Source organism: Pinus tabuliformis, chromosome 2_1 (assembly GCF_031772625.1).
Source record: "Pinus tabuliformis cultivar Carrire ecotype Pingquan chromosome 2_1, CPIR1, whole genome shotgun sequence".
Lineage (NCBI taxonomy): Eukaryota > Viridiplantae > Streptophyta > Pinopsida > Pinales > Pinaceae > Pinus > Pinus tabuliformis.
Genome location: NC_142299.1, coordinates 464,688,686 through 464,949,312, shown reverse-complemented (window position 1 = coordinate 464,949,312; position 260,627 = coordinate 464,688,686). Strand labels below are relative to the sequence as shown.

Here is a 260,627-nt window from a genome sequence, read left to right as displayed (position 1 = left end):
TTTTCTAAAAACCACCTCCAAAAACAACTTGGGAGTCCCATCAACATGCCCAACTATGTGGCTTCCTAACCGGCCTGTTTTTTACAAAAATCGGCCGATTAAGTACCAAATCGGCTGAACTAGTCGGTTTGGTACCTAAACCTGCCAATTTGATACCCAATCAATGTTGACCAACCAACCAATCGGATTTGTTAGGTCGGTTTGATACCTCAAGGAGCTAACCGACCAATTTGACCGTTTTTTTGTTTGACTCGACTGGTTTTTAAAACTAGGTATGAGACCATCACCCCAAGTCATATGCAATGAATACATATCTAAAAATAATTAAATGAAGTAAAATGAAAGTCAAAACTCCTAAGGAAAAGGAAACTCATTACATAAGCACTCTCATACAAAGGAAATGTGGATGAACATCTTACATAACATCACATGGCTATGCACTACCACTCATGAAGTTAAACCTCAAACCACACCATCTATCATTACACATATACTCCTTGAGTGTTTTGCTGGAAAACACATAATACATCTCTTCTTGGGTATTGGTACATATAATGCGGGCTAAGGATGATCCTCCCATACCTAAACTTATCAAATTGTATGAATTCTATGAGATATTATGAAGTTTGAAGATGATGCTTAATGAGATCTACCTAATGGTATTTACATTTGACATAACTCACCTTTTATGTTGCATTGGACTTGTGTACATGCTTTTGGATTGATTACATGGGATCATGTCGACAATACTTTGGACAATGTACTTTGCATGTTGATGACTTAAGTTGGCCACTTGCATGCTTTATGGAGGTCGTCCCACTTCCGTTCAAAGTTGCTAGACTTCTTTTGATGTCGTTGCACCATTTTGGATGTGACATTCCACTCGTTGTGTGAACTTCTAAATACCAAGTCTGATCTAATCATGCAATAATGATTTTATACCCAAAAATTTATTTAACCAGTAAATTTATTTTCCAAACTACTAAGAATATACACATTGGTATTTTGAGATTTCAAAATAAATTTGCAATGGAAAATAGACAAACAAATCAGTCACAAACAGCACATAAATCTTCCCAATCAAATCTTCCTCCACATTAATTTATCTAAAAAAATTGGGGTCTAGACCCACAAAAATTACAATTGTTTGAACTTGAAAATGACCTACTAGATTTTAAACCTAGAGAATAATTAACCTCTAGAGAAAAACTCGGCCCTGGTAAATTGTTGGCCTATAACTACAAGTTTCGGCCTACTCCTCATTGTACAACTTGATGATTTTCTAGTGCAAACAAGGCTAGTACAATTTTTCAAACTGATAACTACTTTCGTTGATAAATTTTGACTTCTTTAGAGCATTCCAATCATTAAAGCAGTTACACTTCAAAAATTTCAACCAGTAACTTCAATAGAGCAATAGAGATCACAAAAAAACAATAAATCAAGAGACACTAAATATTCTAGGGACAAAGCTCCACAAGGGGGAAACTCGGAAATCTTTCCTTATGAGAGAAATTCAATTCATCAAAATGTACATCAAAATATTCCAACCAAATGGTTTTCAAGTCAAACCAGTCAAATGAGAGAAAATGTCAACGCACTATTCAAAATCAAAGTCTCTATAAGAGGGCTGAATTTCGGCCTGAGGCTTCTAGTCAAAGGGTCGTAATTCAGCCTGCAATTCCTTAGTCAAATTTTTGGTCAATGTTCCAGAGTTGACCTACAGTCAACTCTTGGTCAACGTCCCATAACACGAGCAAATCTTCGATCAATAACAGTCAATGAACCATAGAGAAACTCGGCCTCCAAGTCTAGTCAAAATCTCGGTCAAACAACAACAATAAATCTCAAGTCAACGTTGGTCAAAGTAGAAATAAGAAAGGTCAAAATTCGCTAGAAATTGTCTTCTTCCTCCTTCACACATGTGAACAGAACTCCTTGTTTCAGATCGAATGGATGAGATGTGATGGATGCCAAATGAGATCAACAAATGCCAATGTATATGAGTCAAGAGGTGTGTTTTGATCATAGGGTCAAACCCCTTCAAGTGGTGGGGCCGACTTGTGCAAAAGAGGCCGACTTGGATAGGTGGAATATAAATGATTTCTCCTTTGTTTTTGCCAATGAAAATTTGATATAAGCTACCAATTTTCAATACTCCCACTTAGCTAGGGAGGTACTTTTAAGTTTTCATTCTCTCTCTCAAGATCAATCTCCCTGACCAATCCATTGGTCTCTCAGTAATAACCTAAGGGAGAGATCAAATGTACAAGCCTCATCATAAGGAAAGATACATAGCATCAAATTCATCCCATAAGCCAAACCTAATGGCATCAAGGTCAACACCCAACTAGCCATGGGATCAATCAATGAGGCAAAACTCTCCAACCATATGAAATGGTTTCTCAGTCAAGCACAATGACTCAAGAGAGTACTCAAAATCAATCTTCCCGACCAAGTCCACTTGGTCTCTCAGTCAAACACAATGAATCAAGGAAGAGAACTCAAAATAGTGTCCCCAACCAAACCCACTGGTCTCTCAGTCAAACTTGATGACTTAAGAGACCACTCCAAGCCTCAAAACCAAACTCCCCAACGATATTGGTTTCTCAATCAGTCTCAATGATCCAAGGGAGTAACCAAAACAATCTTCCCGACCATAAACCATGGCCTCTTAGCTAAACCCAAGCAAGATTGTCAATGTCATGATGCTATACAATCATTTCTTCATTAGGAGGGATGTATTCAAGCCACCTACATCTCTTCATCATAGTCCAAGTATGATCCCTTAGACTTCCAAAAAGCAACATCCTCATCCAATATGACATCCCTACGAGTTTCAATTGATTGTTGTCCTGGTACATAGACTGGAAACCTTTGAATTTTTACTGTAGCCAACAAAAGTTCCCTTCTTCCCGGAAGGCTCTAACTTTGTCCTTCTCTCCTTGAGCACATGAACATAAATATGACAACCAAAAATTCTCAAATGTTCAACATTGGTCTTCTCACCTGTGAAGATTTCTTCAAGAGTCTTATAATCCAAGATTTGGCGTGGACATCCATTTTGAACATAAACAACTGTCTTTGAAACTTCTCCCCACAAAAACATAGGCAGATCTTGATCATGAAGCATGGCTTTGGCAGCTTGCATAATAGTTTTAGTCTTCCTTTAAACAACACCATTTTGTTAACAATTATAGGGAACTATCAACTCCCTCTTAATCCCAACATTCTTGCAAAAGGGAATCAACTCCTTGGATATGTATTCTCCTCCACTGTCAAATCTTACGGTCTTGATCCTTCTTCCTGTAGCATTTTCAAACTGTGCCTTAAATTCCAAAAAACTTTTCAAACACTTCATCCTTGGATTTCAAGAAATAAATCCATGTTTTATAAGAGTAATCATCAATGAAAGTGACATAGTACAAATGTCCACCCAAGGATTTGTTAGACATAGGTCCACAAACATCAAAATGTATAAGGTCCAAGATTCCTTTGGACTTACTATCACTGCTAGTAAATCTTCCTTTGACATTTTTCCCAAGAGCGCATCCTTTACAAACTCCATCATGTTCAATCTTGATTTCAGATACACCTTTAACAAAATCCTTCATTCTAGACAAAGCTTTATAATGAACATGAGTGTACCTTTGATGCCATAGTTCACAAAGATCAGAAGTGTTGTGTATCAAGGCTTGAATTGAGTAACCAAGAAGACGATATAGGCCTCCTATTCGTAGACCAATGACCTTGGGAGATTCAAAGGAGGAGTCCTTCCATAATAGAACTTGACCATCAACAAATGCAATTCCATATCCTTTGTCTTCGAGAGATGAAATAGACAACAAATTCTTCTTCAAACCAGGAACATATAAATTGTCATTACTAGAGATATTGCCTCTTGTTTCCAATTGGAAGGATGATGAACCAATGCCTTTGAATTCATACTTGCCATTGTCTCCAAGCTCAACCCTTTGAGCTATCTTCTTTTCAACCAATTCAAAGATTCTCACGACTTCCAGTTGTGTGCCTAGAGGCACCACTGTCTACCAACCAAATTTCATCATGACCTGCAATAGAACCTATGAAAGCATAATAAAAAGAATATTCATCATCATAATATTTCTTCCTAGGCCTCCTCTTATATGAGGGTTCATTAAGGTTAGTTGCAGAGGCATGATGCTTCCCTTTCCTTTTTCGATCATCATTCCCTTGACGACACCTATTTTGATAATGACCATATGCTTGGCAACGAAAACATTGAACAATTGACATGTCCCTTCTTTCTTGAGAGGGAGGAGGAAGTCTTCTTTGAGGAGCAAGTCCTCTTCCTGAAGCAGATCTTGGAGCAAGTCTTCTTCCGGTAGTACTTTGAAATCTTCCAAAAAAAACTCTTCCCTTGCGTGGGCTACAAAAGCTTGAGAATCTTCACCTGGACTCGATATCTTACCTTTGGACATGAGCCTAGATTCTTCTTGAGTGTAGGAAGCCCATATTTTATCAAACGAAGGTGCATTTTCTCTACCACTAATGCTTGCTCCAGAAGCATCCCAGGAATCAGATAGACCACCGATTGCTACAGCTACTAATTCCTTGTCAGATACTTGTTCATCAATAGCTTTGAGTTGATCTCCTAATTGAGATATTCTTACGAAGTATGATGCCACAATATTATTCTTTGTCATCTTAATATCACAAAGTTGACTCTATAGACTCATAAATTGATTAATGTTATGGTGTATAATCAAACACACCAGTTTTTTTTGGAGAAAACCCCACAAGGGGAAAACCCGAATATCTTTGCATATGATAGAGTTCAATTCATCAAAATGTACATCAAAATATTCCAGTCAAAATGCCAACCTTGACCTCAAAAAATTTCAAGTCAAACTAGTCAAATGAGAGATAAAATGTCAATGCATTGTTCAAAGTCAAAGGGCCGAAATTCGACTTGCAATTCCTAAGTCAAAATCTCAATCGAAGTGCCACAGTTGACCTACAATCAACTTTCGGTCAACGACCCAAAATAGGAGCAGATCTTCCATCAACAACAATCAATGAACCATAGAGAAACTCGGCCTCCAAGTCTGATCAAAAGCTCAGTCAAACAACAGTAAGGAATCTAATGTCAACATTGGTCAAAGCAGAAAAAAGAAAGGTCAAACTTCGTTATCAACTTTGTTTTCTTCCTCCTTTGCAAGTGTGAAGAGAACTCCTTTTTTCAGATCAAATGGATGAGATGTGATGGACACCAAATGAGGTCAACAAATGCCAATATATACGTGTGAGTCATGAGGTGGGTTTTGACCATAGGGTCAAACCCCATCAAGTGGGAGGGCTAGCTTGCAAAGTTGGGATATAATGATTTATCCTTTTCTTTTGCCAAAGAAAATGCCAATTGAAGCTACCAATTTTCAACACGACTGCATCCTGGAATTCTCATCATATCTAATAATTTTAGCCAGTGTTGATAATATTGTCGAAATGTCGGCAATATTTGGAAATATTGCCGAAAAAATATTGTGATATTTCCTTGCTTGAAAATATCGCAATATTTCCGAAATATCGCCCATATTTCGGCAAAATATCGTCGGGCAAGCTAGGTCACAGCTAGAAAAGCGATTTTTGTCATTTTATTTGCTCATTTTGGTTTCTTAGTCTTGAAGAAGGAAGGGAAAGAGCTTTGTGGTGGCTTTCGGGAGGGATTGAGGATCACACAATCATTATCACCACCAACTAAATTTTTTTTGTGGATCAAAGATTGAAGATCAGTGAGACAAACTTCATTTCTTCCATTAACATGTATGTTATTAAAAACCCCTATGTTAATGATTTTTTTCATAGATTTAGGGTTATGCTTGCTTGCCTCTATGCCTACCACCATTTTACTTCTTTGTTTTTTCCATTTGCTATGATTTTCATGCCCATGAGCCAATGCAAGGGTTTTCTGCATATTTGGACAACAAGCTTCATTTTTTTTTAACTTTCTTATGCACCCTCTTATTGCCATTTTTCATTCACATTGCAAATAATGTAGTAAAAAATGAGGTGCTTATTACTTATTATTTTTTGTGTATGGGTGTTTAATGCCAATTTTTTGTTTTTTTGGTGCCCTAGGTTTGAATTAGTTCACTACAAATATGCCAAAAGCCATGGACACATTTTGGGAGTATGGGACCATGATGGTGGGACAAATTAGACATATCTATCATGCAAATTGTGTGGAACCAAAATGACATGAGGGGTTACACGCTATTGAAATACCATCTAGCTAGACTCCCTGGACATGATGTTGGGCTTTGTACAGTTTCTAGTGCAGAGCTTATACAAAAAACTCTTGAAGCAATTGATGAAAAAACAGAAAGAAGGAAGAGGCACAAAGAAACAAGGTTGAACGTGCAAGTAGATATTTCAGGTTATCTTCTTCTGATTTTGAGGCTGAGGGTAGTGGGAGGGGCTCCACAGCGTCACCTGGTAGTGCTAATGTTATTGGGAGTGGGAGGTCATCATTTCTTGTTCCACAAACAGGACATGGAGCACAACCTTCCATAAAATCAGTTGTTAAAAAAAAGGAGAAGCAAGAAGCAGATAGAGTTATGGGGAGGTGTCTTTTCTGGAGAGACTTACCCCTAAACATCACCAAAACCAATCGATTTCGGCAGCCAATGTGTGATGTTATTGTTGTTGTGGGCCCAAGGTACAAAAGTGCTACATATGAGGAGTTGCGGGGGACAATCCTTCAAGCAGAAAAGCAGGACATCAACTCTAGATTAACGAAGTTGAAACAGACACAAGAAGTGTCTGGATGCAAAATAATGTTTGATGGTTGGACAGATAGGAAGGGTAGGACCCTTCTGATTTTCTTGGTACATTGTCCTAAAGGTGCCACATCTATTAAATCAGTGGATGCATCAACACATATAAAATATGCAGCAATGATATGTGAGTTGTTAGATGGGTTCATCCGGGAGATACGTGTGCAAAATGTGGTGCAAGTCATAATAGATAATGTAGCTAATTATGTGTATGCTGGCAGGATGCTTATGAAGAGGCACCGCACATTGTTTTGGACTCCATGTGCAGCACATTGTATCGATTTGTTGCTTGAGGATATGGGGAAACTCTCCTTCATAAATGAGGTGATTGATATGGCTAGGAGTGTCCCCAAGTTTATATATAACCACGTTTTTGTTCTTAGCCTTATGAGGAGATACACTAGAAACAAGGAGTTGTGACACCCTACAATCACACATTTTGCCACCAACTTTATTACTCTTTAGTCTTTGCTTTGATGCTAGTTTGAGTTGAAGCAAATGTTTGTTTCTGATGAGTGGCATCATTGTAGATACAACAAGAGACAGGACAGAAGAGCCATTGCAAAAATGGTGTACATTGACACATTTTGGCAGGCTCCAAAACAAGCTGAGGTTGGTAGGCAGGCAGTAGAAAAAGTGTGCTCAATTAGTGAGCCTATAGAAAGGGTTCTGTGATTGGTAGATGCGGACAAGCCTGCAATGGCTTATTTGTATGAGGCCATGGATAGGGCCAAGGAGGCCATTCGTTCTTATTATGCAGACAAGGGTTTTGTTGGGCTTGATAGACATATGATGTTATGGGATGTGATTGATAGTCGGTGGACAGGGATGCTTCATCGATCCATTCATGCAGCAACACTCTTCTTCAACCTCGCATTTTCATACAAATGCACCTTTGATTTTGATGGCGAGGTGATGGAAGGGCTCCATTTTTGTATTCAGAGGATGGTCACTGATCCCAAGCTCCATAGAAAAATCAATCGCAAGATACATTTTTATTGGGATTGTGTTGGCCTATTTGGCTTTGATGATGCTATTAGGGAAAGGACCCTCTTCATGCCACGTAAGTGACAAGTCATGACTCATTATAATTTTCAATTTAGAATTTACTTATTTATAATTCTAGACTTTTAAAATTCAATTATGTAACTTATATTTCTTATTTGACTTTTAATTCTAGATTTGACTTTTTTATTTCTTTATTTTGTTGTAGATATTTAGTGGCGAAGCTATGGTGTAAAGGCACCAAATTTGCAGAAATTGGCCATAAGAATCATGAGTCAAACATGTAGCTCTTGAGGGTGTGAACGCAATTGGACTATATTTGAGAAAATATGCTCAAAAAAGTGCAATAGGTATAACTTTGAGGTTCAGCCTTCAGTTGAGCAATTACAATTATTGTAATTTTAATTTATGACCCTCAAGTGTCAAGAGTCAAGACTCATTAGTTTTTTTGACACTCTTACAGGTTGGAGTTCTCATGCCTCAATGATTTAGTGCATGTGCATTACAATCTCTGACTTTGAGTGAAGCAAATAGAAACACCAATGGATCCAAATGCCATTTCCTTAGACAATATTGATTTATTGTCTCAGTGGAGGATGGAGTCTAAGGTGCTCATCTTGGAGGAGTCACCTGCATGGTTAGAGCAAAAGGAACCATTAGAACAGGGGCAGCAAGAGGACTCATGGGATGAGCAACACGAGGAGAAGCAGCAAGAGGAAGAGGAGGAGACTGTGGGAGCATCAGCGTCAACACCATCTGCTCTAGATATAGGAGAGCACAACTCCATACCCAACAGTCATTATTTGACATTAGGTGCAGGGGCAGGGCCTTCTATTGCTAGACACCCTATCATGTTTTCCCGTAAAAGTGGTAGAGGGAACTGATCTCAAATAGATAACTACTAGTGTGATTTGTTTTGCTACATATAACTCATGATGATGAGATACTTTTTTATATGTGATGTTATTTTGTATTGGTTCTCCACATTTGAGTCCTTGATGGGACAATTATCAAGGATCAACAAGGTTTGGTATCGCCTTCTATGTATCATTTTTATTTTACATCCACTACATCATCTATATCAGTGCTTTCTCATATTTATATGCCAATGTGTTTATTTCATGTTGTTATTGCTTTATATGTTTAAAAATATGAAAAAAATGAATATATTATGCATTTTTTATGTTTGTCAATATTTTCCGATATTTTGCGGATATTGCGATAAGATGTTTTCAGGACCCTCATCGATATTTTGCCGATACCGATATTTCAACACTAATTTTAGCCTCCAAGTCTCAACCTCTCCCTAGTTGGAACTTAGTCTACCCTCTCATAGTTTTCGCTTTATTAAATTTTTCTTAGGGCTATATCGTTATTTTCTTTGATAATTGCATTTCATTATTTCCATATTAAATTCACCCCATAACACCATAACATTATTCAGATTTACATCATTATTCAGCAATGTATGCAACTATATAGAAAGAACAATATCATCATCAATGCAACGAAACATAAAGGAACAATAGAAGAAAACCACTCACACATAAAAGCACTACGATTGGTCGGAGGCTAGGAAAAACCCACTATGGGAAAACCCCTTTCAAATTCTTCTTCTTATTAGATTGTCATTGAATGATTCAGCAAAAAAGAGTAGAATGATCCATATCTTCAGCCATACAACTATCCAGCGACATCAACTAAACAATATCCATGAAGATGATTCTAACAATACTAATAATCAAAACCTTGCTTCAGAAGCCTACGATCAACTGTTCAAAAGTAATATTTATGTTAATAGAGGTTGATGGATGCTTTGAATATTTAGTTAAATATCTGAAAGATGCTTTGGAATCACTATGCACAGAGAAAATACACCCAATTTTAGTTGCAAAATGTCCTAGAGGGAACAAACTTGTTGTCAAAAAAATAATATCAACAGTCTTGGGGTTTGCGTCTAGCTTTTATTTTTTTGTTGGATCAAATATGGGTGAAGAAGCACTAAATGCAATTGTTGTAGTGCCAAAATTTGCGTTGAAGAAGAGAAAAAGAAATGAAGAATGGGAGAATTTAAATAGTTAATCAAGGCGCCAATACTTTGTATTCATTGGCGTCATTCTGCCAATTAGGGAGGCAAAGATAAATATGCAACAAATTCCACCATTTTGGCAATCCTTTGCCATAATTTGGTGTAATAAATCTTTTTCCTTTATCAACTCAATGAATTTTGGATTTCTTTTTTAGGTCATAAATTTGTTCAACGAATTTTATAATGTCAAATCCATGGGATTTATCATCAGATTCGAGGATGTAAGTGACTTTAAATGCGATGGAGAGAGTTCAAATGGTTGCATTTTTATCAAAAATAGGAGTTGGGCATGGAAGGATAGTGTGGACTTGCCATTGTCTCCAAGCTCAACCTTGGTAAAAATGAGTACTTTTTTGGCTTAGGCCTAACATATCAGTGAATTGTCGAATTGTCGAACACACCAGTTAACCGTCGAACTATCGAACACGACCAAACCTTGCGCTATTGTCTAAGAAGTAAATGTCATCGAACTGATGCCCTCAAACTGTCGAGAAAACAAAATGAAAAGCAATTTAGAGTCGTTGAGATGATTTTTAACTTTTTTTGTTTAATAAAAAAAAACATATTTTTCCTTCACCGCACCACAGACAAATCCCTCACACACCCATTATGGAGGTTTGGCGCACCCAAATCGAGAAACAAATCCATGTCTTTGTTTTAACGTACTGGGTTCTTATGGGACAAACCCGGTTCATCGGGGTTCGTTTGGGATGCACCCACACTAGAACCCGATTTGTGGGGACAAGAACCCGGGATAGGTTCGCAAACCCCACCCCTAACTTTGCAAATCCATGCTTCACAGGATTCAAGTAACCAAGTTAAAAGCAACTCAGACTTGGATGAGAAGAGCGTTTGTACATTAGTACAGAAGGAGGTGAACTTGAGTAGCCTTCAACAACAGGAAGAGAAAGAAATGACCAAACTCTTCCATATAAAGATATAGGTCAAGAAGACAAAGATCGATGCTCTGTTTGACTCAAGAACGCAGGTGAACCTCATTGCGGCAGAGTTGGTCAAGAAGTTGGGGTTGGAAGTTCGTGATCATCCAAACCCATATCCACTGGGATGGATAAATAAGGATAAAGAGTTGAAGGTAACAAAACAGTGCAAAATTATATTTTGACTATAAGTGTTGATTTTATTGATGAAGTAGAACTAGATGTGGTTCCCCTTGATGTATGTGGAGTCATGTTTGGGAGTTCCTACATGTACATGCGAGATGCAACATTCATGCAAAGATCGAACCAAGACAAGAAACTGATCAATTCCAGCAAGAAGTATGTTTTATTGATTTTAAGAGAAAATCAACCTATAGAAGAGTCATCAAGAGGCAAGGCATCCCTCGAGGCTCCACTTTCCAAACATTTTGTTGTACAGGCAGTCTTTTATAGAAGCAATTGAGGTAAAGAAACAATTGCGGAAACTACTGGAACAGTGTGTCATTCAACTGAGTACATCACCATGTGGGCCACCCATCATCATTGTGCCAAAGAAGACGAGACTTGGCAGATGTGTATAGATTATAGGGCATTGAACAAAATCACACTAAAAAATAGATACTTGTTGCCCAGGATAGATGTTCTGTTGGATCAACTGCAGCAAGAAAAATACTTCACCAAGTTGGACTTAAAGTTTGGATATCAATAGGTTTGAGTGAAAGAAGAAGATACCTAGAGGATCACCTTCGAAATTAGGCGAGGTTTATATGAGTGGTTAGCCATACCATTTGGCCTATGTAATGCACTAGCTAAGTTTATGAGATTAATGTATGATGTATTGCACCCTTTTATAGATCCATTTGTTATTGTCTATTTGGATGATAGACTGGTATATAGTGCTACCTGGGAGGAGCACATCTCACATTTGACACAGGTGTTGGAGACATTAAAGAAGCACCAGCTACTAGCAAATCTCAAAAACTGTGAGTTTGCACCACAGCCTTTGGTGTATCTGGGGTATGTGATAGGTCGAGGAGAGTTGAAGATAGATCCTGCCAAGATGGAGGCCATTATGAAATGGTCGATGCCTACTTATGTTTCTGAGGTCAGGAGTTTCATTAGGTTGCACAGTACGCGAGGAAATTCATAGCCTTATTTTCAACAATGGCAGCACCACTCCACGCCATAATAGCAGGTGGCAAGAGTTTCCAGTGGGAAAAGGGTCAGCAGAGGGCTTTTGAGAACCTAATGAAGGAAATAAGTCAAGCACCAGTTTTGGCATTACTAGACTTGCAACAGACCTTTGAAGTGGAGACGGATGCAAGTGGGTATGCTATGGGAGCGGTCTTGATGCAGGGAGAATGGCATGTATGCTACCATTCTAAAGTATTTCATGGGGCGGTTTTTAACTACCCTACCTACAACAAGGAGTTGTATGCCTTGGTGCAAGTTGTGAAGAAGTGAAAGCACTATTTGATGGAAAAGGAGACAATAATCCACACAGATCACTAGCCACTATAGTACTTGCAAGCCCAAAGTAAGCTACAACAGACCACGTTTTAAAAGTGGATGGGGTTTCTACAGTAGTTTCATACGATGATCAAGTATAAGAAGGCCAGCACAAACAAGTTGGTTGACATGCTTTCAAGGCCACCCACACCAAAGATCACAAATTTGGGAACTCTAATGCACATGGAGCCATTCACCCATGATGCATACAGAGAGGCATATTCAGAGGATGAGGACTTCAAGGAGGTGTTTCAGTAGTTGCAGAGTCAGAGTCATGTGCATAATGGCGACAACATTGTTGACTACCATCTCCAAGATGGATTACTCTACAGGCTGGATAAGTTGTGTTCCTAAAGGTGAGAGATTGCAACTGATTAGAGAAGCTCACACCTCCAAGGTTGCAGAGCACTTTGGTGTAGGGAAGATCATGGCCAACTTATAGAGGTATGTGTATTGGCCCAAGATGCAAGAGCAGGTAGCTAGGTTCATAAGAGGATGCATGCTTTGTTGTACCAACAAGCCTAGCAACAGGAAATAGGGTCTATATCATATCTTACCTGTACCCACTCGTCCTTGGGAAAGCATTTCCATGGACTTTATGGGAGGTTTACCAACAAACAGGAAGGGACATGACTACCTGTTCGTGGTAGTTGACAAATTCAACAAGATGTGTGTTTTGATGCTCTATAAAAAGACCATCAGTGGGAAAGAAGTAACAAATTGGATAGGTTTAGGTGCACTTTGGGATACCAAGGAGCATCGTTTCAGACAAGGATACAAGATTTCTCAATGCATTTTGGACTATCTTGTGGGAGAAGATGGACACATAGTTGAAGAGATCTATAGTATTCCATCCACGGACAGATGGGCAGACAGAAGTAGTCAACAAGACTTTGGTGCAACTTCTGAGGGGATACAACCAAAGGCATCCGAAGACTTGGGATGAAAATCTGGTATATATACAACATTCTTACAACAGAGCGATGCACACTTCTATAGGAAAGTCCCCATTTGAAACTTGGTTTGGATATTTGTCGCCTTCACCTTTAGACATTGCATAAGGGCAGCGAGGAGGAGTGAGGGAAGATCTTATAAGAGACGCCTTGAGGGATGGAAAGTTTGTAAAAAAGATTAGGCAGATCCATCTACAGGTACAAGAGACACTGCAAAAGTCGCAAGAGAAATATAAGGTCAAGCATGATTATCATAAAACAAAGAAATTGTTCAAGGTAGGTGACAGAGTATGGCTACAATTGAAAAAGGAAAGGCTACAGGGGCCTGGTAAGAAAATCAAGGCTCTAAGGTATGGTCCCTTTGAGATACTCGAAAAGTTGGGTGATAATGCCTATCGACTCAGTTTACCACCATACATGGACATTTACTCAGTTGTCAATGTCAAGAATTTGAAACTCTATGAGCCTTCCATGCTAGATTAGGAAGAGGAACAAGTCCTACCTTCTATGGACGATTTGGCACCAAATGCTCAGGCAAAGTTGACAAAATAAACAATTTTGCAAAAGAAGTCCAGAACTACAAGAAAGCGGCAGCATGACCTTTGGCAGATTGAGTTGAAAGGACAAATTCCAAGCAAAGCTAAATGGTACACCAAAGAGAAGGTGGAGGAAAATTTTCCTCACCTTATTCAGTAGAAGCTTTCGGGGACAAAAAGCCTCACAAAATGGGCAGGTGTAATCCAAATTGGATCATTATATTGTTTGTCATCCATCTCGATGCTTTCAATGTGGAAAAAGTGGAGGAATCAGTTCACGAGACTATTTTTACCTGCGGGACCCAATTTGGCAAAATAGGGTCTAGAAACTTTCGGGAGCATTTAGAAGCATCAAATGACATTTTTTGGGGGTAAATTTTTTTCGCTTTGGCCCTGCACCTTATCGTGCTCTTCTACACAGAAACCTTTCCAACAACACAAGAATCATATCAATCAGAGTCCGTATGCGAAAGTTATGCCACTTAGAATTTGACCTTCCTGTTTTAACCACCGTAATTCAAGAGGATGCCATGTTAGACCCCTTTATTCATGAAAAAGGGGCTAGCCATGTGATTATGATGTAGAGGACTCTAGAAGAGTCTATATTGTAACTCTGGTTAAAAGTTGAGGTAGTCAAACCTAACCACCAGTAGGCTATCGGGTTGTGTTACAACCGGGCCACTAAGAGAAAAAGGGATTCCATTCTTTCGAGTGCATTTGTTCCATAGCTAAGCAAAAATAGTGAAGGGGGATAGGAGGAAGAGCACGCAAAGAGGATTTCTGCACTGTAGCATCCAACGACCCACAGGCCATACTTCTTTGTACTCAGCCATATTTCCATTTAGAGAAAGGGAGCGAAGCAAACTCACCTTCCAGCTGTGTTTTTCTCTTGAAAGGGTTTCCCAGAGCATATCTTGTGTCTAATGTGTGTGTGATCTTTTATTTTGTCGTTCTTTATTTTTTGCAAAATTTTCATTCGCATGCATGCACTATTAACAGTAAATCTACAAAACCAAAAATCTAATAAAATTGTAAGTGTAGAATTTCAAATTTTAAATAAAATATTATCAGGTCTACTATGATAAACTGTCCATTGGAATATCCACGGTAGTTTACGGATCAGTCACCCTACCCAAGGCAGTCACTAGACCACATGACAACACTGAGGTAGTAGCCCACTATCACCACAGCTACTACCCCCTACTCTTTATGGAATTTCACCAATGGGAGGAGTCTCGATATTGAAGGTCACATAATAGATATTCTCGGCTTATGTGTATAAGGTGACTAAAAGGCTTCTAAGGGAAAGGCGCACGTTAGATTCAAGGCTCCAACTATGAAGAGGAGACAATTCGCTTTCCTTAGAGAGGCCAAATTGGGGCAACACAAGACTTAGGGTTTGACTGATATGTTGTGAGTTGAGATGGCCAAAATTCAATGTGTCAAGAAAGGGTTTCCCACAATGTGTTCCAACAAGTTTATAGCACATGAAACCCTCAAGAAGCCCTCAAGTTGAAGCTATAACCAAATTAGAATTTTACCAAAGGGAAAAAAACTAGGGCAATAGATATTATGGAAGAAATTGGAATGAATGCCCACCAAGGGGAATGATTTTGAGGCAACAACTATAATCCTCGATGCTTAGAGTCTCCAAGGCCAAAAATTTCCCTTACTTATCAATTGGCACCAAGCCCTAGATGGTTGCTTGGCCTTAAGAGGGTCGAATTAAAGAGAGAGAAAATTCAAAGGAATAGATAAAAATTGGTTTGATCACCAACAAGACTTGGCCAATGCCTAGTCCTTGGGTTGATGGAGTCTATGGAGGTGATAGATTAGCCAATTCTTGCAAAGGAGTAAGGATATTTGATGCCCTAGCACAAACCCTAACTATTGCCTTTGTGAGGGATTAAAGTCACTTGGGAGAGCTATAATCAAGATCACGAAGGGGAATGCCATTTACATATCATATAATGAGTAATGCATGCAATAATGAGACCTAGCTTCCATATAATTGATATTCAATAAATTAGAGCACAATAGAACAAACCCTAGATCATCAATTTATTCCATACGTTAGACATAAACATAAATATTATTCAAAAATAGGTACACTTACAAGATAAAAATGCATTAACATTCCATTATCAATCCAAGAAAACTCCAAAGTCAAGAATGAGCTCCAAGAACCGAGTATACTCCATAGATCACATCTTGCCAAAGAGAAAAGAGACTGAAATTCTCCTAAGAGAGGCCGAATTGTCCAAGTGATGATGATGACAAATGAACAAGTCCTATGCTCTATTTATATGAAAATAAGATCTAATTTTTCGTCTAAAGCCCCTACTAACAAGTAAAATTACAATGAAACCCTTGGGTTACAAGCCAACCCAACTCACTGTGTCATAAATGCAATGAGAAGCCCACAAATGTGATCCATGAGCATACTAGGGTTGACATCATGCAAGAAATGAGCTCCAAGTGGAAAGCATTGAGGCTTTTGAGTGCCAAGTGTGGTGTAGAAGCCTCTAAAAATCATCATTTGAGGGTTGGCTCTCAAATTTCCATCAATATCCCTCTGTGATCCCCAAAATCCACTTGGGATACTAGAACGTGGTCTCCCGAGTCTCCAACTGCTCAAAATTCCATCTCTAAACCAATGTTGAGGGCTTTCTAGGTGCTACTAGCCCTCCCATATCTTAGAACGTGAGACCATCCTCATTTGGTCCCTGAATAAGCTTCCATCCCTCATTTGGTACTAGGTCGGGCTAGGGGCATGTTGAGTACTAGGTTGGCCTGGGGACATTTTGTCAGAGTTCCAAGGAAGCAGTGGTACCATATTTTTCTTTAAACATTGAGATCATCAGCCATCAAATATTGAGTCATTGTAAACCCTTTCTCCAAATTTGTAATGTAAATTATTCTAGCAACACTGCGTATGTGACAACCTAGGTAAGCCTATTATTTTGGTGATGAATTTCATCCTAGGAGGTTTTTCGCTTCATTGATTCATTTTTGTTTCTAAACACGAATGATCGGCATAGTTTTTACCTCTAGCCTCGCCCCAAAGCTAGGGTAGAATTTATTGTCAAAGTCTTAGGTGAGTCCTAGTGTTTTAGTCGAGTATTATGTAAAAGTGATTTGGGAATAATTTAAGCTAATTGGCCAAATTATTTTATTACAAGTCACTTGGTCTATTAGATCATGTTGTGTCGTAGAATTGGGTATGTATTTTGAGGGTCTATAGCGAACGGGTATTCCCCCTTTGAGGGTTGAATTATGTAAAATCTTATGTAAAAATATTTTAGTGCATGGTCGCTCACAATTAGACGTCATGGCTAAAGTATTTGAGGGTGGAAAAATAATAAATCCCATCAAGTGTCAATTAATTAATTTTTCTGGCAAAAATAAAATTAAATCCTAAGCAAGAAAATTAATTAATTCGAGTCAAAAATTAAATTGAAAAAGAAATTAAATTCTCCAAGTGGAAAAATTTGTGGGGTCTAAAAGAAGTCCAATTTTGGAGCTTCCCCACCAAGGGAATATTGGAAATTTCAAGAAAAAATGGACCTTTGGGCCTTGGTGGTCAATTCAAAGTCAAATTTTTCAAGAAATTAGCTCAAAATAAATATTTTTGAGCAAATAAAAAAAAGGTTTAATGAGAAATTCGAAAATTCTTCAAAAATAATTATTTCAACAGTAAAGATTAAAAGATGATCAAGGATTTATCGACGACCGAGATTATTTTGACGAGGATCAAGCCAACTAGCCGTTATTTTCCACTTGGAGGATTTATCTACAAATTAGAGGTCATTTGTGTCTTAAGCCATTTGATGTTTGGCTAATGTAACTTTGAAAAGTTGATGTAACCTACTGTCTTGCTGAGAAAATTCGAAAAATCATAATAAAGAGTTTTGGGTGCAATTCATGGTGTCTATGATCTATTGATTTGTGGTATGTGTTGGGTACGGGCATTCCTATATTGTGCTTTATAATTGTTATTAACTGTTATTTCATTGTAGGTGATAGGAACATTCTATTGGTAAGTTGTGGACTTATCTTAGGTGATCCGATTCATTGTGTGTTCTAACGATTTATTTTTCGCAAAATATATAGTGTTTGCAGGCTCGCCAACCCTTGGATTCTATGTTCACAAACTTTGGACAGAGGTTGACTACATTTGGATTCTAAATATTTTTATGGTTTTCTAACTTCGTTAAGGCTGTGGATTTTGCATCTATCTTTTGAAATACATTTAACCATTATCAAGGACTTTAAAAAAAAAAATTCAAATTTTTCTCCAGCATTGTACACATGTATATTTTGTAAATATATTTGTAAAGTAGATTTTTTGTATATAATTTGTTTTCTAACTTTTGTTTTGTAGCTAGGGCTTTGGGGTTTTGAATTATTTTGAAATTCTTGTATATATTGGGGTTTCGAGCTATTGAAATTTCATTTGTCAAAGGAAATAGTTGGATTAGAGCTAGATCCAGGCCCTTGAGGGTAAGATCTAGTCTCCAAATTTTGCAGAGCCAACTACTGGAGAAAATTTGAAGGAAAACTGAAGATCCAAAGCAAATTGATTTTCTGGAGAGGGTTTCGAAATTTTATAGGGCTCTAAGGCACGGCGTCCTCCTCCAACCTCAGCATCAGCCTTCCTTAGCCTCAACGTTAGCCTATTGAAGCCCTAGACGCTGGCCACAAGCCCTTAAGGGCCTCGGCCTCCTCCTTGCCCTTGGTCGTGGGGATTTAAGGTCATTTTTGGCCTGGCCATAAGCTTAGAAGGCTTCGGCCTCCCCTTTGAGCCCTAAACGGTAGCCCTAAGGACTTGCCGTAGGCCTTCCAAGGCCTCTATCTACCTCGGCCTCCTATGTCCAGCTTGTCGCTGCCTCCTCAAACCCTCACCCTCTTCCTCTTTCGCTCTTTGACCCTCCCCTCTCGGTCGCCTCTTTGACCCCCCTGCATCAGCCCTTATGAGCTTTTTTTCCTCAACCGAAGGCCTATTTGGCCTTTTCCCTTAGCCACTAGGCCTCTAGGCCCTCTCTCTCCCCAACACTAGTCCTACTAGGCCTAGCATTGGCCTTCCTTGGCCTTATTTTGCCTCTCCTCCACACCTGGTTGGCCTCTGAATTTTTTGGACTGAATATTGGTGGGTTTTGCAGAGAGAAATTGGCTCAAGATTGGTATTTTCATGTGCCAAGTTCATTGGAAAAATTTTGGCAACTTGGGCAAGCATTTTTCAAGGCCTTGGGCCCAGGGTTTGATCACTAAACCCTCCATTTTCATCATTGTTTGCTACATCTCTCTGAATCATTCGTAACAGTGGTAAAATTCAAGTTTAAATGCTCTAAAATTCACTCATAAATTGCCTAAACACACTAAAAGTTTCATGATAAAATTTTACTAGTGTTTTGGCAAGTTGGGTATTGATTATTGAGCTTAGATCTACTTGTTTGTTGACTGGAATATCTTTGCATAATCAATAGATCAGATTTCATATTATTCTAAAGAAACATCTTAAGAGGGCTAAAAATTCATAATTTCACATTGGGAAACTTGTTTTATCATTTGGTAACTTTTGGGCACATTTTGGCACAAGTTGTTGCACTAATAGCTCACTATTTGCATCATTTTCTTAATGCTGCAATAAGTGATTTCAGATCTAATACAACACTAAATAATTCATCATAATAAGGTTGGCTAACTTGTATTTTCACTTGGCAAGTCACTTAATATTTCATTGACCATATTGGGTGCTTACATGCTTGATAATTTCTTGATCTAGAGTGATTTTCTTACTGCTGTCCTAACAGTTTAATAATTGCTCATTTGAACATCATTGGGATATAAGTGACATAAGATATCTTCTTGCTCATGCTCTATAGATCTTAATTGTTCTTGTTCCATGGTTTTGTAGCAAATTGGTTTAAGTGCACTAACATATTTGTTGTTGTGAGTTGATCCATAAGTTCACATCTAATAAACACTCACTAAAGCACTCTACTCTAAAAATCTCTTGGTGTTGAATATCTTAACTCGTTTTGGGCATATTGATATCTTGTGATCTAAGTCATATTGGCAAGTGATAAATTGGCATTTGAGTATTTTGTTTTAATTGTTCTCCATTAGTATTTAAGAATCTTTTTGGTTTTATTGAGATATAAATCTAATCAAACATCTCTTAAATAAGTGGCATTGTCTAAAGAGCATAATTGTGGCATTATCTTAAATAATCATCATTGAACTATCTTGAGCAATTGTAATTGGCATCTTGTGTTGATAATCATTGGCTAATTGTTAAGTGATAAGTGCTTTAAATTCACTGCTCTCATTGGTTAAGTATCTTGCGGATTGATATATTGTTGCCAGTAAGTCAATTGGCATATTCTTGGTTGTATGATTGTTTTATAGTTTATCATTAAAAAGCCAATCGTAACTTAAGTACTTAAACGATTAAACAATCTCAACTCAAGACTCACTCATATCCTTTGCATAAGCACTATAGGCCTAGCTGCATTAACAATTTACCTCCAAGCATCAGCTTGGTTGATAGATTTCTAGGGCCACCCTTTCTCAAATTAGCTTGAGGGATTCAACACCTTTCTAGTGGTTAACATGGTGACCTTACAGTTGTCAGAGCCACAGTCTCTGTAGCGATGGAAGCATCAAGTGGTTGGAACATAGGGGGACGTATCGTTAATCAAGCCTTTGCTTGCTTCTCGTTGGCTTCTATCCCACAACCTACTCTAAAGACTAGTTCCAAAACAGTTAAGGGAAGGTCATACTTGGATTAGGCATATAACTAAAAGTAATCAAGATCCTTGCATCACACCTAGGTCTTAGGATTTGCATCGCATATAGGTTAGTGAAGCATCTAAGCAGTAGTTGTCCATTCAGTTACTTGGTCTTAATTTAATAATAAGCAAGAGTTTTGACTCCATAAGGCACTGGTCTCATATTTGAATTTAATTTAATCCTTAAGATCTTGCTAAATTTAACCAAGTAGTTAGGCCACTCAATTGTGTCTCCTGGACTTGTTGGTTACCAACTTGTCCTTCGCCTTCACATTTCCATATGGACTACCCCTCATAGCATGTTGTTGGGAGACAACTAGAACGGCGAGGTCGGGGGTCAGGGTAACAACTCCCAACCTGAGTCATTGTTGCAACGCCTATACAATCTGAGCGACAACACTTCCCTAGGTAGGAGTGTTAAAGGACAACCCTATTAGGTGTTTCCATCCCCCAAGGGGAAGTAACATTTCCTCAATAGATGGGTGTTAGTGCATAATGATGGTACAGAAGGGAAAAGACTTCATGGCCAAGTGCCATGGTCAAAGGGACTAGCATGATGGGGATCCACATCCTTAGTGTATAGATGTGAGGAGGGAGCAATAGTGGATGCATGAGCTACCAACTCGACCTTTGTTTTTCCACCCCTCTTATGCGCCTTTTACTTTTTCTTGATTTTTTTCTTTTGTATTAAAGCTCGTAGCTCAAAGGGTTAGGGCTTGCTTTGAATGATGTATAGCATTTGTATTACCCCTCAATGATGAGGCAGCTCATTTCCCATCGAGGTTGAGACATGCAAGTGTTCCTTTTATGATGTATAGGATGTTGATTTGTGGTAGCATCGGATGTGCTCTAGCCACGAAATTTGGTGGAGAGGTTAGGGCGCATGAGATCTCCAATACCCGATAGATTCTAAACAGTTTGGGAGATATTAAAATAGTTAATATTTTTATGTGAATTAATATAAAACTGTGTTAGAATGGTCCAAAAGACATGGATCAAGCCAAATCTAATCTTAGTCGTCGGTTAGGGACTTAATCTCGGCTGTTGATATGTCAATGAGAAAAGTATAAGAGGAGGCTTGAGGGTCACTTGGAGAATACACCAGAGTGATAAGTCATTCTATTCCCTAGAGCGAGGTTTGCTAAGAGAGATAGAATCAATGATCAGTTGCAGCGAAGGACAGTGAATACGAGGCAGAGAGGCAGGGACAGTGCCAAGAGATCAATGCAAAAGCAGAGAAAGGTAGATGCAGAGCCAGAGGGAGACACGTAGAGGCAGCAGACACTGCGCAGAGCCAGAAGGGCCTGTATCATCCACACAGACGCTGCAGGAGTGACGCAGAGAGCCAGAGATGTTGCGCAGAGCCTCAGTAGGCTGACGCAAAGTGTTTTAGGCTAACACAGAGGCCAGCAGGGCTGACACTGAGCTTCATATTGTGCTAGAGAGGGATTTCGTGGAGCAGGCTTTCCGAATACCTGTTTCCTAAGAGAGGTATTGCTACTAGATTTTTTAATCTCTTTCGGGTTAGCCAGTTTGGCACCCAGTGTACTCAGAAAATAACTGCTTAATAATAAAACCCTCATATAGTTGCACCAGTTTTCCCACATTGGGTTTTTCTGGGGACATTAGTTCAAAAATAACAGTGTCATTGGTGTGCTTGGTTTTGTTTCCTTCAGTTAATGATTTGCAATGTGTTGAGCATGCACTTGTATTTATTTTCAGTATTTACATTGTAAATAACTTGTTAATTAACAGAACAAGTAGGTAGGAATAAATCAGTAAAGTGCATGGAGGGTTTCTAACTGTTAGACTTAGAAACTTCAACATAGGAGCAACATGTGCTCAAGAACCGGGTGATGGCCATCATGAATGAGGTAGATCGCATGCTAGGTTTCTGCCCACGTGCTAATGTGTATGCCTCAGTTATCTCTTGCATTTTTTATATTATTTTATTTTATTTTGTGGCCATAATATGCTTTTTCCTTTTCTTTTAGCTGCATCAACTAACCAGTGCAAAGTTTTGGGCCCTACCCAAGTATGTGGATGTATCGGTGCCAAATCCTAGAGAACTAATTGTCAATCAAACCCAAAAGACATAGGTCAAATATGGGCTTGTAATGTAAGATCGAAAGTGGTAAGTATGGATTAGGGATAATGGAACAGGCTATTTCAATTAAGGCTTCACGAGTAGTGCCCTTCCTATACCCATTGGGCCATTAGGGGAGGTCCCATTGGACTATTATCGAAGATTAACCCCCCATTTAAGTTGAGGGAACAAGCTCACGATTAAAACACCTCCTTCTAGGTCACCCCATAATCCATATCAATATTCCAAATACAAGCAAGCATAAGCACCCAATTGCAAAATGAATAAAGTACCTTTTGATCGAAAGCCCACCTTCATCCATGTGCTCTTGCGGGATGGATGAGAAAGTATATGACTAATGCAAGTGGCAGAGAATAAATGGCACATCATTAGCTAGTGGTGGTTGTTAGGGGTTGCATGCCTAGTTGATTGGATGTGTAATGTTCCAAATATAAATTTAGCAGAAAATTGCTTTAGAAATTTAGTTGCCAGCTCCATAAACAATATGCACAAATCGAACCACAAATTTCACTGCAAAAACAAGAAATGCGATTTGCAACCAAAGAATAGATAAGATAAAACATGCAGAAAAATCTCAGCCTTATTTTATTAATATGGAATACAAAATAGCATGCTAATATAGAATACTGAACATGGTTGGGGTGATGCCCTCAAAAGGTCAACAATAATGCTGCAGCGGCCTCCAAAATTAGTTGAACTGTTGAATACAACCTGTGAATTTTGAATGAATTCACCAAGGGGAGAGATGGATTCTCGCCCACTCTTACTACATCACTCGAGGGTTTCCATCCTAGGGCTACAACTAAAGATGGGAACTCTTGGTTCTCCAAACCTTTCCACAAAGAAAATACTCAACTCCAAGATGTCCCAAATGATCTCCTCCTTCTTTTAAAGGCTCAATAGATAGATCTCCAAGGTCCTAGAAGTGTCTTATTTTGATTATTTTAATATTATTCTAGAAGTTCCCCTTTGACTCCATCTAAGTGACTTTTTAATTTAATTTAATTTATGTTAAGTCACCTTTGGCTTTCTTCCTTCAATTAATTATTTTCCCCTCCTTTTATTTAATTAAGTGACTAATTACAGTAACTTTTAATCTGGGAAAATGGTAAATTGTTCATCGTGCTTCATCTGGCCACTAGAAGCCTCTTCTCATCATCTCATCCTGTAGATCTTCTCGTTTCGGTTCCAACGAGCTATTACACTGAGGTATTCCATGAAATATTCCTCCCAAAATGCCACCTCAAGCGTAATTAATTAAGTTAGGCCCAGTAATAACCCCATTTTATGAAAGTTGTCGAAATGCAACCGAACAAAAGCCAGTTGTGAAGATGATGGAATATGTCAAGCGAATGCCATCAAATCTCGTAAAAACTCCTCAAAACCCCTTCAAGACCCCTAATGATGTAATCTTGTTGGGGCCTGGCCATCACATACGCTGGAAACCCATCTTGGCTGCACTCTAGAGAAAAATAGAAATGGGGACATTACAAATCCTCCCGCCCCGAGATTGTTTGTCGTCAATCAATCTGCACCTGTCCACTGTAGAGGCATTTGCAAACTAATACGAGGATCTCATATGAACGACTAGACCACATCATGCCTCCATGCAATCCAAACATGAATGGATACCCCAATACCTGGGGCTAGATCCCAAGCCCATCTTCTCAACCAGCTATCAATATATCCACCTAGATCTCAACACCACCATGGCCAATCATTGACCATGTCCCATGGTTCTAACTGTGTTCTGTCTTTGCCCATTGATGTTGCTCCACCAGTAGAATACCAACTCATCACCTTCCTCCAATCCAATCCTTGGTACAGACCAAGGTCAACCCAACTATGTTGATGCAAGCCTAGTGCAACTGGTAAGTTTATAAACTGTTGGCCTACATCCCACTATCAACTAGAGCATTTAATGTCCCTTATATCTAAGGGCCCCAGTTGTACTATGCCCCTGGCTAGGAATGATTCCCCATCAATAGGATACCAACTCATGATCTCCCGCCAGTCCATCTCATTAGAAGGATTGAATGCATGGACTCCTGCTCGTGGAACAAGTCTATTATGATGATGCTGGTCCCTGATCAACTCATGCTGCTCTGCCTAATCAATCAACAAGATTCATCAAAGAAACCATGCCTCTCTCTCTACAGTGGACAAAAGTGCATAACCTGTGTTGCAAGCCTTGTCTATGTATTTCTGGAGAGGGTTGTTGCCTGGAAATATTGCAGCTTTGTCGGTTTCCACTGCATCTATCTACACCTCATCAATGGGTATGCCTAAAGATGGATGCACCACCATCTCCAAAAGATCCACCCTCATCTAACTGGAGACTTCAAGCTCCCCCAGTTTACCAACCTCCTACAAAATTATACTATCAGGCTCCAACACCTCTTGACAACAAGTGTCTATCAGCAGGGTTGCGGGGTAGCGGCTCCCCCCCGAACCCGCTCCCTTCGGGACTGACCCCGGGAGTGTGCTCCCGAAATCGCTCCCTAGCCTTTTTTGCAGTAACATTCTAAATGCAATCTTTTTCAAAGAAACAAATAATTTTTGAGTGGGGCAGCCTAATGATCAAGCCTATGGCCCTAATATTGATATGTGATTCATGGTAATGTTAAACTCTTAAAGTAAAATGATGAAAATGAAGATTTTAACATTACCATGAAATGACTTGAGATGTTTGAGAGTGGTTCTGACCTCATTGGATTTCATATTGAGAAAGTAGAATTTTAGATCTCATTCAAAATCTAGCAGACTTATCAATTTTTCAGGATTTCAGGATTTGGGGGATGGCAATGTTTCCATTGGATTTTGTCATGTATAAGGTATCAAACTCGTATTTAATCAAGAGCACCAATCCCTCTATGTACCTTGATGTTAGTAACATTGGTTGTCGAACAACTCTATCACGACCCTACTAAAAATGTATCCATCACTCAAACAAACTATTGACTTGACATGCTATGTTTTTTCTATCTTATGTTAATGCTTTAAGGGTGATATTAATGGCCAAGATCCCTATACAAATCCAAAGGTAATGACAAAGATACCTCTGGATATTAATGCTTAGAGGGTGATATTAATGACAAAGATCTTGATTTTCCAACAAGACTCTGAATTTAGACATTTCTTGTGGTGGCAAGAGGCCCAAGCATTAGCAATAGATAATAGATTTACTTGTCTTTTCTAGTTTCTACTAGTTTTTATAATTGTTGACTCTTTCATATTTATTATGATATTTTGTGTAAACAATATATGACAATTTTAGTTTGAAGTTTGAAGTTGGCAATTATAACTCATTGGTAATGAATTATGAATATGATGCTCTGTGAAAGTTGAAAGTTGTTTCATTTCATTTCATTTTATAACATTCATTTCATATTAGATATTCTTTATCGTAATGGTTACACTTAGCTTACAAGTACAACTTTGGTGATCAATGATGATAAATGTTATATATTGAATTCTGAAAGCTTGAAACTTAAAGATTTATGAATCATGAGACTCAATATGTTGTATGTTACTAACTTGTGGACGTGGTTGATGTTGATTTGGGGTAGCATCGGATGTGCTATAGCCACGAAATTTGGTGGAGAGATTGGGGCACATGAGATCTCCAATACCCAGAAAGGGTTTGCGCAGATTCTAAACAGTTCAAGAGATATTAAAATAATTAATATTTTAATGGAGTCCCTAAGTCTAAACTTAGGGAAAATAAAATATTAATGCGTATTAATATGAAACTGTGTTAGGATGGTCCAAAAGACATGGATCAAGCCAGATTTAATCTTAGTCGTTGATTAGGGACTTAATCTTGGTCGTTGATATGTCAACAAGAAAAGTATAAGAAGAGGCTTCAGAGTCACTTGGAGAAGACACCACAGAGTGATCAGTCGTTCTATTCTCTAGAGCGGGGTTTGCTAAGAGAGATAGAATTAGCGATCGGGAATTGCAGCTGAGGGGCATTGAGTACAGAGAGACAGAGAGGCAGAGATAGTGTCGGACGAGCAGCAAGTAGCCAGAGAGAGTGATGCAGTAGCCGCCAGGGCTCACGCAACGCCACGCAGAGGCAGCGGGGAGCTGCGTAGAGCCTCAAAGAGGCAAGCATTGTTGATGCAGGGCTCGTAAGGCTGAAGTAGAACCATTCAAAGTGACACAGGGCCAACACTGGGCAGAGTGGGGCTGATGCAGTCCAGAAAGGCAGACGTTGGGGTTTCTGGGGCAGATTGGAGCTGAGGAGCTGCCGTAAGGATTATCTGGGGTTTCAGCCAAGAGATTTGTCTCAAACTGAGAGGTATTACTACCAAGGAAATTCTATGTTGGGTAGGTCAGTGTTGGCACCCAGATTGTACTATAATATTGCTTAATAAGAAAACCCTTAGATAGCTGCACCAGTTTTCCCACATTGGGTTTTTCCGGGGACATTGGTCCAAAAATAATGGTGTCATATGGTGTGATTGTTTCTGTTTCTTTTAGTTGTTGATCTGTAATATGTTGAGCATGCACTAGTGTTTATTTTCAGTATTTACATTGTAAATAACTTGTTAAGTAATGGAACAAGTAGGTAGGAATAAATCAGATAAAGTGCATGGAGGGTTTCTAACTAAGTACACTTAGAAACTTCAACATGGTATCAGAGGATGATTGCAGATCATAGGAGGACTGAGGACATCAGCCGAGCAGAGAATAGCAGCAAAAAAACAGTTGTCCCGAGGCGACAGAAGTTGTTTCTAGCAGAGCAACAACAAGGGGAGGGTGACGCAGTGCCTACGTCATCAAGGGTGAGCTGGGAAGAGGCAGCGTAGAGGCTAAGGAAGGCAAAGGGAGCCTCATGCAGAGCCACGTAGAAGCTGGGATTTATTGTTAACCCCATAAATTTCAAATTTGTCCCAAGTGTAAAGATTTTGTATCCCATCTCATGTTCTTCCTTGGGCAGCTCCAACTGTAGAATGGCACGCATCCCTTTTGAAAAGGGTCTAATGTTTGCTACTGCTAGGTTATTAAGAGCCTTTCTGAAGGTCTCAGCCATGTTTAGCTTAATGAGGACAAGTACAATTGTGATAATGAGGCCACTACTTTCTGAGTTGGTTGAATTTCTCAGACAAACAGTTTCATGGCAAACTGTTATAGGTGTTTTTTTTCACAGTTTTAACTTCAGTAAATTAATATAGTGAACCATGTGCATAAAAAATAAGTCTCCAAGGGGTTCAAATGATGTATTTAATGCTTCAATAAGTGACCAGTGACCACAGATCTCAAAACAATTCTATGTCTCTTATATAAAACCCAGAAAATTACACATTACTGATATTTGGAAATGATACCCATAGAACAATCCTTTCTCATTTAAAATTTAAATACACAGGGAATAGATAGGAGAGATGGAACTTGGTATTAGATAGCAGCTCAATTGTGTCCTCAAAATGTAAACAGATACACCAGTAAGAGAAACCCTCTTCAGTAGAGACAATATATATATATAACAATGTCTCCAAATATACACTTCAGGCACGTCTAGTGAATAAAATGAAGGAACAACGCTTGCTTCTTAATTATGTATCAGTCAAATAATAGGTAACTTGTGACCTTTCTACTCCATAAACCTTCAATACAAATGATACAAGTCTGTTCCATTCAGCAAGATTAATTACGATTTTCTTCAAGCCTAGAATGACCTCCCACAAGTCATAGAGGCTGGTCTAGCTGATATCCATGCACAAGAGCAATAGAAATGGTCTTCATGTCCAGCAAGCAACAACACGGCCTTTTATGAGTGAGGATAGGCTCCAGCAGTGAGCTTACTCAATCACTCAATAAATATGCAGTCACCTGAAAAAAAGAGCGTGCAAGGTATTAATGAGCAGAGAGTGAATATTCCAGCACCCACGTCCAGCACTTTTCCTTTGTGCACAGGTCATACAGTCACACATCGCTTAATTAAGTAATGCTCACCATATTAAATATAATCAACTCCATCAAACTTTTTGTTTAAAGCGATGAAGATGACCAACTCTAAACCCCCTGCAGAATATGGCTTGGTCCAGTGCTAAACAGATTGAGCCTCTATCTCCCGAATGGCACACAACAAATGACGTTGCAAACAATTTGGTTTGTGCACTTCAACCCAAAGAAAAACATGTTGTCAGGAAACTTGGTCGGCAGCCACTTTTTTTCAGACAAAAAAAAGACTTTCATTCCATTATGAGAGAGAAAGTTACATTTTCATAGGATTATATCAGATCATATTCATCGGATCATGTAAATCAGCTCGATTGTCCACATGACAGATCCACCACAAAAGAAGTGCAAAAAAGCAGAAAAACAGGGGAGTTTGCAGGGATCCCCACCCAAAAAGATATCGGCAAAAAAAAACCAAAACACTGCAGCAGAGATGAGAGTTAATACTCAAACGATCCCATACCACAACCCCTACCAGCAGAGAACTTTTCAAAGAACATAAAGCCTGGGCAGAGGGAGAGACCAACTTTTGAGAGTGCATCAGCCTCCATGTTCTGCTCCCAAAATACATGTTGAAAGGAGACAGCTGAGAAAGTGGGGAGAATGTTCCGTATCAACTAGATCCAATTGCAAAGAACAGGGACCTCAAGAGAGCAGCGACCTTGAATCCAGTTGATCAAGACAAGGGAGTCACCAAAAATAAGAAAGTTATCAATGCCCAGCCAAGAAGAGCACTGGAGAGCCCCCCACAACGCAATCAGCTCGGCTCTGCAGTTGTCCCCCCTACCACCATGCCAGGAGAAATGATAATGGACAGCAGGGTCCAAATGAAGCGAGACTCTGCATCCACAATTCCCTTCAGAGGAGGCACCATCAAAGGAACAAATAGGGAAAATGCTAGACAAATCGACATATGAGACAGTCCAAAGAGAGTGCTTTGGAGTCCAAGGACCAATTTCCTTGAAATAAGTCGCAATGTCCAGAGCAACAGTCATAGTCACAGGCAGATTGCCTTCGAAAACCAAAGCATTCTTGGCGCACCAAATCCCCCAAAGGACATAGAGGGGAAGGGTTCTATGGGCTTTAGCTCTGGAATTCCATAATCTGAAACAACTGTGTATGGAGGACGCATCATTGATCTGAGGGACACCCAAAATTGTGGCCACCCCTGCCCAAATCTCAACAGCAAAGGGGCAGCGAATAAAAAGGTGGAGGCAGTCCTCAGAATCCTGTCTACATAGGCAGCACCAGCCAGGACCAAAGAAGCCTCTTCTATGTAGATTGTCCCAAGTTAGAATGCGGTTGTGAATGGCCAACCACAAGAAACACTTGATCTTCAAGGGGCTTCCCACTTCCAAAGCATAGAGGTAATGTCAGAGAAGGACATCGCTTGGGATGTGGAGGTAATGTGATCATAAGCTTCCTTGACCGAAATCCAGTCATTCCTAATGTGTCTACCCCACACAAGCACATCAAACCTCTGTGAGATGTTAATGCCCGCCATGCAAAGCATGTTGCGATACCTTTCCCATTCGGCCACCATTTCCTCTGATAGTCTGATCTGCCAGGCATGTGGCCAAGAATGAATTAAGAAGAATTTATCACCTTGCTAATAGAATTAAGAGGATTTTATCACCTCACATTTCTTTGGAGCAGTTCGGTTTCTTGTCAAACAGGCAATCCAAGATGCCATTGCAATTGCACAAGAGTGCATACATTCGATCAAGATGAGGAAACTAAAAGCATGTCTCATGAAGTTTGACCTCCGAAGGGCATTTGACTGCGTGGACTGGGAATTCCTCACACTGATTCTATATAAGATTGGCTTCAAGCATAGACACGTTCAATGGATTTTGGCCTGCATAACATCTGCGTCTATGGCAGTCCTCATCAATGGAGAGCCTTCCCAATTCTTCAAAACACACCGAGGCCTCAGACAAGGTTGTGCATTATCGCCTCTTCTTTTTATATTCGTTATGGAAGCTCTTAGTAGAGGAATCAAGGCTAAAGCTGAAGCAGGGGCTATCGTGGGTTGCAATCTCGCTAGAGGCTGCAGCATTTCCCACCTAATGTTTGTGGACAACGTGTTGTGTGTTGGAGAGGCCAAGCTCTCTGTGTGGGAAGATTTCCACAAGACTTTTAGGGATTTCAGCAAAGCTTCTGGCCTTATTATCAACCAAGAAAAAACAGAGTTGATAACCGACTCAGAGGATTCCTCGGTGATGATTGAAATCGCTGACATGTTTGGGGTCAAAATCAGATCCATGTTTGGGGGATTCAAATATCTTGGATGTAGATTAAAGCCTAACAAATACTCCATTTTGGACTGGGATTGGCTTATTTCCAAATTTAACAAAAAGTTGTCCAGTTGGGATAAGAGATGGCTTTCCTTGGGCGGAAGAGTGATAATGATAAAGGTTGTTTTGATAAGCATTTTGGTTTACTGGATGCACCTCTTCCACATACCACAAGCTATTATTAACAAAATAGACTCCATCACCGCCAAGTTCCTTTGGTCTGGAGTTGGTGTTGTGCAGAAGTTTCATCTTACGGGACTGAAGAACATTGCCAGATCTGTATAGAAAGGCGGATGGGGTATCATTGAATCCCGTAGTTTTAATTTGGCCCTCCTGGTTGCAAGCATTTGGAGGCTATTCTTCGTGAAGGGCCATGGCAAAAGATCATGTTTGGGAAATATATCAAGCAGGCAAGCATGGAGGAGTGGATTGCAGCAGGGGTTCCTTCGGCTGGTAGTCCTTCAAAAATCTGGAGCAGTCTCAAGCTCGCAATCCCTTGGCTTTGCAACAATCTATGCTGGAGGGTGGGTAATGGGCTGAGAATAAAAGTGGGCCTGGATGCCATCAAAGGCCTCAATGGCAACCACCTCCTCCCTATTTCAATCATCAATGACTGAAGCAGAAAACTTTTTGAAAACAGAAATATGTGTGTAAAATATCTTATTAAAAATGAATAGACAGATGATGTCTGATTACAATGGGGCTCCTGGCTTAAATACCGCCATGGACACCCTTTGGGAAAGGGCATGATCTTATGATCGTGCCCTTTCATCTAACTAAACCTAAAATTAAACAATAACCTAAAATAAACTAATTTTTTACATAACATTGCCTTCCTCTCGAAAGAATGCTTTGTCCTCAAAGCATAAGTAACGACGGATGTTGTTGAAGAATGATTCATTCTCCCAGAAAGCGTCTTCTTCGGGTAAGTCCTTCCACTTGATCAGATATTCTAAGATGATCAAGGTCGCACATTTTAAAAGGTCTTGGATTAATCTCTCAAGTTTCGTTTTTTGGTGATGTGGATATCGGTATGGCTTGATGTTAACAGGGTCTGGTCTTGCCTTGACTTCTATTGTATGCTCAATTTCCCTATTAGGCGGCATCTTCATAGGTAGGTCTTGAAATACTTTTTCATGCTTCCGAATCAGATCTTGTATCTCTGGTGATTCTTCTCTGGTCATATTTGCAGATAACATTTCTAATTGATGACATTGTACTGCATAAGTAGGTGCTCTTTTTCGACTCAGCTTCATCATCTGAGATGATGATACATCATGATTTTCTGGTGCTTGGAATCCATGTAGTTTGTACTTCTGACCTCCCCATTTGAATTTTATAAATTGTAATTGATGGTTGGCGGCATAAGTACCTAAAGTTCGTAGCCATTGGATGCCTAAGACTACATCTACTCCTCCTAATGGTACCGTGAAGAACGGAGACTCTAATTTAAAGTCTTGAATCTGCAAATTGACTTTATGGCATTTCCCTACCTTTTCAATCTTCTTACCGTTAGCTATCATCACTTTCATGTTTGGTAAGGGAAATGAAAATATATTGAGTCTCTTTGCCACAGTTGTATCTAAGAAATTGTGTGTGCTTCCAGAGTCGATGAGAACCACTGCGTTGTTCTTCTTTATGTGTCCTTTTAACTTTAAGGTCTGAGGTTGTGATATACCTGTCATGGCTGATAATGACACTTGCGGAATACTTCCGTCATCTAATTCTGGTGAGAATTCTGCGGCGTCTTCTGTGTCTTCTATGTCATAATCTTCACTGTTCGAATCATTGATTGCTTCACAATTATATAGGTTCTTTGGTTCTTTTCCTTTAACACATCTATGTTTGGGGTCCCACTTCTCACCACAGCATTTACATTTACCTTCTTTTATCCTTTGCATTTCCACATTAGATTTTTCATCTTCACGACGATGTGGTGGAACATATCTTATATTATTTGAGTCCACATACTGGGGTATCCTTCGTCTTGCATAAGCTTTTTTCGCTGTTGACCAAAATATTGGTTCGGATTTCTTTTCGGCTGTTTTTGCTTTTCGTCTTGCTTCTTCTATAGATGTAATATCATGCATCTCAAGTTCTGCTTGTAAATGGGTTTTGAGTCCCGAGATGTATGACTGAATTAAACGAGATTCTGATAACCCAGGTACTCGTGTTACTAAGGTCTCCCATTCTTGAGTGTATTCATTGACACTTCCTTTTTGTCGTAGTTTGATGAGTTTTGAAAAGAACTCTTCTTCCTTTACACCTTGGAATCTTTTGAAGAATGCATCTTTAAATCTCCTCCAGCTAATGACGTGTGTTGTCTTTTTCCACCACATATACCAGTTATATGCTTCTCCCTCCATTTTCATGGATGCATGTCTAAGCTTTTCGTCATCGTCAGTGATGTCATATATCTCAAAGTATTCTTCTGCTTTATTTATCCATGCAACATTGTTTTTTTCGTTTCCATCGAATTTAGGCATCTCGACTTTTGCCCTTCGCTGGTATGTTGCCACTGGTTGAGCGAAAAAGGGGTGTTGATTGGTAAATTTATCCCAGAGTTGCTTGTTTGTAAAGATTGTGTTACTTGCTTCTTGGTGGGGTGTCGCTGATTTTTTTGGGGATTCAACCTTGTCATGAGAGTTTGTGGACTTAGTTGAATCCGACGAGACGTGTTCTTGATTCTCTTCACCTTCTTTCAGTAGTTGTTCGGGCGTACAATTCGACCTTTTACACAGAACTTTTAGCATTGCTAAGACCTCCTTGAAGTTTACTTCTGTTTGGACATGTTGACTTTCCATTTTTATCTCTATTCGATTTGTCGTATCTTCAAGATTTTTGATTTTGTCCGCTTGCTCTCCCAGCTTGCTCTCGACTTCATTTAATCTTTTACTGACCTCGTCGTGGTTGTTATTTATCCTTTGCTCTACATCCAACAACCTTTTTTGGAAATCCGCCATTGTCATTGTCGACATTGAGCGGGTTTGCGGAGGCGTGTATTTATTTGCCAGCTAAAATATTTTTCCTTCCCTTTTTTTTTATTTTTAAATAATTAAATTAAATTAATTTAATAATTTAATTTAATTAATTATATATATATATATATATATATATATATATATATATATATATATATATATATTTTTAAATTAAATTAAATTAATTTAATAATTTAATTTAATTAATATTTTTTTTAAATTAAATTAAATTAATTTAATAATTTAATTTAATTAATATTTTTTTTAATTATAAATTATAATAATTATAATTTATAATTATTAATTATTATATATATATATATATATATAATTTAAAGTTATAAATTATATAACTTTTAATTAAATTATATATATATATAATATATAATTAAAATATAATATATAATATATATATAACCAAATCACGTTATAATTATAATATATATATATATAGTATATAATATATAACTATATAATATAGTTTATTATAACTATATATATAACGAAAAGGTAATATTGAACTTTACTGCTATTTAATGTAATGAAACGCTGCTTAATTGAAACCACAGGCACGTTCCGTGACTTTTCAAACCCCTTCTTCGAGCGGACAGGAATAATAACCGCAGAAAAGGAAATGGGAACCTCAGTGCTTATATAGTTATATACCCAACGTAATCCAATCGTGACGTTAAATGATGTGTCCCTCAGACGGTTGAATAATACACCACGTCAAAGAACATTGCAGTAGTGTTGACCGAGGCAAGATATTGATCGAAGATAATTGGCACTGTGCGGAAGTGTGTTAACAACGATGGTGTGGATTGTCGGAAGGGAACAACAGACTAAGAGTCCGGGTACACAACAATTGGGTGCAAAAGACGTTGGTCGGGACAGGGATGGAACGAGACAGGGTGTGTTGACAGTGGTGGAGCGATGGATTACAATGGAAATGGATTACGCAGCAACGGATTGGGTGCAGACACGTCGGCGGGGATAGGGATGGACGAGACCTAGAGGTGTGTTGACAATGGCAAAGCGATGGATTACAGACAAGTGAAAATGCAACAGACTGCACAGTGGAAAACACAATGCGATGAGACAATGGGATGCACAGTGGGAGTAACTATGTGCGGAAAAGTAGTGAGGCTTTTCAGAGGCCCCAGGTGCTCTGATACCAATGAAGCATAAAACTTTTTGAAAACAGAAATATGTGTGTAAAATATCTTATTAAAAATGAATAGACAGATGATTTCTGATTACAATGGGGCTCCTGGCTTAAATACCGCCATGGACACCCTTTGGGAAAGGGCATGATCTTATGATCGTGCCCTTTCATCTAACTAAACCTAAAATTAAACAATAACCTAAAATAAACTAATTTTTTACATAACAATGACCTTAACTCACAGGGGCTAGATACTCTTTCTAGCTTGTGGGAGTGGTCCAGGCAGCGTGTGGCGATCGGCGACCACTTATGGATTAATATCGTGATTTATCTTGCAATTTGGCCTCCGCTAAAATTATAACCGATCCACGTGATTTTGCATCCCACCACACACAAGATTAAAAATGTGGCCCTTACAATTACCAAATCAATATTCTTCCTTTGTGATATGTTCCTGGCATTGACTCGGCCCTTGCAAACGTGCAGTAGTGCAGCCCACAATCCACCAACGTGTTCGTTGACTATTTTCGACCACTTTAATCACAAATTTGGGCAAATAAATCAATCAACCTCCGCAGCTTCACACAGTGCATGCACGTCACAATCTTATGAACAAATCGATGATTAATCCCCCACTCTGATCACTCACCACAATGTCGCCCTTGAACCATGAACAAAAACTCAGTGAATGCGGCCCTGGGTTGTGCATCAGTCTTCTCTTATATTCAACCACTACACCAATCTCACCTCAATCTTGATATCACGTGTGCCTGGGTGGGTTTAATATTTGTGGCTCTTACAGATCATGTTGCCACAGAATAAAATGTCACCCTATAACATGACTATGGGCTCGACCACTTATGGAGAATGGATCGTTGACTAGATTGTTGCTCAAGCTAAGTTTGGAAGCAGCATTCTCGGCTTTCAGTAGTTAAACATTTGGTCTCTATGCTTTCGCTGACATATTTTTGAACTCCCTTCTATTATTTCTCTCGGCCTTATAAAATAATGAAGCCTTATTATAAAAATTCAGCTGACCAATCAATACTGATATTTTCACGTCTCTTAAAAAGAATACTTCATGCAACTATGACATTAATCGACCGCTCAAGAAGATATAATGGCCCCTCTGCTTGTAAAAATTTTGGTCACAACGAATCAACAATTTCCACTTTTGAGATAAGTGATTTCAGCTTGCACTTTGCTGACGGAATCAAATAGAATTTAGCACCAGAATATTCAATCCATTTTAGAAAGAATGACATTGACAACCATTCATAATATTAATTCGGACTTCAACATTACAAGGGTTTGAACATTTGGCTTATACACAGTACCTCAGTTCGCAAAATAAATTGGTCCTACATGACGAATTTGGCTACCACGAACTTATGGATCCAGTACTGCTAAAATTACCTTTTGAAACCTTCAAGATGGCAAGAAAACCAGCTATGATACCACTATAATGTTGCAATTATAAATCTAGCAGAAAATTGCTTCAAAAAATTTAGTTGTCGGCTCCAAAAACAATTTGCACAAATCAAACAACAAAATTCACAACAAAAACAAGAAATAAGATCCGCAACTGAAGAATAGATAAGATAAAACATGTAGAAAAATCTCAACCTTATTTTATTAATATGGAAAATGAAATAGCATGCTAATACAGAATATTGAACATGGATGAGGTGATGCCCTCAAAAGGTCAACAATAATGTTGCAACAGGCCTCCAAAAATAGTTCAACTGTTGAATACAACCTATGAATTCACCAAGAGGAGATAAGGGTCCTCACCCACTCTCACTAAATCACTTGAGGGTTTTCATCTTGGGGCTACAGCTGAAGCTAGGAACCCCTGGTTCTCCAAACCTCTCCACAAAGAAAATACTCAACTCCAAGATGTCCCAAACGATCTCCTCCCCCTTTTAGAGGCTCAATAGATATATTCCCAAGCTTCTAGAAGTGTCTTATTTTGATTATTTTAAAATTATTCTAGAAGTTCCCCTTTGACTCCATCTAAGTGGCTTTTTAATTTTATTTTATTTCTCTTAAGTCATCTCTGGCCTTTTTCCTTCAACTAATTATTTTCCCCTCCTTTTATTTAATTAAGTGACTAATTAAAGTCACTTTTAATCTGGGAAAATGGTAAATCGCTCATCGTGTTTCATCTAGCCACTGGAAGTCTCTTCTCATCATCTCATAATGTAGATCCTCTCATTCTGGTTCCAACGAGCTATTACACTAAGGTATTCCATCAAATATTCCTCCCGGAATGCCACCTCAAGCATAATTAATTAAGTCGGGCTCAGTAATAACTTCATTTTATGAAAGTTGTCGGAATGCAATGAAACAAAAGGCAATTTGTGTGGATGATGGAATATGCCAAGTGAATGCCATTGATCCTATAAAAGCTCCTCAAAACCCCTTTGGGACCCCCGATGATGTAATCCTACTCTGGGGGCCTGGCCATCACATACCCTGGAAACCCATCCTGGCTATACTATAGAGAAAAATAAAAATTAGGGCATTACAATGTGAAGAATAGGAGAAAAAAATTTCTCTGATAGGATAACCCACTTTGGTGGGTATCAGGCCCCATCAAACATGTCTTCATATCGCAAACTACTCATTGATGCCATCTCACAAATCGACCTTGGTAACTTGGCCACAAAACCCCAACTACAAAATCAAAAATAATTTTGTTGTCATCAAAAGAAGAAATTCGTTGTTGCAAACCCTAGTGATCTCAGAACTCTCCTTCTTAGCATTGTCTATGTTGAAAATTGGCAACTCAATGTTGAATTTCCTTAAATAAAATCTCATTTCTGACAATTCTAGAGTGACTTTCTAAAAATAGAAAATTGTGTCTAGCATCTCAAGTATGACTTTCCAAAAATAGTAAATCACCTTGCATCTAATTGTAATCAAGTATAGTTGAAGGAAAATCACTTAACTTATCATTAATCAATCCTAATAGTTCAATCTTTACATAATCATCAATATTATTAATATTATTATTATCCTTTATGATACAATGATATTATTATTACAAGGAATTACAAGTCACATTTCCTTCATTACCTCAACCACTTCGCACCTCTCTCCTTGATGACTCACATGTCACTACGTAAGTCTCTCTCTCTCTCTCTTAATGATACATTACACTCTTTCTTACGCACTCATTAAAGACATGGCATATTCCTCTTACACTCATTAAAGGCATGTCATAAAAGATTCCTCTTACACTCTCTTTAATGCATATGTTACACTCTCCTTAACTAAGGCATGCATACCTCTCTTAATGGCATAAGTTACTAAGGCATGCATACCTCTCCTTAATGGCATAAATTACTAAGGTGTGCGTTACTCTCCTTAATGGCATGAGTTAAACTACCCTAAATGGCATATGTTACTCTTCCTCAAGGCATGTGTATTGCTCCTCCTTGATGACAAGAATTCGTTGCTCTTACATATGTGTCTCATGTCTTCTCACCTAACAACTACTACTTCTACATTGTGAAAGAAGAATTCAAACTTGAGAGAGAGAGTTGGAGAGACTTGAAGAAAATTGTGAGAGAGAGAGACTTGGAGAGTAAGAGCAGAGGTTGGTGAGCCAAGGTTGATTCAGTGCTTCAATGTTTCAGTTTTGATTCAATTGAAGAGAAGGTTGATTCAATGCTTGCATCTACTGTTGCTACCAGTGATCTCCATGCTACAGCTTGTTCACATTTGGGTGAACTTACTCAGTCTCTTGATCTCTCATTGTACTTTGTATCTCTATTGAACAATTGATATCTAATAGAAGAAGATTCTGGTTGGGCTTTCCCCTTGTGGGTTTTGCCTTGGTTATTGGGCCTAAATTCTCTATGTCTCATTCTGTTCTTGGTTGTCTTCTATTGTGAATTTGGTTTATGTTCTATCTACAATTGTTTAACTAATATTGCAGCAGAAAAAAGTTTTTGAAATAAGTAATTGGTTTAGCATAGAACATCATAATTTCAACATTCTAGAGCTCTAACACCATGTTAAACTTTCTAATACCAACCCATATTTATTTTCTCGCAACAATTGTTTATTCCCAACAATTTATTTTATTAACCAAATAAATTTTGAATTGTTGAAAAATAAAATCACTAGTATTTTAACTTCCATAAATTTATATGTAGTGGAAATAAAATCAGAGAGAGATCAATCACACATTACAACAGATAAACACCCACAACAATTATCCTTCATTAATTAATATCAGGAAAATCGGGGTTTCAACCCTCCAAGTAATTACAAGGAAATATGCATTGACTAGAACAAGTCATTCGGCACCATTGGAAGAATTTGGCCCTAGACGTTTCAGCCCACTAAAAATCAACCTCTGAAGAAATTTGGCAAGATAATTTGACACGCCTCTTCACCAACAACTCGACCCTGCAGCTTCCCCTCGCACAGCCTCTATGCCTCAGGAAATTCAACCCTGGCAAATGACCTATTTCTCGCTCAACAATTCAGCCTTGTAATCTCTAGCAATTTGGCCTCCTGGAAATGCTCTCAAATCCACCTGCACTCTTCCTCTTCTCTGCTTCAATCTAATTGAGACTTTTGCTCTAGAGGAAAATCGTTTTCTCTCTCGTTTATGTTTTCACCTCTCCCTTAGGTTTACTTTATAATTTTTCTTCATCAAGACCAAATCCCTTACCCTAAGCTCCCTTCTAGAAAATTTAGGAGATCAATGGTTGAGATAATTTCTAAGTCAATTAAATAATTAATTTATTTATCATTAGAAATTGACTTAATAGTCCACAATAATTAATAGACTTTAAGTTAGACTTGGGAAAGAAGACATAAATCACTTACTCCGCCATGCAAGCACTTAAGGAGGCAATAAATCATCTTCTACATGCTAAGAGACCAAGCCTCCAAAGACCTTCTAAAGCTACCATAAGCTTCAACATGAAGTGCATTCATATGGTATATATTCTTTTGGGCTGTTGGGTAAAATTGGATTATAGGGAAGTGAAATATGACTGCTGTAATTTAATGTTTCAGATTAGCCCTGAAGCTGAAAGTTCACAAGTACTATTTAATGTACCCTTCTAATTAATTGCCCTAAGGAGAATGAAGTAGCTTATCCAACCTTGTAGGCTATAGTCAATGATAAAGGGGAAACCCATTATCCAATGTTTTGGGGCAACATTGGGTAAATTTGGAGTAATTGGGGCAAAGCTTGTGAAAGCAGCCAAAATTGGGGCCATGTGGATGGAAACCTATAACCCCTCACATTAAAATAAGGAGAAGATACCCCATAACAAATCATTAAATAAGAGAGGAGAAATAATTTTCTCATCATTGATTGGTTGGATATCTCTGCCTTTGTGCTCAGGCTCTAAGGGTTTTATGACCCCTATATCCTTTGATTGGTTTCAGTGGTAATGATCCCACACTAGTCAGTCCTTTCCTTTCTCGCATTGGTTGACACAATTGTGTTGAGACATATTCATCTGGATTTTCTGGCATTCAAGGAGAGATGTCGTGGATTGTTTGTTTGAGAAATATTTTGCGGTAAAAGGACAACAAAACATTTGAGTAGCAATGAATCAATTCAAGAATTTGATTAAGACAACAACCCTATCTACAGTTTTTTGTGTGGAAAACCTAGAGGTATTACCGTGGTTGAGCAAGGTCTGGCCTTGGCAAAGCAACCATGAGGCTTATGGCTGATCTCCTGAACAAGATTACCTAGACAATGAATTGTATTTGGAACAAAGTCTTGGTAACAGCCTCTTCTGAGGCTCTGATTGAGGCAGCAGCCTCCTTGCACAGGTTTATGTGGTGGTCCATGGCAATCAGGGTTTTCTCAATGGCAGCTAACCATAGTAGCAGCAAGGAGCTATTCTCTTTCCCCAGCTCACAAATCACACCAAGACGTGGCTCCTATGCCCAGCTACGAAAGAGTTCCCTTGTTACAAGTCGTATCTATGGAAGAGTCCAGGAGAGTCCTGTGTGGGTTGTGTACTACTGTTGGGGAACAAAGGAAGAACTAGGGCAGCGAGAGTTCCAGTTTGGTAGCAACAGCAAGATTTCGGAGCAATTGAAGCACAATCGAAGGCAACAGTAAGTAAGCAAGTTTGATAGAGTAACCGAAGTAATAGAGGTCCTGGTTAAGCAGTCATAAGTTACAAACAGACTTCTAAGTTGACTATTGGGACAGATTGGCTGATCAGGGTTTTGGTTTTTGTTGCAATCTTATATAAAATTTCCAATGTTTATACTGAAATGATTGCCATTGTACAACCAGACTTACTAGTGTAATAGCCCTAGAGGCAAGTTGTTAAATGGGAATTAATGTGAGCTATTGAAGTTTGGTGAAGACCTACTGCTTGACTGTATGATTGAGATTCTCTTTATTTGTTTGGAATTGAAAGTAAGCCTATGAGAATTAGTCAATTTATTTTGTGATTTTATAACCCTAAGGGAAAAAACTCCCTAGGGACATTACAGATTACATCCACGAAACCTCATGTATACGAGGTGAGATTTCTAAATTGAATTAATTGCCTCAAATCCTCAAATTTCCTCAAGGAAGAGGCCTCAATGGATTTTATCAAAGGTCAACCAATCTCTGAAGGGAAGAATGTCAACATAGTCGTTGTGGATAGACTCACAAAGTATGCCCATTTATGCTCATTGTGTGCCCATTTATACTCATTGTCTCATCCTTTTAAAGCAAGTATAACCCCTAAGGGTTTTAGCATTGCAGTATTGACATGAATTCATATGGTATATATTCTTTTGGGCTGCCAAGTGAAATTGGGTTGAAGAACACATTTAAGAAAAATAGGATAATGGTTTTTTTGGGTCGAAGTTTTGAAGACAGATATGGAAGATCTGATCTCTAGAGAGAAATAAATAATGTAGAGAAGCTCTAGATATATCAAAAAAATATGGCGATCACTCATTGTTTGGATCTAACAACTAGGATGGAGCTGCAGCGACAATTTGAAAAGGGTTAGGGTTTCTGCAGCCTAATTGCTCCACACCTTCATCCTACCTGTTGTCATGTGGTACTTCTGGTCACCTTCACCGTGGCGGTTCCTGTAACTCGACTTGGCTCACCATAATGGCCTCATAACCCCATCTTTCGCCCTGTTTTACTGCATACCTACCTATTACCCGACCTTGCATTACGGCGACGGTTGGGCAAAGAACTCCTCGGAACAGTCATGGAGCTAGACATAGTGGATTACTCGGAGGACCGTTGGAGGACGTTAACATCTGGACAACTCCTCGCTTCGCTGTGGAAGACCTTCTCCCCTTCTATTGCGATCTAACGACCACCATCGTTGGACTGCCCTCGATCTCGAGACCCTCCAACTCCACCGTGACCTTCTCCGAGCCTCCTCCAATATGGTCGGTAACATCCTCCCTGCTACAGTCTCCTCCACATTTAACTTTGCGTCCGACTGCCTTCACCCTAATCCTGCGGTTGAATCTTCGCATTACCCTCCCCCCACGTCTGTCGGCTCTCTAAACAACCCCCCTGGCAACTCGACCCCAGTACAAGGGACCCCTTAAGCAACAACATCAGCGGCACCTCCATCGGGTAGCTACTCGGTAGTCCCCCCACTCTCGGAACCTATCCCTGCAGACGAACATCTCAGCACTGGAAACCCTCCCTCAAATCCTTCTCCGCTTGAGGAACAACCGGACTCCTTTGAATATGCTGCTAGGCCAAGTAAGAAGCACAAGTGCTTCAAACCCAAAGGTGAAGACGTCATCATTAGGCTTGGGGAAGATATCCAATGGGGCGACACCATGGATACAGCGGACCACGTTCTGGTTGGAAGGATCCGAGACAGGAGCTACATAGCGGCTCGACTGAAGCTTTGGACCTCAGAGGTATGGGGGCAACACCTGGCCAACCTTCCCTTTGTACAAACTTTTGTTAGGGGTTGGTTCGCTCTACGCTTCGCTAGAGCTAAGCACACGAATTGGGTCTTGTCCTCCTTCTGGCACTTTGAACACGCCCCAATCCTCCTCCGTTGTTGGAACCCTCTATTCAATCCGGAAAAAGAACAAATAGGAGTTGGGCCTATTTGGGTTCGGCTTTCGGGATTGCCCCTCCAATTCTGGTCGAAGGACATATTTCGACGCATCGGCAACACCCTTGGCACATACCTTGAGCACAATAGATCGTATTTGGCTACTGGAATGATGGCTTATGCCAGGGTTTTGGTTCATCTGGACACGAGGGGGGGTCTCCAGGAGCATATCACATTACAATGGAGAACATTCTCCTGACAACAAACCCTGGATTACGAAGGAGTCTCATTCTGTTGCAGACGATGCCACAAGGTGGGACATCTTTTCAAGGACTGCCCCTTGAATAGGAAGGCGAGAGATGGAGAAAAGGAGAAGGTAAATTCGCAAAAAAGCTCACAATCACAGGGTAGCCCCCCCCGGCTGAAGAAGCAGTAAACTTGGCACAGGCGGATGTGGAGAAGGCACCCTCAAAGGAGGCCAGGAAGAAGTGTGGGAAAGCACCTTTCGGGCCACCCTCTCCTCCTCTGACCAGAGCAAGGGCGATTGCCGAGGCTGCATTCTCCACGGGTATGTTGGATTCATCCTCCTCCTCTGCTTATTCTACTGCTTCATCATTTTGCATTGCATCAAATAATGTTCAGCTCTCTGATCACTGCAATATCCCTCCCATTACTCTGGCATGTCCCCTTAAACCCTCCTCTCCCACCATATCCTGCACCCCGCCATCTTTTCCTGAGGATCCCCAAGCCATCACTTCCATTCCTGCACCTATCCCTCCATCCACCAGATACCCCCTACATTCTCGAATCCGATCACAGGCTCCTGATACCCTGGGTATAGGCCTGATTTCCTCACCCCCACCTCCGAAACAACCTCGAGGCAGACCCTCCTCCTTATCCAAAGCCATTCTACAAGTCGGGGAAGAGATAGTTGCTGGCAGACAACATTCCATCGACTGGGTACTTAGAGCAGTGAATACCCTTATGCACCCCCCTCCATGAAGATGCTCCTTCAACTGTCGAGGGTTGGCTAGCCCTGACAAAAAACTAGCCATGAGAAGACTGCTAAAATCTGAGTCCATCGATGTCCTCTTTCTACAAGAAACCCTAGGTCAGGCTAGTGTTATCACTCACCTTCTCGAATCATGGCTACCAGGGTGGACTTTTCACTCTCTTGATGCAATTGGTCAATCAGGGGGTTTGGCTCTAGGAGTTAACACCCGTACCATCAGAATCTGTAACATATGGGGAAGCTCTGGGCACATTGGAGCAGACATATACTCATCAGAACTCGATACAGAGCTCAGGATTATTAATATCTATGGTCCCTGTCACAATAGGGAAGAATACTGGAACAGGCAGCTAAAATCTCATATTTTGCAACAGGATAAGCTCATTTTGGGGGGGGGGGGGGGGGGGGGGCGGGGGGACCTAAACTTTTCCATTGGATTCGCGGAATCATGGGGGCATAATGCACAAAGAGACATCCTCTCAGAATTTTTTGAGACCATTCTGGAGGAACATAATCTTATTGATATCCCCTCCTCCAAAATCCAACCTACATGGAGAAACAACAGATCAGGCGAGGATAGCCTATCCAGGAGACTAGACCGATTCCTCATTAAGGAGCACCTGTTGAACTTGGGACATGGATTTAGACAGTGGGTTGGATCAGGGGGCATATCGGATCATAGGCCGATTTACCTGGAAATAAGGGGAGGTATGTACAAACCTAGGGCCCCCTTCAAATTCAACTCTGCATGGCTAAGAGACGCAAAATACATCAGGCTAGTCACCGAATTCTAGAAGATAAATCAGCCCCTAGCGACAGGAAGGAATATCTCAGAAGGGTTTGCTCAAAATCTGAGAGCACTGAAGAATCTCTCCAAAATATGGGCACACAAAAAGCGAACCTTGGAGGACCTTATCCTTAAGACTACTGAAGAAGAAATAGAGGCTTTTGAGAATGATCATGGAGGGATTTACTCCTCCCTAGAACATAAAGCCCAAATTACATCCCTTCTGGCTAAGAGGAGTCAGATTCTCAAGGATCGGGAGGAAAGTTGGCGACTGAGATGCAGAGCCATTTGGCTTATGGAAGGGGAAGATAATACCAAGTTCTACCACAAATTTGCGAACGGGTGCAAAGCTATAAATACAATATGGCAGCTAGTAGATGAGCAGGGTGAAACAGTGAATACCTTCCCCCGATTAGCTGCCCTGGCTACATCTCATTTCAGGAACATTTACAAGGCCCCTCAAAATGCTACTCTAGTTGAAATCATGAGAACAACTCAGTTGTTTCCAAGGTTCGTCGACCAGGAGGATGCTTTGGAATTGACAAAGGGGAGTCACTTTGGGAGAACTGGAAGCCACCCTAAAATGGTTCAAATGAGACTAAAGCCTAGGACCGGATGGATGGAATGTGGAATTCTACCTGGCTTTTTTTGAAATACTGGGAGGGGACCTCCTAAAAGTTATAGAGGAGTGTAGATCCCGCGGAAGAATGTATGAGGCCTACAATTCAACCTTCATCGCTCTCATCGCCAAATCTAACAATCCCACCTCCTTCAATGACTTTCGGCCCATTTCCTTATGCAACTGCATTTACAAAATCATATCCAAGATCATAGCCAACCGCCTCCAGCCAATCCTGTCCAACCACATCTCAGCTGAACAATTCGCTTTCTTGCAAAACAGACAAATCCATGAGGCTGTCGGAACTACACAAGAAATCCTACACTCTATTCAGACACAGAAACTTAAAGGTATGGTCCTAAAAGTAGATCTCTCGAAAGCCTTTGACAGAGTAAATTAGCTATATATTAGAATGATTTTAACTCACTTAGGATTTCCATATGAGTTCATAAGATGGATTATGTGTTGCATTACTAATGTATAATTCAGTGTCCTTGTAAATGGGGCGGCATCACCCTTCTTTCACTCTGAGAGAGGTCTCAGGCAGGGATGCCCACTGTCCCCATTACTTTTCTTACTCATCATGGAAGGTCTTAGCCGAATCTTAAAGGAGGAACATTGTCGGGGAAGACTAAGAGGTATCAGGATCGCAGATGGATGCACATTGACGCACTTACTCTTTATAGACGATGCTCTTCTCTTCCTAAATGGGAGTATTGGTGATTTGACCTCACTACTAAACACTTTCTCTATCTTCCTATCGGCCACAGGCATGATGGTGAACAATGCAAAGTCCACCATATCGGCTATAGGGTGCTCCCCATACGAGATACACTATGTCCTGTGCAGATTCCCTTATACCCTACTGCATCTAGAAGAGGGTCTCAAATACTTGGGCTACAGATTAAAGCCCGAATATAAGAACGCAAACTGGATATGGCCCATCACCAAGATGGAAAAATGGCTTAACATTTGGTACCTCAAATATTTATCGAGAGCAGGTAGACTGATCCTCATCAAAGCAGTTCTGGAAGCAACTCCAGTGTACTAGATGTCGTTAGCCTGGATACGAAGGGGAATCCTTACTAGAATAAAAAATATATGTTGCAAATTCTTGTGGAAAGGGAAGCAGCCGGGGAAAATTTTTGCTTGGACCAATTGGGAATCCCTAGCTCTCCCAAAGAAATGGGGTGGTTGGGGAATCAAAAGCCTAGGAACTTTCTCTATAGCCTTAGCGTCCAAATTAGGGTGGCAGTTAATCACATCACACAGCTTATGGACAACAGTGGCCATCTCTAAATACATTGCTCCTCAAAATCTCATGGAATGGCTACGACAACCTCAGTGGAATTATGTTGGCAAATCAAACATATGGAAAGCAGTTCTGCAAGCAATGCCTCTTATTAGGGATGGTCTCACATGGAGAATACAGTCAGGAGCAGCGGTTAGAATAGGGATAGACCCCTAAATCGAGTGTGGAGCTAAGAACCCATCTCTCTACCAGGGGGATCACTCATCTTAGCCACATAGTGAACAGTGATCGCTCAACATTTATACAAACAGCCTGGAAAATTGGGAGGGCATTGCAGATCCCTCATCTATGGCAGCGGCATTGGAAAGAATACATGGAGGCCCTTACTGAATCACACATCAGAATACTGGAAGGAGAGGATGAGCTAATTTGGGCACCAACAAAGCACGGGAAATACTCACCAAAAGAAGGTTATATAGCTCTAATGGACTCAAAAAAACCTCCACTATGCGAAACATGGTAGAGCAGCATATGGAAATTAAAAGCACCACCCAGATCGAGGCTCCTCATGTGGACCATTCTGAGGCACAAGATCCCCACAGGAGATAATTTAAGCAAAAGATCCTTCCGTGGATCCTTCTGGTGTGGTCTATGTAAATCTGAAAATGAAACTGTGGATCACCTCTTCCTCTTGTGCCCGACCATAAAAGAGCTATGGAGTTCTTTACTCTCTCATCTACCCTCGCTCCCACAATGGCAGGGTATGTCAGTTTGTGAGGCTTGGGAAGCATGGTGGATTGTCGCCTCCTCGATGAAAGCCAAAAATATCCCCATTCTCACTCGTTGGGCCATCTGGATTGCTCGAAATAGATACATCTTTCAAAACTCTCCCCCCTTTTGGTCAACTATCACAGCCTACATCCTATCTGATTACCAACTCATTCCCGAGGATGAATCTAACTTTATTCCCAGGCACATTATCCTTGAAAACATTAATCATACACACCCCTGGGCATATTTTGACGGCTCAGCACAAGACATTGGATGTGGGGGTGGTGCCATACTACACCTCTCGGAATCTCATTCTTTCAAAATTCAAATGGGACTGGGCAGAGGCACTAACAATTTTGCTGAGCTTATCACAGCCAAATATACCATACAATTTGCACTAGAAAAACAATGCAGAAACTTACAACTATTTGGAGACTCAAAAATTGTATGCAATTGGATAAACAAAACTGCAAATTGTAATGCATATTCTCTAAGTCATATCATGGAAGAAGTCCACAGACTCATCAATATTTTTGACACTTTTGTTTGTCATCATATATACAGGGAGCGAAACACAGTTTTTGATCTACTATCCAAGGAAGCAGCGCACAGGCCTATAGGGACATGGAGGATACTGGAGCATAAGGATGGAACCTTCCATCAGCACTACCATAGACCTTTTATAGACATATCAGATTAACTAGCTCTAAAGGAGCCTGAAAATATTTTTTGTTTATATAATTTTATATATGCACAATGATACTAGACTTATATATGACAGTTTAATACTCTCTACATAGAGTAAGCTTTTATCTTATTTTGAAATCTCAGTGATAGTACAATGTCTCCCTGCGTGGAGTACACCTCTTTTTGACTACTCAAACATGATGGGCTTTATGCCTCACGTATAGCATATGCATTTGCATCTACAAAAATGTAATTTTCTTTGCACCTTCCATTAGCACTACCATAGACCTTTTATAGACATATCAGATTAACTAGCTCTAAAGGAGCCTGAAAATATATTTTTTTTGTATAATTTTATATATGCACAATGATACTAGACTTATATATGACAGTTTAATACTCTCTACATAGAGTAAGATTTTATCTTATTTTGAAATCTCAGTGATAGTACAATGTCTCCCTGCGTGGAGTACACCTCTTTTTGACTACTCGAACATGATGGGCTTTATGCCTCACGTATAGCATATGCATTTGCATCTACAAAATGTAATTTTCTTTGCTTAATGAAAATTTTGACTTTTCCAAAGGGAAAAAAAGAAATTGGGTTGAAGGGAAGTGAAATATCACTATTGTAATTTAATGTTTCAGATCAGCCCTGAGGCTGAAAATTCACAGGGATTGCATCCAGGGAACCTCAGGTAAATGAGATGAGATTTCTAAATTGAATTAATTGCCATGATTCCTGAAATTTCCACAAGGAAGTGGTCTCAATGGATTTTATCATAGGTCAGTCAAACTCTAAAGGGAAGAATGTCAACATTGTTAGAAAATTGAAAAGGCAGAAAGATTTTCTTATGTTGATAATTAGTTGTGATATTCTTGTAATCTTATTATCTTCTCTTTATGTTCTTCTTTTAACTTTGTTTCACCAAGCAATCATGAAAATAAAACATGAAGATCTAGGACACCAAATGTAGGCACTCAGCTAGGGCTAAAACCCCTCTATAGGGGAAAACCCAGTCAAACTCTTCCACTAGTAAATCAAATTGAGATAGACCAAGACCTTAGACCCAAAAGACCTTCCTCCTCCACCAAGTCAGCCTTTCAAGATGATTTAGCAAACTCCAGTAGTCTCTTCTTGTCCAACAGCTTCAGCCCAGCAACAATCTAGAATTTCGACCCCCAACTACTTCAGAATTTCGGCCCAGCTATAGTACTACAATTTCGGCCCTTCCAGCAACCCAGCAACTTCACATGTGTGAGACAAGGAGAGAGAAAATTCGACTTCTTATGCTTGACAAAGACTTCCTTTTCCTTCACTAGGGTTTCCTTCCTCTTCCTTGAATTTCACACCCTTTTTCTGCCTCCAACAACTATAGATCGAACTTGTTGTGGATGTGTTCCAAATGAGTCGAGTTGTTGCCCTTTTATAGTGGTTTTTGCCTCTCTAATTAGGCTGACTTGTCCAGGTTGAGGCCGACTTGGTGGAGGAGGCCTAAATGACCTATTTTACATAAAAATAAATTTCTTTCTTGATTGACAAAGCCCAAGAAGGGTCTTTTACATTATGACATGGACAAGGACACTTGACATAAACCCTAGAAGCCTACAATGGAGGCTTTGACCTAAGAACCATTGACCCAAGCATGAAACCCATGCTTTAATAAGTCAATTTCTTTTATAATAAAATTTATTTTTCTTTCTTTTGACAAATACATTACATCATGACTCAAATACAATTATGAAGACCAATACTAGTTACATTTTTCAACAAACATGGTGTTTGTGGATAGACTCACAAAGAATGCCCATTTATGCTCATTGTCTCATCCTTTTAAAGCAAGTATAATAGCCACAACATTCATGGAAATAGTTCAAAGGCTAAATGGCAATCCCAAGGTTATTGTAGGAAATAGAGATCCAATTTTCACAAGTAAAGTTTACCCAAGGTTCAAGAAATGCAGGATCACATCCAGCTCTAACAAGAGGTTATCCATCCATTGAAGACCAACTTGGATATAGCAAAAATAGGATGAGACAGTTATATCAACATCGCAGTGGAAGGCACAATGAGGTAGGGGATTGGATATTTCTAAGACTGCCAGGACTTTGAGGTGGGGAATTGGGTATCCCCATTGCTTTGCATCCGAGTTCTGATCTGTTTGGGGGCAGGGGAGAAGGGGGATGGTTCCTGCAACACTGATTCAAACAACTTGAAATTTTGATGTCCTGTGTCACATGTTTACGGCTATTATGAAAATTGGATTTAGCTAGTATTTGCTTGAGGCTTGAGCATATGCTCATGTTGTACAATACAATTTCTGGAATGAAATGAAGAAACCTTGACTTTTTGTCATAAAATTTCATATACTTTTTGCATTTTTTACTAAACTGAGTCATAGCTGAGTTTTGTGCCAAGTTTTATTTTGCTAACACTCCCCTTGAGTCCACTGTTAACTGCTGAGTCTGAGTCATGTGACTAGGGTCAACATAGACAACTACCCGCTACAAAGATTGTTTCATTCTCGATGAAATAATCAAGCAGAAAAATACTCTACAATAGAATCATTCTTTGCTGTAGCTAATGGACTGACAAGGTTTGCACTCGGTGACAACAAATGAACCATTCGCCGAACTTTAGGCTCATTTTCTGTTGCTATCATACATCAACAGTATTTTCCATGGTTTTAGTTTAATTATCAATCATTCAGACGCCTATGCTAACAATCAAAATTCTGAGATGTTAGATTTAGGCTGCTTATCATGTTTTGAATTGTCCAGAAACAATAGTTAACAAATTTCTTTCAACAGGAACATAATTTAAAAAATAAAGACTGAAACTACATCCTCTCAAGTCTCAACTGCCTTTCTCCAACACAACCAAGACATTCAAAATTTTTACAAGACAAATTTAAAGTTTTTAAGTAGCTACTGTGGATTACCAATATTGCAGTAATAAACAAATACCATAAACACTTATATGGGAGAAATAAATATAAAATAAACATTTAGAGACATATCATACTTGGATAAAATATCATAATCATATACAAAATGGGCAAAAAGGAGAATGGCAGTGCAGTGCTTAATTTATTATCCATGGGAAGTAAATCCAAAAGATTAAAACCATCATGAACTGTATGATAATTGCTTCTGACTGATGAACACCTCAAATTGCTTGACCGGTGACCTCCTTTCAAAATAATAGTGAACATTGAGAACACCAAAAGGATAATAAAGGAAGCATTTTAAAAGCCGGACATTATGTTTCAAGTGGGGTAAACAAATCCAAGCAAACGAAAATTTAAAATATTGTCAAAAGGAAATTGCCAACAGAGTTTTATTAGGAAGATGAGAACCAAACCTCATAATGGATAAGATTGAGAATATGATCTGGGCGTGCATCAACAGTTCCCTTCTCTAAGCAATATAGATGAGCACCTCTATCCAAATTGTGCAATACAGTCAAGAAAATCCAAATACATACTGAAGATTACTTTTCCTTCTACACTTTAAATGGATAGACAACATTCTTTTATTAGGATATGTAAAGCCCTGATAATCGTACCACACTACCACCAATTTTTAGCACTTCATTTTCTGCTTTCAACAGAACATCTGTCCGAAAACTGCTCCCAATTGGCACTGTAGGAGATTCCTGTATGAGCCATATTGCAAAGTAAGATGCTGAAATCTGTCACGACATGAAAGTCATACACTGACAATTCCAGTATTTACATGAAATGTACCAACATCATTAGTAACCGTAAGGAGCTCAAATCATGAATGCCAAATCAGCGAGTATGCATTACAACTTACACCTGAAGCAGACCACAGAAGATACATTGTGAATGCCAGATTGCATGCATTGATGCCAGAGCAGATTGTATGCATTGAGGCCAGAGAAGATTCTATGAGATGAGGGTGCCACATTGTATGTGAAAGGGCAGGATTGACAGGCAGGGATGATGTGTGAACAGACATGAGGAAGAATGACAGAGAACCTGTGAATGCCAGCGAGAAATCTATGCCAACAAACAGACCTGCAAAGACCTGGAATGATGTGTGCCAGCATATGTTACAAACAAGAGGATGCCCGAACAGATACCTAAGGTATGCGGACAGAGAAACATGGTTATTGTTGGTTACTGGGTTATAGTTCCTTTGGTCATTCATGGTTTCAATTAGTTTATGGCATGGTTTTACTGGCGAACTAGGTGCTTTCCACTATGGGAAAGAACTTATGGTAGAGTCTAGAAAGGACTATCAGGAGAGCTCCACCATAGACAAAGATGCAATGCAGTAGTTATCTAGATGTTAGCATTTGTTTTTCTTTTTTTTAGCCCAAATTTTGGTGCAGCACAATCCGCTATATCTATGGATCGATTCACTAGTCGCTAGTTGTGAATGGGTAACTCAATCCTCTAACCTGTAGTTGATATCACTGGTAATGTAACTAATGATAAACTGAAAGTCTGCCATCCAAGTGAAAATTGAAGGTTACATGCTGAACATGAATCACAAATGAATGCCGAATGTGATTGCATCTATTCAAGACAACAGTGATTTGCAGCCACTGTTGGTCCAAAGGATCTAAGTGCCATGGAAAACCATATGGTCTATAACCCATTGCAAAAGAACCACTTGCGTGGAGAAAATAAAGGTTTTATTTTGATAAGTATTATTATATGGAATTCATAGGAACAAATGTTTGGACTGCACCTTGACTCAAAGATGCTGCCCTGTCAGAGGATAAATTACGTGATAGTTGTTTAGAGGTCATCATATGATGCGTACCTTATATCAGAAACGCAAACTTGTGCATGGAGATTTAAGTGAATACAATATTCTTTATCCAAGTGCGTTAGACTTATTGCGTGAGGACTGCCTTCATGTGTCTGATTTCTTTACGAAAAATGAACTAAGATGCAGATAGTAACGCCAGGGCAAGCAAGGTAGAAAGCAGGGGGCATCTATTTGTTACTTCTCTACCTCTATTGGTTCTCTATCTTATGTGCACACATATTGTTCATTTGACACTCGTTCCAAACTGTAAAAAATACCAAGATTGTGTACTATTATATAAACCATGGTTCCGCTAGTCCATCTAAGCCTGCAGATGGTAGTGACGGCTCAAAGGCATCACTCTCACTATTGAGCAATGGGGAGATTTTCTCAGCATGGTGATATTAGTTAAGAGCGCAGTGATTTTGTTAAGAGTGTGAACAAATCTGCGAAGCTAAACAAGCTACTTGTGGAGTGTAACTTTGCTTCCATATGCATTCATTCTTAGATGACACAGGAAGAAAGATTGAAAATATACAAAAGTTTCAAGAGAGTCATAACAGGATATGAGACAACAGTTACATAGGATCTCAAATCATGAATGCCAAATCAGCGAATATGTGTTACAACTGAACCAGACCAGAGAAGATACGTTATGAATGACAGATTGCATGTGTTGATGCCAGAGCAGATTGTATGCGTTGGGGCCAGAGAAGATCCTATGCAATGAGGTTGCCAAATTATTTGTGAAAGTGAAGGATTGACAGGCAAGGTTGTCTTATTTATGACAGAGGTAAGTTATGGGGAATAGACGTGGGGAAGAATGACAGAGGACCTATGGATGCCAGCGAGAAATCTATGCCAACAAACAGACCTGCTAAGACCTGGAACTTTGTGTGCCAGCATATGTTACATACTAGAGGATGCCGAAACAGATACCTAAGGTATGTGGACAGAGAAACGTGATTATTGTTGCTTTGTTTGTTCAGGGTTTCAATGAGATTATGGCACCGTTTTACTGGCGAACTGGGTGCTTTCCACTACGAGAAAGGAATTATGGAAAAGATTCTAGAGAGGATTATCAAGAGAGCTCTACCATAGACAAAGATGCAATGCAGTAGTTGTTTGGATGTTGGCATTCATTTATTTTTAGTCCAAATTTTGGTGCAGCACAATCCGCTATATCTATGGATCGATTCACTATTCGCTAGTTGTGAATAGGTACCTCGATCTTGTATCTTGTAGATGACATCACTGATAAAGTAACTAATGATAAACTAAATGTCCACCAAGTAAGTGAAGATTGAAGGTTACACTTTGAACATGTTTGCATCTATTCAAGACTGATTTGCAGCCACTGTTGTTCCAAAGGATCTACATGCCATGGAAAACCATAATGGTCTATAACTCATTGCAAAAGAACCGTGTGCGTGGAGAAATTAAAGGTTTTATTTTAAAAAGTATTATTATATGAAATTTATAGGAACAAATGGTTGGACTGCACCTCGACTCAAAGATGTTGCCCTGTCAAAGGATACATTACGTGAAAGTTGTTTAGAGGTTGTCATCATGATGTGTACCTCATATCGGAAATGAAAATTTGTGCATGGAGATTTAAGTGAATACAATATTCTTTATCCAAGTGTGTTAGACTTTTTGCGTGAGGATTGCCTTCATGTGTCTAATTTCTTTAAGGAAAATGGAATAAGATGCAGATCAAGGTTACTTGGGAGCGGGAACGAAAACGGGGAGCAGGAGCGGGAGCGACATTTTCAGAAGCTCCCGGTTTGGGAGCGATTTTTTATATAATATATATTTTTTATATTTTGATGCATATATGTCAACAAAAGCATGTAGAATGATGAATTAGATATAAAAAGCATAAAAAACATAGATTGAACCATATAACAACAATCATCTAGAAGTTATAATCTTCATCAACCACATCCACAAGTTAGTAACATACAACATATTGAGTCTCATGATTCATCAATCTTAAAGTTTCAAGCTTTCAAAATTCAATATATAACATTTATCATAATTGAATACCAATGTTGTACTTGTAAGCTAAGTGTAACCATTACAACAAAGAATATCTAACATGAAATGAAATGCTTTCACGAAGCATCATATTCATAATTCATTACCAATGACTTATAATTTCCAACTTCAAACTTCAAACTTAAATTTTCATATATTGTTTACAAAAAATATCATAATAAATATGAAAGAGTCAATAGTTATTAAAACTATTAGAAACTAGAAAAGACAAGTAAATCTATTATCTACAGCTTCCTCTTGCCGCCACGAGAAATGTCTAATTTCTGAGCAGGTCATGGTACTATTGGTGGTCTTCTAGGAGTCTCCTACCGCATAGTCGCACGACCAAAACCAAAAGGCACATGCCCTCCACGTGAGGATGTACATGCAGGCGGTGACATCAAAGGAACAATACTCGGAACTCGAGCATTGGCACTGCTACTAGATGGTGGGGGTGGCATGGTTGTTGTTGCTTCATCTTCATCTCTCATAAGTTCTGCTTCCAATTCTTCAAGATGTATAATGCCATCCTCCAAAATTTCTTCCTTTGGGTGGTTGTCCCAATTTTATTGTTGGATCCTGATAAACCTGATCACAATAATGACTCAACAACCTCAAGTTGTAGTGCACATAAACCAAGATTTCTGCCCGGTTTTCATTGAGTTTGTTTCTTCTCACATTATGTATGCAGTTGTAGGTGCTTCAACACCTCTTTGCAGAAGAAGTATTTACAACCTATGAGAACTTTTTTTGCCAATTTTGGCAAAAGTCCCATGCCACCATATGCTTCCCACCATGTGAGAGCATCAAATTTGTCTCTAGCTTCCATTGCATGTAAAGAACCAAATAAACCAATGCAACTACAGTATCTACCTAATTCAAGACGCAGATTAGCACACCCCTCCTTGTCAGGTACTAACTTGTCTAATGCTTGCATATATCCTGTAGATACCTCTGAATTTGTATGGGGTTTGACCCTAAACCCACCCCCAAGTGCAGGTTGGCCCAACCAAGATGGAGAGTAGTATTTTGGCATAAGGATATATGCCAAGGCATGTAGTGGACCATTAAGTTTATTCCATCGTGTACACACACGATTGTGAATCAGTGTATACAAGTTGGGATCATCTTTCTGAACAATATTTTTTATTTGCCCCAACATGGTATCCATCTACTCATACACCTCGCCAATCACTAGTTTATCTGTATCTGCAAAATGAATCATGTTATAAATGGACTTGGTGTATCCCAATACTTGCTTCACACGTGCCCAAAACAGACCATCAAGAGCAGTCTTCTCCACATGTTCAAAACCTTGCTTGTCAACTGCATTCATAGCCCTTTCCTTTAATACCTGCAAGTGTGAACTTGATACCATGCTAGTCAATGACTCTCTTACCTTCAAAAGGCACATGAAGGTGAGGTAATAGCTAGCAAATATAGTCTTCACAATCTTCAACAACTCCAATCTTGAGTGACTGCGGAAAAGCCCATGGGTATTGCTATGATTTGTAATAAATTTTATCATTTCTTTGCCTCTCTTGTACAAATCACCAATCCATTTGTATTGTTGGTTTTTGTTCTTAATAATATCATGCATCAAAAGGTTCACTGTGTGAACCAAACACACAGACCAAAATACGTTGGGGTATTTATCCTCAATAATTGCTCTCGTTGCCTTACAACTAGAGACATTATCAGTGATGACTTGGATGATAGTGTATGGCCCAAGAATTTCAATTGTTTCAAGTAATGGTCAGTCTTGAACTTCTCTGAGTAATCATATGCTGAAAGAAAGATGGCACCACTAACAGACACAGCAAGAACACTTATCAATGGCTTTCCTTTTACATTTGTCCATCCATCAGATACAATGGACACCCCATGCTCAGTCCAAGAATTTGTCATTCTATTCAAAGAATGTGATATTTTTGCTTTTTCATGATCAAGTCCAACGATTCTAGCCTTGTCATACCCAGGGCTCTTGTATCTTTAGGGGCATCATTTATGGCAAAAACCATTTCATGCCAATAAGGCGAGTGAAGAACATTGAATGGTATCCCACATGCATAGAGAAATCGGTAAATATTTTAATCCACATCATTCCTACACCCTTCGTCAAGGAAATCTGATATGGTTCTACGCCTTAAAGATATGTTTGTTCCTATGCCTCCATATCCACTGCCATGGGAATATGTTGAAGGAGTTCTTTGTGCATGTTGATGTGATAGTGACCTATGTTCAAAGAAACCCTTTGATTTTTTAGATTTGTATTGGGTATCCTCCTCTTCCCTTGTGTATTTGGCTCTATCTGTTGCTGACACTCTTGCACAAGTTTTGATTCCTATTGGTTTATCTTCATCCCATGGCCTTTTCCCACAAAGGTGCCTTCTAGCACGGGTGTATGAACCTATGTAAGTTTTGTTGCAATGGGGACATTCAAACTTAGTGGTGCAACCCCCTTTCCCTCCTTCAAGCCTAGAAACATATTTTCACAATGGGGTTTGCTCTTGTTTAGTTCTTTGGGCTGAATCATGTTCACTCTCTTCCTCCTCACCAAGGTACTCCTCTCTGAGGTTTTCATCTAATCCACTATAACCCACTTCTTCATCCTCTTCTTCATCATGATCAACCAAGAAGAAGAAAATGCCAAGCCATATAACCATGATGTTTGAACTTTGAAGTTTTGAGTCTGCAAAGAAATGGAGGAATGGGAATGGGAAATAGAGAAATTATTTATTTATTTATTTTGCAATGAACATAAAAAAATAAAAATGCTAGATTAGAGTGTAGATCCTACTCTTTGGCCTTGTTGACCACTACGTGTCAACTACCCATAGCAGTACACCCCCTTTTTCTTCGCAAAAAGGGATAGCGCTTGATCGACATGTCTGTGCCATTCGACAGTCATCGTCGACTTGATCATATTATGTTGTAAACCTAGTCTGCATGTGTGAATTGTAAATAATCTTAAGCAGATATGAGTCATGTATGTAAATTGCCTAGGTGGACCTAATTTTCTAGTGATAATCTACGTTTAGGAAGGTTTTTTGTCTCACCGATCCATGATCGGCAGAGTTTTCCTTCAACCTAACCCCAAAGCCGGAATGGATTTTGTCATTAGAATCTTAGGAGAATCCTAGTGTATTAATCTGCTAAATTATAGTTGTGTCGCAGAACTGGGTGGTTTATGAGGGTCTATGTCAAATGGGTTTTCCCCCCTTGAGATGTAAAGTTGTAAAAGTCATGATGTAAAGTGTCTTGAGGGTTAGAAAATGTTCTAATCCCCTCATAAAGTCCTAAGTCCTAGGTCCTAGGTCATTTTTCCCAAAGGCTAAGTTCGAGGATCCATTTAAAAATAAATTAAAAATTAAAAAATAACTATTAAAAAAAAAAATTTAAATAAAATAAAATAAAAAACTTAAAAATAATAAAATAATATTTTTGAGTAAATAAATTTCAGTTTTTTAATGCATTAAAAATTCGACGGATGAGATTAAGAGATATCTTGATCCTCATCGACGGTTGAGATTAGTTTGACATGGATCACTCGAACTAGTTGTTAGGAAATTTTCCTTTAAATAGGGTGCTAGGGGTCATTTGAGATCAGATTAGATCTGAGAGTCTGGTGCTAAAGAAAGCTCTCTTGTAGTCATTTTTTGTGCTAATAAAGAAAGACTTTGGGGTTAAAAATTTTGTTGGTGTTACTCTTCTGAAAATGTTGTAAGATTGTTTTATTTTTCTGCATAATATTATTTTCAGCCATTGATGATAGCTTAATGAAAATTGATCTAGGCACAGGTATCTTGTCTGATCTTTGGGGTTTGAATGATAGTTTAGATTCTGAAATATAGTGGCAGGTATCTCCATTTGATCTAGGTTTCACTATTGTTTTTCCCCTCTATGTTAATGGTTGATTTTAAGCTGTGCAGGAAATCCTTTTTTTCAGATTACCGGGCGTTAGGGGAAGTTCTCGGCTAAACCAGCCAACTCCCGGATTGTGTTTTCTGAAAGAGCCCAGCCAGTTCTTGATCCCGGGCTAATCATTCGAAATTATTTTTTATGAATGCATGCAGGGCTTTCTGAAGCGTCTTACATTAAAATTAAATTCTGATAATATTACTTTGATTATTGACACATTTGGTTGTTTAAGAGTCGTTAATCTGTAAATATTGTAATTATTTAGCTGATTTAGGGTTTTTTTTTAGTTTTTTGTCTCTGGCATATTTTATTTCTGGGTTTTCTGTTATTGCAGGTTGCAGGGTTTTCTGAAGATTTCCGAGGGTTTGATCAAAGTTATTTTGCTGCTCGGGGTTTATTTTTGTTACAGGAAAAATTCTTTTTTTTTTGGGGGCAGGCTGGATTGCTGCCATATCTCAGCTCCCTGCTTTCAATCTGCAAGATACATCCCATCCCACGCAGTTGCCTTGGTTCCACGTGTACTTGCACACAATCTTTAGCTGCCATCGAACCTGCACATCAGCAAATTCATCGATCCTTAGTCTCCCATCAGCTGATGAGCAAACCAGCAAACCAAATAGCCGTCAAGCAAACGTCCAGCTTACAGCCTTTATTTTCCTCACGCTACCACACTCGCACCACCCTGCGTCTTTCCCATTTGCCCTCCTACGCTGCAACGTTCTCCCTCTTCCGCCATCGTCCAACCTATTGCGTTCATTTTTCATTTACCTTCAGCATCCCCTCTTGCTGTTTGTATGCTGCCACACACCTGCAAAATGCATCAGACCGGTTCACCCTTCCACGCTGCCTCTGTTCAAAACCTACAATGATAAAACAGCAAATCAATAAATCCGCATCACCTGCTAGCGGTTGTCATTGCCATTCCGCAGCTGCTCCCACCGCCGTCCAGAACCTGCCCCTGCAACAGCAAAACACCTGCTTCACATGCTCTGCTTTCAGCCGTCAAGTATCTAGACCTGGTCACCTACGTGTTGCGTCCCATCTGCATCCTCTTTATCCGCCGTAAAAACCTGTACAAGACTGTAAGAATCACGTTTTTTTTTTATTTTTCATGGGCCAAGTAATGCGTTTTTGTATACGGGCCAGGTATTTCATGCGTTTGACGTGCGGTAATCTTAGGCTTAGATTTTCATTTTTGTGATATATGCGTTGAATCGTAATGTTATTTTAGATAGTCGTTTATTTGCATAGTTAGGGATTAACGTAGGTAATATTTTTTTATTTTTTATTTTTTGAATAGATTTAAATTGATCACATTTACTTAGATTTGCGTTTTTTTTGTTAAGTCTATAATTAAATTTCAATGTAAGGTTTTGTTTAAAAAAAAAAGGTGTTAGTTCTTTTATTCTAATTTTAGTCTGGCTTTTAGTTTCATTTAGTTTAATCTTTATTTTTAATTTAGTTAGTTTTGTTTAAAAATTTTAAAATCATAACCAAAAAAAAAAAAGAAAAAAAAAATGTTAAATTTTTTTTCTTTTTAAGCTTTAATTTAGATTTGATTTTTTTTTTTTTGTAGTTTTTAGATTTGATTTAAATTAGATTTTATTTTTCATTTTTTAGGCTTTGTTTTGAGTTTAAAAAATTTTAAATAATAATAATAATTATTATTATTTAGATTTTAATTCTATAGTTTAGTTTAAGTTTTATTTTTATTAATCATAAAAAATAAAAATAAAAAAGTATAAAAATTAGAAATCATAAAAAATATAAAATACAAAAAGACAAACGTTCCTGTTTATTAGACTTTAGTGTCAAGTTTTGTTTTAGTTTTAGTTTAGATTTTATTTTTAAGTTTTGTTTTAAAAAATATAACAATAAAAAATTCATAAAAATTATAAAGCTTTAAAAAAGCATAAAGAAATTGTTTTCTTATAGTTTAGATCTTGATTTAATTTAGTTTAAACTTTAGATTTAATATCATTTAGATTTTTTTATTTAAATGTTTCATTTAGTTTTATCTGAAAAACATAAAAATATATTTTTGGAAATTTTTGCCATATTCAGTCTTAGCTCAAGGATTTATCACTTTTTATTTCTCCTGCTGAGGCTAAAATTTTGATGTGGAATTAATGTTTATCATTTTCATGTGATTTAGCATGCTTGAATGATCATTTTGAAGATTAGCTACATGAATGTGATATTTGGTTAGCGTTTAAAATTACATGGTTGTGTATCGAACTTTATCCTTCGAAGTTTTAAATTGCTAGATTATCGCTAAAGAATTGTGAATTTACTGGATATTGTAGCACTTATATTGTGGGTAGCTGATTCCCGACTGGTAACGGTTGGATTTCAACGTCCGGAGGTTAAAATGCCGTATATACAAAACAAGAAAACGCTTTCTCCGGAAAAATTTATTCAATTTCAAGGGCAATCCATAATATTTAGAGTCTGACGAAGAAAGAGCAGGGTACTGGAGTCCTCTTCCTCCATAAGAGACCAAACGGAGGCAGTTGGCAGGTAACATTTCGAAAAATATAAGACAGACACCTTCAAAATAGCATATACGCCCTAAAGATTCGCGTCCCGTTTTCGGTTCTCGCTGAAACCTTGTTTCTCGCCATTCTTAAAGCACGCACGCACGCCCGTTCCGTGTGCAATCCTGCCAGAACCTCCTTCATCGCCATTGTTGGGGTTTTAACGTGTTGGCATGTTAAGATGTTCTCTCTCGAGGACGGTGATAGAAAATTGTTGGCCGTCCATCTGCCACTGGCCATGAAAATTGCTGTTGAATGTAATTTGATACATGTTCCAGACGAAGAAGCTCATCTTCAGCAGATAAGTGATGCATAAAAAACTTCAGGAACATACTGTCCAGCAGCTGTGGCTGCTGTGGCTGCAGTTTCATGACTGATTGTCTTTAATTCAGGAGTTGTGATGAAATACTCCGATGAAAGAATCCTGTTCAGTCTCTCCCTCAAATTTTTATAAGAAAGAGATGAGTTTGCGTGAATGGGCTGGTCCGAGTCGCATAACCACTGCCTTGCATGATGCACACAAATCTGAAAGGCATCCTTGTGTGAAATAGTTGCATTAGGTGGCCTCGATGTCATAAATGATCCAATCATCGATAATGCATCAAGATCTTCTTCTCGGAGATGATCTGTAGCATCCTCCGTGACATAATCATAGGAAAGACAAGAAATTCTTTCATGCGTTTTTGTCCACATAATTGATGCGAGTCTATTAAGAGAACAGACATTGAATAATTTTGCAAAATACAGAACCTTCAAGAGGTCTGCAACGGCAATTATATCGGGAGCCTCTTTGTCCATTGCAGAGCTCTCCTCGTGGTCCTTTCTAGATTCTTCGGAGCATCCATTTGCCATAATTCCTTTCCCGTCAGAGTCCTCATTATTTAAGCCTCCATCATCGGCGAAGCTGTGTTCTTTATCGGTTACAGAACTGTGTTCTTTATCATTTGTAGAACCGCCGTCTTCATCTGGTCTCTTGAGAACAGAATCCACGAATTCCCTCTCCCGTTCTGCAAGCTCTTCCCTGAGAGCATTACTCAAAGGTTGTTTCAACTTCTCCAATTCATCAATGAGAACTGCTACACCATTTTTTGAGCAGAGAACTTCCTCCTGCTCTTTGTTGATAACCTTTCCGTGTGATTTGTTCTCTTCAATTTGCAGAATCCGATTATACTTTTTACGGAGGGCTCTTATACGCTTGTTTAACAAGCAGACAACAGAACTTTCTTTGTGAAGGGATGAGGAATTCACAGAACCTTCGAGTGTTCCAGGAATTACTTCGGAATTCGCCATAAAAAATACCTATCTCATCAATTGCAAATTTCACCCACTGTTACGCGAAAATATCATCCACTGTTACGCGCCTTTGTGTAAAGCTGGTTCACATCTCTGCAATATCATGAAATTTGAGAAACCGGAGAAATATTTACGTTCTTCTTAGCAGCGAACCAGCATAATTACACAATTAGTCCTTTTAGGGCAAATATTTTTTTTTTCCGCCCTAAACATTGTTTAGGTACGTTTGCCTATTCTTTCCTCCAAAGTTCGCCTTATCTATGCACAGCGCCTCTTCTTTTCTGATAATTTCTTGAAGCTAGCAGATTCTTAAAATAATTGCTGCCGTGCTCTCCTTTTCTGAAATTCTTGCAGTTTCTTCGCCTTTCACATATATGGTAAAATGCTGCGCAAAATTGCGGAGATTGCCGCGTTGCGAAATTCAGGAGAAAACAAATTTACGGCTAATTTACAGAAGATGACTATTTGTGCAGTGAATCGAAGCAACCACAAAATTGCGTAGGGCCTCTGAGGTCGCAGGGTTTGAACGAACGCTCTGATACCATATGTAGTGGCCGTACTAAATAAAGAGCCATTACTGAACTGTGAAACTATAAAGATGGTGAATCTGTGAAACTGTAAAGATGGTGAAACTGTAAAAATTTACCGAACTGTTTGAAATAGTATTAATTGATTTGATGAAGTACTTACCTGGTCTGCTACTGCTGTTGCGATGAGGACGCTGCAGAACTTCTCCAGAGCTCTCGTTACCGAATGACCAAAACCACCCAGCCAAATCGAGTATACCTAGATACTCGATCCAGTATGCTTCTCAACCGATGCATACCGTTCCCCCGTGCCCAGAAACTTCAAAACAAGCAAGGCTCAATAGTTCCGAATCATAACCAGTATGTGTAAATTTCCTCTCCTTCCTCCTCCAACAGCACCCGAATCAGTTTCTTTCCCACTCACAGCAAATACCCTCTCAAGGCAAAGAACACGGACCTCCCTTTTTCTCTTTCGGCCTCTCCTTATGTACCCTTTATTAGCGGTGGTTGCTCCCTCCACCTATGAGCCCACCGCTTCCCTTCTCAATGACACCTCTCAACATGCAGAGTCGTATCTTATCTTCAGGATATTTTAACATGTGCCATTTCACTTTGATTAAAATTTTTATATGTTTAATTAAAAGTCCTAAGTCCTATGTTTAATTATTTGTCCTATGCTTTATTTTGATTTAATTTATCCCTTTAATAATTCATTCACATACTTTATTAAAATTTCTCAAATAGATAATTATATAACCTGATTTTTAAGACTTTACATAATTCTTTACATTTATTTTCTTTATAACCCTTTTTACTTTATACTTTTAAACTTAATATCATTGGTAATCGCTCATTAATCATGAGGCATTAAGTAATATGTGCTGATGGGTGAATGCGACTTTTCTATATGAAGGGGTGTCAGGATATTTAATATTTTAGGTAACTTAGAATATAGTTAATAGTGCAGTGCATGCGATACATGCATATGTAGCTATCATATGCATGCATCGTATGCATGCTAATATTCTCGTGCTCTCTATATTAATGATGGGTCATTACAGATATCTTGCATCGTTCGAGTTATTTGATGATAAATGATTGCTCTACACGGTTTAAATTTCTGCATCATTTAGTAAGTAATCATTTAAACATTAACCCCATAAGGCATTGGTCCATTAAATTAATAAAATCTATTTAGTGCTAGTTTCCTTTCGTGTCTCCCAAACCAACTGATTCACAGTCGGTCATCCATTTTCCTATAGGGTCTACCCCCCTTAGCCGCGGGAGACAGGGTTAAACAGAGAGATCGGGGATCAGGGTGACAGCCCCCGATCTGAGCGTTGTCGTGACGATCTGTGCGACAACATTTTTTGGCGCCGTTGTCGGGGATACTTTATTCTCGGTGTTTCAATGACTTTTTATCATTCATCATTCATCTTTCTATCGTTCGTTTGAGCCGGCAACGCCAACATTTTTTTTTTTGGTGCCGTTGCTGGTGACAAAGATTTTCTGGCCCTGGCGTTTCAACGACATTTATCATTCTTTCATCTTTCGCATATCTCATTTGAGCTGGCAGAGTCAACATTTTTTGGCATCATTTGGATCTTTTCATCACCTTATCTTTCGTCATATCAGCAACTTCTCTTCAATTCGTTTCTTGTTTGGGTGGCGACTCCATTTTCTTATTTTTCCCAGACAAGAAGCCTCCCTCATATCTGCTTATTGGTTGCTTTTTGGATCCTAGAATTAGATTCATTGTTCAAGTGGCGACTCCACTTCTTTCATTTATTAATTTTCTTGAGCAGAGATCTCTTTCTATCATCCATTTGATCCCTTATTATTCATCATGGATTATTTGTTTAAACCATGTCATTTTACCGGTGTTCGCCATGATATTCCAGAGGCGGCCAATTCTAAATTACCTGTGTTCTCGGGTGGTGATTCAGTCGCTGTTAAAAAGCATCTAGGCTGGTTTACTCGAATAATGATCATGTATTGTAGATCTCCTCAGTATAATCATGAAGATGTCAAAATGCGTCTATTTGTCCTTTCTTTAGAAGATGATGCTTTGAATTGGTTTAATAATTGTCCTCAAGATTCCTTCACTTCTTTGCAAGACATTGTCGATGCTTTTAAAGATAGATATGGTATCCAGATAGCTCGCCTTGTGCCTCTAAAATTGTGCAACAGAATGAAAATAATCTTATAAAAGGTCCAGCTATCGATGAAAGATTTCAAGACAATGCTTCATATCAGAATTTGCCATCCACTTGTACCATTGCAGATCATAGTGGAAAAGTAGGAACAAATTGTAAAAACATTGTTGACAATGAAAAGGAAGATCAGAAGCAAATTATACAAGATCTAATGCTGTTGGTAAAAAATATGGAGATTAATCAAACTAATTACGCCAATGATGTGAGAACTTTATGCACCCACTTGGAAAAACGTAATAGGGAGATGGAGATCATGCAAAATCAGCATGCTAAGGAAATTGAGGCCATGAAAACTAATCATGACACAGAAATTAGTTTTATGCAAAGCAAGTTATCAGGCTTAGAGGAAAATATTACGACCATGCAAGCAAATCATAAGGAAGAGATAAACTCTATGCAACATTGCTTAATGACCATAAAGGAAAAAGACGATAAAGTAATAAAAGATATGGGAGCTAATCAGATATGTCTTCAAAAAAAGTTATTGACCATAGAAGAAGATCATGCCAGGGAAATCAATGCCATGAAAGTTGAACATTCTAGCCAGATAAATGCCATTACAATACAGGTACATAAATTTCAACAGCAGATTAAGGATGAGAGAAACTAGGAAACATCAATAGATCAGGAGCCTTCTCATTTGCTGCAACAAGCTCCATCTTATTATGAGGAGGTCATTGGTTCGATTGAAAGGTGGTTAATTGAAGGTGATCCAGATAAAATTAAAAACGATAAAGATCAGATGCAGGATGAAGAAAGACATGTCACACATATCTTACATACTTCATCTAATAGCTTTGAAGCAGAAAGTTCCATGTCATCAGTGATACAGCCTGCCAGGAAGAAAAAGTGCAAAAGAAAGAAAAAGAGAAGAAGATTTGATGCATCAGACGGCCGCGAGCAGCTTGATTTTCGGATAGGAAAAAGTCCTACCATATGTAGAATTGGACATGGCACATCCGACAAGCAGCTGACAGATTTGCCTGAAAGTAGGCAAATGCTCAATATACGCTATATTGAACACATATGATGCCATGGGGCATCCGCTGTATTTCTAACCCTACTACTTGTTTTTTCAGCATTTTCATTTCTGTTTTAGGATTAGATTTATTTTTTTATGTTGTTAGATAGTTAATAAATGAAGAGCTTATATCTTTCATGTTCTTAATGTTATATGATGATTTTTTGGACGGACGCTACATATATTTTGTTGTGTGTTGCATGGATGCAGATTATGGATTCTCACGTTCCTACAGTGCAGCAACGTGTCCCCAAGTGGAGCCAGATGTTGACCACTACGTGTCAACTACCCATAGCAGTACACCCCCTTTTTCTTCGCAAAAAGGGATAGCACTTGATCGACATGTCCGTGCCATTCGACAGTCATCGTCGACTTGATCATATTATGTTGTAAACCCAGTCTACATGTGTGAACTGTAAATAATCTTAAGCAGATATGAGTCATCTATGGAAAGACTAGGTGGACCTAATTTTCTAGTGATAATATACGTTTCGGAAGGTTTTTTGTCCCACCGATCCATGATCGGCAGAGTTTTCCTTCAGCCTAACGCCAAAGCCGGAATGGATTTTGTCATTAGAATCTTAGGAGAATCCTAGTGTATTAATCTGCTAGATTATAATTGTGTCGCAGAATTGGGTGGTTTATGAGGGTCTATGTCAAATGGGTTTTCCCCCCTTGAGATGTAAATTTGTAAAAGTCATGATGTAAAGTGTCTTGAGGGTTAGAAAATGTTCTAATCCCCTCATAAAGTCCTAAGTCATAGGTCCTAGGTCATTTTTCCCAAAGGCTAAGTTTGAGGATCCATTTAAAAATAATTAAAAATTAAAAAAAAAAAAAAAAAAAATATTAAAAAATAACTAAAAAATAAATAAAAATTTAAAATTTAAAAAAATAAAATAAAATAAAAAACTTAAAAATAATAAAATAATATTTTTGAGTAAATAAATTTCAATTTTTAATGCATTAAAAATTCGACGGATGAGATTAAGGGATATCTTGATCCTCATCGACGGTCGAGATTAGTTTGACATGGATCACTCGAACTAGCCGTTGGGAAATTTTCCTTTAAATAGGGTGCTAGGGGTCATTTGAAATCAGATTAGATCTGAGAGTCTGGTGTTAAAGAAAGCTCTCTTGTAGTCATTTTTTGTGCTAATAAAGAAAGACTTTGGGGTCAAAAATCTTGCTGGTGTTACTCTTATGAAAATGCTGTAAGATTGTTTTATTTTTCTACATGATTTTATTTTCAGCCATTGATGATAGCTTAATGAAATATTAATCTAGGCACAGGTTTCTTGTCTGATCTTTGGGGTTTGAATGATAGTTTAGATTCTGAAATATAGTGACAGGTATCTCCATTTGATCTGGGTTTCACTATTGTTTTTCCCCTCCATGTTAATGGTTGATTTTAAGTTGTGCAAGAAATCCTTTTTTTTTCAGATTACCGGGCATTAGGGGAAGTTCTCGGCTGAACCAACCAACTCCCGGATTGTGTTTTCTGAAAGAGCCCAGCCAGTTCTTGATCCCGGGCTAATCATTCGAAATTATTTTATATGAATGCATGCAGGGTTTTCTGAAGCGTCTTACATTAAAATTAAATTCTGATAATATTACTGTGATTATTGACACATTTGACTGTTTAACAACTCTGATAGCAATGTAATGAACGAAGTTAATATACTCATAGGAATACTCTGTTACTAATGTAACAAACAAAGTTCATATACTCAGAGGAATGCTCTAATACCAATGTAACGAACAAAGTTCGTATACATCAGCAGTATGCTCTAATACCAATGTCCATCGTGGGACAGATAATATATTATAAAAGAATATTTGAATACAATCGAAATGATGATTACAATTGAAGGCGAGAGCTTGTTGAAATACCTAGGCAGGTACCTATTCACAAACAGTCATGTCCTTAGAACATGCCTCTTAATACTAACTATTAGTTAATTAATCATTGTTTATGTCTATTATTATTTACATTATTTTTTATATATATTTTATTCATAACACATTTTTCATGACCCAACCCTTGTATTCTACATTTGGAAGTCTTCTTGACTGCTCATACTTAACAATCAATAAAATCCCTATGTCAGCAATTATATGAGTCGTTATATTTTTGTCCAATGTAGGAATTTCATGAATATGATAACATATCATCTTTCAGAAATTTCTTGTGAAGCAAGGAGAAACCTATAGTGTCAGGCTCACCATGTGAAACACAGGCATCTGATAATCCATCCTGAAACCAAAACAAAGAAAATACAATCTAAGCTTAAAGTTGGTAAGGTCTCACAAATAGCCTTTCAATTATCACGTAATATTGTGCTAGCATATTTGAGATTTTGGAGAGAGGTCAGGTGACAGAATAAAGAAAGTCAACAGAAACTGGGGTAAGGTAAATAACTAAAAGTAGTTTTTGGTTACTCATCACTATAATACAACAGGGGGTGAAAAATATAACCGTCAGTGTACTTAATCTAATAATTTAACTAACCCAACATATTAATTTCAGAATTTATTGCCTTGAAAGTGCCTTTGGTATTTCCAAATCTGGAAGTTTAAAAACTTATAAAAGTGGTTCACAGAACAAAATTTATGTTATAAATAATTGCATAGAAGAGAACACGGCGGTTACCTCAAGGCACAGTCCATTATCATTGCAAGCATAAACGGCACTACTTGATGTGAACAAAAATGCACCTTCTCCATTCCATTGCAATGTGGCTGCCCTGCAAGTGAAGCCAGCAGGTTTAGTAGCAAAAATCGTTACCACATAATATCTAATGAGAGTTGTATCTATTTCTCTCAGGAAGCAAAACTCTCTAGTGCTTTTTAAGAATGGAAAAAAATAAAATCATTGCATTCATATCATTCCAGACATTGGTCCTATTTTTTCACAATAAAAATATATCTTAAAACTCATGTAATTGTGTCTATGTTTGCTGTTTAAAACCATAACACAATATCAATGCCTTGTAAGTGACGCTTGGCTACTCATACTACTTGTAATTTTATGCCAAAATCAAGTTACTAATGCAAAGAAACAGGAATTAAGAGGGAGCTCATAGTTCCCTACAATCCCGAACAAAATGGAGTAGCAAAAAGGAAGAATAGAACCATTGAGGAATGCATAAGAACTATGACATTTGATCAAGACCTACCAAAATTCCTATGGGGAGAAGCAGCCATGACAACAGTATACATACAAAATAGAAGTCCTCATAGAATCCTTGATAATATGACACCGAAAGAAGCATTCTCAGGAAGGAAGCCATGTGTAGACCATCTCCAAATATTTGGATGCCCTGCATACATACATGTTCCAAAAGACAAGCGAAAAAAGCTAGACTCTATAAGCATAAACAGTATCTTCGTTGGTTATAGCCTTTCATCAAAGGCTTATAGGATCTACATTAAAGAAGAAAGGTGAATTGAAGTCAACAAGGATGTCATATTTGATGAAAATCTTGCATACAAAAGATCCAAGGATATACGTATTGAATATCTGACTCTGATCACCTTAATGAACAAATTAAGCACTTAATCTCTGTTTTTAAGGATATGGGATACAAGGAGAAGGATATTAAGAAAGCTATAAAAAGCGTTGAAGGAAATGTCCTCTTCAAGGGCACTCAAGAAAATTGCGGGAAAGTTTATCTCCCATTCATTCGAGGAGTTACGGATAAGATCGCCAAGATTTTAAGAAAGAATGACATTTTCACACAGTTTACGACATGTGAAACGATTAAGCAAAGAATGAGGTCTGCAAGGATAACATCGATTAACAACAGCTCAAGGGAGTTTATAAGATTGATTGTTCTTGCGGCAGAGTTATATTAGAGAGACAGGGCAGTCTTTAAAAACAAGACTTAAAGAGCACAGAGCAGATATTAAGAATGGGAGATCGTGCACTTCAGCCCTTGCAGAACACTCCTCGAAAACCAAGCATCATGTTTGTTTGGAGAACGCCAAAATTATCACCAAGGAAGATCATTATCAAAAGAGGAAATCAAAGAGCCACTTGAGATTATGAAATATCCGCATAACCTCAACAGGTATAGTGGGAATGAGATCAATGGAAATTGGTTTCCCCTGATTAGGCATATCAACGCTTCAAGATCTTCTGAGGTATAGTATCTAAGGTAAAACCCTCTCTGCTTACCCTAAATCTCTTTAGAAATATAAATGATATATAAACAATTTAACTAACATCTTAATTAATTCATTAATTAGTTATTCTATTAAAATATATTAATTCAAAATTATTAGTTAAATAATTAATTATTAATGAATGAATGAGTTATTATTAATAATTATTTATTCAAAATAATAATCATTTATTTATTAAGAATAAATAACTGATTATTATTAACAGTTCAATAAATAATTATTAATAATATAAGTTAAATATGAGTAAAAAATTATTAATTTAATTAATTAATAATAATAATTTTTTATTTATTTCAACATATAAAAATAATAATTTATTACTAATTAAGTGAATTAGGTTTCAAGCATTTTTCAATAAATAAATTATTTATTATTAATAATTATCTATTTCAACAAATTAATAAAATTTTATTATTATTATTTATTAAATGAATTAGGTTTCTACCAAAATTTTTATAAAAAATCATTATCATAAATAAATAAATTATTTATTATTAATTAAAAATTAATTATTTATAGTGATTAGTTATTTCATTCAAATTAATTATTATTAATTAGTATCTATTTCAACAATAAATTATTAATTACTTAAATAAATAAATTAAAATATATTAATTGTTTTATTATTTATTTTATATAGTCATTTTATTAATGTTTGTTTTATTTTGGTTTAGTTTTAATATATTTATTTTTAAGAATTAAGAATTAGTCAGATTTTTATTATATTTTGTTCATTCATTAGGTATTTATTTATCTGGTTTTTGGTCGGTAAACTCTTCTCTCGATCTATCACTCACTTTTTGTCCTGAAGATGGATCCCCTTTGGGATTCAAAACGTCGACAAGATGTACATAATATTGTGGATGATCCGAGTCATAATTTTCTTAAAGAAAGCTCTATATGGCTTGAAGCAAGCTCCTAGGTTTTGGTACGCAAGAGTGGATTCCTACCTTTTAAGGATTGGATTTGCCAAAAGTTCTGCAAATGCAAACCTCTACATAAAGATAGTGAAGAACGAACCAGTCATTATACTTTTATATGCGGATGATTTATTTGCTACAAGTGTGGAGCGCAGAATTCTACAATGCAAGAAGATGCCAGTAATTCAATTTGAAATGAAAGATCTAGGACTTATGCATTACTACTTAGGCTTGGAAGTTTGGTAGAAACCCGGTGAGATATATCTTAGTCAAGGAAAGTATATAATCAAGATGTTACAAAAGCTCAGTATGATGGACTCCAAGCCCATGACAACTCCAATGATCACAAATCTAAAAAAGTTGAGAAGTTTTGATTCTAGTCTTGTTGATCCCAAAAGTTACCAAAAGTTGGTTGGCTCCTTGATGTACTTGTTGAACACTAGACTGAATATATGCTTTGTTGTAAATATTCTAAGTCTATTTCAGATGGAACCTCGTCATGATCATAATATATTTATTTTTAAGAATTAAGAATTAAGAATTAGTCGGATTTTTATTATATTCTATTCATTCATTAGGTATTTATTTATCTAGTTTTTGGTCGGTAAACTCTTCCCTCGAATTGTCACTCACTTTTTGTCCTAAAGATGGATCCCCTTTGGGATTTGAAACATCGACAAGATGTACATAATACTATGGATGATCCGAGTCATAATTTTGTTAAAGAAAGCTCTATATGGCTTGAAGCAAGCTCCTAGGTTTTGGTACGCAAGAATGGATGCCTATCTTTTAAGGATTGGATTTGTCAAAAGTTCTTGTAGATGCAAACCTCTACATCAAGATAGTGAAGAATAAACCAGTCATTATACTTTTATATGTGGATGATTTATTTGTTACAAGTGTGGAGCGCAAAATTCGAGAATGCAAGAAGATGCTAGCAGTTGAATTTGAAATGAAAGATCTAGGACTTATGCATTACTACTTGGGCTTGGAAGTTTGGCAGAACCCGATGAGATATATCTTGGTCAAGGAAAGTATATAATCAAGATGTTACAAAAGCTCAGTATGATGGACTCCAAGCCCATGATAACTCCAATGATCACAAATCTAAAAAAAGTTGAGAAGTTTTAATTCTAGTCTTGTTGATCCCACAAGTTACCAAAAGTTGGTTGGCTCCTTGATGTACTTGTTGAACACTAGACCGAATATATGCTTTGTTGTTAATAATCTAAGTCTATTTCAGATGGAACCTCGTCATGATCATTGGATAGCTGCAAAGTGTGAAAATTCTATCACTGCAGCAACTGATTTACTTTTCCTACTTATTTCATCATAAGTTACTCATGAAATTACTTCAACAAACATTAAAATAAATATTGATGCAGATATTACAACGTAACACGAAAACAAAAATATGCACACATTGACACAGTTAATTTGGACTAATGTCCCCGGAAAAACCCAATGTGGGAAAACCGGTGCAGCAAGGGAGGATTTTATTATTCAGCAATTTTCTTGTACAACAGGGTGCCAAACTGGCTTACCCACAGATAGACAAACTTCCAGCACTTTCCTAAACCCAGTGTAGGCCCTACTAACCTCTGTTATAGCCTTAAACCCTCTGTGTCAGCCTACTGAGGCTCTGTGCAGCCTCTCTGGGCTTTTGTGTCACTCCTGCAGCCTCTGCGTGGATGACGCAAGCCCTTTTGGCTCTGTGCAGTCTCTGCTGCCTCTGCGTGGCTTCCTCTGGCTCTGCGTCTGCCTCTTCTGCGCTGATCTCCCATCTCCCTATTCTGTACTTGTTGTCTCCTGACTACTCTCCAGACCATTGGTTCAATTTCTCAGCAAACCTCGCTCCAAAAATTGAACTGACTAGTCTCCCTTAGTGTTTTTTCCAAGTGCCCCTCAAGCCTCCTCTTATACTTTTTCTGTTGACATCTCAACGGCCGAGATTAAGTCCCTAATCAAAAGCTAAGATTAGATATGGCTCGATCCATGTCTTTTGGACCATTCTAATATAGATTCATATTAATACACATTAATATTTTATTTTCCCTAAGTTTAGACTTAGGGACTCCATTAAAAATATTAATTATTTTAATATCTCCTGATCTGTTTAGAATCTACCCAAACCCTTTCTAGGTATTGGAGATCTCATGTGCCCCAACCTCTCCACCAAATTTCATGGCTAGAGCACATTCGATGCTACCCCAAATCAACACAAAGCACATTTTGAGATACCTACGTGGAACTATTCATCACTGCCTAAAATATGATGGGAAGGAGATTCGATTAATAGGTTTTACCGACTCTGATTGGGGTGGCAGTGAGACAGATGGAAGAAGCACTATCGGTGGTTGTTTCAATTTTGGATATGCAATGATTTCTTGGATGAGTAGAAAACAAGATACAGTTGCTTTAAGTAGTGTTGAGGCTGAATATGTTGTTGCATGTGAAGTAGGAAAAGAAGCAGTTTGGTTAAGAAAGCTTCTATCAGATTTGTTTGGAGGACCATTAGATCCTACAGTTATAAATTGTGATAATCAAAGCAACATCAAGATGTCTGAAGACCCCATGTTCCATGCCAGGACGAAGCATATTAATAACAAGTACCACTATATTAGAAGTTTGGTGCAGGATGGGGTTGTGAAGCTACAATATATTCCAACTGATGAACAGGTAGCTTACGTATTGACAAAAGCTCTTCCAAATAAGAAGTTCAAATATTTCAGAAGCATGCTTCGACTAGTTGACATTACAGATTTAGTAGATAGGGTGATTTGAAGCATCCAAGCCTGAGTGCCTGATGCTTGGGAGGACATTTGGCCTGCCTATGTGATGATGTCTAGATCCCAAAGTAGGGAGGGTATCATTGGTCTTGTGGAGCTCCGACCTTGGAAACGATACCTAGATCTTTGGGTTGTTGTTAGAATTGAAGCCTGATGGTTACTATAGTGGTTGAAGCTTGGAACACACCTTAGTCCCACCTAGTTAGATACCTTGGTCAAGTATCTAATCTGTAGCAATACGTGTGTTTTGACTCTTCCTAGATCATATCATTTTGAGTTCATCCCTGTACCTATTACGTATGTATAATTATGAATACCTCCCTAGTTAAGAGGGAGTGTTGAAGAATGTAACTAGTGTCGGTCTTCATAACTGTATTCGAGTCATGCTATAATAAAGAAAAGAAAAAAAATTAAAGCATGGGTTTCATGCTCTTTTATTTATTTTTTAGGTCATAGCCTCCATTGAAGGCTTCTAGGTTTTGTCTTGAGTCAAAAGAGTCTTTGTCACATTTATTAAACACTCTTGGGCTTTTGTATCATGTAAAGAAAATTACTTTTAAGTCAAAACAATCATTTTACCCCTCCTCACCAAGTCAGCCATGCCCTAGAGAAGTCGGCCCAGTTAGAGGGATTTCGACTATGTGGAAGCAGTATAAATAGAGACAGATTGACTCATTTGGAGCACACACTCAACAAGTTCGATCTGCAAGAGAAAAAGGATGAAAAAGAAGAGTGAATTGCAGGAAAGAAGACCTAATTCAAGGAAGAAGAAAAATCGAAGTTTGGAGCATCTCTCTCTCACACGTGAGAGTTTTCTAAAGTTTCTGGGCAAGTTGCAAGGACCAAAATTTCTGCAAAAACTGCAGGTCTGAACTTTTGTTGCTGGGGGGCCAAAATTCTAGTTTGAAGAAGTATTTGATAAGCTGACACTTGGAGGATTTGGCAGAGTTTGTCTACTTAAAGAAAGGGTTGGCATGGTGACTGGAGGAGCTCCTATCTAGGTCAAAAGGGCCTTGAAGTTTCTCATCTTGATTTGTATCTACTAGAGGAAGAGTTTGACTGGGTTATCCCTTTCATAGGAGTTTTGCCCTAGCTAAGTGCCTACACCTGGTGTCTCTTGTTTTTGTGATCTTCATGCACTTTTAATTTGGTAATTGCTTGATGAAAGATAACATAATAAAGAAGTAAAAGAAGCCAACACACATCACAATTAATTATCAAGAAAGAGGAATCAAATCCCTAATTACTACAAGCATTGATTTCTCAACACAAAAGACCCCAAAAAGAGACATATTATATTGAAGATTCAAATTGCACCCAAAATAGTATTTCTTCAGATAATATAGCAAGGTTTATTGTCAAAGGCAAATTATCATAAATATGTCCAAAAGTTGTTAAAGTTTCCAAGCTTACATTCTCTCAATTAATCTATCAATGTTCTATTGCATATCCAAATAGGTAATGGAGACAACTAAAATAAAGGATGGCTAGATGGTTTTACTTTAGACACCTCTAGGAATCTTCCCAAGAGGCAAGAACAATTGTTCAAGCTCTTTCTACGATTTTAGCAGATGCTTTAAAATATGGTTCCTCGAGTTCTTGAAGGCTCAAGTGGATAGTGGCACTTCATAGACAATCATATATATTTCCTTAGTGGATATAGGCAATAGCTACGCATCCTACAAGCAGTCCATGTTGCCACAAAATCTAGTAGGCTTTGTGAGGGGATTTACAAGGCAAGGGCCAAACCCTGTAGCAACAATGAGGGAGATTGCCACTGTCATCTCAGCAATCTTCCTCCTGCTCTTTAATAGAATTTCACCAGAAGGGAGGCTTCCCAGTACTCACCTATAAGGGTACTCTAAGTTTAGGACTCAAGGTGATGAAAATATAGACAAGGTGAAGGCACTCTATGACGGACAAGGCTCAGTTTTTCTTAATAAAGGAGCAATGTATCATGCACCTAGACTTGATTGAGACTTCTATAAACTAGGATTTCTTGATATACAACAACAAAGGAATACCTATACATATAAAAGTCAAAGAAAAGGTTTGCTATAATACTAAATCAACAAAATAATAGAGAAAACCCTCAAAATAAGCCTTAAGTTGAAGTTAGGCTAGGGTTTGGGTTTCCAAGGCACAAAATTGTTGGAATTTCTAAGTCTAACTCATTAGAAACCCTTCATGTACTTTCTGATTTATTCCTACCTACTTGTTTCGTTAATTAACAAGTTATTTACTAAGTAAATACTGGAAATAAATACAAGTACATGCTCAACACATTACAGATCATCAACTGAAGGAAACAAAACAAGCACACAAGTGACACCGTTGTTTTTGGACCAATGTTCCTAGAAAAACCCAATGCAGGAAAATCGGTATAGCTATCTAAGGATTTTATCATTATGCAGTTTCTTAATACAATATGGGTGCCAAAATCGGCTCACCCAACAGAGAATAATCTTGGCAGTAGTACCTCTCCTTTGGAGACAGATGCTCCAGCTGAAACCTCGGATAAACACTCTGGAAGCTCCTCAGCTCCAATCTGCCCCACGAAAAACCCCAACGTCAACCTCTTTTGCCCTCTGCGTCAGCTTTCCCGACAGTTCCAGCACTTCCTAGCAGTTTCGGCTGTTCTCAGCAGTTCCGACTTCTGCCCTCTACGTCAGTTTTCCCAGCTGTTTCGGCAATTCCGACTGTTCCCAGTAGTTCCGGCTTCTGCCCTCTGCGTCAACTTTCCTGGCTGTTCCAGCTGTTCCCGGCAGTTCCGACTATTCCGGCAATTCTGGCTTTTGCCCTTTGCGTCAGCTCTCCCGATTGTTCCGGTAGTTCCCGGCAGTTCCGATTGTTCTCGGCTGTTCCCGACAATTTCGGCTTCTGCCCTCTGCATCAGCGTTCCCAGCAGTTCCGGTTGTTCCCGACAGTTCCGGTTGTTCCCAGCAATTCCGGCTTCTGCCCTCTGCGTCAGCTTTCCCGGCTGTTCCGGTACTATCTCTGCCTCTCTGCTCATGTATTCACTACCCCTCAGCTGCACCTCTGATCACTCTCTCAACTTTCTCAGCAAACCCAACCCCAGCAAGTCAAAATCTTGATCTCTTGGTGTGTTCTCCAAGTGACCTTCAAGCCTCCTCTTATACTTCTCTTGTTGACAGATCAATGGTCGAGATTAAGTCTCTAATTAATGGCTAAGATTAGATTTGTCTTGATCCATGACTTTTGGACCATTCTAACACAGTTTTATATTAATTCACATTAATATTTTAATTTCCCTAAGTTTAGACTTAGGGACTCCATTAAAAATATTAATTATTTTAATATCTCCCAAACTGTTTAGAATTTGCCCAAACCCTTTCTGGGTATTCGAGATCTCATGTACATTAACCTCTCCACCAAATTTCGTGGCTATAGCACATCCGATGCTACCCCAAATCAACACTCCCTCTTAGCGAGGACTATGCTCTATCAATACTCCTCACTGAGTATTACTTTGATCAACTGGCATCAGTCCCTGATGCTAGGCCTACTGCCCATCATCTGTACTGCTAGATCCCGTACTGCCATCCATGGCTCTGCCACTGCCACTGCTGCATCTGTACAACAACTCCCTCTACATCCGTGTTGTTGCCCATGGCCCTGCCACTACCACTACTGCGTCTGCACTGCATCCCCTCTCATCATGTTGCATCATGCTACCCATAGCACCGCCACTGCTAACTGTTGCACTGCAACTCAGTTACTAAGAAGTAAGTAATTGATCTTCCAACTCTGACATCTCTGTCAGGCTAGAGGCACTCCCGATGCTGAAGCTCCCTCTGTCACTGGCAAGAGCTCCCTCTCTGACCTTTGCGCTGCTGCAACAACTCCCTGCATCTCGCACTGTTGCACACCTCTCTATGCCATTCTACACTGGTGCAACACTCCTGTGCCTCTCGCACTGTTGCAGCCTGCTAGCCTCGCGCTGTCCTAGGAATCCTGCACTGTATCTCCCTCCGCCGCTCCATCCTCATCCGTCTCTATCGACATCCACCTGTCTTGCTACTCCTCTTCGGGACTCGCGTAGCCAGGTATAATCCAAGAGGTTGGGTACCTCGAGGATCCTGCCCCTCATCGCCTGTAGTCTTCCTGACTAAAACTCGATGTCTTCCCACTTTCACTCAAGTGGTGTGTGCGCACTAATGGCACACAGAACAGAAAGGATCCTGGCCTTCCAACCTGTCTTGATCCCTCAGCCCATTCATGGCCATCTCTCTGCTCTTCTTATTGACTCCTCTGAGACTCTCTACTTCCCGCCTAGAAGTTCTCTATTCGACTCCTGCATAGTCTACTTCCCGTCTGGAAGTTCTCTGTTCGACTCCTGTTGAGTCTCTCTACTTCCTGCTTAGAAGTTCTCGGTTCGACTCCTGCTGAGTCTCTCCACTTCCCGTTTGGAAGTTCTCGGTTCGACTCCTGTTGAGTCTCTCTACTTCCCATCTGGAAGTTCTCTTCTGGACTCACTCTGAGTCTTGATTTCCCTCCTGGAAATCCTTCTGCCAACCGTCAAGTTGCCCCTCCCCGATCATCTGTGCAACTGCATCACTGATCTGGATCCCTTGGCTAGAAATTCGCCTCAACAGCAACTCCCTCCCCTTGGTCTTGCCCCGTTAGGTACTGTTCTGACTACAATACCCCACCAACTTCACTCTGCAACTTACCCACAACCTCCTAAACCCCAGCAAACTGAAGGTGAGAGCTCCTAGGCTCTGTGCAATCCCAACACCGGTAAATCAGCTTCCTCAGCCAACTGCATCAGCCCTCCTGGCCTCTACGTAGCTCTGCGTGAGCCTGTCTTTGCCTCCCTTAGCCTTTGCGTTCCCTCTTCTTGGCTCGAACTTGATGACGCAAGCACTGCATCACCCCTTCTTTGCTGCTTCTCTGCTAGGAACAACTTCTGTCACTCGGAACAGCTATTTTCTGTTGTTGCTGCTCTGCTCAGCTGATGTCCTCAGTTCTCCTGTGATCTGCAACCATGCTCTGATACCATGTTGGAATTTCTAAGTCTAACCCGTTAGAAACCCTTCATGTACTTTCTGATTTATTCCTACCTACTTGTTTTGTTAATTAACAAGTTATTTACCATGTAAATACTGGAAATAAATACAAGTACATGCTCAACACATTACAGATCATCAACTGAAGGAAACAAAACAAGCACACAAGTGACACCATTGTTTTTGGACCAATGTCCCCGGAAAACCCAATGCAGGAAAACCAGTGCAGCTATCTGAGGGTTTTATTATTATGCAGTTTCTGAATACAATCTGGGTGCCAAAACCGGCTCACCCAATAGAGAATAATCTCGGCAGTAGTACCTCTCCTTCGAAGACAGATGCTCCGGCGAAACCCCGGATAAACACTCTGGCATCTCCTCACCTCCAATCTGCCCCACGAAAAACCCAAGCATCAGCCTCTAGGGACTGTGACAGTCGCTTTGCCCTCTACATCAGCTTCCTCGGCAGTTCCGATTGTTCCCGGCAATCCAGCTTCTGCCCTCTGCGTCAGCTTTCACGGTTGTTCCAGCAGTTCCGGTTGTTCCCAGCAGTTCCGGCTTCTACCCTCTACGTCAGTTTTCCTAGTTGTTCTAGCAATTCTCGGCGATTCCGGCTGTTCCCGACAGCTTCGGCTTCTGCCCTCTACATCAGCTTTCCTGACTGTTCCTGTAGTTCCCGGCAGTTCCGGCTATTCCCAGCAGTTCCTGCTTCTGCCCTCTGCGTCAACTTTCCCAACTATTCCGGCAGTTCCGTCTGTTCCCAACATTTCTGGCTTTTGCCCTCTCCGTCAGCTTTCCCGGCAGTTTTAGCTGTTCCCGACAGTTCCGGCTTCTACCCTCTACATCAGCTTTCCCAGCTGTTATGGCAGTTCCCGCTGTTCCCGGCAGTTCCCGTTTCTGCCCTCTGCGTCAGCTTTCCCGGTTGTTCTGGCAGTACTCGACAATTCCAGTACTATCTCTACCTCTCTGCTCATGTATTCACTGCCCCTCATTTGCAACTCTGATCACTCTGTCAACTTTCTCAGCAAACCCAGCCCCAGAAAGTCGAAATCTTGATCTCTTGGTGTGTTCTCCTAGTGACCCTCAAGCCTCCTCTTATACTTCTCTCATTGACAAATCAACGGCCAAGATTAAGTCCCTAATCAATGGCTAAGATTAGATCTGGCTTGATCCACGACTTTTGGACCATTCTAACACAGTTTTATATTAATTCACATTAATTTTTTAATTTCCCTAAGTTTAGACTTAGGGGCTCCATTAAAATATTAATTATTTTAATATCTCCCAAACTGTTTAGAATCTGTCCAAACCCTTTCTGAGTATTGGAGATCTCATGTGCCTTAGCCTCTGCACCAAATTTCGTGGCTAGAGCACATCCGATGCTACCCCAAATCAACAAAAATTGTCTAGAAAAGGATGATGTTAGCCCTCCTAGGGGGAGATTTACCGTCAACGAAGCTAGAAATTGCATTAGAAAGGAATATGGAAATAAATCTTAGGTTTTTACCCTACCAACATACACCCTCAATGGCTAGAATCAATTTGGCCCTAGGAAAAAGCCCTAGCGGAGTGCCTTAAAGGCCTAGGAAAGATAAAGGGGAGAAATACTTAATTTTTGGAGGTTTTTTATCAGCAAAAAATTCATCAGTGCCTAATCCCACTTGGGTGATGGAGTCTTAGGGAAAATTTTAGGAGATAAATGACAAATGATTAGGGTGAGGGGAGGGGAGGAGGGTTAGTTTTCCACTTTATAAAACCCTCACTATCTTTCTTTTGAGGGGAGAAATTAAATAAGACATAGACACTAGGAGTTCTCCTATGGATTTCAATGAAATATTTAACACGCAAAATTTAACTAATATTTCCCACACATGTTATGCATTTAGTCATGGATCATGGACAAACCCTAGCATTAATTCAATTACATGTAAAACAATGAAAAATCAGCAATAAACTTACAATTCATCCATGAAAATACCACCTTTCAATCGAAAAAGACATCTCCAATACAAAAACCAATCTCCAATACCAAATGCTCCATAAAAATCACATCTCCACAAGTAACGAATAAGAATAACTAAATCATGCCCTAGAAGAGAGGGTGATGAATAATGACAAGAGAGGGATCCTCTATATATACGAGGTCTATCCATCACTTTTACAAAATAAAATTAGCCTACAAGCCCTAAAACAATTTTAATTTCAAGTGTTCATCAAGATATGGGTTACAATCCAACACCATAGCTCAAAATAATAGAGTTATGCCGTAAAATCCCATGTGTGGCTTGATGTCCTCCATAAGCATGGCATCATGCCATTTTTGGATCATAAATGCTATGGAAGTACATGGATGGGCTAGTGTGATGTCCCATCATCATAATCAACTCCAATTCTTGAGGGGTAGACCTCAAGAATTTCCTCAAAATGCCTCCAAGTGTCAAAACCATGCTTTGGGTACACTACTTCACCTTCTTGAGGGCTAAAAGGGTGATGTGGCATCATCTCTCTCTAGCGTTGGGGATCTAAGTGCTAGTACAATCCCTCCATTGTCATCCTCAAGATGGCCATCATCATCTAGACTCCAGATCAAGTAATGCCCATCAAATAGTGTCAAGGCTAGCCTAGGGGTATATTGGGTCCACTAAGTGCATCATCAAGAATATCCAACACCAAGCAAAGTGAATCAATTTGGCCCTAGAAAAAATCCCTAGCAGCTTGCCTTAAAGGCTTAGGAAAGATAAAGAGAAGAGAAATATTTCATTTTTGGAGGTTTTTTATGAACACAAAATTCACCAGTGCCTAATCCTACTTGGATGATGGAATCTTAGGGTAAAATTTAAGAGATAAATCACAAATGATTGATGTAGGGGGGGGAGGGGGATTAGTTTTCCACTTTATAAAAAACTAACTATTTTTTTGTGAGGACATAAATTAAATAGGAGATGCACACTAGTTCTCCTATGGATTTCAAAGAAGAAATATTTAACATGAAAAATTTAACAAAGATTTCCCACACATATTATGCCTTTAGTCATGGATCATAGAAAACCCCTAGCATTAATACAATTACATGTAAAATAATGAAAATCAACAATAAACTTCCAATTATTTCATGAAACGACCTTTCAATCCCAAAAAGATATCTCCAATACACAAGCCAACCTCCAATAGCAAATGTTGCATAAAAATCACATCTCCACAAGTAGTGAATAAGACTAGCTAGATCATGCTTGCTATAGCCTATTTTAACCACATTGAGTATTTTGCCTAGTTCACAGCGGAGACACTACTCAAAAACTAACATATTGTGTCCAAACTCTGTTTTACAGCCTACATCATGTGTCCTTAGACGTAGGTTTACCTTTTACAACTTGCGTCTTTGATGAAACTTCTAGATTTTGTCATTCTCGAGGAGATCAGCTCGACCTACTTGTCCATGAGTTTCCTAGTCAATTATTGTAGAAGTTTCCTAACTTCTCGAGCCCCTAGATGTCCAAATATATCCTCCCGGAGAGTGCAAAGGCCTATATAATCTCATCATGTCAAGAGGAGAAGACTTAGTCAGAACTAATGAGAGAGCTCTTGTAAGAACCTGTACCTCAAGCTAATTTCCGAATAGCAAAACATGAAATATTAAATACAGAATTTTAAGGAAATTTAATCCAATGAATACCAACCTTTCTACTTTGCTGAAAATCTGTTTACTCTGCTGCAATTCTTATCCAGTTGTCTGCTCTACTGAAAATTTGTCTGCTCTGCTTCAATTCTTGACTGGTTGTGTCACCAAAACGGCCAAAAACCACCCTGCCAAACTGAATACAACCTAGGTACTCAGTCTCAAAAAGCTTTCAATTGAAGCAATCTGATTCCCCCCGACCCAAAAACATCAGTGTAATCAAGACTCAAGTTTCCTTCATAATTGTACTACAGTATCCAAAATTGCTCTCAACTCTGCTCCCCCAAAATGGTTTTTCACTTCTCCTTTTATTTCCTTCTTTCTTCTTCGTGTCAATATTTTGGTTACGTGTAACTTTTATGAAATCGAATCTCATTTAATTTCGTTGATTTTTATTTGAATACGTAGTTGGATTTAATAAGATTTATTTATTTATTTTTTATGAATTAATTAAATTTATTAATTTTATAATTTTAATTAATTTATATTATTATTTTATTAATTTTTAAATTGTAAATTTTAATCTGTACTTTTAAAATTAATATTTTCTGTTGGTTTTAAGGACTTATCATATATATGATACTCTGGTAGGGTATTAATTTATTACCTTAATTTATATCTCCTCCTGTAGTAACTAGTTTACATGTAGTGTGATACATGCAGGTCCATGCATATGTAGCTATCATATGGAGGTCTCGTATGTATGCTAATACTCATATTTTATTTATAGGCGGGTCATTACAGCTCTGTGATATTGTTGTGTGAGACTATCTCTGATCTAGGGGGAGAGATTGCAAGTTGATGAGGACTCCACTCATTCTATCGATATATTGTATAATTTTGGAGTATTATTAATGAAAGTTGATTCCTTTCTCTCCATATTGACTTCTTTTGTCTTTAACATATTATACATTAGATTTCAATTGTTGTCATGCTAATGGATTTTGCAAGATATGTGGTTTGGTAGATTTGTTGTTTAAATGTGTGTAGGTTCTTGTATTTGAGTGAGCACTTTTGGCGAATCCCTCAAGCTGGTTTCACCAAACAACGACCTCTTCAACTAAGAGGTACACTCCATTTTCCACGCTTTGCAATTTCTATGATTGTATGCATGTACTTGGGATTGGTTTGATTACACTTTCTTCTACACGATGTAGTGGCTTTTGGGCAAAATCCACAGAGCAATAGCTCCTTGTATCAAATCCATTTTTGGTACACATGTGCCCTTGAAGAGAGGGTCGAAATCTCAAGTGTGATGTCATAAAATCCCACACGTGGGTAGATATCCTCCATAAGCATGATGTCATGCCCTTTTTTGGGCCATAAATGATATGAATGTGCATGGATGGGCTAGTGAGATTTCTCATCATCATAATCAACTCCAATTTTTGAGGCAACCTCAGGAAGTGCCTCAAAATGCCTTCAAGTGTTAAAACCATGCTCTAAGTGCCCTGCATCACCTTCTCAAGGGCTAGAAGGGTGACATGGCATCATCTCTCTCCAACGTTGGGGCTCCAAGTGCTAGTACAAGCCCTGCCTTGTCATCTTGGGGATGACCATCATCATCTCGACTCCAAATCAAGTCATGCCCATCAAATAGTGTCAAGGCCAGCCTAGGGGCATGTTGGGTCTGTTGGGTACATCATCAAGAATATCCAACACCAAGGAAGCGGAGCTCAGTGTTTGAGCATTTGGGGTTGCTTTGACGCATCAATCATCTACTAGAGTCATCTAAGTGCCCAATGCTCTGCTTTGGAGGTGCAAGCGTTCTATTTGCAAGGCCATCACTGTTCTCCAGACGTGTGAAACAGCCTAGGCATGATGTGTAGTGGAGACATGAAATGTGCACTCAAGGCCACTGTTGTTGTGTGAAAAACCACCTAGAAAAAACATCTCAAGATCAAGTGAAAGCCAACAATTATTAAGGACAATAACCATAGATGCATTATAGTGGACCACACTTAATTGTTAAGGGCATAATAATACCTCAAACTAGGATCACCTTCAAATATCTAATTAGACCAAGTCCCATAAAAGTGTTCCTTGCCTATGTTAGGGATGGCTAGATGGTCAACCTTATTAGGTGTTTCCAGTGTTGAATTTTGGTAGCTATGGTCAGTATTCATCCCTTGTATTTTCCCATAAAATTGTAAAAGAATAAAAATTTATTTTTTGAATCTAAATCGGCTCCAAATTAATGAGGGAAAATACAAATTTTGAATTTCAGAAGTTTGCCTCCAAAAAGGTCAAGTCGGCCCTACCAGAGACGTGCCAATTCAGCCCATTCATTCTCTATATATTGCCATTCAACCTCATAAATTGGGCCATCAATTCAAATCAAACTTCTATCTTTTGTTCACACATGCAAGAAAGAGAGAGAAATCTGAGGAAAAGAGGTCGAGTTCTTAAAGACGAATTTTTTGTGGCAAATCACACAGTTAACCAACATTGACCTCACACATCTGGGTAGTAGGCCGAGTTTCTGGGTAAGAAGCCAAATTTCTGGGCAGCAACAAGAGGCTGAAATTTGGCCTATTTTTGGCAGTTTGATCACAGGTTGACTAGGTCATATTTATGATTAGTTTGACTATGTTTCGACTGGGATATCAAATTGTATCTCTTGTTGAATTAGACAAATTCCTCTCAAATAAGGATGATGGGTTCTTCCCTAGTTAGGGTTTTCCCAGGGTAAAATTTTGTCTCTTATGTTTGGTTGTCTCGTCATGGTCCTAATGTCATTATTGTTTTACTGTTGAGATTTTTGTTGACACCTAGTCATTAGGATTGGATGAATATATGTAAAATAGTGTAAATAGAAAATAAGGAGAATAGGAATAAGAAGAGACACTGGGAGTTACCTCCTAGCCTGACATGTGTCTGAGCCAACTCCCAAATTAGTTTGTGTTGTAACTCTTATCAGTTCTCTACCATATTTTGTTCCTATATTCCCTGCCATATTTTCTACAAGATTTTGTGCATTTATATTCCTCAAGGCTACAGCGAATACCCACTATGAGTAATTTTTTTTGTGAAGGCTGAGGTTTTGTTTTGAATGTTGTCATATGCGTTGACCACAGTCACTGGTTTTTGTTTTTTTATTGTGCGCTCCCAAATCGCTCCTAGCATAACACTTTTCTCCCTCAGACCCGACTCTGTGTTACACATTCCACTGTTAAACACTGCCTTAACACATCGACTTTGTGTTACACAGTCCACTGTTAAACGTGGTCATAATGCATCGACTCCTTGTTACACAGTGCACTGTTAAACGCTGCCATAACGCATAGCGTTAAGCGCACATCGACTCGTTTTTTTAAATGCTGCCACACCTCGGTCCCAGTCCATACGCTCCTCACAGTTCCGCTTATGGTATCCCTTACTCCCCGCATCTGCCACCGCCTCCAACCACTGTGCAGCAGTTTCCTCCATACAAGCTCCCATACCTCGTTTTTTTGGTGGTATAAACCTCATACCCATCCCGCATTCGTGGTATCTACTGTCATACCTCATATACCTCACTACCATACCTTAATATACGTTAATACTTCTTCCATATTCGTTAATACCTCCATTTGTGTTTTATAACAATTGTTATATCACCAATCATTACCTCCCCCGCCATACACCTCCATATACACCCTTCCCCACATACAACCTCCCCCAAGTAACAACTACCCCAAATATTACCTTTGTCCCATAAATATCAGATCGCATTTTTTTACACCAGAAGTGCATTCTTACCACCATAACTGCATTTTTTGCCACTAGAAGTACAATTTTTTTTTGCAATATACATTTTTAAATGCATTCATTGATATTTATTGTTGGAGTAGTTTACTTTGAGAAAGAGAACTATCCAGAATGGTAAAGGAAGACAAAACACTCTCATTTTCAATGAGTTGTGAAAAGGAGTTTGTGTAGGAGAAGGAGATGATAAACTTGCAAAGCCCACCTCAGATAAAGAGATCGCCATTTGGGAAAACAAGAACAACAAGGCCTATGCCTTGATTGCAGCATCTGTAAATGAAAAGGTGAGTCGCCATATTTCACCATTTTCAAATGCTTTTGAGGCCTTACAAAAGTTGAAGGAACTCTATGACTCACACTTTGAACTTGAAGTTGTCCAATTGATGATTAAATTGTTCAGACTTGAATTGAAAAATGATGACCCTCTTGCTTTAGCATTAGAAGTAAGATCTATTATGCATGATATCAAAACCACAGGTGTTCAAATAGACATTCCTCTCATAGATTTTGTCAAGGCATTATATCCCACTTATTTAAAATATCTTGAGTCATTGCAAGCAAGTGGAAACCTCAAGGAGATTACCTTTGACTCCCTTGAGAAGAAATTTGCTGAGAGAGAGAAGGCTTTTGGGAAGAAGACAACTCCTCAGTCTTCAAGGAGAAAAGTCTGATCTTCATTGTACACATTGTAATAGAGATGGACATGATGCATCTACATGTAAGTTGCCTTGCAACAGAATTGAGCAGGAAATAAATCAAGCCAAAGGATAAACCAATGACAAAGAGAAAGGTAAAGCACCTGGATCCGCTCACTATGTTGTAGCACATTGTAATATTGGACTAACTGAAGACTTGTTCAATGCTTCACTTGCTTCTTGGAAAAATGATTGGTTGCTTGATTCAAGGGCAACTTGCCACATGACTTTTAGAAGAGATTTTTTTGAAGAATTTACTAACAATGTTGATGGAGCAGTATACTTTGCAGAGAAATCAAAATTCAAGCCATTAGGGCTTGGCACAATCAGGGTCAAACTACCCGGTCTTCCAAACTTTCTTCTGCATGATGTTTTATATCTCCCACAGCTAAGGAGAAACTTGTTGTCCTTGGTCCACATTTGCCAGCAAGGAAACTCCATTCATATGTTTGATCGCAAGGTTGAAATCAGAAAAGCATCAGATCACTCACTTGTCATGACAAGGATAGAAGAAGAAAGACTTTTGAAGCTGCAAGGTACCTATGCTCGTGCACAAAACTTTTCATACAGTTCTTGTTATGATGAAGGTACATTTCCATCAAGTCTTTTATGGCATGCTAGATTTGGACACTTGAACTATGATAGCCTTTGCTTGTTGAAGAAAAGTGGTGTTATTGGTTTGCCTACAATTCCTAGGAAACTTAAGCAATGTGATGTTAGTATTCTAATAAAGCATAGAAAACAGTGTTTTCATGATTCACATTCCAGAGCATATAGAAAACTTGAACTCATTCATTCAGATTTATGTGGTCCAATGCTTGTTCCTTCTGCAAATGTAAATAAATATATGATGACACTTATTGATGAGTACACCAGAATGTGTTGGGTTTATTTATCGAAGAACAAATCTGATGCTTCTCAAACATTCAAGAAATTTCAAGCATGGATTGAAAATGATGCACAATCTCATATTGGCTCTATTCGCAATGATAATGGAAAAGAATACACTTCAAATGAATTTGAAAACTATCTTCGCCAGCATGGGATCAAACATCAAACAATTGTGCCTTATAATCCCCAACAGAACTAGAGTAGCTGAAAGAATGAACAGGGCAATCTTAAATATGGTACGTCCCATAATGTTTTTCAAGAATGTAAAATTGATGTTTTGGGTTGATGCAGTTCTATGTGTTGTGTATGTAATAAGTAGATGTCCATCTAATGCTATTAGAAACAAAACTCCTTATGAAATGTGGTATGGTCACATTCCTTCGGTAAAGCATCTCAGGGTCTTTGGTTCCACCTGTTATGCCTTGATACCAAAGGAACAAAGAAACAAACTTGGTGCAAGGAGTCGTAAGTGTATCTTCTTAGGGTATTCAAATAGCTCCAAAGCATATCGTCTCTATGATGAAGTTAATAAGAGGTTTGTTGTATCTAGAGATGTAATCTTTCCTGAATCTTCCAAAGTTGACAATGTTGTTGAGTGGCAGCTTGATCGCTTGGATAGATTCAGACATGAAAAATCGTTTCAAGAATTTGATAATCAGATTCGACATCTTGAAGGGGGGGTTCCTATACTAGATCAATCTGTGGAATCTTCTTCTAAAGCACTCTCTCCCCCACATGAAGCTCCAGCCACTGATGATACATTGAGTGACGTGATTGACAGAATTAGGAGACTAAATCTTGACTCAACCCCAACTCCGTCAACTGAGTAGCCTAGGCCATCTCAGAAAGGTCCTCCAAAATCGCTGACAAAGACACTTGAAAGTGTTCATCTTGATGAGGTTGGAAAGACAACAACAAAAAATTCAACCAAGCAAAATGGAGGTGATGTAGACGATTCTGATTCACCTGTTGATATGGATGTTTCTTATGATTGTGAACTAAATTTGTTTACAGATTTTAAACCAACTTCCTTCAAAGAAGCTGCTTCTCATGATGAATGAAAATAAGTGATGCAAAAGGAGTATGATGCCTTGATAAAGAATGCCACTTGGAAGCTAGTTGATCCCCTATTGGGAACCAAACCAATTGGCTGCAAGTGGGTCTACAAGAACAAGTATAAAGTTGATGGCTCACTAGACAAGCACAAATCCAAGCTTGTGGCAAAAGGTTTGCACAGGAGAAAGGGGTCGATTATGAGAAGACTTTTGGCCCCACATCAAAATGGGCTACCATCTGAACACTCTTTGCCTTGGCAGCTCAAAATGGTTGGAAAGTCCATCAAATGGATGTAAAAATTGTTTTCTTGAATGAAGATCTGAACGAGAATGTTTTAATGTCCCAGCCAGAAGGATTTGCTGTGAAGGGCCAAGAACACAAAGTATGGTCGACCAAAATGGTTGACCCTTCAACCCAACCAAAATGAGGAAAACAAAGAGGTGGGACACGCCACTGGAAATGCAATGTTTGTGGTCATTCTTGGGTTGGGAGTTATAGTTGGATCAAGATGCATCTTTTGGGTGTAGGTGGCAAAGGAGTTCATATATGTACAAAATTAACCATACTGCAAAAATCAGAGCTCTTGAGGATGCAAATGGTAGCAGATGCAAAGGGCACCTTCTCAATTAAAAATGTCATGACCCTAGCTCATCAAAATCTTGATGAATCCACAAGCTCCAAAAGAAAACAAATGAAAAATATGCCTCCGCCCCTATTGGGACTAAGGGTTCCCATTCTTGTGCAGTGGGACCAACTCTTGTATGGATGTATGGTAAGTTGAACCGTGATGATACAGATTATGCTAGTTGCAATGCAAAGTTCTCTATGTCTTGCACATATGAAGACACCAGAGTATCGGAAGGGAACGATAACACGATGGGATGTGGATCCAAAGGATAGTGCACAGATATATGATGAGGATGGACCAGATGCGCTGCAACATGGTTTGGTTGGAGTTCTGTTGGTTACTCAAGAGAGTGACTCTAACTCAAATACTGACATTCCCATTGATGGTCCCGATGACTTCATGCAACAGATGGATGTAGAGGACCAATCATTGAGATTGAGTCCTTGATGTTGATTTTATTTTCAGTGCTCATTATCCATTTTTACTTTTCAGTTTTAACTTTTGAGTTGTGACACTAGATATTGATGACCTCAGACTGATTCTTGACTCTTCACTCTTAACTATTTTTGAGTTTGAAACTTTGAGTTATATAAATTTAGTGTTCAAACTTCAGTATCTAGTATATAGTATATAGTAATATACTAGTATGTTTTTCTTTCAATTTAGATTCTATAATGATGAATGATGAATTTAATTTTTAAATCAATGTAGATTGTAGAATTATGAATGATATGGATCACTGTATTTGAATATTTCATTATTGAAATTTTTTATTGAATCTCATGGTATGGATGAATAATGAGTGTTTCATATGAATGATGTATGTATCAAAATGAATAATGAGGATGGATCAATGTATGTCATTATTTAATTCAATTATGAATTTAAATTTTATGTGAGGATCAAATTTCAATTTTCAATGTATTGGTATCCATATTACTATTAGTCTATTTAATATTTATGGTTTCATTATTGAACAATGAAGATGAACTTGAATTATATATATATATATACCCCGATGTCCCCGCGCTCCCCCAAAATTTCCCTAAAATCTGAGGGTACACTCACACATCCCCCTTGTGTGTCTCCCTGCACCGAAGTCTTGGTGGAACATTGGTGTATGCTTACTGTTGTGATGTGATTGATCTCTCTATTTTTATTTTTTTTTGCTGCAAATTATTTTTCAGAAATAAAATACAAGTTATTTTATTTTCCACCAATTTAGAATTTTATTTAATAATTTTCTAGGAATAAAAAGTGTTGAGGTATAAATAAATTTGGGCTGGTATTGGAAATTTTACATCGTATCAAAGCTATAGAAATTATGCGGGGTGTTGAAAAATGTAACCAGTGTCGGTCAAAATAATTGTATTTTAGTCATAATAAAGAAAGAAAAAAAATATTGTAAAAGAAATTGACTTATTAAAGCATGGGTTTCATGCTTGGGTCAAAGCCTCCATTTTAGGTTTATAGGGTTTATGTCAAGAGTCCTTGTCCTTGTCATCATGTAAAATACCCTTCTTGGGCTTTATCTATGAAGAAGGAAATTTATTTTGATGTAAATTAGGTCATTAGGCTTCCTCCACCAAGTCAGCCTCATCAAGGGAATTCGACCTCACAGATTCACTATATAAATGCAACAACTCGACCTCATTTGGAGTACATTCACAACAAGTTCGATCTGCAATTGATGGAGAAAAAAAGAGGTTACGAAATTCAAGGAAAAAGGAAAAAAAAATTAGCGAAGAAGAGGAAACCCTACCGAAGAAGTTTTAGGCCAATTTCTCTCTCCTGTGATCCACACGTGTGAAATTTTGGAGTTGTAGGAGGGCCGAAGTTGCAGGGTTGCAGTAGGGACAGAATTCTGGAGTAGTTGGGCCAAAAATTTTGGAGTAGCTGGGTCAAAATTTTGTCTTTGATGCAGTTGATCTTTGAATTTTGGAAGGACAATTTGAGGGCTGACTTGGTGGAGTGAGGAAGGTCTTTTGGTCAGGTCTAAGGTCTTGGTCTATCTCAATTTGATTTACTAGTGGAAGAGTTTGACTGGGTTTTCCCCTATAGAGGGGTTTTAGCCCTGGCTGAGTGCCTACATATGGTGTCGTTGATCTTCATGTTTTGATTTGATTATTGCTTGATGAAAAGAAGATAAAGGAGAATATAAAGAAAATTAATAAGACTACAAGAATATCACAAGTAATTATCAACATAAGAGAATCTTTTTGCCCTTTTGATTTTCTAACAAGGGGGAGATTCGAGATCACAAAGCTTTTACAGCAACGAGTTATTCCTTTTTACAACAACGAAATCTTTTATTTTGCAGCTAGGGTTTTGTGGCCAAGGTTGATTTGTGAAATGGCATCAATGAGCTTGAGATATGAAGACAAGTTGGATGGGGCTACTAATTTTAGTCCATGGAAGGAGCAGATCACTATTGTTCTAAAAATGAATGGTTTGTGGGATTTTGCAAACACAAAGATCCAGGTTCCTTCTGACCCTTCCCAAGCAGCCAAGCGCAACCTAAGGGATGTGAAAGCGATGGGTATTATCTTGGATGGTGTGAGGGATCATATAATTCCTCACATAACAGGGAAGGACACAACACATAAGATGTGGGCAGCCTTAACCAATCTTTATCAGAGTAAAAATGAGAATAGGATAATGGTGTTGCGAGAGAAGTTGAACAGCATCTAAATGAACAGATCAAAGACTGTAACCTCATATCTCACCAGGATCCAGCAAGCTCGTGATGAGCTATCAATTGTGGGAGAAGTTGTGAGTGATTTGGAGCTAGTGAAGGTAGCTCTGAAGGGATGTGCTAAGCAATGGACCACCTTCGTCGAGGGGATTCTAGCTAGACAACTTCCCGATTGGAGTATTTTATGAGATGACTTCATCTAGAAAGAAATTTGGGAGAGCTCAAAAACTAGTGGATGTTGATTTGTGGTAGCATCGGATGTGCTCTAGCCACGAAAATTGGTGGAGAGGTTGGGGCACATGAGATCTCCAATGCCCAGAAAGGGTTTGGGCAGATTCCAAATAGTTCATGAGATATTAAAATAATTAATATTTTTAATGTAGTCCCTAAGTCTAAACTTAGGGAAATTAAAATATTAATGTGGATTAATATAAAACTATGTTAGAATGGTCCAAAAGACATGGATGAAGCCAGATCTAATCTTAGTCGTTGATTAGGGACTTAATCTCGGTCGTTGATATGTCAACGAGAAAAGTATAAGAGAAGGCTTGAGGGTCACTTGGAGAACACACCAGATGATCAGTCATTCTATTCTCTAGAGCGAGCTTTGCTAAGGGAGATAGAATCAGTGATCAGAGTTGCAGCTGAGGGGCAGTGAGTATAGAGAGGCAGAGATAATGTCGGGAGATCAGCGCAGGAACCAAAGAGAGTGACGCAATAGCAACCAGGGCTCATGCAGGGCCCCGCAGAGGCAGCCAGAAGCTGCGCATTGCTTCAAAGAGGCCAGCGTAGTTGACGCAGAGAGCTAGAAGGCTGGCACGGGGTCTCCTGAGGCTGACGCATGCCTATTCAGGGTGATGCAGGGCCAACGCTAGGAAGAGAGAGGCTGACGTAGTCCAGAAAGGTAGACGTTGGGGTTTCTGGGGCAGATAGGAGCTGAGGAGCTGCTGGAGGGTTTATCCGGGGTTTCAACCAGGACATTTGTCTCAGACTGAGAGGTACTACTACCAAAGGCATTCTCTGTTGGGTAAGTCGGATTTGGCACCCAGATTGTACTCTGAAATTGCTTAAGAAGAAAACCCTCAAATAACTGCACCGGTTTTCCTGCATTGGTTTTTTTTCGGGGACATTGATCCAAAAATAACGGTATCATTTTGTGTGCCTATTTCTGTTTCCTTCAGTTGATGATCTATAATATGTTGAGCATGCACTAGTGTTTATTTTCAGTATTTACGTTGTAAATAACTTGTTAAGTAACGGAAAGTACTGTGTATGGAGGGTTTCTAACTGGTAGACTTAGAAACTTCAACATGGTATCAGAGCGTGGTTGCAGATCACAGGAGAACTGAGGATATCATCCGAGCGGAGCAATAGCAGCAGAAAACAGTTGTCCCTAGTGACAAAAGATGTTCCTAGCAGAGCAGCAACAAGGGAAGGGTGACGCAGTGCTTGCGTCATCGAGGGTGAGCCAGGAAGAGGCAACACAGAGGCCAAGGGAGGCAAAGGGAGGCTCACACAAAGGGCCAGAGGGTTGTGACGCAGTTGGCTGAGGAGGCCGAGTTGCTGGTGTCGGGATTGTGCAGAGCCTAGGAGATCTCACCTTCAGGTTGCTAGGGTTTAGGAGGCTATGGGAAAGTTGCAAAGTGGAGTTGGTGGGGTATTGCAGTCAAAACAGTACCTGACAGGGCAAGGCCAAGGAGGAGGGAATTGCTACTGAGGGTTTCTTGCTGAGAAATCTAGATCAGTGGTGTAGTTGCACAGACGATCAGAGTAGGGGGCCTCTTGACATCGACAGAAATATTTCCAGGAGGGAAATCGAGACTCAGAGGGAGTCACATCGAGAACTTCCAAGAGGGAAGTAGAAGAGCAGGATGGCACTACACATAGTAAGAGACCAGAACAGACTGGATGAAGCCTCAAACTTCACAGTCTGGAAGGCCAGAATCTTATCCGTACTTGACAGAAATTGTGTCAAGCACTTCTCCTTGAGGACAATAGCAATCCCAGTTGACCCAGCTGATAACGACAAGTACGAGGAGGCAATGGCGAGGGCCAAGAGCATCATCCTTGACGGGGTCAAGGACCATGTAGTACCACACATTGCCGAGAAGGAAACGGCAAATGAGATGTGGGAGGCCCTAAAGAAATTGTACCAACATACTTCTATGCAGAGAAGGATGTTACTAGAAAATCAGATGAAGTCATATCAGATGAAGAAGGGAGAACCGATCGACACTTTCCTCGGTGGACTGAATGAGATCCGAGATCAGTTGACTTCCATAGGGGCCACGCCAGATCAAAATTAATGGTGAGGACATCCCTAGATGCAGTGTCAGAAGACTGGGAAGTATTTGTCCAGAGTATACTGGGCAGAGGGACCCTTCCACCTTGGGAGGAGATGTGGGTGGCTCTTCGCCAAGAAGAGATCAGACGACAGACAAAGGCAGGAAGCAGTAGTAAGGGGATCAGAGTCAAAAAGGAGGATGAGGAAGATGTTGCCCTAGCATCTGAGGGAAAGCAAGAAAGACAGAAGAAGAAGGATCTCTCCGAGATCAAGTGCTTCCATTGTGGGCAGCTGGGCCATTATGTGACCCAGTGTCCAAGGAAGAAGAGTAAGGGAGAGTATTCTGAGACTAAGGCAGCGCCAGCAAGGGCAAAGAATGAAGTGGAGACATACGATGATTGTGTCATGAGTGCACATGCACCACTTGAGCGAAAGTGGGGAGACATCGAGCTGTAGTCAAATGGACTACAGGCGATGAGGGGCAGGATCCTCGAGGTACCCAACCTCTTGGATTAGACCTTGCTACGGGATCCCCGAAGAGGAGTAGCAGGACTGGCGGATGTGGGAAGAGACGGATGCGGATGAAGCAGCAAAGAGAGCTACAGTGTAGGATTCCCAGGAAAGCGAGAGGCTAGTAGGCTACAGTAGTGCGAGAGGCACGAGAGTGTTGCACCAATGCAGGATGGCACAAAGAGGTGTGCAACAGTGCGAGATGCAGGGAGTTGTTGCAGCAGCGCAGAGGTCAAAGAGGGAGCACCTGTCAGCGGCAAAGAGAGCTTCAGCATCAGGAGGGTCTCTAGACCAACAGAGAGGTCAAAGTTGGGAGATCAGTTACTTACTTCTCAGTAACTGAGTTGTAGTGCAGTAGTGGGCCACACGATGCAACATAATCAGAGCAGATGCAATGCAAATGTAGCAGTGGCAGTGGCAGAGCCATGTGCAGCAGCACGGATGCAGAGGGAGTTGTCATACAGATGCAACAGTGGCAGTGGCAGAACCATGGGCAGCAGTACAGGATACAGCAATGCAAAGGATGGTAGGCAGCAGGCCTAACATCGGCACAAGGACCGATGCTAGATGATCAGAGTAATACTCAATGAGGAGTATTGCTAGAGCGTAGTCCTCGCTAAGAGGGAGTGTTGATTTGTGGTAGCATCGGATGTGCTCTAGCCACGAAATTTCGTGGAGAGGTTGGGGCACATGAGATCTCCAATACCCAGAAAGGGTTTGGATAGATTCTAAACAGTTCAGGAGATATTAAAATATTAATATTTTTAATGGAGTCCCTAAGTCTAAACTTAGGGAAATTAAAATATTAATGTGGATTAATATAAAACTGTGTTAGAATGGTCCAAAAGACATGGATCAAGCCAGATCTACTCTTAGCCGTTGATTAGGGACTTAATCTCGGTCGTTGATATGTCAAGGAGAAAAGTATAACAGGAGGCTGCAGGGTCACTTGGAGAGCACACTAGATGATCAATGATTCTATTCTCTACAACGGGGTTTGCTAAGAGAGATAGAATCAGTGATCAGAGTTGCAGCTGAGGGGCAGTTAGTATAGAGAGACAGAGAGGCAAAGATAGTGCCGAGAGATCAGCGCAGGAGCCAGAGATAGTGACACAGTAGCAGCCAGGGCTCACGTAGGGCCACACAGAGGCAGCTAGGAGTTGCGCAGTGATTCAGAGAGGCCAGCGTAGTTGACGCAGAGGGCCAGAAGGCTGACGCAGGGCCTTCTGAGGCTGACGCAAGCCTATTCAGGGTGACAGGGCCAACGTTGGACAGAGAGAGGCTGACACAGTCCAGAAAGGTAGACACCAACGCAGGAGTGGTGGTGGGGATGAGGAACTTGCTCTTGTTGTGCAAGCGAAGAAGGGAAAAGGGAAGGCCAAGAAGAACCAGGGTGGAGGAGGATCTTCACAAAGTAAAAAGGAGAAGGACATGAGCAAAGTAAAATGCTTTGCATGTTGAAAGTTTGGCCACTTTGTCAAACAATGTCCAAACAGGAAGAAGGGCAAGGGAAAGACATTTATAGTAGCCACAGCACAGATGGATGAGTTGGTCGAGAAGTTCGAGAGGAACTTTGCCTTGGTGCCATGCCTTTCTAGCACCGTTACGAGAGGGGTGTCATTCGTGGACATTGGAGTATCTCGTCACATGATGGGATCTCAAGATATTTTGACCAGCATGGCCAAAGAGCCTAGAGACCTACATGTGGAGCTTGGAGACAACCTCAAGTATGCAATAGAGCATATTTGGCAGCACTGAGCATTAGATAAACTTAAGGGGTATCATGGAGGCGGAGCAAGTGATGTTTGTACTAGGGTTGGAAAAGAATCCCCTTTCTGTTTAAGCCATGGAGGGCAGAAGACTAGAGGTTAGATTCACGAAAGGTGAAGTAGTTAGGCCTGTTACCCACCAAAATGGGTAACCCCATAGGAGCAAGTTTTTCTCCTATATTTGATAGCTAGTTAATCAATCAGACAGCCAGCAACCCATGTTAGCCACCATTAGATGATGATATGCCTTGTGCCTCCGCCACTTGCAACTGCCATGCGCTTCCCACCCATATGGCATTAGCACTTGGATGAATGTGTGTTGCCATTCAAAAGGTACTTTGAACATTTTGCAATCAGGTGATTTTACTTGTTTGATTTTGGGCATTTAGTATGGATTAACATTGACAAAATTTGACTACATTCTTGTTCTCTCACCTTACCAGGGGGGTTAATCTTCGATCCTAGTCTAATGGGACCCCTTGGGCTATAGGACGGGCACTACCTGGGAAGCCATGATTGAGATAGTGTGTTCCATCTTCCCTTTGTCATACTTGACACCTTCCATTCTACATTACAAGCCCATATCTCACCTTCATTTTTCAAGTAGAACTTGTCATTAGTTCTTGGGGATTTGGCACTCACATGTTCACATACCTTGAGTAGGGTCCGGAAATTTTCTCTGGGATGTTGATGCAGCTAAAAGAAACAAAAAAAGCATATCATGGCCGCAACAACATAAAAGAAATAAAAATCAAAATGCAAAAGATGGTCGGGGCAATAAGAATTAGCACGTGGAAAAAGTGTAGCATGAGCTCTACCTACCTCACATGGCCATCACCCAATTCCTAAGTGCATGATGCTCCATTACATCAAAAAGGAACCCTTGCATGTCCCAATCCCAATGAGCAATAAACTGACTCATCTTAAAAGGGTAATAAAATAGCTACATCTTACAAAGCAAGCTCTAACACTTGAGCTTTAAGCAGTAATACAAGGAAAAATCAAGAAGTGAAAGGCACACAAGAGGGGTGGAAAAACCAAGGTCGAGTCGGTAACTCATGCAGCCACGAATGCTCCATCCTCACATTTATACACTCAAGATTTGGACAACCCCATCAACTAGTCCCTTTGGCCATGGCACTTGGACATGAAGCCTTCTCCCCTCCATTACCATATCATTAACAACTAACACCTATCAATTGGAGGGTGGACTACAAAACTGTTTCTTCCCCTCAGGGGTTGGAAGCACCTAATAAGGTTGACCTTTAGCCACCCCTACCTAGGGAGAAAACACCTTTGCGAGATCATGGTCTTGATTTTGGAAAGGGATCCTTGTTTGAAGTATTGAAATGCCCTTGACATTCAAGTTTGGTTCACTAGAGGCATTATTAATCTTAGTCCCTAATGATTGGTTGTTTTCACTACAATCCATGTTCTTGTCAAGTGGTTCCATGGTTATTAGAACCAGACCGGTCATTGAACCGGTAGACCCCTCCGGACCGGGAACCAATCAGAACGGTATGGAATCCGATAAAAAAACCGGTCAACCAAAAACACAAAATATTCAATTTTTAAAGAAAAACATATATATTCATGTGCATCCATATGAATCCAAACCATCTATACACATAAGCAAAAGTTCTCATTTATGTAGCATGTAAGGGTGCACATAACCAAAATAGCATCGAGTGCAATCCATCTCTAAACTGAGAATACATCAACAAAAAAACTCCACATGGCCTCTAGCATCCAAAAAAAATTATGCTATAACAAATACTACGTATCATCAAAATAATTGCCTATATTGGGATCTTTGTTGTCAATATCACCCTCTAAGCATTAAAATAAGATAGAAAAATCATAGCATGTCAAGTCAACAACCAATGCCACTAACATCAAGGTACAAAGAGGGCTTGGTGCTCTTGATTAAATACTAGTTCCATACCCTCGTACATGAGAAAATCCATTGTGTTGCAATCCCCCTAATCTTGAAATGCAGTAAAACTGTTAAGTCTGTTGGATTTTGAGTGAGATCTAAAATTCTACTTTTCCCATATGAAATCCAATGAGGTCAAAACCACTCTCAAACAACCTGAGTCATTTCATGGTAATGTTAAAATTTAATGTCACTTTTACTTTAAGAAGTTAACATTACCTGAAATGCATAGCAATAGTAAGGCCATATGCTTGAATATTAGGCACCCATTATGGGCGAGTGCCCAACTAAGACAAACTTTAAAATAAAAAAAGCAAAACAGGGCCCACTTGTTGCATTCTACGTGGCTTTACTGTACTAAACCAAAAAAAATGGTTCAATTCACCGGCTCAAACCGTTTTTTGCCTCAAAATAGTCAGAAGGTCGATCCATTTCAGTCCTTATAACATTGGGTGCTTCAGCAGCCCAATCCTTGGGCACCCACTCCACAAGTACCCAAGCCCTTCAGAGGATTACATTAGCCAAAACAAGTGAATCGTTATGAGTTTGGAGCCTCCTAGCAGCATTATCAGATCACACATCACAGAACGCCTCTAACACCTACGACATGGTTTGATTATGACTCAGATTTCATGATCCTTCAAGGTGACAGAGTTGGACCCAACATGCCCCCGGGATTGCCTAGACACAACTTGACGGGCAACAATTAATTCAGATCCCTGATGAGGATGGTCTCACACTGGGAAACTAGGGGGGGGCTTGTTGCACCTAATGACGCCCTAACGTTGGAGCAAAGGAGGCCACATTTAGCAGTCGGAGACCCATGGAAACCACTTTTTGGCACCCCAATTCGATCTTGGGACCCCGTAGAAGGTAATGAGGTAAATTTGAGGGCCAACCCTCAAATCTTGGACTTCACAAGCATCTAAACCTTCTTGGACACCTCATCACCCCTAGACATGGCATTTCGAGCACTTACATTGGATGACATCAGCATGAGAGAGCTTACGACTCATGTGTGGGCAAATTAGGGAATATTTTGATAAAGCTAGAGGGTTGGCTTGTAACCCAAGCACATTTTAGCATCAGACTTGTTTTAGGGGGTTTTGTTAGGCTAATTATTAGTCCATCCTCATATATAGAGAGGATAGGCTCATTGCGTTGGATCATCAACACTAGTGACTATTTCGACCCTCTTGGAGAATTTTGGCCTTCTTGTATCTTGTGGAGATGTGACTCTATGGCGTATTTTGCTATTTGGAGATATTTCTTTGGTCTTAGAGAGGTCATGTTGGAGCAATAAAGGATTGTTCATGCATTTTATCTTACAAATGTACCTTGGATTTGATAAATCTTTACCTTTGTGTCTAATGTATGAAATGGTTAATTATCTAGGGTTTCTATTGTGCTAGTTATTGTTGAAAATCATTTTATGGAATCTAGATGATAATATTGCATGCATTACTCACTTATAGAATGTGAATGGCAATCCCATTTGTGAATCTTTAAACTAGCTCTCCCAACTGATTTTCCTCCCTAACAAAAGTGATTGTTAAGATTTTGGAACCTAGGGTTTCATTATTCCCTTACTCCTTGCCAAGATTTAGCAAATCTTTCACTCTCATAGACTCCATCACCTATTCAACCAAATTCAAAGAATCCTAAGAAGTCATATCCTAAAAAGAATGGTCCTAAACCAAACAGAGAGAAAATAGTTAAGTACAACTTGGTCTAGTATAGAGTTAGGTAAAGTGTGTTACTTTACCTTGTACATTTTGTAACTTACAATCTGACGGTCACGATATGTAGTGATCTGACGGTTCATTCTCTCCTCGGTATTACCGACACTTGATCCGTGGCTTGAAACCCGATTGGTCCATGATTTCTATTTAAAGCGCATGGAGGGTCACTTGTAGGGTAATCCGTCTATGAGAGAAGCTTATGTAAATTTTCATTCTTTTATTAATAAATTGCCTGAAGTGGCCGCGTTGGCTCAGGCCGTGGACTGTTTCCCTCTTTGAGGGTTTTAACCACGTCAAAAATACTGGTGTATTGATATGCAATCTGGTTGTGAGCGGTGTCCTTTGGTGTTCTGTCTGAGGAACTTACCCTGTAAATTCCTACATGGTATCGGAGCTATTTGAGGGCCGCGTCCGTTGGTGATCCAAATCTGAAGCCGGTAGAACTGTATCCGACTATTGTTTCCCAAATCTACTGTTTCTGACTACTTTCGGGCCAAGAGGACTGCTCTATTGTGTTGGGAGCATCTGTTCCAGTGAGGAACCCCTTTCGTTTCACGCGAAAAGGTTTCCGGTAGCCCTAGCTGCGTCATTTTTAAGATCTGGAGGTATACAGTGTTTATTTGCAGTTTACAGTTATTTTCTCTCTATTTATTTCGGTTTCAGTTTATTTAGCCTTTTTTATTACCGGATCTATACTTTTCATTTCCGCGTATGCTCTTTGCCCTGCGACTGTGCAATCTGGGCAAGTCAGAAACAGAAAGGAAGGATTTTTCTCATGCGTATGCTCTTTTCCCTGCGCCTTAGTGTGATCTCGGAAAATCAGAAACATTGAGGAAAATATTTAGTTTCCGACTAAAGCTAACTTTGAGCCGCAAGGTTCATTTTTGAAAATATTTAGTTTTTCGGCTAAAGCTAACCTCGAGCCGCAAGGTTCGTTTTTTTTGTATGTCCGTGTTGGGTTTTGTGTTTTTTGTTTTGTAGGGAAAAAGAGCCTTCTAAAAGCAAGCACGCAACCCAAAGCATCAACCCCCCCCTATCTCTCTCTCTCAAACTTGTTGTATAGCTCACTTGGTGCAAAGCTAATTTATGAGAGTAGAGGTCTTGGGTTCAAGTCTCCATTTTTTGGGGGCAGATTTTTTCATTTCCGCACATTCCCGCACTTCGTCGGCGACTTCATCAACTTTTTTCAAAAATCCATAACTTCTTCATCCGGAAGCCGTTTTCAGAGCCGTTTTTTTTAAACCAGCCTAATTTTTCGAGATCTATCCATTGGAACACTTAGTTTCAGCATCTTTAGCTTCAGTTTCCGTTGAAATGGAAAGTCAATACCAAGTTACCCTTGACAGCACCAACTACTTCCAATGGTTGTCCTACATTGAGGATTTACTTAGAAGTAAAGGTCTCTACAGAATAACCTCAGGCCAAGAAAAGAAACCGAAGGATGAAGATAAGGCTGCTAAATGGGAAAATAGGCAAGATCAAGCACGTGGATTGATAGGGATGTCTATTTCTCCAGATCTTAGATTCCATATTGCAGAACTTGATACTCCTGATGAAGCAATGAAACAAATCAATAAAGTTTTTGGGATTAAAAATGAACTTAGAGCCCATCAACTTGAAAATGAGTTGCTTACATTGGACCCTAAAAAATTTTCTTGCATTGAAGATTTCTTGTCCAAGTTCAAGACCCTTAGATATCTCTTGGAAGGTGTTACGGTTAAGAAAGAAGATAGTAACCTTATCTATTCCATTCTTACTAAGTTGGGACCAGCCTACTCTGTGTTTGTTTCCACCTTCCCTTCTACAAGAGAAGCCTTCATTTCTCAAGGAATAGACTACAAGTCCCCTTCCTTTGACTCTTTTTGTGATTCTTTAAAGAACAAGAAAAACTCTTACACCTTGGTCTTCTTAATCTTGGAAACTCTTCCAAGAAAGCGTTAGCCGCCCAGCAGCAACCAAATTCAAAGAATCCTAAGAAGTCATATCCTAAAAAGAATGGTCCTAAACCAAACAAGGGTCCTAAGCAATCTCAGCCTCAAAATGAAAAATCATTTCAAAAAAATGATATAACAAATAAAAACAAATGGAAGAAGACTGATAGACATTGCATCTTTTGTAATCAAGATGGCCACTTAGAATCCAAATGCTTTAAGAAGATGGAAGCCTTGGAAACAGCGATGAAGAAACATAACATCCATTTGGAGCATTCTTCAACTTCAACTTCATCTTCAGGAATGGCACTTTCTGCATGTGGTTGTCAATCATCTCAGTCTGGTTATGCATTAAATGTATCTTCTTCTTCTCATTCTCATGAGTGGCTCATTGATTCTGGAGCTTCTTATCACATGGCCAAAAACAAAGCCATGTTTTCTTCTTTAAATGATTGTAACACCAACAGTATATATGTTGGTAATGATAGATCTCTTAGTGTTGTAGGGACTGGAACTGTTCATCTAGACAATGGTAAGTTTAATGATGTATTATGTGTTCCAACCTTATCCTGCAACCTTCTATCTGTATATCAGATAACTCATTCAGGTGAAGGTAAAATCGTTGAATTTTCACCTCATGATGTTGTAATCAAGGACCTAAGAGATCCTAAACAGATTTTAGCTACTGGCATTGCTGATGATTCTACAAGGTTGTATAAGTTTCACAACTTTGGGTCATCAAATCTTCCCTCAGTATTTGTTGCTCATAACGATGAAGTGAGCAAACTTTGGCATGAGCGATTTGGTCACTTAAACTATCGCTCCCTTCAGCATCTATGTAAAGAAAATATGATGACAGGTCTTCCTATGGTATCTTGCAGAAATGGTGTTTGTTCCGGATGTGTACTCGGAAAACATCATCGGGACAGTTTTGAAAGACGTGCCTCTTGGCATGCCTCGGCCCCTTTACAGCTTGTGCATAGTGATTTATGTGGTCCACTTCCAGTTGTTTCATTCTCTGGCTGCAAGTATTTCTTAACTTTCATTGATGATTTCTCCAGACGCACTTGGGTATACTTCTTAAAACTGAAGAGTGAAGTATTTAACACATTTTTGGCCTTCAAGGCCTTTGTTGAAAAACAATCTGGACATCAAATTCTTAAGCTAAGATCTGATAATGGCAGAGAATATGTTAAAAACACATTCATCAAATTTTGCACTGAGAATGGAATTCAAATGCAACATATTGTTCCATATACTCCACAACAAAATGGTGTAGCTGAAAGGAAGAATCGCACCTTAAAGGAAATGGCTAATTGTATGCTACAATCTAAAGGACTTGGTAGTTTTTGGGCAGAAGCAATTAACTGTGCAAATTACATAATAAATCGCACTCCTACTAAGGCTTTAAAGAATATCACTCCAGAAGAAGCATGGAGCTCAATCAAACTAGATGTAAGTCACTTTCGTGTTTTTGGAAGTGAAGCGTGGGCCCATATTCCAGATGAAAAGCATAAAGCTTTAGAACCTAAGAGTGAAAAATGTACTTTTGTTGGATATTTTGAAGATGTCAAAGGCTATAGACTTATTCCATTTAAGTCCAAAAATGTTATCATTAGAAGAGACGTAAAATTTGATGAAAATATATCGGCTTGCGAGCCTAGTCCGGCGGATGTGCCACCTCTCCCTATCTCTTCTACTTTTGAAAACATTTCTTCTTCAGATGATGAAAGTGAGGATGACAATCCTCCCCCACCATCTCAGGATCCTCCTTCAGCTCCTCAGCTTCCAAAATGGGTTCGTGCTACTCGAGATGCAGCAGGTGATCTTGTCGGTGATCCTACAGATCAACGACGCACACGTTCTCAGTTCGACAGAGCCTCTTCTTTACTGGCTCAAGCTCCAGTAAATTATGATCCTGACACCTTTGCAGAAGCTTCAGGCCATCCAGATTGGGAAGCAGCTACGAATGAAGAATATCATTCATTATTGGCAAATGATACATGGGATCTTGTTCCTCTACCAAAGAGACGAAAACTTGTTAGATGCAAATGGGTTTACAGAACCAAGTATGGACCAGATGGGAAAGTTGATAAACATAAAGCTCGTCTTGTTGCTAAAGGTTTTTCACAGGTTGAAGGCATTGACTACACTGAAACCTTCTCCCCTGTTGCCAAAATGAACTCTATCCGCCTTGTTCTTTCCCTTGCTGCCTCGTTCAAATGGGAAGTCCATCAGATGGATGTTAAATCTGCCTTCTTGCATGGGGACTTGCATGAAGAAATCTACATGGAACAAGTTAACAACCCATTGGCTTCATAAAAACAGACTCCAGCCTTGTATGTCGGCTTAAGAAATCCCTTTATGGTCTCAAGCAAGCTCCTCGAGCTTGGTATGCCAAAATGGATAGCTTTCTTTTAGAATCTGGCTTTTCTAGGTGTCATTCTGACAATACTGTCTACACCAAGAAAGTGGGCAAGTCTCTTATCATTCTTGTTCTTTATGTTGATGATCTTATCCTTACCAGTAGTGATCCCAACCTTATAAACCATGTGAAGTCCAGCCTTAAAAAGAAATTTGAAATGACAGACTTAGGACACTTACATTATTTTCTCGGTCTTCAAGTCTTGCAATCCAAGGAGGGTATTTCCCTTTCCCAGTCCAAGTATGCCTGTGATATTCTACGCCATTTTCACATGGAAGAGTGTAAGCCATCCCCTTCTCCCTTCCAGTATGGAGTCAAACTTTCAGTCACTTGTACTTCTCCTGAAGTTGATGCTACCTTATACCGTCAACTTGTAGGAAAACTTCTGTATCTAACCCATACTCGACCTGACCTTTCCTTTGTCGTTGGCCTTGTTGCTCGGTTTATGCAAAACCCACGTGAAAGTCATTGGAAAGCAGCTAAAGGAATACTTTGTTATGTTTGAGGTACAGTTCAGTTTGGGATTCATTACAGTGCCAAAGCATCTCCTCTATTGGTTGGTTTCACTGATTCTGATTGGGCTGGTGACCCTGATGATCGGAAGTCTATTGCAGGTTATGTGTTCACTCTTGGTTCAGGACCTATTACATGGGCCTGCAAGAAACAAGGTGCCATTTCTCTTTCTTCTGCAGAAGCAGAGTATCGTGGTGTCGTAGAAGCTAGTAAAGAAGCCTTGTGGCTTCGTCAGATCCTGTCAGAGTTTGGCTTTCAGCAGCAGCATCCGACTACACTTTGGTGTGATAATCAAAGTGCCATTCAGCTATGCAAAGATCCAGTCCAACATCAGCGCAGCAAACACATTGAACTGCACATGCACTTCATCAAAAAGCTCATCCATGACCATGTTCTTGAAGTGCAATATTGTTCAACAGATGATCAAGTTGCAGACATCTTTACAAAGGCTCTCACAGAGGCGAAGTTCACTAAACTTCGATTTATGGTTGGAGTTCAGGAAGTTGTCACTAAAGGGGGATAGGCTCTAGTGCCTCCTTCCTTCTTCTATTGTGTCATATTTGTAAATCCTTCAATCCTATCCCAAGTTGTTCTTAAGGGGGGATGTTAGGATATTCCGACACATAGGAAATAGTTAAGTACAACTTGGTCTAGTATAGAGTTAGGTATAGAGTTAGGTAAAGTGTGTTTCTTTACCTTGTACATTTTGTAACTTACAATCCGACGGTCACGATATGTAGTGATCCGACGGTTCATTCTCTCCTCGGTATTACCGACACTTGATCCGTGGCTTCACACCCGATTGGTCCATGATTTCTATTTAAAGCGCATGGAGGGTCATTTGTAGGGTAATCCGTCTATGAGAGAATCTTATGTAAATTTTCATTCTTTTATTAATAAATTGCCTGAAGTGGCCGCGTTGGCTCAGGCCGTGGACTGTTTCCCTCTTTGAGGGTTTTAACCACGTCAAAAATACTGGTGTATTGATCTGCGATCTGGTTGTGAGTGGTGTCCTTTGGTGTTCTGTCTGAGGAACTTACCCTGTAAATTCCTACAAGGACAAGGCACTGACCTTGGTCATTTTGTTGATCATCCACAAACTTACACCTAAGCTTCACTTTCTCTCCTTAAATCTCATTTTCGGCCCCTCAAGGATAAGCCACTAGCTAGGGCTAGGGCACAAATTTCAACTAGGCAGTGGAAGGATTCAACATTGGAAGGAAAGTTGGTTGCCTCAAAATCAACTCCTTTTAGTGGCTAATCCATCCATGTTAGGGCTAAAGTCTTTTGCCCTAGGTAGATTTTTTCCCTAGAAAAGCCCTAGTTTGCCTTAGGCTTCAGCTTGGGGCTTCTTGAGGGCTTCTTGTTCCATAAGTTGAAGGTATACATTGTTTGGAAGCCTTTTCTTAGCCTTGGGATTCTAGGTGAGTGCTTTTGGCTTGCTACTTCCCGAGCCCTAAATCACGATGTGCCCTAATTAGTCATATTGGAGGATGTGAATCCTTTAGTGTCACTTTATCCCTTATAGTTAGCACATCTTTCTAGGTGACCTACTAAAGGGAAGCGTCCCTAGTGGTGAAAGTCCACAAAAGAGCAAGATGTAGTGGTTGTGGTGACAATGGGTCACACCTCATATTGTTGTCCCTTCATCTAACTCTTGCCTTGTGAGCCCCTCACAAGACTTGCTAGCTTTTGAGGCAAAAAGGCCAAAAGGAGTTGATCCCAGCAAACGGCGAGTAATTGGAAGTAGGGAGAACAAGCTATATCTACTGAGAGGACAGTCGATGAAGGCTCTTATACATGAGAGTGATAGCCAAAGTGAGCTTTGGCACAAGTCAATGGGACACCTACACTGTAGGGCTCTTCCTATGTTACAGAAGGTGGTTAAAATTTTTCCGAATATCAAGGTGGAATAGGAGGGAGTGTGCAAAGAGTGTGCCCTCGGCCAGCACGCCATGGGAGCATTTCCTCATAGTAACACCAAATCCAAGGGGATATTGGACTTGGTGCATTCAGATATATGTGGTCCTTTGTTAGTGGAATCAATCATAGTGTCTAGGTACTTTGTGACATTCATAGATGACTATACAAGGAAAAATTCGATCTACTTCATAGAGACCAAGGGTGAGGTCTTCGGTCGGTTTCAAGAGTTCAAAGCTCTTGTGGAGAACTAGACTAGGAAGAAGATTAAGGTACTAAGATCTGATAATGGGGGCAAGTACACCTCCAATGAGCTTCAAGATTTCTACAAGGAGGAAGGGATAAAAAAGGAACTCACGGTGCCTTACAACCCTTAGCAGAATGGGGTTGTTGAAAGGAAGAACAGGACCATAGTGGAGTCCTCACAGAGTGTTGGAGGATAAGACATCTGAGATGTTTATAGGAGTGAGACTAGAGGTAAGTCATCTGGGCATCTTTGGCAATCCAATTTATGTCCACGTTTCTACAAAAAAGAGAACTACGATGGAGCCCTCATCAAAGAAGGCCATTTTTGTGGGCTACAGTGAGGTTTCAAAGACCTACAAGCTCTACATTTCGGGACAAAGGAGAGTCATAGCCAGTGGGGATATCAAATTCGAGGAGGGAAGGACCTTTAGGAGGTCTCATGACACGAAGCCAATAGGGGTAGAGGATCAGGAGCAAGAGGCTCCTAAGGTTGACAAGGGACCAGCAACAGGGATGCAGCTTGTAGATCTAGAGGAGGAGGGATATTTTCCTTCGAGCTCTACCAGGACTCGGGAGGAGGCCAAGATGGGTCAAATGGACCTTAATAGGTGCTAAGAAGCATGTGGAGGCTCCTAGCAACACCTTCAAGCATAGTAGACCACCAGCAAGATTTTCCAATTATTTGGCCTTGATGAGCAACATCAGTGAGTCTGAGCCTTCCACTTTTGAGGAGGCTACAGATGAGCAAGTTTGGAGTGATGCCATGGTGGAATATAGCTCCATCATGAGGAATGATGTGTGGAACATAGTGCCAAGGCCGAAAGGAAACATTGTGGTCACTTCTCGACGGATCTTCAACATCACTCATGCAGTTGATGGTGTTGAAGTTTCTAAGTCTACTTAGTTAGAAACCCTCCATGCACTTTATTTGATTTATTCCTACCTACTTGTTCTGTTTCTTAACAAGTTATTTACAATGTAAATACCGAAAATAAACACTAGTGCATGCTCAACATATTACAGATCAACAAATGAAGGAAACAAAAACAATCACACCAAATGACATCGTTATTTTTCAATGTTCCACCAAGACTCCGGGACGGGGAGACGCACAAGGGGGACGTGTGGGAGTACCCTCAAATTTTAGGGAAATTTAGGGGGGACGGGGGGACGTCGGGGTATATATATATTTTTTCCTTTTTAATAAATATATATATATATATCAAATTCATATTCAATAATGAAAGCATAAATACAATGATACATACATAATTGAATTAAATAATGAAATACAATGATCCATACTCATCATCCTTACTAATACATACATGATTCATCCATAGATCACAAGATTCAATAATGAAATACTCCAATCCATATTCATTATTCATTATTCACCATTCTAGAATCTACATTGATTTAAAAACTAAATTCATCATTCATCATTCTAGATTCTAAATTGATTTAAAATTAGAATTCATCATTCATCATTCTAGAATCTAATTAGTACTAAGCAAAATAGACTATAATAGATACTGAAATCTGAATACTGGGGATATAACTAAAACTCAAAAACAGTGGAGTGATGAGTCTAAAAGTCACTCTAAATTACAAAGAGGGCTTGGTGCTCTTGATTAAATACTAATTCCATACCCTTGTACATGAAAAAATGCAATGGAAACATTGCAATCCATCGAATTCTGAATTCCTGAAAAACTATTAAGTCTGCTGGATTTTGAGTGAGATCTAAAATTCTACTTTCCATATGAAATCCAATGAGGTCGGAACCACTCTCAAACATCCTGAGTCATTTCATGGTAATGTTAAAAATTTAAGTAAAAGGATGAAAATGAAAGATAAAGGAGAATGTCACTTTTACTTTAAGAATTTAACATTACCATGAATTGCATAGCATTAGTAGGGAAATATGGTCAAATACTAGGTTTTCCCTGTCATAAATCATTGTTTAAAAGCAAATTTAACAGGGGATGCATAGCCCATATTGAGGGGAGACGCCCAGGAGTCCCCCTTTTGGGGAGTCGTGTCCCCCACACTGGGGAAACGTCCCCCCCTGCGTCTCCCCGCGTCTCCCCAAAAGGGGGACATGGGGAAACGTTTCCCCAGACGTCCCCCCGTCCCGGGTGTGTGGGGTGCGAGGGGTGCGCGCACCCGACCCTGGGAGATGCATCCCCGTGGAACACTGTTATTTTTGGACCAATGTGCCCGGAAAAACCCAATGTGGGAAAATCGGTGCAGCTATCTGAGGGTTTTCTTATTAAGAAATATCAAAGTACTTTCTAGGTGCTGAAACTGGCCTACCTAACTGAGAATTTCCTTGGCATTAATACCTCTCAGTTTGAGACAAATATCTCGACTGAAACCCCGTAAACACCTTGCGGCAACTCCTCAGCTCCAATCTGCCCCAAAAACCCCAACGTCTGCCCTTTTTGGACTGCGTCAGCCCCTCTCTACCCAGCACTGGCCCTGCGTCACCCCAAATGGGTCTGCATCAGCCTTCTGGCCCTCTACGTCAGCAATGCTGGCCTCTCTGAGGCTCTGCGCAGCTCCCGACTACCTCTGCGTGGCCCTGCGTGAGCTCTGGCTTCTACTGTGTCACTCTCTCCAGCTATTGCGCTGCTCTCCCAACACTATCTCTGCTTCTGTGTCTCTCTTTACTCAATGCCCCTCAGCTACAACTCCGATCATTGATTCTATCTCTTTTAGCAAACCCCGCTCTAGAGAATAGAATGACTGATCACTCTGGTGTGTTATCCAAGTGACCCTCAAGCCTCCTCTTATACTTTCTCATTGACACATCAACAGCCGAGATTAAATCTCTAATCAACAGCTAAGATTAGATCTGGCTTGATCCATGTCTTTTGGACCATTCTAACACAATTTCATATTAATACACATTAATATTTTATTTTCCGTAAGTTTAGACTTAGGGACTCCATTAAAAATATTAATTATTTTAATATCTCATGAACTGTTTAGAATCTGCCCAAACCCTTTCTAGGTATTGGAGATCTCATGTGCCCAACCTCTCCACCAAATTTTGTGGCTAGAGCAAATCCGATGCTACCCCAAATCAACACTCCCTCTTAGCAAGGATTGTGCTCTACCAATACTCCTCACTGAGTATCGCTTTGATCATCCGGCATCGGTCCCTACGCTGATGCCAAGCCTATTGCCCACCATCCTCTGCACTATTGTATCTTGTACTGCTGCCCATGGTTCTGCCACTACCACTGTTGCATCTGTACAACAGCTCCCTCTGCATCTGTGTTGTTGCTGGTCCTGTCTCCCAGCACTGCACCTCCTCCCATCATGTTGCATCGTGCTGCCCACTGTTGCAGTACAACTCAGTTACTGAGAAGTAAGTAACTAATCTTCCAACTCTGACCTCTTTGTTAGGCTAGAGACCCTTCTGATGCTGAAGCTCCTTCTGCCGCTGATAAGTGCTCCCTCTCTGACCTCTGCGATGCTGCAACAACTCCCTGCATCTCGCATCGTTGCACACCTCTCTGTGCCATCTTACACCGGTGCAACACTCATGTGCCTCTCGCACTATTGCAGCCTGCTAGCCTCGCATTGTCTCCGGACTCCTGCACTGTAGCTCTCTCTGTCGCTCCATCCACATCCATCTCTACCTGACTCAGCCAATCCTGCTACTCCTCTTCGGGGCTCCCGTAGCAAGGTCTAATCCAAGAGGTTGGGTACCTCGAGGATCCTACCCCTCATCGCATGTAGTTTGCCTGACTACAACTCGATGTCTCCCCACTTTCGCTCAAGTGGTGCATGTGCACTCATGGCATAGTCATCGTCTGTCAAAACTTCCTTCTCTGCCCTTGTTGGCGCTGCCTTAGTCTCGAAAGACTCTCCCTTACTCTTCTTCCTTGGACACTGGGTCGCATAATGACCCAGCTCCCCACAGTGGAAGTACTTGATCTTGGAAATATCCTTCTTCTTCCGCTTTTCTTGCTTTCCCTCGGATGCTAGGGCAACATCTTCCTCCTCTTGCTTGAATTTGATCCCCTTGCTGTTGCTACCCGTCTTCGACTGTCGTCTGATCCCTTCCTGGCGAAGAGTCACCCACATCTCATCCCAAGGTGGGAGTGTCCCTCTACCCAGTATACTCTGGACAAATACCTCCCAGTCTTCTGAGACAGCGTTCAGGGTTGTCCTCACCATCAACTCCTGATCCAGCGTGGCTTCTATAGCAGTCAATTGATCTCAGATCTCATTCAGTCCTCCGAGGAAGGTGTTAATCGATTCTCCCTTCTTCATCTGATACAACCTCAATTGGTTCTCTAGTAACATTCTTCTCTGCACATAATTATGCTGGTAATTCTTGAGGGCCTCCCACATCTCATATGTCATTTCCTTCTCAGCAATGTGTGGTACTACATGGTCCTTGACCCCGTCAAGGATGATGCTCTTGGCCCTCGCCATTGCCTCCTCGTACTTGTCGTTATCATTGGGGTCGACTGGGATAGCTATAAACTTCAAGGCAAAGTTCTTGACACGATTTCTGTCAAGCACGGATAAGATTCTGGCTTTCCAGACTGCGAAGTTCAACACTCCGTCCAGCCTGTCCTAGTCTCTTACTCCGTGTAGTGCCATGATGCTCTTCTACTTCCCTCCTAGAAGTTCTCTGTTCGACTCCTCCGAGTGTCTACTTCCCATCTGGAAGTTCTCTTCTGGACTCCCTCTGAGTCCCAATTTCCCTCCTGGAAATCCTTCTGCCGCTGTCGAGATGCCCCCTACTCTGATCATCTTGTGCAACCACACCACTGATCTGGGTTCCTCAGCTAGAAACCCTCGATAGCAACTCCCTCCTCTTGGCCTTGCTCTGTCAGGTACTGTTCTAACTACAGTACCTCACCAGCTCCACTCTACAATATTCCCAGAGCCTTCTAAACCCCAGCAACCTGAAGGTGAGAACTCCCAGGCTCTGCACAATCCCGGCACCAGCAACCCAACCTCCTCAGCCAACTGCATCACCCCTCCCAGCTTCTACATGACTTTGCGTGAGGCTTCCTTTGCCTTCCTTAGCCTCTACGCTGCCCCTTCCTGGCTCACCCTTGATGACGCAGGCACTGCATCACCCTTCCCTTGTTGTTGCTCTGCTAGAAACAGCTTCTGTCACCTCGAGACAGTTGTTTTCTGCTGCTATTGCTCCGCTCGACTGATGTCCTCAGTCCTTCTGTGATCTGCAATCATGCTCTGATACCATGTTGAAGTTTGTAAGTCTACTTAGTTAGAAACCCTCCATACACTTTATCTGATTTATTCCTACCTACTTGTTTCGTTTCTTAACAAGTTATTTACAATGTAAACACTGCAAATAAACACCAGTGCATGATCAACATATTACAGATCAACAACCGAAGGAAACAGAAACAATCACACCAAATGACACCGTTATTTTTGGACCAATGTCCCCGGAAAAACCCAATGTGGGAAATCGGTGCAGCTATCTGAGGGTTTTCTTATTAACCAATATCAGAGTACATTCTGGGTGCCGAAACTGGCCTACCCAACAGAGAATTTCCTTGGCAGTAATACCTCTCAGTTTGAGACAAATATCTCGGCTAAAACCCCGGAAACACCTTCCGGCAGCTCGTCAGCTCCAATCTGCGTCAGCCCCTCTCTGCTCAGTGCTAGCCCTGCGTCACCCCGGATGGGTCTGCGTCAGCCTTAGGAGGCCCTGCATCAACCTTTTGGCCCTCCGCGTCAGCAACGCTGGCCTCTCTGAGGCTCTGCGCAGATCCCAGCTACCTCTGTGTGGCCCTGTGTGAGCTCTGGATGCTACTGCGTCACTCTCCCCAACTACTGCACTACTCTCCCGACACTATCTCTGCCTCTCTGTCTCTCTGTACTCAATGCCCCTCAGCTGCAACTCCGATCATTGATTCTATCTCTCTTAGCAAACCTCGCTATAGAGAATAGAATGATTGATTACTCTGGTGTGTTCTCCAAGTGACCCTCAAGCCTCCTCTTATACTTTTCTCGTTGACACATCAACGACCGAGATTAAATCTCTAATCAACGGCTAAGATTAGATCTGACTTGATCCATGTCTTTTGGACCATTCTAACGCAGTTTCATATTAATACACATTAATATTTTATTTTCCCTAAGTTTAGACTTAGGGACTCCATTAAAAATATTAATTATTTTAATATCCCCTGAACTATTTAGAATCTGGCCAAACCCTTTCTGGGTATTGGAGATCTAATGTGCCCCAACCTCCCCACAAATTTCGTGGCTAGAGCACATCTGATGCTACCCCAAATCAACATATGGTAGTGTCAAGAAGTACAAAGCGAGGTTCGTGGTGAGAGGATTCTCCCAAAAGGAGGGAGTGGACTATGAGGAGACATTTGCTGCTATCACCGGATATGCATCTATTAGGGAAATCACATTTATTGCTTCAGAGATGGAGTGAAGGATACATCGGATGGATGTGAAGCCTGCCTTCCCCAATGGGGTTATTGAGGAAGAGGTGTATATTGAGCAGCCTCAAGGTTTTGAGGCACATGGGAGAGAGTCTCATGTATGCAGGCTAAAGAAGTCCCTTTATGGGCTGAAGCAAGTTCCGTCCACATGGTATGCCAGGATTAATGGATATCTTCTTGGTTTGGGCTTCACCAAGAGTGAAGCAGACTCCAACTTGTACTATGTACTTGTTGAGGGTGATCCGCTTATCTTGGCCCTCTATGTTGACAATCTCTTCTTGACGAGATCGGAGAAGCTCATAAGGATGTGCAAGGAGGACCTTGCTTTGGAGTTTGAGATGAAGGACATTGGCTTAATGCATTACTTTTTGGGATTGGAAGTGTAGCAACCAAGAAAGATTTTCCTAAGACAAGGCAAATATGCAGTTGAGATCCTAAGGAGATATAGGATGGAGGATTGTAAGCTGATGTCTACACCGATGAACACCAACTTAAAGGAGTTGAGTGCTTCTAAGTGTGAGTTGGTGGATCCCACATGGTCTATGCAGCTAATCGGGCCCATGATGTATCTGGTTAACAAGAGATTGGATATTTGTTTGTTGTGAACACTTAGCCAGTTCATGGTGGGGTCGAGATAGGTTCATTGGGTGGTAGCAAAGCATGTGCTAAGATCCCTGCAAGGTACAGTGGAGTTTGTGTTGGAAACACTGAGGGGGGTGAATCGATATTTCTCTACAATAGCTGATTTTAACTTCACAAAGCATTAATTATCATTAGCATTAGATAAAACATACGTCAGCATCACATCACATGAATAGATAACAACACCATTCAACAATGCACAACATCCAAGACAGTAGACACGAGATTTTTAGGTGGAAACCCTTCCGAGAGCAAAACTACCAAACACTTCTTAATATTGGTATTTTCAAAGATTACATCAATGGGAGGCTCCAACTTCCAAATTTATCAGCTCCAACTAAAAGGATGCCTCAATGCCTTGGTTTACCAACTCCAACTGGAAGCATGCTCCAATTCCCTGGTTTACAAACTCCAACCTGAAGGAAGCTCCAACTCCCTGATTTACCAACTTTGACTGGAAAGACACTCCAACGCCCTACGCAAGCTCCAACCTACCATAAAACCACCCTGCCACCCTACTCAACAAGTTGTCACTTGCCCTGAAGTCCCCAACCTTCAGCTCACCACAATAGACCATGTTTCACAATGTTTAGACTGGATCCACCTATGCTCAACGACAATACAAAGATAAACTGTAATACAATCTTTGTTCAAACAAATTTGCATTTGCTCAATGTGTATGTTAATAGCAAAATCTAGCCGCATAAATCTCAGTTAACCTCTGCTCAAGTTTCATCAACCCACAATCAACCATCCAGCCATATACATGCTAACATAACCCTGATTCAACAAACGAACACAGTAAACCCTAGCACTTGTCAGTTGCCCATGCAGGCCAATAATGTTGCTCAACACTTACTATCAACCCTAACTCAACAATAACAGCATCATTACATTCTCTTCGATCAGTCCTCTCAACATCACAATCTCAAAAATATAAGCCTTCACATGACATTATCACAATGCATTAGACATATGGAAATACATCTTTGTAAACAACAGCAATATTGTTCTGTCTCTCCAGTAGCATGTACTCTGTATGGAAAGCATATAAATCCCTTGCTCATGTAGCAACAGCATGTGTGAACATACTTGTGCTCATCAGTACATGTCCAGGTTCATTTCATCGAGTCACTAACCATAAACATGAATATCTATCTATAACTCAAGCATACCATGCTTAATCTCTAATCCTTGCAACATTCACTAGCTACTATGAACTTTAATCAAGGTATAGTATGTTAACCAAAAATAACACTCTGCCTCCAATACTGGATACAATCTTTCTGCAAGCACATTCCATAATGTTTCTCAGCACAACAACCTCATAGGCCCTCCGTACCATGTATAAATGCACATCAAGATACACTCTCAGTCACAGCGGTAATGAAGTCATGCATTCATATCAAAGCATTTCACCTGCTCCCACACCCAAAGTTCTACATCTAGCCACTGGAAAAATTTTCACAACATACGATAGCAGGTTGCACGTGTTGTTTACAAGCTACAGATCTTTTGATTACACAAGCAACACTAGTGTTAAGCTCCAATATGCACCAAGGGCTTCATTCACGGACCCAAAGCATGTATCACGCTAAGAGATCGATGTCCTAATGGCATAGCTGACAGATCATACACTCTGGTAATCAAATCGATGCGGACCAACATAACAATGCTTTCTGTCTTCTTTGGATACTGAACAGCAAGTAACTCAGTCCTTAATTGATGCAAATTGTGCCCGCTTTGACAAGTGTCAAGATCTCTGTTGATGTAAAGCATCTCGCAGTTGAAGATCAAATGATTCACTGATTGTCAAGATCTGATGCTTCTGCCCTTGATCCTCACTACTATCCGTGAAACTTCTTGTCAATGAGGTCCCATCCCACAGATACTAATAGTAGTCTGGAATTCAAATCCTATCAACTATTGATGTTGCTAAACCACAAATCTGAGGATAGTTTTAGCTCCTTGGGCACGAATTAGGGCCTTGTCATAAATCCCAGAAGTTTCACCAAAGTTGTATTATAGCACCCATGAACAAACTTGTTGCAAATATAAGTTCTGAAAGAATCTTGAAATTTATACCAACTCAGCCACCAAGTAAACTTCAGTATGATGACCTCAGGAGTACTACCTCGGATTATGTCACTAGACAGTCTTCATGGATCAACGAAAAATCACCAACAAAGTGAAGATAATACCAGCAAGTTCTGCTTCAAATTAAGCTTCAATTCTTATTCAAGGAGGGCTTAAAAGTGTATACAGAACTGATGAAAGAATCGAATTAATGAGCCATAGATGCCATAGGATACCGAATTTCTTGTTGGGTCAAATATGAATTCAAGAGGACCGAACATGCATGCTACAGATTTGATCAAGGAGGGCTAAATGTTGTGCACAAATCTATCATTTGAAGAAGGAACAAATGGCCTTCAAAACCCCAATGAATCACCAGAACCAATTAAACATTAAAACCCCAAACAAAACTCTTCCAACCTCGGCCTGCAGTGCTTGAAATTCTACACAGGGTTGCTCTCGGATTGGTGCCCAAAATCATTGGTTAGGGCTCATAGCAGGCTACAGAACTAGGCTAACAAATAGGTCTCAGTACTGTAGGAAGGGCCGAAAACCTTCAGACAAACCACCACAAAAGAGTCATACGCACATGCTCCAAATTTGTTTGACAAGGAGGGCGAATTGGATCAACTTCAGATTTGTCATGCTTCCACAAAGATTACATTAAATGTGCTCACAGACCACTCTACCACAGGTAACCTCATATCCATCCTTAGAATGTGTATGAGAGTGCCCAGATTTGCCTCAGAAGAGGAGGTCGAATAGCCTCAGGCATACCCTAGCATCTCAGTGAATGACCCTTATTCAAAAACAAAAATTAAAACCAATACTATCTTCCAACCTCAACCTATTCTTCTATTGAGCTTGATTGTACAAGTCACAAGAACAATTTCAGATTGGACAATGAATGTGTGTCTGTCTTGTGGAGGATCCGAGCCTCCCTTTCATAGAGGTTGAGGAGGGTTGACCAACCTCCAAATCGAGGGAAAAACAAATTCAAATTATAAATTGTTTGGAGCCAAAAACCCTCATAAAATGAGGCCAACTTAGGCAATTTGGAGGGAACCTTTTTAAATTTAAAATTTCAAACAATTTCCCTTTGTAGGCCGACATTGAATTCAGATTTGATATGGAGCCAAAACCCCACAACCAATGATAATATCTTGACCAATTTAAATTGATTCTTCAATGAAGGCCTGCCACATCATCCCTTTTGGGGTTCCTTGAGCAACAAATGGGGTTTCAACTTTACGAAGCCATATCTCAACTTGAGGACCCACATGACATGCCACCCACCGTTAGAATCGGCACAACGATGAGAATCAATTGACGATGATAATGAGCTCAAACAAACTGATCTTCTTACCCAAATTCCTCATCAATTGTGGGGCACCAAGGACTTCCCAAGGCTTCTTGACTATTTGAGCTTCAATCAATGCAATATAGACAAATTTTCAAATTTAATAGTGTTCAAGAATCAATGTTGGCATCAATGACGACACCATTCAACAATTTGGACTGAGATACATTGGAGTTAGTATAGTAGAGCTGCAAGGGTACACAGATTTTGATTGGGCAGGGAGTGTTGTGGACAGAAAATCCACGTTTAGGTGTTGTTTCAGCTTGGATCAACCATGATCTCGTGGTGTAGTAGGAAGTGTTAAGAAATCTAGGGCATTAGTATTAAATGATTTCTCTTCTTTGGTGACTGCTTGTGAATGATTTTTACATGATTAGGTTAGGATCTTATTTACGTTAGATTCTTAGTGTTCTTCTTCACCAAACAGTAACCAATGTAAGAACATAAATAGACAAGAGACACAGCATGTAGGCTATAAGCCAGGGCCAAAACCTCTCACTCTTTGAGAGGAAAACCCGCACAAATTCTTCTTATAGAGATTCCAATTGACGAATACTAAGAGCGAGACCCTTGACCTGTTAGCCTCTCCAACACCAAGACACAAGCTCTCTTGACTGTCATCATTCTTCTCGACTCCTCTTCCACTTCGCTCTTCTTAGCATTGAGACGTAGCTTCCACCAATACCTTGTCAAAGAGGTCCTATTTCTGTGATGGCATTTGAGTCTTCATTGATATCATTAATTGTGATAGTACTGAGCCTTGCTCACTGTAGAGACACCGAAACAAAATGTACAGAGATAGCTTCATAACAAACGGTGGATAGACCAGTATGTGATGATCACCAAACTGTGATAGCAACATACTATAGTAATACTAAGGTTGTGTTTCTGAACTGAGAAATGGAGATCTTCTTTATGCTAGTACTGAAACTTGTTCACTGTTATTTCTTCAGTATTTCTCCTTGTTGTACCGAGAGTTTTTCCTTGACTGCACCGAGCTTATCTTTATACTCTTGTACCCTAGTCTGAGCTTCTTATCCGAACTTTCTTCTGCAATCTTATCCGAACTGTATACTGTGACTGCCCATCCGAATTCAGAGTATAATCCGAACTTCTGTACTTCTGAAATGCGGATCCTTGCACACCTACATATAGTAGTTTGCCCGTATATATAAGCTGAGATGTATTCAACGAAGGGATGTGTCTCTTATTTGTGAGCCGACTTGTGTTAGTTGTTCCTTCTAGTAGCCGACATGAAGAGGAGAACCATGCTTGTCTTGGGAGAGCTATTTTACAGTCCTATAGACACATATATTTGACACATGCTCAAGAAGAGCTCTTCATACATGACATTAATTCTTTTGACCCTAATGATAAATCCTAAGGCTCTCAATGGGAGCCACTAACAAATAAAAACTCTTGCTCATGAAACCCATGAAGCAAGGCTTACAATAATAATTTTATTTTCTCAATTACATCATTTACAAAAGTCACAATTACATGTCATTATGAAGACCGAACCTAGTTACAATTTACAACAGGAAGCAGCAGTGAATGGCACTTAGCTCAGCAGAGGTAGAGTACATAGCAGCGAGACTGGCAAGTTGTGTGGCCATATGGCTTCAAAAGATGCTCACATGGTTATTTGATCTTAAGTTGGGGCCTACGATGATTCGCTGTATAACCAAAGTTGCATTAAGCTCTCTGAAAGTTCAATGTTTCGTGATAGGTCCAAACATATAGAGATCAGATATCACTTAATTAGATATAGGGTCTAGAGAGGTGTTGAGAGATAGCAATACATCTCCATAGAGGAGTAGGTAGTAGATATTCTCACCAGGCCTCTAGTGAAAGGGAAGTTAATGTTTTACTAAGTTACCAGGATTCGAATCTGGATCCATATATGGATCTGGATTCGAATCTGGATCCATATATGGATCTGGATTCGAATCTGGATCCGCCAGTTTTTTGAAAAGCCAAGATCCAGAAATGGCAAGGAAACAGAAAATACAAGCAAATATAAAATATTTTAAAATTTTTAAAATTTAAATTTATAAAAACTAAATTTATATAAAAATAAAAATAAAAACATATGTTAATTTTTAAATATAATTTTGACATACAATAAATAATTATTATATAGATAATTCCTATTGTATCATTTATAAATATTAATTAAATTTATATAAAAATAAAAAAAACATACTTGAATTTTTAAATATATAACTTCAATATAATACTTTAAAAACAATTATTAAGTTAATTATAATATAATTAATTTATGAATTCAGGCTTTTGTGATCCATAATGAATTGAGAAAAGTCTTTCAGTAGAAATCACATAGTAGAATTTTTGTCGACACGTTTCAAACCAACCAGTATGGATCATCATCAGGACCAGATGAAGAGGCAAATCATGGCCAAGGCTTTAAATAGAGAGCAATGTAGAGATCCTAATGTCATGTAACGACTATATTAAACGGCTAGTTATTGAAAAATAATATTTAATTTATGATATTAATATATTGAAACCAAATATTATTAAATAAATTCTATTAATCGGTAATAATCAAAAAATATATAACTAACAAGAATCAAACAAACCGAGTCAAACTCCAAACAAGGAGCAAAGTCAAAAATTATAAAAAGGAGTCTAGAACCTAACGGTAAATATATAAAAATAAATGGAAAATAAATAAAGTCAAATGAAAATAAAAATTAATTGAAATTAAATAAAATAAAAATATTCATAAGTCGAATAAATATAATAAATTTAAAGATGAAAATACTGTCTTCAGGTACTGAGGATGGGAAAAACGTCGTGACCTATCCCTGACACAGGCTAGGGTTTGTATGCAGACCTTTGTAGCACCCTCCCCCGCGATCTAGCTTAGCAACATCATCCCTCTGATGTCGTACCTCTCCAAACGCCATTTTTGAGCTTCTCTCATTTCCCGTCCACAGCCTCGAGCATATTCCTCCCGTGACCACGTCATGCCCTCACCGTCTTCCCCTTTCTGCAGTTGGTCTCTCCTACAGCGACGGTTTTTACACTTACGGCAGCAGCTGGCGCGTAACACCCAGAACAGTTATGGACTTGGATATAGTTGATTATTCTGAAGACCCTCTCGAGGATGTCTCCATCTGGACAACCCCACACTCAAGCACGGATGGTTTTCTCCCCTTCAGCAGAGAATTGACGGAGGTTATTGCTCCCTTACCCTCGATCTTAGGGCCCTCCTGTTTGGTTGTCACCCTACCTGCGGCTCCCCCCTCCTGGCCGCCTTTCGCTACACCTCCTCCGTCATCGTCCTCCCTTCAATTTGTGGCCTGTTGCATAGGCCTAGACCTCGTTGCTTTCTCCTCGGGTTGTCCACCCTTACCGCCATCCGCCAGATCCCATTTCCCCTCATCTTCTTCCCTCGGCGAGCCTCCACTTACTTCCCACGGTCTACCTCACACGACCTCGATATCGTTCCCCGTCTCTGGTAGTTGCACAAATATTCCTCCTCTTTCGTACGCCTTCCCCTCTGGGCCTGGTCTGAACCCACCAAACCCCACAAATCCTCCTCGCAGTGGACCACAGGAGGACACCAACAACACGAGCCATAGGCTAGGAAAAAGGCTAAAGTGTGTCAAATCTAGGGCACAAGACATTATCATCAGTTTGGGAGAAGACATACAGTGGGGCGAAACCATGGACACTGTTGAACAAGTTTTGGTTCGAAGGGTTCGGGGCAGGAACTACACGGCGACACGGTTAAAACAATGGACTGCAGAAGTGTGGGGACAACACCTGGCCGAGCTACCTTTCGTCCAAACTTTTGTCCGCGGTTGGTTTACGCTGCGTTTCGCTCGGGTCGAGCATACAAATTGGGTATTGTCATCCTTCTAGCATATTGAATAGGCCCCTGTGCTTCTGAGGAGATGGAACCCCCTCTTCAATCCAAAGAGGGAGCAATTAGGCGTTGGGCCTCTATGTGTTCACCTTCCTGGCTTGCCGCTTCAAATCTGGTCTGAGGACATCTTCAGACACATCGGAAACTCTCTAGGCACCTATATGGAGTATGACAAATCATACCTTTCCACTGGAATCATGGTATAAGCGAGGATATTAGTCCATTTGGACATCAGAGAGGGTTACAGGAACAAATCACTCTGCGTTGGAGGAACTTCATGCGAATGTAGATCCTTGATTATGAGGGGGTTCCATTTAGGTGCAGGCGCTGCCATAAGGTTGGTCACCTCTTCAGGGACTGCCCCCTGATCGGTAAAGTGAGAAACGCAGATAAGGGAAGGACAATACCTACGAAGGATCCTCAGGCACCAGCAAGACACACCTCTACGGATGCAGCAATGGAACGCTTCACCCCTAAAGCAGCAGTGAATACCCCGGCCATGGAGACTCTGAAGAAGCGCAGCAAAGCACCATATCGGCCACCCTCTCCTCCTCTGACTAGGTCAAGGGTGGCTGCGGAGGCCGCGCTATCTTCGGGTATGTCCTCTTCTAATCCCTGCTCTATTCAATACACTTTTTCATTTGAATGCATAGATGTTTCATTGGGGTTTCATCAGGTCTCTGCTTTCATGCCATCACCGCCCATTACTTTGGCTTGCTCTCTGCATCCCCCTCCCCCTATATACTCCTGTACCCCCCCATCTTTCTCGAAGGTGAACCCATCTGCATCCTCTGACTCTAATCAAGGGTCCCTATCACATAGATATCCGCTCTAATCCCTATCCCGATCACAAGCCCCTGACTCCATTAGTATCGCTCTGGTATCTTCCCCCATCCCTGCGAAGCCCCCTAAAGGCCGACCATCCTCCCTATCCAAAGCCAAGATGCAGGCAGGGGAGGAGATTGCCTTGGGGCGACAACTTGCAATAGTCGGGTTCTTAGAGCACAGAACACCCTAGGCTCGTCTCCCCCATGAAGCTGCTATCTTTCAACTGTCGAGGGTTAGCTAGCCCTAAGAAAAAACTAGCTCTGTGAAGACTTATTAAGACCGAACATACAGATGTTGTAGTTTTACAAGAAACCCCGAGCCTTGCTAAATCTATTTCTCACCTCCTCAAATCCATGCTCCCCGGTTGGTCCTTTCAAGCCCTTGATGTAAATGGTCGTGTGGGTGGCATAGCCTTGGGTTACAACTCCCGCACTATTAGGTTGAGTAACATTTGGGGAGGCATTGGGCACATAGGGGTAGAGATTTTCTCATATGAACTGGGCACAGATATCAAACTTGTTAATGTGTATGGGCCATGTCAACACCGTGAAGTATTCTGGGAACAATTATTGACCTCTAATCTCCTGCAATCAGACAACATCATCCTGGGAGGGGACCTAAATTTCTCTATGGGTTTCTCGGAATCTTGGGGTCATCATGCCCAGGTCGACCCCCTATCTGCATTCTTTGAGAATATCCTGGAGAACCACAGCCTTATTGATATCCCCTCTGCTAAAATCCTACCTACATGGAGGAACAGAAGGATTGGAGAGGACAGCCTCGCTAGGAGGCTTGATCGATTTCTCATCAAGGAACGATTACTGGGTTTGGGCTTCATCTACAGACAATGGGTTGGGTCAGGCGGTATATCTGACCATTCGCCGATATTCCTTGACATAAGGGGAGGACTCAACAAACCAAAAGCCCCTTTCAAATTCAATTCCACTTGGTTGAAGGATGCCGCCTATACTCGGTTGGTAACTGATTTCTGGAAGACCCACCCCCTGCTACTGGTGGGAATATAGCAGAAGGCTTTGTCAACAACTTAAAAGAGCTAAAGAGGCTATCTAAAATCTAGGCACATAATAAGAGAGAACAGGAAGAACAAACCCTAAGGGACATTGAATCAGAGATTGCTGCTTTGGAAGATGAGCAAGGAGGGGTTTTCACCTCAAGCGAACAAAAGGATAAGCTCACTGCATTAATATCTAAGAGAGGCAAAATTCTAAAAGATCGGGAAGAAACCTGGAGGTTGAGAAGTAGAGCAATATGGTTGATGGAGGGAGATGATAATACAAAAATTTTCCACAATTTTGCAAATGGCCGAAAAGCAATCAATACCATATGGCAATTGACAAATGAGCAGGGGAATACTGTGAATACCTTCCAGCAACTAGCTTCCTTGGCCACAACTCACTTCAATCAGATCTACCAGGCACCTCCCAATGCCACTCTTGCTGAAGTCATCAGAGTAGCACAACTCTTTCCTCGGTTTGTGGATCAGGAGACTGCTATGGAGCTAAACAGGGAGGTCACTATGGGGGAACTAGAGGCTACCTTGAAATGGTTTAAGCATGACAAGAGTCCTGGACCAGATGGTTGGTCGGTGGAGTTTTATACATCTTTTTTCGACATCCTTGGAGATGATCTACTCAAGGTCATTGAAGACTACCGAACCATTGGTCGAAGGTATGGGGCCATCAATTCCAATTTCAAAGCCCTCATCCCCAAATCAGATAACCCGGCATCCTTTGATGACTTTTGCCCCATCTCCCTGTGCAACTTCATTTATAAAATCATTGCAAACTGCCTCCGACCCATTCTTTCCACCCACATCTCCTCTGAATAATTTGCCTTTCTCCAAGATCGACAGATTCATGAAGCGGTTGGTCCTGCACAAGAAGTGATGCACTCCATTCAAATGAAGAAGATTAAAGGTATGATCCTAAAGGTAGACCTCTCAAAGGCCTTTGATCGGGTAAGTTGGTTATACCTCCAAATGCTTCTAACTCATTTAGGGTTCCCATATGAGTTTATAAAATGGATCATGTGCTGCATTACAAATATATCCTTTAGTGTCTTGGTCAGTGGAGCGGCATCGCCTTTCTTTCACTCTGAAAGAGGCCTCAGGCAGGGGTGCCCCCTGTCCCCCTTACTATTTTTGTTGGTTATGGAGGGCCTCAGTAGACTTATAAAAGAAATGCATAGCAGGGGAAGACTCAAGGGAATCAGGATCACTGACAGATGCATAATAACTCATTTACTTTTCGTGGATGATGTGTTGATCTTCCTCAATGGTGGAATAGGGGACTTGACTACCTTACAGAACACCATTTCCCTTTTTCAAACTGCTACAGGCATGGTCATCAATAATTCTAAATCCACCATTACCGCTACAGGTTGCACCCCTCATGAGATACAGTTTGCTCTCCACCGGTTCCCCTTCACCCTCCTACAGTTGGAGGACGGACTTAGATATCTGGGTTACAAGTTGAAGCCCCATGGCTACAAAATAGCAGACTGGACATGGTTAATCTCAAAGATGGAAAGAAGACTCAATATCTGGTACCATAAGTACCTCTCCAGGGCCGGAAGACTAGTACTCATCAAAGTTGTCCTTGAAGCCACCCCGGTGTATTGGATGTCCCTGGCATGGATACCTAGAGGAATCCTCACTAGAATTCAAAATCTCTGTTGCAGGTTCCTCTGGAAAGGCAAACAAACAAGGAGGATATTTGCATGGGCAAAATGGGAGTTGCTTACCCTCCCAAAGAAATGGGGAGGGTGGGGTATAAAAAAGCTAGAAGATTTCTCCTCCGCTCTAGCGACCAAGTTAGGATGGCAATTGATCACATCAAACAACCTTTGGACTATGGTGGCTTCCTCTAAATACATAGCTCCCCTAAATCTGATGGACTGGCTCAGACAGACAAGCTGGAATAAAACAGGGATCTCTGTCATCTGGAAAGCGGTGCTTAACTCTATGCCACTCATTCGAGAAGGACTCACCTGGAGAATACAAGCAGGCACATCTGTACGCATCAGGCTAGACCCATGGATTGGGTGTGGTAACGCCCACAAGCTGCCTAAAGAGCTCAAGCTCCTCCTTGCCAATTCAAGCATCACTCATATCAGCCACATTGCAGATATGGAACGCTCCACCATTTTTCACCAGGCCTGGAAATCCGCCCGCAGTCTGCACATCCCTCAATAGTGGCATCAATATTGGGCGGACTACACAGCTGCATTAACTGAATCACACATCAGAATCGTAGAAGGGGAGGACGAGATTATTTGGGTGCTTGCAAAAAACGGGCATTACTCCCCCAAAGAGGGATATCTCTGTTTAGCAAGCAACCATAGACCACAGTCTATAGAACAATGGTGGAAAAGTATGTGGAAACTTAAAGCGCCCCCTAGAACCAGATTACTCATGTGGTCAATTCTGAAAAACAAGGCTCCCACAGGTGACAATCTTATCAAGAGAGGCCAGCATGGACCTTTTTGGTGCAGTTTATGTAAAGGCAGCTCAGAATATTCAGACCACCTCTTTCTCACTTGCCCTATCACTATAGACCTCTGGAATTTTGTCCTCTCGATCATCCCCTCCCAATGCACATGGCGGGGTCTATTAGTTAGGGAAGCTTGGACCATATGGTGGACTTCCGCAACCCCGACAAAGGCTAGGAACCTTCCCCTCCTTATATGTTGGGAAATCTGGATTTCCCATAATCGATACATTTTTCAGGATACTGTTCCTCACTGGCCCTCCATCTCTGCCCGACTTCTGGCAGACTATAGTAACATTCCTAAAGACGATGACAATCCTCCCCCCAGGCATATTGTCCCTGAAAACATCGACCACTCCCAGCCATGGGCATATTTTGATGGATCAACACAAGAAGTTGGGTGTGGGGGTGGTGCCATCCTATATCTTTCAGATTCCCATCACTTCCAAATCCAAATGGGTCTGGGTGGGGGCACAAACAATTTTGCAGAGCTTATTACTGCCAAACATCTCATTCAATTTGCATTAGAAAAACATTGCAGAAATCTACAACTATTTGGGGACTCAAAAATTGTATGCAATTGGATTAATAAAACATCAAATTGTTCTGCTTACACTTTGAGGCCCATCCTGGATGAGGCCCATAGACTCATCTCTTTTTTTGACAACTTTGCTTGTCATCATATCTACAGGGAACACAACTCACTTGCCGATCAGTTATCCAAGGAGGCAGCGGTCAGGCCTCATGGCTCATGGTTGATCCAGGAGCAGAGGGATGGAGCACACTACTAGTTTTACCATAGGCTCAGCAGGAGCCTGTTTTTTTGCATTTTGTTAATATTTTCATGTTTATATATTACCAGTCGCATTTAAGATGACAGACATACATACTATCTGCGTAGAGTATTTTTTGATAACTTATTAGTAACACTACTGAAGGCAGAGCCTCCCTGTGCGGAGTGCTTATTTTTTGTATTTCTCTTACTTGACAGGCACACAGCCTCACATACTGCATATGCGTATAGCATCTACAACATGTAATTTTCCTTTAATAATCAAAATTACGATTTTTCCAAGGGGAAAAATAAAAAGATTTAAAGAAAAGAAATAAAAATAAGAGGGATAAATGCATTAGGGCCAACCATAAAATATAGGGATGAGGCCCATTAAACAATGACTAACCAAAAGTACAAAAGACACACAGAACGAACAAGATGTTAAAATACTTAAGAAGACAAGAAAGACCAAAAAAAATTAACTCTAAAGAGAAAGGACCCAAAACCTGCAAAGATAAATAAGCCGACAAAATAATTATGAAAGAAACAAGGACGACAGGATAGGGACCCAACTTCTGCTAATATTCAAACGATCATCTCTATTCAAATTATTGGGCCCTTTTTCGATTTCTAGGGCCTCCCTCAATTTGTGATGATGGAAATGACTAACCTTAGCAATGACTTGGGCCTCCTCGATGCAGATGTGATGCTTAGATTTATCCACATGCTCTTCCAAAGCAGAGGAGCAAGTCTTATCATGCTTGATGTCAGCGGCATGCTCCCGAACCCTTTGATTAATTGAGCGACCAGTGTCACCAATGTAGGGAGTCCCACATGAGATCGAGTTTGAGATAACGTAAACACCCTTTGCATTCTTGGGGTCCACTAGATCTTTGGCAAATCTAAGGGAGTTGCGGATGGTATTTAAAGGCCTAAAGGTGGAAGCCATCTTATGCTTCCTTAGGATCCTCGCAATCTTGTTAGTGGTCCCTTGGATAAAAGGGATACGAACACTCGAAAATCGATCCTTGGTTTCATTCCTAGCCCTTGGACATTTTTTGACTTTGAGGAAAGCCTTAGTACATTGGCGTCTATTATAACCATTATTCAAGAAAACACTTCGGAGATGTGCTTTCTCTTCATTGAGACAGATGTCATCAGAAACCCTTAAAGCTCTAGCTATTAAAGCATTGAGAACACCAAGCTTTTGAGTTGGGAAATAGTGAGAATTCGCATGAAGATATTGATCCGCGTGAGTCTTCTTACGAAACTGAGAAAAAAAGCCATCATCATTCCTTGACAGAAGGACATCAATTAGGTTAATTATAATATAATTAATGTATTATGTTAATTATAATATAATTAATTTATTAATGCATTATTTATAAATATTCAAACACTAATTATTAGTTATAATTATTTATATTAAGCAAATTATTAACTTATTTTAGAAAAAATACATTTTAAACTTAGAAAGAAACTTTAAAATTGATTAAAATATAAACTTACTTTAAATATGAATAGATTATAATCTTCATGTCACATGTACTAAAGCTTATAATGTCTTTGTATTAAAGTTTATAATATGGTTGACATAGAAATAATAAATTGTGGCCGGCCAACTTAATCCGTTTCTTATCATTCGGTTCATTAACTTGCATTAAAGTTTATAATCTTCACATCACATGTATTAAAGTTTATAATATGTCTTTGTATTAAAGTTTATAATATGGTCAACATAGAAATAATAAATTGTGGCCCGCCAACTTAATCTGTTTCTTATCATTCGCTTCATTGACTTGCATTAAAGTTTATAATGTCTTGTATTAAAGTTTATAATATGTTTAACATAAAAATAATAAATTTTATGTCACCCAACAACTCCCTAGTTTATTTTCGCGGAAGGATTCATTAATCCATTTCTTATCATTCGATTGACTTGCGTTGAATTTTCCGTTTTGGAATTTTGTGTTGAAGTACGTTGACGGTTTTTACCCACAGATAGAAGATGGGCGGATCTCTGCAGATCTGGATCCAAATCCATCTCCGATTTGGGGATCCTGGGATCCATCCATTAAGCCTGACGGATCGGTAAAATAGATATTTTACAAGGACAAGATGAGGGTGGTGAAGAATTCCTTCCTTACTAGGAGGAAGTGTTGAATTTCTTGGTAGATTTGAAAGGTCTTCTACATGAGCTTGGTGTCTTAGCATGTAGAAGATGGTTGATTGCCTCTTTAGGTGCTTGCTTGATGGAGTAGGTGATTTATGACTTCTTTCCTAAGTCTAACTTAGGAAAAGTATAATGATTAAAGTCAATTAATTATTGTAAACTATTAAGCCAAAGTACTAAGGATAAATAATAAAATTATTTAAGTGCCTTAGATATGATCTCAACTGTTGATCTCCAGTGAGGCAAGATCTAATCTCGGTCATCAATCACTTAGAAAATTAGGGTTAGAGATTTTGCTTAATGAAGTTATAAAAGAAACCTATTGGAGAGGTGAAGGCACACCACAACTACACAATATTCAGAGAGCGATTTTCTCAAGGGAATGAAGTGATTTACTCCAAAGCGAGAAGCTCAACTAGACAGAAGAGAAGGCAGGAAGAATGCAGGAAAATTTCAGGAGCAATTGTAAAAGGCTGAGTTCAAGGAATTGAGAGGTCAAGTAGTTGAAGCATAGAGGAGGTTGATGTATCTAGTGGGCCAATTTCCTTGAGTGAGCAAGGGTCATACGAGGAGGAAAAGAGGGGCAATTTGCTGGTACCATAGGCCGAGTTTCTATAAGGTCGAATTCTTCAAGAGGTCGATTTCATGGTGGGTCGATTTTCCCAATGGGGCAGAATTACACATTCCAGCAATGCATTTTTTTGTGTATTTTCTCTGTGGATCTAGGCCAAGATTTTCTCGAGAATTTTAATGAAGGAATATTTTTATGGGTATATACTTACTGTTGTGATGTGATTGATCTCTCTATTTTTATTTTTTTGCTGCAAATTATTTTTCAAAAGTTAAATACCAGTGATTTTGGTATTAGCAATTTAACACAGACCCGGGGACGCTATTCGACACTCGAAAACCTTCCAATGGTGTAAGAATCATGTCAACCAAAGTTTATATGCAAAAGTTATGACTTTCGCAAGTAGACCTATCGTTATTAACCACCATGATTCGAGAAGATGCCACGACATCCTTGTTACTCATGAAAAAAGGGCTTGCAACATGTGAACTATGAAGACTCTAGAAGGGTCAAATTTGTAATTCTTGTTGAGAGTTGAAGGAGTCAAACATCATCCCTAGTTGGTTATTGTGCTATGTTAAAACCGGGGCACTAGGAGTAGGGGCTCCATTCGATACTATTGTATCTTGTTCAATAGTAGAGCAGAGCAATTGGGAGTGGGAGTTAGAGAGCATAACAAAGGGGGTTAGTGTTTTGTAGCAGCCTAAAAGGCCACAAGTTTCAGGTTACTCCATATAGAGTATCTTTTCCTCTGTACTTGTATTATTACCAAACCAAAAATGAGAACAAAGCAACCTCACATTCTAGCTCGATTTTCTCCCGCAAGGATTTCCCAGAACAAATCCTTGTATTTATTATGGCTGGTGTGAGATTGTATTTGTTGATATCTATTTTCCATGTTTTATCTATGTCATGCATGAACAAAAAAATCAATAATTAACAAATCTGGAATCTAAAGGAATGTAACCTTCATAGTATAGCTTTCAATTTATCCAATGAAAATATCCACAACAGTTTACAAATCATGGCCAAATAGACATTATAATAAGCCCCCCTACTGTTGATTTGGTGGGAAAAAATGATGACCAAGAAATTAAAAACATCCTAACCATAACCAAGTACATATAATCTCAAATGGAAAGTTCTTCCTCAAAATTATATCCTCCTACAAATCAAAATCTTCACACTAACGTCTTCAAAGCTAGAAAAGCGTACAATAGTTTCATTCAACAAGCATAGGCACAAGCGATCAAGATAGGGAAATAAAATCCACAATGTTTCCATAATACACAATCTCCATATATGACATGAAAGATGGTAGAAAGCTTGTAGTTGAGAGTGAACCAAAGAAGATGCACTTAGTGCAAGAATGTTAAATATCAACAAAGTGCTCCAAACAACCAAAGAATCCCACAAAAGCCAAGTGTGATCTCAAAAAATTCACATGTTTGAGATCAACAGGAGTGCTTCAAACCAAGAATCATCGAGTTGATGTGGCCTTTTCGGAATGAAAAACTACCCTCAAAGTAGTCAAAGGTAGAGATTGGATGTGGATCAATCAATTAAAGAGAGAAAAAAGAACTACAGTTGTGTACATTCAATGACACAAGTTGGTAAGATGTCCTTAAGAAATTTTGCATATTTTTCCACAATAAATCATCCCTCCAACCATAATATGCCCTAGTGCTAGTTACCGATCCAAAGAAATTGCATTTGTCGCCTCTTCACTAATGATTTATAAGAACCATTAGCATACCTATAGGACCTTTGAGACTCAGATGGAGCACTAGAATGTCTCCAATCACTATGAGGAAAGATTGGTACAACTAAAAAAACCCTAGTGAAAATGCAATATTTTTGCTAAAACCATCATGGCAGTCGCCCCAGAGAGGTCCTCTTCCCCTCCTCAAGACGATGCATCGACATTTCAAGCATTAGTGGCCTTTCTTAGGAAGAAATTGTGGTCAAAGGAAACACGATCAAGATTTGTTAACAAGACTAACAACATACCCTCTGTTACCCATGGGATTCCACCTAACATCTCTGGCATTTACTGATCGAGCCCTAGTGGGCAAGTTCACTAGAATGTGGTCGTCCCATAAATCGATGGAATAGTGGTTAGATAAAATCTGGAAACCAATGATGAAAGCCAGCATTGGTCTTTATACATGCAGTAATTGTTATTTTCCTTTAGAAGATCAAGATGTGATTTTCAGGAATGGCTCGTACTTTTTCGGGGCTAGAGGAATATATCTAAACAAGTGGTCGTTGGATTCCAACCAAAATGAAGACATCCCTAATGCGATGCCAGTCTGGGTAAAGCTTCTGAGACTCCCGCGTTCATGGAGTGATGATTTTTTGAAGGCTATAGGAAACGATCTAGGCAAGTATCTGGATCAGGTTAAACCCAAGGGATATCAATTTGCCCGTGCAAAAATCTGCATGGAGGTTGATTTAGAAAAAGGGTTTCCCTTGAAAATTAATCTGACATAGGGGGAATGGAGCCACTGCCAAGTTTTAGACTATGAACAATTGCCCTTCAAATGTCAGATATGTCACGATTATGGGCACTTTGTCAGGGATTCTAAGAAGGTGCAAACTGGAAAAGGGGAAGAAGTAAATGCAGATCTGGAAGATCAGTGGCAAACCCAATAGAAAGGGGGAACCAAAGTAAATGCGATGGCTAATAGAAACCCTACAATCCCAAACAGAAATGAAGCCACAACCTCAGAGAACCCATTTGAGATCCTACAATCGCAAGAAGAAACCAGATCAAAAGCACCGCAGAACAATAAGCAAAAAAGAGGCTCCGGAGGAAGAAGAAGTAACTCTAGAAGAGAAGGGGAATCCATGAAAATGAACTTGCAAAAGAAAAAATTTCAATGGAAAAGGAGCAACCCCTATTCAGGGCCCAAATCAACAATCAAAACTCTCCAGTGATAGAACAAGTTGACAATTCCTCAGGGAATAAGGGGCAAAAAACAGGAAGCACGCCTACAATACCAAAGGAATCAGAGGAAGGCAACAGAAAAGTATTGACTAGACAAGTAAAAAGAAATGAATTGGGGAGATGAAATAAGCAACCAAGTCACGAGAAGTTCCAAAAGAGGGCAAGGGAGGCACTTGAAGAAGGAAGCTAGAGAGACAAACGCAGAACTAAACAAAAAACTTGGAAGTCAACCTCAAATCACTTAGGTCTTCAAATACGTGTACCAAACCCTTTAGTAATGAAATCAAAAAGTAGTGAAAATGGAATGTAAATATATTTGGATCTTGGGAGTATTTTGGAAAAAAATTAGCTAAAATGGAACTGAAATTTTTGTATCATGAGGTAATCGCTTGGGAGATTAGATTGAGCTTTCGTGCTAAATCTCAAACCTGCAAGGAATATTGGTAATTTTGAAGGAATGTAACGGTTTTGGGTTGGGTTCCAACTTTATTTTTTAATAAACTCTCATAGTTGTTCCCTTGAAAAAAAAAAAGATTCCAAACCATTTGAGACAAAATGTATGGAGTTTGCTCATTTATATACCATGTAAGGGTGAATATATTAAAATGGCACTGACTGCCATACATATCAACAACAAAATGGCCTCTAGAATCCAAAAACCATGCTACAAACTACTAGCCTACTAGCCTCCTACAAACCATTGATCAACATGACCACTCATCCAACTCATCCCCACCACTAGAAATGGGATCATCAACAAGAGTTACATAAACATCATCGGGCTCAAAGACTTCAGACTCATTGGATTCCTCAACCTTATAATATGGTTAAAAAAAGCTTAACATGCCTAACCAATGAGTTTTGGTTTTAGTGAAGAGCTCATCTCCTCAGACTTTAAATATGGTAGAAAAGGCTTAACATGCCTAACCAATTATTTTGGTTTGAGTGAAGGATATAATTTTGTTAAGGTCATGGCAGAGGATTTCAACAATCAATACCACCACCATTAGAGGAGTTCAACAATCAATACCACCAACATCAAGGTACATAAAAGGCTTTGTACTCTTCGCCAAATGCAAATCCCATACCCTCATAAAGATAGAATTCAATGAAAATTTTTCAATCCTACGAATCCTAAAATCCTAAAAACTATTAAATCTATTGAATTTTGAGTGGGATATGAAATTCCACTTACTCCATATGAAGTCTGATAAGGTTGGACCCACTCTCAAACATCATGAAACAATTAATGGTTATGTTAAATAATGGTCATCAAAAAAAATTAATCCTTTTTCTTTAAGAATTTAACATCATCATCGATTGCTAGTATTACTAGGGTTGAGTTAGGATTTTTGTTTAGGTTTAGGGATTAGGAGGGGAAGGGTTGGTTTTATAGCCAAGGGGGGTTGTTTTGGGAGAGGAACAACCCCTTTTTTCCTCCAAAACCACATAGAAAACCGTCATCGTGGGTCTCAAACTCCCCCTATGCATTTGAGATATGACCATCCGGTTAGGGACGAAGCAACCGGATAGGGCAGGCTTGTATCGGTTAGGGACGAAGCAACCGAATAGGGCAGGCTTGTACCAGTTAGGTACCAAACAAGCCCTTCAATCCAATCAACTAGTCGGTTCAATACCACGCCCAGTCCAGTTTAGACCAAACTAGTTATGAAAATTATGGCTGAATCAATCTCCAACTTTGAATCATCAGATGGAACAAGATCTTGTTCTTTCAAAACAAAGGTTGTTGGGAGACTATGGGAACTCAAAGATGAAGTTCCAATGTAACCAACACCAACACAGATTGATCTCATCTCAAGGACAATAGAGTCAATAATTCATTGTCCATCCTTGTCGAGTCACCATCTATATAAGCCCTATGATATAGTAATTTGGATCCAACAACCTTTGTATGTTTCTCAAAGTTAGGAGAGGACTACTAATGGGTTTCCAAAAATGTTGGAGAAGATTGAGTCAATAGAGCATTGCATATCTTTCTACAAACAATTGATAACCTTTGCCTTCTCTCACAATTGATCACAAAATTGAGCAATTGTCCTACAAGGATGTAACTTCCTTACAAAGTCAAATGTAAGTTGCTTGCATAGAAGAAATCTAGAAGTGAAACTGATTGCTAGCAGCATGCACTGAAGCAGTCTCAACATGTTGCTTATCAGTGATACCCTGTGAGGAAACTCTGTTACAAAGTTTTTCATTAACATCTTGCATGAAGTGATCCCATTGTACAGTTTCTCATTAGTATCTCATGTTGAAGCAATGACCTTATGAAGTTTTTCTTTAAAGTCCTACAAGGAAATATTCTCACAACTCTATTTGTCATGAATATCTTCCAGAAAAACAAATTTGTCACAAACTCTATATTTGGATTGCCTTAAAGCAACGTTGCAAACATCGACATCAAAATAATATTGGCAAGGGTCCAGTGTTGAAATTTCTAAGTTTAATTCGTTAGAAATTCTTCCTGCACTATCTAGTTTATTTCACCTACTTGTTTATTCCTTTAACAAGTTATTTAACCATATAAATACTGAAAATAAACACAAATGCAGTCTCAACCATCTACAGATCATCAACTGAAAGAATAGACAAACACACAAGGGGCACCGTTATTTTTGGACCCAACTTGGGAAAACCGGTGCTGCAGTTCTGAAGGTTTTATTATTAAGCAGCTTTCTTGAGTACAACTAGGGTGCCAAACTGGCTCACCCAACAAAGAAATCAATCTGGCAGTAATACCTCTCTTCGGAAGTAGATATTCAACAAGTCTGCTCCACGAAAATCTCTCTGAAGCTCTATGTTAGCCCTCCTGGCCTCTGCGTCACTCAGAAGCCCCCTGCGTCAGCCTTCTGCTACTCTGCGCTGGCTCTCTGGCCTTCTGCGTCACCCACACAGGCCCTGCTAGCCTCTACGCAGTCACTCTGGCCCTCTGTGTGGCTTCTGTTGGCTCTGCGTAGCCTCCTCTGCGTTGGTCCTTCAACACTATCTCTGCCTCTCTGCTATGCACTCACTACCCCTCGCTGCAACTCAGATCACTTGTTCGAATTTTCTTAGCAAACCCTGCTCCAGAAAATCGAACTCACTGATCAATCTTGGTGTGTCTCCAACTTACCCTCAAGCCTCCTCTTATACTTTTTCTGTTGAGTCTTCAACAGCCAAGATTAAATCTCTAATCAACAGCTAAGAGTAGATTTGGCTTGATCCATGTCTTTTAGAACATTCTCACCCAGTTTTATATTAATACCCATTAATATTTTTATTTTCCTAAGTTTAGACTTAGGAACCCATTGAAAATATTAATTATTTTAATATCTCTCTAAACGGTTGGAATTTCCCCAAACCATTTATGGGTCTTGGAGATCTCATGTGCTTTAGCCTCTCCACCAATTTTCATGGCTAGAGCACATCTGATGCTACCCCAAATCAGCACTCCCTCTTAGCAAGGAATGTGCTCTAATAATGCTCCACCATTGAACATCACCCTAATCATCCGGCACCAATACCTGTGATGATGTTTGGCCTGCTGCCCATGGCTCTGCCACTGCCACTGCTACATCTGTATTGTAGCTCCCTCTGCATCTATGCTACTGTTGGTCCTTCCTCCCAACGCTGCATCTGCATTGCAATTCTCTCTCATCATGCTGCATCGTGTTGTCCATAGCACTACCGCTACTAATTGTTGCACTGCAACTCAGTTACTAAGAAGTAAGTAACTGATCTAACCAACTACTGACATCCTTGTCAGCCTGGAACCCTCCTGATGTTGAAGCTACCTCTGCTGCTATCTGGTACATTTTCCACTGCCTCTGCACTACTGCAAACACCTATGTGCCTCTCGCACTGCTGCAACCTCCATTGTGCCTTTCTACACTACTGTAACCACCTTTGTGCTTCTCGCACTGCTACAACCTCCACAGCGCTGCTACAGACCTCTGCACTCTAGCATTGCCTTGTCGCTCCATCCACATCTTGTTTCACCTGACATTCGTCATCCTGCTACTGTCATTCGGGGCTCCCGTAGTCGGATATGATCCAAGAGTTTGGGTACCTCAAGGATCCTACCCCACATCTCCTGTAGTCCTCCTGACTACAGCTCGATGTCAACCCACCTCTTCTCTAGAAGTGCAGGAGCACTCATGGCACAATCGTCATTCGTCTCAACTTCTTTCTCCACCTTAGCCAGAGATGCCTTGGAGTTAGAAGCCTATCCCTTATTCTTCTTCTTGGGACACTGGGTTGCATAATGACCAAGCTCCCCACAATGGAAGCACTTTATCTTGGAGATGTCCTTCTTCTTTCTCTTCCCCTGCTGTCCCACAGATGCCAGAGCCGCATCCTCCTCCTCCTCTTTCTTGATTCGACCTCCTTTACTGCTACTTCCCACCTTGGTCAGTCGTCTGATCTCTTCTTGGCGAAGAGTTGCCCACATCTCTTCCCATCCTGGAAGATCAGCTCTGCCCAAAATGCTTTGGACAAATGTCTCCCACTCCTCAAAGACTGTATTCAAGGCAGTCCTCACCGTGAACTCTTGATCCGGCGTGGTCCCTGTGGAAGTGTTGATGATGCTGGACCCACCAACATGTCAAGGGATCTCCTTGGTAAAAAGTCCCAGTTAGACATCAGACCGTTTGGTGTAGGAGTCCCAGCAGTGGGTCGTACGGTAATGCCTTGACCGCGTTTTGCACAAAGGCAAGTAAGATGTCCCTGTTGGTAGCAAGGGTGTGACAGCTGCAGTAAGTCAAGGAAGGTGCATGAGAGGTTCTAACACACACAGAGTGAGGTGAGTGCACCCTTTCGAAACCTATAATAGTGCTCGGCTTGGAAGGGAACACACAAGCAAAGATGCATCACCAGCTGGAAAGCAAGATAGTGAGCAATCCAAAGTGATGTTTAAACCAACAACACATCTGCAACAAGATTTATACAATTGCATACAAAATAGTTCATACACAAATGCGTAAGTTAAATAACATACATTGCTACAGCAACCAAAATAGTCTAACTACGATAACAACGAATGCATGAAAACATGTTGGCTCTGTTATATTAAGAAGTGTAAGTTCCAGTCATACAAGACATCCATGTCCAACCACTAGTTCTGATAGTGAAACGTTACAGCCACAACTGCCTGCTCCTCCAAAGAGATGTACTAGCTCTGTGTAGTGGAGAAGCCAAGGCGCGTTACAATATTGTCTAAGCTTTCTCTAAGGTACTCCTAGAGAAGCTTGGCTGACCAAAAGCCTTTACAACTAAGTCACATGACACGAGGACACGAGACACAAAGGACACATAAATACGAGTATTCAATACGAAACGCAACGACCTGGAAATAGGACACGGGGGACACGTTTTATATATATTTAATAATATATATATATATATATATATATATATATATACCGAAATATAGTTTTTTATCCATATTAAATTGCAGGTTGCAGCTTATCTAATCAAATTAAAATATAATTACTTCTCAAAGTTCATAGTTCACTTTAAAAAAATAAATAGAATCAAAATTTACTATTTAGAAATTAGAATGTGATATGCTTGGTCTTGATTCTTGAATATTCAATGTTCATTGTTCATGTACAACTTACAAGCACATAAGAAAATAACTAAAGTCTAATCCTATTGATTTCCTCTGCCCCTCTTGTGAGAAAATGCCACAGCTTTCCCTTTCCCGCTAGATGTAGATGCTGGTGCTGGTGGAGTTGGCAGTGGAGTTTGCTATGCTCTAGAAGCTGAAGAACTAGAAGTAGGAGCTATCAGAGGTAGACCACGTCTTCTACTGGTGGCAGGGGTAGCCTGGGCAGGTGGTGTCACTTGAAAACATTACAATCTCCCAATCTTGAAATCCTGAAAAACTGATAAGTCTGCTGCATTTTGAATGAAATCTAAAATTCTACTTTCTCCATATGAAATCCAATGACGCTAGAACCACTCTCAAACATCCTGAGTCGTTTCATGGTAATGTTAAAAATTTAAGTAAAAGGATGAAAATGAAGATTAAGGAGAATGTCACTTTTACTTTAAGAATTTAACATTACCATGAATAGCATATCAATACTAGGGCCTAGAATTGATCATTAAGCTGCCCCACTCAAAAATTATTTGTTTCTTTCAAAAAAAATTGCAGCTTATGCAAGCAATGTTTTCTATCAACGGAATACGCATTTTCCAGATGCAGGACACGACGAAAACCGACGAATGCGTTTTACATTTTACAGGACACGATGAAAAACGTTTTCAACACGTTTTAGGGCCGTTTTCGTGTCCGACACGTAAAATACGGGACACGGGACCTTGGAGGACGTGTCCTGTGACTTAGCTTTACAATGAGTTATGAGGGACTATTTATAGCAAAGGGTGGTGTGGCCCTTGACATTCCCCTTTGTGACAGTTCATCTACCCTCATGACTCTTCATCTATGCTATGACTGTTACATCCAAGTTCCAACCCTCCAATTTCCTTACGGCCTCAAAGCAGAAGGAAGATAAGGCCTGCGGCCCTCCTGGAAGTGCTCCTCAATAATGTGGCCTGCTTTTAGGAGAAAAACTCCACCTCAAACAGTCCCAAACCATCATCAAAACAACCCTCAATAGGTGTGATTCCTTTCTGTTCAAACTCGGACCTGTGATGAAGATAAAAGTGCCGAAAACAATTCACAAATATGCCCAGACCAATCTCAGCCTCCAGCTTGTGGAACTCGGCCCTTGAAGATGACTAGAATGAAGCCAACCTTGCCCTCATCTCCTTCGTTGGAGATCTTCTTCTTCTGCGGCTCCTTCAGAGAGGAGAAGAATGATATATCGATGAGCTTTGAGTAGACTATTTATATCCTTCATGGGTAGAACGACTTGGTTATTTTAGGAGGGAAAATTAAATTTTCAATTTTTCCCGCCTTGATAAGGTCATGCCTTATGAAATTTCTTTTGAATGAATAAACATTTTTTCTTATCCAAATTTAGTGATCTATAGGTCGGCTCTGGACCTCTCGAAAAGAGGAATTCAATGCCACAATAATCTTCCTCAAAGAAGCAAACCAAAGTGGAATTTGGCCCTAGTTGCTAATTTTAACACTCCCTCTCAACTAGGGAGAATTCACCTGTCAAACCATCAACCATTGTCACCATGAACTATCTTTGAATCTCGTCTCTACTCTGCTTTGCTCTGTTGAACATTGATGTAATAATGAAGAAGAATTGATCGACAGTGAGTCACAAGACTTTATCACTCTCTACTGACAAAAGTCAGTCCAAAGGTAAACCTCAATCAGACTTGATCCTAGATCAAGTTGAAGAACACCATGCATCCTAGTCATAGGGAGTACGACAATACCCGATGCGCCCATCGGGAGTGCTATGGATCTTAACCACTTTTCCCAACTCATTGGCCATATGAGAGATACTTCCCATGTGTCCCGGACAACATGGGTGGGATGATACTAAACCAATAGCAAGGAAAGAATATATCACATCCTACTCACAACCACACATAGGGAAAGGACAAACCACATCCTCTAATCACACATCACAATCACACGTAGGGAAAGGACGAACCACATCCTACAATCACACATCATGACCATATGTAGGGAAAGGATGAACCACTTCCTACATGCATGCAAACCAACAATAGTAGGACGGATCTTACAAGTGGGGAAAAGATGAACCACATCCCACCAACATGTCAACCATCAATCATAGGGAATGAGCATCCTACATGTGGAGAAAGGATGAACCACGTCCCACTGACATGTCAACAGATGCCTATATGCATCTCTGACTGGGGTACCTACAGGAGAAGGTGAACCACTCATCCTGCTCATATGCCATAGGAGAAGGCGAACCACTCACCCTACACACATGTGTCAACCACCATGGGGTATCATAGGGGAAGGTGAACCACTCACCTTGTACACAACGCACCACTAAGGGAAGGTAGACCATTCACCCTATGGTCGCTCATAGCTTAATAAGAACCCTAAGCCCCCAGGTGCTCCCAAAGCTCAATATTCAATATTACCCAAGGATCCCTTCATATAGGGAATAGTGTCAAGTTGTATTCTGAAAATCAAGACTAGATCAAGGGAAACCTCACAGCTTCATTTAGCAGCATATAGATGTATACATAGTAAACATATTGATTTACAGCAAAAGATCTTGACAGCACTTAACAAATCTCTGCTTCTTGCATATTTTGATGAAGATAATATTTAACTGCTCCCTCTTACTCAGGGAGACCACAACTTAAACTTGTTTTTCCAAAGTGCATAGTGTCCATCATACAACCTGCTCATCATGAGATCTGTCCACTCAAGCAATATATAACAGTGTTACCAGCACATGCTCAAATGGCTCATTCAGCAATTTGCTTCATAATAAGCCATACTTGCTGCTATATACATTCAGCCTCAATAGTGCTTCCAGAACAACCGAATCAAGAGATATAGCACTACATGTGCTCTTTCCATCCATCAAACCGTCGACCGAGTTATCATCAAAATATTCATGGAATCTTAGATATCTTAGATTCTGGTAGTGTACCTCGAATTATAGATAAAAAAATCACTAAGATGTCTCAATAAGCAGTTGTCCAATATATGAGGCTCATCCATAAATTGACTTGAGACATATGATTGATAGAGTGTTGATCAAGAACACCAAGGATCCCACAAGATATGCATATGCAGACCATCATCTTTTCCATCAGTTCTTAAGTGTAGGGAATAATGCATCAAGGCTAGGTCTTCCATCTTGTCTTCAAAAGTCAACTCCCTTGTACGTTGATAAACAAGAGTGTCATCAATTAGATATCATTAATAGCTGCATCCTTACATGTTGAAGTTTCTAAATCCTTCATGCGCTTTTTCTGATTTATTCCTACCTACTTGTTAATTTTTCTTTAACAAGTTATTTACAAAGTAAATACTGAAAATAAATACCAGTGCATGCTCAACATATTACAGATCAGCAACTAAAAGAAACAAGAACAAAGACACCACATGACACCATTATTTTTGGACCAATGTCCTCGGAAAAACCCAATGCGGGAAAACCGATGCAGCTATCTGAGGGTTTTCTTATTAAGCAATATCATAGTACAAACTGGGTGGCATAACTGGCCTACCCAACAGAGAATTTCCTTAGTAGCCATACCTCACAGTTTGAGAGAAATCTCCTAGCTGAAACCCCGGAAAACCCTTCCGGCAGCTCTTCAGCACAACACTGCTCCTGCAACCCCAACATCTGCCCAATCTGGACTGCGTCAGCCCCTCTCTGTCTCACGCTGGCCCTGCGTCAGCCTTTCTTGACCTGCGTCAGCCCCAGGAGGCCCTGCGTCAGCTCTAGGAGCCTATGTGTCAGCTACGCTGGCCCCTATGGTGCTCTGCGCAGCACTTGGCTACCTCTGTGTGGCCCTGCGTGAGCCCTTGCTGGCTCTATGTCACCCTCCTTGGCTGCTGCGCTGCTCTCCCAGCACAATCTCTGCCTTCTCTATCCTCTGCACTCAATGCCCCTCAGCTACTCTCCCGATCACTGATTTTATCTCTCTTAGCAAACCCCACTCTAGAGAATAGAATGACTGATCATCTGGTGTGATCTCCAAGTGACCCTCAAGCCTCCTCTTATACTTTTCATGTTGACGATTCAATGACCGAGATTAAGTCCCTAATCAACGGCTAAAGATTAGATCTAGCTTGATCCATGTATTTTGGACCACTCTAACACAGATTCATATTAATACACATTAATATTTTATTTTCCCTAAGTTTAAACTTAAGGACTCCACTAAAACTATTAATTATTTTAATATCTCCTGATCTGTTTAGAATCTGCCCAAACCCTTTCTGGGTATTGGAGATCTCATCTGCCCCAACCTCTCCACCAAATTTCATGGCTAGAGCACATCCGATGCTACCCCAAATCAACATTACAATCCAATCATCATGGCTTCTCCATAACTCCCTCTAAATATAAGGAAAGTGACCTTGCCAAAATCATAGTCATAGAGCTATCTGCAACCTGCTACTTTTCCTGTCATTATTCCTTTGGTCCATGTGCCAAAGTCATCCATATAGATCCCTCTGGATTCTTGCTTCAGCCTTTTTATCAATCTGGTCCTTATATTTAAGATGATACGTTAGCATATGAAACCTCAACAATACATAGGTGAACTCTCTCACATGCTCTGCCCGTACAACTGACAGATCTCAATAGCAATATATCAATAGATCCTTATTATTGATATTATAAGAAAGTATAAAGATACCAAGGGAATTACTCTGAATTTAGCCTTGGAATGATTTCCAAGTCTGATTATGCCATGGATCCAGGCTTCTAGCCTGATCTTAACATCTTCTAGATAGACCAAGGAAATTCCAAATTATGCCAAGTTACTTCTCAGCCACAAATACTTTATCTGATGTACTGAATTTCTTCCAAGGTTCAGTATTATTGCAAAAGAATGTGGCAAATAGTTAATGCACTTTAAACTGTTGAAGAAGAACTGACTTCTGCCCTCCAGGTTCTGATGCTTGTCATTAAAGACTGTGAATACTTGCTGCATCCTTGACTTATTTTGCAGGCTAATGGAGGGTCCAACCTGACTTCTTAAGATTATTGGATATATAATGTGTGTAGTGATTTCTGTCACAAAGGAGGTTTGATCTTCAGATTTATACACCTTCAGAATTGCTTCTTTTAATGATGCTACTATAAGTCTTCAAGGTAAATGACTGATCCTTCTCAAAACTGAATAAGGATTGATACTGCTTTATGCCTATATAATTTCATAGGACGGTTTAGCTAAGGAGTGCAAACTGTGTATCTATATATGTGCTAACACTGTTGAAGGAATACGATTGTGAACAAAATCAATACTGCGCATTCAATACAGTGATCAATAATAGCAAAAGCATTGATATCTTAGATGGAGGATATTACAGCTACACCACTATGACATCATTCTCGTATAGGATTCCTAATACCATATAACTTGAGCTTTGTAGCCTGAATATACGGTCTTACTGCTCTGAATACAATGCCAACTCAATGAATATACATTGAAAAAGGGTAGAGGTACCATACGTACAAAGCAGAGAGCCATATATATATCTACTGAACTGATGGATGCACTTCTATGTATTCATATACTGTACCATCATACATAGGGATGCCATACATATTTGTGAGATTGATACACACACACACATAAATATATACAATTGTTGAAGTTGAGGTCATGCATATACTGCTGTAATTAGAACATAGCAATACCATACTCAAGCTATTTGAGCAGTGATATCCATACATAATGCTAAGTGCATATAAGAATGAAGAAGTCTGTGCTTATAGGTTTATACCCATCATTGCCAATATTGGGAAGCCATACCAATATTGATCTATATGAGAAACGATAACATATATATGACTGAAGCAAGTGACATGTCCATATTGAATTGATGCCATGAACAAATGTCATAATGCAAAGAATCATACTGAAGCATATGCCAATGATCATATGACACTATTGGTAAATCATACCAGGAGCAAGAGCATAGCAATATAACTAACGTCCAATTATTCCAGAGGTGCAGTATCAAATTATCAATACACTGTGAGAGTAGATCTGAGAGACTTCCTTGTAAAGTCCGCAATTCTTGCTAATGTAGTTTGTTGCCCTTACCTTGCTTCAAATCACTGTGATCTTATGTCCAACTATGCTTCCACCTATGCTGATCTACTAGGTATTCAATGTACTGCTGGTAGGGCTTAAGGTTCCTCCTCAAGCCTCCTACAATTCACGGTTTTGCTACAGCAAGGTCTAGGTCTTCATATACATGAAAATATACTTGGTTATAACTGCACTGATCCTCAGGATGACTGTGGCCTGGGTAGAGGACCTTAACTAGGCCTTCACCCCCTCAAAACAGACCCCCCAAGCTGCTGTAGAAACAACCCTTCTTTGTGGCCCAGAGAAGAATGAGAATCTCCTTCGATGACAAGGAACCACCCCCGTTTACCTGTGCTGTTGCTTGAGATGACTGCAGCTAGGGCAGGAGGTCCCTTCTAGGCCTCTTGGCCCTCTCAAATCCTCCTCCTCATACAGCTGTAGCAGCACCTTCCTGCAGCCTTGTAAACAGAGACAAACCCTCCACAAAATAGCACAGAAAAACCATCAATACTTCTTGACCTGTGGCCTGATCTAGCAAGTGAGATGCTGCCCTAAATAGTCTTGAATTAGCTCTCCAAGCCTCCTTGCTGGCTGCTTCCATTAAATGCTGAAGGAGGACTTTGCAATCATGGTTTGCATTTTCAAATTTGATTTGTGGCCTTCATGAGCTATTGAGCCCAGCTCTGACATATTCCCAAACTTGAATTCTAACAGTCCCTTGCTTGATAGAAACTTGATAACTTTCCTTGTGATTGCATTCCTTCTCTTGCTTGGGCTTGTCCTTACCTAGCTTTGATACCATGTTAAATTTTGGTTAACATGCTCTTTGCTTAGGATAGTTACTTCAACATTTCATATAGCCCATTTATCAATTTATTTTATTGACAAATCATGACAGTAACTGAAGAAAGAACACAAATGATAAATGAAGAAGGCAAGCCAAGACAAGAGAACATGAGGATATGGCACAAGCCAGGGAAAAACCCCAAGATGGGGAAAACCCTTGATCAATTCTTCTTATTATTAATATCAAATGCTCAGCAGAGAGAGAGTACAATAATTCAAGGTCAAAATTTGACTTGCCAATTTTGAAGATCAATATCACTGCTTCTTAGATAAATAGATGGCTGCAAATCTGAAGTATACAAATAGTACCCTCCAGTCATACTGCTGTAGAGGCTTCTGCTTTCTGATAATCTGGTTAGGGCTTGATGATAAGCTGCTACAACCCTTTTCCACAACACTTGGATTCCTTCTTTGGCTGCGGCCTCCCTTCAAGCTAGACTGTCTTCATTCCTCTATGGTCCAGCCCTCCAATATTCCTTACGGCCTCAAAGCAGAAGGAAGATAAGGCCTGCAGCCCTCCTGGAAGTGCTCCTGAATAATGCGGCCTGCTTCTAGGAGAAAGACTCCACCTCAAACAGTCCCAAACCATCATCAAAACAACCCTCAACAGGTGCAATTCCTCTCTGCTCAAACTTGGACCTGTGATGAAGATAAAAGTGCCCAAAACAATTCACAAATATGCCCAGACCAATCTCGGCCTCCAACCTGTGGAACTCGGCCCTTGAAGATGACTAGAATGAAGCCAACCTTGCCCTCATCTCCTTCGTTGGAGATCTTCTTCTTCTGCGGCTACTTCAGAGAGGAGAAGAATGATATATCGATGAGCTTTGAATAGACTATTTATATCCTTCATGGGTAGGCCGACTTGGTCATTTTAGGAGGGAAATTTAAATTTTCAATTTTCAATTTTTCCCGCCTTGATAAGGTCATGCCTTATGAAATTTCTTTTGAATGAATAAACATTTTTCCTTATCCAAATTTAGTGATCTATAGGTCGATTTTGGACCTCTCGAAAAGAGGAATTCAATGCCACAATAATGTTCCTCAAAGAAGCAAACCAAAGTGGAATTTGGCCCTAGTTGCTAATTTTAACAGAGGCTGAAGGAAGTTCTCCAGATCAGGTGTAGTGCATTGCAGAGAGGAAGAAAGAGCCACAGTGAGACTGACACAGGGGATGCGAAAAAGAATCTAGAGGCAATTTGATTTTGCTGGAGAGAAAGCCGAGTTTCAATTCCAAAGGCCTAGAAAGGGTTCCAGAAGGCCGGAGAGAGTTTCTCAGCCAGTGGCAGATAGGACGGCTACAAGAGCAGCTGATTCAGGAAGAGCGTAGAAAGGACTGCACAAGGGTGACGCAGGCCTGCGCAGAGGCTGTTTGGACAGCTCTCTTGGAGCTACAGTCAAAACCCGGATTGCTAGTGGGGGTGAGGAAAATTCCTCGCAATATTTTTGCCAGTAATTTCTCTGTAGGATTGTTAGTTTTCGGCATCCATAATGTACTCAGAATTTCTCACTGCTGCATAATAATATAAAACCCTCCAGTTTTCCCACATTGGGTTTTTCTAGGGACTTCTGTCCAGACTCCAAAAATAGCTGTGTTAATTTTTATGTGTGTGTGCTAGCATATTTCTCAATTTCAAAATTCCAAAAAATTTAATTTGGTGAAAATTGCAGTAGAGAATTATTCGTTTTTTGTCTGGGCAAATAAACTTAAATTTACAGTTAGGAGAATAATTTCCAGTTGCTGCAATAAAAGTTAAAATTTTCACACAAACCAACCTCCTAACCACTGGGAGTGAATCTCTCGCAAAATCCAGAATTTAGGATCTTGGGATTGTCGCTTTTACAATGTCACGTAGCATGTAACAATAACTAGATTCATCATGCTACATACAAACATACTAACTCAAGATTAGGAGATAATAAAATATTATCAGGAACACTCTCATTTCGTTTTCAATCTAATATGGATCAAATACTGGATCCCTCTATAGAGGATCCACGATACACAATTCTGTGGATGCAGCTCCAAATCTGGGAAGATCCATTTTCAGTCTGGAAATGGCTGATGATCTGCTCAGGATCTGTTTTCAGCTTTCGCATTGTCAGAAACATCACAAGGTTCCAAAAGAGCTCTTAAAAAGACATAAAAAAAATTTAAAAAAAGGCAGTGTGGAAAACACTAAAAGCCCAACCCTTGCGCAAATCAGGGGTTTTCAAAGCAGTCATTGTTTCTGAGTTTCTGTGAGCAATTTGGAGCTTCTTGGAGTGATTTGTGGAGTTGTCTGTGCATTTGCCAAGGAATCAATGATGAAAGACCAGTTGTCGATGCATTTATGGAGTTATGGGTGCTTTATAGATATCTAGATAGTGGGCTTATCAGACATTCATTTTTGTATGTGTGCCGTGCTTACATGTAATGTATGGACTCTTATGGCTGATATTTATGGCAACTCTCTTTTTGGTTATATTTTCAGAGTTATGAAATGTTGTGATTCTTGAAAAATGTTTCCAGTTCATAGTTTTTGATGAAATGTAAATATTTATTTTTATATGTCATTCTTCATATTTGATTCGACTTTTCAAAAAAATCGACAGATCCATTTCCATAATATCGGTATAAAATGCAATGAAAAGATATTATGCAGGTAGAGATGTGGAATCAATGAGATTGTATTTGACCTTGAAGATGCAGTGACTTTCAGCCTCGTATTAAAGTACGAAATCAGAATCAATCTCACACAATAAGCAATAGACTTCAAAGCTTGTAACTTGCAACTAGAAATAAAACTAACATAAACAGTTATCAAAAAACAAAATAATTAAGAAGTGATTCTCCTAGTGTATCAACATCCAAACCTGGCAATATCTGGGTATTCACCTGACATCATCTGGGTATTCACCACTTCCAGAAGGGGGAGCACAGTAAATAACAAAAGGAAACTGCTCTTGTGCTTGTGATCCCTTCAAACATGGCTTGATTCCAAGTTGTTGTAACTCTTCATGATGATCCTTTGACCTTGTTTGTCCAGCAACTCTGCAAGATGGATTTTCCTGCCGTGAGGCCATGTCAGACCCTGAAGACTAAAGACAATTTAGAGTAAAACACATTTGGCACTCAAATGATATCCCATACTGATTAGAAAAAATCTTCATGAAAAATAAAATTAGAACAAAAGAGAACAACAATGCCCTCAAATTGTGGCAAGCTAGCTCATAAACCAATGCATTGCAGATGAAAAAAATCAGGCACTTGATAGATAATGCTTACAGCACCAAAAAAATAGTGAGGAAATGTTCTTCCAGTAATCAAGTTTTTATATGAGTAAAGAATTTTGGCAGGATATTTGTTTTATGTAAAATTTAGGCAGAAACCTTGAGCCTGCTCAAATCAAATCAAGTTTTTCAACTCCTTGGCCTCGTATACAAATAGTTTGTTTTCTTCAAAACGAAATGTGGCAGTGTTAACTATGACATAGATACATCCAGTTCCACTGAAGCAATGCAGGATCGAGCCAACTGACACAAGTAATTCATAAAAATCGTTTAAAATTCAAACAACCTTTAGTAGTCATAAATTGGAATGACTAAGAGATTGTTCTTTATATACACGAGAAATCTTCTCTGCTGAGTAGTAAGACACTCATAAACCAGAATTTCTTACGATTCAGTATTAAATGCATGCCCACGTATGAAGAAACCTGGATTGGAAGAAACATAATGAAGAGTATTGAACGTGCCTTAATGGTATTTAGAATATAAATACAAAACTGAACCACCCTTTATTATTTTTCCTGGCCCTTGACTCCATCAAACCCTTCACCCTGTTGTGGCAGGGTGCTCACAATAGAAGATTTAGATTTCATCAGAATTGTCATTTCCAGGTATCCTAAACTATATTTCGTACATGTTCTCTTCCGTCATTTATTCTTGTTGTGATCTTTCATGAGTGCGGATTTGGAGAGAAAAAGAGCTGCATGAAATTCTTGGAGAACTTGGAATATAAGAAAAGCAGGGTATTTTGATATTGACCTAAGCGTTGCACATGCTGTTAAATCCTTCATTCTTGATTGATGGGGTGTTATGAGGACTTTATTTGGTGTTAGGGTCGTTTACCACCCCCCAACTTCATATTGTCAGTGGGTTTATTGCAAAAAGGTGCAATACGGCAAGAGAACTTTTAGGCTGTTTAGGGCCATCTAGTTAACTAGGTGCCTAGATGTCCGTAATGTTGGTCATGGATTAGAGGTGGGGAACTTAGAATAAACAAGAAGAATTCTAGAGTGTTCTATCAGAGAAAAGCTAAGAATGCTTTTATACTTCGTAAATTAATTAACAATTTCCATTTGAACCTTTGAATATAGAGATTATAATACCTTAAGCCAGCCTTCTGCTACCAGTCGGCCGAGTACACCTGGTCCTACAATCAGCAAATCTTTTTCGCCAACATATGGTGAATCTGGAACCTCTACTCCTCCGACAGTTTCTGTGCCTGCAACAGTGAGAATTCAATGTACATAAATGGATTTGTGTCATTATAAAATTGAAAACTGAAACAACAGCCCTTTGCTTTTACAGCCAAACTGAATCAGCAGACAAATGTACTCTCCAGCCCCATTAAAGCAAAGGGTAAATGTGGACACAATCTGTTATAACCAGACAGCTACACTGACAAATTGAATGGTAACAAAATCAATTGTCTATTATAAGCTAAAGCCTAAACCCATGAAGACTGGTAAAACATCCCATAAAATCGATTAACTGCCAATACTATGCATTACTAATACAGCAGTCTGCATTTTTAATCACAAAAAATACACTGCTCCGCTCTAACCCGACAGTCACACCGATAAATTACAAGGTGTCAAAATCAATTGTCTACTATATGTGAAATCCATGAAAACTTGTAAAACATTTATAAAATCCTTTTTTCCAACAGTACGCGTTATTAATAGAACAGTCCGGCTCTTGGATCATAAGAAAATGTCCTTGCACGCCACATTGTTAGTAATATCTTGTCAAAATAAGAGAATGACCTCATGGGTGTTTCGTCTAGTGACAAGTTGCAAGGCAATCAAACTTGTACTAACTCTGATACCCATGTTGAAAACCTCTCAAGTGGATGCAAGGCAATCAAACTCGTACTAACTCTGAAACGCATGATGAAAACCTCTCAAGTGGATGCAGATGAAGCTAAGTGCAAGTGTTTTGTGGCTTTCACAACATAGAAACATCCCTCGTAGCACAGCGGCTTAGCTAAAGATAGCTTTGAGTTACTAAAGGCAGCATTCCCTGAACCAAAAAAAACGTCTGCCTTTAAGATTTTGATGACTATGGTCTTGATCTCTGTACTCGGTGCTCACTGGGATGGAAGTTATAATTTTTGGATTCTTCAATTTTATTGCTTGCACCAAGTAGCCTTATGAAATTTTCGTTTTTATGATGCTAGTTTGGTTAGGCAATGAGTCATTTAATATTCTCAACGATAGTGCCCGTTGGTCAAGGGTAGCAACCTTTTTGCCATAGAAAAATCCCTTGCACATATTGTGTTATATTAAATAGAAAAAATAAAAGCATTTTCTTTGTAAATATAGGAAAAGAGTCATATGAACAGAATCAGGTAATGAGTGGATGTCTATATGGTTATGGTATCTCCTGTCTTCAGGGGGTATGCAGAGACATTCTACCGGGCTTTTACGAGTCAACACCCTTCCTCTTGGTGTGGAGCAGCTCTGTGGGTTTTATTTGGGAAGGGTAATTTGTGTAGCTCAGTGGTAAAGCAACCTCCCAGCAGAAGTAGACCCTGGGAACCCGTCTAGTTTTTATGAATTGGAGAATGCATGGCAGGAGCATTATAAGAAAAATTGAAAATGATATACATGATTATAGACGGTTTTTAAGCAGGCAAAGCAGATACCTTAAACCACTGTGAGAACATGATGAGCATGATTATAATGGGGTCAGTTTTATCAACTCACCAATGTTGTCAGGCATTTGGGCAATTTCCATAGTAGAAGGTGCCCAGTTCAAATCTCCATCCTCTGAGTGAGGTGCACTACTCTACATCAATCAATTTATTAAGGATACTATCCAAAAATGTCTGTAAGCATCCCTTGGATTTCCCCTTCCTTTTTTAATAAAATGTATATATATATAATAAAAGCATGAAAACTGTATAGATAAATGATAGCATTCCCTTATCCTTCTTTTGCACTATCTTTCGTATTTTGTGAATCAGGCATTGTCTTTGAACTGGAAAAAGCCAATAGCAATCACATTGTGGAGAAAAACAAAATGAATAAAAAATACCAGTCAAACACAACCCATCAACCCAATTTCAATTTCCGATCTCAGCTTACATTCAACAATACAAAACGATCTTAGATTATCCAAAACACAACTCACCGGACGTGGCAGCTGCTGAAATTGGCGAAGACATTCTCGTGTATGCAATAAAATTGTTCTCGGAACTCTTGGTCCGGGCCTGCAATTTCCCGTTAAACTGGTTGGAATGATGAGGCAGGTTAAGCAGTCGGAAATTCCTGCATCGAATATCTATTGCGTATCTGTAAACTGATTTGCCCAGCAATGTGCTGGGAATTGGGCGGTAGAAATCCATGAAAACAGCCCAATGTGCTTCGCCATTTTAGCAAACAGTTTATATGATCATGAGACAAGAGAGGATTCGGCCGTGAAAGCAACACCGCAAATGTTAATTACAGGCGAAATATCACCCTCTTTTCTCCCCCAACATCAAGATAGGCCTGCTCTTCATGATCTCTGACTCGTGGCGTGCAATGATTGGTTCAATAGAAAATTCCAAAATATATTTTTGGACGGAAGAAACTTCCATGGATGGGAGTCACGACTGCGTGAGTATTTTATCCGAAGGTAGCCTATATGGCCATAATAAGGACAGGGAGGAATATACCATTGCACATTACGTTGTGTTGGAAAGGTTGTCTTCATGATGAATCCATGGTATTTTATATGTTAGAATATGGATAAGTGGTTATTCTTCATTTATAAAAAAATTATTATTTTGGTTTGATTAAATTATTATTTTGGTTTGATTTCAAGTGAGTGGTTGTGGATGAGGTTGGTATTTTAATATTTTAATGCTATTTTGGGATGATAGATTGGTTAGTACAATGGGATGTAATCTTTTTACCTGGTTTCAAATTATATATGGGATATTTTTGGCTCTTAAGATAAGGTTCAAGGAGTATGCTCTCTCATTCTCTCTTGTTAAGTCATAAATTTTTGATAAATTCTTGATATATATGGCTTACGAAATGTTGTATTAGTGTTATAGTGGGGTGTTATATAATTTTCGATACTCTACTCTTAGTGTTATAGTGGCAACACATACTGTACTCTTGGTGTTCTAATGGTAGTGGTTATATTGTATTGTACTTTTGGTGTTATAATGGGAGTTGATACACTCTACTTGTGGTGTTATAGTTTCAACCACTATACTCTATACTCCATTCTACTATTGGTGTTATAGTGGTAGTCGTTATACTCTACTCTTGGTGTTATAGTCTACTCTTTAGGTTTGATCTTGGGCCTCACCCAGATCACTCCAAATAGTTATTGATTCACCATGATAAAAAGGAAAAAATATATTAATATTAATGAATTGAGTTTCAACTTTACTTTTGATATAGTGTTGGATTATAAATAATAACTATCATATTTTTTGAGTATTTAGTTAGTATATGTTGTTAGAGGAGTTGCCAAGTTTGAGCTATAAATTGAGAACTTTATTTCTTTTAAACAAATATTATGTGGTGTTTTCTTTTAAAATTTTGGTGAAGGATGGTATGGGATGAGAACGGACATGAAACTCTCTAGAATAGTTATGCAGCAAATCTAGGGTTTTAAGCAATAGTAGTTGCCACGGAGGGGATTCGTCCCCCTACCCTCCTCTTCAACATCTCCCCATCCATGCTCCACATCCTCTCTAGCAGTAGTTGCCTTCATCATATTGGTTCAGAATGGATTGAAAGGGGTTAAACCCAAGAATGAGAAATTTGTGAAGAGATTGGAAAGTATTATGAAAGTTCAAGTAAATCCCAATAAATCTAGAGCTACAACTCTCAGTCTTGTTCAAATGGGCTTGGTTTGACATTTATGGAAATCTAGACATGCCCCAACTCCCTCAGGAAATGGGTGGACAGGAATTGGAAGCCCTTAGTTAAGGGCCAAATCGAATGTGCTTTTTGTGGGAAAGGCTTCTTCGTCTTCTTTTTCTAGCATAAAGAAGATAGGGATTTGATCTTTTGAAATTAACCATGTTTTATAGGAACTTAAGGGATGTATTTGGACAGATGGACATTATATTTCAGCCCAAAGAACAATGTCCCATTTGTTGTTCCAGTTTGGGTCAAATTACCCCATCTCCCTCTTCATTGTTGCGATGAAGATATTGTAAGAAATATTGGAAAGGAAGTGGGAAAATATATAGATAAGGGAACGGTCAAAGTTTCAATGTATGTATGGGTTGGGATTTGTGTCAAAGTTGATTTAGAGAAAGGTGTTCCTAAAGTAATCCAGCTCTCTCTAAATAACTGGTCATTTATCCAACCTATAGATTATGATCATATCCCATTCAAGTGTGGGCATTGTCATGAACATGCGAACTTCATAGGAGATTTTCCAAAAAGGAGAAACTCCAAATACCCAAGAAGAGGGAGGACAATGGTATAATCAAGGGAAGAGAAAGGGTGTAGATCAATAGACATCTCATAATGGTCAGGCCCATGAGTCTCATAAGCCTCATGCCTCCTTAGGAAAGAATCCAGTAGAGTCAATCCAACACGAAAGAGAAGCAGACTCTAATAAAAATCCTAGATAAGTGAACCCATTCACCTCTTTAGAGGGTGATCTTGATGAAGGAGATACAAATCATAAAGAAGCAAAGGAAAATGCTTACCGGAGGCAAGAATATGTAGATCAAATGGAATTAGAAGGAACCCTAGACCTGCGAGAGGACCCTACACTCCAAGCCACAGAGGAGGATCATAGCTTTGAAGAAGAGGAATTTAATGTCTCAGAAAGCGAGAACCATTCCACAATAATATTTTGTTTCAACGTAGGATAAGTTAGAAAATGAGGTAGAAAGGGATGTCAAGTGTTCAAGAAAATAGGTTTTTCATTCACCTAGAAACACTAGGAATCATCAAGAATCTTCAGTTTTTGGATTTACAAGTAAAATCCAGAGGCCGAAAAGGCAAATCCATAAAAAAACACATAAGAAAGTAGGTCACCACACAAATAAAGAAGTTAGAGGTGAACATGCAAAGAAGGATAAAGAATTAGGTTCTCAAAGGCCATTGGAAGAGGTTTTCTATATAACCACTAAACAAATCCAAGATAAGGAATTAAGGGCAGAAAACGAAGCCACTTTTGGATAAAAGGAGAGAAAGAAGGAAGGTGATTCTACATTTGAAAATAAGGTGAAGGTAATGCTTCCTCCTCTCCATCCTTCTCATAAGTGTTAAAAATTCAAGTCCCTCCCCCCCTTTGACAAGAGGCAGGAAAGACCGCAAAGAACGAAAAGCTCTAAGCTTCATTGACTTAATAGGAGGGTCTTCTAATCATGATTGCCCATTAATGTGGACTTAGACAGAACTAAGATCAACAAAGAGGAGATTTCTTCAAATGAATAAAGAAATTGAATCAATATGTTGAGTAAATTGGTTTTTGTTAGACCAGTTTTAGCATATCTACAAATTGAATAGTCTTGTAACCGTATTGTTTTGTTTGAAAGAAATAGATAAAAATTCTATAAGTGGATGAAAAAGTTTATGTTTGTTCAAACCAAACTCATGGATTGTATTCTCATATCTTTCTATGATGTAGTCATTATAAGCATTTAACTCAAATCTTTTTTAATACAAAATATATTATCAATTCTTATTTAAAAAAATATTAATATGTGTTGTAGATTTACTAAACATTCCAATAAATAATGTCTATGCCATCACTAAAATAATTCTTTTTTAATATAATTGTTATGTCCACAAACCGAGTTTCTATAAATATAATATTTTTGTTGGTTAAAAAAAATTATACATATATATAACTCTATAATATATATAGTTAAGTGATTATAATTTATGTTAAAAAAAAATTATTTCAAATTTTAATTGAAGATATAATAAATCAGATTAATTTAAAATTTAATAAAAATTTAAAAAATCGGTTCATGAAATTACCACATGGATGGGATGTCATAATGACATATATAATCTATTAAATTCATGACTGGAAGAAAAGAAGTGAGCGAAATCGATCTATCATTCATGGCATAATGACATATATAATATATGCATTATCTGCTAAAGCGTAATGACGCGCTATAATATCAAGCAGCATCGGCTGCTAACATATACGATCGTACAAATAAATACCAAAAATGTTCCAAGTGTATTTAATATAGACCATCATAAAAATAAATAACAAACTATATATAACATCTATTGTCATATCTTCCGGTAAATGGTATGTGTTAAAAATATTAAATAGTCTTAAAAGTTTATAAGTAGAACTTCACCGTAAATCACATAAAGAGAGATATTTGTCGACGCGTTTCGAACCAACCAGTGTGGCTATCGATGTAAGGCCTTCGCGACTCGGGCAGGCGCGCGACGGGCGGGCGCTCCTTGCACGACGAGCGGGCGCTCCGTGCACGACGAGCGGGCGGACGGTGCGACGGGCGGGCGCTCTTATGCGACGGTCATCCGAACCTTATGCGACAATATGTGACATTAATATGCGACGTTTGGAGCTAAGTGCGACGATACTTAGTGAATAATGCGATGAAGCGAAAGGCTTTATACCACGATTGGAGAGGCTTGCACGATGGAGCAAAGCCGACCTACCTTTGGTTATGTTATGGCGTTATAACATGTTTTATGGGGTCGGCCTTAAGGCTGGACACCCCTTAACAATTGAGCAAGCATGCGTATATATATGAGGACGCAGAGCTCATTTGGAGACAACAACTTCGCATCTCTCTTCTACGACTTGGATAGGGGTAAAAGGGAAGGCGCAGAAATAAGTAGAGTGCGCATAACTCATGCGCTCTACCGTAGAAGTGCGCAGTTTTACCGGGAGTCGAGTGTAGGTGCAGAGGTACGGTTTTGAGGTGGATTTGTGCAGAACTTAAAGGAGGAGTTCTTGGTGTCTCGGGTGAGCACCCTCCTACCGTATGAGGTTGGCACATGTATTGTAAAGGCTGTCTTTGCCTTGGTTGTAAATATTTCTAAGTATAGACTTGGAGTTTTGCCAAGTATACTTGATGATGTATTATTGAAGAACTGTTATAATATATTATTGTCGGGCAGACTTTACCGGGAGTTGCCCCTCCCTTTATACTTGTGTGCAATTGTTATTGTTCTTGGTTAATTGCATTTGGATAATGAATGAGTATGGGCTTCATTAAGTATAAAGGATAAATGCATTTTACTTGGTTGCGAAACACAAACTAAGTAAGGACAAGTGAATTAGGCGTAGTCCATGTGCACGAGTATTGTTAAAAAGAAAGTGTTCGGTGGTGTCGCACCTCGCCAGCACGGTTGAAAGACTACCGTAGGCTTGGGGGCGTGACAGGATGGGATGTCATAATGACATATATAATCTATTGAATTCATGACTGGAAGAAAAGAAGTGAGCGAAATCGATCTATCATTCATGGCATAATGACATATATAATATATGCATTATCTGCTAAAGTGTAATGACGCGCTATAATATCAAGCAGCATCGGCTGCTAACATATACGATCATACAAATAAATACCAAAAATGTTCCAAGTGTATTTAATATAGACCATCATAAAAATAAATAACAAACTATATATAACATCTATTGTCATATCTTCCGGTAAATGGTATGTGTTAAAAATATTAAATAGTCTTAAAAGTTTATAAGTAGAACTTCGCTGTAAATCACATAAAGGGAGATATTTGTCGACGCGTTTCGAACCAACCAGTGTGGCTCATGAGCCACACTAGTTGGTTCGAAACGCGTCGATAAATGTCTCTCTTTATGTGATTTACGGCGAAGTTCTACTTATAAATATTATGGATCACAGAAGCCTCAATTCAACTACCTAAATTTTACCCAAAATTTCACTCAAAATAAGTCTTAAAAGTTCTAATATTTCTTATTGAATTTAAAATATATTTATTAAAAAATTTATATAGAGATGAAATATTTTTATTATTGTTTATATTTAATTTAAGATTTATTAAATACCAAGAAGGATAAAAAAAAATTCATTTTAAAAGAGGTTGGTGTTTTTTTTGGCACTTGGTGTCATTAATATAGATTTTCAATACCAAGAGTCATTTTTATTTTTATTTTATTGTTATAAGGTTATTTTCATTTTATTTTGTATGATTTAAAAGGTTTATATTACATTACTATGTCTCATAGGCTATCTTTAGCATGGAGGACTTTAAAATAATTTCTTTCTTTTTTTATTTCTTTCTTAATTCGTTTTATTTAATTTAATTTTTATCTATTTATTTTTATGTAATTTGATTTAGTCAAAATGTTAAAGGTTACCTTACAACATCTCTACCATATTGGATTGGAGGGTGTCTATTGGTGCAATTAAATATTTAAATTATATTTAAAATTCGTAATTTGAAAATATATAGAAGTTTTAACTCTCTTATTATCATTTATAATTAAAACAATTTATATTAAATGCATTTATAGTTTATCTCTATTTTCCTTTAAAATAGTTCAATTGGAAATAATTATTATTTATATGTTTGATTGCAAAATGAATTGGAATTAATCAATTAATTATATGAAAATACTATAAATATTAATATTATTTTAAAATGATCTTAATAATATTTATACCAACCTAGATCCATCTTAACCTCAGCCTATATCCATCTTAACCTTGGAACTATCAAGTGTCGAGAGGGATCAAATTTCTTGAGATACAAACATGTTTTAAAGTCAAAAGAGATTTCATCCCACCGTGTGCTTGATATATCTGCGGTTAAGATGGATTTAGGTTGGCTTTTATATACACATATATGATATCTAGATTGGATCCATCGCCCCCCTCTCCTCCCTCTCTCTCTCTTCCCTCTTGCTCTACTCTCCCCCTCCTCTCCTCTCTCTCAAAGTCCTCTCTCTCTTCTCTCCCATCTCTATATCTTGCCTTTCTCTTCCTCTCTCTCTCCTCTCCTTCTCTATGTTTTCCCTCCTCTCCTCTCTCCCTCTCTCTCCATCTCTCCCTATCACTCCCTCTCTCTCTCTATCTTTATTCTTCCCTCCTTATCTCTCTCCCCCCCCCTCCAACTTCATCTCTCTCCATCCCTCTCTCCTCTCCCTCCTCTTTCTCCCTCTCTTTCTCTACAAGTTAACCAAACTAGATCCATCTTAACCTTGGATCTATCAAGCACCGATAGGGATCAAATCTCTCGAGGTGCAAACCTTTTTTTTTAGTGCAAAACTTGAGGAAAGGTTTGCACTTCGAGAGATTTGATCTCTCTCGGTGCTTGATAGATCTGGGGTTAAGTGGATCTAGGTTAATTTTAGTTGTGTGTAGTCATACAAAATATGTTGAACGTCTAATTATTTTGATCATTTTAAATATGCTAAATATGTATTTTAAATTTTCTTAGTTACATCATGTTTGTTCGGATGAGAAAGATTGTTAGTAACTTGAATAATAAAAAAATTGAGTGTAAAGTGACAATGTAACAATAAATAGATAGATAGCTATGGAGAGAGTGTGTATGTTTGGGGGGTGAGATAGAGAGATAAAGAAAGAGAGAAAATGGGAGATAGAGATATAGATGGAGGGGGAGAGATGTGCTTGCACTGAAATCGATGCACACTATTAATCTAATTACTTTGAAATTAATGTACATCATACATCTAGTTGCATCAAACCAAAAATCAACATCTACATTGAAATCAATGCATCTAGTGCAAACAATCAAGTAGGATTAGAAATCAATATCTACATTAAAATCAATGCATCTAGTGCAAACAATCGAATAGGATTAGAAATCAATATTTACATTGGAACCAATGCATCCAGTGCAAGAAATCAAATAGGAGTAGAAATCAACATCTACCCTGATATCAAGGCATATCTAGTGTAAGGTATTAAATAGGATTAGAAATTGATATCTACACTGAAATCAATGCATCTAGTGCAAGTGATCAAATAGGATTAGATTTCAGTATCTACATTGAAACCAATGCATCTAATGCAAGCAATAAAATAGAGCTAGAAATCAACATCTACATTGAAATCAATGCATCTAGTGTAAGGTATTAAATAGGATTAGAAATTGACATCTACATTAAAATCAATGCATCTAGTGCAAGCGAGCAGATAGGATTAGAAATTAACAACTATACTGAAATCAATACATCTATTCTAATGAAAACCAAAATATTCATGACTTTCTAGATCTAACTTTTATGTTTGTATTTGTCTTTGTGTGTCTCTTTCTTCTTCCCTCTCTCCCCACCTTCCATTATGTGTCTATCTCCCTCCGTCTCTCATTCTCTCTCCCACCTCCCTCTCTCCCCCTACCATCTATATCTATACATATTTCCATCTCTCCTTATTTGTCTCTCTATCTCTACCCCTTAAACACATCTCTCTCTCTCTCTCTCTCTCTCTCTCTCTCTCTCTATATATATATATATCAACCTGCAAATATACTCTCTCTCTCTCTCTCCCACTTCTCTCTACATATCTATCTCTCTTCCTCCTTCCCTCTCTTTTCCTCTCTCGTCTTCCCTCTCTCCCCACTCCATCTATATTTCTATCTCCCTTTGTTTCTCCTTCTCACCCCCAAAACATACACACATTCTCTTTATATCTATCTCTCTCTCTTCCCCCCCTCCCTCTCTCCCTCCCTTGTATCCCTCCCCCCCTCCGTCTCTCCCTCCCTCTCTCTCTCCCCCCTCCCTCTCTCTCTCCCCTCCTTGTATCCCTCTCTCCCTCTCTCTCTCTCTCTTCCACTTGTATCCCTCTCTCTCTCTCTCTCTCTCTCTCCTCTTTCCCTCATTGCCTCTCCATATCTCCCTTGTGACTCCCTCTCCCTCTCCACCTTTCTCTCTCTATGTCTTTCTTTCCCTTCCAACTCCATCTCTCCCCCCCTCTCTCCTTTGTCTCAAGTCCTCTCCCTCTTCCTTCGTCTCTCTCCCACCTCCCTCTGTCTTCCCCCCATCACACACACACTGTCTCTCTCCACCCTCCAACTCTATCACTATCTCCCTCCCTCTCTCCTTCTTACTCTCCCCCTCTCTCCACCCTCCATATTTATGTCTCCCTGTCTCTCTCTTCCCCTTCTTTTCCTATTTCTATCCTCTCATTTTCTCTCTCTTCCCTCGTTTCCTCTCTCCCTCTATCTCTCAATGTCTTTGTTCTTCCCTCCCTTTCTTCTCCCCTCCAAATCCATATCTCTCTCCCTCCCTCTCTCCTCCTCTCTGTCTTCCTTCCTCTCTCTCCATGTTTCTCCCACCTCTATATCTCTTTCCCCCACTCTATCCCCCCTCCATCTAACTCTCTCTCTTAAATATGATCCCATTGTATTGTATTTAAGAAAGTATCTAAAAAAACACACACACACAAAAAAACAAAAAACAAAATTGGTTGTAAAATACTAAACCTATATTTTGGATCAATCCTATCAAAGAAAATACAATAATAAAAAACCTTAAATAATCATGCGCTATCTTTCGTCTATCATTGTTAGTCACTTTGCAAATACAATAATAAAAAACTTAAACAATTGTGCATTATCTTTCCTCTATCATTGTTAGTCACTTTGCTTTCTCTCTTTGCTTGGATCCTTGGTTAAGATGCATCTAATTTGGTTCTTTATAATATTATTTATATTATATAAATTTCACATATGTATATATAAAAGTATTCTCATTTTTAATTTATTAAAACCTAGATTTAATCTCTATGAGAATATTTTTAGTAGTTGTGAGGATGGAGGGTTTAGATATACCTCAAAAGTAATTATAACCTTTTTGCTTTTAGATTTAATTAAAAAATGTTATAAAATTAAATTAAAGTAAAGTATTTGTAAAATATTTTGATTTTGAAATAAGTTATGGTTTTTGGGCTGTATTGATAAGCCATGGTATTGTAACAAAATAATTAAAAGCCTGGATCCATAACATAATAATCAAAATCCTAGATGGGCGATGGTATTGATAGAACCATGGTATTATGATTTTTTGTTAGGCCCCTATAGTACTAGTGTAACCCCTTATTGTTATTAGTACAACCTCCTTATTATATCGATGTACCCATGTAGTGCCCATATTGTTACTATTGTGCTCCATAGAAGCCCACTATTGTTATTATTGTGCCCTTACATTATTATTGTTATGTTGGCCCTGATTATATTATGACCCCTTAGACTCCTATATATAGAAAGGAGGTCTTTTCATTTGTATCATCCAAGAATTGTTCATTTGTGTAATGTAAAGGAGGTTGCCCCCTCGAAGAGGCTGAATTCTAAGGCGTTGATCTCTCTTCTCTATATTTTTGTGATCTGGTTTCATAACATTTGGTATCAGAGCTTTGGATTCTAGGGTTTCGCTGCTCCAAATAGGTCATCGTGGCATTTTTGCTATAATTTTTTTTCGGCGATGTTTCATAAGCGAACCAAAAAACCCATTTGAGACAAAATAGCGTGAACCTCGGGTCCGAATTTCAGAGCTTTTTGCGCTATATTTGCAGAGATATGATCTGAGGAATTTGGTTCTTTTTGCAGACTCCTGAATTACATTCCAAACAAGTGACCTTGGGAAAATCGTCATAACTTTTGTTTTGAGCATCATATCGAAATTTCGTAAGAAGTTACAGAAAGAGGATGGACTGCAGTTTCCTATGTATATTTTTCATATCCTAAGGTCAAAATAGTGACACGTGGCACTTCCTACAAGTTCGCTCTTCTGAAAAGGTATATAATCAGGTTATCTTGGGAGATTGTGCATAACTCTTTCTTGGAGAATCTAAATTCGATCAGACTAGTGGCATTGGAAAGAGGACACAGAGGGCTACTGCAGATCGTAATTTCAGAACTAGAAGAGCCGAAATTACAGAGTTATAGTCATTTCAATATCGAGCTCCTAAAATCAAGAAAAGGCAATATGAGGAAGTTTGATGGCAATGATCCGGTAAATTGGATACTTCAGATGGAGCAATATTTTGATCTACATGGTGTACCACCGTTACAAAAGGTATGTATTGCATCTTTATATTTAGAACCAGATCAATTTTTGTGGTATAAAGGGCTTTTTTCTCGTAAACAACTTGTTAGTGGTCAATTTTCATGGAGGAAATGATAGCACATTATGAGGATACAAAGAGAAACACCTTCTTTAGAGCAACACCACAACAATTGGAAAGAGTAAAAGGGATTTGTTACATAGTGGAAAGTAAAATTATGGCAACAAGGAAGTCTACCCCTCACAACGATAAGGATGGAAGTGTTGTTTCTCCTAGCCTTCCACAACCCACAAGGGTTGCAACACAACAATTGGAAGAAAAAAGAGAAAAAGGGCTTTGTTACAATTGTGATAGCAAATGCACTAAAGGTCATAAGTGTGCTGAGAAGAAATTATTTTACATAGAGTATGAAGAGGAGGAAGAAAAGTATCAAGAAACATCAAAAGAAGAGGATATACGCTAGGACCCAACCCTAGAGAAAGAAGAAATGAATCACACCATATCTTGTAAAGCATTGGCAAAAATTACCACTCCTCAAACTCTCAAGATAGAAGGACATATCAAGAAGAAAAAGGTGCAAGAAGTGAAAGATCACATCGAGAAAGAAGAAATGAATCCAACCATATCTTGTAATTCATTGCTCGAAATTACCACTCCTAAAACTATCAAGATAGAAGGACATATCAAGAAGAAAAATATTCAAGAAGTGAAAGATCACATCGAGCATCAAGAAATGAATCTGACCACATCTTGTAAAAGATTGGAAGAAATTACCACTCCTCAAACTCTAAAGATAGACAGACATATCAAGAAGAAAAAGGTTCAAGCAGTGAAAGATCACATCGAACATCAACAACAAGTTCTCCAACTTTTAAAGGATAACGCCACTTTGGTGCAAAGTCGAATGAAACAACAGGTAGATCAAAATCGTAGTGAAAAATGTTTTGATGTAGGTGATTGGGTATTTTTACTGCTACATCTCAAGCAAGCTATTTATGAGAAGGAAATGTTGGCAATACTACATGCACTTAAGAAATGGTGACCTTACCGAATGGGAAGACACTTCAAGGTAAAAATGGATCATGATAGTCTTAAATACTTTTTAGAACAACTATTATCTTTAGAAGAACATAAAAAATGTGTCACAAATATGTTGGGTTATGACTTTGACATCATCTATAGAAAATGGAAGCAAAATTTTGTTGCAGATGCACTCTCAAGAAAGGATGAGGATGTGGAAGAATTGTTTTGTGCTATTTCTATTATCCAACCAGATTGGATAAACGAAGCAAGGGATGAATGGAAGAAGGACGAAGAAGTATGGCCACTTATTCAAAAGTTGCAAAAGATCCCAATTCAAACAATATTGCCAGAAATTGAAGAGGAAGGAAAAATCATATTGGAACCTGGAGCAGTCACAGAAACAAGAGCTTGACAGCTACGAAATCGATCAATTTCAGAGTATCTCATCAAGTGGAAGAACTTACCTGCTGAAGATTCCACATGGGAGGACAAGAATTTTATATAGAAGCATCAAGAACTACTCAAGCGTTGAGGACAACACTTTTTGAAGGAGAGGGGCATGTTAGGCCCCTATACTACTAGTGTAACCACTTATTGTTATTAGTACAACCCCCTTATTATATTGATGTACCTATGTAGTGCCCATATTGTTACTATTGTGCCCCATAGAAGCCCACTATTGTTATTATTGTACCCTTACATTATTATTGTTATGTCGACCCTAATTATATTATGACCCCTTAGACTCCTATATATAGAAAGGAGGTCTTTTCATTTGTATCATCCAAGAATTGTTCATTTGTGTAATGTAAAGGAGGTTGCCCCCTCGAAGAGGCTGAATTCTAAGGCGTTGATCTCTCTTTTCTATCTTTTTGTGGGTTGGTTTCATAACATTTTCTTCCCTTCTCTCCTTCTGTCCCTCCCTCTCTCTGTCTTTCTCTTCTGGGTATTGGCTTGTGGTATTGTAAAAAAACCTAGAAGTTAATAATATCCATGGTAAATATTGAGGATTAAAAATATTGTTATATTGTAACTATTAAATTTTTATATGCTTATTAACTAAATTTAAATATGGTTATGAATCATTATTTTAATTTATATGGTAAAATGGATGTTAATTTATAAGTACTATTTATATGTTATACTTTTTAATGTGATATGTATATTATATTTTCTTTTATCTAAAAAATTGTTCATAATTTTTTTATCAATAAAAAACAAAAATACAATAAATAAAAAATTGAATTTAAAAAATATCTCACATCTCATGCCTACACATCTCACAACTCACATCTCACATCTCGCTTCTCACGTCCCTACATATATATCCTATATTGTTTTGTTTTTTGATATAAATATCTCACATCTCACATATATATCCTATATTGTTTTGTTTTTTGTTTTTTTTGTTATAAATATCTCACTTCTCACGTCCATGGTAAAGTGGGGGTGGATATCCATGGTTAAAAAACTTGTTATATTGCAAGTATTAAGTTTTTATGTGCTTATTAATTAAATTTAAATATGACTATCATTGTCCATGGTAAAGTGGAGGTGGATATCCATGGTTAAGAAACTTGTTATATTGTAAGTATTAAGTTTTTATGTGTTTATTAATTAAATTTAAATATGGCTATCATTATCGGTCCCTGGGCCAAGGAAGGACTCTAACTATTGATTTGTGTGGATCATTATTAGTTTAACATTAACCAATGCAAATTATATTATTTAACTTTGAAAACTAAATATTTGTTCAATAAAAAAAACCAGATATTTGATTGGACCATAACTTAAGGTCAAAATGTCATGTGAATAAGTGCCTTACATACTTTATGACATAATTTATGGATATGGGTGCAAGATTCATGCATGATTTTTAGATATTTGTGTAATGTTTTATTTATTTGTAAGCTTTGCAAGAAAACCATTTAAAACCCAAGGAAGGACTCTAACAATTGATTTGTCTATTGATCATTATTAGTTTAACATTAACCAATGCAAATTATATTAACTTTGAAAACTAAATATTTATTAATATGTAAACTTAATAGTGGTTACTACCCACCAAAATTTATAATTCAAGCAATTTATTTATACACTTCACATCTCGGTTTATTAGTTCATGTAAAAACAAGACTATAGAATGATTTTCTATCAACAATTATTAATTTAGCATTGAGTAATGTAACTTATAATTATTTATGCAAGTTTCCTAGAGCATAAATTCTAACTTGACTTATGCTGATAAATTATGCAAGTTATAATACATGTATATATATGGTGGAACATCCATAAACCCCAATCCATTAACCCTCGACTAAGTCGCCTTGCAAGACAAAATTACAATATAAAAATTAAATTTTATTATTTTTATCTTTCTATTACTAATTGAGCCAACATTTAAATGTTTACACTACAACATATCCAACATACTCAGCTTTATATTACTTTTAACTTTTTATTAATTTTTAATTGAGCTCACATATAACTTTTAAATGTTAAACATTTATGCCCACGCATATACCCCTAAAATATTTTACATTTTATTTTTTTTATTGTGAAATGACTTATGGTTTTTTGGCATGTGGTATTGGCCCATGGTATTGTAACAAAACCTATTTACAAGTTAATAATATCCATGGTAAAGTGGGAGTGGATATCCATGGTTAAGAAACTTGTTATAATGTTGTTATTATTATTATCCAATTTTAAGGTCATGACCAAGCGAGACACCAAATTGGTGTATGAGACCCCCTTGTTTGTGGGACAAGGGACCCACCTCTATGCAGCGATTTAACTGCTAAGTCTAGGGAGACATACATACCCTACCCCTTTGTAAGTCCAAATACATACTCTAAGTCTGGGGAGACATACATACTCTACCCCTTTGTAAGTCGGAATACATAATCTACCCCGTGTAAGTTTATTATAAGTATTAAGTTTTTATGTGTTTCTTAATTAAATTTAAATAAGGCCATGTTATCATTATCAACAAGGAATGACTCTAACAATTGATTTGCCTCTTTATCATTATTAATTTAGCATTTGCCAGTGCAAATTATATATTAACTTTGAAAACTAAGTATTTATTTTTTATTATTATTAAAAAAAATCAAGTGTTTGACTGGACCGTAACTTGAAGGTCTTATTATATCACTTGAATAATTGTCTTACATACTTTATGACATAATTTATGGATATGGTTGCAATATCCGTGCATGATTTTTAGATATTTGTGTAATGATTTTTTTTTTTTAAGCTTCCCAAGAAAACCATCTAAAAACAAAATACTTAACTTATACTCAAGCCAATAAAATAAATAAAATATCTACCATCAATTACTTCCTGTGGTAATTAAGCAAGTATTTGTATAAAAGTGGATAAAAATAAGATGTAAAAAGTATATTTAAAGGAGTTACTTACTTATCCACTTTCACATCTCAATTTATTAGTTACTACCAATGCAAGACTATATAATGATTTCCTATCTATAATTATTAATTAACATTGACAATGTAACTTATAATTATTTATGCAATTTCTCTTAGAGCAAAATTTCTAACTTGACTTTGAGGAGCCATTGTGCAAAACAAAATTACAATATAAAATATTGAATTTTGTTATTTTTATTATATCTTTTTATTATTAATTGAGCCAAGATTTAAATGTTTACACTACAACATCTCCACCATAATCGTCTCTATATTACTTTTAATCTTTTATTATTTTTTAATTGAGCCCACATATAAATGTTAGGCATTTACACCTACACATCTACTCCTCTTTTGGGTTGGAGTGTCTCAAGAGGAGAGAGGAGATTCCAGAAGGAGGGGTCAACAACCGACTCTCCCATGAGAATATCAGATATAATGTGACATTGAACGCCTTCCCAAATCAAATATATCATTCAAACATTCACTCTGGTGGAAGAGTTATCCCATCAACTAGAAAGTAGGTCCATTCAAATTTATCTAGTAATGAATTCATAACAGGTTTTAGAGATCTCCATTGAAGGAATTGGTACTCCCAATGCACACAACACTGAATATTTGGATCAAAGGGGAATGTTTGGGTCTCACTCATTACTTTGCGTTGATGAAGTTAGTATGCTCCAGATCCAGCCTAGAAACTACCAGTGCGTTGGAAAAATTTTAGTCTCTCTGTTTGAGTTAAGCACATGGAAGATCCTTGATCTAAAATTGGTGGAGACCTTCTCCTTCCTAAAAATTGATCATCCTCTCACGCTTTGCAAGTAAAAATGGGTCTTATATAAAAATAAGTTTTATGTTATCTTCAAGGATAATGAGTTAGTTTCGATATGAACTTAAAACAAGAAACATATCCACATGTAACTCATAAAGGCAAACAAGAAGAGAGACAAAACAGAATTTGGTGACGGAGTTCACCCCTCCTAGGCTACATCTTTGGGCCTACTAACATAGCTAGATCGCTCCACAGATTTAAGTGATAAAAGAGTACATGAAATGTGTTGACAAATTAGTGGCTAGTTTCCCTTCAAGGAAACATTTTTCCGCAAAGAAATCTCACTCTAAAAAGCATGACAACCTACAATAATCCAAGTGGATCTCTAAAAAGTACCAGTGGCATGGTAAAAATGCTCAAAACTTAAAGTGGCAAAAAAATCTATAAACGTAGCATTGGATCGAAGTGCTCGTCATCCTGATTCCAATTGTACTAATGACACTCAAATCAGTTCATATGAAGAAGTTAGAGAAAGTCAAAGATTGAGTTTGACTTGGACAAGTGGCAAGAGGAAGTGGAGCGGAAAAACTCTCAATGAATGGGGAAGCGCCAAGTGGTAGGCCGCCAATGGCTGTGCATATCGTTGATCGCAAAAGGCATAGGTTTGTGGGTTGAAGAATCAACCCCCAACACTTCTAGGTTGCGATTTCGATATCGAAATCGCAGATCAGAGGCAAATCAACAATTATGAATTGGCCCCAGCAGAGTCAGGTTGCGATGTGATATCACATATCGCACATCGCACCGTGTAGTATCTCGATAAGAAGTACCACCCCGGTTCCGCAAATTGTGATTCACGATCTCTACGTCGATGGGTTATTAACGCCAATAAAGTCTTCGGGATTTAGGGAATACGTCGATTCATGTGAAAACGATGTTAAAACGATTTTTCTATGTTTAAATAGGTTTAGTTACCTGCATACTATTCACGACCCAGGAATCTCTGTTGGAAAATGCTCGCTTGCTAAAATTTGTCATCTGTTTGGGAACTGCCCGAAATTGAAGAATCAGTCGATCAAGCTATATATATGGGACAATCCACAAAGGAAAAAGGAGGAGATTGGCCGATAGTTTAGAACATTGTATGCAGCAGTAACCTGACTCAGGGGCCGAAACCTCGCCTTGAGCAGTAGGGAGGTTCTGAGAGGGTGCAGAAAGCCTGATTGTTCGAATTGGATGTTCGGATAAGCGTTTTTGCACGGTTTTTCGCCAAGATTTCGGTGGTATTATCTGTTTTTTGAAGCCGATCTATCCATTCTTCATCCATTTTCTAGCTTGGAGGTATAAGGATTGTAAATGGACTTTTCTTGTACTCTTATCTCTTTTATGCCACTTAATGAAAGAAGGCCTCCCCATTATTGAGCAAGGCCCGCTCTGTAATCAAATCTTTGTGTCATGGTTTCTTGCTTATCATGTTATTTCTGCATTGTTTTATGTGCTTTTAGGTTCCATAGTTAATAAGCTCTGTTTCATGTAATTATGATGCATCTACAAGTAAAAGGTCTTGGATCAAGTTTGGTATCAAAGCAGGTCATTGTTGATGCGAATTGCATGAGTATATGCTAACTTGGAACAAGCTGTGAAAATGCGAAGGAACGCTTAAGTCCTTTGATCCCAAAGTAGGACGTGCACAACAAAGAAGAAACATGGCGAATGAAGAAGCTATGTCGATGACAATAGATCAACAAATCATGAAGGTGGTGGAGAAGAGCCTCCTCCCTCTCCTTCTTCAAGTGATAGTTCTCATCACCCTAATCTTGATTCCAAACATACATCTAAGAAACTGTTCTTCAAGCTAGATGCAAATTTTTACCTGCCCATGTATAATGGAGAGTGTAGTGTAGAAAAACTTAATAATTGGATAAGATAGATAGAGGTCTACTGTCGAATTCAGCATATCAAAGAAGATGAGCCAAAGGTCCAGTTAGCATCTCTTCAGCTGAGTGGCACTACTCTCGTTTGGTGGGATAGCAAGTTGCAGAAGGGCAACAAAAAGTCGGGTAACATTCTTTCCTCTTGGTCCAGTTTTATTTATGCATTGAAATACCAATTTTACCCTTTGGGTTATAAACAAAAGGAACTAATGGAATGGCAATATCTAAGGCAAGGTAAAGGCCAAAATATATAAAGCTTCACTGAAGAATTTCGGAAACAAACATTGAATTTGGGCATCTCATTAGATTCACCTGAGATTGCAACTAAGTATGTTGGTGTGCTACATAGTTACCAAAGACAGACGCTCACTGTTATTGTTCGAGCCTACTACAATTGATGTGGCTAGAATAAAGGCAATTCATTTTGAAATCCAAGGCAAGAATGACAAAGATGACCAAGCCAAGAAAACACAGTTCAACCCTCAACATGGAAAATTCCAGAAGAAAGGCAAGGGGAAGGCTAAGAAGACCGTTGCAGCCAAGAATGAGGACAAAGCAACACCATCTTGCACACATTGCAAGAGAGAAGGTCATAACGAGGACCACTGTTGGAAGCTACATCTGGAGCTAATACCAAAGAGATTAAGCGGAAAGGTCAAGTAGAAGACATGGCAACAACGCAACAAGGCCTTGGATCAGAATCTGGCGATGAGACATTGATCACAGTCATGGGCGCAAAAGGTACTCCTTCTGTTAGTAATAATTTTGATTCAATGACAAGTACTAGTTATTTGAATGAGCTTGTAAGTAATGAGCGAAAGAGAATTGAATTATTCCACATCAGAGTTATTATAAAACACACAAAGCTGGAAACTCTGTTCGGTTTAGGTTCCCAAGCAAATTTAATCTCAAAGTCCTTAGTGCAAAAGTTAGGCCTTGAAACTAAGCCTCATCCAAGTCCAAACCTGCTTGGTTGGGTAAGCGATAATGTAAAATGTAGAAATTTTGAATAATATGACACATATTCAATGGAGATTATCTCGATCATGTACTATTGCGGAATACATACACAATACATAAGCTCCTCTACGTTGATCATCAATTTACAGAAGCAGAAACATTCACAGGCGTACATAGAAGCATCAATCACACATATCAACACAATCTTTTCTTGGGGAAAGCATCTCGCTAAAAACCCCAACTATCTGTATATTATAGTGATTGAATCATGTAACAATACATAGTACAATACTCCTCACAAGTACTCAGTACTATCTCCACATGCTACACACAATACAGCTCAGATCTGATCTCCAAATCTCCCCCGCTGCTTACCTGCCTCCACAGCTCAATACCTGCTCAAGAATGAATGAGAATGGTTTACCAAACTCGTATTTAACCTCCAAAGAATCACTCACACTGGGAAAGACGTGAGTAGAGGCTATAATACTTGGTATTGGTCAATTCATTGGCATACTCAATCCCTTTGATTGTGCAAATCATCATGCACAACTATAGTCACAACTGATAGCAATCTGATCCTCTAACACCTGTCCATGCTGAACTGAACATGCACTGACATGCAACTGAGTTAACTGATGTATTCTATAGTTGCATTATGAGTTAATAATTAGTTTAACAACTCATCATTAGTCTATTTGCAGTTAGACTAATTACAACTAGTTTAACCAAGTCAAACTGAACACAACTTCATTAACTCTACAATCAACTCCACCAAACTCAACTGATTGAGTTCTAACTGAAGTCATGCATGCAACAACTCAACTGACCCACAAAGAAAGTGTACTTCCTTCTGATAGCTGCATGTGCCACATTTGTAGCTCAAAATGAAGTGCTCCAAGAGAATAAGATCAAGTTTATAGTCCAAATATTATTGTGAGACAATAATATTTGATTTTTATATTTTTGATAGCCAATCTAAAAATAGACTTTGATCACTCCTGCTGTGATCATCCCTGCTATGGTCACTCCTGCTGTGATCATCCCTGTTGGGATCCAAAATTAGAACTTGCACCATAATTTGCCTGCGGGCCCACTTAGTGAAGGCGACTCTTTTCACTAAGCTCCATCATCTTGTTGCATTCTCAACAAGCATTTCTTGTTGCACACTTTTCAACACTCCCTCTCAACAAGAAAGGCTTCCTCTCAAACCAATCCTGTAACTCTGGAATGTTCTCCATGCAACACATCTAGCCGGTCCACTTGCTCTGTCATCAAAGTCTCTGACTACTATTGCCTCTGTCGACTGAAGACTCTACATCTCTGTGCTCTTCAGTATCTGACTGCTCTAGCCTCTGTCACTTTGATCTCTGACTGCATCCGTGCTGCTGCTGGTTCTGTCTCCCAGCATTGCATCCACACTGCACCTCCCAACTAACCTCCCTGTTGGGCTAGAAACACCCTCTGATGCTGAAGCTCTACCTGTTGCTGACAAGTGCTCCCTCTCTGAAATCTGCGCTACTGCAACATCTCCATGCATCTCGCACCATTGCACACCTCTTTGTGCCACCTAGCACTGTGCAAAACACTTGTGCCTCTCGCATTGCTTCAACCTGCTAGCTATGCGTTGTCTTGAGATTCCCTGCATTGTCGCTCTCTCTGCCGCTCCATCCGCATCTGTCTCTACCCAATCGGTCAGTTCCTGCTACTCCACATCAGGGCTCCCGTAGCAAGGTCTCATCTAAGAGGTTGGGTACCTCAAGGATCCTGCCCCTCCTCCTTGGGATGATCACTCTATATCGCCCCACCTCCTACCTGCAGGTATGGTTGCATGTGATCCCTCAGCCCACCTGGCTCGAAGTTTCCCCTTACAGGAGGTCTTTGCATGAGTAGATGTCTCTACTCGATCTCCTCTCAGCTTCCCTTGTTGTGGCTCCTCCACAACCTCCTGAAGCTGCTGCACCAATCGTGGCTCCTCCATAATCGTCTGAGACTTCTTCTGGCTCTGCATGTTGAAAGGTAACATACCTTCCCTCTCAACCACCAAGCCTCCATCAATTGCCTCATTGCTCAAGGCTTTGCATGCATCTTGAACCTCAAGAGCATACAGGTTATTGACCCGTGAACCCTCCTCATGACAACGAAAGCATCGCACTTTCTATTTGCCAACCGTCTTCCCACCACTGGAAGAACTGGATTCAGAAAGAGAACCCTTCTCCTTCCCCTTCTACAGCTTACTCGCTAAGGCACAGTTCTCCTCACCCCACATGGATGAAGAACCGTCTCTGGTGCTCCATCTAATCTCCTCCAGCACAAGATCCAACCAAAGTCTCTCCCATCCTGGCAGTTTCTCCCTTCCATTCACCGAGTCCTGGTAGCTATGCCAACTCTTAGGAAGGTCAAAGAGTGCTAGACTCACCATCCTCATCCGACAGTCACCCCCACACTTCCCAGCTCATCCCGGCATTGGGTGAACTTCATGAGATACTGGGGCATACTGTCTCCATTCTCACACTTAATGTTTCTAAGTTTTATCTCTTACTTTGGAATTAAATTCGAATTCCACCAGCTCAAAAAATCAACCACTTCCGATCTAGAATTCGTAAGAACAAAGTATTTCTTGTACAGAGATTGACTATCTGGGCATTCACCGGATATCTCACCTTCCAAAAGAAGGATGAATCCAGAGGCTACTTGGCCCGATTACAGACTCTGCCTGAAGAAATAAAATGTAAACACTTTCTGAATAATAGATCTGATGATCAATCCTCGCTTGATATCCTGTAAAAATCTCTTCTACAAATCAAGCAGCTCCAATACCATGTAGAAATTTTGAATAATATGACACATATTCATCGATATTATCCCGATCATGTACTATTGCGGAATACATACACAATACATAAGATCCTCTACGTTGATCATCAATTTACAAAAGCAGAAACATTCACAGGCGTACATAGAAGCATCAATCACACATATCAAAATAGTGTTTTCCTGGGGAAAGCATCTCGCTAAAAACCCCAACTATCTGTATATTATAGTGATTGAATCATGTAATAATACATAGTACAATACTCCTCACAAGTACTTAGTACTATCTCCACATGCTACACACAATACAGCTCAGATCTGATCTCCAAATCTCCCCCGCTGCTTGCCTGCCTCCACAGCTCAATCCCTGCTCAAGAATGAATGAGAATGGTTTACCAAACTCGTATTTAACCTCCAAAGAATCACTCACACTGGGAAAAGACATGAGTAGAGGTTATAATACTTGGTATTGGCCAATTCATTGGCATACTCAATCCCTTTGATTGTGCAAATCATCATGCACAACTATAGTCACAACTGATAGCAATCTGATCCTCTAACACCTGTCCATGCTGAACTGAACATGCACTGACATGAAACTGAGTTAACTGATGTATTCTATAGTTGCATTATGAGTTAATAATTAGTTTAACAACTCATCATTAGTCTATTTGTAGTTAGACTAATTACAACTAGTTTAACCAAGTCAAACTGAACACAACTTCATTAACTCTACAATCAACTCCACCAAACTCAACTGATTGAGTTCTAACTGAAGTCATGCATGCAACAACTCAACTGACCCACAAAGAAAGTGTACTTCCTTTTGACAGCTACATGTGCCACATCTGTAGCTCAAACTGAAGTGCTCCAAGAGAATAAGATCAAGTTTATAGTCCAAATATTATTATGAGACAATAATATTTGACTTTTCTATTTTTGACATCGAGTCTAAAAATAGACTTTGATCACTCCTGTTGTGATCACTCTTGCTGTGGTCACTCCTGCTGTGATCATCCCTGTTGTGGTCACTCCTGCTGTGATCATCCCTGCTGGGATCCAAAAATAGAACTTGCGCCATAATTTGCTTGCGGGCCCACTTAGTGAAAGCGACTCTTTTCACTAAGCTCCATCATCTTGTTGCATTCTCAACAAGCATTTCTTGTTGCACACTTTTCAACATAAAATTACAAGTAACCAAGTAGTGTAGGGCCAGATTTGTTATTGCTTCCAAATTAGTTGATGAGGTAGCGTTAGATGTTGTGCCTTTGGGTATCTGTGGAATTATCTTGGGAAGTTCGTATATATATGACAAAAATGTAGTTTTCTTTTAGCACGAAAATAAATACCACCTCACGAAGGACGGGGTAGAATATATAGTCAGAGCTCATCATACGAAAGTTAGTGCTAGCCTTGTAAGTGCAGGACAAATTAAACGACTGGTTAATTCCAGTAAAGGGTGCATGCTCATGGTAGTGAGAGCGAAAGAGGCCGAGACGACTGACACTTTCAAAGGTTGTGATCCTGATCATAAGAAAGAATTGTTTGAAATTATTTCTGACTATGATGGATTGTTTCAGGAACCGAGAGGATTTCCCCCAAAATAGGAAATCCAACATGAGATCCATTTACAATAGGATGCTCCTTTACTGAATATTGGCATGTACAGGATGGCTTCTATCGAGATGGAGGAGATCAAGAAACAGGTGCAAGAATTGCTAAATCAAGGGGTCATCAGACTGAGTTCTTCTCCATGCGGCTCACCGATTGTGTTGGTGCCAAAGAAAGACGACACATGGAGAATGTGCGTAGACTACAGGGTGCTAAACAAAATTACGGTGAAGAATCGATACCCTCTCCCTTGCATTGATGAATTATTAGATCAGTTGAAAAATGATGTCTACTTTACAAAACTGGATTTGCGTAGTGGATATCACCAGGTTAGAGTTGTAGAACAAGACATTTGGAAGACTGCATTCAAAACCAAACAGGGGTTGTTCGAATGGATGGTGATGCCATTCGGACTGTGTAATGCTTCGGCCACATTTATGAGGGTAATGAATGATTTGTTTAGGCCTTTTCTTGATAATTTTGTGCTTGTATATCTGGACGATATTCTTGTTTATAGTAGGACATGGGATGAACATGTATGTCATGTGAAGAAAGTGCTTGATGTTCTGAAAAATGAAAAAATATATGTAAATTTTTCAAAGTGTGAGTTTGGGAAGACCTCTCTGGTTTATTTAGGTCACATAGTCAGTAATGGGCAATTGAAAATAGATCCCTCTAAGGTAGATGCGATTATGAAATGACCTGAGCCCACAAATGTTACACAGGTCCGAAACTTTTTGGGTGCGATACAATATTGGAGAAGGTCCATTGCGAACTTCTCTATTATCACAGACCCCTTACATGCATTGACAAGTGTGAAGCAGGCCTTTCAGTGGGGAGGAAAGCAGCAGAAATCCTTCGACACGCTGAACAAGAAGATTAGCACAACACCAGTGCTAGCCTCACCAAACCTTCAACAACCTTTTGAGATTGAAACAGATGTCAACGGACATGCCATGCGCGTTGTATTGATGCTGCAAAGGAAGCATGTATGTTACCATTCAGATACTTTCTCCCAGTTGTTGTGAATTATCCCATGTAATATAGGGAGTTGTACACCTTGGTTCAGAGTGTAAAGAAGTGGAAACACTACCTGATCGGCAAGGAGACCATCATCCATATGGATCATCAGCCCTTGCAGTACCTTCAGTCACAAACCAAGCTTCAACAAGCCCATCATTTTAGATGGATGAGATTCCTCTAGCAGTTTCATTTGGTAATAAAATACAAGAAGGGTGCCAACAACAAAGTAGCAGATATGCTTTCTCACCCTCCTATTTTTGCATCTGTAGTTTTTCAAAATGCTTCTTTATCGTTAGAAGGTTATGCTAAAAAATATGCTAACGATAATGATTTTAAAGAGATTTATGCAAAACTGACTCGTGGATCGCAGGTGGACAATTATTATTTGCAGGAAAAACTATTGTATCACCTTGGCAAACTGTGCATACCCATTGATGAAAGGGTACATGTAATCCGAGAGGCTCATATCTCTCTTGTGTCTGGTCATTTTGGGGTTGAAAAAACTTTATGTCATTTACAAAGGTTTTTTTTGCCTCATATGAAAAAAATTGTGACTCGCATTGTAAAGGGTTGTGTGTTGTGTTATGTTTCAAAGCCCTATAATAGAAAACTTGGGCTCTACACACCACTCCCTATTCCGAGTCGACCATGGGAAAGTGTGTCCATGGATTTTGTAGGTGGTTTGCCTATGTCTAGGAAAGGTCACGACTATTTGTATGTCATCATGGATCATTTTAGTAAAATGTGTATTTTAATGCCTTGTAAAAAGTAGGTCACTACTGAGCAGACTTCTTATCTTTTCTTTCAGCATGTTTGGGTCCATTTTGGGTTGCCCACGTCTATTGTGTCAGATAGAGACTCTCGCTTCCTTGGAGAGTTCTAGACCAACTTGTGGAGAATGAGGACAATTAGCTAGAAATAAGTACGACATTTCATTGTCAGACCGATGGGCAGACAGAGGTCGTCAGCCACACCGTGGTACACTTATTACGAGGTTATTGTGGAAAACATCCCAAGTTGTGGGATGAACAACTTCCTTATGTGCAACATGCATACAATCGAGTAGCACATTCATCCACACAGAGCTCACCGTTTGGGACATGTTTTGGTTACCTACCAAGGGATCCCTTAGACAGGGTCTTTGGAAAAGATGACGATGGCAATGGATGAGATGATAGGAAAAAAGCATGGAAGTTTATTCAATAGTTACAGGTGATTCATCAAGTAGTACAAGAGCAGTTGGAGAAGAGTCAGGCTTGGTATAAAGCTCAACATGATAAGCACTGAGTTGACCATCAGTTTCAAGTTGGGGACAAGGTATGGCTCCACATCAACAAGGATAGAATGAAGGGATAAGGGAAGAAATTGAGACCCATTCGATATGGTCCCTTCACCATATTGGCAAAGATTGGAGACAATGTTTTTCATCTTGACTTGCCGTTTTATATGCAAATGTACTCAATAGTGAATGTTGAAATCCTGAAGGTTTATGTACCTCCATTGATTATGGATACGAAGAGGTTGCACATATTCCTACAGGGGATGATTTTGCACCAGAGTATCTAGACAAGTTGCCCAAAGATATCATTCTTGACAGGAAAACCAGAACTTCACAACGGGGAGATGTGGAGTACATTCGAGTTGGCTTCAAAGGAATGCATCCAAGTAAAGATCTATGGATGGAGAAAGAGAAAGTGAGGGATCAATTTCCTCACTTTCCAATTGATTGAAATGGGTTTTGGCAGTCCAAAAGCTCTTAGTGGGGAGGATTGATCTAGATGGATCTCTAAAAAGTACTCGTGGCATGGTAAAAAGGCTCAAAACTCAAAGTGGCAGAAAAGATATAAACATAGCATCAGATTGAAGTGCTCGTCATCCTGATTCCAATGGTGTGAACGACACTCAAATCCGAGTTCATATGAAGAAGTTAGAGCAAGTCAAAGATCAAGTTTGACTTGGACAGGTGGCAGGAGGAAGTGACGTGGCAAAAATCTCAGTGAATGGGGAAGCGCCAAGTGGCAGGCTGCCATTGGCCCCGCATTTCGTTGATCACAAAAGGTTGAGGTCTACGGGTTAAAGAATCAACCCCCAGCACTACTGGGTTGCGATTGTGTCACAATCACAGATCGGAGGCAAATAAACGGCTACTAATCGGCCCCGACAGAGTCAGGTTGTGATGCGATATCACATATCACACATCACACCATGTAGTATCCTGATAACAACTACCACCCCAGTTCCGCCGATTGCGATTCACGATCTCTGCACCGATGGGTTACCAGCACCCATAAAGCCGTCGGGATTCAGGGAATATGCCGATTCATGTGAAAAATGATGTTAAAAAAAAATTTCTATGTTTAAACAAGTTTAGTTACCTGCGTACTATTCACAATCGAGGAATATCTGTTGGAAAATCCCCCCTGCTAAATTTGTTATATGGTTGGGAACTACCCAAAATTGAAGAATCGACCAATCAAGTTATATATATGGGACTGTTTGCATAGGAAAAAGGAGGAGATTGGATGATAGTTCAGAACATTGTACACAACAGTAACCCGATCTAGAAGCAGGGGTTGAAACCTCGCCTTGAATAGCAGGGAGGTTCTGGGAGGGTGCAGAAAGCTCGATTATCCGAATTGGGTGTTTGAATAGGAGTTTTTACACGATTTTTCACCAGGATTTCGATGGTAACGTCTATTTTCTAAAGCTAGGCTCTCCATTCTTCATCCATCTTCCAGCTTGGAGGTATAAGGATTGTAAATGAATGTTGCTTGTATTTTTATCTCTTTTATTCCACTTAATGAAAGGAGGCCTCCCCACTATTGAGCAGGGCCTGAAGACATAGTCCAAATTGGACAAACTCCGTAATCAAATCTTCTTGTCATGGTTTCTTACTTATCATGTTATTTTCGCATTGTTTTATGTGCTTTTAAGTTCCATGGTTAATAAGCTCTGGTTCATTGAGGCATTTATAAGTAAAATATCTTGGATCATACAGTCAGTCATGAAACAATCAACAAGAAAAGGGTTCTCACATAAAGACCTTGTACTCCATTTGAAAATGAGCATAAATGTACAACAATTCCACATTGAAGTACCCAAAGAAAGCTTTCCTCAAAAGACATAATGAGAAAATACAAACATGAGCTGCACCATAGAAGTCATAGTTATTGCCGATAACATATGAAGGCTAGAAAACCCCTATAAGGCGCTCTCCATTCTCAAAAGCCTTCAAGAATTGCTTCAAACCATTGATTGTCCCTAGCACCCATAGAATCAAACTTGCAAAAATTCCTTCTATAAGTGCTCCAATCAGTAAATAGAGGCTTCCATTGGATTCAGAATGCCTAAAAAACCCTGTTTGGGCTATTCTTGGGCTCAAAGACAAAAAACTCATCAAGTAATGGCTCTCCCAAGTTTTCCCTACTATTTGTCCTCCAAATTGGTTGAACCCGCAAACCGAGCAACATTTTCGCCCTTTTATCCACTCGAGAGGTGAAAAATTCCCCTGCAATAGGTTCAAATTGTCACTTCTTTTAAATTCCCAATAACCCCTTGAGTGCAAAAATATGGCCACATGGCGCGCCATAAGGTGAGGGGTTGGGCCAACGGTCTACCCTCGTCAACCTTGGCGCCTTGAGGGATAGCGCCCCTGTTGCGCTAGACCTCAAGTTTTCTGCCATCATTTACATATAAACAATATGGTCGAGGGCCAAGGCTAACTGCCCACCCCCGCCATTGTATCCCTTTACCTTTCCACCAGAGGTTATATGTGGCACCATAGGACCTGGGCTAGGGCTTATAGCCCGCCCCCTCCACCAAGCTCTTGAAGTCCTTGACGCTCAGTCCTGCCGCCTGTTCCGTGACCAAGGGCTAACCCCCATCACTCCATTTCTCTGTCCACCTCTATGCTAGGGTCTTATGGTGCTTAACATGACCGGGGATTGGGGCTCACCACCCGACCCTTCCTCCCAAATGCACCATGGCATAAACTTTAAATGGAAGCGATCACCTGTAAGGGTAAGAACCAACCATAGGCAAGTTGGTAGAGGATCTGAGCTACGTTGTGGCAGTTCATCGGTTGGTTCCTGTTGAGGCCATCCGACCCTTAACAAAATTTTAGCCAGTGTGGAGGTGCCACGTGGTAGCCTCCCATTGAGCCATGTGGCAGCCTCCCATTGGGCCACCAAACATAAAAGGAACTAGTCAGATTCAACCACCTATTCCTGTATGATATCGACATGTGGTGAGTTGTGGTTGGTTGACCGTATGCCTAGTAGGCATGGTTACATCAGCAGTACGAATTTCCCAATCAGCACACTTGCAAAACTTTTAGTTGTTGAGCCAAACGATCAGAACATCATAAATTTATCCTATGACATCAGATTGAGGTGATTCAAGTGTCGTTGGAATTAGAACGATGAGAACTACAATCTGGAACTAGTTTTGAAATATTTTGTGCACTTTCATTTTTTGAGCAAAAAATTGATCTTCGGATCAATCTAAGCCCTCCTGGCATGGTTCCTTCTTTTGATACCATGATAGCCCCAAGAAAATTCCCATTCATTGTAAATAATTAACATATTTTGATTTTAAATATAAAAAGGATGAGTTATGGTATATAGATTTCAGATCTTGGTGAGGAGGTTGCTTAGGGAGTTAAAGATGTGGTTATTAATATTAGTAATGACTTGAATGATGGACTTAAAGGAGTTGATTGTATTATTAATGCAGCTAAAAAATAAGGACATGGCATGTCTATGTTTCCCAATAACTATAAGCAAAGAAAAGGACAAAAATCAGATGTAAAAGTATGGGTTATGTTGGCCTAGAAGAGAGAACTATTGTGATTGAGATTAAGAGGAAACCATCGACAGTTGCAATAGAAGTAGTGGGAGGAACTATGGAGAGACCATTATTTGACACATGAGAGAGGACTTTGAATTAGCTATAACAACCATGGGTAGTGAATGTAGAGAGAGGTTCTTAATGGTTTTGAGCATTACTATAATAGAGAAATTTCTCAAAAAGAGCAGAGAGGACACGACTTGAAGGGCACATGAGAAGGCGTGAGTTGCAACACTGGCAGAGGAGAGAGAGGTCTCTCAACTTCATCTCTAAGAATAAATTAGAGGAGGAGGTGGAGGGACACAAAAGAGCCCTTGTAGGGTATTGAAGACCCTAGACAAAGAAAGAGGAAGAAGCCAAGTGCAGGGGTTGAGTGAAAGAAATCTTTGCATCACCAGGGATAGAGAAGTGGATAGTGTAATTCGATTGAGCACTAGAGGAGGAGAAGGACACACTTCTCAAGTGAGTAGTAGTTTATGGATTCCTTGATTGATTAGAAGGTGGAGATAAGTTAAACTCTAGATCCTTTTACAGCTAGGGTTTAGGCTTGGTTCTTGGGTTCATGGTGAGAAGTGTTCTAAAGTCTCCCTTTGCTTGTTTCCTAGTTTTATCATAGTGTGTTATGAATTCCTAGGATTAGGTGGAATAACTGTGCACTTATTCTCGAGGGTGGAGGTGAAAATCCCTTGGGTTCCTTTGTTTTGGATGAGGGTAGAGGTGATTTAACCTCTGAACTCCCTTATTTGGTTTTTGGGTGGGGATAGGAGGATATTTCAACTCCCAATGTTATGAAAGTATGATAAGTCCCTTGAAGCATCCTTCCTCAAGCTCTAAAATCTGGCTCGGGGGTGACAATTGAGAGTAAAAAAAAATGGTTGCAACTCGTGTATGGTTGGGCGGAGAGTTAGAATCCCAATCTCAATTGCTTGGATTGCTTCATTTTCATATAAGTGTTCTTAAAACCTATATGCATGTAAAACTTTTGACTTTGGTTATTATATTATAAGTGCATCTTATAACTTGTGTACCAGGGATTTCCAAATGGATGTTTGTTGTTTTTGTATAAGTGTTATTGAATTCCATTTATGTGTCTAGCTATGGTCTCAATGCATGGTTCGATGATAGGAATGGTATTTTCTGTACAAATATGGATTCAAAACCTTTTGTGTATAGATATGAAGAATGGATTGATTCTGGTGTTTTTTTATGGATCCTAGATGTTGGCTTAACACCTTGAATAGGATAGATAGGTGGATCTTTGTATTAATCTGAGCCTGAACTCATTTAAATGCATTAAGTGTTTAATACTTGTTAAATATGATGATTAAAAATGGCCTTGATAATACTGGGAAGTATAGTTCCTGTATGACAGATAATTACTGAATTCATGCATGTTTTGGATTGAGTTAAGTCCCTAAGTTAATCTGGGTACAAAGAATGGTTAAGGGCACATATGTATTTGAATATGTGAACGAGTTATTAGTTGAGTTTGGAGTAATATCTTAGTTTCCCAAGTGTCAGGATGTGGAAGGATCTTTGTAATAATTAATTTTCTATTATAGGAATGACCCATAGGCCTTGGTTTGTAAATTATAAAATCCAAGAGGGTTAGCTTGGTTTTGTGAGACTATATATAAATATGTATTATCGGGTTATGCCAAGTCCTTATTGAAGCTCAGAAGGGATAGTGCTCCCATTTTCATATAGTGTATATGTATGTGAGGTGGGGCTAAGTTAAGGACTAACTAAGCTTAGGAGAGATAACCCTTCAATTATGCACATATATAAAGAGATACAATTATATGTTTATAGGTCGAGTTGAGCCGAGATAACGTAAACTCATGAGAGGTAGTGCGATATATATATATATATATATATATATATATATATATATATATATATATATATATATAGTCGTATGGCGGAGTTGTTATTAAGCTCATGAGATATTGTGACCATGTGTGAGTAGGGCATAGGAGAAGGACCACGAGGAGCTTACATATATAGATATGTATTTACATCAATCCCTTAGGCAAATGACCCATTAACTGTATGCAATATTACTTGTAAGTGTGCAAGGAAGGATAGAGGACTTAAGTGCTAGAGAGTTAAACTCGAGCCTTGATGAACACATATGAATAGGTGCCCTGATTGAGTGCAGGTAGGAAGGAGGGTTTGGCATAATATAGGAAGCAAATTTGACAAGAGACGGTCTTATTCCCATCTCGGGACTTATTTCCTTAGAGGTTTAAAGAGGAGGCTTGATCGAGACTCTCGAGATTTAATCACCAAGGTGATGTGGTGTGGGGGCCTAATTGGCTAGAGTCATGTGTAAGGTCGCGTACACACGCCAAGTTAGATGATATTTTGGCAAACGTTGAATCAAACCCCCAAATCACCATTGGTTTATGATGGGAATAGAATGATTTGCCAGGGGTTGAGAGCTTAGTGGGGCCCATGGCCAACATGGCACATGTCGTAGAAGGAGACTGACATGGTATTATCATGGTATGCCACATGGCACCTTGATTCAGTCTTTTTATAGGTCCAAGAGGGATTAAATCATGTGACATATGATGCTTGCAAATGAGGCCATGTGGAGGGTAACATCGCCTTGCCAGAAAGGGTCCTTGATGTCACCCCGACACCTTGTCCTCAACGATTTCTGGTGAAGTTAGGTGCAATCCTACCAGGATTAATTCTCAGGGTGCGGCGGTAGTGGTGAGGCCCACCTACATAGGTGTAAGGGAGTGGGTCCACGTGATTGGTTGAAGCAGAGTCAAGTGGCAGATGGCTAAGTGGATTGCCATGTAACCCTAGTGGTTTGAATGTGTTGTTGAGTGGCTTTGGTTGAGACGATGTAGTAGGGTGGAGATCGAGCGCATGTTTATAGTAATTAAAAATATGACACGTGGAGGAAGGCTCCACCAAGGGTCCACGTAAGCCCATAATACCTTCCATAACAGTTTCGTCACGAGACTGCATTGGAATTCGTCGGGATTATATTCTCGAAATGACATGGCCATCGAGGGGCCTACGTCCCCATACATTGTATACATTATATATAAATATTATGTAGGGCCTCATGAACCATGGGATAGTTATAACATGTGACAAATATGAACGAGTTTCCAGCTGGTGTAGACTGTTGTGTAGGTGGTGACATGGCTATGACTTAGGTAGCCATGTAGTTGCCACATGGAAAGTCAAATAATGTGGGGATACTTGATATGCTATATTTTGATCCAGGAGTTAGATTGAGGAAAAAATTATATCTTTGGAAAGGTCTTGATGAGACGAACACAATGATGTCATCCATTTTAAACTTTTAGGAAATTGAAAAAAAAATTGAAAATTTTAGGCCCCATTTCCATAACTTGACCTTGGAGGTCCGTTCATCATAGTCACTTCCTCCTTGTACGCTTTGTAGGGGCTAGGGATAGTAGGGGGTATGTTACTTAGTGGTATCAAAACTTCTGGGTTCAACACTTGGGCTCTATCGCATATGAAATGAGTCAAAGGTGCAACTTTAAACCTTTGGAAGTAAATTGGTGCCATGTTATGAAATTTAACCGAGTGGTAAATCCAATGATTGGGTCTATGGATATGGAATGGAGCATAAGCGTTGGGTACTTAACTAGAGGTAAATAATGATTGCATACTACTCGTATTGATTGTGATATTTATACTATTTATGGCGTCTGATTATAGAATTGCATGTGAATTGCAATAATGTTGCTAGTATGTTGCTTGAGGGATGCATTAGCAATCCATGTGGTTACTATCTTGCATGTTGAAGATCAAGACAACTTATTGTTGTGACTTGGGATAATTATTATTTCTTTAATTGTTGTAAAACTACCTGAATAGTTTTGTGCATAATTTCCTTTGTGTATTTTCACTACCGTTATGTGATTTATTCCTACATGGTTGGGATTTATGAGTAGGAGAATGCTTGTATGATATAAGGGATTTTTGGAAATCCTTGTGTTTCTTGTATTTCACAACCTTTTATGTTCTCAGTTATACATAGCTATATTTCCATACTGATTGGGATGTAAGAATCCCATGGTATGCATGTTATAAGGTGAGGAACCTTGTTGGATTGAGGGCCGGATATTTCATGGCTCTATTAAAGAGTGACAACTTTTGACGTCTACTTATTTGGTGCTAGTGAAAACACTATGGTTGTTGATTATATGTTGATTCTTTCTTATGCAAGTGGGTATTGGGTGTGATGTTATCACCTAAAAAAAAAACTGCTTGTAGAGGGAAAAAATAAGGTAACCTCTAACCTCTTTATATTGAAAGTTGTCCCTTCAATCTAGAGAGGGATCTCCCCCTAAACTCAACTACCTAAGGTCATAATGGTACAAGGTCTATAATATTCTCGATGGCCAGACTAATTGAGAAAAACTAAGGTTGGTTGGACTGTAGGAATTTTCACCATTGGGCATGGAGTCTGACCTAATCCGTTTTATATAAACCATGGGTTCAATGAGAAAATATCACCAAAAGAAAGATAGTAACAACTCCTTTGACAAGTTCAGAAATCAAAGAATAGAAAAAAGTAACTAGTGTAATATTTAGGTGAAAAACAAGTAATAAATACTTGAATAAACGAATTTGGAGCACACAGGTATGAATTCCAACTCAACAACCTAGTATTCAAATATTGAAGAACATATAAAACTTAGAAAACAGACAGGGAGTCGTAAACACATGAATTTTTACAAGTTTCTCACATAAACTGTTGTATAATATTTGATCACACATGCACAATACACAAGAAGTTTTTCTTTCAAAATACTCCAACCCTCCCTCATTTCAAAGTATAACTAAGTTTCTATCAAAAACTTCATTACAAAGTTCTCTTAAAAAAAGAGAGTACATATTTGATAAAAAAATTGAATACATTACATGGTCCCATTATGAAATAAAATAGAAAATATTTTGTATATGAAGATCAAAAACGTTGTTGGAATCATGGCTAAAACTTAGGGTCAAAACTGAGGATTGATATCCTACCATTTTTTTATTTTTTATTTATTTATTTTTTTCTCTGAAATCTCTGCTCCATCATCATGCCTAATATGGTAATATTTCCTTGAAACACAACCTTGACCCATAAAAAGAGGAAATAGGTACTCAACTCCTTCATTTGGGGCTACCTCTTCTCCAAGTTGTTCTTAACCACTTCCAAAAACAATTTTTTCCCAACGCTGACAGATTCACTGGTACCCTTTCACGTTGGGAGAGAAAATGGGAATGCTAACAAGTTGGTTGTCAGTGTTTCATAAAAATCAACACAAAATCATGCTCACACTGTAGGTGTCAGTGCTCATCAAAACTTCAAGAACGAAAATCGTTGACAAGCTAACTGTCAGCGCCTAGTCAAAAGCCCTTGAAAATTGTTGCCAACCAAGATTATGCTCTTAAGATGATTAACTGAGTATGCTAGCTATGAATTGACATATGACTCTTCTACACCTATCACCAACCATGATTTTTATGGACCCAAGTTTACATCATGCACCCAAAGTGAGATGGTGCTACATCAAAGATATACATCATGAAACATTACAAGGACTCAATTGATCCATACATAGATAATGATAAAACATACTAGACACCAAGAGTCTCTTCATGAGCAATGATCCCAATAGATGAAACAATGATAATACCTGGCTTTTTCATATGCACACAATGGTGCTCTCATCAATACATGCCCAAAACATGAAATAACATGCTACATGGCCTCCATGAGCTATGACATAAGCTCTCCATATGTAGCAGCAACAATATGAATATGTCATAGGGCAAAAACAAATACATCCTCATCATCACATTCTCTCTCCCCATGAGAGAAAAACCAAGCAACAACATCCATCATATCAAACCATCATAAGCAACATCAAATACTTATCCTCATCATAGGTTAGAAACATATCATCAGTGAGACATAAGGAAATAGATCAGTGAGCAACAAAACATGTATACTCCACATATGAGCAACAATCATCATAACTCATCCATCTAATACATATCAACAACATGCATGATTCATCTAGAAATGAAAACCTAAGTAATAATATGCATAATCTAGATGGCCTATCTCCAACACATTATATGATCTCCATAACAGTTACATATACATGACAACGTATGACATAAACATCAACTAAATCATGTCAAACATATGATCTTTGCTACTATATGGAAACAACATCAAAATCTCTTCCCTTGCAATAAATCAATGTCAAATATATATGCACTACATAGGAACACAATGCCAACACTCTTGTAATATATTAGGAAGCACAAATGCTCCCCCTAGATGTGTGATCCCCCATCAAGCCTAAAGAATGCACATAAGAATGGCTTCCATAAAACCAAAACATATAGTTGATCCTATATACTCAACAGATGTACATGTTGCTCGAACTAAAAATAGACTGGAATAGAAATAGAGAAAAAATGAAATTAACACTTCAAATGTTAAGGACTCCCCCTAAACACATACACTTTCCCATATGGATGCACAAACAAGAATTTGCATGCAACTCATAATGCAACCATATGATCCTCCTAAGACGATGGAGGCCTTAGTTTTTGTTGGAAGATCCTTGCTTCTCTTTTCTCCTCCAAACTTTAATTTGTTGATCCATCTTCTTCTTATGCAATTGTCTTTTCACATTCTCCTCTCTATGAATGGATCTCCTGAAACACATGGGTAGTTTGAAATCCTTGGCCTTATGGCCAACATTTTCACACACAAAACATCTATGTGACCAAGAAATTGAGGAATAACTTGATATCTTTTGTTAATATAATTCTTATTCCTTGCATGTGCACTGTATTCAATAGCCCTGTGGCCAAAATCATTGCAAGAGAAACAATAACTATAAAATGTTCCATTATACCTGAATGATGGATATTTTCTTTACATGCGTGCTTGGGATTTCATCTTCTTTGGATATTCTTTTTGTTGATAAAGTTTGATGTCTAGTGGGAAGCCCTTAAAAATCAATCACCTAATGGACACAAGATGTTTGGTGGAAAACCCTTCCTTGGAAAAAACCACAATGTTGTTGTTGCGCTACTTAATTCTTTTATTAATTTTTGAACAAATTAGACATGCATCTCGCGCCTATGAGTTAGAGGCTCTACTTATTTCACAACATGATGGCACTATCAGATACGAAACTATTTCTCTCTTGGATCTACAGACTACCATCCACTGAAGTCCACCACGATCAACGATCCTCGCTCAATTACTCCTAAATTAAAAAACAACTCTATAGACTCTGATATGTTGGTCACCAACATGACCAATGAACCTTGCTTAGTTTCTGTTGAACTATCCAACCACCATTGGATGGAGAAATCTCTTCCATCTACTGAATTTGCCAATCACTATATACTCAAAGCTTCCACTCCTTCACTTCCTCCATGCGAGCCTCGTTTCACAATATTTCAGACTAGACTCCTAAAAATTGGTCAACATAAGCACTACAAAAACATAGCATCAAAGCTAAAAATAAAAAATAAAAAAAATCCACACAAGCTGGAAAACAATCTCCTCAAATCACTACATGAATACACAACTCATCATCACAAACTGTGCATAAACATGATGGATGAAATATACTTCAGGTCACTGCTACTACAACTATGATTTGCTTCATAATTTTTGCAGTAGAGAACACTTGTAGGATCTTCTCCCCACACACACTCTTACAATTCAACTAGACAATGAACCATACCTAGAATGAGCTTTCTCCAATATGTAGACGAACTCAAGTGCTCAACTCAATAATTACTCATAACTACTAGGCATCACAACTTTGTTCATATGCTAGGTTTGATCCAGATTCAACTCATTGACGTAATCAACCTCTAACTCCATTAGCCTTTTTTATATTTTCAACTTTAATAAACTTCTGGAGGTCCCGCGAACTTTTCCAATCATAAACCGATAATTTGTGATCAAGGAGGTTGCCACAAGCCAAAAACTAGCTCAATAGTGCGAGGAATGCAGAGAAATTCTCGACAAAACCCTCAGTCACACCCTTGACATTGTCTGAACTTGACTGGGGCTATAACAACTCCCTTGAGCCTTCCCTCTAAGCGACTTGAGCCTAAACCGATCCCATAGGCATTTGTGCATGCCACTACGATTTAAGTTCAGTAAAAACATCAACCTCTCAGCTTTGAACCTATGCCACATGTTCCATCATCTTCTCTAGCACCTAAACACTCCTCAAAGCCTCTGGAACAGGTTTGCAATTGATGAAATAGGCCAATAACAAGTCATGAACATGCAATACCTAATCTGCCAATCTTTAGCACCAAGACCGACACCTCTAGCTCCTCAAGAAGCAACCACAACATCTCTAACACCTCCAATACTTGTATCAACATCTCCATCACCTGTAGTAGCATCCCCAACTCCTGCAGCAACATCATCAATACATACAATTGCCTCCATCATTCGTATAAGCACCTCCAACACAAGAAATTACATCTCACACATGTAGCAACAAATGCAATGTCTCCAAGACATGTAGATACATATGCAACAACTAGAGCAACACTCCAACCACCTACAACAACAACATCCCCAACCAACAAAACATGTCTGGAATCCATCTCCTTAGCAGCCACAACATCATCTCCACTACGTCTAGACATAAGTATGTTGACATCAATGCCAACTAACAAGACCATCACCAAACATCCAACACCAAGCACTCATCACACAAACATATGACCAAAAACACCAAGAGATTGTTGACATCAATGCCAACACTACAATGCCAAGACAAAATACATGTAATACCAAGAGTAATATGTAATTCCAAAATTCATTTGGCGTTCCAAAGGTTGCAGAACTCTGAAGGTCATTAGGAGTTGGAAATTCAAGAGTCACGAGGATGTGAAAGTTCGTGCCTCAAGTTATAAAAGGGTCCTCATTACTCATGAACAAGCCTTTTAACCTTGGTTTCTCCCACAAGGCATTAGAGAGATAGAGTTAGTACTTTTGGGGAGCAAGTAGTGGCTCTAATGCTCCACTATTGGAGCTAGTGATGTTCATTGTACTTATGTATCTTGGAACTTTTGCTTAATACTTGAAGCCTTTTGGCCAACACATTTTCATACATGGATTGTGGATGTTTTAAGACTACTCTTTGAATGTTTATTATTCATTTTCGCTTTCACATGTACTGAAGTAATGAATTGTTTTAATGACTTTGGTGCTTAACTTATTGGAAATGTGTTGTAATGATTATAATGATGGTCACATCTGTGTGAACTACTTTGATTCATGTTAGATGATCCTTTCTCATTCTTGTCTCCATTAGGGTAGTAATATTACTTCTCTCTTAGAGGCTCACTTTATTTCCCCTTAGTAGTGAAATAACATTGATAAATCTACAATAGAACATTCACAAGGCACACTCTCTTGCTCATTCAAAAGCACATGTGTGCTTATCTCTCATGCTAACTGTTAAAGCCAAGGCATGTCTTTAAGTAAAGTCAAGTTGTACTCTATATGGGACTATAATTGGGACCTCAAATCGGGGAGATATCTTGTATGTTGGAGGTATCCAACACCATCAACATTATGGCGCTAGAAGGATGACAACTAGTTTTTTTTTTTGGTAACTCCACACATCCTAATCATTCATCTTCTAGACAAGGAAGCAATATTCCGAGCATAATTCCAAATCCTATCCCCGAAGTAGGAGGGTCTTCTCAACCTGGTCCAGAGTTGGCTTACGAGGTCACCTATGAACAACTGTAGGTGATTTGACCTATAACTTGTTATTTTACTCCCTATCACTCATGATCTCTTGCATCATCCTAAAAAGAAAGAAACAACTCGTACCAATGTATTATTTGCATCAGTGGAAGATTTGGTTTTTTCCACTCTTAAAGAGTTAGCATAATCCTTAGTAGACACATTTCAACAAGATCCACTTCCACCCATTAATGAAGGGTATGAGGATGACATTATTCTTTTTGACAAAGAACATATGGGTGCTGATTTTTAGTTCAACGATGCTTTAGATGGTGAAGGAGACGACTCATCAGATTCTTAAAAGGAGGAGGAACTAAGAGCCGTGGACATGGTTGACCAGGACCTAGATTGGATGGCCCAAGGGTCTCTTTCTCTTTGAGATAACCTTCATAAAATTCTCACACATTTGGAAAAGTTGTTATCAAATTTTGATCCATACAAGAAGGAAAAGGTAGAAGATCATGTTGACGCTTTCTACATGCATCTATGGATGTTAGAGGTATAGTACGATGATGTTACTCGCAGGTTTTTTCCATTTACATTAGAAGGTAGAGGAACAACGTGGTACCATAGTCTACCTCTCAATTCAGTCCACGTTTGGAGGGATTTTTAGAAATTATTTTTGGAGAAATTTACTCATGATAAGGCTCCCACCATGTTATTAAAAAAGCTTAGAAATAGTAAGATGGGGGAAAAGGAGAAAGTAAAGATTTCAATAAAAATTTCACCCGCATATTGAGCAAGTTCCCCCTGGGCACACAACCTCATGATTCAATCACTTTTGACTATTATACACCTGCCTTGCCCACCAACATTTCCTCTTTCATTAAAAGAGTTGCAAATGAGATAATGGCCTTAAACTTTGCAAAAGCAATCACCGTGGAGAAATATTTTCACGCTATGGGAGTTATTACTGACGATGATGAATCTAAAGACTCTAAGTAAGGCTTAGGAAAAGGATTTGTGAGATATTGATAGCTTAACCAGAACATTAAAACAACTTACCAATGAAGTTTCAGAATTAGAGAGAAGATCAAGCGAGACTTCTACAAGTAGCAAGCCCCCCAAGTATTTTCCATTTCGAAGGAATAATAACAACAATCAACCTACTAAATCTAACCCGAGTTCGAATGTTGCGTTGAATATTGAAATTATGGGAATCGATAACTATTGCTCTTTCCACAAGGAATATCATTCAAAGAATACATTCCCATACTGGAACCACAACGTGAATGCTTCAACAACACACATTGTTGATTCCTTACTAGCATATGAGTAGTTTGAGCAAACGAAAGAAACAAAAAAAACCTGCAGTGGCTGAAGAAAGCATGAGTAGTGGACATGTAGTGAATGATTTTGACTGTATCCTCACCGCTGACAAGAAAAGTGTTGAAGCACCACCTCAAATTGAGGCACCCCCTTAGAAGAAGAATGGTCGATATAACTTGAGGATCCAAGAGCCCATTTCTGAATAGGAGGTGACGAGATAGAAATTGAAGGAGAAACTATTAAGAAGAATCTCACCACTGTTCAATCCTTCTCAGAATACACAAAGTAAGTCTTGAAATGAAAATGCTTCTAAGAACACTCCAACATCAGGAAAAGTAAGTCCATCAATCTAGAAGTGTCAAATAAAGCTACTCCTCTAGACACTTCAACATTTCCTACTAAAATAGAACAATTGATTATAACATAGTTGAAGATTTGAAGAGAGCTCGAGCCAATGTTTCCATGTTTGATTTCACTAAGATAGTAGGAAAACATGAACTACTTGTCCAAGCCTTTTCACAACCTTCACAAGGTGACAAATATTCTACCTCTCATAAGGTATCTAGTAAGTCTTTTGGTTCCCTTGAATCTATGGTTAATGTTGTAATACTAGATGCTAACACCCTTTGCCCTCGATTTTTGCTAGCTTTTGAAATTTTTAATTGCAATGTACATATTTGTTTAGTCAATTTTGGTGCATCTCTGAATGTAATGCCATTATTTGTTGCTAAGAAAAAAATTCTAAATGGGACAAAACCGATGCAAAAAATATTCAGCTGGACAGATCCCTTGTCCAAGCTATTGGTGAGCTCAGGAATGTTCTTATTTGATTATCATATGATCACTGAGTTCATCAATCTACAAATATTGTAATTGTTGACATCCATGAAGCCTATGGCGTACTCCTTAGTAGAGACTAGTCTAGTAAATTACAAGGATATTTTGCTACAAATTGATCACATTTATGGCTTCCATACAAGGGAAAGAATATTCAGATTCAAGTGGAAAGTGAATCATACATGAATTACGTTGTGACACCACTTAAAGGCCATAATTAGCTTGTAGCCTTTGCTGATTTAATCTTTGGAAACTATTTCTTGGAAACTAATCATGGTCGTTATCAAGCACAACCATCACCTGTCCCACTAGATACACAGTTGGAGCTCCTTCCTTGTTTTCTAGTCGGTGAAAATGAATCTTGTAATATAGATGTACATAGTAATAGTAAGAATAGTATAGGAATCAATTTAATAGCTAATAATATTTGGCTTTATACTGTAATGGTTCAAAGACACATGATGGCTATGGAGCTGGTTGTGTACTTATAAACCCATGTAATAAGAATCATATCCCTGTGGTGAAGTAAAATTATAAGTGCGGACACGAACGAATTCCTCTAGCTCGATAATGGGTCTAGCCACAACAAGTACATTCTATGGAAGATTTACTTAGGTTAGAATCAATCAAGAGGGCCTACCTCTTGGTCGCTTATCCTGTTTGATGAAGTCTTCGCTTGCTCACTCCAACAATCTCTCGCTTTCTTCTTCAAGTTCTTGAAACAAGTAAACAACAACAACACACAAACATAATAATAGAAAAATTGCAATTGAACCTACTTAATGAGTCAAGAAGCATTAATACACGAATATGTAATATTACAGAACATGTAGGAAATCAATCGATGGTTGCATATATTAATATCAAAGAGAGATTACAACCATTCATCTTGACGTTACAGTCTTCCTCTGACAAGACCAGGTTCCCACACACTTCTGCTAGCACTTTCTGATGACTTCAAACAAAAATAGTTCAAAGGCTCTTCCCTTTAGGATTCACTCCAAACCAATCACACTTCTCCCTCACACAACTAGATTGCTACAACTAGTAATAGCTTGCTTGTCTAATCAAAATAGTATACTCACACTCAGCTAAAAATCTAACTAGATTGTGCTTAGGTAGAAGGGAGTTTTTATATAGGAAATATGGATGGGAGATGGATCCTCTTCTCATGGGATAAGGACTTATCCCTTGAGGTAGTTCCATCATTATAGGGGAAAGGAGCCCAAACTGTCATCCTCGACCCCATCCCGCTAAACCATTTACCAGACTTCCGTTATGGAGCTTCTAGAGCTGGAAGCTTCAGCTCTAATTTAAAAAACTTTCCATAATAGGATCGACGCGACTGGAACACAACTCAGTCGCACCAATCGACGCAGGGAATAGTGCTAATCTTTGCACATCGGTGCGGGGGAGACAAAGGTCATTAGCACCAACCTTGTAAACTAGGTAAAACAGAAGTTTCAGGGGAAATGGTGCAAAAGGGAAATGATCTGCTCATGAAGAGGGACATAATGGGAGTTTCTCCATGAAAGCAAAGCATGCGGGGTTCACTGTAGAGGTCCTCTAGGATCAAGGAACTAGGAGTATAGGAACAGTGACAAAATGTTGTGTAACAGATGCCCCCTAAAGCATGAAGGCCGAGCCAGAGTGAGGGATTAAATACTTTATAAATCAGTGCGGGGAACCGGTTTGCCGTCGGAAAATCTGCAAGCAAGTACAGATATATACACATAAACTAAGATCTATGTCAAATGATACATGAATCGTGGTATGGACGCAACCATCCAGAGAATGGTCATGTAAATGGATCCAGGTATGGTTGCAGCCATCCATCAAAGAGGATCATAATGAAACCAAGGTATGGTCGCAACCATCCATTAATGAGAAGGATCACATATGATAACTCATGGTCTGGTCGCAACCAGCCATCTGAAAGATACATGCATATCATCATAGCCATGTCACACCACTTCGCAACCTGGACTTTTGTGATCCGAGTCCAGGGTCTTGTGCTCTAACACGACCCTATCAAAGTACAAATCCTAGCATGTGAATAGATGTGTTGACGTTGAACATGCTAGAAATTCGCTTGATTACCAGTGAATGATGTAAACTATTAACAAGCGCGAGAGAAACCACTAATAATGACAATGGCCCTCAAGGTACTATCAACATAATTCACAGAATGTGAATACAGGAACTGAAGTTGAATATCCGTGAAATCACTCGATCGAAAGCTAATGATGTGAACTTGTCGTCGAGTGCGAAGAACTTTCCATTGAGGCATGCAAGCTCTAAGCTACTGGAAGGGAGTCTCTTGGTCAACTTGCCAGATAATGAGTTGAAGTCGACAGAAAGCGACCATGTCGAAGGAGGGCCATAATGAATCCCACATCATCGACACGAGATGAGAGGATGCAAAATAATTTTGGATGATACAGACAATCAGAGGTAAGTGTAACTGCAGAAGGACAACTCTTGAACATATCGGTGACACAACTAGAAGTTTGGCAATTTTTGGATCCATGGGATCGGTGGTCATGACAACGTGGCAGAGATTAGATGGAATGAAAAAAATGAACGGCCCAAAACCCAGGAAGGTTAACGAGACAAAGGAGGATGTCCCAACCTGACACGAAGCAAAGAGTGTCATGTTCAAGAGTGAGCTACTGACATGACTGATAGATTTCCAAATTTTCCCCCACCATTTCTAGCAAGTACCCCAATTATTTTTTAATCCCAAGCTTGAAGGGGATAGCATATGCTTGCGCTCTAAGTTCATCCTTCAGATGAATCTGACCTAATAAGTTTAACGAGCCCTAGGAAGGAGAAGCTCGTGTTCGTCATGGTGACAAATCCGATGTCGTTTAATAGTTTAACGAGTCCGACAAAGGTGTAACTCGGTATCTTTTTAATGTTTAGAGAGTTTGAAAAAGATACATAAAAGAAAACTCCACATGGTCCCTTTTCATACATTTGAGTCTCTGAGCCTGAAAAGGTAGAAAACAATACTTGAGAGAACCTCTTGACCATTTCAGTCAAGGAGTACCTTTTTCATAAATAGTGCTTCCCAGCCCGAAAAAAGGGGGGAACTTGTATTGGGCGCATGACGTTTCAAATCCATTAACGAGTTTGAAACGACAAGGGCTCAGCCATATTTTCATTTTTAAAGGGTCAAAAAAGAGCTGAAATCAGACCCCCTATTTTTATTCTCTTTAACAAGACAAAAAGGGAAAAATACTCGACAATCTTTTCATATGAGTTTAATGAGTCGAGAAAAGAGCTGAAATGTGACTCATCGTCATCATCGAACATCCATCACTTGTTGCTGCACAAGTAAGGCAAAGTGTATTATCGAATCCTTAAGGCAAATTAGGTCAAAAATATTTATAAAACCTGATATTTTCATGAAAAAATGAATAGAAGGGGGAAAAGTAAATATATTTTTACCATTTACCATTTTATCTTTGTAGTGAAGACTTTTTACCCAATTTTGCCCTATTATTTTCCAGAGCAGATTGCAGGAGATCAGGGAGGTCAATCGACGAGCCATCAGTTCCAAGTAACACTCAAAGCCCTGAGCTCCATTTTCATGCCATTCATTTCTATTTTTAGTTGTTTTTTTGGATTTTTGGGGAGGTTTTTGAGAAAAAAAAATTGCCCTCGGTCGACGCAATTTCCAGGAACGAGATTGCACCGGCCGCGGGTGATTTGCATAACCATCCGCGCCGATTGGTGCGACTGTTTCTAAAACAGATGCACCGGCACCGAGGATAGGGCAAACCATTTTTTCTCAAGAACTGACCGTTAAAACTTGAATTTTATGTGCTAAAATTGGTTATTAACTTAAATAAATGGCTTTTGCAGGAGATAAATTGTCGAAAATGGTGGATTGGAAGGAAAGAGAACACGAGGATGTTGACACCTAGGCATTGAATGATCCAAATTTCCTGGAGGATTTGAGGGCTTGCAGGCTCCTCAAATTTTCCTTACCCCAGGGATGCGGCCCCAACTCGAGTTGCTTCAATACTTGATAAGCCTTTGGGACATCAATCATGAGATTTTTGTCATTGGGGACCAGGATATGGAGTTGACAAGTTCAAACATCTACTTCATCCCTAACCTGTCTTGTAGAGATGAGCCAGTGAACTTGTATGGGTCACGTTTGGTTGGGGCAAGCATATCTTCCTTGCTTGCCGAACATTGTCCTGAGGCCCTAAAATCCAAGAGTGGGAAGATAGAGATTTCCAATGTGCGGGATTTGACACTGAGGGTGCTTTTGTTGACCATCAATAGAGTTGTGGGGTTCGAGGTGGAACATGAGACTAACAAGTTGAAGTTCCTTTATGCTATTGACTGCACATCTCCTATGATCTTCAATTGGGCAGAGGCCATGAAGATGAACATCAAGCGCTAGTTTTCCAAGGCTAAGGCGAGGAATCTGAAACAATTTGGCTTCGAATCAGTACTTGTGACCTTTTTCCTGGAATGAGTGCCACTGTTCTAGTATCAGTTGACTGAGGTTGATCCTCTTGCGCCACGCGATCTGCGGATGGCTGCTGGAGTCGATTGATGCCTAAGATCACTGGGGGTCAGCATATGTCATACCGACCGACATTCTTCTCATGGCTATGACGATAGAAGATCGTCGTGGAGGATTGGCCGTACAACGACACTGATTTCCATGGAGAACTAGATATGCCCTTACTAGACGAAGAGGACTTCAATGATGAAGGTAATAATTTTTTTTGTTTTGATGCTTTTAAATTGTTTTTGGTATATGCATGGCTATAAAATTTCACTTGTCTATGCAGATGTTGGACAAGAGGGGCCAGCCGGGATGTCCCCGACAGCTAGGTGCGTCCCACATCTAATTAATGTTGTCGCCCCTTATCAAGAAGGGAGTGATAACGAGGAGGATATCACGAGGAACCTCAAGGGGTTGACTCATGGTATCTTAGAGTATGCTCGGATAGGAGACATGCCCCGACGGTACCAGAGGCACACAGTGGGAGTCTCAAATCGGATCCGCCAACTGCTAAGTCGTGTTGCACGAGCCATCTCATGCTATCATGACCACCATGCTGAGTAGTTCCTAGGTCCAACACTTACATATTTTTTGAGGCCTGTGTGCTAAAGATGTATGAGGCCTGCGTGCCACGGATGTATGAGGCCTGTGAGTCACCGATGTTATTATAGACACACATATTATTTTTTGGGGTTCTGATGTATCAAACATTCTCACATATATATATGTTGTGTTTTCATGTCTATTATGGTACAAATGGTTTGTATTATTTTTACATGTTTCGTAAATGTGTATCCAACACGTAATTAGCTAATGCATCTATCAATGTATTCATGCGTATAGGAATATGATGATATGTAATATAATCAAAATGTCTTTCCAATAGACGGATACAGAGATACATTCGTAATATTTGAGGGTTCCTGACGGAATATTGCCCATTGAGTTGAAGGATGACAAGCTGCGAATCCAGGTTGACAACCAATTCCCTGATGCCTAGGGTGATGGCTTCTGACAACAGTTCGATGACCGCATTGTATTCAACAATGTTGTTGATTGTAAAACCCAGGCAGATATCTTGAAGATCAATCAACTAACTATTAGGGTTATAGATAGCCCATGCGGCGGATGATAGGTTCGAAGTACTTTGGCAAGCACCATCGGCGAAACCAACGTGAGGAGTTGCAGACATATACAAAGCAAGAAAAGCAGAGTAAACAAGAAAGCTGTTTGAAAACTATCATACAAAACCACACTGTACAAAAATGAATCACACACTAATGTACATAAGTAACCATGCAAGATGACCTAAGCATAGTAATTTTTGAGGTGGGAGTCCATGCTAGGAGTCGGGTAATCAAGCAACACAGTTGAACACCTAAGTTTTACCGTTGTCATGACGAGTAAGCATCGGCTCGGCCAAATAGAGTAGAACTCATAGAAGGCTTTGTCCCCATGCCCCCTGGGCGAGGGAGGGTTATGAGTCTGAGGAAAATCAGTGAAAACTCGGGGAGGGTGAAAAATACTGAATCCATGAAGAGATAAAGGTGCCCTCAGTTGAAAGATCTTGATCATGTCAGTATAAACTGACACATCAATAGACAACGAAGAAGAGGACTCTTAAAAAACGGTAGACTTGACCGTCGATCGAGGCAGGAACGAGGAGCAATGATGAGTATCGATCCATGGTGGTTCCTCGAGAGACATGATTTCCATGATACATTCATTAGTGAGGAAGGTCTCGACTAAGGGATTGGATGATTCCAAAGTGCCAAGCCAGGGGGATTGAGAGTACATATTGAGAGAGGTCTTCATCATATGAGAATCTGAGGATGCAGAGTTCGAAGCCGAAACAATTTCCATGTAATTGACTTCGGTAGGACTAAGTTGCATGACCTCGCGGGACTAAGGGATTAGATTTGACCGAGGCCATGTTGACAGAGGCAACATGAGGAGGTGGGAGTGGAAAAATTCCCATTAAGGAATAATCTTTAAAGAGACCTACCCCCACACTCTCATAGGGAGCACTAGAGTGCTTGACGTATGGAACATTACCATCTGACGAGGAAGAGGCAAAGAAAGACATCTGACCAACGGTGACAATATTCCCTCGATGGGGAACATTGATCACGCGAAACAAAGAGGATTCCACGACATGCATGGCACGAGTCCAACTTTGGTCGAGTAGAAGATTACAATTGAGATTGGCATCAATAATCTCTACTTCGACTTGCATTTACTTGCCTTCCAGGGTGATGGCAAGGTTGGGTAAGACACCGAAGGGTCGCGAATCGCACCCATCAAAAGCTTCCAAAGTGTTCAGAGATTGGTTTAGTGCAGGGGAACCAATAGCCTTCCAACATGCAGTTGACATGATGCAGGTGGAAGCAACTTCATCAATGACATTGTGGTGGATGGTCTTCTCGTTGATGATTACCTGAATAAGAAAGGAAATCTAATGAGGGAGCCATGGAACATGGTTCTCCAGATCGAAACAGATCAAATTAGAAAAAAAATTCTGCTGCGATGGGCAACTTTGGAGTACCTCGAGAGTCGACATGGCTCACGACGCCTGAGCCAAATATTCAACAATATTGTAGTGTTGAGCGGCTCGGGCATTGGGATTATATGAGGATTTCCGTAACACACCTCGAGAGGGTGGTCGCGTAGCGGAATCAGGGTTAGGGCGCTCGATTTGCAGAGGGTCAGAACTCGGGGTAGAAGAAGAAGGTGCAGCTTCTTTTTCTTTCCCAGCTACCGGAGCTAGAGTTTGATAATCTTTCGATCGGGTAGCCACATTAATGGGCATGCTCATCATGAACACTTGAGATCCAGAGGAAGAAAATTAGGGTTGGTCTACCATCTAAGTTTGCTAAGACGGAAACGACTCTTTAAGGATAGCAGGGGTCCCTTTGAGACGGCGACTGACCTCAGATCATCATGTACAATCCTTAGTATAGTGATCCTCCTCGCAAATGAGGTAGGGATACTTAGGTTTCCGTTGCGAAGATTCGCCAGCAGACGATTTGGGAGGACCTTATTTCGGGGCATCAACTTTAGCTTTGCCTTTGCCTTCTTTTTTCCTTTCAAGGATTTGTCCATTGCGGTAAACTGGATAACGTGGACCTCTAAGGTTTTACCAGGGCCTGGAGGATTTTGAGATGAATTATTAGGAGTAGCATTCAAGATCGACTTTTGTTTGGAAGAAGTTTTAGCAGGGGCCTGGGATATTGAACCAATAACTCCATCAACGTGAGGAACAACTGGTGACTTTAATGCTACGGGATCGAATGATGGCCGCAGAGCATTGGGTAACAACTTGTATAAGGTGCCAGACTGAGAGTAAACCAGATCCAAGTACTGGGCACGAGCGATGTCTTGCTCTTTAGTGACACATCCACCCATAGCTATATCACAAGCAATTGGGGATACGAATGATTTGGTAAACCATTCAGTGAGCAACTGATCAACTATCTCGAACTTGATCAGGCAACGTCTATGTCTCCATTCATGAATATGATCAGAGATGTGCGTCGTAGTGTCTTGCTTAAGTGATGTGAGCAAATAGGTACCAGTTTTAATAACGAACCGATCGCTGAAAATGTGTGAGGAAAGCCATGGCTAACGAATTGAAGTCATGAAAAGTACTTCGAGGTAGCATGATGTACCATTTCGATGTGACACCTGTGAGGGTTTGTTGGAAAAGCCAAAGATGAATGGAACTGTCCACGTACGAGTTCGACGAGTACCAGAGGTGATATGTCATCACATGGGCCTGAGGATCTTCTTTAGCTTTTCCATCGAACTTTGGGCAATCACTTGGTATCTTGGACGTCACCGGCGGCCTATACGACGAATGAAGGATTGGGTCATTCATAAGACGCGATACATCTGGAAACTCAAGTGTAGCCAAGAAAGGTAATTGAGTGTTAAAAGGCATGGGAGGTCGATAAGTGTTGGTCCTAAGAATTATCCTTAAAATAAATCCTCTTTCACTCCATTCACACATTTTCTCACCTCTATTCCACCACCATGTCACCACATCAGCTTCACTTTCATCATTAAATGGGTTACCATTGTGTTTTCCAAAACAATATTAATTCTTAGTATTTTTCCCAGCAAGAGTCATTATCCATTTCTCATTATCCACATACACGTCATTATATTTTCTTCAATCCTAACCCACCAATAAAAGCAACGAAGCTCATTTAAAAGCTTTTTATTCCACGTTAAATATATTGTCAATTTCCTTTTTCCTACCCTTGCAAATAAAACCTTGCTTCCATACACCATTGAGTCCATAGTCCTCGGGTCTAAATTATTTTCTAGAAACACCTTGAAGCTTGCATGCCTTAAGGGCAAGCTATCACGTCGATAAACAAAGGGAATACATCAATGTCCCTTATTCATCGGATCTTCTAAGTATTCAACAACAAAAAATTCATTCATACTTAGAAAGATGTGTTAGGGGCATCTTGACTCTTATCCACACCAAAGATGGGAGCTCTTGTGTTGAATAGTGGCATCCATTAATGACCACTAAGTTAACAATTTCTTGTTATGTTCAACACTGAAACATTTATTCACATGACAAGAATTGTGCCAACGAGGGTTGAAGACTTGAAGTTCCATCATTTTGTAGCAGAGGAAGCATATTAAATTTCATTACTTTTCAATTTTTGATGTAAATGACTTGAGGATAAGTCAACAAATAAAGCTGGGGGGAAAGTGTAAATTCTAAATTTTGTATACCTTCCAAGCCTTATACATTTTCAGCTGCATTCAGCAAAATATTCCGAACATTCAACAGAAGATCCAACAACAGATTTAGCAGCAGGTGCAACAACAATAAAAGATTCACTTTTTCGACTTCATCCACCATTTTCACAGCCAAGTGAAGACGACTATTATCAGAATTTTTCAGCCACACATGCACAACTCTCATACATTTTTGAAAGGGTAAGTTAATGTATGATATTTTCTAACTTTTAACCATTTAATTCCTTGAAATCTATAAAGATAATTTTTGGAAAAACTTCCTTTCCTCATTTCATAAAATTGCCAAAACCATCAATTTGGGGGTGATACATTTACATTCATACTTTGTCACATTCATTTTTTTCCATATTCATATATCACATTCTAAAACCCACATATATTCAAAATATATTCACTATTACATGAGCATATAAATGGCTTTGTAAAAAGTACTTAAAAAGCTAATTGGATGCAACACAATCATAGTTGTTACACAAGAACCAACCATGATGCATTCCAACAAAAATACTTTGCAATAAAAATCAAATTATCATTATGCAAAGTTCATACATTAAAATTGAAGGCAACAAACAAAATATGGTTGAAACACAAGAACCAACCAAGTTGCAATTCATCAAAAACACTTTGCAAAAGTTAATTAAATGATATCATGCAAAGTTTAAGCCAAAGCTCAAGTATCAAAAAGTAATGTAATAGATTGCATGAGGATATGCAATACCTTCATTTTGAGGGTATGTTGGGCCTAAGAATTATCCTTAAAATAAATCCACTTTCACTCCATTCACACATTTTCTCACCTCTATTCCACCACCATGTCACCACATCGCCTTCACTTTCATCATTAAATGGGTTACCATTGTGTTTCCTAAACATTATTAATTCTTAGTATTTTTAAGTGAATTTGTGGTGAAACTTTAGAAAATAATATCCATATACTTATACCTAACAATTAGAATGAGTTTGTTGACATGTATAGGTACAAAGGAAGCTTCCAAGGCATCTTTATGTGGCACTCTATGTTCAAATTCGAATTTGAGGAGATCATGGACCTCATGGAGAAGATCATGGACCTCATGGAGGATAGGGTTACATGTCAGCATTGGTTGAGAAATATGTGGATGGGTTACGTGTCACCATTGGTTGAGAAATATGTGGATCAAAGGAGGGAATAATGGATCTAAATTTATGAATTTGTTATCATAGCTTTTGTATAAATAAGAGTGTTATCTCCTTCATTTGTAATCTTAATCTTAATTTGTAATCTTAGAACCTAGTCTTTCATTGTAATCTAGTAATGTTAATCTAGATAGAATTTAGAATAGTTTTGGTTAGGATCATATGAGCTTATAACCATTGTACTTTGAAAATCATGATGAACAAAATGGAGCTTCTTTGATCCTCTACATTTGACTTCTCTTTTGGTGTGCTTGTGAATCCTTGGAAGGATCCCCATTCCCTAGCAAGTGCACTTTTGTTTTGGTAAGCTTTTATTTTATGTTTGTGAATTTTATTAGATTAAATTATTAGGTTCATATATTTGAAATATTAATGACTGACCCTTCATAAGAAAGTATTAATGTTTCCTTCAATGAATCTGATTTGTTATTTAATGTTTGATTTCATTCGTTTAAGTTTCTGATTTATATGTTTGAGATATAATCAAATAGTCTCTTGTAAGAGAGCTTTAATATTTCAAGCAATCAATCAGAATTATGTTTAAAGAGTTTTATTTTCATTAGTTTAAATAGTTGATTAGAAATATTAATGAATAGTCTCCTGTAAGGGAGCTTTAATATTTCTTCACCTAGATTAGTTTAGTTTGTCTATGAGTCCATATATATTGTATGATCCTCGAAGTTTACTTACCCGGATTGATAGTAAATGAAACTCTAATTTGCATCCACATTTTAGACCCAACATTTTGGCGCCGTTGTCGGGGAGGATGATTTGGAGATAGACTTAGGAAGTTATTTTTATTGCAATTTCTTTTTATGGACTAACTTGTGAAACCTGGTGACAGTAGGATCTTCATAAAGGAGTTCAAGTTTAAGCATGTTTTATTCTCATACTTAGTTAGTTTTAAATTCAGTTTTTTTAAAACCCCCCATTTCTTAGTAATCCATCTACGGATGAGAAAATTGAAAATGTTGAACAGGCACTTCTTGGAGAGCAAGAACAATTTTGAAGATTGGTTTCAAAAGAACATTGTGCCAACTCCAAGAATAAGACAAGTTACTCACATACTTGCAAATAATCAGATAAAAACTTTAAATCTAGATGTGAGAATTTTTGAATTTTTAGTCTGTAGATGGCTTCAATGGAAGCATTCTTTTACCTAGGAAATAAAAAAAATAAAATCTTTCAAGATAAAGGTAGAATATATTAAAAAGATAAATAATGAGATCTCATAGAGTTTTCTTTTAGGTTTGTTTTCAAAAGATTAAAAAAAAAAAATCATCCACATTTCTCATGAATGAATTCAGGTAAGAGTCACTTCATCTACGCTAACCCACAAAAAAAAAAAAAAAACAAAACAAAAAAACAAATCAATAGGTTAGTATGCTCTCTTCCTGCACTTCGAGCGATCAAAAAGATCAGAAAATCTCTTGATTTATTTTCAAAATTAAATAAAAATCTCTTGCTAGGAATTTGCACAAATCATTAAAAATACAAGCATTACAAGAAATCGAAATCATTTTTTTTAATTCTTTGCTTTTGATTTCAAATTTAAAAATCAAATCTGTATTTTACTGATTTGATAATTGTGTTAAAACCACTCTGCATAGAATTTCTCTAGATATGTACTGGGACCATTTTTTCACATAAGCCAAATCTACATATAAACAATTCAATGTCAGTCTTTAGGGAAGAAATTTGTGATAAAAATCCATTAGGGTTGATCTTAATTGCAAACAAACATTTTCAAGATTTGCTCTTAATCTTTTTGAAACCGATTATTTCATGACAGGGAAGGTTTTACGCGATTATATGGAAAATTAATCACTCTATCCTCAGTCTCGCAATTTCATTGCTTTCCTTATTGAGTGACTCAGAATTCAAAATCTATAACCATTGGCACGACTGATCTTCGAAATTATTCTCTACATTTTATTTTTAATCAGAATTTGCGTAGGATGGAAGAAGTTTGGCCAAGGAAAAAAAATCAAAAATAAAATCAAAACACAACAGAAGTAGGTATGGGCAATAGTGCATCAGAGAGATGGAGTGCCGCCATTAGTAATTTATCAAGAGAAACTGACAACGAGAGATGGGCAAAGGAATGGAAAATCTTCATACATATTGGGCGTTGCCACTTCCGTGCATGAGCTTTAATATGTATATATCCATTGCATATGTATATATCTCTATACTTACAATTTCTGCTCCATAATTTCTAAATTCCTGAATAAATTGCACATCTCAACTACTTGGGTAAACTCCAACATGATAAACATTTGCATTCTTGGCTATCACACGAAGCCCCAATTTCTGGACACGTTAAAGATTCACATTCATATCGGCAACACAGTGCACGACGCTAACAAGATTCTTTCTCTTATCGAAAGACACTAGATCTAAGCTCTAACACCTAGGGTTTGATCATTATCACATTTCACATTGAGCTTAAACTCCACCAAACAATAATGGCACTTGGAATCACCATTACAATTGTCGCAATCAAGGGAGAATCGCATTTCCAAGTACCCCAACTTCCTTCTCCGCTCTGCAACAGTGTCTTCACTAGAAAGTGCAATGACATCGTGTCAACTACCTTGTCTAGAAGGGACAAAAGTGGTGGCACGAATCCATCTAACCTACAACAACAATATTCCAATTTGAGTGATTTGATGATTGCATGCAGATTTTGTGGCACGATTTGAGCAATTTGATGATTGCATCCAGATTTTGAGAAGTTGTGAATTAGAGAAGATATCGATTCAAAAGGAATCTCCAGAAAGGAATTCCAGGTAAGTGATCTTCTTTTTAAATATTTTGCCTAGAATAACGAACCTAGTTTCTCCATAAAACCAATGATGAGGAGTAGTTCATGTGATGCTATGAAACTTGAAGTAATGTGGTTTATTTATAGCAGCAACAATCAAAATACAATTAGAACTCGACAACTCAATACTTCAATTCCATGTGAGTGTCTAATCCTGTTTTTCAGCTCATTCCTCTATTTTCCATATACTTCTAGAAATTTTGAAATTGTAGTCGAGATAATGTGAAATCAACTCGAGAATAGTAAGCAGGGAGAAAGAACCAATGACTAGGGGTTTTATGGAGTGTTTTCAGAATGGTTTTTCTGGAGAAAACTGAATGGCCGCATCTGTCTCTATGCATGAATTAAAAACCCTTTTTTTCACACGTTGTTTTCCAAATAAGGCTCCAGAGAACCACACATATCTCCCAGTCAGTTATGAATCGGAGAAAATATTTTTTGGGTTTGATAACTTCCCTGTTCTGAGAAAAACCCACATTTTATTTTTTATAAATTCATTTTTATTTGGATAGAAATTGAGTTTTAAAATTATGTGTCAAAATTGCTACGCGTTTTTGGCAAACTGCTTTGATGAAAAACGTTTTCCATCTTGAACTAGCAGCCAAATAATATTTTCCAATCACCTGAGGTTTCAGAAGAGAGTTTGATGGGTTGATGTTACATGACCGATTAGCAAATTCGATGACTTGGGGGTTGTTCCTAAATGTACAAGGATGGTGAAATACCTATCCACACTTGAATTCAACGTCTACAAGTGGCTGGTCAACGCTAGTTGAACACAACAATTTTAGCAGAAAGTCCAGATTTGATATTTTTGAGATTTTGCGTTCCATAATTCACTTTTTTCCCAGCAAGAGTCATTGTCCACATACACTTCATCACATTTTCTTCAATCCTAACCCACCAATAAAAGCAACGAAGCTCATTTACAAGATTTTTGTTCCACGTTAAATACTCATTGTCATTTTCCTTTTTCCTACCCTTGCAATTAAAACCTTACTTCCATACACCATTGAGTCCATAGTCCTTGAGTCTAAATAATTTTCTAAAGAACATCTTGAAGCTTGCATGCCTTAAGGGCAAGCTATCATGCCGATAAACAAAGGGAATACATCAATGCCCTTTGTTTATCGGACCTTCTAAGTATTCGACAACAACAAATTCATTCATACTTATAAAGATGTGTTAGGGGCATCTTGACTCTCATCCACACCAAATATGGGAGCTCTTGTCTTGACTAGTGGCATCCATTAATGACCATTAAGTTAAGAATTTCATGTTATGTTCGACACCAAAACATTTATTCACATGACAAGAATTGTGCCAACGAGGGTTGAAGAATTGAAGTTCCATCATTTTGTAGCAGAGGAAGCAGATTAACTTTCATTACTTTTCAGTTTTTGATGTAAATGACTTGAGGATAAGTCAACAAATAAGGTTGGGTGGAAGTGTAAATTCTAAATTTTGTATACCTTCCAAGCCTTATACATTTTCAGCTACATTTAGCAACAGATTCTGAACATTCAACAAAAGATCCAGCAACAGATTTAGCAGTAGATGCAACAACAATAAAAGATTCACTTTTTCGACTTCATCCACCATTTTCACAACCAAGTGAAGAAGACTATTATCAGAATTTTGCAGCCACATATGCACAACTCTCATCTATTTTTGAAAGTGTAAGTTGAGGTATGATATTTTCTAACTTTTAACCATTTAATTCCTTGAAAGTTAGAATGATAATTTTTGGAAAAACTTCCTTTCCTCATTTCATAAAATTGCCAAAACCATCAGTTTGGGGGGGATACATTTACATTCATACTTTGTCACATTCATATTTTTCCATATTCATATATCACATTCCAAAACCCACATACCTTCAACATATATTCACTATTACATGAGCATATAAATGGCTTTGTAAAAAGTACTTAAAAATCTAATTGGATGCAACACAATTATGGTTGTTATACAAAAACCAACCATGATGCATTCCAACAAAAATACTTTGCAATAAAAATCAAATTATCATTATGCAAAGTTCATACATTAAAATTGAAGGCAACAAACAAAATGTGGTTGAAACACAAGAACCAACCAAGTTGCAATTCATCAAAAACACTTTGCAAAAGTTAAGTAAATGATATCATGCAAAGTTTAAGCCAGAGCTCAAGTATCGAAAAGTAATGTAATAGATTGCATGAGGACATGCAATACCTTCAGTTTGAGGGTATGTTGGGCCTAAGAATTATCCTTAAAATACATCCACTTTCACTCCATTCACACATTTTCTCACCTCTATTCCACCACCATGTCACCACGTCAGCTTCACTTTCATCATTAAATGGGTTACCATTGTGTTTTCCAAAACATTACTAATTCTTAGTATTTTTAAGTGAATTTGTGGTTAAACTTTAGAAAATAATATCCATATACTTATACCTAACAATTAGAATGAGTTTGTTGACATGTGTTGGTACAAAGGAAGCTTCCAAGGCATCATTATGTGGCACTCTATGTTCAAATTCGAATTTGAGGAGATCATGGACCTCATGGAGAAGATCATGGACCTCATGGAGGAGATCATGGAGGATAGGGTTATGTGTCACCATTGGTTGAGAAATATGTGGATCAAAGGAGGGAATAATGGGTCTACATTTATGAGTTTGTTATCATAGCTTTTGTATAAATAGGAGTGTTATCTCCTTCATTTGTAATCTTAATCTTAATTTTTAGAATCTTAGAACCTTGTCCTTCATTTTAATCTAGTAATGTTAATCTAGATAGAATTTAGAATAGTTTTGGTTAGGATCATATGAGCTTATAGCCATTGTACTTTGAAAATCATGATGAATAAAATGGAGCTTCTTTGATCCTCTACATTTGACTTCTCTTTTGGTGTGCTTGTTAATCCTTGGAAGCCTCCCCATTACCTAGCAAGTACACTTTTGTTTTGGTAAGCTTTTATTTTATGTTTGTAAATTTCATTAGATTAAATTATTAGGTTCATATGTTTGAAATATTAATGAATGACCTTTCGTAAGAAAGTATTAATGTTTCCTTCAATGAATTTGATTCATTATTTAATGTTTGATTTCATTAGTTTAAGTTTCTGATTTATATGCTTGAGATATAAACGAATAGTCTCTTGTAAGAGAGCTTTAATATTTCATGCAATCAATCAGAATTATGTTTAAAGAGCTTTAATTTTATTAGTTTAAATATTTGATTAGAAATATTAATGAACAGTCTCCTGTAAGGGAGCTTTACTATTTCTTCACCTAGCTTAGTTTAGTTTGTCTCTAAGTCCATATATATTGGATGATCCTCAAAGTTTACTTACCCGGACTGATAGTAAATGAAACTTTAATTTGCATCCACATTTTAGACCCAACAATAAGCGGGCCCATAAGGAGGAGCCCATCCTTGCTGGTAAGGATTTTGGCCCCACAGTGGGAGATTTTGGCCATATGGAATCTAAGGTTGCCCCCATTGCGGATTACCTTGACCAAAGGGAGGATTCGGACCTTGAATACCTTGAAACTGTCCAGGCACAGGTTGCTGATAGGTAACGTATGGGTTAAAAGGCTGTTGAGCCTGTTATCCTTGAATAAGAGGGTTCCGGACCTGTAGTCCTTGGGCATAAGGTTGATACACTTGTTGCCCTTGGACGTAGGGGTTTTGTACTTGGTGCCCTTGGCTAGCAGGATTTTGAACTTGTTGACCCTGGACAAGAGGATTCTGCACCTACTGATATAGGATTTGACCTTGACCCTGTCCCTGCAAGGGTTGACCTTGTTGATACGCATCTAAGGGTTGCTGCTGCCCTGGTTGGTTTTGCTATTGCAAGGGCTGACCTTGCGGTTGCCAAATTTGTCCCTGGGTTTGCAGAGGTTGGCCCTGTGAGGGTATGTGTTGAGAGGTATGTGAAACATATTGCATCTGTTGTTGCGCGAGATGCTGCAACTATTGGAAGGATTGACCTTGTGGTTGTTGTAGGTGACTTTGCTACGGGATAATCTGCCCTTGTTGTTGTGCAGAAATCCCTTGCTGCAACAAAGGTTGCCCTTGCGGTAACAAGGGCTGCGTTAGTTGTTGTAAATGTTGTCCTTGTTGTTGCAAGGGTACTTGAACAGTGCCTGGGAAATTACCGAACTGAATCTGGCCGTAGCCAGGCTAGATGTATTGCCCAGATTGGAGGGTGTAAGGTTGATTAACCAATCCTTGAGAACCATATGGAACGTAAGGATTTTGGTATTGGACCTGAGCCCCATAGGGCTACTGATATTGAACATTGCTCGATCCAGACGGACCAACAAGATTCTAAACCTGTTAGTACTAGACATTGATTGATCTAGTAGGGTTATAGATAATACCAAAAGAGGGCTGGTTTATACCAAACATGTGAGCTTGTGAGCCGCTCACATTAGTGGCACCTGACACCATAGAGACATTCAAGTTCTGCCCCCCAAGCAGTGGCACAATCTGGCCACTGACTAATGGGACAGAAGAACTGACGGAAACAATCTTTGAAACCGCTAGTTGTGACTGATGTGTAACTGGGATTGATGATACAAGAGTATTCAGAACAGTGGGTTGCACCGGACTGAAGTAACAGCTGGTTGGGAAGTCATGTTCGTGACAAACGGACTTGACGTAGGCCTGACGCCTAACGCCCAAACAGGATTATGGTAGAGTGATGAGGCACTAGGTGTGCCTAAAAATAAGTGCCCTAAAGACACATAGCCGAGTGGCAATATGGCGGGAATACCCTCTGAATAAGGGAAACCCTCTGGGGGAAACTGCAACTGCAATTCTTCTCCCTTGATAGTGTGTGGAGCAGAGACTTTGGACTCATCCAAAGAAGTGACTGGAGCATCGCCTTCAGGTTCCATGTCTGAAAACAAACGATGACAAATGGCCAAACGTGTACTGGGGGATAGTTCCAAAGGAACACTTGGTTGATCGTATAGACTGTAGGGGCGTTGCGGTGATATCATAACAACGTCTAACATAAGGTTCATAGGATAGATAACTAGTCCAAGCTAACTGTCAGTGGTTGGCGAGTTCTTTGGAGTTCGAACAGGGTTATCCGGAGATTCCAAGCCAAGATCAACAAATGACCCTGAATCGAAAGTAGGCGAAGGACGAGATGACAATGTTTGAACACTCAAAACAATTCCAAGTTCAACATTTTGGTCCTCAAGTGACTCTGATAACTTCGGAAATGGCTCCTCAGACAATCTTTCAAACGAAGGAGAAGAAGAGGAATTGGGTGAACCACATGGTCCAGCCACAATGACCTTGTCTTAGTCGACAGAACAAATAACTTCAAGGCTTTAAAATGTCCTTTTAAGGGAAATCACGATTTGGTAAAAAAATAACAAGATGTTCTGGATTGTGGGCAATCAGTTATTAAGATGCATAAAAGACTGATGTTCTTTCATGTTTTAAGAGTTGAGAAAGAAACAAAGATGACTCTCTCACTTTCGATTGGAAACGAGCTCGAAAGGACAAGTGCTCCAATGATATTTTAAGTTTAATGAGTCAAAAAGATAAAATGACTACTCTGGATGATCTAGGTAAACAGGATTACAGGCAACCGTGAAATGCAGAATACCTCCTGGTGAATCAAGAAGTACAAGTAGGTAATCTCCCCGAATTGCGTTCGGTGTATCACGTTCGCAAGGCAGCCGAACGGCTTCCTAAGGATAAAAGGATTGTAGCCTAGTGGGGTCTTCATCATCATCATATACTCGACGATATGGGGAGCACAAATTTGTGCTAGCGCTGTCTAACGCCGAAGCTAACGACAACTGCTAGGTTTATAGACGCCGAAACACGTCTCTAGCCTAGACCTTCTAGATATGATCGTTAATGTCAAATGCTCCTTAGGTTAATTGAATTCATTTTAGAGTTGATCTTGGGTTGAGTTTCAGTTTAAGGTCTTAGTGATGCTACTCGAAAAACCTAAAATGCAACTAAATGGGAAAAGACCCTTTCAATTCGATGAAATGGCTACACTAGAGAGGCTATAAACTACTCAATCAAATGCAAACAATCAAGCAACTGAAAACGAAATGATCTTTCACTACTTCACTTTTTCAAAATATAAACTAATGAAAATTGCATTCTAATTCCTAAATCCCGACAAGCACTTATCTATCAGTCCTTTCAAAATGAAAAAATTTCTCTTCCTTTTTCAAATGCTGATGCAATTCTAGTTTTTAAGAGATGCAAATCATAATGATGCAACAAGCTAGAATTTCATACTTTCTCATGAAACAATGAAACAAATTTTTCGCATACAATATTTTAATGAAAAAGTTTTCAAGATTGTGAGCTCTTCAAGCATATGAAAGCATGAAAATACAAGCTCCTTCAGGTCAATGAAACGCTGACTTTACCAAACACAAGACCGACAATGTAAGCTATGCCAGAAATAGACATTCAAACTAGTAAATGAAACTTTTTCAAACTTGTGCAAAAAATAGGTTAAAGTCGTAAAAAGGACCAAAAACAAATGGAAGGAGCAAACGCACCCACAACCAAACTTGATGAGTCCACAAGCTGTTGAATGGGTGACTAACTAGATGCCCTAGCGTCGCTAGCCACTCAATGACTCAATCAATCAAACAACAAGATGACAAGCCAACAAGCAAGAAAAATCAAATGAAAAGTAGCGTCCTAATCAAGGAGAAAACAGTCAAAAGGGTTCACGAGGTTAAAAACACAAAAGCAGAACACATTGGCCAAAATTGGGGTCTAGCCATAATATTCACTTACAGGGATCGACATGACTACGTAACTGACAACAAGTTCCAGAGGCTGGTCGGCGCGTCTGTTGCTCCGCAATTCGCACTGGTTGGCGCGACTGTCAGCTGATTAAACGTGTTGTCTGAGGGAACTAAGGAAAAATAAAAATAAATTCAAAACAGGGACCAGATCTGCTACTATGAATTTTAGACTTAGGCCAGTAAACAGGAGAAAAGAAACAGAACCAAAGGGAAAATGTGAAACTAGCAAATTTCTCGTGAAATCATGAAAATCCAAAACAAAAAAAATATGGGATCTCCCCAGGGGAGTCGCCAATTTGTGATGAAGTAAAATTATAAGTGCAAACACAAATGAATTCCTCTGGCCTGATGATGGGTCTAGCCACAATAGGCACATTCTATGGAATATTTCCTTAGGTTAGAATCAATCAATATGGCCTACCTCTTGGTTGCTTATCCTGTTTGATGAAGTCTTCGCTTACTCGCTCCAACAATCTCTCGCTTCCTTCTTCAAGTTCCTGAAATAAGTAAACAACAACAGTGCACAAACATAATAATAGACAAATTGCAATTCAACCTACTTAATGAGTCAAGGAGCATTAAGACATGAATATGTAGTATTACAAAACATGTAGGAAATCAATCGATAATTTCATATATTAATATCAAAGAGAGATTACAACCATTCGTCTTGATGTCGCAGTCTTCCTCTAACAAAACCAGGTCCCACACACTTCTACTAGCACTTCATGATGACTTCAAACAAGAATAGTTCAAAGGTTCTTCCCTTTAGGATTCACTGCAAACCGAACACACTTCTCCCTCACACAACTAGATGGCTTCAACTAGTAATAGCTTGTTTGTCTAATCAAAATAGTATACTCACACTCAACCAAAACTCTAACTAGCTTGTGCTTGGGTAGAAGGGAGGTTTATGCAGGAAATATGGATGGGAGATGGATCCTCTTCTCATGGGAGAAGGACTTATCTCTTGAGGTAGTTCCATCATTATAGGGGAAAGGAGCCCAAATTGTCATCCTTGACCCCATTCAGCTAAACCATTTACTAGACTTCCATTACAGAGCTTCTAGAGCTGGAAGCTTCGGCTCTAATTTAAAAAAATTTCCATAACAGGACCGACGCGACTGGAACACAACTCAATCACACCGATTGGTGCGGGGAATAGTGCTAATCTCTGCACATCGGCGCGGGGGAGACAAAGGTCATTAGCGTCGACCTTGTAAACTGGGAAAAACAAAAGTTTCAGGGGAAATGGTGCAAAAGGGAAATGATATGCTCATGAAGAGGACATAATGGGAGTTTCTCCATGAAGGCAAAGCATGTGGGGTTCACTGTAGAGGTCCTCTAGGATCAAGGAACGGGTAGTACGGGGACAGTGACAAAATGTTGTGTAACAAGCCCATCGTGTCATTTGGAGTTTGAGTGTACAAATAATATTGTCAAATATGAAGCGCTCGTTCTTGGACTAAAGAAAGCCATTGATCCAAAGGTAGCGTTTCTTAAGGTAATTGCTGACTCGGAAGTGGTCACTCGTTAGGTACATAATACTATCCACTGTGATTCATCGAATCTTAAAAACTACCAATAGAAGGTATGGCAATTAATTAATTATTTTAAAGCTTTTAATATTATTTATGTTCTTGTGCTTATAAATGTTGCAGCAGATGCATTAGCAAATGCAGTCGTCACAATGTTTCCATTGAGAAATGGTTTTTCTATTGAGATTATATATAAACCTTATGTTCCTGACAACGTCACTAACTTTCACGTTTTCAATGATGATCAACAGATACTGCATTTGATGGCTAGTGTGGATGTGTTCAAAGATGCTGCCATATAAGAGGATGAACACAATAAGGCTTTGTAGGACACATCTAATGCAATGAAAGGAAACACCATGCCTAAAGGTGTGGTGTCCCTTGAAAAATTATATGACTTGCAAAACTAGTTAAAAGGACCAATCAATATCAAGACTTACAGCTCAAAGTTACCATTTGAACAAGCCAATCTAGGAACTCAAGAAGATCTAAAGTATGTAAACCTCAATACATGTTGTTGTTTGCAAGAACAATAAGCATTCATCCTCTTATTCAAGCAGTACCTTGATGTGTTTACATGGACATACGGTGACTTAAATACATACGATACTCGTATTATCTAACATGTCATTGCCATTAAAGAAGGGGTAAAACATTTCCATTAGAAACTAAGGAAAGTTCATCCAAAGTTGGAGCCCCTCATCTAAAAGGAATTGAGAAAGTTGTTGGATTATCATATCATTTTTAAAGTTAGAGCTTCCACTTGGGTTTTGAATCTAGTCTTGACCAGAAAGAAGTCCGATGAGAATAGGTTATGTGTAGACTTCAATAATCTCAATCGGGCATATGATAAAGAGAATTACTCTGTGCCATCCATGGAACAAATCCTCCAAACAATATTTGGGTCTGAGATTTTTTCATTGTTAGGTGGTTTCTCTTGTACAATCAAGTGCTAGTGGTGGAACCAGATCATTTGAAAACCACCTTCAAGACTAAATGGGGAAAAATTTATTTCAAGAGAATGTCATTCGGGATCAATGTCAGTGCTACATTTCAAAGAGTGATGGACATCGCTTTCCATGGCCTGATTGTTCAAAGTGTAGTTGTCTATTTGGATGATGTTATTGTGTCTTATAAAAGAAGATCAGATCACGTGCATCATCTGAAACAAATATCTGAGTGTTGTCGTAAATATGGGATTTCTATCAATCCCAAGAAAAACATCTTTGGTGTGTAAGAAGGGACTCTCTTAGGGCACATCATTGGAAATATTGGATTTAAATTTGATCCCAAGAGGGTCAAAGCTATTACTTAGATCTCATTCATGGTGAATAAGAAATCTATGCAATATTTCTTAGGGAAGATTAATTTCTTGCGAAATTTCATCTCTAATTATGCTGAGACAGTCAAGCCTTTACACGAGCTGATTAAGAAAGATGCAACTTATAAATGGGAAAAATGAGAAAAGGATGTTTTCACTCAAATTAAACAGGCTATAATTGATGCATATGTGTTCTTCAGTCCTGATTATGGCAAATATTTCCTGTTGTATACCTTTGCTTCAAATTCATCTATTGTAGTCGTACTGACTCAAAAGGATACTGAAGGAAATGAACGACTTATATCTTTCATGAATGTTGGCTTACATGGGTCGGAACTAAATCATACCACCATTGACAAACAAGGGTATATTGTATAAGGCAATCAAATACTTCAGTCCCTATCTTCTAAAAGCTCACACAATCATTTTTTTTCCTCATCCAACGATAAGGTCACTTTTTGTGCAGTAGGATCTAGGTTAGAAGAGGGAAAATTGGATGACCTACTTGCAAGAATATGATCTAGATTTTAGACCAGTTCATACCATTAAGGGTCATGGCCTTTGTCAGCTAGTAGCCAGAGAAAGAGATGCTCCCGAGCTATGTATTTCAGGTTGGGAGCAGGGAATAGAGATGTATAATGTTGAAAATGTTCCCTAGTTCATGCCTACAATGCCATGTTATTGCGATATACAACAATTTCTAGAGCATGACACCTTTCCTATGCATTTATTGAACAAACAAAAGAGGGGAATTCGCTTAAAATATTTATACTACTAGCTTATTCATGGATATATTTTTAAAAAGCACCATAATAGTGTCTTCCTAAGATGCCTTGAGCCACAAGATACAGAGAAGGTACTTAGAGATTTGCACAATGGACCGACAACTGGTTACTATGTGGGCAACACAACTGCACATAAAGTGATGAGGTCTGGTTATTATTGGCCCACTCGATTCAAAGATACTCATGCTTATGTCCGCAAGTGCCCAACTTGTCAAAGATGTGCAGGTTGGGATCATAATTTAGTCACCCCACTGCTAACAGTAACAGTCTAGGAACCATTCCAACAGTGGGGCCTAGATGTTATTGGAGAAATATTTCCATACTTGTCAAAGCAACATAGATATATTTTGGCAATTACATATTATTTTACTATGTGGATAGAAGCAACCCTTGAGACAAGTAAATGACCAGGAAGTCATCCACTTATTGAAGTAGAACATCATATCCAGGTTTGGCTTTTCTACATATCTTGTCTTTGATAATACGACTTATTTTCATCAATGAAACTTTATGATTTCACATTAGGAAATGGGATTGTATTAAAGCATGCATCTAACTATTACCTGCAGGGAAATGGTTTGGTTAAATCAACAAATAAAAATCTCATTTTCATAATCAAGAAAACCATTTTCTTTGAGAAAAGGAACTGGCACAACACTTTGAAAAATGTATTATGGGTTGCCCGTGTAACTCCTAAGCCCTCCCTTAAAACCTCACTGTACTTTCTGGTTTATGGTAAAGAAGTTATCTTGCCCTCGAACCTATATCTCCTAGCCTTACAACTCTCTCAAGAGTCCTAATGTATATCTTGCCTTGTAATTCAGAGCAGGATATATACTTTTCTCAAACTTGAGGAATAAAGGCTCAAAGCCAAAAAGAGATTTGTCATCCATAAAAATCGTGTTAAGCATTGGTTTGACAAGAAATCCGCAGGGACTAAGAGTTTGGATGTGGGTGGCCTAGTACTAAAGTGGGATAAATCCCACAAATATAATGGCAAACACTCAAAGTTCCAACCTCTCTAAATTGCACCTTTTACCATTTAAGAGAAACTTGAACATAATACCTTGAAACTGGAATCCTTAGCAGGAGGATTGACCCCCTTCCCGTAAATGGCCAAGATTTGAAACATCATTTTCAATAGCAGCTACAAGTTGTGCTGCATGTATTGTTTGTCCTTTTTCTTTTCTTTTTCATCAGTTTCAATCCTATGTGTCATCTTAGTCGTGTCCTGTCTTATTTGGTGTCTTGGTCATTGTACATAAATAAGACCTTGTGTGAAAAGTGCATGTATTAAAAGGACTTTGTGGTGGAATAAAAGAGAAAATGTGACAACCACAATGCTTAGCTTTCTATTTTTTCTTCTTCTTCATTTAGGAAGATGCTATAGTTTGAGCTGAGTCTGAATGGAAAATATGATACATCCCAAAGGAAAAACTTGAGGGAATCTATTAGACTTGTACCTATTCTAGTATAAAAACTACCCAACTTGGTATAAATCTACTTTTGTGTTAACGCTTGTCCAATCTAGTAGAGAAAGGATACGGGGAAAATCTAAATCGAGAAAACCAATATCAGAGGTTATAAAAATACTTCTCTAAAGGGGAAACCTCCTATGCTCTCAATAAGTCAGGATCCCTCTTCCTCCCATTTAAAATAATACGTTTCAAAGCACAATCCTATTAAATAAATAAATAAAGGGTGAAAGAAGAGAAAGGCTTCTTACGCAGGGAGGTGAAGCAAGAAACTTTGTCAGGGTACTGTTCAGGTCCGCTCCTAAATTGACTTCATCGGGGTATGGTTCAGACCTATTGGCAGGGAAACAACATTTGTGCTCCTAAAGTGACTTCATTGGGGTATTGTCTAGGCTTGCTAGCAACGAAGCAACACCAAAGATGAAAACTTATACTCTGAATATCATAATTCCTTGATTGAAACAATTATGATATGCATATCTTTGTGTGTTGAGGTAAGTGAAAGAAAGTGAGATAATATGTATATAACTCACTCAAAAGGGGGAATTCACGGAAATCTAATTGGTGAATCAATACTTATTGGAGGGTTGACCCTTGAACTGAAAATCTATTCCTAGATGGAGAAGTTGACACTAATCGAGTGTCTCACTAGGTGTTGTTGTTGCTACAACACCTTCCAAAACAAGTTCACTACATTCAAATTTGTGTCTCACATGATTTTGTGTCCAAACTCATTGTGTTCACCCCTTATTTGATCTCCTAGACATATGAATTTTTTTTTTGCAAAGTTAACCCATTAAGGCAAGGAGCACATGAGCGCACTCTTAAACCTTGATCGAGAATCTTTCATTGTTTGGAAGTGCGCCCTACACCCTCCAAGAGTTCATGGCACATTCCTAAGTATCTTTCCCCTTCCTTGTTCTGAACTGTGCAAAACCAAGTCTTCCTTTGAGCTCACTCCTTCAATTGGAAGAAGTGCACCCTTCTTGAGCGCATAAGTGCACCCCAAGGACCCGAAGTTCAACCCCTTCAAACTTTAGCAATGCTCCCTGCGCACTCTTGTGCCTTTTGAGTGCATGAGCACACTCTGAAGCCCTGAAGCTTCACACTTCACCCTTTGACAATGTTCCATGGACCCTCCTTTTCCTTCTTGAGCACATGAGAACTCCCCGAAGCCCTGAAGCTTCTTCCCTTAACCTTTAGCTCCGTGCCATGTACCCTCCTTGTCTCCCTTGAGCACACAATGCCCTTCAGAATCCTGAAGCCTCATCCTTCGTCCTTCAGAGATAGGCCTTGCACCGTTCCTTGACTATCTCTCTCTCTTGAGCACATCCCAAAGACCTGAAGCTTCCACCCTTTAGCCCTTCAGCCTTTTGAAGTGCGCCCAGAAGCTCTCCTTGCTCCTTCCAAGTGCACTGTTAAAGCATGAGAATTTTTTTTGCATGAAACATGTTAGAATATGAGATTTTCAAGTTGATGGTTACTTATCATGAGTGATTGCAACTATAAGTATTTCAAGAACATTGTGGCAAGCATGCATGAAGTGTATTAGGAAAAGAATGCAAACAAAGGAAGCATTAAAATATCAATAACACATTGAAGCCTTGATGATTGAGGTACCCCAGAGACTTCGTAAGATCAAATTCCATTTAGAGGGTGAAGACATCAACGATAGGAAAGTTGCATTCAAAATGAAGTCACGAGTGGAAGCCATGTCACCCATTGATGAAAATCCATGTCATCAGTCACTATTGGGTCCTAGTAATCAAGGATAGTGACTTTTCATGTCTTGTCACATGATGATGTGGAAGTTTTAATGTAATGAGGTAATCATTGTAAAGAGAAATAAGTGGAAGTCCAAGAGTCATGTATGGACAAAATAGCCATAGAAGTCCAAAAGACATGTAATACCAAGAGCCATATGTAATTCCAAAAGTCATTTGGAAGTCTAAAGGTCATTAGGAGTTGGAAATTCAAGATTCATGGGGATGTGAAAGAACATGCCTCAAGTTATAAAAATATCATCATTACTCATGAAAAGGAGTTTTAACCTTGGCTTCTCCAACCAGGAATTAGAGAGATAGAGTTAGTAATTTTGGGGAGCAAGTAGTGGCTCTAACACTCCACTATTGAAGCTAGTGATGTTCATTGTACTTATGTATTTTGGAACTTTTGCTTGATACTTGAAGACTTTCAACCAACACATTTTCATACATTGATTGTGGATGTTTTAAGAATACTCTTTGAATGTTTATGATTCATGTTCACTTTCACATGTACTTAAGTAATTGAACTATTTCAGTGAATTTGGTGCTTAACCTATTGCAAATGTGTTGTAATTATTATAACGGTCGTTGCATCTATGTGAATTAATTCGCTTGATGTTAGATAAGGTTCTCTCGTTCGTGTGTGTCCCCATTAGGATAGTACTATTACTTCTCTCTTAGAGGCTCACTTTACTTCACCTCTGCAGTAAAAGAAACTTGATACATATGCAATCGAACATTCACAAGGCATACACTCTTGCTCATTCAAAAGCACATGTGCACTTCTCTCTAGTGATAACTACTAAAGCCAAGGCATATCTTTAAGTAAACAATATTCGAGTCATATTCCAATGGGACTCTTATCCAAAACGATGTGAGGTACAATTGGGACCTCATATGGGGGAGATCCCCTATATTTTGGCAGTATCCTGCACTATCAAAAAACTTATAATGAGAATAAAATGATTTGTGAGGGTCCAAGTGCTTGATGAGGTCCATGGCCAAAGTGATGCGTACTATAGGAGGGTGATTTGATGCCCTTGTGTCGTGCCACATGGAACCTTGATTTAGTCTTTTTATAGATCCAAGAGGGCTTAAATCATATGACACGTGGCACTCACACAAAAGGCCACATGGAGGGTGACATCACCCCAACGAGGAGGGTTGTTGATGTATCCCTAAAACCTTTTCCCCGATGATTTCTAGTGGAGTTAGATGTAATCTCATTCGGATTTAATTCCCAAGGTGTGGCGGCAGTAGTGGGGACCGACTAGACATGTTTAAGTGAGTGGTATCATGTGATTAGTTGAATTGGATTAAAGTGGCAGATGGCCAGGTGGAATCCAACGTAACCCTAACATTTTGAATGAGCCATAAAGTAGTTTCAATTGGGAAAATGTGGCAGGGTGGAGCCCGAGTGCGCATCCATAGTAATTAGCGAGATGACACATGAAGGGGTCCATGTAACCCTGAAAGACCTTCCTTGGGAGTTTTGTTGGGGGACTACGTTGGAACCTGTAGATATTATATTCATGAGGTGACGTGGCTATTAAGGGGCCCGCTTCCGCATACATTGTATATGTTATATATAAATATTATGTTGGCTGTCATGAACCACAGGAGAGTTATAATGTGTCACCGATATGAATGGGTCAGTAACTAAGGTAGACTACTACATGGGTGGTGACATGGCTATGACTAAAGTAGGCACGTGGGCACCACAAGGCAGGCCAGATGATGTGGCAATACTTGATAGGCTACATTTTGATTGGCCATACCTTTCAATATGAGAGTCAGATTAAGGAAAATGTTATATTGTTGGAGAGGTCTCGACCAGATGAATGCAATGATGTCATCCATTTTAAATTTTGAGCAAGTTGAAAAAAATGAAAATTTTAGACCCCATTTCCATTGCTAGACCTTGGAGGTTGGGTCATTAGAGTAACTACCTCCTTCTACACTTGGTAGGGGCTAGGGATATTAGGGGTTATGTTACAAATACTCAATTATTTGAGCGTATGAGCTTCATCTCCATATTGGTTATCCGAGGTGTTTGGTAGAAATTTGGAGAAAGCATGGGATTCAGAACCCAATATTTTTCATACTCTTGTGGTGGTCATCTCTTCTTGATAAATACACCAAATTCATGTTGACTCAGGTATATTGTCTCCTTTTGCAACAATTCTTAGTTAGTTTCACTTTGTTTATTCTTAATTTGTTCTAGCTACTGCCAAGCTTTCTCGCAGATTCCTTATCTTTCTTGTTATCCGCCTTTTCTTCCTTTGGTTCAACCTTCTCGAGGCTTTGTTAAGTTAGTAGTTTTATGTTATCATTTTTTTATCTCCTTTATCTCCCTCGAAAACCACTCATTCTTTGTCCTATATTTATCTAATTAAGAATTTTTTTTTTCAACATGTCCTATAACCACTCACTTTGGGCAAGGAGCTAGTGGGCGTGGTGCCCATAGTAGTTCTTGTTATCACCTGGATTGAACCTCAGGCTGAAGGAAGGCAATGCCAGGGTAACCACAAACCACACTTAGCCAAGTAGCTAGCCCTACTAGGCCGAGAGAGGGCTCTCTTCGTAAGGATCACAACCAAGATGACTGGATCAGGAAAAGGATTTTAGGCTAGGTATAGTAGCACAAAGTTTTGATTGTATTTTGAAGGGGTTTTACTGGATCAGGAGGAGCTGGATAGTTTAGGGCTAGGGAATTAGGTCAAAATTGCAAGGTGTTCAATGGGGCAAGGTAGGCATAAGGTTTAGCACTCTAGGGCTTGATGGGTGAGGTGCTTAAGATTAGTGAGAGGCTAGGAAGAGCATGTGATTACCATGGATCCTTCCAAAACTATAGAAAACATATAATGGTGAATATTTTCCCAAAGTAGAACACTGATGTAATGAATTATGCCTATCAACTTTAAAGAATTCACTTAGAAGCAATGAAATGATTAAAGAAACATAAAAACACATTAACATATGATCACAAAATAAGAAACTGTACTAAAACTCCATATCACATGGATCCCGTAAAAATAGTCGCGATTCATATTAATCTCCTGCTAAACTGCTACAAAATGATGTAAAATAATGGCATAAGAATCCAGCTGAGTCCAACCCTTTACAATGAGAAAGAAGAAGAATATATAAGCTTTGTTTCAACCTCCTCCCATCCTCAGGGGTCGAATACCTAAGATGAGGAGCTAATCTAACCAATAATGAACAAGAAACGAGAATATAAGCATCTTAACAACTTGCCTCTAAAAGTGAAAAACTGATTCATTTGAGCTCAAGTTGACTTTTAATGCAATGAATCTACACTCTACTACTAATTATATATCATATTTACATGCCAAGTCATCATTTACAATGGTAAAACATCCTCCATGAGAGAAAATCCGTGAACACAGTAAAAAAATGGAAAAATAGGCATCTTGTGCAAACTTTGCCTTACGCACAGCGCCACTAGCCCAATGTGCAACACCAATTTCAGGGCCCTTTTGGGCGCCTTCCCGGCATCCAAATTGAGCTCATGATATCTCATTGAAAAGGTCTTAAAGTCTACTTACCCAAACACCTATAATTTCTTCATTTGAAGCTCATTTGACCCCTCAAAACTTGATTCTCCCAAAACTACTTTTGTGTGTCCAAAAAGTGGCATAAAGGTCATTTTTAGGGTGTATTTTGACCTTTTGATGGACTAGTTCTACCCAAAAAACTTAGAAAATCCATAGGTGTATGTACTCATCACTCTGAATCCAAAAATCCAAACCATTTGTGCATTGGGTGCCCCTAGGAAAAGCGCAGCGCCAGTGGTGCTGTGTGTTGAGCTACCCTAGCTTTCATATTTTTGACCCTCATGTTGCAAATTTTGTTTCGAGTCCTGTAATGGTATGCCATGTGTCTGACCATATGATTATCCCTATTAGCCTTCTGCAACAACTTCTCTAGGTACAAATTAACCCTCTCAATCCAAGTCTCTCTATCATCCTCAATTTCCTTCTCAATAGGAGTTAAAGTGCCCTCTGCCTCCTTATCACCTTGTCGTTTTACCTTGAGAAGTTCCAGCTCCATGAGGACTTGCTTGTCACTCAACTGCTTGTTCTCTTGTTCCAAATATGTGATGACATACTTGGCCCTCTCCAAATTGTCCATCAAAGCTTGGACTTGAGCCTCCTTTTCCTGTATGATGATGTCCTTTATTGTGTCTTCATCTTGAGCCTCTAAGTCAATTATTTCCATGCCATGATGAGTATAACGTTGCTCCAGCTCATCATGCTCTGTCAAATAAAAGTCCCTCTCTTTCTCCTCATCATCAAAACTTTCCTCCGGCATCTTTTCCTTCCCTTTGTGCAGCTGCTGCACCTGTACCTATTGTGTTGACGAAGAAGGAAAAGCCCCTTCCACACCCTGTGGAGCAAGCATTTTCCTATGGGTTGATGAAGAAGGCAAGGTCCCTTCCACATCCCATGGAGCAAACACTTGCCTATCAGCTGCAAACAATCTCCTTGTGCCCCTCTGATATGTCATGTAAGTCCCGGGCACCTCAGTAGTTTTAGTCTCCTCATCTATTTTCACCTGAGCACTTCTAGAAGGTCCCCCTGTCCATGTTTGCAAGGCTTGAGGTTGTATGAAGGGAATGAATGAGGGGATGAGAGATGACCTTATGGGCTAGAAAATGAATGAGGGAGTAAGAATCGTAAAAATGAGAAGGAGGGCTTGGTTTGTTTGAGATATTTCCTTTTGGGAAGATGGATAAAAGGATGTGGATGTTATGGAATGTAATAGGGAAAGAGTTTAGAGTTCTATTGATAGGTGATAGGAGAGATAATTGGGTTTATGGTTTTAGACATAACTAGGGGAAAATTTAGGGTTTCACATTTACCATGGGAATTTATGCTTAAGAGCTTGATTGCAAACCAAAAATGTAGTATGAGAGGACAACTTACTTGTATGAAGGGAAGAGATGGAAATATTGAAGTTTGCATGAAGTTTGAGGCCTTTCTAGCCCTTCTGCTCAACGCGCAACGCCAACCCACAGACGTGCAACGCCACTTTAATATGACTTTTGACTGCCTTCACGGTGTCCAAATTAGGTGTGGGATAGCTCGTTGGAAATATTGTCCTGTTTAATTTCCAGAACATCTTGAATTTTTCAATTTGGAGCTCATTTGTCCTATCAAAAGCTCAATCTCCCAAGACTGGTCAAAATGTGCAGAATGAGGCTGCCAAAATGCAGAGTGCTGTTGCAGTAAACTTTTGGAGGTCTTCCTCAACTCCAAATTGAGCTCATTGGAAAGCTATATGTGTCTAGTTGTAATTTTATGCATCAAGAAAGTCTTTTGGACATTTCATCTAGGAGAATAATTGCTTTTCCCAAGGTCATTTCAGAAGTGCATCAACTCTCCTCAGGCAAATTATTTTTTGGACATTTCTCCCAAACCATGAGACTTGCATAAAAATTGAAGGAGGTTTTTCTTATTGGGTCTATGGTGGACAAAAACCTCTCTCAATTTTTTCAAATTCATATTTTCTTGCTCAGAAACATCATTTGAATAAAACTATCCCGATATGTGGAACAAGGGATTTGTAGAAATGAAGGCAAATGAAGGGGATGAGGGGCTTCTAAATTCTTGAGAAAATTTTGGGAAGTAGGGAGCGATGTTAGGAAGTAGGGGAAAGTGGAATTTCAAGTATTGAGTGAGGGGAAGGGGTCCAAAAGGGCAAAACACAGGCCTAACCTAGAAAAGTGTCAAATTGTAGCAATAAGCTAGGGTTTGTGGGAAAATGATGAATTTGAGGGATATTAGTGATGGGAAGTGTTTAAGAAGGTATATTAAGGATAGGGGAAGGTGTATGAGCATCGGGATACAAGTTTGGTTGATGATTTTACCATCCAAGAAAAGTTACCTTCAAAACCCTAGGAGAGGGAAATTAGCCTTACCTAAGCACAACTAAAGCACAAACAAGGTGTAAAATGACCCATTGGAACCTGGAATAATGATGACAACTCTTTGAATGATGGTACGCTCAGCTGAATGGTGACATGGGCCAATACTTGGAAAACTTAGGAAGGAGTGAAAACAATCCTAGACCTAATACCTAGTGACCAAATTTTACTTGAATACTCACTGAAATGACAAAATTTGACTTTGACACCCTAAGATCACTTTGTAAGAGCATGTTTGATCGCTGGTGGAAGGCTTCAAAGACTAACACTAATAGTTCCCATGCCTTAGCTGATCAATTCCATGAACACACCACCTTGGACATTTATTAGGAATCAATGACATTGGGAAATAATCCATAGAGGAGCATGATAATATTTCTAATTCAAAAGTAATGGCTTCAATATAAAACTAGGTCCCTAATTCGGGGACTGCTTAAGGCTATCAAAAGGTAATACCTACATGCCATTGACCTCTAATGGCACATTAAGAATCTTTTTCAAAAAATTATTTTTAGTGCCATGGAAGTGGGGACAAGCTTCCCCTCTACATGGAGTAATTGCACCTACTTTACTCACTTAGGGATGAGTGCATGGAGGCTTCCATTTCATGAAGATATCCACCAACTCCATGAAATCACAAACACCATGCACCTGCCAACTTTCCTCTATATTGTTACTCGATATGTTGTTGATGGTAACTATGTTTCTTTTATTTCAGTTATATATACTATGCATTTGCATGTTTTAGTATTTGTTATGTCAATCACTACCATGCCTAAATTTTCTAAAAGGGGCAACTATTAAGGTAAATGTTATCATGTGGAAATTGCACACTCATCTGTATGCATTAAAAGGGACTCAAAGTCAGTGCTCAACATAATACATGGGTGACATTTCCAAGCTGGAAACACCATGGACACCAAAAATCAAAAGCTTTCATAAGGTTCAAGTTAAAAAATTGGATCGCGCAGGTGCACCATTACCAAAAATTAGCATTCACACGGTTGTTTCTTTGATAGCCGTGCGGTCATGGAAACATCTAGTCAACACCTCATACTCCAAACTTGCTTGATAAACACTACAAATCTTGACATGATGGGATGACAAATTTGAGCCTTGAGTCCCAAGAAGCCTTAAAGGCAGGGAATTGATAACTCTCATCTTATTTATGAGGTGAACCACCACATTGATGAACCAAGGGGAGGAGTGTCCAAGAAACTCTATAAATACAAGTTCTAGGAGAGCCAACAAACAAGAAGAAGCAAAGCATCATTATGCTGCCAAAATTTCTCCCTAAGCAATCAAGCATTTCATTGAGAAGAGGATTTCACCATTGAGAGCCTTCATAATTCTTTGAGGGAGAGAGAAATCTTGCAAAGAGATTGAGGAAATGAACTTCCTTGTTGAGATTTTTTTAGCACCATTTCTCAAACAATTTGCTCCAAGTGTCTTTAATTGATATATTGTATTTCTTCTACATTCAACAGTCAATAAAGGGAACCCTGTTCCATTACTTTATTGATATGTATGCTCCATTGAGCCATTTTTATGTGTTTATTTCTTAGTTTTTAGTTTGTATTTGTTATGAAACTAGCTCACAAAAAGATAGAAAAGATAGATCAACACCTTAGAATTCAGCCTCTTCGAGGGGGAAACCTCCTTTACATTACAAAAATGAATGATTCCTTGATGATACAAATGAAAAGACCTCCTTCTATATATAGGATCTAAGGGGTCATAATATAATTAGAGTCGACATAACAATAATAATGTAAGGGCACAATAATAACAATAGTGGGTTTCTATGGGGAATAATAGTAACAATATGGGCACTACATGGGTGCATCAATATAATAAGGGGGTTGTACCAATAACAATAAGGGGTTACACTAGTAGTATAACGGCCTAACATGCCCCTCTCCTTCAAAAAGTGTTGTCCTCAACGCTTGAGTAGTTCTTGATGCTTCTGTATAAAATTTTTGTCCTCCCATGTGGAATCCTCAGCGATTAAGTTCTTCCACTTGATGAGATACTTTGAAATTGATAGATTTTGTAGCTGTTGGGTTCTTGTTTCTGTGACTGCTCCAGGTTCCAATATGATTTTTCCTTCGTCTTCAATTTCTGGCAATATTGTTTGAATTGGGATCTTTTGCAACTTTTGAATAAGTGGCCATACTCTTCATCCTTCTTCCATTCATCCCTTGCTTCGTTTATCCAATCTAGTTGGATAATAGAAATAACACCAAACAATGCTTCCACATCCTCATCCTTTCTTGAGAGTGCATCTGCAACAAAATTTTGCTTCCATTTTCTATAGATGATGTCAAAGTTATAACCCAACATATTTGTGACACATTTTTTTTGTTCTTCTAAAGATAATAGTTGTTGTAAAAAGTATTTAGTACTATCATGATCCATTTTTACCTTGAAGTATCTTCCCATTTGGTAAGGTCGCCATTTCTTAAGTGCATGTAGTATTGCCAACATTTCCTTCTCATAAATTGCTTGCTTGAGATGTAACAGTAAAAATACCCAATCACCTACATCAAAACATTTTTCACTACGATGTTGATCTACTTGTTGTTTCATTCGATTTTGCATCAAAGTGGCGTTATCCTTTAAAAGTTGGATAACTTGTTGTTGATGCTCGATGTGGTCTTTCACTTCTTGAACCTTTTTCTTCTTGATATGTCCTTCTATCTTTAGAGTTTGAGGAGTGGTAATTTCTTCCAATCCTTTACAAGATATGGTTGGATTCATTTTTTGATGCTCAATGTGATCTTTCACTTATTGAACATTTTTCTTCTTGATATGCCCTTTTATCTTGATAGTTTGAGTGGTAATTCCAACCAATGAATTACAAGATATGGTTGGATTCATTTCTTCTTTCTCAATGTGATCTTTCACTTCTTGGACCTTTTTCTTCTTGATATGTCCTTCTATCTTAAGAGTTTGAGGAGTGGTAATTCTTACCAATGCTTTACAAGATATGGTCTGATTCATTTCTTCTTTCTCTGGGGTTGGGTCCTGGCGCATATCCTCTTCTTTTGATGTTTCTTGATCCTTTTCTTCCCCCTCTTCATACTATATGTAAAATAATTTCTTCTCAGCACACTTATGACCTTTAGTGCATTTGCTATCATAATTGTAACAAATCCCTTTTTCTCTTTTTTCTTCCAATTGTTGTGGTGTAACCCTTGTAGGTTGTGGAAGGCTAGAAGAAACAACACTTCCATCTTTATAGTTGTGAGGGGTAGACTTCCATGTTGCCATAATTTTACTTTCCACTATGTAAGAAAGCCCTTTTACTCTTTCCAATTGTTGTGGTGTTGCTCTTTGTATCCTCATAATGTGCTATCATTTCCTCTGTGAAAATTGACCACGTAACAAGTTTTTTACGAGAACAAAGCCCTTCATACCATAAAAATTGATCTGGTTCTAAATATGAAGATGCAATACATACCTTTTGTAATAGTGGTACACCATGTAGATCAAAATATTGCTCCATCTGAAGTATCCAATTTACCGGATCCTTGCCATCAAACTTCCTTATCTTGCTTTTTCTTGATTTTAGGAGTTCGATCTTGAAACGATTGTAACTCTCTACTTTCAGATTTTTAAGTTTTGAAATTGTGATCTGCAGTAGCACTCCGTGTCCTTCTTCCAATGCCACTAGTCTGATCCAAATTGGATTCTACAAGGAATAGTTATGCCATATCTCCCATATTGACCTAATTATAGACTAGTTCAGTAGAGTGAACTTGTACGACATGCCACATGTCATTGTTTCGACCTTTGGCTCTGAAAAATTTATAAGAGAAATTATAGTCTGTCCTCTTTCTGTACCTTCTTATGAAATTTCAATCCGATGCTCAGAGAGAAAGTTATGACTATTTTCCCTAGGTCACCTGTTTGGAATGTAATTCAGGAGTGTGCAAAAATACCAACTTCCTCAGATCATATCTCCGCAAATATAGTGCGAAAAGATCTGAAATTTGGACCCGAGGTTCAGTGCGATTTCATCTCAAATGGGTTTTTTTTTTGCGCTTCTGAAACGTCGCAAAAAAAAGTTATAGTGAAAATGCCACGATGACCTATTTGGAGCAGCAAAACCCTCGAATCCAAAGCTCTGATACCAAATGTTATGAAACTAGCTCACAAAAAGATAGATCAACACCTTAGAATTCAACCTCTTCGAGGGGGCAACCTCCTTTACATTACACAAATGAATGATTCCTTGATGATACAAATGAAAAGACCTCCTTTCTATATATAGGATTCTAAGGGGTCATAATATAATCAAAGTCAACATAACAATAGTAATGTAAGGGCACAATAATAACAATAGTGGGCTTCTATGGGGAACAATAGTAACAATATGGGCACTACATGGGTACATCAATATAGTAAGGGGGTTGTACCAATAACAATAAGGGGTTACACTAGTAGTATAACGGCCTAACAGTATTTATATGCATTGTTTTCACAACTTATAGTGCTCTGTTTACTTATGTTTGTCCAATAACAACAACTATTCGCTTGTGATTTCCTTGTAGGGAACAACCAACTCCAAGGAAGTTGTATTTGGTACTCCATAACAACAAAAACACTACCACAATAAACATGTCCCATTTGTTTTGAATATTGGCAATTTAAGTCCTATCTATTTTCTATGGTATGGTTTCTTGTCAAGTAGACCAAGACAATTTGGAATTTTTATACATTATGTGTGATGTAAATATTTCCTATGTTAATATAGAATTATGAGCTTACAAAAAACATATAAATTTCTTTTATTGAAGATAAATTTAAAAATAACCAATATAGATTTATCTATCTGAACACATTAATTGAGGAAATCCAAAAATGAAATATCCCACTCTCTGAGAGATAGGACAAACTATGGTGGAGCTATAACTAGAAGGATATTTCACAATCAAAGAGGCATATCAACTAGCTGCGTTTCACATCAATCTTCCTCATCGAATGATATGGAAACAGGTTTGGGCTCAAAACTTATGGCCCATAGTTGCCCAATTTCTTTGCTTTTTAGAACATAAAATATCCTTTTCATAGGATAAAATCATCTACAAAGGATTTAAAGACCCTTTCATATGTTTTATGTGTAGATTAGATGTAGAGGACATGGAGCACTAGCTCAATACATACTCTTTTTTAAAACTCTATAGTCTCAACTCTTCAACATATTTGGATACTCACACATGAATAGGAATGACATCATAGAAATGATTGAAGGTTGGATATCTTCTATGAAAAAGAATCCTTTTCTAGACAAGTTTTCAGCGATAATCACATTAAAATTCATTTGTTTACGCGTTTCAAACCAACAAGTGTGGTTCATCGTTAGGACAAGATGAAGAACCAGATCTAGGCATAGGTTAAATAGAGAGAGATCATTCAAACGGCTAGAAAGAAACAACTATAATTGACCACACTGACAGGGCAACAACTAGATTTGACTGGTCCAAGAGTTAGTTAATTCATTAATTAATTTGTTAGATATCTTTATTTTTATTTTTAATTCAAAGGGGCCTAAATAAATATAAATGAAAATATTAACCTAGGAACTCTAATCCTAATAATTTGATTACCCTCATTATCATTACTAGTAATAAAAATTAAATAACTCATAACCATATAGGGATTAAGATATTATGTTTATTCTAATTAGTTAATTAATTAGACAAATTTATTACTTGATCTATTTTTATATAACCAAATTTGAATAATTTTTATTAAAAAAAATAAACTCATAATAGTTCCAACCTATGAGGAATTATGGAATGAACTAGAATAAATTAATTACTAAAAAAATGGTTAACTCTTTTTTAATCAAATTATTAATTGAAAGAAAAATAAAATAAGGGGATAATAAGGAAAAAAACCTAAATGATAATAAATTAAATAGATGATCTGCTAAGATCATAATTTTAAACTTATTTATTAATATATCAAATTACTAAGTAAAAATATACTAAAATTCTAGAACATAAACTCAAAGAATCAATAAATAATAAGGGAGGCTTTTTATTACCCACTTATTTTCAATAAATGAAAATAAGTAAATTAATATGAATAAAAACGATAAAAAGAAAAGAAAAGGTCACAAAAAACAACAAGACCATAGAAAGGGAAATCAACACAATCAAGAAGCCGAGGTAAAAAAGCAGAAAGGAAACAAAAGGATGAAAGGGGGGGCAGGGGGACTGGGAAAGGGCCAAGATCAAATAGCTGTTGATCTTCCAAACATCGTCCCGATTGAGATTGCTTGGCCTCCTTTCGATTTCTATGGCCTCCCTAAACTTCTGGTGGTGAAAGTGAGCAATCTTAGCAATAACCTTAGCCTCCTCAATACATATATGATTCTTAGTATTCTCCACGTGCTCAGCTAAGACTGAAGTCCGGGTCCTCCCATGCTTGATGTCAGCTGCGTGCTCATGAATCCTCTGATTAATAGAGTGCCAGTTTCACCAACATAGGGGGTCCCGCATGAACAAGGAATAACATAAACACCTTTCATGTCCTTGGGGTCAACCGGGTCTTTAACAGATCTAAGGGAGCTACGAATGGTGTTGAGGGGTCTAAAGGTAGAGGGAACATTATGCTTTTTGAGGATTCTCGCAATCCTGTCAGTGGTCCCTTGTATGAAAGGGAGATGCACCCCTGAGGCCCGATCTATGGGGTCTTTTTTAACCTTGGGACCTTTGCTAGCTTTGAGGAAGGCTTTCAAACCTTGGTGCCTACTATAACCATTGTTACCAAAACGTTAAGAAGATGGGCCTTCTCTTTATCAAGGTTCTCTTCATCAGAGATTCTCAGCACACAAGTGGCAAGCATGTTGAGAATCCAATTTAAATCAAACTTAGGCCCTCATTCCGGGTATTTTGTTATGGAATATGAATGAGAGGAAACATCAAATATTTAATAATTGATCATGAAACTTGGAGGTAATAGGGAAAAAGCATTGTAAATTGTCCATAAAATAATACCCTCCACCCTTGGTCGTCATCAGATTAGAATCTGAAGGTTTGTATGCCACAATTTCTCGTAATCTCTATTTGTGTCTATCTCCTTCTATCGATCCTTTGCCTCCTAGAAGCCCATCTTCTAGTCCTATAGCCTCCTAGAGCCCTCCTCCCCCTAGATTCCTTCAAATTAATTTTGGCAAGGCATCTAAAGACAATCTAGGTTTTTCTAGTTTTGGAGGAATATTTTGTAACAACTATGGGAAAAATGTGTTTCTATTCACAGATAGTATGAGACATTCAAGTAAAAATGTAGTCGAATTTGCAACTCTATAGATTGGCCTTGTTATCGCATCATCACAAGGCTTCTCTAGGCTAATTGTGGAGCATTATTCTCAGTCAGTTATCTCATGAGTAAATAAATTGATAGATGGAGCTTCTCCAAAAAGAATTGGCACAACTAGAGATTGGAAAAATATAACACACATATTGATCATATGATCCATATGATTCCATTCATTATAGCTTCTCATGTTAAGAGAATAGGAAATAAGTTAGCAAACCTCTGGGCCAACTTGTGGGATGCAACAACATTCACCTTCATCTTTTGAAAAGTTAGAACAAACACTTATTGAAGGAATGGAGATTGTGACTTCTCAATCTAATAAACAAAGATCAAGAAACCCTACTAGGGGTGAAAGAACATGAATAAATGACTTGCATGGAGGAATATCTCTACAACAAACCAAATCCTACACCTCCAATTAATACAACCATTCCAAGCATCATTGATATTTCTAGGTACTCTTGATGGTTTCAAGTAACTTATGGTTTTTCTATTTTACTTGGAATTTACCAGCACTATGGCATAATGTCTTGCTTAATGAAGTCTTCGTCAATTTCCCTTTTAGTATGTACATTATTATATGGACATTTGGGACAAAATACATTAATTTTTGTCGTTGATCTGATTTCTAATCTAGTAGACCACGAAAAAAGGATTTTGATATTCTATAATATGCTATTAGTTTAATGGAAAGAAGCTTATTTACAAAAAAAACAATATAGATTCATATTAATTTTAGATCTACCATGCGTCGAGAGAGATCAAATCTCTTAATATGGAAACCTCTTTTTGAATGCAAAATTTGATAAAAGGTTTGCACCTTGAGAAATTTGATCCCTCTTAACACTTGGAAAATACATAGTTAAGATAGATCTATGCTGATTCTTTATAATATTATTTATAATGCATATAAATGTAACATATCTCCATATAAAAATATTCTTAGTTTTAATTTTATTAAGACCCTCATAATACATAGTTACCCCACACATATCCATATGCTATTTTTCTTTGACATTTTTTTTTTCACTTCTGGTTCACGGATACCCGGGTCAATGGGTAGCCGCTACATCCAGGGTTGTTCAACACTGAGTGGACGCACCCGAAGGCATCAACACCCCTCGGCCTATTTACTGACCTAACCCCAAGAGCTTTCGGGATTCGACCCTGTGACCTCCCATTGGCGAGGCACTTGATTTGATCGATTGAGCTAACTCTTGGGGCTTATTTTTCTTTGACATTATATATATATATATATATATAATGTGTTATGCATCGTATAGATATTTTTTTGGGTAAATTTTTTAATTTCCTTTTAAACAAGAATGTATATATATATATATATATATATATATATATATATATATATATATATATATATATATATATATATATATATATATATATATGTGATATGCATCGTATAGATATTTTTTTGGATAAATTTTTTATTTCCTTTTAAACAAGAGTGTACAAGATTTTTTTTGAGTATTTAAGGTCGATCGTTCACTGGGAAGACACAACCATAACCAAAAATTTACTCTTTATAGAGAGGCATAAGATATTGGGGTACTTAAAAAACCAAAATTAACCATACAAAGGTTAAAAACAGGCCTATACAACCCTAAATTTTTCAGAGTACCATTTTTTCTTTGAATGACATCTATTTTTCTTTGTTGTTGAGGCCTTTGATATTCCATGAGATGATTTTCATGATGGGTTTATGTTAGATGCATGGAGGAAATTCGTGATCACCTTGATGCATCATGAGTTAACCAACATTACCCCCAATTCGTTCAAGATTTGTTGTTTGCTTTTCCTACCTTTTTTCTTTGCCTCATTGTGAGGTTTTACTGGATCCTTCAATGATTGGGGTTGAACTCTAAGCGGCCATGTGTTGGATAGCCTTGTTTTTTATTTTAAGGTGTGGAAAAATTTAAAATGTGCGCGCCTAACACTTTAACTTGATGTTCTGGAAGACAAAATGGATATTTGCCCTTCTAATATTTAGCCAACTCCAAGAAGTTGAGTGAGTCTAGCTCCATATCCTTGTTTTGGTTTAAGATTGATCAAGGTCTTCTTATGGGGAATTTTGAAGAACTAACGAGGGATATGAGGGAATAGTATAAGAGAGGGCAACACAACTGAGGAGGACAGGGGTAGATTAGGGTCATGCATGACAATTTTAGGTGATGGCAAAGTCAATGGGGGTTGGAAGAATCAGGGGGAGAGCGGGTCAAAACAATTAATGGAAGAGGGTTTCTCTCCTAAGGAATTGGGTTGTGGGGTAGGGGTTTTAAGTTTCCTATGTTTTCCTCCAACTTTTGTAAAAACCTCGTCATCCAGAGTGGAAGATAACTCAGGGTTGGAATTTATAACCAACAAAGGGAAATTATGGTAGATATGATCATATTCATTGCATCTTTGGCATCGAAAAAGGATGTGCTCATAATCCAAGGGTTTCTCCTAGATCTCATCTTGACAATATATATCAATGTATTCTAGAAGTGGCTAAAAAATATTCATGTATACACAAATATGAGCATAAGAAATGCACCTGACTTTCTAGTTAGTTTTGAAGCTTTGGGAAAATGTTCGAGGGCATTGTCTATGCCAGCTAGAGTTTCTTCATCCCATAATTCTCACGGGAGTGAATATATTATGATCCAAACTGGCGTTGCGGTAAAATATTCCTTATTAGGCATAAATCGCTCTATCCATAAGTGGAGATAAAACCTTTTTGAGTTAAGAAAAAAAGGAGCTGCTTTCAAATATCCAAGTTATATCAACAATGTTGGAAAATATTATGGTAAAGAAACCTTTGGCCCCCATTTCCATCTTAATCTACCCCTTGGGTGTCCATTTTAGCTAAATCTAGTGAGTGAGAGCCTTTTCTAAAGTCCAAATGTCGAGAAATTTTTTGATTAGTGTGTGATCCCACATGTAATAGATATAATCCTTAATGTAGTTGGATTGAACTTTAAATTTAAGGTATACTATAGTTTTAGGAATACAATTTCTCGATCTTTATTTTCCTGATTGGGTGGTGGGCTATTGGGGATTTTGTTGATACCCATTAGTGTTTTGTCTAGAAACCTTAGGGTTGGAAGAAGAAGGTTTCCCAGAACTACTAAATCCTACTACAATCCTCTTATAGGAAGGAGATTTTCTACCTCATGTAAGATCCCCGGTTAAAATTCATGTAAAAAAAAAAATACAAAGGTCAAGGGATACGTATTCCAAGTTTAATGGTGGGAAAAACATCCTACTGGGTGTCACTTTCGGTTTATTATAGCTATGGAAATTGGCAAAGGAAAAGTGGTATTAATTGGCATTTTATTTATGAAAATAATGGAAATTAGGAGAAAAGGACGGTGGAAGGTCACAGGTTGCATGTGAGGAGGAAATTCAAGGAAAATTGAAGAAAATAGAGGCCTCAATGATAAAAAGGATTGTGAGGATCAGTTCGTGGATTTTTTTCAGTATTAGCTTTTGTCTGTCTAGTTTTGGAGCTCATAATTCATTCCCTCACTCTCTCATAATCTGGACACTTAGAGTATTCTTGGAGAACACTAGGAGCACATTGGATTTGGAGAAAGAAGTAAAAGTAAATTGGGCAAGCACAAGGAAACAAGTGGATTAATGGCATATGGATTTCTTTGCAGGCATCGAGTTGCATGTATGATTTCCTTGCTAGTTTTGGGATGCATGGCATATGCATGTGGTTATTTGGTTATGATCTATCATTGCATGGAGGATTTCATGGATTGACAATGGTTTGGCCTAGCCTTGCGATTTCCTGTATAGCCATGGTGTTGTGGGTTTAACCTTTTATTTTCTGGTTGGTACTCATGTTCCTTATGGTTGTGGGTTGAGTTATTAGTTCCTGGAGCCTTGGTTGGACAAACACTCTGGAAGCCCTATGTTATGAAACCAGCTCAAGAAAAGATAGAAAAGATAGATCAACGCCTTAGAATTCAGCCTCTTCGAGGGGGCAACCTCCTTTACATTACATAAATGAACAATTCTTGGATGATACAAATGACAAAACCTCCTTTCTATATATAGGAGTCTAAGGAGTCACAATATAATCCAGCCGACCTAACAATAATAATATAAAGCCACAAAAATAACAATAGAGGGATTCTATGGGGCACAAAAATAACAATATGGGGGTAATAGGGGCACAACAATATAAATAAGGGGTATAACTACAATAGTAATGGGGTAATCACTAGTATTATAGGGACCCAACATGCCCCTCTCCTTCAAAAAAGTGTTGTCCTCAACGCTTGAGTAGTTCTGGATACTTCTGCATAAAATTCTCATCCTCCCATGTGGAATCTTCAGCGGATAAGTTCTTCCACTTGATAAGATACTCTGAAATTGATCGATTTCGTAGCTGTCGAGTTCTTGTTTCTGTGACTGCTTCCGGTTCCAATATAATTTTTCCTTCCTCGTCAAGTTCTGGCAATATTGTTTGAATTGGGAGCTTGTCACCTATAACCTTCTTTAAACATGAAACATGGAAAACTGGGTGCAATCGAGAAGCTGCAGGAAGCTCCAATTTGTATGCCATAGTACCAATCTTTTGCAACACCTTGTACGGACCATAATACTTTGGTGATAATTTATTATCCTTCTTAGCTTGCTTTAGGGACATTTGCTTATATGGTTGTAGCCGTAGGAATACCCAATCACCTACATCAAAACTTCTTTCACTGCGATGTTGATCTGCCTGTTGTTTCATTCTATTTTGTGCCAACACGAGGTTATCCTTTAAGAGTTGGAGGACTTGTTGTTGATGTTCGATGTGATGTTCCACTGCCTGAACCTTAGAATTTTCTCTTAAATATGATGTGATGGATGGTGGTTGATACCCATAAAGTGCCATAAATGGGGTCATTTTTGTTGCTGTATGGAAGGAAGTGTTATACCACCATTCAGCCAGAGGCAACCATTTGACCCATTGTGTCTGTTTATCAGATACAAAGCAACGAAGATATCCTTCCAAACATTTGTTTACTATCTCAGTTTGCCCATCAGATTGAGGATGATAAGATGAGCTATGAGCTAACTGAGTACCAAGACAAGAAAATAATTTTGTCCAAAAATTTCCAGTGAAAATGGGATCTCTGTCACTTACAATAATCTTTGGGTTTCCATGTAGCTTTTGAACTGTTTCCATAAATGCAGTAGAAACTGTACTGGCTTTAAATGGATGTGATAATGCACAAAAGTGTGCATACTTGGTAAGTCTGTCAACTACCACCATGATGACACTCTTTCCCTCAGACTTGGGTAAACCTGTGATAAAATCCATTGAAACCTCCTCCCAACGTTGGCTTGGAATGGATAAAGGTTGTAATAGACCCGGTGTCTTAATTGTTTCAACTTTATTTTGTTGGCAAACCAAACATTCCGCCACAAACTTTTGAATATCTGATTTAAGGCCATCCCAAAAAAATTCCTTCTTAACCCTGTGGTAAGTTTTTAAAAATCCTGAGTGCCCTCCTAAGGGAGAAGTGTGCAATTCCATAAGAATCTTTTGTTTTAGCTGGGAATTCTTACAGAGGTATAAGCGATCTTTGTACCATAACGAATCATTTTTCCAGCTAAATGTATCAGAAGTACTGGAATCTTGTTGTAGCTTTCGAATAAGTGCCCACACTTCTTCGTCATTCTTCCATTCCTCCCTTGCTTCGTTTATCCAATCTGGTTGGATAATAGAAATGGCACACAACAATGCTTCCACATCCTCATCCTTTCTTGAGAGTGCATCTGCCACCACATTTTGCTTCCCTTTTTTGTAGATGATTTCAAAGTCATAACCCAACATCTTTGTGACCCACTTTTGTTGCTCTTCAGAGGATAATCTTTGTTCTAAAAAGTATTTAAGGCTATCATGATCCGTTTTTACCTTGAAGTGTCTTCCCATTAGGTAGGGTCGCCATTTCTTAAGTGCATGGAGTATTGCCAACATTTCCTTCTCATAAATAGCTTTGCTTAAAAACTTTCCCTTGATTGGACGACTTTCAAAAGCAATGGGTCTTTCATCTTGCATTAGAACAACACCAATTCCATTTCCTGAAGCATCACATTCCACAATAAAGGTTTTTGTGAAGTCCGGTGTAGCTAAGACCGGTGCTTGGCACATTGCCTCTTTAAGATGTTCAAAGGCCTTTGTTGCTTCCGGAGTCCATGAAAATGAATCTTTCTTCAATAATGTTGTTAGAGGTGCTGCTATTCTCCCATAATTCTTAACAAACTTGCGATAATACCCTGTCAACCCAAGAAATCCTCGCAGATGCTTTATGGATGTGGGGATTTTCCATTCCTTAATGGCTTTAATTTTGCTAGGGTCTACCTTAACTCCTTCATGAGATACAATATGACCCAAATATTCCACCTCCTGGACTCCAAAGAAACATTTGGATCTTTTTGCATATAATTGTTTCTCCTCCAATAGTTGTAGCACCCTGTCAACATGTTCAACATGATCCTTCCAAGACTTGCTGTAGATTAGTATATCATCAAAAAATACTAACACAAATTTTCTAAGGAATGGTTTGAAAATTGAATTCATCAAACCTTGAAATGTTGAAGGTGCATTGGTAAGGCCAAAAGGCATGACCAAAAATTCATAATGACCCTCATGAGTTCTAAATGCCATTTTCGGAATGTCTTCAATCTTCATTCTGATTTGATGATATCCCGAACGAAGATCCAACTTGGTGAAGTAAATTGATCCATGCAATTCATCCAGTAATTCATCAATAACAGGAATGGGGAACTTATCTTTAATAGTGAGCTTGTTGAGCTCCCTATAATCTGGACACATGCGCCATGATCCATCCTTCTTGTGCACCAATACTACTGGAGCTGAGAAAGAACTTTGACTCGGTTGAATTATACCAGCCTCTAGCATTTCTGCAACCATACGTTCAATTTCACTTTTTTGGACATAGGGATATCTGTACGGCCTGATGTTTGGAGGAACACTTCCTGGAATCAGATGAATAGCATGATCATGATCACGCATAGGTGGGAGACCTTTGGGAGTCTCAAATACCTTGGAATGATTGTCCAGGACTTTTTGGAGATCTGGAGAAATAGATGATTCCAATGTGGAAACATCTAGCGAACATAATTGTGCAATTACACCTCTTTGCTCCTTTTTTAGAAGCTTTGTCATACCATTAGAGCTGATTATCTTTCCTGGTTTCCCTGCAATACCCCTTAATTCAACTTCCTTTCCTTCCGTAGAAAATTTGATGAAAAGTTCTTGAAAATTAAAAGCTATTGTACCCAAGGATTGTAGCCATTGGACTCCTAGTACAACATCAGCACCTCCCATTGGAATGGAAAGCATTGGGCTAGTCAATACATATTCTCCCATGGATAGCTTGATATTATGGCACTTTCCAGAGCAATTTATTGTTCCTCCATTTGCAATCATCACTTGACACTCTGGTGCTGGATATAGGAAGCAATTCAATTCTTTTGCTACCCTACAATGAATAAAATTGTGGGTGCTTCCTGAATCAATCAACACTATTACCTTTTTCTTCTTGATTTGTCCTTCTATCTTGATGGTTTGAGGAGTGGTAATTCCCGCCAATGCATTACAAGATATGGTCGGATTTATTTGTTCTTCATCTAGGCTTTGTTCCTGGAGTATATCTTCTTCTTTTGACCTTTCTTGCTCCTTTTCTTCTTCCTCTTCACAATCTATGTAGAATAATTTCTTCTCAGCACACTTATGACCTTTAGTGTATTTGCTATCACAACTGTAACAAAGCCCTTTTGCTCTTTTTTCTTCCAATTGTTGTGGTGTCAACCTTATAGGTTGTGGAAGACTAGGGGCAACAACACTTCCGTCTTTATAGTTGTGAGTGGTATGCTTCCTGGTTGCCATAATTTTGCTTTCCATTTTTCTTGCTAACCTGAATGCCTTCTCTAATGAATCAGGTTCCCAAAGGCGAACATCATGTTGGATATTATCCTTTAAAGACCCTATGAACACATCAATCCTATGCTCCTCTGGAATATCTTTTACCCTTATGTTCAATTTTTGGAACTCCTCAATGTGCTCCATTACTGAACCCTTTTGTTTGAGACTTATCAATTGGCTAAAAAAAGTGTTGCTTTTTGTATCTTCATAATGTGCTATCAATTCTTCCGTAAAAATTGCCCAAGTGATAAATTGTTTACGAGAGCAAAGCCATTGATACCATACAAACTGATTTGGTTCCAAATATACAGTTGCCATACGTACCTTTTGTGTGTTTTGCACATTATTGAGATCGAAGAATTGCTCCATCTGTAATATCCATGTGGCGGGATCCTTGCCATCAAACTTCCTCATATCGATTTTTGGAATATGGTGATTCTTCGATCCAACATTAGCGTCTATGGAATCATGATTAACATTTCTTTTGTTCTCATCATGAGTTTCCTTTACTACCTTTTCACCATTAGTGACCCTTTCTTGTAGCAACTTCTTCAATTCTTCCATGTCTGTCTTCAAATCTATCTTCAAATCTGTCTTTGAATCATCCATCTTAGCTTCCATGCCATTTATCTTAGATTCCACGCCACTTATCTTAGCTTCTGTTAGCTTTTGTGAGCGTGACATTTGTTGCACTTGTTCTTGTAATTTTGATATATCATGTAGCATTTCTTCCTCTTCTTCATGAGTCATGCTAGAGCTTTCAGGTTCCTTACTAGGTGTTTGCATTTTCTTTCCTCGGGGCATCAGTTACCGATAATAATGCTTTACTATGCCCTTTGAATTCCATTAAACCAAGCTTACACAAAAATTAAAAAAAAAAACTACACACCTTTTTTCACTTTATAGAAGCCTGATATTGAATCTGATGTATCTCTGTAATTTCGGATCATCTAGTTCTGAAATTTCTACCTGTAGTAGCCTTCTGCGTCCTCTTTCCAATGCCACAAGTCTGAGCCAAATTGGATTCTCCAAGGAAGAGTTATGTGAAATCTCCCACAGTGACTTGCTTTTAGACTAGTTCAGTAGAGCGAACTTGTATGACGTGCCACGAGTCACTGTTTCAACCTTTGAATCTGAAACAAAAACACAAGAAACTACAGTCTGTCCTCTTTCTGTACCTTCTTACGAAATTTCAATCCGATCCCCAGAGAGAAAGTTATGACGATTTTCCCCAGGTCACCTGTTTTGAATGTAATTCAGGAGTCTGCAAAAAGACCAACTTCCTCAGATCATATCTCCGCAAATATCGCGCTCAAAGCTCTGAAATTCGGACCCAAGGTTCAGCGCGATTTCTTCTCAAATGGGTTTTTTTTGCGACTTCTGAAACGTCACAGAAAAAAAGTTATAGCGAAAATGCCACGATGACCTGTTTGGAGCAGCGAAACCCTAGAATCCAAAGCTCTGATACCAAATGTTATGAAACCAGCTCAAGAAAAGATAGAAAAGATAGATCAACGCCTTAGAATTCAGCCTCTTCGAGGGGCAACCTCCTTTACATTACATAAATGAACAATTCTTGGATGATACAAATGAAAAAACCTCCTTTCTATATATAGGAGTCTAAGGAGTCACAATATAATCCAGCCGACCTAACAATAATAATATAAAGCCACAAAAATAACAATAGAGGGATTCTATGGGGCACAGAAATAACAATATGGGGGTAATAGGGGCACAACAATATAAATAAGGGGTATAACTACAATAGTAATGGGGTAATCACTAGTATTATAGGGACCCAACACCCTATAATATCTTGGGTTGAGTTACTAGTCATGGAATCCTTGGTTGGACAAACGCTCTAGAGCCCTTGGTGGTTTGAGTTACTAGTCTTGGAGCCTTGGTTGGAAAAATGCTCTGGAAGCCCGACGACAGCTGTGGGTTGAGTTACTTGTCCTAGAAGTTGGGTTGGAACAAACACTGTGGAGCCCTGGACAACTTTGGTAGAGATTGATCTGGGGATGGTTAGTAATTTTTGACTGTGAGGTTGAATCACTGGTAGAGGGATGAGGTGGTTTTGCCTTTGGAAGCCTTGGTTTGGTTTGGTTTTTTTTATTCCATGAGATCCCACATTCATTCTTAGAAAAGAGCACGAGGGTGATTGGATGAAAGAAATTTTTGGTTCAGCTCAGTCAATGGTCGAGTGGTATGTGGAAGTCCCTAACTTGGTTGGAATTTTCATATTTTAATAAGAGGTATTTTCTATTGTGATTTATGAGAATATGTATTAATTATGATGGTGACATTATGGCTGAGTTGTCATGTTTTATATGTTGGTTATTGTTGGTTTATATTCTAGTTATATGTTGTATATTTTTTATGGCTCTTGACATGTTTGATGAATATGTGATTGGTTATTGAATGCATGACCTAATATATGTTATTGCAGCCAATATGAGAGGGCATTAGACTTTCTTGACGATTCTTAGATAAGTATGAGATCCATGTGTCCATATTTATTGTTATGACCTGTAGATTACATGTTCATGATGTGTTTGATGAAATGTCTGTCATGGCTAAGCTTGGTTTGGTCAATTACTTGATCAAGTTCTGTGTTATAGGCTTTTTATTACTGTCATTTATTGTCTTGGAAAGTCTCATCAAGTCATGTGCGGTAGTTTGGAGACTAGCCTTGGAAAATTGGCTGAAATCTAGCAGTTGTAGGCACATAATTGGCTGAAAAAGACTAGAGTATCTCCCTTACAAGCTTATGGGAGTGATTAGAGGCCTACATTTGCACGGTTGCAGGCTTGTGCATGCGACTGGATTTTTTGTTGTTCTGAAAGAGCAATCTGACTCAGGATTTGGGCACCTAGAGGGGTGGTTTATCTCATGTGGGTCTTGTAGCTCTTGAGGAAGGCCAATAATGATTTTGTTTGTCAGTTTTACTTCCTTAAACTGATCTAGGAGGTTGAGTCATATCATAGTAACTCTTCATCACATATTTACCCCAGTAGATCGGTAAGCTTGGGTAATTGTGGTAAGGGTGTGTTACACCTCAATTACCATTCACCATATGAAGAACGGTTGATAGGCCACGAGAAACACAACAAATAGGGTTTTATCAAAGAAGGAGAGGAAATGCACCCATATGCATCATATATATTATATGTAGATAAATAGAGAGAGTATTGTAAGTATTAATCTTTTATATGGTTATTAATTAAATTTAAAGATGAAGTTTTGAAATATCATGGTTATCTATATGAACTGGCCTAGATCAATCTTAAATATGGATCTACTAAGCATTGAGAGGGATCAAGTTTGGAGTTAAGATGAATTTAATTTGGTATTTTTGCATCCCATAATGGATTTCGTTAAGCCTTTAAATAAGCTCCATCATAACACATACCATGGGAAATGCAATACCATGGGTTTTAAAACCACAATAATTTTATAGGCTTGACCCAGGGGATATTTGAACTTTGAATCTCATGGTTTAAACAATACTTCATAACAAGGCGATCGATAATTGAGCTACCCCATGGGATTTTCTTCTTTACACAAAAGTGAGTAATTTTGCATTAAATCTGTGCCCAGTTGCAACAAAATACATGGGGGTTACATCTTCAATATTCAGAACTGACCAAAATTTAGAGAGGTCACAGACCCATTACATAAAAGGACCCCAAAATTTGACAATAGACTTGATTACATCATATTTGCAAACTTACCAAAAGGAAAAAAACCCACTTATAGTGATAATAGTGAGATTTAATCATTAACGATTGTTGAGCTATTGAGATCTATGCCCCACTTGCCTAAATCCTCCTAGTATTGGTCAGGACATGTGGTGCTTCTTTGCTTAGTTTGAATTGCATTATGATATTCCAAAGTGCATCTACTTCATCTTTCAAATCGGAGATATGGAGCTGAAGTGTGAATAGCTTGTCAGTGAGATCCACCTAAGTGTGGAACATTTGGCAAATTTTGACTTACAGATCATAATCTACCCTATGAAGGGCTTCATGGGCAGGAAAACAATGAGATCAAGGACTATCATTTGAGGAATACTCTGAGTTAGAATTAGAATTCACAAGAACACATTGAACTAGATTTCGTCGAATCTCGATGTCAAAATGAAGTGACCCAAGACTCCCCTTGATGGCTTTAGGGCATTTATAACAGGAAGATGCTAGTTCCACCTTTTTGAAGCTTAAATTATAGACCTGATACTAAATGAGGATATAATAGACATGCAAAATATTATACGGATCTACATAGAAGTATAAGGTTGACTTTGAAGCAGGAGACAGGAAATTGCACCACAACCACAAAACCATAATTAATTATAGAGCTTCAGGAAAGAAGGATGAAAAAGTTGTTGGGTTAACCAACAAAGCCTCAATCATCTTAAAAGAATACAATTAGCATATGAAGTTCTGAGGGAATATCCTATATCCATGGAGTTTCCAATGAAACCAAATTGTTTGCAGAGAATAGATTTGGAAACAGAAAACAAAGATATACCTTCCAGAATTGGGGCCCGAACCAGACTAAGGAAAACAAAGAAAGGAAGCTCGGGATTTTCTAGGGAGGCCTTTGAACCAGAAACCCTTGATCTCTATAATTCCCACGAGCAGGAGTACCTTACCCACAAATTCACCACCCAATGGAGAATCAATTGAAACCTAGAGCGAAGTGCTTCGCATAGCTATCAAAATTTTGGTTGCGTTAATGCCACAGTTGAGTCTAAAGGTCGAACCAAAACCAATTTCATAGAACACTCAGGAGATGATGCACTCAAATGAATGAACACATAAATGAATTGAGATGGAGCAAGCCACGATCCTGATTTAACACTACTTCCCCTGTCAATCCACATGATTTTCATCTTCATAATATTAAATTTATCTATACATCGTCTAAAGAAATCCATCATTATTCTAATAGGAGGGAATTTCCAAGGCTTGGGCAAATAAATACAGTTTATTTGAGCATGCAAGGTAAGGAACAATGCCATTACATGGCGTATATACACATATCTTGAAACATTATGTCAACAAACCTTGCTAACATAAAACCTAACCATAGCTTGATTAAAATTATTACAATGATTGAAACAGGCGAAGTCCCAAAGGGTGCAGGGAATATGAGGGAGGGGGATAAAATTTACAATGTTTCTAATTAATAGCATAATCCAATGATTAAGGAACCTAGGTAAAATCCAAACTCTTGAAATCATATGAAAATTTAGGGGATCGAACAAAGTCTACTATAGTCACTAATTTCTAACCTAGCTTCTTATAGATAGCAAGCCTTATTCCCTTGCAAATGAACTTCCACATTGTTGATTCTAAGTATGTGATAGAACCTTTTTGAATGAAAGAATACAATCAAACTTCTAATTCTCTAGAGCATCAAATAAAGAGAGTTGTATTTCAAATTGTTTTCACTATTAAGATACTAGATCGTAAGCAATGAATCTCCTAAGACTATAATTCTTCCACACCTCTATATTTAGAAATGCATAGATTTTGTAGAAGCCATACATCTCAAATTGGTTATTATTTTTTCTTCCTAAGCCCCATAATAATTTTACCTTTTTTATTCCATTGAGATTAGTTAGAATCCCTCCCCCTCCTCTTTTGGAAGCCCCATGAAAATGTAATATCCATTTTCTTTGTTGAGTGTTCCACTCTACGAGCTCCATAGGAGATAAATGAAACTTCCATCAAGGTTGATGTGATTTAGAAGAGGGAATATGAGATGGGAGGCATAAAGGAGAGAGGTAATCAACCCATTTGTCTTTAATAGCATCCAAGGAAGAGTCTCTGACGAGAGGGTTAAAATCAAGGAAAAGGGAAAGGGACTTTAAAGCAGTAGATTTAGTCGAGAAGGGGGAACCTTTGAGAATCATAGATTTTAGGGAGAGCCAATTTTTCTAGTAGATAAATTTAGGGATTTATAGCTAGATCACTTTAAAGGAGGATTTGGATTGAAGGGATCCCAAATAGTGCATAAGTCAAGAGGAAAATGTTAATTTTTTTCAACTGCGGTAAAATTCCACCTTAGATAGTTCAAATGAACAAGACAATGATTTCATTAGATTCCTCTTTTCTAGAGGACCAAAATCGACCTAAGGATCACCCAATTTGGTTAAGAGGAAGTTGAGTTATGAATTATTTTATTCATACATGTATTATGGAATGGGTCAGCCCTAACCACATGAGTAACTGCTTGGGACAGTCTTAACCCCAAGTGATGCCTCAGGAAATCCTGTAAATAGAAGATACCTCAATATCATTTTGACACATCTTCTCTTCTATTTTGTCTTGGTTTGCACAGGTTCGACGGAAGGATTCGTTCAAGGGTCTGAAATCATAGGCAAAAGGTTCGTTTTAGGTTAGGGTCCTTTGGATCTCGGTCGTTGGCACAGAACAAGGCATTCTGGTCCTGATCACTGGCACACAATCCTATGAGAGCGACTATGCACCCTTGGATGTTGTCATATAGGCTTGTGGGAGCGAATCTGTGTTCAAAGGCAGATCGGAAGGTCTTGGTCCCTAGTCGCTTGCACTAGGTAGCCCTAGGAGGGACCCTGTCATCTTGGTCACTCGCACAACTCGACAAGGGAGGCACTTTGAGTCTTTGCAGTTCAGTTATAGAGTCACACACATAGAGAGCTCCTGGGAGTGACTCTATAGTCACAATTGCTTGTATATTGTATTCGTGAGGGTAACCCTAAAGTTTCAGTCGCTAACAAATAGTGTTGATTAGAGCGACCCAATTCAGACAGTTGGATTCAATGATAAGATAGATATGGGTTTCTCTCTACTGTTATCTAGATCTATAAATTTGTAGATCCGATTTTTTAGTTTTTACTGCAAATATATGTAATGGGCTCAATGATCAGTGACAACAATACTCAACAGTATTCAACACAGTGACAACAATACTCAGTAGTGTTCGACGCAGTGATAATAGCATACAAAAATTGATGGCAATTTGAGACAACACATTACAGTCATCGGTATGAGGGTTTTGATTCCTAGCATGCTTATATATGTTTCATAGATATCATTATTGTTTTATTGCATATATAAAGTGATGGATCATTGTACTCTCTTTTGCTGCATCATTTGATGACGATCTAAGAAGAAGAAGATTTGCAAGGGTTTTCCCCATAGTGGGTTTTGTCGTGGTCTCAGGCTAATCATGGTGTCTCTATATGTGTTCATAATTTTCTTCTATTGTTCCTTTTATATTTTGTTGCATTGATGATGTTGGTGATGTTGTTTCTTTGTATGTAATTGCATATGCTGATGTATAATGGTGTAGATCTGAATAATGCAATGATGATGTGGGATGAACTTAATGTATTAATAATGAAATGTGACTATCATAGCAAAGAATAATGTCGCCGTAAGAAAATTTAACATGGTATTAGACCTGGGCTGAAGAAAAGCCACGGATATCACCCCGATAATGACATCGTTAATGGAAGCAAGAAGAGGATGATGGAGACTTGAAAGAATTATAGGGTTTTAAGAAAACCCTAGGCATATGGATGATTAGGGTTTAATGGATTCTATGAGGTTAGGGTTGAAGAGAAAACCCTGGTTTATGGCAAAGGCTTGAGGCTCAAGCACTTGTGGGAGATTTGATGAAGCCCTAGATGGGATAATCCCTAGCAAACTTGGTTGGATACTTGAAGGCAACATTATAGACCATAGACATTGTGGCTCTTGAAGATTGGTTAAAGAGGGAGAGGATCACCTCTCATTGAAATTTAGTATTTATTGACTTATGATGCTTCTTACCTGTTAGACTTATAGATCTGATGATTATGTTAATTGATTGTTGAGTATGAAGCATGATTGTTTAGAGGTCTTTGTTTCAGCCGAATATATACCCTAGGAAGTTTGTACACCCCTCCACGCGGGGGGGTGCGAGGGGGACTTGTCCCCCCCGCGGGGGTTCAGGGGGGTTGATCCCCCTCGGCTGGGGGGTCCAGGGGCCAGCAGTCCCCCAGCGGGGGTTTCGGGGGCAACGCCCCCGAAGCTAAAAACATATGTAAGTTTGCCTTGTAAAAGTATAGTAATTTTTAGTCAATCTGGGCCGTTCATTAGGCGGATGATCTGACGGTAGAACTTATGTTTAGTTTAGGGTTTTTTTCCCTAGAAGGCAACCCCTCTCTTTGTATGAAGGCATTGTATTTGAGGCTGTGTAATAGATGTGTATTCTCCGAGCGAGAAACAGAGAGGTGAGACTGTGAGAGAAAATAGAGGATATTACAACGGATCTGCTGTAGGTTGTGTCTCTTCATTTTGCTGGATAATAGAAAGGAAGGACTGGCTGTTCGGGGTGGATGTAGCCCAAACTGGGTGAACCACGTATATCTATGTCTCTCTTGTTTAATGCGTTTTTTGTGTTTATATTTATGCAATATTATATGTGTTCCATTGCTCTGTAATATATAATTTTCTAACATTGCTTGTACTTCCTATTTGATATATGGATGTTTCTAACCTCGTTGATGAGATGTGATTAAGTAGATCCTTCTTAAGGATCATTTTGAGATGTAGATCTGGAAAGAGATAAAGAGGTACTTGATGAAAAGATGACAAAGTGCTTCAAGTGGCCTATGTCTAATAAAAAGGTCCAAAAGTAATACTACAAGGTATGCATGGTATGTTTTGGCTCAGTAAGCCCTAAGGCATGATGAGAATGTCTCTTTCTTTAATAGCTCATACATGTCTATGAAAGTGGCTTGGATCTATGTCTCCTATAATGAAATATTACAGCTAGTATTGAACTTTTGACCTTCTTGAATTCTATGAGGCTATCTAATATTGATACCTTGATACACTTGATGTTTGGCTAACATCTATGATCTATCTGTTGGATATCTTGATCCTATAAATAAGGTTAGCACCTTGGCTCTAGAAAATTATACTCTTGATACTTGTCATGATGGATTTAATATAGAAGGATAGTTCATTGACTCCTATACACGAGCCTGCTAATAATTCTTGCGACAAGTATGATTAAAGCATATGGAAAGAGTGATTGACACTCTTGTTATTTTGATAAAGCTTTATTGAATGACATAATTTGATCTCATTGGTCATGAAGAGCATGATAACCTTGTTGTGAGAGGTATAAGTGTAAGTTTGATATTTTAGACCTCTTATTGCTTGTGGTCTTGTCTTGATGGCATATGGTTAAACTGGATGCAGTAACTTGATGAAGTGACTTGGTAGAAAATGCTATTGTGTTCAAAATCTTTGAGATATGATGTTGCATCTATCTTCTTATTTGAGTCTAACCTTTGATGAAAGATTGAGGTCATGATGTTGATACCCATATGTTTATGATCTAACAAATCTACTATTGCATGACTCTACTAGAGATAGGTTTCTTACATGAATGAAGATGAAAGATGCAGATCCCCAGTCAGAGGGAGAATATCTTCTCAAGATACTTACCCTTATTACTATTTGTATTCTATGTTGCTAAAGCACAATTTATGTATCTGACAGTATTGATCTGCAATAGAGTCTTGGATTTGAAGCCCACATAGAAATTAGGGTTTTTGCTTTAGTCACAGTCACAAATCTAGGAGATCTTGTCCCTAGTCGCACGCATGCTAAGGCCTAGACTTCGTCCATGCAACTAAAGTCGCTCTCATGCTAACTTGAAGAGAGAAACCAGGGGTTTGAATATTTTTTAGCATCATCTGAAGCTTTCTAAAGTTGTATGAACTCTGAATCATGATGTCCCTAACATAGTCTGCCATTATTAACTAATTTCTGAAGTTGTTGAGTTAAATTGTTGATCATATAATGAAATATTGTGTATGAAAGCAGTTGGTCACCTGGAAGATATCAGGACCACAGATGTATTGTAGATAATAGCAAGATCTGCTAACGGGAAAAGGTTGAATATTTTCCATAACATGAACATGCAGACTGAACTTGTGTTTGTAGGTGACTGGGACATACATATAGATATGTCACTTTCTTGGCATGATTTGGCATTACAGGTGTTTTGTCATGATGCTTGACAATAACTTTGAATTGATGATTGAGATGTGCTTTGAGTATAGATCTTTCTAGGATAGCAATTTGGACTTGACGTTATGTCTCGTGATCTGATTTGATGATTGTTGATTATCCATGATATCAATACTATGTGGGCATAATGACTTGTGTAGAAATTGGCCTCCTTGTTCCTAGAATAATGGTTGAAGTAATGATAGTTGTGATTTGGCAAGAAAAATGGAACTTGCATGACTAATCCTTGGTGTATGCATTTGCACCCATTGACAAAAATGACTGGTTTTGTGACTATGAGAATGACTTAATCAAGTTTGGATTAATAATGCATGGTTGATGACAATTTGTTGGAGTCATGATTTGATATGAGCTCCACCTGTCTCCTGGTTGAAAGTATTAGCACTATGATAATGATGACTTAGATAATGGTCATGATCTGGCTTCTAAACTCCGATGAGTTGATTTTTTTGTTGATGGTACAAAATTGAGTTATGTAAGGATGATTATGTTGCCTTAGCAAGGCATTATGCTTAGAGCATTGCAATCCAGATATGTCTAGATTTGACAATTATCTGATGAAGTCATGATGATGAGTTCCAAGGTATGGCTTTGATATTGATTATGGTTTTGGTTTTATATCTTGATGATCTACTTGTGACAAGTGATGAGCCTTTGATGATCTAAATCAGAGGGAGATATCTTATGAAGCCTGAAATGATGTATCATGGCATGATGAATCGATTTCTGGAATTTGGGAAAGAAATTCCATATTGCAAAGCTATTGGAAAATGTTTTTGAATAATGAAAATGAAAAATCCTTGGATACTCTAATTTGAAGTTCAAGATGTTGTAGAACTTGACATGGCATCCTACGATTGATTTGTAGGTTTTAACCCCATACAAAAATTACCCGCATATGAATTCTAAAAACAGAAAATAAACAATGACGAGAGCATAACACATAAAACAAATATACACAAAGATTTTCCCCTGGATCCCAAAACCGAGACTACCAGATTGATTTTTCATTATGTTCCTTTCAATATTAAAATACATATATATACATGTCGAAGCATCCATAAACCCCAATCCATTAACCCTGGATTCAAACATAATCATAGTTCGCTTTACCGGATCTACAAAATACCATGGACCGAAAACCATCGTGCCCAAAACCATGTGCGAAATCCAGGCACAAAACCATAGGTAGGTCTGCCCACCTAATATAAGGTCCAAAAAAATATTCCCCATGGTGCTGCCCCAGACCTCGTAGAGGGGGGCTACCACCCCCCCATAACCCTCGGTTTAACTACTGGGGCTAGTCGTGGAAAGAAGATAACACAACCCAACATGATTGAAGCATTGATGATCTATTTTTTGAACATATGTATATATATGATGTGCATAGAACTTGACTAAATTATTGAGCTGCTTCATTCACATAGAGTTGCCACCAAGCATGCTTTGACATATTCGCATGAGGTGTTCTAGCTTTGAGAATGAGTTATTTCTCCTATGATATGTGTTTGCGTAGATGTATTGTTAATATTTTAGATTGTTGTTGATAAGCACATTTGGATGCTTCTTTAGTATAAGATTTGCCATGATATATTGGATGAGAGGTCCATAGCATGATTGAGGTTGATCATGATGTTGCTAGCATGGCTAGCTATGGGGTAGGATACGAAAGCTCCTTAGAGAGTTGTTTGAGCATGATCTAGATATGACATGGATACCATGGATACATTGTGATGATTTGATTGGTAGTAAGTCCCATATTTATAGTTGGGACTAAGATACTCTCATATATTGACACAATGTAGTTGTTCTAAATAAGCTCAGGCTTATGGTTGGCACCTCCTTGAGAGGGAGGATGATTATGGTATCCTTTTGTTATTTATGTGATTATATATGAATCTAACATGATATTTGATTCGATGTTCTGAATGAACATGAAACAACTGCTATGGAGACAAGCAGATTGAAGATATTCTCTCAAAGGCATCTTAATTTTCAGAGAGAATCCCCTCCGGATGAGGGGTAGTGTTGATCGAGAACACTGAGCCAAATCTTCCCCCTTGTTTGAGCTCCCAGGGTGAGGAATTTAGGGATAATGGCTCTTGGGTTTGAGGGAATTCTAGATAATAGGGTACTCCCCTATATGTTACCCATAGGATTGAGGGTTTTACTACCCTATCTGGTCTTTTTAGAGTATACCCCAGTTGGCATCATACCCACAAGCAGGGTTTGTTGAGAATATTACTCCTCGTTTGGCCAACGATTTGAGGGTGTGCTTTGGGTGTACAACCCAAGGTGATTATGATGTAGGTGTTTTACCACATGACTATTTAGGGTCATTGATAGGAAGATTAGTAGGCAATAGGATTCCGGGTTGAGGGTAAATCTGCCCGATGAAATTTTGGGTTGAGGGTAAATCTTCTTGATGAAATTCCAAGGTCTAGGGTTTACTTCCCTTTGTGATGAGTTATCTTATTGCTCGGTATGGGTGGAAGCTATTTCTCCCCGATGTGATTCTAGGTTGAGATGTGCTCCCTGATGATATGCTCTCCGATGATAATTGATGATGATATTATGGGTAGTAGCTCGTTGATATATATTCCAAATATTAGCCTGATACATAGACACTGGTAGCTTGAACTCCCCCGGTAACAATTTTTTCTTCTTCTAGATCTGAGAATGTTCATCATATGAACATGAACAATCAAGACATAAACAAGAATTCACAAAGGATAGATTGAGATGTACAATGATGATTTTTGATGATGAGACACTTGAGATGGACATGGCATGATGAATAGATGACAGGTATGATTCGTGATGATTCATGATGACACTCAAAGATTCTAGAATAGCATATTGTTTGATGGATATATATTATGAGGTGGAATTCTCCTTAGTTGAGAGGGAGTGTTAATTTTTGAAATTGTGGTAAAATTCCACCTTGTATAGCTCAAATGACCAAGATAATTATTTCATTCAAGAGGACCAAAATCGACCTAAAGATCACCCAATTTGGTTAAGTGGAAGTTGAGTTATGAATTATTTTATTCATACATGTATTATGGAATGGGTTGGCCCTAACCGCATGAGTAACTACTTGGGTCAGTCTTAACCCCAAGTCACCCCTCAAGAAATACTATAAATAGAATATACCTCAAGATCATTTGGACACATCTTCTCTTCTATTTTTTCTTGGTTCGCATAGCTTCGACAGAAGGAGTTCGTTCAAGGGTTTGAAATCATAGGTGAAAGGTTTGCTCTGGGTTAGGGTATTTTACATATCACTCACTAGCACAGGATAGGGTATTCAGGTCCTTGGTCATTGGCACACAATCCTATGAGAGTGACTATGGACCCTTGCGCGCTAACATAGAGGCTTATGGGAGAAAATATGGGTTCAGAGGCAGATTGGAAGGTCTCGGTCCCCGGTCGCTTACTCACACCAAGTAGCCCTGGGAGTGACCTTGTCATCTCGTTCACTCGCACAACTTGACAAGGGAGCGACTTTGGGTCTTTGTAGTTTAATTGCAGAGTTGCATGCATAGAGACCTCCTAGGAGCGATTTTGCAGTCACAGTCACTCGCATACTGTATTCATAAGGGCGAGTCAAAAGTTTCAGTCGCTCATATATAATGTTGATTAGAGCGACTCAGTTTAGATCTATGGTTTGACATCTTGGCTTCAGTGATCAAGTATATCTGGTTTTCTCTCTACTGTTATATAGATATGTAGATCTGATTTGTTAATTTCCGCTGCAAACATATGTATTGGGCTTAGTGATCAGTGACAACAATACTCAACAATATTAAACACAGTGACAACAATACTCAGTAGTGTTCAACATAGTGACAATAAGATATACCCGTTGACATCAGTTTGTGACAACACATTACAGTCATCACTATGAGGGTTTTTATTCCTAACATAATTAGATTTGTTCAATATATATCATTATTGTTTTACTACATAGATAAAGTGATGGATCATTGTACTCTCTTTTGTTGCATCCTTTGATGACAATCTAAGAAGAAGAAGATTTGCAAGGGTTTTCCCCATAGTGGGTTTTGACTTGGTCTCGAACCAATCCTAGTATCTCTATATGTGTGTGTGCTTTTCTTCTACTATTCCTTTTATATTCCGTTGCATTGATGATGTTGTTTCTTTCTATGTAATTGCATATGATGCAAATAATGGTGTAGATTTGAATAATGAAATGATGATATGGGGTGAACTTAATGTATTAATGATGAAATGCAACTATCATAGCAAAGAATAATGTCACCCTAAGAAAATTTAACAGAAAATAAATTCGGAATTCCAATGGCCCAAAGTATTCTGTGAGACAAAGGGCCTAGGGCAATAGACCAAACTGACCTAGCATAAGAACAATCCAGAAAAAGATGAGGGATAGATTCCTCATGATTTTCACAGAAGGGGAATCTTGATGGGCCCTAGATTCCCTTCTTCCTCAGATTCTATGAAGTTAGTATATTTTGTGGATTAATAACCAACAAAACATATTAACTTTTGGAAGGGTATTTTCTTACCATAACTTGTTTGAAATAGAGGATTTGGCAAGGATTCTTGATTGAAAGAGGAAATCCAAATATCCTTACTTGACTAAGTATGATGATAATTTCCATCCAATTTTGTCCTGAAGGTGTCAAATTTATATGGGCACTGTTGGTCAACTTTCTTTTCAAAATTTCACCGAGTGGCTTAATATGATTAGGGCGATCACCCACATTCCAATTGGCCCATAGATCCTCATAATTTCAATGAAAGATGTGAGCTAGAGTATTTTTCCCATTTATACGCATATGAGCCCTTAGGGGGCGTAATTCCTCTATTTTCTCTAGTCGAATATAATGGAGGATTGAATCCTCCTAAAGATTGATAGATTCTCCATTCCTTGGAATCCAATTGAGGTGTGAGTTGATCAGGAAGGACGCCAAAGAGATGAGCTTCCAAATGGGAGAAAATTACCTATATTGGATATCTACCTCAATGTGTTGTTGATACTTAGCCTTCAAGATTTGGGCCTGCCATGAATTTGGTTGAGTCCTCATTTTCCAATATAGCTTTGCACCAAAACAAATATTCAACAAAGAAGGGTCTCTGATACCCAAGCCTCTGTGAAGTTTTGGAACTCTAATAGTGGCCCACTTTACAAGATGGAATTTTTTAGTCGAATACTTACCTCCTTCCCATAAAAAAAATTTGCACAAGGACCCCTAATCGAGGTACGATAACCTTGGGAGCCAATAGAGAATATAATTGGAATAGGGGAATCGCTGACAAAATTGCCTTAGAGAGAACAATTTTGTCGACTAGATTTAGCGAATGGGCTCTCTAATTCTCCATTTTGCTTTTAATTTTATCAATAATGTTGTTCCATGGTTTGGATGTAACAACCCTGGTAAAAAAATCTATGTAAAAAATTTATAAGGCCACGGCGATGGGACACGCATTCCAAGCATAAAGGTGGGAGAAACATCCTAGTGGGTGTTGATTTGGTTTATTATGGCAAAGGCAATGACAAAGGCTTTGGAAAGGCATGCGACATTTATTGGCATTTTGTTTATGAAATAATGGAAATTAGGAGAAAAGGAAAGTGAAAGAGAACAGGTTGCATGTGACGAGGAAATTGAAGGAAAATAATGGAAAATGAAGAAAATAGAGGCTTCATTAATAAAAAGCTTCCGAGGATCAATGGGGAAGGCTTGGTCAGTTTAGTTTTGGTGGAGCTCTCTCCTATTCTCTCTCTCATACTATTGGATACTTAGAGCTTACTTGGAGCACTCTTGGAGAGTGTGGCATCTTGGAGTTTTGGAGCAAGAAGGACAAGGAAGAGCAGGAAAGCATAAGAGGGCATCGGGATCAACAACTACAGTATATTTGCTTGTAGGTACCGAGTTGCATGTATGAATTCTTCACTAGTTTTGACATGCATGGCACATGCATGTGGTTTAATGGTTATGATATGTCACCGACATGGAGGATTTCCTGGACTGATAGTGGATTTGCCTAGCCTTGCCACTTCCTAGATAGTCATGTTGTTGTGGGTTCATTTACTTTTTTTTTTTTTGCTGGTTGGTTCTCATGTTTCCTTAGCTTGGGTTGAGTTATTAGTTCCTGGAGCCTTTGTTGGAAAAACGCTTTGGAAGCCCTGTAACGGCTTGGGTTGAGTTACTAGTCCTAGAGCCTTGGTTTGACAAATGCTCTGGAAACCCTATAACAAATTGGGATGAGTTACTAGTCTCATATCCTTGGTTGGACAAACGCTTTTGAAGCCCTTGGTGGGTTGAGTTACTAGTCTTGGAGCCTTGGTTGGACAAACGCTCTGGAAGCCCTTGGTGGGTTGAGTTACTATTCCTAGAGCCTTGGTTGGACAAATTCTCTCGAGCTTGGTAGCAGTTGTGGGTTGAGTTACTATTCCTAGAAGCCTTGGTTGGACAAATTCTCTGGAGCTCGGCGATAGCCATGGGTTGAGTTACTAGTCCTGGAAGTTGGGTTGGAACAATCACTCTGAAGCCCTCGATGGTTGGGATAAAGACTGATATGATGATGGTTTTGTGATGTCTAACCGTGAGGTGGAATCACTGTTTGATGGGTTGAGGTGGATGGCATCTGGAAACCCTGTATGAGTTTTGATTGATGTTTTCTATGAGATACCATATTCATTCTTGGATGGAATGAGGGTGAATGGCTGAAGAGAGATTTAGCTCCACCATTCTACGTTCAGTGGAACGTGGAAGTCCCATCTCGAGTTTGGATTTTGCATCATCAATAAGAGGTTATTTATCCTTGTATTTCTATAAGTATTATACTAGATTATATGTGGTTTATATGGCTATGATTTCATTGGTATTTATGTCCCTATTATGTTGGTTATGTATAGGTTTTATGACAATAACTATGCATGGCTCTCATTTTTTTACTGGTATGTGAATGAACAATGTATCTATGGTCTAATGGATGAAATTGCAGCTAAAGTGATAAGGAAAAAATTCCTCATAGCGAATCTCAGATAAGTATGAGACCCCTACGCTCAGATCTGTTATTTACACCTGTAGATTACATATTTGTGATGTGTTTGACGAAATGTTTGTCATCGTTAGTAGGGGTCCAATCAATGTATTATTGAAATGATTGCATTAGTATTGTCATTTATTTGTTAATTTATTGTTCTGAAAGTATCATGAAGTTCTGGGCTGGGATCTGGGCCTAAAAATGTGGCTTAATTCCCGAGGACGCTGGCATAGCACTGACAGAAAGATTCCCTGGACGTTGGCAGGCAAGTTTGTGAGAGTATCCAAAGGTCCATGGACACTGTCATGCCCATAGCATGAGAGCGACTGGGGTTAAGTTGTCCAAAAGTTCATTGGGACCCTAGGGCAAGTTGTCTGAAGTGTTGGATGGGTTTTTGAGGGTCCTGATGTTGATGTTGAATGTATATATGGTATGTTTCTTTCGGTTCCATTTCCTTATCGTGACTTAGGAGGTCGAATGATATCATAGTGGCCTCTCATCGATCTTTACCTCGACTGACCAGTTGCTTGGGTAGATGTGGGAGGAGGGTGTTACACTAGAGGAGGATTTGTTTAAGTAGATAAGCGTCCCCAAATATTTTAAAATCATCTAGTCTGTCACCACTTTGAAGTCCATTACATTTGCAATCTTATTTTGACATATTGTACTTATATTCCAAACAAATATTTGGGATATTGCCTCATTTACCAGTCCTTTAAAAGCATCAAGAAATTTATCCAAACTCGGTTTGTATCATTTATCTATGATGACTGAGGCTCCACCCAGGGGGATCATGTCATATACAAATTGGCCATGATTAATGCTTTTGATGCCAACTAAGAAGCGAGTCCCTGGTAATCAATCAACGCTTCTTTCATTCTCCAAACACCTACTTAGGAAATAAATCATTATGATATACACAAATGGAGAAAGGGGGCAACCTTGTCTGAGCACCCTCGAGGCCTTGAAAAAATGAGAACCTTTTCCATTGATTAAGGGAGAAATCCAGGGAGATCCAATACACAAGGCCATCCATTGAATGAATTTTTCATGAAAACTCATATTTTTCATGGCTTTGAAGAGATAATTGTGTCGAACTCTATTGGATATGTTTTCCATACCTAGTTTTATAACCATGCCCTAGTCACCTCTTCGCCAGCTAGAATCCACCGCTCCTTGGATCATAATTATTTTATCGAAAATCTATTCAAGCCATATTTGAGGAAATAAAACTAGTACAGTTTGATTTTCATTATGAAGAGTGGCACTCCATATCAGGGCTAGCAAAGGATTTACTATTAAGGATGCTTTCACAGGATGTGGAAAAGAGACTTTCTCCGTAGGAAGTACTGAGTGAGTAAATATGATTCATTTTCATTTTGAAAAGTGGCACTCCATGTCAGGGCTAGCAAAGGATTTTTATCAAGGAAGCTTTCATGGGATGTAGAAAATAGACTTTCTCTGCTAGAAGTATCGAGTGAGTAAACATGTTTCATTTTCATTATGAGGAGTGGAACTCGATATCATGACGAGCAAATGATTTGATATCAAGGATGCTTTCATGGGATGTGGAAAAGAGACTTTCTCTGTAGGAAGTATTGAGTGAGTAAATATGTTGCATTGTTGAGCATTAAATATTTTGTATATGTGTTATCTTTATGTTGTAGGGAAAATCCAATA

The 260,627-nt window shown here is 38.9% G+C and overlaps 1 protein-coding gene and 1 pseudogene across 4 annotated transcripts; both read right to left on the bottom strand.

Moving 5' to 3' along the window:
• Positions 1–28,322: 28,322 nt before the first annotated feature.
• Positions 28,323–152,926, bottom strand: LOC149200936 (uncharacterized). Of its 4 annotated transcripts, XM_089399650.1 has the most exons (8): positions 152,430–152,567; positions 152,003–152,079; positions 150,401–150,516; positions 148,906–149,108; positions 69,308–69,401; positions 51,867–51,975; positions 51,682–51,773; positions 28,804–28,872 (listed from the first exon to the last, which is right to left on the bottom strand). In XM_089399650.1, the coding sequence occupies exons 2-8, from the start codon at positions 152,031–152,033 to the stop codon at positions 28,819–28,821; spliced, it is 699 nt and encodes a 232-aa protein (XP_089255776.1). In that variant the 5' UTR covers positions 152,034–152,079; positions 152,430–152,567; the 3' UTR covers positions 28,804–28,818. The 4 variants fall into 4 exon arrangements, with proteins under 4 accessions (XP_089255774.1, XP_089255776.1, XP_089255773.1 ...); XM_089399648.1 differs by lacking the exons at positions 28,804–28,872; positions 152,003–152,079 and adding an exon at positions 28,323–28,584 and having other exon boundaries at positions 152,430–152,923; XM_089399647.1 differs by lacking the exon at positions 152,003–152,079 and having other exon boundaries at positions 152,430–152,926.
• LOC149200937 (uncharacterized) lies at positions 61,400–63,291 on the bottom strand (annotated as a pseudogene).
• Positions 152,927–260,627: the final 107,701 nt, after the last annotated feature.

What these genes read in the sequence shown, in the direction of transcription:
- LOC149200936 (XM_089399647.1), bottom strand. Translation starts at nt 152,643, where the DNA reads ATGGATTTCTACCGCCCAATTCCCAGCACATTGCTGGGCAAATCAGTT. An exon ending in TTCAGCAGCTGCCACGTCCG is followed by an intron (nt 150,517 to 152,429) that starts GTGAGTTGTGTT and finishes TCACTGTTGCAG; the next exon opens with GCACAGAAACTGTCGGAGGA. An exon ending in GGTACGATTATCAGGGCTTT is followed by an intron (nt 51,774 to 51,866) that starts ACATATCCTAAT and finishes TGACTGTATTGC; the next exon opens with ACAATTTGGATAGAGGTGCT.